The sequence below is a fragment of the Haliotis cracherodii genome, unplaced genomic scaffold, assembly GCF_022045235.1.
Source record: "Haliotis cracherodii isolate W230 unplaced genomic scaffold, xgHalCrac1.p SCAF_24, whole genome shotgun sequence".
Lineage (NCBI taxonomy): Eukaryota > Metazoa > Mollusca > Gastropoda > Lepetellida > Haliotidae > Haliotis > Haliotis cracherodii.
Genome location: NW_027266280.1, coordinates 3,326,914 through 3,575,985, shown reverse-complemented (window position 1 = coordinate 3,575,985; position 249,072 = coordinate 3,326,914). Strand labels below are relative to the sequence as shown.

Genomic DNA, 249,072 nt, shown 5'->3' with positions numbered 1-249,072 from the left:
ATGCGACGTTAAACCCCATTTCACTTCACTTCATCTGATTCTATGCATGTATTTCAGTATAGCCTCAAAGCGATAATACGCGAAATGTGAAGAATTTCTTACAGCTAGTATGAAGAATGAAATGTTTGTGACCATATATGGGAATGTGTACAACTGTGATGAGTGTGAGTTAGTGAGTGAGTTGTTATTAACTCCTCTTTGAACAGTGTTCCAGTTATATGACGGTCTGTCAGCTTGTGAGGAAAGCCGGAAGTGATGCAGTTAGGTCGTAGACGGTCACCACTTTGGTGAAACCCCTGAGCACGTGAACACATGACAAACCGGGATGCGAACCCAAGATGCGAACTCTGCACGGCGAATTGCAACACCTTAGACGACTGGGCCACTCGTGCCCTCGTAACAGGTGAGGGCACATGCACAAGCTATGGTGATATAAACGTTACTGGCAGATTCTTCTATTGAATACATGATACCGTGCGTTATTGATTTTCACACACATATCACTAAGTTTCATTATTCATAGTTTGCCAAGACAGAGCTGTTAATCAATAAAATGCATTGGGTACTTGTATTGTGTAGATGTAGACAAAAGTTGTATGGTTTTCTGCCCATTGTCAATTACCACAAGCACACGCAGCCTGGTAACGTATGGAGTGCAGTTGTTCCCTGGTGTATTGAACATGTTTTTCTTTTACGTTTACTGAAGATGTTGTCTTGTTTCAGACACAGTGCCTGCTTTGCTAAAACTGTTAACTGTTTTCTAAAACATATCCGATTCCTGTGGTATCAGTAAACTTGTTAGATATAGTAGTATTTAGGAGAGGTGAGGGCTTATCTAGAAACGATAACAGTTATAAGCGACATTAAATCCATGCCATGTTAGGCAACCATATTGCCTCAAAGAAGCACACGCAAAATGAGATCACATCGTCATCGCACAACCGTAACAGTAAGTCAATGAAAATTAGGAATGACAATGACAACATCTGTTACTGTAGCAGAATCCTAATTAGGATAGTAATGACGATGTCGTGATTGGTAAATGTATAGCATAAACACCCGTGAAGCCTGGGGGATAAGAAGATGAAAAGGGTATTGACAATGAAATGACTTGTTTTGGGAATAATGGCACATGCAAATTCCCAGGAGCACACCTATACACGTGGAAATTAGTTAAGCAACACCCGTATATTCTCAGATCGGGCTACTTTAATGAACTAGTGCATTAAATGTGTAAAAGAGTTCCATACCAAATAAATTATTTAGTGAACAGAAAGGGTTGAGGAGGAACATAGCCAAGATTACCAAGAAATGATGTGGGTGTTTTTTAGATGTTACAGATTTGGAAAATGACTTAATTTCACCCCAAAAAATTACTAACGTCACGTTTGTTGCACACAATTCACGGAATTGGAAAACAATGTCCTTCAAGTCCAAATATTGACTTTCCATCAGTATTTTGTATAACATCCCGTAACCCGAAAAACTGCTTCAAGACGCTTCCTCATTCTTTGCATCAATCTCTGGATTTGATTCTGAGGAATTCTGTCCCGTTCCTCATGCAATGCAGCAGCCAATTCATTGAGCGTAGGGACAGGTGGGCCCTTTAATATAGGACGGTGTTGTTATGTTTGGTATTACGACATAGACCATGATGTACAAAATAGTGAACAAGGCCTGAGGGTGTTTGTTCTATAATATTATTAAGTTGGATACGAAGAGTAATCAAGAGCAAGCAGTGTTGTTATATATTTTACCAGAATTACGTTCGGATTTTTTTTTTTTTGGGGGGGGGGGTTGTGTGTGTGTGTGTGTGTGTGTGTGTGTGTGTGTGTGTGTGTGTGTGTGTGTGTGTGTGTGTGTGTGTGTGTGTGTGTGTGTGTGTGTGTGTGTAAAACGTATCCTTAGCCCACTGGCCACTGACAGTTATCGACATTTGTTATTTCAAAATATTTACTACTATTTCAATTTTATTGTACTGGTCTAATAACCTTTGAGTTTCGTGAAACTATTCGCAATTTCGCTCACTTCAGTACGTCGGAAAGGTTGCATAGATTTCTGTTTTGGGCGTAGATAGAATCTAAACAATGGGAATACTTGGCTGCTGCCTAAAGCGGTAAACTAGGTTATTGAAGCGTGTTTTCGTAGATTCTTGTTAAGTACTAATCAGCTCTAACTAAGCTAAATGTGGATCATCTAGTTGTTGGATGTTGACTAAATTTATATTGAAGCAAGCGCAAGGTGCTTATAACGAGTGTGTTGAATAGTTCCCCAAAAGAATCTATTCATCATTTTCAGATAAACATGTTCGACCTCCCTCTAATGCAAACGAGCAGAAGTTAACGAGTCGGTATTCGCGCGTCTTAACGGGTTCTTGGCGATAATTGGTCCTCGGTGATATGGTAATAAGCTAAAGTTAACACAATATATATTATCTGTCATCGTTTGTTGACATAAAAAGTGATCGTAAATGCTTTTGTAACGAGGTGATAGGTGTAGGCAATGTGCACTAAGAACAAAATACATTGAGATTGATTGCAACCTTATTCGTTCTGGGTTTCGAGAACCATATTTTGTCATGTACTATACAGAATTATATTTAACTATTTTAAACTACATAATGTTCATTACATGTAGAACCAAAAAAATTTCATTTGATAATTGGTTCACTGAAACCCTTTTGACAATGAGGCCAAACAAATGGTGATCCACAACTGAACGCATCCGGTTGCAAAGCTCGCTTCGAAATCCTACTGTAGCTATAAATTGCTCAGCGATGAAGACGCTCAGCGATGCCTGTTTAATACATATATTCCGGTTTCAATTCCGGTTTAAATTATAGCCATATGTATGTTGTCAACATTTAGGTCATGTTTAATCATTTTGATAATTGTCAGCAAAACACGACCTAACTGTTAATGGGCGATTCGACGCCCTGGTTCGTCTCAAAACATCTCCAAAACGTTTCTCGAATGATACACATTCACAATAATGAAACATTTTCCAAAACATTTCCGGGACATGTCGCGAAATGTTTGGGGGATGGTACTATTTAATGCTTTTTCCGCTGAGTATGGTTATGAGATAATGTTGTCACAACGTATTTCATCCTTCAAAGACAACATAAACAACGTAACAACGCGACAACGTAAACATGACATTGCCTTAACATTGTAACAATGTGAAATTGTCAGCTGGGATATTGATTTATGTGATCTGAAACATGTACTTGAAGTTCTCAACAAGCTACTCAGCTCTTCTCAGCATTAAGCTTTGCATGTATGTTTTTCCTGTGCAATAAGGCACACCACAAGTTTGTTTGTTGTTTAACGCCGCACTCAGAATTGTTCCAGCTATATGACGGCGGTCTGTAAATAATCAAGTCTGGACAAGATAATCCAGTGATTGACATCATGAGTATCGATCCATGCAATTGGGTTACGATGACATGTATCAACCAAGACAGCGAGCCTGACCACCCGATCCTGTTAGTCGCCTCTTACGACAAGCATAGTCTCCTTTTATGGCAAGCATGGGTTGCTAAAGACCTATTCAACCCCAGATCTCTGGGTCAGTTCTATCACACGGCGGGTTAGAGTTAGAGTTAGAGTGTTGGACTGGTGAATAATATCGCCAGGTCTAGCGTTCTCAATCAGGAAACTCAATTCCTCTATTGACACAAGAATGCAACCCACAGCAAACGGGTTGCTCAATTCAGTCGCCTCTAACGACTAGCAATGGGGTGCCGGGGACACATTCTACATCTTGTCCACACGGGGCTAACCGCAGTATTATGGATTGAAAAAACCTAAGAAGTCCAATGACATTTACAACTTATTCAGGCAGGTCCATTTGCATATCACATAGCATGACCTTAATATATAGTGATTCATTTATTTTTGATGAATACAATGTTCATAGCCTCTGAAGTAAAGCCATCTCATTTGGTTATTTATATAGCTTTTTTTATATGGCTATGCCCGTATCACCTCGTTAGGAAAGCATTACTCAGATGGTAATAGTCTGTTGAGTGGTATTACAAAGGACAGTCTCTCTAAACTTCAACGCATTCACAATACGGCAGCCCGTATAGTCAGTTGCAGTCATATTAACCGAAAGCCGAAATATACTCAAGGTAGATTTGTGGCTGTTGACGACGGCATGAGCGATGGTGTGATCCTAGACAAAAGACACAAACACAGCCAAGAAAACTGTGTACGATTTGAAACTGTTCGATAACTTTCTAAAAGTCAAAAATGAAATTCGCCAAAAACATGAAATCGAACTAGACACACCTCTCTGCCAGTTTCGAAATACAAATGGGGGGAATGGGTATGGGGGCATTCACTCACGTCATCTTTAGAATTTTCACGAACACTGGAAGTATTAAAGTGGAGAAAAATTGAACTAAAGAAAGAAGGGCGTGGCAACTGACCAAGGAGAGCTGACCCGAATGGTGATGAAGAGATCGAGTCCCTGTGGCAGTCCGGATAATAAACTGCCTATGGCTCTACAACATAATTCATTTCGTATTAAGAGGTGTCAACGATCACTACAACATGTGTTAGGGGGGCATCATTTTAGATGTTGATGGAGACGATCACGAATATATTAAACTGTACATGAGACAAGAAAAGAATACGCGACGGAAGGCCAAAAATGTGGTATAATGTTGCTGATCTCTCTCGGTGACCCAATTATTGTAGACTTAAAACCTTCAGCAGGTTTAAGGGTTCCTATAGGAGGTCTTAAACCTACGGAAGGTCTTAAATCTACACAAGTCCTTTAATAAAGACAGAGAGAACAAGAAGGTGGATTTGATCTCTTTACCAGTCCCCTAGGGTGCATGGGGCTGTATGAAGCCAACCTGGCAAGCTGGCGGAACCTCTTAGGTGTACACTGACTGCAGCCTTGACGCGCCGAGGAAGCCGCCCATTTTTGCTGAAATGTGAGAGAGAGTGAATGCAATATTTCTGCCTAGATTGGGTTGTGCATGGTCAAAGGGATCAGGAGGATCCTATGCACCAGCCCATGACAGCCTAGAGAATCCAGGAAGGGGCCACCCCATCATTGTAGACTTAAGACCTTCTGTAGCTTTAAGGTTTCCTATAGGAGGTCTTACATCTACAGAATGTCTTAAGTCTACACAAGTCCTTTAAAAAAAGACAGAGACAGAAAGGAGACGGATTTTATATTTGACCAGTCCCCTAGAGTGCCTTGGGCTGTTTGAAGCTCACCTTGCAAGCTGGCAGAACCTCTGAGGTGCACACTGACTGCCCGACTCGACGATCCAAGGAAGCCACCCATTTATTCTGAAATGGGAGAGACAGTGAATGAATCATGATCACAACTTAGATGGAATTGCACCTTTACAAATAATAGTATTCTTGACTGGGAGCAAATTTATGTCAAAGCATTTCAAATTACTTGAGACTTATATAGTTTCAGTAAAGACTTTTGCAACGATTAATACCAACACATTTGTTTTTATTTATGTTGAAAATAGAATATTATATATAAAATATATTATACAAATAGGGAATCATATCACATATTGTTTGAAGATAAAAGCTGTCACTTGAGTACCTTGAATTGTATGTAATATGTTTTACTTCAGTTTTGTTATATATTCTATATGTATGAACACCATTGTTAAGCAGTACAGAATAAATGAAAGAGTTGTGTTGATGTGTGGTGAAAGTGGGGAAAATAATCAGAATCTCTGTTCATATGGTTATTTTTATCAAGTAAGAGGATTGCACATTCCTGAATGAGATCATTAAAAAAAGGAAACTAATTCAATCTCGAATGATTGGGCCTTATTGCCTCAGCACTGGGCTGAATAAACATTGTTCTAATTATGATAACTCTTTTTCTGGGACAACATGTTAATCTACCCCCGAGAATCGTATCAGGGTTTCTGAAATAAGAAAATAAAATTTAAATTATAGTTGAAAAATATCATGAAGTTTGCCATAAAGTTTACTTTTGCCATGCGCAGAGATTGCTTTACTCTTCCATATAACACATAGAGAAAGATGTCTTGTATAAGTATTTGGCTTGGTGACAAGTGGTTTTTACTTTGTTGGGTATGAATTGCTGTGAATGTAATAGCAAAGACATGTCGATGTTTCGATCAAGGCTGCTGTGCATCACTGAATCTTCCGGAGACAGGCGAGTCAAATCGCATAATCACAAGACACATAAACTATATAAACGAAGAATAATGAAATCAAAATTGATGGTACGTCAATTTCCACAATGGCATCAAAAGGGTATAGTATAATAAAATTATATAAATGACTGCATTTATGACACAGAGATGACACATGTGATTTTGATAAATTTGTACAAAAATACAGTTTGAAAAGACTTTTTGACCAAGGAGTAAAACTATCAATAGTCTGGTACATGTATTTACAGAATATGAAAATAGAACATTGTGCTAAAGTTTGCCAAAGGCCTATACTGCCATATAATGTATACAAAATAAACAATAAAAAGGAAAGCAAGGTATTTTATGAAGCCCTATTGAACTCTAAATTTAGAAAACATAAGAGTACAGTAAATGGGAAAATTTTCTTCAAAGACAGATACAGAGTGGACAAACTCTAACCTAATGGCACACAAATGTGTACACAAAGTTCTGAATTAAGATGGTTTCTGTTTAAAGTTATACGTAATATTATAAGTACTAACTGTTATTTATTTAAAATTGGATATGTTGAAACGCCAGTTTGTTCATGATGTAATGCACCATCTGAAACAATTACCCATGTATTATATAATTTTCACTATGCTGCTGATATATGGATGGAACTTTCAGATTGGCTTGGAAACTACACAGAAGGCTGAGTTAATATTAGTAATTAACACATAATGTTTGGATTTAAAAAGAAGAATAACAATTCACTCAATGCAGTAATTATGGAAACAAAATCTATGTTGTATACATTTTATAGAAAAAAATAAAACCAATCTGTTTACTAATTCAAAAAGAAATACTTCACTATTATGAAATTACAAAATGTATTGCATATTCAAATTGTAATTATGCAAGTTTCCATGCCTTCTGGTCTTCTCTACATGTGTTATTTAGAAACTCTGTATAACAATGATATCAGATCTGTCCATGCTACAAACATGCCAATAATGTCACAATAAATCCATGCACACTCAATCTGCACACCGTATCACACAATGACAGCCGAGACAGCGATGCGTTCGTTAGACGTCATCCAGCTTTGCGGAAGATAGTATCACGTGATTACGTTTAGCGACGCCCACTCATGAATATTATAGACTTTGTAAATTGTTGTACCTTTCAGGGCACATCACACGTCGCAGTTGTGATCGGTTAAGCAGGTGTACTTTGATTTTCTTGCAATATGGCCATAGTTATAGTTGCAATGACGTTCTTGTTGTGTTGTATCACAGTACATCTGTGTCTGAGTCATCGGCCCCAGTATCCCCCGCTGCGTCAAAGAGTAGTCTCATTTCATCCTGACAACCGAGCATCCATGGCAGACTCTGGCTCTGTCGTCAGCCACGTCAGTAAAGTAAAGTGTACCCTGATGTGCTTTGAGAATCCCTCCTGCATCTCTGTGTTTTACTTGAAGAGTGAGGGGAAGTGCAGAACTAATGCTGCACCACAAACACCTGCTGAACATCCTCGACAGGGCAAGGTCAACAGACAGGATCCAAACAACACGGTCAACAGACAGGATCCAAACAGCAAGGTCAACAGTCAGGATCCAAAGAGCAAGATCAACAGACAGGATCCTCAGAGCAAGGGCAACAGACAGGATCCAAAGAGCACGGTCATCAGACAGGATCCAAAGAGCAAGGTCAACAGTCAGGATCCAAAGAGCATGGTCTACTATGGAGTACTAGGAAACGTGAGTATACCATAGTCGTGAAACAATACTAGAGGTCGCCAAGGACGGCGGAAAGAAGTGTTTGAAGCGAAAAGTTTATACTCGCAGCAGAAAAACCTGCATACGAGAGAATTTTTGGCATACAGCGGCAGGAAAGAAATTGATGAATTTATGAGAATGTGAGAATAATAAGACTCACTGAGCCAAGCTTTTTTACGAGCCGACAGTAAGCTGTGTGTTGTCAGAACTCTTGTAGTATTTCTGCCGTGTTAGTCGCCCTTCATGATCCAGGAACAACCTATAATCTCCAAGCCCTAATCCACCAGCCCTAATCCCTCAGAATTTCAGTTTGAGCTGGCTGAGAACACCCCTGATGCGCGTGCACTCGCGAGTTGATCTTTACACAGGGTACACATATGTATATAGTGAGTGGGTTTAACGCCGCTTTTAACAGTATTATAGTTACATCGCGGCTTGTTTAAGGTAGAGGGAAAGCCCACAGTGATGTGTGCCCTTAGACGAATACCGTTTCGGTGAAACCGACGAGCACGGGTATTGTGCTGACAAACCTAGAAACGTAATCGGGGTGAACCGGGATTCGAACCGACAATTATAGGTTTCTGGCCAAGTTCCTCACAGCGATATCCCGTTCGTGGAGCTCTCTGTACTATCGCTGCCACAGAACTCCCCACAGTGATGGATGACCACAACCATGCTTGGAGTTGAATTCGCGGCCGATTGACCGTTATGTTTAAGTGACGACTGTCGTGACGCCGAATACACTTACACCTGCTAAATTACTTTCTTTGTTTGTCAATTTGAATTTCTATTCCATTAAATCTATCATGTCATTGATATAAACACATATACAAAAGTATGAACGTGACTACATTTGATGTTAGAGAGCAAATTTCAAGATTCGTATAATGGCCGCGCCCACACTGGTGGCAGCGATGTTACCGAGAGTGTAACGAAGGTGTCACGCGCTGGGAAGGAGCTTGGTTTCTGGCGTGCCCAAGGGACGCAACTCTGCACGTACTCAAAGTACGTGATCTAGACTACCAGTTGTCGGACTTTCATTTTTGTGGAAGCCTCGGTGGCTGAGTGGGTTAGATCGCTGACTTTGTGTGCTGGCGATTAGGGGCCTCACCCTGGCAGGTGTGGGTTCGAATCCCGGACGGGACTCAACCCATGAACGTACTAGAATCTGTACTTTACTAAGAAAGTGTTATCCCAAATATAACATTAGTTACATCTGACCACTTTCTAAATGGCATTTTGTATTCATTTAGTATTTTAGTATGAAGTGTATAAAAGATATGACACTAAACATTACTCTCATTACTATTACAAAAGTTCTGTCACTGATGCATCAGATTTGGAAATGTCCTCCACATGTCTACGGTAAAGTGAGTGAGTGAGTGAGTTGGGTTTAACGCCGCTTTTAACAGTATTCCAGTTATATCACGGCGTGTCAGCTTAATGTGGGAGGAAAGCCCGAAGTGATACAGGTCTCAGACGTTTACCATTTCGGTGAAACCCACGAGCAAAGGTATGGTGCTGAGAAACCTAAAAACATAATTGGGGCGAACTGGGATTCCAACCCACAATCATAGGTTTCTGGGGTGCCCAAGGGACGCAACTCTGCAAAGCGAATCGCGGCGCCTTAGACGACTGGGACATCCGTGCCCCTTACGGTAGAGCATTCTGAAAGCTTCACTAACATGTTGAATGTTTGACCCATATCAACACTGGGTGTGCTGGGGTTTGCTCGACATTAAAGGAAAGTAATACGATTTGTCGATATTGTTTGTCACTCAGAATCTTCATACGTCGATCTAAGTATGAAACATATGATGAAGTTTCACTGGTCTCTTTCAATTCTAGCTCACGTGAGTAAATCAGTGGAAGGGAATTGGCTGTTTGGCCGTTCGTGTCCGATATCAGATCGATATTCCCGAAGCTTGATTCAAATATAAATTGCCTTCTTTTAATTCTACCAATGCCATTAGAAACGCTGTCTACTTCTTGTCTAAATATCCTACCCCCAAATTTTCTCATAGAATTTAGGTCTTGTTTCTAGAATATGGTAAGCATGGGTTGCTGAAGACCTATTTTACCACGGATCTTCACGGGTCTTAGTTTTTTCTAAGTCATGTCTGCTTAGGACACATGGACACCAGAATGAACAGGATATGTACACTCAGTGAAGAATGAACCCTTGGCCTCAAAGAAAGGATATAACATGAATATTTAGAACATTGCCGAAATAGATACAGGTATATGAAGCTAAATAGTTGGGTGTGTGCGCAAACATGTTATGCTCTGACTTGGAATCAAACCTGCTGGACGTGTGGCCATACGCTCAGTTTAAAAACTGTAACGTTACATGCATCGTCATTGAAGCTTTCAGTGGTAGAGATTTCTATTGAATATGGAACGGGTTTTGTCGCTTTTATTACACAGTGATTGCGTACGCTGTGTTCCACGACCACCGTGAACCTACACGGTCGCTGTATGCTGTAGGCAATATTTGTAACCAAATAATCAAGCCACGTTCGGGTTCTAGTGAGAGCAAAACCACTGAGTGCGCAAGTCAATGAGCTCTCAGAGTACATCGGCAATATTATGATCTAGAACCTAAGTAAACCTTATTGCCTTTGAAACATATGATAAAATATCATATTATGGAACAGCAAAGAGCACCAAAACTGGAATGATGTTCTAACACCCCTTTTCTATACCCCTTGACTGGGCTCCTGTCTATCGTAGCATGCAAGATTGGATGCACAAATGAACAGGGGGATCAGTTTACTATATACACCAGCTTTCAGTAGAGAGTTCTTATTATCATGTTTATTCTTTTGTTGCTATTATTTTAAATGTTATGATCATATCGAAATCTTACAATGGACAATTAATAAGAGATTTCTTTTTTTATTGAAAGTGTTTTGTCGCTTTTATTTCATATCTGAAATCATAATCCCGTGGGAAGTCTGCGTCAGAATGTAGGTCCCCAGCAACCCATGCTTGCCGTCGACTAACAGTGAGTAAGTGAGTATGGTTTTACGCCGCTTTTAGCAATATTCCTGCAATATCACGGCGGGGAACACAAGTAATGGGCTTCACACATTGTACCCATGTCGGGAATCGAACCCGGGTCTTCGGCGTGACGAGCGAACGCTTTATCCAATAGGCTACCCGACCGCCCCCGACTAACAGGATCGGTTGGTCAGGTTTAGTGACTTGATGGACTGCATTAAATCGTATCCAAAGTGCTTGTATCGATGCTCGTGATCACTGGGTTGTCTGGTCTGGACTTGATTCATGACAGCAAGCCGTCATAATATATTGCTCTAAAATATTGCGGCGTTAAACAAGCTGTACTGATAGTTATGCAAATACTGTAAAACTACGGTTATAACGAACTCAAAGGTACCACTAATTTTAGTTCGTAATAACCGTAGTTCGTTATAAGCATTTATATACAACATATATACAACAAATGGCCAGGACTAAAAAATAAGTTCGTTATATCGGTTACTTCGTTATAAGCGTGTTGGTTATAAACGTAGTTACTGTATGAGAAATATTTGCATGAAGCCAAGTTGTTATCGCATGTGTTAGAGTAATCGTTTTAAACATATATATGTGTTTCGTTCTGCTCATACTTCATCGGCACGGAAATAACTTTTTTGTATTGACAAACTGCTGTTTATGAGTTGTGATTATTTATAATTGATAGCGAAGAAATATCGTATTCGATTCTTCCATGACGTACTTCCATTTAATGTGAAAAATCTCCCATAAGGTATCAGATACACGCACTGTGAGCTGCCACTGTATGATCTTCAACGGAGTTGTCAAATCAACCGCTGAAGTTTTCTAGTTTAGCCATATTAAAACTTTTACAAATTCTTTCCAACATTTGCCACATTCTGGATATTGATTGTTCTTGCAAACCTTAATTCCATTCGATAGAGGGCACGAAATGCTCCTCCTTTTCTCGAACACCAGGGGTCATTGCTGAAGTCAGCTTTTCATTTGAAGCCAGGCGTGAGATATGTAATGTCCAGCCACTAGGCTCCTTGTTGAAAGAGGCGGTAGATCGCGACGTGTCAGCATAATGTGGGAGGAAAGCCCGAAGTGATGCTGGTCTCAGACGTTTACAATTTCGGTGAAACCCACGAGCAAAGGTATGGTGCTGAGAAACCTAGAAACATAATTGGGGCGAACCGGGTTTCCAACCCACAATTATAGGTTCCTGGCGTGCCCAAGGGACGCAACTCTGCACAGCGAATCGCGGCGCTTTAGACGACTGGGCCACCCGTGCCCCCCTCAGTGATGCGAGGAAAGCTGGCCTCCCTCCATTAGAGTTCAGGCAGAATATTCATATTTAATACAATCTAAGGAAGGCCATGTGCTATATAAATAACACAATGTAATGAGTAACACAATGTAATATATTTAGGAACCCATGAAGATCCGGGGTAGAATAGGTCTTCAGCAGCACATGCTTGCTGTAACAGGCGACTATGCTTGTTGTGAGAGGCAATTAACGGGATCGGGTGGTCAGGCTCGCTGACTTGGTTGATGCATGTGATAGATCCCAATTGCCTGGATCGATGCTCATGATATAAATCACTGGATTCTCTGGTCCAGACTCGTTTATTTACAGACCGCCATCATATAGCTGTAATATTGCTGAGTGCGGCGTTAAACAACAAGCAAACAAAACGTCAAGGCGAATTCAGAGTGACAAAAACTATCCACAAGACTGTATTCAAATAGTGGCCATTTCAACTTTCCAAACTCAACTTTGTTAGGTACAATCCAACTTGCTCTTCCCACGAAAATTTCATACGACTCTTGCGGGGTTACAACATGCAAGGCCTCAGTAAAGCTTTCAAGACCTTCTGTGGTGGAGGATTTGTTCCAAATTTGACGCATCAGTGACAATAGTGATGTAGCATATTTTCCCGTAGTCAGGTCATATTTGACTTGCCTTTGCATGTGTGTGTGATAGCTGCGACCGGTAGGGCAGGCTAGTCTCACCTTTTCGCGAACACCTGGTATCATCACAAGTTGATTTGATCCATAACAGGGTTACATTTTTTAAGGCCGAAGGCTATATGTTTGTTTGTTGTTTAACGCCGCACTATTCCAGCTATATGACGGCGGTCTGTAAATAATCGAGACTGGACCAGACAATCCAGTGATTGACATCATGAGCATTGATCCACGCAGTTGGGATCGATGACATGCATCAACCAAGTCAGCGAGCCTGACCACCCGATCCCGTTATTCGCCTGCCTCTTACGACAAGCATTGTCGAATTTTACAGCACGAATGGGTTGGTATAGACCTATTATGGGAGTCATTTTAAGGATTTTTCCTAATTCCACCAATCTGTAACAAAGCTGATGTCTGGTGTTCCCTATTAGATGTGAACAATTGATTTGATCTTACATGTGTAAGGGATTTTATGGACAAGAAGAAATTGTCCCAGAAAATTCTTGACCAAAATAATTAGGAAGGAACCGGCTGCCGCGAAATTGACATTGTTGCAAGGCATTTTACAAAATATTCAGGCTCATATTATAATTCCAAACGTATCTGGTTTTGCAGCTGTTGCCGAAAAAATTCTTATCAGGAGACAAAATTCCAGATGGACCCGTGAAGATCTCCAACAACCAATGATTGTCGTAAGAGGCGACTAACGGGGTGGTCAGGCAGGTTGATGCTCATGATGTCCATCACTGGATGGTCTGGTCGAGACTCGATTATTAACAGACCGCAGTCATATATCCGGAATATTGCTTAATGTGGCGTTAAACAATAAACATAAACACACAAAACCAGAAGTCCCAAAATACAAAGAAGCACCAATGTATATTGGCCCACGATTTCTGCTCTCAGTGGTATTCTTGTACATACATAATTAAAAAACCATTGATTAATATTGTGGATGGAGTCTCGATATGATGTCTTAGCACATGATTACCTTTGGATATTCATGCTGAGGCTTCAAGTTTAGGAATTCTTAAGATACCAGGCATATCTCTGAACGCAGCATTAATCAATAGATTTTCTGGTCCAGCCATGAAGGTTGGTTGGTTGGTTGGTTGGTTGGTTTGTTGTAAAACGCCGCACTCAGTAATGTTCCAGCTATATGACGGCGGTCTGTAAATAATCGAGTCTGGACCAGACAACCCAGTGATTGATATCATGAGCATCAATCCACGCAATTGGGATCGATGACATGCATCAACCAAGTCAGCGAGCCTGACCACCCGATCCCGTTAGTCGCCTTTTACGACAAGCAGAGTCACCTTTTATGGCAAGCATGGATTGCTGAAGACCTATTCTACCCGGAATCTTCACGGGTCCAGCGATGAAAGAAACCTTAATGCCCTCCAATATTGCTTGTTCGGAAAGTACATGACCGAGGATCTGAAGCTTTTCGGGATATTGAGGACTATAATGACTATTGGTATATGATACGCCCACATTAGCATTGGAGAAAGTATGCGTCCGGACGCCTTCCAGTTAACCCCCTGATCCCTAACCAGCCTCCAAATTGATTGGTAATTTTCACGTTCAATTTAGCACTGCTAAATATTTTAGATTTCTTTGGAATTAATGCGGTCCAGATATTTCCCAAATCCAAAATGGTAAGGTATACGGAAATCTCACTTTACATGCATGCTGTGCCACACGAATATGCCCCAAAGATATTGCCAAAAGTTGCTAAAACCAAATATCCACCCACTCCTTTTCCCAGACATTTTGAATTTCATCAATGAAAATATGTAGATTTACAAAATATTATTTTCCAGTTTTTACAGCCTATGGAATGGATTTACTTCAAGGAAATTGACCTATGCCTGATTTATAACAATGGCAACAAAACATTTAAGGGTGCAGAATATGACTGTCAGAAGAATAAGACAGACGGTTCTTCCCTCTTCCAAGTTGACGATCAGAAGAAACAGGACATCGCAAAGAGACTAGTGGAACACTCTGGTATAAACAACAACCATTAAAGAGCGAGTGAGTGAGTTGGGTTTGACGCCACCCTGAACAGTATATCAGTCATATCATGGCGTATCAACTTGATGTGGGAAGAAAGCCCGAAGGTCTTAGATATTTACCATGGCCACTTGGGTGACAAACGAACACAGGTATGATGCTGAAAAACGCAGAAACATAATCAGGGCGAGTCTGGGATTCGAACTCCCTGCCGTATGTTTCTGGCACGCTTAAAGGGCGCACTCTTCACATGCAATTGCGGGGCAGTAGAGGTTGCAGGTAGATGTTGTAGGACCTGTATGAAATACCAATCATAACTAGGACACAAATCTTGCTCAAAAGCTATTTAGTCAGGGTTAAAACATTCAAGGTCTGAAGCTTCCAAAACTTTTCATGGCAGACATGTGGAGGACATTCCAAATTTGAGGCACCTGTTACAAAAATCAATTTCCATTTGTACCATGTGTTCCCATGTGTTTTCAGTGAACATCTGACTAGCCTTTGCATGTGTTTATGACGGGTGCCTCCGGTGACTCAGGATACACTCACCATTTCGCGAAAACCTGGTATCATCAATGTTTGATAGAGGGCAAAAGAAAGTATACACCCATGTTTGATGGTCTGTAAAATGAGTAAAAACAAGAGTATGTTATTTAATGATAATGTATTCGCTAACAGGGTCACATGCGATAGTCCATGCACAATTTTAGTGCGAAACTTAAAACAGGTGACGTGTACATGACGTTTACATGAACACGGGGGTAGGCAGATCTGGTACTGTCTTGATAAGTCCGTGGTCTTAAACGGATACCTGGTACGCTCAGTATGACCACCGTGATCACCAATGCTCATTGATGTTGTCAGCCGCCTGATGACGTAATCGGGAATCCGATTCCATTCAAGTCTTACAGCGTCGGCAAGCTGTTGCTGGTTTGCTGGACGTCATCGGATCTGACTCTTCAGATGATCCTTCAAGTGTTCAACTGGGTTCAAGTGAGAGTGCTGGCCACGGAAGAACGTTGACGTTGTTCGTATTCAAGAAGTCCTGGACGCGCCTTGCAGTGTGTGATTTAACGTTGTCATGCTGCAGGAGTGTTCCCTGTTGCTGTTGGCGAAGAAATGGAACATCGTCTCTATATCGCTGGCTGTTGAGGTTGCCACGGATGTTAACAAGCCACAAATTCGATCCCAAACCATCACACCGCCTCCACCATAAGGATGAACTTCATGAATGCAGTCTGGCGCCAAACGTTCTGCCTCTGCGACGGTATACTCGCGCTCGACCATCGTTGTGAAACAGCTGAAACCTGCTTTCGTCAGAGAAAAGGACTTTCTGCCATTCACGGACATGATAAAGTCCCACTGTCCTGGCTCATTGCAATCTTCGACGTCGATGTTCCCTGGTCAATGTCATTCCACGGAAGGGACGGCGAGCACTAATACCTGCGTCACGTAGACGACGTAGCACCGTGCGTCGACTGATACGGCGTCTTAACGCCTTTCGTAACGTGGCGTGTCAGGTGTCCTGTCTGACGACCGTTGCCCGTATTCAGTTTAGGCTTCTAGCAATCTGGGTATGGTTGGTTCTTTTCTGCTGTCTTTGTTCGGCAGTAAATTGTGGCATGTCTTTGGTGTTTTTCATTACGTGTGATGTCTTAGCAACGGTTCATCGCCTTTTTATACACATTCAGCACGTGCAATTTTACGAATACCTGGAAAAGCTATTTGACGAATTTTAGCTACTGCAGTTGCATCATTACGGAAACGCGTTGCAATTGCCTTTTGGAGATTGCTTTTGTAGTTCTTGGGCAACTGTTGCTCACTTTGATAGTTTTCAGACAAAATCAATCTAAAAGGGTATACTTTCTTTTGTCGGAACCGTACGACGGACACTGCTTTAAGCAGAGATTTGTTATGATTATGGAAATGGTTTTCGCCATTATTTGATATTCCCAATCAAGGTGTTGTTGTTTATTTGTGTCCACTCTACATTTCAGTAAATAATATGTACTTGTGACGTACGTTTGTTGTTTAACGCAGCACTTTTCCAAGCAATATTCCAGCTGTATGACGGCTGTTGTAATGTTAATATGTGCTTTGTGATTATTAAAATAACGTTATTTCAATCTTATTTCAAGCACAAGAAAGGATTTTCATTGGTGTGTATAAGAGCGTTATTTCTGGATGGATGTACATGGATGGCTCTCATGTCAGCTACACAAATTGGGCGCCCAAGGAATCCCATAGTCATGGATATTTTGCGCACCTGGCTAAAACGAGTGGTTACAAGTGGAAGACAGGTGATCTTTCTACAAAAGGAGCTTGGATTTGTCAAAAAAAGAGACTGGACTAACCTTATATCGATGTTACCGTCGGAGGATGATTGGATTTGTATGAAGGGACAAACGTTCTTAGATCAGGGTCTTTAGCTGTGCTAAAAATATATAAATATGACACACCAATGTCAACAGGGCAGGTACTTGTGTATGCTCTGAGAATTCCTCGCTAATGTTATTGTATCAAGGCAGTAAAGTGGGCATAATTCATTTGTTGAGTATGTCAAGGTCACAGTGTATATATTTCTCTGAAGTTGGTTTGATTGTATGTATTAGAGTGTGGTTTTGGTGCGTTGTCCCAATCTTGTGGCGTAAGTTACATTTTATTTGAATATTGTTTATGCTTATATTCTTGCAGCTTGATAATGTATGTATTATCTTTATAGTTATCTCAATATCTGAGTATTGTACAGGCTTGATGTATCTTGAATATCCGTGTATAGTTATTCTGAGCATGCTCCCATGTTCATTTGTACGGTGAATAACTATGTGTGTACCATTCCGAGTATGTAATACTCGATGTAAGGTGAATGGTCACTTGTATATAAACTTACGTGTAAACCTGTATGGAAATGAGGAGGCAGCGTCATGCATTTTATAAAACCTGACCCCAGGGCGACAGATGGCCACGTACACCAAGATGTTTTCATCTGGATAGGAGACCTGTGTGTGGCTCGGCACAATGTGTAGTGCATAATGCAATGACGTGGAAGGAGGCGTGGCGAATGACTTTGTACATATTGTGTACATAATTCGAGATAATTGTTGACATGCATGTATTGAAGTGTTGGAAGAATTAATGCCTTTAGATTGAGGTGTTGATGTTGAGATGTATTAATGTGTTCTGATATTGATGTATTGATGTTCTGTCATTGAAGCGATGATATATTGATGTATTAATATAGATTTCGAGACAGATTATTAGTTCAAAATTGGTGTATGTGTAAGTAGGGTTAACTTTAACTATTTGGAAAGTGTATGTTAGAGGGACAGAGGGTGTGTGTGAAGTGTGTGTAGGGGTGATATTTGAAGGTAGCTGAGTGTGTTGGATACATCATTACCAACATAATTCTTAATTTTATTTAATAAATATATTCTTAAACCACATTTGGTTTGTGATATTACTCAGTGTTGTGATAGAGTACAGTTGTGGTGTTAAAATATTTGAAAAATATTATTTCCACTAATGTGTTCATCTTAGAAGGTCAACGCTTGGTTAACATTCATTTCTGTACCGTCCAGCTGTACAGAACCATCAACAAAATCAACACCAACATTGAGATTATGTCCCACATTCTTGGCTCGTTTTAGAAAACTGTGGAATGCCTTGTTTTCATCATGAGTCTTGACATACTTCACAAGAGGACCATTAGACAAATAAATGTGTGTAAAAGTGCACAAAACAATTCTATCATGAAGAGCCTCAACGTTCATCAAACGACGTCCTCCCGTAAACATAAGCGATTGAGGGAAGAGCGACGGTGGTGAGATCTATTGTCTGACATGATTCTTCATGTGAGGGTGTCGATACCCTGAATTTCTTGTTCCGTCCGATCAACAGCACCAAAGGAATATGAAAGGATGGGTACAGCATATGTATTTGTGGCTTTGACTTTATTGCGAGCGTTCAGCTCTGAACTCCAGATTTTCTTAAGTCTACATTTGTACTCTGCCCGAAGTTTTTCCTTGATATGGGCATTCTGGTTGTCCTGAGACAGTCAGGCTGGTTAGGCTCCTCATCAGCTCAGGGCCCTTGCCCCTCAACTCGCTCGCAGCCAAGACAGCGAAATGGGACTTCACCCAGAACGTTTCGGAGGATGTGAAGATTCCCCAACATTGCAGCCTTCTGCATTCTCCAGTTTGTCAGAAAGGCTATGTTCCTGGTAGCAAACCCGGGTACTCTCCCGATAACAGTGAATGTGTCACATGATAGAGATAGATATTTGGAGATTTTACGAGCGCTTCAGCCTCTGGCTATTTCGCACTCGGGGCAGACGGTTCTTATAAAATATAGAATAGTGGGAATAAGTGTAAACGTCTAGCCCAAAAAACTGTAAGTGAAGTGGGATAAAGTAATGAGAAGAGAGGTTGAGGTTTTAGTGGCCATAGAGAGCCGAGGAGGGATAAAAAGTTCTACGTTAGCCAGGTTTATTTGGGGTATGATAACTAGGATAGATAGAGTGATAGAAGTAATCAGTTAAGCTGATGTATAACTACTAATAATAAACGTAAAATAATTTATAGGGGGGGAAAGTAATGGATAAATGTAGGTAACCTAGGTTAAAAACAGGGGCCTAGCGCGGGGGGTGGGTGGTGGGGGCAAGGCTGTGTGTCAGCGTGATTGGTAGTAAGCTTGTTGTTGTCGGCTATGGGTGGATGGCTGGTTAAACGGCTATAAAGGTACTATGAATGGATATGTGGGTTTGAAGCGCGGACGTCGGAGTAGACAATCCGCGCTATTGGTTGAGTGCGCGGACGTCACTGAGGACAATCCGCTATAGAATTTTGAGGCGCGGACGTCGGAGAAGACAGCCCGCGCTGAGAATTTCGATCCCGATCCGAATCTAGAGTTTTGCTATTAATGTTAGAGTTACTAGCTGAGTTTGTTTGGGAGGGTCTAAATTTTTTCTATTAAGTTGGTGTCCTTGAGAAAGGTGGCTATTTGTAGGTAAGTGGCTGGTGGATTGTCGGGTTTGAATAGCATAGTGATATTGTTGTTGTATTTGGGGGGTGTCACATGACCATGTGCTTTGGTATTCATAGTGCAACCGTAAATAAGCTCCGCCCACCGTGATTGATGCAGACGCCAAACACGATCGATTCGAGTTTTTATTATAAAACTACAGAAAATGTATTGACTTATATCTAGATATGGACCCATGTGTGGTATCCTGGGTTTTTCAATCAACTTGATACAAAGTTTGTCGGTCAATTGTGATCTTGTTGGCGTACGGTTTTCAAAAAGCTTCTCCCGACACTCGTTTGTGTTTACATTTTCAGTCACTGTTCGAAACTGAAACACCGCCACCTTGCGGGTTATGTATAGTCAGGGTGAGGCTTTAGCTGTTTCTGCAAGCCTACCACGCTGTAGGACACCAGAGCAATATCATCCGCGAACAGCAATCGCTTAATATATATAATGTCTTGTGTTACAAACACACCATGATGACATTCTTTGTAAATTTCAGAAACGAGTTTGTTTATAAAAAAATGGAATACGACGGGGCTAAAGATGCAGCCTTGAAGAACACCACTGGAAGTAGGAAAACAAGAAGGTATACCCGAGTCAGTTTAAATACATGCTTTGATTGAGGAATGCATATATTTATCACATACAATAGTAGTGCCTTTTGATATTTTGGAATTTTTTCATAGTTTTATCCCCCGCCCAACAAAGTTGGCGGGGGTTATAGAAACGGGCTCCGTCCGTCCGTCACGTTTCGCTTCCGGAGCATAACTCATAAACCGTTCAATATTTTTTCATCAAACTTTGCAGGTCTGTCAGGTACATGCTGAACTGGAGCCTTTTGCTATTAAAAAAAATTAGAAATCTTTATTTTTTTACGTTTCCATTTACAATTTCCACCTCGGTTAAAAAAGGTTAGGGTTTGTTTAGATTTAATTATGACATAAATTCTGCAACAGGGGCGGGGGATATAGCCACGTTAGTGGCAAACTCTTCTTTTTTTTTAAATGTTTATGGAAAAAAGTTGGACATAGACTCCATTGGGGATGGGGCTCGTTTCCGGGAGAGAATTCGAAAACCATTCAGTATTTTTGATCGAAACTTGAAAGGTGTATAAGTCACATGCTGAAGTGGTGGCTTTTGCTATTTTGTTAAGTTTTAAAACTTTATTTTTAAAAATATTTATGGAAAGTATTTGGACAAGAAAACGATTGCTTGTTTCACGGATAATTTCGAGCGACTTGTTTTTGGTTTCTGGTTTCTGGAGGGGTCGGTGTCGTTTCCCGGAGCACAACTTGAAAACTGTGAACTATGGAATACTGTAAGGGACATTCTCGCGATCTCGCATTCTCGCGATCTCGACCTTTGGAAACGAGCTAAATATGCCCAAAACACGAGAATGCGAGATCGCGAGAACGCGAGATTTGGCCAAAATCTCGCGTTCTCGCGATCTCGCATTCTCGTGTTTTTGGTACATAGCACTTTTTGTCAAAAGTCGACAACGCGAGAATGCGACATTTGGACATGATGCAAAATCTCGCAATCTCGCAATCTCGACTTGTCAAATTAGGCCACAAAAACACGAAATCGCGAGAACGCGAGAATGCGACATTTCATTTTCTCGCGATCTCGCGATCTCGCGTTCTCGTGTTCTCGCGTTTTAGACGCTGTCCGTGCGCATGCGTAATATCATGGGGTCAAGCGCATGCGCACGTTAGTAGTCCCATGGTCATGCTTCTTTCATGCTCTTCATTCTCCAAGTAGCATTTTGCAAACTTATGACTTGAGCTTGGAAATGCTATGTAATTTACATACACAAAGTTGTTACAGTTTCCTATGTACTTTATAATAAACCCCTCAACATGCACAATATAATTTACAAAAGAAATTGTGTGCATGAATCTCCAATAATGGTGAAAACATTAATGTGTCCGAAAGCTGGAAACAAAACTATCACCGTCAGTGAGTGAGTGAGTAATATTGCTTAAAGCCGCATCAGCAGTATTGCAGCTACACTGTGAGTTACAGAAATGATCACAAGCCAGTGAGTTTCTCAATGAGGCAATTTTATACACGGCTAGAATATTCATTAAAATAAAATTCTCACAGACCAATTTGTAGCATTCGGATAAAATGATATTGTCCGATGTTTTTTTTGTTTTTGTTTTTTTATACGATACCATATTCGCTGCTTTAATTAATTTTCATCCCGCCTGACAACAAAACATCCTGCCTTACATTATTCTAATGCCCTCAAATTCCTAGAAATAGAAGTATCGTTAATATGAGTGTTCCTACTTTCTTTACCTGATAAAATACTCCGTACACGTAGCCCTACTGAACACACATGATGCATGCGAATCGCATCCGTCGACAGCAATTGTACACATATGCCTAAAGTAGGTTAATAAGAACAAAATAAAACGTTAAATTTAAACGTCTTCTGTCTCCCATGTTTTTAAAAAATCAATCAAACTGTAACTATTAATTTATTGCAGCCTTAACAACCAAATGACAGGCATGCTTATACTGGAAAAGTACCCCCAATATCAAGCCTGGGGGACCGGCATGGCTCTGAATAAGTGAGTGAGTTTGGCTAAACACTGCTTTGAACAGTATTTATATTTCAGTTATATCCCGGCTTGTAGGTTTAAAGGGGCACTAATCTCCTTCTCGGCTGTCTAACACTGCCAGCGGGGGTTCACTATCTGCCGATTTGCTCGCTGACGCAACTGAGCGTGACAAGACTACCGTGTTCAAGAACACTGATTGGTTACCTGTAATCTCTGAATCTCAGACACAGGGCGCATGTTAATTAATTTCGTCAGCCTAAACAAACGGACAAAAAGAACGATGGAGGCTCATCGGATGTCGTTATTTGGAAATACCCCAGATGGTTATAAACTGAGGGCCAAAAGAAACGTTACCAACATTACCTGATTTGCCACTTTGAAACAAAGATGCCAACCTGTTCAAAAACAGTAAAGAACACATTTCACGAATACAACCTTCATGTTCTCTGTCGTTCTTTACACGTGCTTTACGGATTTTGGGAAATATTGGTGTTTTCAGCATTTTTATAAAACATTCTTTCCCCAATTACCGTGCAATCCCGGGTATAAGTTACGCACGGATCTGTTCCCTATCACTGGTTGCGATGATTAACACCAACGAACATGCCAAGACTGACCGCTGTCCAGAGGGAGAGAGCCATATGTATGCTGCAGATAGGAGCGACACGGAGAGCGGTTGCCATTAACATGAACTGCTCCAAGATGACCATTACCAGACTGGTCGCACGTCTCCGACAGACCGGCAGAACCGCAGACAGACCACGGAGTGGCAGACCAAAGGTCACGTAACCGCAGGATGACCGCTTTTTACGGGTACTTCATCCGAGGAACAGATTTCTTACTGTGACGTCATCAGCTGCCAACAACTTAGGACATCCGGTCAGCAGACAAACAGTGACCAGACGACTACGACATTATGGTCTCCGGGCTTATCGCCCTTTCAAGGGCTTGACCTTGACCCGTCAACAACGACGTGCCAGACTGACGTGGCGCAGGCAAACTCAGCGATGGCTACAAAGGGATTGGCGACGAGTGCTGTTTAGTGACGAGAGCAGGTTCCAACTCTTCAAACCTGATGGGCGGACGCGAGTTTATCGACGACGTGGTGAACGTACGGCTCCTTGTTGTGTCCAGGAGGTTGAACCTTACGGGGGCGGAAGTGTGATGGTCTGGGGCGGCATTTGCGGGGACGAGAAGACGGAACGTCTCATCATCGAAGTCAATCTGACAGCACAACGCTACATTGACAATATCTCACGGCCAGTGGTTCTTCCTTTCATCCAGCGACAACAACGGACGGTGTTCCAAACAAGATAATGCCACACCCCATAAAGCCCGTATTACTAGAGACTTCCTCAACGCCAACAACGTGACTGTCCTGCCGTGGCCAGCTCGATTACCAGATCTCTGGGACCAGCTGGGGCGTCGTCTTCGGAAACGTCAACCTCCTCCCTTCACGAGACAAGCGTTGATCGTTGCCCTCCGTGAGGAATGGAATCGGATACCTTCGGTCGATGTGAGGACGCTTGTCTACTCAGTTCGACGCCGCATTCGAGGATGCATTGCCGCTCATGGAGGTCATATCGCGTATTGAACGGTCTGGGCCGTCGTCACCTTAACGTTGTAACCTATGTTGTTGATCGAATACTGGACTAATGACCCCTTGTCAAGAAATGTCCCTTGAGGTCAAGGACTTTGTTGTCGAATTAGCAATTTTGCGGTTCTGAATGATGAATTTCTACAATACAATAATTGGCCCATGGGAGAGATGGTGTAAATATTGAGTTTTTGAACTCTTTTTTTTCATTTTTCCTTCCTTAGTATGTTCCCATGAAAACAGCATGCTTATTTTTGTAAATACCTTTGACCGAGACTGGGAAAAGACCGTAGAGTTTCTGGACCTTTGGGTTTCCAGGATTAAAATGGGACGTGTTAATTGTTATAGCTGCTTCAATTTGTGTTGGTAATATTTTATCCTAGAAATATCGTTGGTAACGTTTCTTTTGGCCGTCAGTTTATTTTTATAGTTTAAAAAATGATATCCCAGCAGTGAAAGCATTTTCGGATTTTGGATTGCGCGGATAATACGATTGCTACCTCTTGTTGTTATCCACGTTTTCGGGCATAACCCTACACCTGTGTCTTTGCTGAGCTAATGCACCTATTACAGGTATAGTTAGTGGTAGCACTACTCAGATTACCTGACAACGGTTCCCATTTGGCATGTCTTGTGTCTTTGGTAATTATTTCATCTGAATCCAGGTTTGAAGTGAGGTGAAATGTATGTTATGTAATATTCACGTCGCAACCCAACAAGAGGAGTGATCAGTTCATTTACGTTTTTGTAAACGGATTATTCCTCGCCAACAAATGTTCCACAGAAAATACGTTATTTGATTAATCACTGTTATCTTGCACAGTGGATTTGTAAGTGTTTACATGTGTAGGTTTACTAAAGGAGACGGAAAACATCATGGCGTGAAGTGCCGATGTAAAAACAACATACTTGGTTCAAAGGATTAGCCGATAATACGTTTATTGATTGTTCATTGCTTTCTAACTCCATGGATATTTTAAAGCACCGTGGACATCATGAACATAATTGTCACACGTGCTATCTCAGCTGACCGATGAGACTAGACACCTGTGTGAAACATCTGAAACAAACTTAGTGATCAGTTGAGAAACGAACACGGGTTATAATATCCAGAAACGCTATATGTATATATTTTAAAACATTTGAATGTAACGGAGCCATGTGAAGTCGAATAAATTTATTTGTACAGCTGCAGACGTAAGGGATATTGTTCCTATATGTGAATGTTCACGGATACATTCCTCGAACAAGGAAGGTGCCCAAATGTATACATAAAACTTCGGTGGGTCGTTATCATGATATTTGCATTTTGTTTTCATTCATTTGCTGTTGCATTGGATAGAATCATTTTTGTTCCTCTTGTGCCTGTAGGCGTGTATACATGTATATTACAGTCAATGTGCAAAATGGGATTCACTCAGGCAATTTATAAAATGTCTAAATATATCAGTAATATAGAAATTGACTGAATCCGAGTCTAGATTGACTAACAATTTTTAAGAGGTCTAAAAGGGCTTAAAAATAGACTATTTATCCTAGTATTAGAGTGAGTGAGTGTGTTTGATTTTACCCCGCTGTTAGCACTATTTCAGCAATAACCACTAGGCTACCCGACCGCCCCGCAAGTATAAGAAGCCAAAACTATAGAAACGTACTTTGAATTTCGTTTTCTTTAATTTAATCCTATCATTTTCATTCACGTGGTGATGAAATTAAAACATAAAAATATTTGGAATTCGTAATTACAATAACATAAATTGACCGATTTTCAGTCAATTTGTAAAATAACTGAATATTTAGGCGTTGCAAAAATTGCCTTCGTGAAGTTTTATACATTTTGGCTAAACAATATACCCAAAATGAAATACTATAATAAATAAAAGCGATACATGCGCTTACGAATGGCGCAGCATAGGTCGCGAACTAGTCTTGATATCTGCTATATCATTCGGATACTCACGGTGGGGAAACAATAGCAAAGACAACCAGTCTCGGGGCATTGCTGTAGATCAGTGCCCCTTTAAAATGGGAGGACACCTACCATTGGGATTGCCTAAAAGTCGGGCCAAGAAAAGTCGGGCCGGGCCGGGCCAGCGGGTAAATACTAAAAATGGATTGCAGAATAATAAAACGAAACGTGCATATCTAGGCAGGTCTCAAATGTCCAGAAACGTATAGTTTTGCTTATTTAGTTGAGTTTGAATCAAAATGCATCTTCAGCAGTGTAATAAACTGATAATTATAGCTACATACCGAGAGTCCATACCGAAAAGTCAGTGTCTTGACTGTGTCTTTACTTTGATGATAAGGTTTCTCACCGACCTTAGCGTACAGGGGTGTGATGTACTGGGCAGGAAATTAAATGACAGTGTTTTGACTACTCTTCTTTCATTAATTTACATGTTTGGCATCCCTAATTAACCTTTACTAATTCATGTTAAACAAGCACAGGAGGTTTTCTGCAAGTGGATATTCGCGAATGTCATAGGACTGACACGACACGTGTTAATAACTGTCAAAGCGCTTCGAAAATTACCAACACAAGCCAAACACTTCTGATAGAGACTATGTTGAGAATGTAGAGGGAAAAGGGCTTCACTTTGAGCACCTTGTTTTCTTTAAGTACAGCGATCTGAGACACTATTAAGTGGTATTTAGGTAGATATTATACTAGTTTATAGAAGTGAATCCATTTGATGATACATATGTGAGTTTAAAGTTGATTTTGACAGCCCGGGCCCAGTCGGACCGAACACTTGTGTGACTGTTGAGAGTATAGGGAGAAGAGGTCTACTTTAACCAACGTGTCTGCTTTAAATACGACGATCAGTGACATCATAAAGTGGCATTTACTTAAATAAAGTACGTTCCTATAAATATAAACGCTATGCTCACAGATGAAAATTTGTATCACGATAGCTAGAAGTATTTGATACGTTTCTTATTTCGTTTAACGATTGCTCTTTTACATGTTACCAAGATCAGCGACGCTTACACACAGCTCCACTTTCTGGTTTTCAAGCGATTTACTCCGAATTACTTATTTATGGTGCACGTATTTTGTTGGTGATTGTTCATTAATGTCATGTGTGTATGTTGCATCAATTATGTGTAGGTATGATCGCCGATAATGAAGTAATTAGCTAGTAACACTTTGGCCCGTCTTGGCCCGGCCCGGCCCGGCCCGACTTTTAGGCAATGCCCCTACCATTGAGGGTTTCTGGCACATCCAAGGGACGCAACTCTACACAACGAATTGCGACAACTCAGACGACTGAGCCGCAAGATGACTGTACAGGCAATCAAGCACAAAAACACGAGAACGCAAGATCGCGACACTTGACAAATGTCGCAATCTCGCGTTCTCGCGTTCTCGTCTTTTTGAAAATAGTTATATATAACTGTATGGGCAATTAGCACAAAAACACGAGAATGCGAGATCGCGAGATCGCGACACTTGACAAATGTCGCAATCTCGCGTTCTCGTGTTTTTGAAAATATTTACATCTAAGTGTATAGGCAATTAGCACAAAAACACGAGAACGCGAGAACGCGACACTTTACCAATGTCGCAATCTCGCGTTCTCGCGTTCTCGTGTTTTTGAAAATAGTTACATATAAGTGTATAGGCAATTAGCACAAAAACACGAGAATGCGAGATCGCGAGATCGCGACACTTGACAAATGTCGCAATCTCGCGTTCTCGTGTTTTTGAAAATATTTACATTTAAGTGTATAGGCAATTAGCACAAAAACACGAGAACGCGAGATTGCGACATTTGTCAAGTGTCGCGATCTCGCGATCTCGCGTTCTCGTGTTTTTGTGCTTATTGCCTATACACTTATATGTAACTATTTTCTAAAACACGAGAACGCGAGATTGCGACATTTGTCAAGTGTCGCGATCTCGCGATCTCGCGTTCTCGTGTTTTTGTGCTTATTGCCTATACACTTATATGTTACTATTTTCTAAAACACGAGAACGCGAGAACGCGAGATTGCGACATTTGTCAAGTGTCGCGATCTCGCGTTCTCGTGTTTTTGTGCTAATTGCCTATACACCTATATGTAACTATTTTCAAAAACACGAGAACGCGAGATTGCGACATTGTCAAGTGTCGCGTTCTCGCATTCTCGTGTTTTTCTGCTTATTGCCATACAGTTATATGTAACTATTTTCAAAAAGACGAGAACGCGAGATTGCGACATTTGTCAAGTGTCGCGTTCTCGCGTTCTCGCGTTCTCGTGTTTTTGTGCTAATTGTCTTTACAGTTATATGTAACTATTTTGTAAGGGAATTCGTCACGGTAAACTCGGGGCCGTTGGGTAGCCTAGTGGTTAAAGCGTTCGCATGTCACGCCGAAGACCCGGGTTCGATTCCCGACATGGGTACAATGTTTGAAGCCCATTTCAAGTGTCCCCCGCCACGATATTGCTGGAATATTGCTAAAAGCGGCGTAAAACCAAACTCACTCACTCACGGTAAACTCGCGTGCAGCGGCGTGAACTGAGGTGCGCACGAACCATTGTATCCCACATCTTATTACTGTCTACAAACTGAAAAAAGTTGGAAGAATGATGTTGGATGATGAATAAAATCTCACGCTCGTGTCTTTTAACATCAAAACGACGGGATGAACCACAACGTTCATAGAAATTTCTGCTTTGCAAATTAATGCAGTTTATTTCAAAATGGCTGCTCAAAATCACATGACTTTTGACAATGTCAGAATGCAAATGTTCCAAGTCTTTTGATTATACAGAAATATATATGTAGACTGGTAACATAATAATGTCAAGAACACTCTCCGTTTCTTGCCTCTGAACTGACTGAATTTGACAAATAACAGTCAAATAACCACCATGGATGCCTAAAGGTATTTTTCAGCAAGATTTTGTTTATTGTTAACGCGGCACTCAGCAATACTCCAGCAAGATGACGGCGGTCTGACATCAAATATATCAACACTCGTTAGGGTGGCCCCGTCGTCTGAGGGCGCAGCGATTCTCTGTGCAGAGTTCGGTCAGTGGAGCACGCCCGACACATTTATTTGTGGGTTCGAATCCCGATTCGCCGTTCGCGTGTGCTAAATGGGTGCAGCAATTTCTCTGGGGAGCGGTTGCATGAAGGCGATAAGCATCCCAATGTCACCAACAGGGTACGGGTAATTTACAAGTTTGTCGTGTCTCGAAATATGAATTGTAAATAGTGTATCGTGCCAAATATATGTGAGTTACTGAATAAATACAGCAGGTTAAAAAAAGTGGTAATTGTATTTATAATGTTAAGTGTATTTTACAACATGGACCAGGTTTATATAGTATCTTATGAGTGATGTCGGGATCGAGTTATCGCCCTTGATGAATTGTTGGTTTATTTTGGGTTAAGATAATTATTTTGTATACCATTGATTATTAAGTTCATGTTCATGTACAGAATATAGACGTATGTTTATATGAAATGAATGAATGTGTGAATATGTATGTGTGTGAAACCTATGCAGTATTGTCTTTATAATGTTATTGCTTTGTACATTAAAGGATGTCATTTTGTACTGTGGAAGTAAACACTCACACCCGTAGCCTATGGTTGAAATTGTATTTGCCATCACAGTCCCCGGTTACAATTTGACAATCGGTTTTGGGAGAAAGGTACATGTAATCGACCTGAGGATTGTGTGAGCATATGCGGGAAATACCCACCTTAAATAGGGGTAAATATTTTTAAACCTTGTACATTTTATCAACATCCTTAAAGAGGCTGTACATAATGTTGATATCTCATAAAATCATTAAACGACTCGTGGTTGTTGTTTATTGTACAATAAAACACTCGCCCCTCGTGGTTTATTCTCCCTGCAGTGTTGATTGTACCCCCAGTCGTCGTTTATTTCTTCAACAGTGGCCCGCTCATTTATGATGACATGCGGGCGGTTTAATGCGAATGATATCCATTTTAACTATAAAATAATGTAAAGCGGGATGTTTTGTAGTCAGGTTGGAGCGGATGAAAATATGATAGTTAATTTTGTATTTCAAATTGGTCTATGAGAATTTTGCCTTTCCTGAATATGCTAACCGTGTGTGAAATTGCCTCATGGAGAAACTCACTGGCCTGTGATCATTTCTGTAACTCACAGTGTAGCTGCAATACTGCTGATGCGGCTTTAAGCAATATTACTCACTCACTCACTGACGGTGATAGTTTTGTTTCCAGCTTTCGGACACATTAATGTTTTCACCATTATTGGAGATTCATGCACACAATTTCTTTTGTAAATTATATTGTGCATGTTGAGGGGTTTATTATAAAGTACATAGGAAACTGTAACAACTTTGTGTATGTAAATTACATAGCATTTCCAAGCTCAAGTCATAAGTTTGCAAAATGCTACTTGGAGAATGAAGAGCATGAAAGAAGCATGACCATGGGACTACTAACGTGCGCATGCGCTTGACCCCATGATATTACGCATGCGCACGGACAGCGTCTAAAACGCGAGAACACGAGAACGCGAGATCGCGAGAAAATGAAATGTCGCATTCTCGCGTTCTCGCGATTTCGTGTTTTTGTGGCCTAATTTGACAAGTCGAGATTGCGAGATTGCGAGATTTTGCATCATGTCCAAATGTCGCATTCTCGCATTGTCGACTTTTGACAAAAAGTGCTATGTACCAAAAACACGAGAATGCGAGATCGCGAGAACGCGAGATTTTGGCCAAATCTCGCGTTCTCGCGATCTCGCATTCTCGTGTTTTGGGCATATTTAGCTCGTTTCCAAAGGTCGAGATCGCGAGAATGCGAGATCGCGAGAATGTCCCTTACAGTATTCCATAGTGAACGATTTTTCATCCTGTATTAACCAAGGGCTGAAGTGGTGTTTTTGTTATTTAGGAACTTAAGACGAAAAATAAAATTCAAGTTTCCATGGCAACAAGTTTTACATGGACTCTGTTCACAGTGGTGTGTTTGTCCAGAACATTTCTCTAAAACTGATAGTTATTCTTTCATGAAACTTTGCGCACTCAAAATACCAGTTTGCCTTTTCTACTGTGGGGTGTTTAGAAAAAAAACGTATTTCCATGGCAACAACTTTGATTTTGACTGTTCATATTGGTGTGTACCTGACACAGAAATACAAAGTTCCGAATCCCAATTGCATGTTATTGTTTTGACAATAACACCTCTTGTATACGGACAGATGGATTAGAGAGAAATACTCTCATCAAGTTGGACTTTATGTGACAGTCAGATGATTTGTGCTTTCGAATATGTGGGGGCCGGGTGGACTGTCATCTTATGATGACTCTTGTTTACTTCACCGAGACGGATGGGAGAATGGCCCCGATTCTATCAATCGGCTTGGCATGCCAAACCCTTTGCTGGACAACTGGACTGTTGTGAATTAATTAATTATAATTTGTGTTTGGGATAAATATTTTGGGGCTAAATATTGATAATGATAATGCATTTTCCAGCATCTTGTGATATCAACGTCCGATTCCTTTTGTCTCCAATTTTCTCTCATGGGCTAAAAAAGCTGGGCATATACTTTGGTAGACACAGCGCTGGACTGTACCGCCCTAGGCCTGTAGCTCTGCTGTTTCCTCTGCAACATCGTCTTTGTTGATAATCGATGGCGGTTGGGGAGCTGTGTTGCAGAATAAATTCCTTTCTCCATGGTACAACAACTATCTGTCTCAATTTACAAAAAAAGAGACGTCGTGAACATAACAATTCAAATGACAAAATCAATAAAAAGATCACACAATATTGATACCTGGTGACTGAGGCTTCTGATTATCAACCAGTTAAACTCATTTTACACTTGTCAGGGGGTACTCAAAGTACGTGATCTAGACTACCAGTTGTCGGACATTCATTTTCGTGGAAGCCTCAGTGGCTGAGTGGGTTAGATCGCTGACTTTGTGTGCTGGCGATTAGGTGCCTCACCCTGGCAGGTGTGGGTTCGAATCCCGGACGGGATTCAACCCAAAAAAGGTCTAGAATCTGTATTGTACTAAGAAATTGTTCTCCCAAATATAACATTAGTTACAATTAAACTCAATCTATTTGTTGTATCTGAAACTTTTGGGGAAGTCAAAGAAAGAAATGTGCAAAAGTTGAGGTTGGCAAAAACCTAACCATTTTCATAAGAATTCCCTGCCAAAAGCAGAGACGATTTGTACGATTCCGACTCAATCAAAAGCGCGCGTTTATGAATCCCAATCAAATAGTGGTGATACCAGGTGAGCGTTTCCTGCTCCTTCGTTGGCACCCATCGCATGAACATGCAATGGCAAGTCAAGTATTCACCTGAAACAAAACACGAGACCATATGTTTCAAGTCAAAATAGGGAATTGCATCGGACATCATTTTAGTCAGTGCTGCTTCAAGTTTCGGAAATGTTCTCCACATGTCTACCATAACACGTTTTAGACGCTTTACTGAATCCTTGGATGTTAACATCGTAACCGTGATTAAACCACTTTTCAACAAGAGTCTTATGACGCACTTGAAATCTTGGAAGAACGAGCATGCTCGAATGCACCTAAAAATTTGTGAAATGTCAACACCAAAGTCATTGGCTGCATAAACACTAGTGTTTACACAAATATTGCGTTTAATGATGTTTGAATCAAACTATCAACAAACAGCAATTATGGGAGAGAAAGATGTATGCCTATGGAGTATTTACAGATAAGGTACGGAATGATTTTCATGAGTGACTTGTCAATACTTTACAAAATGCAACCTTGTACTGTACATGGTGAAGTTGGGAGAATGTATGTTACTTGTCGCGAACGCCTGGCACCATCCCATTTGACAAAAATTATTCATAAACACATATAGAGTGGGAATTTTATACTGAACAACAAAACTTCCTGTGACATTGTATAAGATTTAATGCAAAGTTATGATTTTTACCAAATCAGAAACAATTTCGGTTTGCAACAGATAAAAGACTCCTGTAAGTATTCAAATTGTTTAATTTGCCATGCTGACTTCATAAAATGCGTGATTTCATAAAAAAAAACATGAACATGCCAAAATGTCAATTTACAAATCAATAGCGTGTGTCTGGTCGCGATGCATGCAACACATCTTCGTCTAATGTAATTGACTAGGCGTCGCACAAAGTCCTGTGGGATATCTGTCCATATCTGCTGAAGCATGTTTCGAAGTTCCTGGAGTGTCTGTGGAACACGTGGTTGACGTCGAAGGCGCCGATCAATCTCATCCGAAATGTGCTCGATTGGTGAGAGACCAGGGGAGCGAGCCGGCCAGGGGATGACATTCATGTTGTTTTGTTGAAGAGAATCCTGAACTAGCGAGCAATATGTGGCCGGGCGTTGTTATGTTGAAAGGTAATCCCTGGGCCATGACCACTGAAGACGTGCTTGACGGTGGTTTCCTGTCAAAATGGGACGCCTTGCAGGTCTGCTGGCGCCAATCCCTGCACACCTGAGGTGAAGACGTACGGTTTGTGAAGATATTCGTCGAAGGCCAGGGATGCTTCTTGCAGTGACCGTTGCTGGCTGGAATCGATTTCGTAGGTGTGTTGTTCGAATCCAGTTGTCTTGTCGATTATTGGTTACGCGTGGCCTGTCACTCCGAGAATGGTCTCTGACTGCATTCGTCTGTTGCCAACGTTGCCATTTCGTAATGTTGAATAATTGCGTAATTTTGTTGTTCTTCTGAGTGGTTGTTGTCAGCACGATGCTAAACAATGCATATGGAATCCCAGTTTCGTTTTTGTGACTTGATTCCATACATGTACTACAATATTGAAAACGAAACTTTACTTGTTTGAAAAATACACTAAAATATTGGTGTCACAGGAAATATAAAATGCACCAAGGAGGGTTTGGATGATCCTGGCAGTCAGGCTGGTTAGCCTCATCCTCAGCTCAGGGCCATTTACCACATATTTCCCTGAATTTGGTCAACCACAAGACAAAACAGTGACTATCGTGGCTCTTATCAAGCTACATGCCAACAGATTTGTTTCACAAGGACTGACTGATAAAATGAAATTGTTAACCTCATAGAGCTTGTGTAATCTATATTTTTAGTAAATAATGGCAATATGAAAAAAAAATCAAGAAGTATATTTAGGTACGAAAACACACATGGGATAGCAGTGATTGTTGATCACATCATGACCTGGACCAGTAACTTAGTTATATTATCTACAAAACGCACCCAAAATGTAATCATTGGTCTTTCAGTAAACTTGCTCAGTCATCTTCAGGCAAGTGAAGTCAGAAAAGGTCATGGCGGTGAATACTGTTCTAGGGTTGTTGCTTGTTGGAATACATTGTGGTAGGTATATCCTTGACGTATCTTCTTTAGAATAGCATGGGGCTTAGAAAAGGTACCCAACCAGCCATTGCTTGCTGGTTGTAACAGGCGACCAGATTGGGTCGGATCTTCAGGTTCTTTGACTTGGTTAATGTGTGTCTTATGTCCCTATCGTGTAGAATATTGCAAATCCTTCAATAACTGGTTTATCTTGGCATGACTTGATTATTTATAATCTGTATTTACATGGAATATTCTGCCTACGACGAAAAAACAACAAACAAACAAACAGACAAACAAAAGAACATATTTTGACAATTATTGTCTTACACTGTGTACGTGTGTAATGCTACATTCCATGCAAGTGCTCACGGTACAAATCTACATGTACACACCTACACGGAACAAATCTACATGCACACACATACAGGGTACAAAATTACACAATTACAAAATTACACATTGCTGTAGTACAGATGTCGGTTTACACTACATAATTTTAACTAGCACCACTTTTTTTTAAATATGAGACTCAGTATAACGTTTTAAAGAAACAGAAGGCCCATAACATGTCATTTAGACAGACAAAGCATGTTGTTAAAATTACAATTTACTTTACCCAAATTTTCAACAACCATTAGCCTTCCCAATAGAAAAACTGTTTCAAATCTTTGAACATGTAAGCCTGATCATTGACCAAGTATGACACACGCTGACGTAATGCTTTAACAGTCTACATTTATGCAATGATAAAAACTGCAGACTATATATCTAATACTGAATACAATATGTCTCTATGTAAACTCAAAGGTGTATGTTAGTGCCACTGATATTTTCTATTTACCGAACACCACAGCGTTGGCCTACCCGACTTCCCTGGGGCCACCGACCACCTACCCGACTACCAGGGGTCCACCGACCACACTTGGATGTTCAGAGAATGACGGCCGCGTGAAAAACTGCATGTCTTACTTTTGCTACGAAGGACAGTTGCTGCCATTTGAGTTCACTGCAACGCAGTCGTGTTGTGACAAGATGCATCAAGATGGAGGTGATATGCATCCAAGATGCATCATGATCTACCCAGGTACCACTTTCTAATACATCATATCTCGGGCCCTTACAATCTGTTCCTCGTGACATATATCGTCTCTTTCTGAGAAGAGCCATCATCCATTGCCTTGAGTTGCTTGGTGTTACTGCCTTCTGTGACCTGGATATGATACTGTCTAATCCAACTATTTGATTATATGTAAATGAGATTAAACTCAGGAGAACACAAGATTCTGTCCACATTTATTTAGGTGAGAATATTGAGTGGACATGTGGGAATTATGTTGCCGCTATCAGTCTGTTAAGTCATAGAAATTGTGTGTCTTTACCTGACATTTTTGTTTGAAAGCGTTTAACCCTATTCATAGGAATACAATAAACACTTATATACATGCAGAGTATATAACGTATGTCTTTGTTCACTTTCAGAACGCTACGGAACCACACCACCATCCCTCATAGGAAAATGATGAAACACAAAGTTTCATCAATGCAAAATAAGGAGCATTTCCACAACATGATGTTTATATTCTAATAATCATCGATGTTCATACCCACATAGTGGTGTGAATGGTCAAAGTGTAATAACGCGCTGTATAGGCAATAAAACAGGTAGCATAATTGCTTCTTTTGGATAGACTGGAGAACCACGTGTTTCGTCTCTGATCCGGTTGTTTGCATGTTATCGTTCTCCGGAGCATTGATCGAAGATTTAGGTTATTTACAGGCGGCGTAAATAAATAGTCATGTGAAACTCGAGTGAGTGAGTCTGAGTTTCTATTTAACGTTGCTATGTCTCAACCACATAGCAACGAGAACCAATTGTACATTTATATGAAGCTGACAACGATTGACTGTAAAACAATCAGCTACATATCACAAATCACACTTGGAATTAAGTGTGACCGCCTATTGTGTATACACAGCCAACAATTTTCTGAGATACACCCTGTGGCGGAAACCCAAAGGATAGTCTTTGAATTGCGAGTATAGTTTGGTGTTTTATGTGGAGTGAGTATGTGAGTTGTGTTTTCCAATGATCTGAACAGTATGTTAGTTATATCAGCTTGAAAAAGTTCGAATGAGTGAGTGAGTTGGTTTTCTGTGGTTTGGGTGGGTGGGTAAGTGCGTGAGTTGTCTTTTAGAACAGAATTTCATTGCATCAGCTGGACATTGGAGGAAAGCACGAAGTGGGGGAACGGATATGGTACATGAAGACCAACAATAGCCTTGAAACATCCTCAAGCATTTGTTGAAAAGAATGGTAGGGTCGGTAAGGGTGATCGAGAGTCCAATGAAGTCAGTAAAGAAACAACTGATTTTCAATTTGATAAGATTGTCAAAGTTTGTTGAAAACAGAGGTAGGATCGGTAAATGGACATCTGTGGAGCTTCAACATCCAGTTGATGGTCACTTAATCTCATTCTGTTGGTCAAAGATTTCATAAAGGACTAAATCATAATATTTTGTTCATAATCAAGAATAACACATATGTATCACCTCTCAGTCAATCTAGGTAAGATGTAAATATAATGACGTCAACACATGAATGACCAGTCTACATTATCTACCGAAATGGATTCCATGATATGACTGTATATTTTTCACAGGTACTTGACTTTTTTTTATCTTAATCATTATTTGTCCTCGTTGTGGGTCAAAGTAAATTGTGTTTTCGCAATGGTCAGCAATATTCCAAACAAACAACCACAATGGGCATCATGAGTGCGGAGTTTAACATGCAGAATTTCCTAGAGATGAAAAACACCCTATCATTGTAATACAATATGTCTCAATAATAGACAAAGATTCACTCGTGAATGTCCCAATTCAATTTGTTATGGTCGGGCTTTTGAATTACACACGTTTCACCCATTTTTCAATCCTGGTTTACCTCCCCCTTTCAAAATTGTCACACGTCTCAACCTAAGTATCAAGGGCGTTTCTGTCAGATTAGCTGCATGCAGACGACTTTGAATCGTCTGGTCAGTAACGTGAACACCGGCGGGATGGTACAGGTGGACAGCAATATAATTGGCTGTTGGGCTCGATTTCCTCAAGCTAATTTCTTGGGCTTGTGTTATAGATCATTGACATGTTTTCGACTGAAGAAACCTAGTCCAAAAGTCTGCAAATTTCAGACTGACGCACATTGAACATATTTGCTACCTCTCGCTGATTTCTACAGGTTTAACGCATGCTAATAGCTCTCAGGTGTTCATCACGTTGTAGACGACGCATTCCAACTGCACACTGCAATGAAGCAACGGTAGAGATATTACGTGTTACTGTGGGTAATGAAAATACTGATGGCTGATCGCGATTTGACGCCCTTTCACTGAGTGTCAAAATCAAGAATAACCCTCTACACATGGTTTATATCGTGCAATGTTTCGGGTGTTTGGGGACGTTGGTTTGGTACACAAAACGTTTAATCTCTGTCGGTCATTATTCATGACTGAGCTTTCTTCTCACGACCTATCTTCAATTTTTCATTTCATGATCCCCTACTTTTTGTGAAGAGTATGTTCACTGTTAAAACAGCGAAAATCCCAATTTCAGCCAAGTTCAGCCATTCGGCATGCTTGTATTAAAAGGTATATGTTAACATTTGTAATGTCTCGAGTTTTATCACCACCTATTGTGACAAAACGTATATTTAACATTCATAATTCATCAACACTCAATCGGTATTAATATAATCAAAGTCCCTAGTATGGTGATCTCCGTTCAGTGGCTGCCGAGCTATAGCTAATATTTATCTTGTATTGTTACGTATGGTGTTATAGGTTTATGGTTTTCTACTAGTTTTAAATAATATCTGTGATAAGTCTAGATAATTTACCGTTCTTCGACGAGAGGTTTTTATACAGTCTATATATGTCTATTTTGAATGTAGTACTTTTTTCTCGTCACGATATGGCTGAAATAGTGCCGATGTGACGGTAACTTTGAACTCACTCACTCACTAATATAATAACAAAAATGCCCGATAAATGTGTCCGGAGTTGACTTGCGGGAAGGAATTTTGTTTACACTGAACAGTTTTACTTTCTTTGTGTACGCCAATCTTCGCATTTTATTACTATTACAATGGATATCATTAAGAAGAGGTTTAGATTAGACAGTGGATCCACAGGAATGTCCTTCTCCACCGTTAGCACCAGCCACTCAAACAATTTTCATAAAAATGAAGGTGTTTTTTGTTGCCTAACGCAGCACAGCAGTACTTCTACCATACGGCGGCGCCGGTAAAACCATCAAGTCTTGAAGGGGCATTCCATTTCTGGACCAGACAATCCAGTGACAGCGCGTTTATTGATTTTGTTGAAACTAAAACGGTATGCTAATTTTGAATTACGTCTGCTGCATACAAGTGTCAAGTAATTAAGAAACGCCCAACATGTAGGAGTTAACAACAAAAGAACTGAAGTTTTAGGTTGTTCTGAAGTATTTACTGAATATATGATATATGTTAATCAATAATTATACATGCTTACATGGTGTAACTGATGTGTAATTGAATGTGTTGTTTTCGGTTACTGAAGACACACCGAGAAATACCCACTGAAGGACATTTGTTGTCTTACTCCGCAATCAGCAACATTCCAGCTATAATATAGTCCTTGGAAGAAATTCAAATACATAATTACGATAATACTATATGTGCTAAAAACCTTGAGACATATCATAAAGAATAAACATCCAACACGACCAATGAGGATATGTAGACATTCTTGATATTCATATGGTGTCAACATAATGGAACCTTGCCATCTGTGCTAGTGGTCTAAATTAGTATAATACAATGATATTTGAACTACAAATTGGTTTATGGACAATTAGCAAAACTTAAACACTTTTGCGAAACGTTATTTTGAAAGGATATACATGAATGTTTGACATTTGACTGGAACCTTTTGCTATTTTAATTGTTTTCAAGTTTATTTTTTTATATCACCAAAGAAATAACTTCGACTTATTGTCAAGCGAAGGTAGGGTCCGTTACATTAAAATAGCAAAAGGTTCCAGTTCCGATTATGAGCAATGCAGATGCCAAGTTTCGTTGAAAATCATTGATCATTTTGCAAGTTATGTAAATAATCGTAATCTTCGATCAATGCCACCGGGTACAATAACACCAGGAACGCCAAGAGAAGCAATAATGTTACTTTTTTATTGCCTTTACATCGCGTTATTACACTTGGAGTATTTACACCATTATGTGTGTTTTAACATCAAGGATTATTAGAATATTAACATCATGTTGTGGAAAAGCTTGACGTACTCTATTTTATGCATTTGTGAAACTTGGTGTTTCATCATTTTCCTATGAGGGATGGTGGTGTGGTCCCGTAGCGTTCTGAAAGTGCACAAAGACATACGTCATATACTCTGCATATATATCAGATTTTATCAATTCTTATGAATGGGATTAAAAGCTTTCAAACAAGAATGTCAGGTGAAGACACAACTTCTATGACTTAACTGACCGTTAGCTACTACATAATTCCCACACGTCCACTCAATATTTGTGGACTGTTACCAACCTTGTGCTCTCCTGAGTTTAATCTCATTTGCATGTAATCTAAAGGCTAGATTAGGCAGTGACATATGCAGGTCACAGAGGTGTTAACACCAAGCAACTCAAGGCAACGGATATTGGCTCTGCTCAGGAAGCTATAAGACGTGTGTCAGGAGAAACAAATTGGGTCTGAGATAAGGGTGGTAAGAATGTGGTACCTGGGTACATCATGATGCATCTTGGATGCATACCACCTCCATCTTGATGCATCTTGTCACAGCACGACTGCGTTGCAGTGAACTCAAATGGCTGCAACTTTCCTTCGTAGCAAAAGTAAGACATGCAGTTTTTGACGCTGCCGCTACTGTCTGTACATTCAGGAGTGGTGGTCGGTGGCCCCCTGGTAGTCGGGTGGGTGGTCGGTGGCCCCAGGGTAGTCGGGTAGGCCAACGCTGTGGTGTTTGGTAAATAGAAAATATCAGTGGTACTCATATACACCTTTGTGTTCTCTAAATAACATTTTCGTTTCTGTCACAGACCAAAACTAAATACCAGACTCTACAGACCGACCGATTGTATTCAGTTTAAGATATATAGTCTGCAGTTATTAATATTGCATAAATATAGACTGGTGAAGCATAATGTCAGCTTGTGTCATACTTGGTCAATGATCTGGTTTACATGTTTCAGAAGCAGGCAAAGATGTGAAAGCAGTCTCTCCATTGGGAGGGCTTATGGTTGTTGAAAAATTGTGTAAGGTAAACTTTTACAAAATGCACATACATGTCACTCGAGAGTTTGTCATCATGTGAACAGCATTACTTAAATCTCTAAATGACATATGATAGGAGTTTGTTTCCATAAAAGAGTCCCATATACAAAAAGAAGAAGTGCCAGTTAAAATTATGTCGTGTTAATTGACATCTGCATTACAGATAGTTCAAAGTAAATACGACAGTTTGTCAGAATATCAGCAGTAACTACTCAAGTGTCTTGTACCTGACATAGTATGATACTGGTGATGGTGATAGCAGTCAAATGTGTACAAATAGACATCGTTATCACTGGACATGTAACTATGTGTAGATCTGTACAGTGTAGGAGTGTACATGTAGATCTGTACCGTGTAGGTGTGTACATGTAGATCTGTACCGTGTAGGTGTGTACATGTAGATTGGTACCGTGTAGATGTGTACATGTAGATTTGTACCGTGTAGATGTGTACATGAAGACTTGGACCGTGTAGGTGTGTACATGTAAATCTGTACCGTGTAGGTGTGTACATGTAGATCTGTACCGTGTAGGTGTGTACATATAGATTTATACCATGTATGTGTGTACATGTAGATTTATACCGTGTATGTGTGTACATGAAGATTTATACCGTGTATGTGTGTACATGTAGATTTATACCGTGTAGGTGTGTACATGTAGATTTGTACCGTGTAGGTGTGTACATGTAAATCTGTACCGTGTAGGTGTGTACATGTAGATCTGTACCGTGTAGGTGTGTACATGTAGATCTGTACCGTGTAGGTGTGTACATATAGATTTATACCATGTATGTGTGTACATGTAGATTTATACCGTGTATGTGTGTACATGAAGATTTATACCGTGTATGTGTGTACATGTAGATTTATACCGTGTAGGTGTGTACATGTAAATCTGTACCGTGTAGGTGTGTACATGTAGATCTGTACCGTGTAGGTGTGTACATGTAGATCTGTACCGTGTAGGTGTGTACATATAGATTTATACCATGTATGTGTGTACATGTAGATTTATACCGTGTATGTGTGTACATGAAGATTTATACCATGTATGTGTGTACATGTAGATTTATACCGTGTATGTGTGTACATGAAGATTTATACCGTGTATGTGTGTACATGTAGATTTGTACCGTGTAGGTGTGTACATGTAGATTTATACCGTGTAGGTGTGTACATGTAGTGTTGTACCGTGTAGGTGTGTACATGTAGATTTGTACCGTGTAGGTGTGTACATGGCGATTTGTACCGTGTAGGTGTGTACATGGAGATTTGTACCGTGTAGGTGTGTACATGTAGTGTTGTACCGTGTAGGTGTGTACATGGAGATTTATACTGTGTAGGTGTGTACATGGAGATTTGTACCGTGTAGGTGTGTACATGGAGATTTGTACCGTGTAGGTGTGTACATATAGATTTGTACCGTGTAGGTGTGTACATGGAGATTTGTACCGTGTAGGTGTGTACATGTAGTGTTGTACCGTGTAGGTGTGTATATGTAGATTTGTACCGTGTAGGTGTGTACATGGAGATTTGTACCATGTAGATGTGTACATGTATATCTGTACCGTGTAGGTGTGTACATGTAGATTTGTACCGTGTAGGTGTGTACATGGAGATTTGTACCATGTAGATGTGTACATGTAAATCTGTACCGTGTAGGTGTGTACATGTAGATTTGTACCGTGTAGGTGTGTATATGTAGATTTGTACCGTGTAGGTGTGTACATGTAGATTTATACCCTGTAGGTGTGTACATGGAGATTTGTACCATGTAGATGTGTACATGTATATCTGTACCGTGTAGGTGTGTACATGTAGATTTGTACCGTGTAGGTGTGTACATGGAGATTTGTACCATGTAGATGTGTACATGTAAATCTGTACCGTGTAGGTGTGTACATGTAGATTTGTACCGTGTAGGTGTGTATATGTAGATTTGTACCGTGTAGGTGTGTACATGTAGATTTATACCGTGTAGGTGTGTACATGTAGATTTATACCGTATATGTGTGTACATATAGATTTATACTGTGTAGGTGTGTACATGTAGATTTGTACCGTATAGGTGTGTATATGTAGATTTGTACTGTGAAGGTGTGTACATGTAGATTTATACCGTGTAGGTGTGTACATGTAGATTTATACCGTATATGTGTGTACATATAGATTTATACTGTGTAGGTGTGTACATGGAGATTTGTACCGTGTAGGTGTGTATATATAGATTTATACTGTGAAGGTGTGTACATGTAGATTTATACCGTGTAGGTGTGTACATGGAGATTTATACCGTGTAGGTGTGTACATGACGATTTGTACCGTGTAGGTGTGTATATGTAGTGTTGTACCGTGTAGGTGTGTATATGTAGATTTATACCGTGTAGGTGTGTTCATGGAGATTTGTACCGTGTAGGTGTGTACATGGAGATTTGTACCGTGTAGGTGTGTACATGTAGATTTATACCGTATATGTGTGTACATGTAGATTTATACTGTGAAGGTGTGTACATGTAGATTTATACCGTGTATGTGTGTACATGTAGTGTTGTACCGTGTAGGTGTGTACATGTAGATTTGTACCGTGTAGGTGTGTACATGGCGATTTGTACCGTGTAGGTGTGTACATGGAGATTTGTACCGTGTAGGTGTGTACATGTAGTGTTGTACCGTGAAGGTGTGTATATGTAGATTTATACCGTGTAGGTGTGTACATGGCGATTTGTACCGTGTAGGTGTGTACATGGAGATTTGTACCGTGTAGGTGTGTACATGTAGTGTTGTACCGTGTAGGTGTGTACATGGAGATTTATACCGTGAAGGTGTGTACATGGAGATTTATACTGTGTAGGTGTGTACATGGAGATTTGTACTGTGTAGGTGTGTACATGTAGATTTGTACCGTGTAGGTGTGTACATGGAGATTTGTACCGTGTAGGTGTGTTCATGTATATTTATACCGTGTAGGTGTGTACATGTAGATTTGTACCGTGTAGGTGTGTACATGTAGATTTGTACCGTGTAGGTGTGTACATGTAGATTTGTACCGTGTAGGTGTGTACATGTAGATTTGTACCGTGTAGGTGTGTACATGGAGATTTGTACCGTGTAGGTGTGTACATGTAGTGTTGTACCGTGAAGGTGTGTACATGTAGATTTGTACCGTGAGCACCTGCATGGAATGTAGCATTACACACTTGACAGTGTAAGACAATAATTGTCAAAATATGTTCTTTTGTTTGTCTGTTTCTTTGTTTGTTGTTTTTTCGTCGTAGGCAGAATATTCCAGGTAAATACAGATTATAAATAATCAAGTCATGACAAGATAAACCAGTTATTGAAGGATCTGCAATATTCTACACGATAGGGACAAGAGACACACAAGTAACCAAGTCAAAGAGCCTAAATAGCCGACCCAGTCTATCTTACAGCCAGCAATAGCTGGTTTGCTATATTTTCTACGCCACATGCTATTCTAAAGAAGATACGTCAAGGATATACCTACCACAATGTATTCCAACAAGCAACACCCATAGAACAGTATTCATAGCCATGATTATGTCTGACTTCACTTGCCTGAAGATAACTTAGCAAATTTACTGAAAGACCAATGATTACAATTTGGGTGCGTTTCGTAGATAATATAACTAAGTCACTGGTCCAGGTCATGATGTGATCAAGAATAACTGCTATCCTATGTGTATCCTTTTTTTATGTTTTCTTATCTGATATTATCTCAACGTGAACCCTCTCGAATATAAAATAACTGAACGTTCATTAATTAACTCTTACAGAAAAGGCGAATGATCATCATCACAAAACCTGATGACCTGTATACTTAAAGGAAATGAGTCTAAAAAGTACGTACAAATTACAGAAAAATGTCATTACTGTCGATTTTCTATAAAGTTGCGTCTCTCTCAGTATGTTGTTGGCTCAAGTCTGCACTGAGAGGTTGTATGTCTGACAGACATATATATTGTTGAGATAACACGACAAATCTATGATTTGATAGTATCTACTTACACAAACCAAGTGCCTGGCATTTTACTCTTAGTAGATTTAAACAACTTTAGAAAAATGGATATTTGAAATATAATTTAGAAGCAAACCTTAAAATGAAAACTGACAGACTGCAAAAAGCCTTGTCATATGTTTACAATACAGACTGTCGAGTCTGCACAAAACATTTCTCTCGTACGGTTGGTAAGTTAAGTGTGCGTCATTCGTCTTGAATATTGGCAAAGTTAGTGAAAGAGTGAGAGAGTATGGTTTTACGCCGCTTTTAGCAATATTCCAGCAATAGCACCACGGAGGATACCAGAAATGGGCTTCACACATTGAACCAATGTCCGGAATCGAACCCGGGTCTTCGGCGTGACGAGCGAACACTTTAACCACTAGGCTACCCGACCTCCCTGTACCACTGTAAGGAGTATGATGATCGCGTTGAGATCATTTTTAATGGCTAAATCCAAGAACTCTTTTTTGTAATTGTATCTTTGATATGCCATAATCATACCTCTAAACTGAACACCCATCTAAATTGAACTACTATAACATCAAAGATTTAACTGTAATAGTTCAAAATAAAACTATACTTTATTATACTACATATGGGAGATGAGCAAACTTTCAATCTTAATTCATGCACATAACGTTAACCACGTTCTTTCGTCAAGCTGGGTTCGATTCACCACATGGGTACAATGCGTGAAGCACATTGCTTTTGTCCCCTGCCGTGATATTGGTGGAATATTGCTTAAAGTGCTTAAAGTGGCGTAAAACAATATTCACTCACTCGTGCACACCCCATGGTGTACTGTCTTCCGATGTTCTAGTAGTGTTGTCTGTTACTGATTGACTACAGTCTTGTGGGGTTAGATATATTACGTCCATGTATGTGTATTTCATCATTTCAATTCGCCAAATCCGTCTGAAGCAGCCAGGACTGTATTTCGTGCACATAACTAGCTCATATGTATAGTTGCATCCATGATGTGGGCGAACATCTCTGGCCATGAGAATGATCAAATGAAGCGGGTTTTTGTAGAGTTTATGAAATATACGATGCGTGCCTTGATGGTAAGAATAGTGTTGATAGTGAGTCCAGAAATAAAAGGAGCAAAACCAAAAGTTGCTGTAAACGTGTCATTTGCATGCCTTTGCATGTGTTTGTGACTGGTGCCATCGGTGAGCAGCTAGGGATCGATAAACACATGCTGATGATGTAGGCGGAATCGGACAATCGACTCGGCCTTTTTTCAGCGATGTCTCATGTGTGTGTGCCCGAGCCATGGTTTATTGGCGATTAAAGTATAAAGTTATAAGATATAAGTGTTTGAGCATAAACATCCCCAAACTGAGTCTCATGTCAATTCTTGATGTTTCCTAAATTCACATAGACAACCAAAAAAAACCAATGGATTCCATCCATGCAGATTCACTCAACACCTTTGCTAACACCGAAGAGTTCGAATGTCTTTAGTAGACTGTAGATAATCATACTGTGTTCGCAAAACAGCAGCAGGTTACCTAAAGATTTATCCGTGCTATATTGAACATTTGAACCCTTGACCTGCGCTTTCGGTTACATCTGCATGTAACCTACCTCTAAACAGTATGTTTATCTCCTAATTTAATACTTCTATACTATTTAAAATTCTAGTTATCCTGACAAAATGCACATATCGAATATCTATGCACTTGGAATGTGTGTCAATTAAAACAGTTCCATCGTTTCGGAAGAAAAAAACAACGTAATTGTAGTTTTGACGTTTATTCTGTATATTCGTAAATCGTTTAATTCTAATGTCTCATTGAATAACTTCAAACCAATGTAAAATACATGAATTGTTAAGGAAATGAAAACACCCCCGTGAGGATTCTGGAAATTGTTTCAGCAACCTGTGCCAAGAGGCAACTAGATTGATCGCGTGGTCTGGCTCGGTGACGTGGTTGATTGCATGTATGTCATCGTACCGGACGTTGCTGATTATGTCCGTCGTTTAACTGGCCTGGTCTCGACCATCTACAGGCCTTTTACTTAGCTGTAACAATGCTAACTGCGACGTTAACTACCAAAAACAAACTAATAATATCTGGCGTCGCATTTCCGTATGTCATCCAAATAGTAATGACCGTAAACAGTAAATAATACATTCATGAAAAAACATGCAAACAAAAAAAAAAATATCAAATATACACAGATTAAAGTGAAAATATCTACGTAATATTTGATAGACATTATTAGACACGGTCATATTCACAATTTATGATGAAGACAAATTTTAAATTGTGTACACACAACAATTTTAGCCCCTCTAACTTATGTAATAGGTCATAAGTAAAACATATCAATACTGTATTGTATTTGTGCTTATTTCATTTAGTTGAAGCTTTTGCAAACATGTTAACACAGTGATGCCTGAATCGAACGTGGTAACGATCTTTACAAAGGTAAGTGTGGTATTGTCATGGTGTCATATCTTATGAATATGGAAGGGATTTTGTTTCTTTTGTTGACATACACTAGGTAGCAGTTACCTGTCGGAATATTTCACATTGCATGGTGTCAACTATTGAGGACAGGGTATCTGTTCAAGTCATCGTGGCCCGACGGCGTGGGTGGAACATGGTGCCCTGTTTTGGTTCTCGTTTCCACTCGACTACTTACAGGCCGCCGCAACATAAAGTTGCCAAAAAAGATACCGTATTTCCTCTTGCAGAAACCGGGATTAATAGTGTGAAAGTTTGTTTTTTATTAGAGGAAATACGGTACATAATATATTTTTGCAGATTTTGGTGGCTAACCATAAACTATTAAAAAGGTCACAACAAAGGATCATCAACTCTACCTTTAAAGTCAGTACAAAGGTTTATCAAATATATTTATATATGATTAAACTTCAGTTTGAAAAGAATGTTAAAAAAATATGTTCTTAACAGGAATATAGAAATGAATACAAAAATGTTATGAAACATATGTCATGAATATATCAGTATTATTTATGTCATAGTTTTCGGTCTCGGAATCCAAGTGTTCTTTCCAAGAGAGCTTCTTCCTAAGGGAGGTAAGTTCTCCTGACTATTGGCCGATATGCTTGTATCCAACAGTGGCTGTCAAAATAAATGAGACAAAGATGAATATCTATTTGATAATAACTTCACTTTATTTTAGATCATGAATATATCAACAAATATTAAAAGTAAATAAGGTTGTCAATAAATATGTTTTTGCAAAGAAATATTTTCTAATAACAGGACCAAATATTTTAAAGAGTCTATGTTCGCGTTGTTGAATGTTTATACGCACCGTTTCATTGTTCTTGTTACGCATGACAAACACGAAGAGGATGACAGCAATCACGCTTAAAACAACAACTCCCCCAACCGATGCTGCTATAGATGCGACGAGGGAGATTTTGTACCCTTTTACGGATTCAGTAGATGTCGTCGTCTCTGAAGACGTAGTAGTAGTTGTAGTTGCCGCGACAGACGAGGTAGCTGTAGTTGTCTTTGCAGACGAAGTAACTGTCGTTGTCTGTGCAGACGTAGTAGTTGTAGTTGCCGCGACAGACGAAGTAGCCGTCGGTGTCTCTACAGACGGAGTAGCTGTTGTTGCCCCGGCATATGTAGTAGTTGAAAATATCTCGCCGGACATAGTAGGTGTGGTAGTAGTAGTTTCCGTGAACACAGTAGTCTCTATTGTTCTAGTAGTCTGAGTAGGTGCAGTCTCGACGTAAGTAGTTGTTGCAGACGTTTGTGTGGTCGTTTCATTGCATGCAGGAGCTGACAATAACAAGCCACATACAATAATGCATTCGTTATTTAATTGCAAGTGTAACAAAACCAATCCGTTAATATACTTGGAAAATAAGTCCACCATTGTTTTGTTTTTTATCAGTCCCAAATAAAGATTAGCGAAAATGCAATATTGCAGAAAAATCACAGAATTCTTTTTATCAATCTGTATTTTCAAGCTTTTTCACTCAAAGGATGCACAAACATTGAACATGCGATTCAAATTTACAGAATATATAAAAACAACTATAAATAATAATTAATTCTCACCTTTAAACGATCTTGTGGTATTAAAACAACATATACACATGTACTATGGTTACATCCAACAATAAATAAATATCAAAGACATTGCATAGGAGTTCTTATTAATTTGTGAGGGGGAAATGGTTGTTTTTACCGCAGAAATATATAATTTGATGTCCATAGTTGGAATCGTATAATATACTCTGCTCTTAGCAGAGATGTATTATTATCATGGAAAGGGTCTTGTTCGCTTTTATCATGATTATATTTCATTTATCCTTGACACAGAATTTAGATGATGGGATGAATTCAAATTTATATTGGCCATATGATATCATTAGAAAATGATTGATAGTTACAAAAAATACTGTTCTATGGTCGGAATCGTACACTCGACTCTGCTTTGGGCGAAGGTTTCTTGTGAATATGGAAAGGGTTTTGTCGCTCTTATTCAGTTTAGTTTTCATAACCCGGAGACAGAGGTAAGATGATCCAACGTTATTGAAAAGGATAATCACCTGATCTGCTTATCCAGCGTCTCCCACCACCAGAAACATCACAGACTGTACAGGGTATGACAGGGTGACTGCTTCCGTTCATCACACACTTCCCCTCATGCAAGCAGTATGCCCCCTGCAGAAACAAACTCGGCATGATCAAGTAGAACTTCCCAAACCCCTCGAGTTCAAGGGATGTGACAGTCAATCTGTACTGAGGAGACACTTTGAAAAAATGAACTATTTTATCCTAAAACATAATGCATCATTGTTAATATTTGTGTATTTAAATACTTTTCATGAGGACCTTTTTCGATACATCCAACACATATTACGTTTTGTACCTTCAACGTCCAACTGAAGTCTGTCCCATTAACCGTGCCATTGACGCAGGTGCTGTCAGACAGTATCACTCCAACGCTGGAGCTGAAGTTAGTCGGGTTGTTAGAAACTGAAATTTTGTAGGCCCAAATGAAGGCTGCATTCTCGGCTGCATCTTCATTTCCAATAACACCCTGAGATGAAATATCACACTCCACCTGACTGATGCTGACAACTGACCCCAGCGACGTTCTTGACCATTTCCTTTCACTGCTGGCGTTGTATACCTGTGAAGCATATAGTGCGATATGTGAAAGACGACAATATCCATGATGGTGTTGATACTTAATGTTGTCAGTGGTCATCTTACAAGGCATTTATTTTGAGCTTACATTGTAAAAGAATCATATTTACCCTAAAGGCGTCCACGTGACATGCCGTCAGGTTATCTATGAATGTTTCTCCATAAATTGATATTACATGACACTGATCACGTGACGTGTCACAGTGGCCATCATCTTGTATGCTGTCTATCGCTGGAGGAGCCGTGAGATCAACAGAGCAGTCCACACCGTCGTAGTCAGCGTCGCAATCACAGTCACCTGCATATGAGGGTTTTACTGTCAGCATTGTTTGACACCGAAATAACATTGGTTTCTAGCCAATCGCAAATTACAAGAGAAGTGCGGGTATTGAGGGAATTGTCACTGGGGTTCATGACAACCAAGGAACGTATGCAACATGGATATTTGTTTAAGGAATAAAACAGCACACACCTGGACACTTAAGTGAAAGTCATTGGTTACACTTCCAATACCTATTTGTTGTTTAAGGTTTCATTTCTCTATGTTGCCGTTGCATAATTTACCTGTCTGAGCTTCCTAACAAGTGAGTGAGTGAATATAGGTTTACGCCGCTTTCAGCAATATTCCAGCAATATCACGGCAGGGGACACCAGAAATGGGCTTCACACATTGTATTCATATGGGGAATTGACCCTGGGTCTTCAGACATTGCTGTTTTAAAGGCATCAAGCAAATCAGGTATCTGGTCTCACACATATGTCATAAGCACGTGGTGCCGAGGCAATATTCAAATTATGCATACATTAAGCAGTCCCCGTTACAATGGGCAACTTAATTAGTGGCTAGCTGCTTAGTACCTTCAGTACAATTCCCATGTCCACTACAGTCGTTTAAACACGCCTCGGCTACGACGATGTCATAGACAGAATGTTTTGTAGAATCCCCGCTCTTCTTCTGGAGTACAGGGTTAACTGCAACCTCATGAAGACACTTGTCTCTCACCGTGTCCAAGGCAAACGCTGCAAAGGCCGTGGTACCGGTCAGCTAGAATACAAAAATGTCCACCGTTACCATCATTTATATCCACACAGGCAAATATCCTGTATTACGGTGAAGAAGGCGCTACCAAGAGGCACCGCGGTTAATTGAAAACTTTTCAATCTTTCGATGTAAAAAGGTATCCTTCAATATGCATAAAACATGACAACTTTAAAAGTTAAAAGATGGATACTGTGGTCGATACGATGAACCAAGAGTTTTTTTGCAGTCCTTCGAAGACATATCTATATCTGCTACAATTGTTAACATTTTCGATCACGATATTGCTGAAATACTGCCAATGTGACATCTGGCTCAATCCCTCACACACACGGAAATCTTATAATAACCAAGGACTATTAAGCAGGGTACAAAAATGCCTTAGCGCTACGACTGTCGTAAGTCTATGTTAAGGTATAAGTGTTACGATCGCTAAGATCTCTTTGTACAACGGCAACCTGTGCTACTACGGTTTCTAAAAAATCCCAATGGGATTTGAACGCTTTGTTAACATGATGTAAAGAACCTTAAAATATCCTTGAAAAGATTTTAAATAAAATCAACATACTCGTATATCCAGCACACAGTTGTCTATGCTTCCCATGGTGTCAACTCCAGTCACATTGTTGCAGACTTGCACGGACCTTGAAGCCTTGAATATGTTTGTACAGTAGGCCCTGGCTTTTTCCTCTGTCCATCCATCCATCCACTCTCCTTCGGCTTGCTGCATAAACAAATATTTGGTTACAATATAAAGCATAATGTAGAGAATATGCATATTCAGAAAATATATCAGAGACCACATCCCGCAAGGAGAATAACAGCATGTTTTTTTCAATGCAGTGTATCAATTATACTCCAAGGCACGGAAGTGATCGTTGAATGTCAGCCCGGGAGCGCCAGACTAGATATTTAGGAGGAAAACTCCTCTTCTGTGTTACCGGGACCAGTAAGGGCTTATGCACGGTTCACTGACAATGGGATTTGGAGCTCCCAGTACTAAGCAAATAAAGCAAAGCAGTACCGCTCATTAATTTCATTACCGTACTTATTCATGTTAAAATGTTTTCAATGTTCAGTACAGGTGATGAAGCTCATAGAGGTTAATGTTTATTTAATGAATCTCAAGTTAAAATGTTTTAAACATATTTTTATTTCGACTGAAAATTGGGATCGCAAACAAGGCAACGCTTATTTTGATACCTCTCCCTGTATTGAAATCAAGTAAAAGAAGAAAGTCAAGGTGTTAGTTATCAAGCATAATCAATAGTGTTCGGTTTTGATAAAATTAATGGGATTTTACGTAATATTAATATTAAGATACACATAAATATTCAATGTGAGTATTTAGAGTATTAATTAAATTTAAATCTAACATAATTTGTTATGAAAGTATGAACAGGTAAAAGAATGTCTTGACTAAATTAAGATGATAGGCTTTCGCATCCATAGAGTACTGTATTGGTGTCCCCAGCACATAACCCGTTAATGATAATCTACTGCAGAGGCCTGTCCCTGGGAGTATAGTCTCTGGTGTCAAGCTTTCCTTCCACCCACCCGAATTGTGGTTCTGTTGATTGCTGCTACCATCAAAGGACATATCGTTTACAGAATACAAGGGCCCTTTGTCTGACATTGCACCAAATAACTCTTCTGTAGACGAATGTCGTTAATGTTTCTCATATATGTGTTATAAATAGACAGTGAGTAGCCCATTGAAATGTATGTGTTAGTAAAAAGATGTTTTGTGAATATAAACAAGAGGGGGCAAGAGTATCGCAGGCTATGTACAGTTACCCCCCTTAGGCATGTCAGAATCCAAAGATAGTGGGTTAAATTCCAGATTGTGATTCAGGGTGTCTTTGCACCATACCTTGGTTAATAACTTGCTAAACTGCCTTAGGCCTACACCTATATGGGGTTTTGTGTCACGTTAAGCTGACAAACATGCAACTTAAATATTATTTAAAACGGCATTAAACTTTCTTCTGAGGAGGTAGATTTATTTCCATATGCAAAGGACTATAATCAGCGTTGCTTCGTTACAGTAAGCAAACTATGCTTCCTTTGGATGGTAACAGTAGTTCATCCAGCATTGATTTATTCTAAATTTCAGAAAGGACCCAAGAAATTTATTAACCTTTGTCAGAATTTTACCGAGCATGTGATATGTAAGAAAGTTTAACAAAACGAGATTTAACTATTTACAAATGTTTGAAAGACGACCACACAAGAAGTAAATATATTGTATTCAGCGTTGTGAAATTTCAAACTAAGCATCTCTGAATAATATGTTATTAGAATATACTATACACGATTTCTCTATATGCTCTGAAATTGCATCCGTATTTGAGTGCTGATAGACAGACCGATGTGACGCTAAATGTTAACTCACTCATTAGTAAATACAGGAGTCAACGCCAGAGAATAACCAGTTTTATATTATCCGACGCGACAGATTCCTTTAGGAGTAAAATGCAAACTAGTGGTGCAAATTATATGAAGCTGGTGAGCAACATCTTTATCTTGGTGAGCATCATTCAACAATTACACCTTCTTAAGGTCCCAATTACAAATCGTACAAATTACAAATTTACAATGTGTAAATCGTTAATATGCCGATCCATCCATATGGTAGGGTTCGTGTAATCGGTACTTGATTTTGAGTAGCATGCATATGATCTATTACTATCTCGAAAATTCATTTCAAATGGTTCTATGAAGAAAACGAAATGTAATCAAATACGTCGTAGTTTGGACGTATTTCAGGCATTGTTTCCCCAAAATAGTTTTTCCCTGAATATCAGAGGTCAGATAGTCATGATGCTCCACGACCCATGAAGATCCGGGGTAGAATGGTTCTTCAGCAACCCATGCTTGCCGTAAAAGGAGGCCATTCTTGTTGTAAGAGGCAACTAACAGGATCGGGTTGACATGCTCGTTGACTTGGTTGATGCATGTCATCATATCCCAATTGCGTGGCTCCATGCTCATTGTGTCAAACACTGGATTGTCTTGCCCAGACTCGATCATTTACAGACCGCCGTCATATAGCTGGAATATTGCTGAATGCGACTTTGAATAACAAACAAACATGATGTCCTACCAACACGTAATCTATGGTACGGAATTTCGTGATCACTCTACAAAATTATTCATCGTTTTGGTAAGTCACACATTCCGGATATGTCATCATCTTGACACAGCATGCTTAATTTTGAATTTGCGATATTTTAGTGAAAGGACTTATGATAAATGTTTTAATACATTGCCATAATATCCAAACTAAGCCAGCTCTCTCCTCTGCAACTCCCTACTGGTTTAACGGACCAACCTTCATAATATCGATCATATATGGATCAATAAACATATGGATCATACGACAAAATGCAATTATGCTAAAACAACGAGAAAATAACTAAATACCCTTTTCAGTCGGTGTTGTTCCTTCCTTGCAGACTGAATGTTTGCATACCGCCGCCTCCTGCGTCTCGCCTTGATTGAACAATCTGTCGGGCGAACATCAGAAAACCCATAAAGTGTGCTGCAGATTGTTCGAGCTGCATCGGCAGTACAGGTGACTTCTCTGACCAGTTGAATCCCTGTAGGATCTTTTATACAGGAACAAAATGTGTTTGTCTTCGACCAAGGATCCAAACGTCTGTGTGTATCATAATCAAAGAGATCCTCTTCCCCGTTCACCCTGCAACGTTGCATTTATATATATTCAGGTGGGGTGAGGTGGAATGGCCTTTAACTTCGCATTTAAGACTATTGCAATTATATATCTCTGTTGCATGTTCGTGGTTGCTTGCACAAAGCCCGGACTAATGACCGTCCCATAGTGCTAGCCCACTATGCCGCAGTTTACCATTGATACCCACTCGACACAGTATACTGACTCCGAGCCGACCAGTACTTGTTTTATCCCCTTAATGCTGAGCATCGGGCAGAGATACAAGAGGTACCATCTTTTAACGTATTTTGGTATGAAGCGGTCGGCTATCGTCGAACCACCGACTTACCGAAGTTACCGTACTCTGGGCAGAGTATGGGGGCAGTCTCTATTTAGTATCATCCACAATACAGACATACAGAAATAGCTGTATCACTATGTTTCACACGTTCTGTTTTCTTAAGGAACAACTTTGACATTATATTTTTTCTATTTTCTATTTATTTTTATATGGGGGTTTGGGGGAGGGAGTGTTTATTGCAAGATTTAAATAAACACACCATGAAGGCCAATAATGAGTTTCATGATTTTTTCTGTATACATTGTCAACGCCAGAGAATAGTCAAGTCTCGATTATCAGACGAAATAGACTATATTGGGCATTAAAGGCAAAATGATAGAGGTCACATAAGCTCTCTCCCTTGCATCTTGTTTGTATCTCCTTCGCAACTCATACAGAGTACGCCTTTCTAGGAACAAGGGATGTTAAAACGTTTGATATGTGGAGAATCTCAACCAAGTGTCTTTTGATATCAAATATATCTGCTCGAGTCGATAAAGGTTTTAAACTTCTATCGACGAGTGTTGATATATTTGATATCAAAAGACACATAGGGTGAGATTCTATTTATCATAAAACAGCATTCTTCCAATTTTATCAGTTTATAAGTAAGGTTTCCTTATGTTCATTAACAATCCTGCATTCGGATTGGCTAAGTTGGTCACGTGTTATTGCATTACTTTCCCAATGAATGTAAAAAGATCATGCCACGCCCACCGAAGTGAACTACTTGTATTACTACGGAATGTCGGGGAATCCCACTATTGCAGTCGAGGGGAATCTCTTTCTGCTCGCGTGTATCGTCACACACAGGGCATTTATTCGAAATTCATGCCAGTTCATTGTCCAAACAACCCTTTGGGACCGAAGGTCGAGAAGGAATGAAACAGTAAACTTGCAGGCTCGATCGCCTGGTTGTTTCCCGATCGCCTCGGTCCCACAACTTTCATCTCTTCGGGTTTCCAATTTCTAACTAGCATTTTTCCAACGGAGTATTCCCGTTATCAGGAAACTAATGTTCGACTCTGGCGGTAACTGACCGTGTCATTTGAAACAGCCGCCTTCTCCCGGATATATTTGTTCCGGCTCGTTACAGTCTGACTGTTTCAGTACTTCTCGCCTCTTGCCTTAATTGACAGGTCATATGAACTTTGCTTTGATCCTACTCTCCGTTGGTTGGCTACTGACTGTGTGGGTGTGTTAAGTTATGTGCATAAATTAAACATATGCTTGATTCATGTCACGCCACAGTATGTATTCCTACACCTAGAATGTTTATCAACCTCTTCATTTTTGTCTGCTCTGATATAAACAACTGTTTTTGGTTAAACTATTGTATGTTTTCGTTGTCGAATATAATCATAAGAATTGACTGTGTATTTTGTCGGTTCATTGAGGTAGGAATCGAAAAACCGATGTGCAAATCTTTTGTAAGAATCAGCTTCGCGGATTCATACAGTTTGCATATCGGTTTGTCGATTTATACCTCATAGAACCGAACAAAATACACACTTAGTCCTTAAGTAGACAGTAATAAGCAGTGTTTTAAGAGTAAGAAGTACTGCTAACAGATTCGGTAGCAGAGCCATTAGTGATGTCATTTGATTGTAACGTCACTGCAACAATGACGTCACAATGGTCTGCAGTTATCGCTGCAACGAAATTGCATCACAATTCTTTGCAGACCATTGTGGCGTCATTGTGATCTCACCCAAGTAATTTCTCCTGTGGGAGCCAGTTTTGGATGATACACACAGAATTCGAATTTAGTAATTTTTTTAGTAAGTTGAAACGTATGAATTTAATACCATACAACGGCTCACCTTTAAAATTCAGGCGTCCGTTCCGCAAAGTGTTCGTGGCACCAAGGTTAGTATAATTCACATGCTTTGACATCGACTTACGACTGTCGTTGTGCTACAGTATGATCGCCTAGTGGTACGGAGCCCTGCACCACGTCACGTTACAATCACGTCACAATACCCTATGACGTAATTGGTGGAATTTTGTTGCAATATCCAACGTCAAAACAATGCCATGTGATGTCAGCTTAGCAACAAGGGTGCTGGGGGCATCGAGTGTGCATAAGCTCCTCTCTGTGACCTATCATTTCCACATGCAATGTCGTTGAATAGGCCAAGTGATGTTGAGAGCTTTCAATATTTGTTCGTGAAACTTATTCCCGCAGTATACAGGCACGCGTTTTGGTATTACACAATGTGTAATGCAGCTGTATGTTTATTAAACGGGTGATCTCTTCACGCGCGAGTATTAAAGGAATATTATATTCATTTCGCAGCAGTCATTTCCAGATCGCAATTTGACGTGTGAGATACGAACACTCAAAGTGCTATGTTCTCCTGGGGTTGATCTAATGGGGAAATCTCAGCGAAATCAGGAGAATATTTTGCAAGGTGGGTCACGTTAAATGGAAAACCAAGCAACCCCGTCCCAATCTGTTCCCAAATACCCCCAAATCTTCCAGATAAACACAACAATTAAGTACTGAACATTTAGTCTTCATTTCAGTGATCGAGTGTATGTTGTATACCGCCGCAGTTAATCTTCAAACGTTACTATCCCTGAACATGGTTTCAAATTTAATGTATCCTATCAATTATCACTGTATCCCCCTATTTCAATTTACAATGGAAAAGAATGCGATCGTTATAGTCCTATGTGCGCAAAAGTTATATATTAGAGTCTCTCACCTCCATGAGTAGGAGAATGTGAGCAAGTTCTCCCAGCCCCTATACCCAGCATTGCAGGCATCGGTAGAAGTATTGTCGGTGGAGTAGCTGCCGTCTCTCATGACAAAGTCGTCGCTGCACACATCGGATAGTTTACCACAGAGACCTCTACTGTTCCCGATATCTTGGACCGACGGGTAGATGTACACGTTGAGGAAGTTGTAGTACAGGTAGATACTGATCTTCCCTCCTGTCGGTAGGTATACCTTCAAGACAAACCAGTGGAATATATTTCATAAAAGCTAACCCCCAATCAGTCTTTGAAACTCAGCTGAGTAAACGTAGAGCCTTAAGGGCCAGCACATTTAAAAAAAAACACGTTTGCCAAGTGGAAAAACTGTAGTTCCAAATATTTTAGCTGAAGCAGGGAGGCACACTCTTGCAATATATATTACAAAACACAACCAGTAAAGACTCGGTGGTGATAGATGAAGCCCACATTCATCAGGAAATTATCGGCTTGTAAAATCTTTTTTGCGACTACATGTCATTTGAAAGGTTAATCCAACTCTTTATATAAATATGAAAGTTATGTTTATCACATTACTTAAATAATGCTTAATAAATAATTACTTAAATAAAGTAAGGGCCTGCTGAAATTTAAAACTATCAGCCCGAGAACAAATCTGTCGGCCTCGGGCCTACGGGCCGATGTCTTTTTCGAACACTGCCCCCAATCATTGAAAATCAGTGTTCATACCAGGCTTCCACGAAATGAGTAAGCTTGTCCTGCTCTACATGTAGAATATCTAGGCTCATGCGGAGAAAAAGCCTGTTTACCCAATACAATTCTTCAACAACCTATGTTACACATATTTACACGTCCAAAATGTAACAGAAATGTAAACCCAACTGAAGATGTCTACCATCATATGTCTGGAATTTTATTAAAAGAGGCTATTCATTCACTCACTTACACCAAACATATACCTTAGAAAGAAAGAATACCTCATAGCTGCTTCCCCTTCTCTTAACCTGCAGCACGTCTCCACCATCCTCACACAGTGTGTACTGTATTCTCCAGATTTTGGTCCGATCCGGGCACCTGTTGAGCTCAAATACTGTCCGTCCTGCTCGAACAGCTAAACCACAATTACACGACCCTCGGAATCCACAGTGTGTTGTCCTGAGTTGAACCTGGAAAAGGTATTGTTACAGTCCAGTAGCATTTTGTTCCATACAATGACAGCATAAGATGTTGAAACTATCGCAACAAAACTCTACCTTACCTCAATAGGAAGTTCGGAATGCTTGTACATTGTAAATGTACCTTCATATTGATGTTCGTATCTCCTGGAAAAACATGATAAAAGTGCATTAAAATCGCGGATAATATGGCCATACTGTCTCATGTCATAACACGGGGGACTATCAGTATTTATACATGCAATGTTAATTCAACTTATATTGTCTCATATACATTGCATGATATATGTACTTTTCTACATATGATAATTTCTACAGGGATCCGAAGAACTATAGTTAAAGGCATTCAATATACCGGGTGATTTGTCTCACATATAGGTACGTATTCCCAGCTGACACGAATTTAGTCAAACAACATAACGTAATCAATTTCTAAAGCCCTATCGATCTATAGATTTAGAGACAATGTCCTAGTCATCGAAAGAAATTCTTCACACACAGTTGATAAAATTCATGTTGATTAACTACTGTTGCCAATGACAGTGTTTGTTGATGTCCTTATAAATATATGTCTATTACAAATACTATCAGACTATTGTCCAATTGTTGTTCATTGACTATATTAAATGCTATTAAAACCACGTCATAAAACAATGATATATTTACCTGCCATCAAATGTTATCATGTGTGGGTCATTTGTAGCGAAGCAATATTTGTTCTGTATTTGCGAAGTGTTCTTTGAAACTTGTACCTGTGATCAAGACAAATACTCTTTTTTATTTTTATGATATTCAGGGTATTATAAACGTCTCATGTTGCCTAATATTTTTTTAGAAATGGATTAAGAATGAGTATTAAGAAGGATGCACGGGCTATTGAAAATATTTCCTGTAAACACATTCTCTTAATAAGGACACACATAACTGTTGATGATCACAATAGTGAATACATAGAATTCCTGTCCGATGTTTTAAATTTAGAAACTTGCAAATTAGATATTGCAAAAAGAGAAACGCAAAAGTAGTAAAATCGTAAATACCTGACAGAGTGTAGCCGACATTCGTACAAAATTAAATATGAAAAGGTAAGTTCTGCTAGGATTGGAGCACGCCAGCATCAACCACAGAACCTACGACAGTTCGCACAAGGACTGCAAACAGAGTTGGGGAACATTCTCCTGGCCACAATTCGGTATCTGATTGCTTTCATGGTACGAAGATGCCAGTCAATTTTGGACTCTAATGGTGGCCATACAATATATTGAGAGCAGATGCATGTCCTCCAATTTTGATCAATCGATTACCACCTGCTGATTATTTTTGTGATACATGTATATTAAATATACACCTAAAATCAATTTTGCGTTTCCTTTACAGATTATATATTATAAATGACCCAACTATCAATGTGTAGTTCACAATTTATGATTGTAAGTAATGTGGTCATGTACAGAGCTATGACGGCGAAACATGCATAGTTACCGTTATTGGTCCTGGGTTGTAATTCGACCACAGTTGATGTTGAATCACATCCCCCGTTCCCAATGCCAGTGTTAGGTTCTGGTTCGATAAGCCATATCGCACAGATATACTCCCAAAGACCTTGATCGTGTATGTTTCATTCCATCGAGAAGAATGAATTGCCACTCCACAGATGGAACTTGTAAGGACAGTATTATCGCACGAATTGGGATGTTCCTTTCCTACAAAGTAAAACAAATCAGTTGATGTATGAACAATGGAACTGTTACTCTGCATGTCGAACGTGAAAGGACAGCATTATCACATGGATCGGTATTGCTTGGATCCTTTTCTACAAAGTAAATATTAAACGTAACGCCAGAGAATAATCAGTGTTGACTATGCGACGAAACAGATTCCTTTAGGCGCAAAAGGCACACTAGCGGCGAAACGAGTGAATGGATCACTGAAAATCAGTGATGACAAAAACAAAACACTTGAAAACATGTCAGGTACCTTTAACCTTTACCATACATTCCCTAAACTAATGAAGAAGTATAGAATTTAAAAGAACTATTGACTTCAGAGTGATTGGCGATATAGCATTAAGTTTAAGTTCTTTCTTTGTGTCTAATATCACTCTTAACAATTGGACGACATATGAATTATGAGCATATATCTTAAATAACAATATACCCTCTTATTTTGCATTCCTTTCCTACATATATAGTAAAACAAAGCTGAACCTTTCCACACATTCTGAACTGATGGACTATATTACTTTTTAAAGAACTATTCAAAAAGAATGATGGGATAAAATTCAATAAAGGCATGAGTTTGTGTCTCATTATATTGGACAATGTTACTAAAGATGTATATGATAAATATTAATCACAATTAAGTAACAACATGCCTCATTGTTAGTACATATAAGACCGTAAATGTACAAGCATTCACACGCATGCGCGTCGCTGTGTAAGTGCAATATTCTTGAACGCGACGTTAAACCCCATTTCACCTCACTTTGTACAAATAGATAAATAAATAAAAGCTACAAAGTCCTTTCCATATAAATAAGAAATCTCTGCTAATCATGTATTTTGTACTTTATTTCATTACTAACAAACAATTCAATAGGACTAAGGTCTAAAGTACTGACCAAGAGTATATGCATTGATGAATATTTCACACTGATCCATGAGAAATGTCTCGCAGCCAAACGGGGCAGTGAGCTGAAGAGAAATGTCCGCCGATTCCCCTTCCTTCAAGACTAATGTGGTACTTGACAGCTGGTGGTAATGAGAAGTAAGATGGAATCACAAATATGCCAATACGGAGATAGCAACCATCATGAATACCTGCTTTGTTTAAACGTGAGATGAGCGTAACATGAAGTGAATTCTAATGCCGTCACACAAGGTTCTTGCTATCTGCTAGCTCGCGGTAATGAAAGAAAGGTGGATTCACAAATATACTAATACGGAGATAGCACCAATCATGCATCCAAACCAACAGTTCACGACAACACCAACCCAAATAAGACAATAACTTTTATTCATGTGTCAATCAATTATGTTTATTTGTTGTTTAACGCCGCAATCAGCAATATTCCAACTATATGACGGCGGTCTGTAAATAATCACGTCTGGATCAGACAATACAGTGATTGACATCATGAGCATCGATCTACGCTATTGGGATGCGATGACATTCATAAACAAAGTCAGCGAGCCTGACCACCCGATCCCGTTAGTCGCCTCTTACGACAAGTATACATGTAGATCGATGCTTATAATGTCAATTACTGGATTATCTGGTCCAGACGTGATTATTTACAGACCGCAGTCATATAGCTGGAATATTGCTGAGTGCGGCGTTAAACAACAAACAAACAAACAAGCAAACAAAAAGGTAATATTTAATCATCCAGCTATATAATGAATGTCGCAAAATACTAGCAGTTCCGGCAAAGTGTTATTCCAGTGAATTTGTAACTTACCTTTATGCCTATGAACTTGGGTTCAGAAAAGACGGGAAAGCTGGCCAGAGTATTAACGCCGCGACGTACCATGATGGAACAGCGTATCTTGGAAATACAAGTTACGTATTCGTATACATGTATGGACATTTATGTACATCGATGATCTTTCAATACACTTTGCCTTTATGACATATAGTCTTAAAGGAAACTCAATGCGTTGGTTTCCACGTTAGAATCGGCCCCAAGCAATGCTTGTTGTACTGGATGGATCAGGTGGTCTGGGTCATGTTGGTCTAACATACAAAGGACCACGGGGTTCGGTCCCTGACATAAATTATGTGTTTATTGCGGCACATTGCCTAAATATTTCATTGTGATGGAAGAAGAATTACAATAATGCAATAAACATGCAAGTATCCATCAAATCCCTGTCGAATGCAATAAGCTCGTCTGATTTTTTAAGTAATTATTTTGATGTTTTGAATATATAAAATGCTAGCTTCATGCTGTTGTATGTATAAAGGAGAAGGGCATACCTCGAATCCAACAGTAGTTATTCCTGCAGCTCTCAGGACATCCTCTGTCAAGGCGTGTTTCTGAGTAACATTTCCGTCATCCCATTGCTCTGGGTCTTTAGCATCTACTTGTGCGCCGCCAACAACCCAGTAGGTACTGTAGTAGACGTCGTCGGGGTGTTTCTTGAACTCGCAGTGGAACTCCAACTCCGTTGTAAAATCATTCTTACGGACGAGTTTCGTTGTTACAGTTGTTTCCTCGTTAAATTCTGGTGCTGCAAATACAAGAATTTTATTTCTTTAAATATTACAAGCTTACAAGCAAATATTTACCCGTATTTAAATAATGACGACTCAATCCTTCCTCGGAAATGTCGGACAAGTCCATTCAATGTTGTTTGTTTGTTTGTTCAACGCCGCACTCAGTAGTATTTGACGGCAGCCTAAATAACCGCGTCTGGAGCAGGCAATCTAGTGATTGACGTCATGGACATCGATCTATGCAATTGGGATACAATGACATGAACTAACTAAGTCAGCGAGCCTGACCTACCGATGCCGTTGACTCTTGTGGCTCATCTAGTCGCCTCTTATGACAAGCATATATACTGTTAATCTGGAATTGTGTCTCCAAATTAATACGACTGCTGACCCCTAACCAACAATGCGACTCCCCCGCCCCTTCCCCAGTGGAATGGTACATATCCTTACCTCAATCCAACCTTACCTTACTCCAATCAAACAGCGAGTAGAGCACTTCCGTAAAAACAATAAACAGTGATTTTGTAAAAACAACACGGTTTATGTTTACTCTGTTCATATAAGTGAAGTCAAAATAACAGGACTGATGAAAAGTTGTGTAACTTTCTTTGTGTTGAAGAAACGGAAAATATATGAAAATGATTAGTGGCTTTATCACAACCACGCAAATTACCTGTAGTAGTACCGTCATTGGTAGTAGTTGTGGAAGTCACCCTCGACGTACCAGCTGGTGTTGTTTTGTCAGAGGACGCACCTGTAGTAGTACCGTCTTTGGTAGTAGTTGTGGAAGTCACCCTCGATGTAGCAGCCGGTGTTGTTTTGTCAGAGGACACACCTGTAGTAGTACCGTCATTGGTAGTAGTTGTGGAAGTCACCCTCGATGTAACAGCTGGTGTTGTTTCGTCAGAGGACGCACCTGTAGTAATTTCGTCATATGTAGTAGTTGTGGAAGTGTCCTTCGATGTAGCAGCTGGTGTTGTTTTGTCAGAGGACGCACCTGTAGTAGTACCGTCATTGGTCGTAGTTGTGGAAGTCACCCTCGATGTAGCAGCCGGTGTTGTTTTGTCAGAGGACGCACCTGTAGTAATTTCGTCATATGTAGTAGTTGTGGAAGTGTCCCTCGACGTATCAGCTGGTGTTGTTTCGTTAGAGGACGCACCTGTAGAAGTTTCTTGATATGTAGTAGTTGTGGAAATCTCGCTCGGCGTAGCAGCTCGTGTTGTTCCGTCAGAGGATGCAACTGTGGTAAAACCGTCCTTAATAGTAGTTGTGGAAGTGTCCCTCGACGTAGCAGCTGGTGTTGTTTCGTCAGAGGACGCACCTGTAGTAATTTCGACATATGTAGCAGTTGTGGAAGTGTCCCTCGACGTATCAGCTGGTGTTGTTTCGTCAGAGGATGCACCTGTAGTAATTTCGTAATATGTAGTAGTTATGGAAGTGTCCCTCGACGTATCAGCCGGTGTTGTTTCGTCAGAGGACGCACCTGTAGTAATTTCGTCATATGTAGTAGTTGTGGAAGTGTCCCTCGACGTATCAGCCGGTGTTGTTTCGTCAGAGGACGCACCTGTAGAAGTTTCTTGATATGTAGTAGTTGTGGAAATCTCGCTCGGCGTAGCAGCTCGTGTTCTTCCGTCAGAGGATGCAACTGTGGTAATACCGTCCTTAGTATTAGTTGTGGAAGTGTCCTTCGACGTATCAGCTGGTGTTGTTTCGTCAGAGGACGCACCTGTAGTAATTTTGTCATATGTAGTAGTTGTGGAAGTGTCCCTCGACGTATCAGCTGGTGTTGTTTCGTCAGAGGACGCACCTGTAGTAGTTTCGTGATATGTAGTAGTTGTGGAAGTCTCCCTCGATGTAGCAGCTGGTGTTGTTTCGTCAGAGGACGCACCTGTAGTAATTTCGTCATATGTAGTAGTTGTGGAAGTCTCCCTCGACGTAGCAGCCGGTGTTGTTTCGTCAGAGGACGCACCTGTAGTAATTTCGTCATATGTAGTAGTTGTGGAAGTCTCCCTCGACATATCAGCTGGTTTTGTTTCGTCAGAGGACGCACCTGTAGTAATTTCGTCATATGTTGTAGTTGTGGAAGTCTCCCTCGACGTAGCAGCCGGTGTTGTTTCGTCAGAGGACGCACCTGTAGTAGTTTCGTGATATGTAGTAGTTGTGAAAGTCTCCCTCGACGTAGAATCTGGTGTTTCGTCAGGGGATGCACTTGTAGTAATTTCGTCATATGTAGTAGTTGTGGAAGTCTCCCTCGACGTAGCAGCCGGTGTTGTTTTGTCAGAGGACGCACCTGTAGTAGTTTCATGATATGTAGTTGTTGTGGAAGTCTCCCTCGACGTAGCAGCCGGTGTTGTTTCGTCAGAGGACGCACCTGTAGTAATTTTGTCATATGTAGTAGTTGTGGAAATCTCCCTCGACGTAGCAGCTGGTGTTGTTTCGTCAGAGGACGCACCTGTAGTAGTTTCGTGATATGTAGTAGTTGTGAAAGTCTCCCTCGACGTAGAATCTGGTGTTTCGTCAGGGGACGCACCTGTAGAAGTTTCTTGATATGTAGTAGTTGTGGAAATCTCGCTCGGCGTAGCAGCTCGTGTTCTTCCGTCAGAGGATGCAACTGTGGTAATACCGTCCTTAGTAGTAGTTGTGGAAGTGTCCCTCGACGTATCAGCCGGTGTTGTTTCGTCAGAGGACGCACCTGTAGTAATTTCGTCATATGTAGTAGTTGTGGAAATCTCCCTCGACGTAGCAGCTGGTGTTGTTTCGTCAGAGGACGCACCTGTAGTAGTTTCGTGATATGTAGTAGTTGTGAAAGTCTCCCTCGACGTAGAATCTGGTGTTTCGTCAGGGGATGCACTTGTAGTAATTTCGTCATATGTAGTAGTTGTGGAAGTGTCCCTCGACGTAGCAGCCGGTGTTGTTTCGTCAGAGGACGCACCTGTTGTAGTTTCGTGATATGTAGTAGTTGTGAAAGTCTCCCTCGACGTAGAATCTGGTGTTTCGTCAGGGGATGCACTTGTAGTAATTTCGTCATACGTAGTAGTTGTGGAAGTCTCCCTCGACTTAGCAGCTGGTGTTGTTTCGTCAGAGGACACACCTGTAGTAATTTCGTCATATGTAGTAGTTGTGGAAGTCTCCCTCGACGTAGCAGCTGGTGTTGTTTCGTCAGAGGACGCACCTGTAGTAATTTCGTCATATGTAGTAGTTGTGGAAGTGTCCCTCGACGTATCAGCCGGTGTCGTTTCGGTAGTCACAGTAGATGTAAGTGTCTTCGTTGTTGTAGTGGCTGCAGGTAACTCAGTGGTGGTTTGTGTTACCACAACGGGTGCCGTCGTGTCGGAGCATGCAGGCGCTGTTGATAAATAATTATATTTGTTGTTTTATTGAAAGCTGTTTTGACAGAACGTAGTGTGTAAAAACCTGCAGTATTGAATAGACTTGTGTATTCAGTTCATAATACTGTTCACCGTTTGTGATATACAAGGAGACATGAGTACACAGTATGATGTGTACACACACACAATCACACACGCCCACACACATGCATACGCTCACACACACACACACACACATAATTATATCCTTTAGTAGGCAGGGGGCACGGGTGGCCCAATCGTCTAAGACGCCGCGATTCGCTGTGCAGAGTTGCGCCCCTTGGACACGCCAGAAACCTATGATTGTGGGTTCAAATACCGGTTCACCCCGATTATGTTTCTAGGTTTGTCAGCACCATACCCGTGCTCGTGGGTTTCACCGAAGTGGTAAACGTCGGAGACCTGCATCACTTCGGGCATGCATTCCTTCCACATTAAACTGACACGCCGTAATATGACTGGAATACTTTTAAAAGCGGCGTTAAACCATACTCACTCACTCACTCACTTTTGTAGACATATTTATGAAATGAAATTGTAAGATATGCATGATGTGTGTCAGCGCTCTGTTTCCGACAAACTTGGCACAGTTGTTCATGTAAACAATTATTTTCATGTATTTCAGCATTTCTTATATTTGATTGATACATATACACTCGTAACGAAACACCAGTTATAAAATGACAGAATTTTACAGAAACGACGAGTCCTCAGTTTCCTCCTGGCACCTTCCAATATCAATTTGGAGCTATGTCAATTAATTACAAAAGATGGTAACGAATGATCTATTGTCCGTCCGTACGTGGCGCGCCAAGAACCTAATAACACATTATCAAATGTCATAAAAAGGACAATCACCTGAACTGTTGATCCAGCGTCTCTCGCTATTAGAAACATCACAGACTCTGCAGAGAACGTCGGGATGACTGCTTCCGTTAACCACACACTTCCCCTCGTGCAAACAGTACGCTCCCTGCAGAAACAAACTCGACATGATGAAGTAGAACTTCCGAGAATGTCCTCCGGATGTGTATATTTTGCCGCAGGTCCGCGGTGAAGGGACAGTATTTATGTAAAATGAAACTGTATGTTTACTGAGAAAACTCTATGTGAAAGTCTGCAAACTCACACGACATTTTGGCAAGAGGTAGTCACCCCCATGGGGACCAATTGTGCTCCCCTTCTTGCGGATCTGTTTCTTTATGTGTATAAATCGAAATTTCAGCACGGATTGGCAAAAGTCAAAACAAGAGATTTTGACCACCAGTTTAGCCTTCAAATCTTCAGACATATCGCCAACCTGATATCACTCAATAACCATCAAATAGCAAATTCCCCTCCACTGATGTACCCACCGGAATAGAACTAAAGGCGACCAGTCAGACCGCTTTATCTGTTACACATTTAGATCTATGCGTCAAGATTCAGAGTGACAAGACTGTATGACAAGAGCGATTAATTCAACTTTCAAATAGTCAACTTTCCCTTAAAGTCGAACCATATTCCAGCAGATCCAGCCTTTGATGTCTACATTTCACACCTTCTAGGCAGAATCGAGCATGTACGTTCTACGAAGACTTAAAAAACGCTTCATAAAACACTGGCTTAGAAGGTATTTGATGAAGGTTACAACATTCAAGGCCTCAGTAAAGCCTTATGGTTGACATGTGGAGGACATTTTTTACCAAAATGATGTCTGATGCAATTCCCCATTTTGACTTGTTCCATATGCTCCCGAGTTTTTTCCGGTGTGTTTGAGAGATGCCACAGATGGGGCAGGACACGCCTACCTTTCACGAACACCTGATAGCTACACTAATTGATTGTTATTCATGGACGTGTGTCTATAATATGGTCGGTATGGTATAATAGACATTCAAAAGGGTTTTCATCGCTTGTATTTTGAGTTTTAGAAACGTCATGGACCAACTGAAAAAGCTGCTGTTACAAATTTCACTGTGAAAATAATAACCAAGAGACGTTGACCGATGAACATGTAAAACATTACATTTGTTACAGGTTTATTCTATGGACTTTATTTTCTTGATCTGTTATTGCCTGTGGACACACTAGTTACTAAAAACGTTACTGGCGCGCGTGGCTACGTTTGTTTACAAATCGACGTGTAAATATCACATGATTTTGTTACGCGTTTTGACTGGCTTCATGCTACAATGTCTTGCATGTCAATATAGCATGTCATAAAACCCTTTCCACATTCAAAATAAATATTTGCCACACTCACGTCCAGCATGTAGCATATGTTCACACGATGAAAAGGAACGTATGCAACAAATTGTATACAACTATTTGTGCCCTGTGAATGCCCCTGATATTAGCTGTGTTTGTATGTTTGTTTGATAGTTGTTTAACGCCGCACCCAGCAATATTCTAGCTATATGAATGCAGTTTGTAAATAATCAAGTCTGGACCAGACAATCCAGTCATTGGCATCATGAACATCGATCCACGCGATTGTGATACGATGACATCCATCAACTATGTCAGCGCGCCTGACCACCCGATCCCTTTAGTCGCCTATTACGACATGCGTAGTCACATTTTACGACAAGCATGGGTTGCTGAAGACCTTTTCTACCCTGGATCTTCACTGGTCCCTGATGTTAGCACTCACGTATCAGTGTGCCTGAGTACAATCACCTTTGCCAAATAACAAGGGAACATCAGTTGACTTTGAGCATGCACTTTCTCAAATGAAAAATATCGTAATGTTAAAAAGAAGTATACTAGAATGTCTCTTCTATTCTATCATTACAATTACTTCAGAATCTATAATGTTCAGTACCTCAAGTGTCCAACTGAAGTCTGTCCCATTCACCGTGCCAATGACGCATGTGCTGTCATACAGTATCACTCCAACGCGGGCGCTGAAGTTGGTCGGGTTGTTAGAAACTGAAATTTTGTAGGCCCAAATGAAGGCTGCATTCCCGGCTGCATCTCCATCATCAATGACATTCTGAGATGAAATATCACACTCCACCTGACTGATGCTGACAACTGACCCCAGCGACGTTCTTGACCATTTCCTTTCACTGCTGGCGTTGTATACCTGTGAAGCATATAGTGTGATATGTGATCATGACCCTATCCACGACAGCGTTCATATTTAATATCATCATTGGTGATCTTACGTTTCAATTAGTTGGATTTTACTTAGTCAAAATGTCATAGTTACCTTAAAAGCCTCCACGTGACATGACGTTAGGTTATCAACGAATGTCTCTCCATAAATTGAAATTCCTTGGCAATCGTGACGTGACGTGTCACAGTGGCCATCATCTTCTATGCTGTCTATTTCTGGAGGGTCCGTGAGATGAACAGAGCAGTCACCGCCCCCGTAGTCTTTGGCACAAACACAGTCACCTACAATGAGGGATTGCGTGACACATAAAAAATAACTGCTTTTCACCAGCATATAACATAGCTATGCGATACATCCCAAAGTACAGTGAAGAACAAAACATGGTTTATTTCCGTGTAAAACATTGTTCCATCATGACGTCATTTCTGGAGATTTTAACATGCGCTCGCATCTTAAAAAACGTCGTCGATTGGACGACGTTATTTTTAGAGGGAAGTGTCAAGTGATTTGTTCCCAATAGATGTAGCTGAGCAACATGGCCGAACTATCGCATCCGTAAGTGGCAATCTGTATAAGGGGAAAAGGAACAAATAATCGCCGTGAAAAGTTATGAAAATATTCGTGAAATACCAAACTTAGCTCCACAAAAGCTGGCCTTGATGTAATATCAGATGAAATGTTGGATGACATCGGCGCGCGCCCGCTCCATTTTTATGAACGAACTAACGTCCAAGATGTTCCACATGCTTCTATAACGCTTGACATCGATCCATGCTATTGCAGAAGTTTATAGATAATTCGAACATCAACATATGATAACCTCCTCACTTCAACTGACATTAAATAGTACTACATTCCTGAAAACTATTCATTGCCCAAAGCAATGCAAGGAACTTCTACTGAATTTCAACAGACAATGTAATACAGTCATTGTTCAACAACACATTACACTGCCATATAACAATATCACCATGCATTTCTAGTGTCATACCATTACCTTTTGTTTGGAGAAATGCATATCAACTACGACATGCCTGGCCTCACACTAACATAATACAGAACTTAATTAAGGCAACAAAACCCCTTCCACAATAAAAGCATGCCTACTGCAACGAGATCAGTTCTAATCTAATGACTTCATTTTTGTTTTGGTAAACTCGGTATATAAAACGTCAAAGCCAGAGAATAACAAGTCTCCATATCCTCCGAAAACAGATCCCTTTGGGCGTAAAACGTCAAACGAGCCAAATAGATTGTACAATTTAAAAGTCATATCACTTTAGCTCAATATGAAAGGAATAGCCACTTATGGTTGAACGATATCATTTTCAGCCTGTAAGTATACATGCAATATGCAGATCGGTTTTTGAACAGAAATTTGTCTGCCTCAAATTACCCTAATTAGAAAGTTTCGGTTTTCCACTTTCGGAAACTATTGCCCATGCAGTGCAATGATAACCTGCAATTCAAATGCCTCCAGCTACCTTGACAAAAATGCCAAAACCTATAACAACAACATAGACGGAATGTACAGAAGTTTTGCTTGTTAGAGAAAAGTTACGAAAAGAAGGTAAACTTTGAAAAGTACGATTGCTGTCACAGTGTCGGAATGAATGACCCGACTTGACCCAGATATGAGACAGCCGAAACCAGGAATGACAAGAGAACCGGCGTTACAGTTTAATCCGGACAACACGTTTAATGAACATCGTGTGTGATTTGAGACAAGTGTCACTGATTGGAAACATGTGCATGTGGGATTTCATGATGATTTGTCAAACGCGGAGTGGACACAGTCAGATGAAGGGAGTTTGTTGATATTTTGATGTGATTCATAATGGTCGAATACCTGTTGATAGACAATCACGGTATCTGGAGACTTGGTGCTAAGCTGTCCGCATTCACGGTGTTCATTTAGTTCAGTGTCGGACACAGGATCAGCTCGCTGGGGTAAGTTTTCTTTTCCTTGTATTTTTGATAATTATTTTTGTTTTGATTTCAAAACCTCTCCGAATTCAGCAAAGTGCATCGATTTCGCAACCAGATGCTGGTAATCATGTCGCTAAGGTAACACTATATGCTACCCTTGATCTGAATTCTGAACTGTCTGATGTGCATGCCGAAATGATACATTTGCAAATAATAATGTTTAGTTGCACCTTTCCTGTGTCATTAACCTCATAGTCATATTGTCTCCGGACGTCAGTCAGCCTGCATACCGCTCAGCGCCGTACTTTGCAGACGTCGCGGTTACGAAAAACGTATACATTGTATAAAAAAGTGTCACGTTCTTATTTCTTCACACAACGTTACAAAATTGTACGAAATAGTGTATCTTTATGATGTCTTTCGGAAAGTTTAAATGTTGTTGCAAAATGATTTTTTTATTATTCTCATACCATCGTTGAAAGTGTTAGTAGTCATATTTTTCGTGTTTTTCATTTGTGAACTAAGTTCATGTCAACTTCACAAGTTTAGTCTTTTTCATTGTGGTTTCATTTTCATTGGCAGTTATATCGATGTCATCATCGTTCACAAAGGCAAACCTGTCTATACAAAGTCCGATTTTTGGATTCGGGGTGTCGAAAAATTCATCAAACAGCAAACCCTCTAACACAGACGCAAACCAGGACTTGGTGGTGATGATCTTGGCGTCCTAGAGACAGTTTCTGGCAACATCACAATCTGAATCTTGGAACTTCAATCTGGCCATATGCAGTTTTGACAACAAAGACATTAAATGTGTTCAGAGGTTGAATTATACGAATAACTTGTTATGTCAGTCAGATCTCCGAGGTCATTTACTTTGACAGGTATCAAATGGCCAGCCATATGTTTGTTTACAAACGGGGACGTAGTTTTGGTTTTTACTGTAAAATGAAAATCATGTGAAATAAATGAAAAAAATGATAATGTGAAATCATGTTGTGAATATGAAACTATGTGTCTTGTCTTAAAAATCTCGAATCAGTGAGATTGGAGCACGTAAAACATCTGAAAGGAAAGGCGTGGATTTGTGAATGAATGGGATGAGAAAAAAATAGTTCAGTTGTCCAATGAAAATTGATCTTTGTTCCACTGACCAATCAGCCTCGAGAATCACTAATTGCACACTGTGCAAATATCAAAAAGTTATTACACTGTATTTTGGAGCCCATATGGGTAATAAACGTGTTTAATGCAAGACAACTTTAAAAAGAAAATGGCATGCCCCTGGCTACCTTAATGAGAAGAGTATCTGCACCTTCTGTTACACGTTTCATTTTTCTAGTTGAAAACATGAGTGCACATGCCATACAAGCACAGTGTTTGTTCAACAAACGCTGAAGCAGAACTAACTGATAAAGGACCAACCCGTCCTTGAAGGTCGTTCAAATCCGCACCACTTCCATGTCCCGCTCTAAGAATGGTATGTACTAAATTTCAACTGTGTACATTAGACACTACATATTATACATGTATGTATCAGGTATCATTGACAAATAGGAATCGGCGAACACCTGGTTTCATCATTACTTGATAGTGATTCAATAACACATGCTCGTAATAGAATCTGAATCTTACAATTGACTTTACTTTCGGCGGCCCTTTCTTGCAAATATGGAAAGGGTTGTGTCTCTTTAATTTCCAAATAAACAAACCAAAAAAACACACTGTTTTTTCAGGCAATCACCTTGAGGTTGAGTTTCACCAAAGACATGGCTGTTAAATGCATCAGTTAAAATACACAAGCAATTACTAAGTTGTCTAGGCTCGGAGTGGGTTCAAAATGAAAGTCTGGCGATCTTATAGATTGCCATCTTCTCGAGGCAAGGGCGTTAACCGACTGTAAAAGTCCAACTCCCACCCTCGCCGAACTTGGCTGGTATTCCTGAGTTTTGGTGAACTAACGAGTCTATGCATGGTCCAATAAAAATCGCGTAACGAACTACATGGATTTCAACCTGCAGATATCGGTCTACAGCAGGATTTGCATAGCATGTCAACCGCCAATTAGGGGTCGACAGCTATTTTGCAAATCTTTTCAAGTTTTTAATCAAGGTGCTCAAGTGATTTGGTGCACTGCGCGTTTTATTACAATATAATTCTTTATTATCAATCAGATTGGGCGCGCCATTTTGTGTGAAGCAAATGCAAGTGATATATAAGTGACGCAATCTGATTGGTCATAGGAGGGACATAGAAGGGACATAACTCGTAAATAGCCACTGGTGGCGCTACGATCGAGCCTGAAAATTCCAGCCTGGTTCGGCAAGGGTGAAAACTGGATATTTTAGTCAGTTAACGCCCTTGTCTCGGGAAGATAACAGATTGCCTAGGATGCTTAATGAGGTCAAAGCTGTGTTTTTACCTTCAGTACAGTAGCCATTTTCACCACAGTCGTTCATACAGGCCTCTGCCACAACGACGTCATGGACAGACTTGGTAGCTGAAGTCTCATTCTTCTCCTGGAGTACAGGATTGACTACAACCTCATGCAGACACTTGTCCCTCACCGTATCAATAGCATATGGGGCAAACTCTGTGGTCCCAGTAAGCTAGAAGAAAAAGTAAAATACAAAATGGATTTTATTCACTCTGACACTCAAAAGATTAAATGTCAAACCTATTAATATAAGTATCTCTTTTACTTATAACTGTCTGGCTGTAATTTATTGTTTAACAGTCAAATACGATTGAACAGCTTCCATTAGTGAGATTCGAGTAGTATCAAATAAGTGTATATAGTAGAACCGAAAGTATTCTTTTCATTGTCATGTTTCATGCATTCGCAGCACCTTCCTCCAACGCTATTGGACAATAACGTATACAGGAATCATTATAAGGGATAAACACTTCAACATAACGTCTATTTCTTAGTAACGCTACTGTAACATCAAGACACTCATAACGCCACATGTTTTCGGAAGTCAAGTGCTTTATGACCGTCGATAAGCAGACATACAAGCGTGACAGAAACATACCCGTATATCCAGTACACAGTTGTCTATGCTTCCATGGGTGTCAACTCCAGTCACGTTACTGCAGACCTGCACGGATCTGGAGTCCTGGAATACTTTGTCACAATAGGCCCTGGCTTTGTCCTCTGTCCATCCATCTTGCCACTCTCCTTCAGCTTGCTGTGTAGAAAGCATAGTTTTACTTGAAATATAGAATGTAGATGTGTGCGGAATAAAAAATAATATTCATGTCATGTTTCCACATTATCTAAATGTCGACTCAATGCCCTAGGTTGCTCGGTAGGATAAAGCCAACAGATATCCATTGGGGTCATATGCGGATGGAGATGCAAATATCAACGGTCAAGCAGGGACTACTTTCAGTGTTTATAAACAAACATGGCGTCGCCCTGGAGAAACTACTTGGATAATTGCTATCACTATCAAAGGGATAGTCTAATATACTGAAAATCAGTGTCTAATTGTGACGTAGAAAAGGCATTTTACAAGTTTTGGCCCTTTGAAGATATAAATGGCATAACAATTTGGCGAGAACACTACCCAGCGAGATCAGTTTCCATATCTGCTCTTGCAGAAATCTGCGGCCTTGAACCTTTTCCACAAATTATAACGGATGGATTTGGCCGAAATATGTCCGAATTGTTTCGTTTCGTCGCTGTGTGTACATCTGACTGCACTTCGTAACGTTGAAACAGGACAGACAGACTCTGTCACAAACGTATGCTTATGTTTGTGAGAGATGATGAGAGATTTTCGAGCACAGATTTGAAGAATGACATTATATGATAAAGATGTTATCACGTTTAATCATCAAGGTTCCCTAAATTTAATGTTTATTCATAATACATGATATTTACCATCCCCAAGCAAACTCGTATGATAACCTCTATATGTAAAGTACGTATGGTAATCGCAGCATATTTTCCGAGATAGGGTATGATAAATGGAAAGTTGCAAAAGGTGTAAATCGGATATCAAAAGGAAACTGACAATATTGCAATACGTTTATGTTCAATTGTATGCATGATATGAGAAATAACAAGATCAGCTCTATACAATAGTAAATTGTAACTGTACTATCATACCAAGATGCTGATAATATTAGTCTGATATACCTTTGCTTTTGGGGTATATTTTGACATGAATTTAACTGGTCAACTCATGAATATTGTATGGCCAAGGTCATAAGCTGATTTTCTTAAAATTACAACGCATATTTAGCTCAAAATGAAAATTGTTGGGGAGGGGGGGGGGGGGGGGGGGTCACGCTCGTAATGTATTTCATTTAAACATATACTTGTATACAAAGCTATTGATATGGTCTCAGTAGGTATGTGTACATATATATATTTCACAATACATATGCCATATGTGAAAGATCTACTACATGTATAAACTGCCTAATCAACATTTCAATAAGTAAGTGGTAAATGCAAAATCTACTTGTTTTCATTAAATAGATATTTGTTTTCGTCTGGCATTTTTAAATGACGCAAAACCATGCCATATGATACATTTTCTCATACATATAGTACATTAATGACACGATACCTAAATTAAACTGAATGTCGTATCTGTAACTCCACATTTAGTACATAATCATCTGATGAACATATTGATACATACCCTTTTTTGTCTGTGGGGTTCCTTCCAATTAGAAGTCAATTTTAATGATCTCCTCTTGCGTCTCTCCTTGATTGTACACTTTGATGGGATTACATCTGTATAACCTCTTAGGGTACTGCAAATATTTACAGCTGCAAGAGCAGTACAGTGTACTTCTCTAACAAGTTTATAATTTGTGTGTTTCTTTGTGCAGGAACAAAATGTATTTGTCTTCTTCCAAGGGTCCAACCTTGCGTGTGCATCTTCATTGAATAGATCATCATCATCCTCAACCCTGAAACATTGGTATTTTCTAATATCAACAAAACGTTTAAACTTTAGTGCATGCAAACATGTGCTACTCTGTGCCATTAGTGGCGATTTTTTTGTACAGTGATTTTCTTCAAGCACGAATCTAGAATGCTGTAACTTGATAGATGATATCTAATGATCTAATAATATTTTTGTAAGAAGTCCATATTTGTGATGCTATTGGAATATTGCAAACGGTGGCACTCACTCACTCAACCATTCACTTAACTGTAGTTGGTTCAAACAAAATTGGCTTAACCTTATTCGAGGAAAGAGAAAGGGGAATAGTTTAATAGCTTACTGTGCCGATTTCAACCTAAAGTTGCTGTTTTTATTTTTAGACTAGCATTGATAAAAGGCACAATTTCTTAATTTAGATTTAATAGAGCACGGTTGCAGAAAAACTTAACTAAGACTAATATTGAGTAAGTTTGATGCTGTCTTTCAGTTGGTAATACGGCGTGCAAGATAGGGGGGGGGGGGGGGGATTCCAGATCAGAGCGTCATTGGACTACGATCCACAGAAAAAATCTGTGGGACGCCTCTTGGGAGTTATCTGCGGCAGAACTATCCTCAGCCACTAACTCTTCAAGATCTGTCTACTTCCTCCAAGCAGGGGACTTTGATCCGCTAGGACACTCTGTCGACAACGTCTTTGCAGGTAGTGCATACATCAATCAATGTCTAAATTGTCACTTATGATGCTTGTGTGTTCATTACCTGCATTCGGTCTCTCCGCGAATTCATTCCTTAATATGTATTTGCAATTTTTCTGCAGCACTTCTTGCTATCATAATTTGAGCTAGGTTATGATTTGTTTTGATGATCTTGTCGTCGGAAAACCAGGTGTTCCCATACACTGCTTTAGATTCGTTTGGAGGTTTGGACTCATTCTTCTATTCTGGTTGTTACATATCTAACATATTTCAACACTAATAATGCTATTTTCAAATAATTCAAGGATTCAGAGGAAAGAAAGGAACTTAGCAATTCACTTAGGAATCTTGTTTTGAAGCATGACTTGAATAAAAGTGACAAAACCCTTTCCGTATTCCTTATAAGAAAAGCGACAAAACCCTTTCCATATTCAATAGAAATCTCTGCTAAAAAAAGAGTTGATTGTACGATTCCGAATATTTCGTGACTATATGTTTATGAATCATATCAAATAGTGATGACACCAGGTGTTCGCGAAACGGTGAGGGTATCTGCCCCACCGGTTGCACCCGTCACAATCACATGCAAAGGCAAGTCAATTGTTCACGTGAATAAAACACGGGCATATATGGGACAAGAACTGCATCGGACATCAGTTTTGTCACCGACGCGTCAACTTTGGAATTGTCCGCCACATCATAACCAAAAACCTATTGAAAGTTTTACAGAGTCCTTGGATGTTTTAATCTTGATCAAACAACTTCTCAGCAAGAGTCGTATGACGCTCTTTGAAATCTTGGTAGAAAGAGCATGCTCGATTGTATCTCAAAAGTTGTGAAATGTAAAGACCAAAGGTTGGCGCTGCTGGAATTTTGCTCGACTTGAAGGGAAAGTTGACCATCGGAACATTGCGACAGCTCTGCCAAATTGACTACATTTTAGGCAAACATAGTAAAGTCAAGTTGACAGGTGATCACTCTGCATCCGTCTCTGAATTAATACAAGTAAAGAATAACAAATGTCAAAGTTCTATTTGTATCTCTCACCTCCAGGAGTTGGAGAATGTTGTAAGTAGGTTCTCCCAGACCCTGTACCCGGCATTGCAGTCATCGGTAGAAGTGTTGTCAGCGGAGTAGTTGCCATCTCTCATTACAAAGTCGTCGTTACAGACACCGGACAGATTACCACAGAGGCCTCTACTCTTCCCAACATCTTGCACAGATGGATAGATGTAGACATTGAGGTACTTGCTTTTCGGGTAAAAGTTGATATCCACTTTCCCTCCAGTTGGCAGGTATACCTTCAAGCCACAACATTTGTATCTGTTGTTTAATAGCATCTCAGTTGCATTGTCCAAGTCAGATGGGGATTACTAAACATTCTATAAAATCTTATGCACGTTCACAGCTTTCAGTGTCGTGTATAGTAACCAGTGGTGTAAAAATAATGTAAACGAAATACTACACTTTGAGTGTATTTCGAGGATGTACTTTATGTTTCCATGGCTAAATACAACTATGCAGTCACTAGCGTCTTTCTTAACCGTCAGGTGCTGGTGGTCATATATTACTAGAGTACAAATATCTTGTGTTTATAAATATACCGCTCATGGAAACACATAATCATGTACCTGAAATGTCCAAGAGAGCCTGTGTTGTAAGCCGCTGGCTTACTTCACATGTGAGAAGACTATGTTGGACGATACCAGGTCTGGATGTAACATTTTTCAAGGAAACCACCCATTAAAGGAGCAAATTAGAACGCTATCATCTGTTTTTACACGTCATTTGGCAACAGGAAATTGTTATTAGGGATAGTAATATTTGTTTTCAAATAGTGTTAACATTACATAAACGTCTATGACTCCAGATTGTAACAAACTATAATCAAAGGAAAATATGATAACAAACTAGAAAAACAGAAGCAGACATATCCTCACCATATACTAAATGCCCACAATCTTCCTACCAGAAACCTGTCTCACTATGTTGATAGCTAACCACACCATTATGTTATTTTTCTTTACATCTATGATCCCTAATGTTGTCAAACAAAGTAAAACTTGGTCTGTGCCCCTAGCGTCAATAGTACTAAGACATATGCATAGAATTACCCATTTGTTTCATCACAGAACCTTGGGTTAAAGGAATTCCAAACGTCATCGCCAGAGCAAAATTAGTTCCGATTCCAAAGTGAAAGACAAAATAGTGATGAAATGTATACTATGTTTGTAGCAGACATGTCTGATTATGATTATGGAAATGTTTTTGATTGTACAGCATTGCGTCGTATCCCAACATGGATCATTGGTCATGCGACTGATCACTCGATTCTTTTGTCAAGACTCGATTGTTTTCAGGCGAATGGTGAGCACGTCCAATAGAGCAGGATATGCTTACCCTTTTCGTGAACACCTGGTGTCATAACTCATTTTAGTGTTCCATTCATACAACTTTCATAACTGTTTTGCCTTTCAACACTATGGAATCTGTTTCGCCAGAAACACGAGACTAGTCATTCTCTGTCGTTGACGGTGACGTTTTTAATTCTGAGATAAGCTAGTACTGACAACATTGAGATACTGACAGTCATGTTTTGTCAACATTTGACTTACTGCTTCTCTTTGCATGTTTTGCACATAATGTGACATTGTATCCTGCACTGTCATAGGCCAGCGCAAAGTAAAACACCTCACATATCTACCCTTTCTTCAAAATAAATATCCACTACATCTATACTGTACATAAGGAAGAGATGGATGTTAACTTCTTTAATGTAACATTACGTTTGGGAGTATGTGCTTACTCCTTCATCATTCACATGATGAAAGAGAAAGCATATACTCCTAAACGTTGTATTCCTCACAATAAAGAAATTGACATCCATAAATTCTCTTCCTCGTATGTATCACGTCCAAATGCATTTCAAAGACCTATACTATACACATACACTAGGTCTTGGTCCAAGCATCAAAGACTGTTAGTAAGGATCCGTGTGAGACAAGTGATATTTACTTTCGGGCGTTGATGACAATCGTTGAAATGCTAATGTGGAAAGTATAATCTAATTATCAAGAGACTGATTACCCAAACGACTTTAAAATAAAGACATCCACAAGTGATTAAAAATTCGTAATCAAGGACTGTTATTAAATGTAGTGTAAAACTCCATTCACTCACTCATACACTCACCAAAAACACATATTAGAAAGAACAATACCTCATAGCTGCTTCCCCTTCTCTTAACCTGCAGCACGTCTCCACCATCTTCACACAGTGTGTACTCCATTTGCCAGATGTCGGTCACATCAGGGCACCTGTTGAACTCAAACACTGTCCTGCCTGCTCGTACAGCAACACCACAGTTACACCAGGCTCGCGATCCACATTTGAATGTCCTGAGTTGAACCTGGTACGTGAAATAATGCAGTGCTATACGATTTACATATTGTGCAAGCATTCATGTGTGTTATGGTTGAAACATAAAAGGAACCATTGCGTCGGGATTGATATCTTACCTCAATAGGACGTTCGGTATGCGTATACATTGTAAATGTACCATTGTATTGATGTTCGTACCACCTGAAAAATATATATGACTACTAAATACTTTAAAGACGGTTTGTACAGTAAGAATGTGTTAACGTGTCTATAATTCACATCTCTAAATGTGTCCTACAAATACGTAATGAGATAAACATGATATAAGACAATAGGAACGTATTTTCTTCTCTGCTCATTAATGGGGTGATGGTGTACATGATGTTATATTGTTTGATGACTCGCAAGTTGTGTGAGTGTGAGAGTGAGTTGGGTTTAACGCCGTTTTTAAAAGTATTACAGTAATATCACGGTGTGTCAGCTTAATGTGAGAGGGTTAAGCCCGAAGAGATGCAAGTCTCAGTCGTTTACCACTTCGGTGAAACCCACGAGCACGGGTATGGTGCTGACAAACCTAGAAACACTATAGGGGCGAAACAGGATTCCATCCCACAATCATAGGTTTCCTGTGTACCCAAGGGACGCAACTCTGCACAGCAAATCACGGCGCCTTAGACGACTAGGCCACCCGTGCCCCCTCGCATGTTGAAAGTGACGATCTGGCAAGTGTCCTCGATTTGATTCATTAGGGTGTACGGTCGAATAATTTTTTTGCGATAAACTGCACACTCATTAATTGCAGTTCGGTCCAAGAATTAATAATAAAACTCAGGAGAAGCAACTAACAACGTTCAATAGACAAGTCTTTTATATCTAATACTGTATGGTTAAATGGTTTCTGTCATGTCGACTGTCACAAGGAAGGGAAATGGCTGTTTCAATCAACCAAAAATATCTCGACAGTAGTTGAAAAGAATGTATTTGTTTTCTAGAAGATACATGAGATCTTATACAAGCAGAATTGTAATTTTAAGATATCTTGCATGAAAATCATGGACTTGTTACTTTACTACTGGTCTGTCGAAAATAGTTTTCCTGGTTAAACATAGAATGTAAGTGAATTGTTCTATTGTCGTTGGTTTAATATTGATCAAAACAAGAAAGGAAAACTTGAGATCAGATACGAAATATAACTCAGAAGGCCACATATTTAAGAAGAAGTGTTTCGTTGCATGTGTGTTGCTCGAGATTATAGTAATGTGAATCCACCGTGAAGTTAGAGTTGTTCTTTTACAGGTAATCGTGTTACCCGTTGTTATCAAAACGTATTGTATTGTATGTCACACCATGTTCGACGTTTTAATGCATCGGAGAATTTTCTTTTATCAAGCTCATCGTTCAAGTGACCAATCGTCTCTTCTATATCCCTGCTTACAGATGTATTAATTAAGTTGACAACATCTATAGATAAAGATATATATATTGATAATATACTTTAACCCAAAATAGAGTATGGGGATGCTATGTTTGTAGGTGTGATTTGTATCAGCTTCACAGAATCCATACCTGTTAACAAAGGTTTTGACACTCAATACTTGTATAAATCGCCTCTAAACGTTGATATATTTACCTGCCATCAAATGTCTTCATGTGGGGGTCATTTACAGCAAAACAAGATTTGCCCTCCACATCCGAGGTGTCCTTTACTACTTGTACCTGTGATCAGAATAAATTGATCGTACATATGAATTTTTAAAAATACATACAACAATTATCATACAGTTCCCATATAAACTCTGTGTATACCCTACATATAAGACATATACAGAGAACAGGTTGATAAATTGAAACATAACACATTTAATCAAATGAAATTTGTGTTTGTAATATAATGCAATTTGTAAATAGATTCTAGAGATATCGATGACTACTGATGTGTTGTCACTTTCCATATAATGTGCAATTCGAACCCTAGTGATTATACCATTGACCTTTGGATTGCGTTTGAACTAATCTCGCTGTGTGATTATTCCATGTTACTCCATGGTACGTTAATAACTATCTCTGCAAATTTACCGTTATTTGTCCTGGGTTGTATTTCGACCACAGTTGATGTGGAAGTACATCCCCCGTGCCCAATGCCAGTTTAAGGTTCTGGGTTGAAAAGCCATATCGCACAGATATACTCCCAAAGACCTTGATCGTGTATGTTTCATTCCATCGAGAAAATGGAATTGTCACTCCACATGTCGAACTTTTAAGGACGGCGTTATCACATGGGTCGGTAGTGGTTGAATCCTTTTCTACAAAGTAAATATAAAACGTCAACGCCAGAGAATAATCAGTCTTGACTATGTGACGAAACAGATTCCATTGGGCGCAAAAGGCACAATCAGTGATGACAAAAGCAAAACATTTGAAGAAATGTTAGGTACCTTTATATCAATTGCATTACATTTAAAAGAACTATTGACTGCAACGTGATTGGCGGTGTAGCTTTAAATTTAACTTCTTGCTTAGGCTAATATCACACTGTACAGTATGTCAATAAATGAATTATGAGCATATATCTGAAATAACAATATGCCTTCTTATTTTGCATTCAAATTTGAGGAATAGGCAATCTCTCATTTCTAATTAATTCAATTATTGCTAATAGTTCACTACAAAACCAACTCAAATAAGACAATAAGTTTTATTCACGTGTCAGTCAGTTATGTTTATTTGTTGTTCAACGCCGAACTAAGCAATATTCCAGCTATATGACGGCAATATGAAACATACCAACATGGAGATGGCATCTATCATGAATACCTGCTTTGCTGAGAAAGTAGTTAAAACGTGACATGAATGTCAATGGTAGTGAATTCTAATGTCCTCACACAAGGTTCTTGTTGATGGTTGTGAAGTGATTTGTTTGATGTAAGAGAACTGTGTTATCTGATTCTTTCATTTGTTAAATGAAACATTCACGTATAGTTAACCAAATTTGGTAAAATAATGCTATCTTTTCCCCAACTCCGAAAATGATCGTCAGAGTGCAGATTGTGGTGGCTAACAGAAACGAAAATCATTTACACAAAGTTGTAGCTTGATCACTGTCATATCCTTTAAAATATTTTATTTTACTTTCAAGTTAATATAAATAACAATAAGAAATAGGATATAATTCCGGACTTAGTGCTTCATGTACTAAAACAATATAAATCTATTATAGCTTATCAATTTTTTTAAGAACATGATGCTTTCTGACCTATGTTCGCTCATATTTTTGAAAACGCCTGGTATCACCACCATTTCGTAGTGATTCATAGCCATATGCTAATGGCAGTCAGAGTTGTATGGACGGTAGCAAAACGTCCTTATGGTTATGGGGAGAGGTTTGTCGTTTCTATTTACTTCTTTCCGCAATTAATGACATTTGTTATTTAAACTAAAGTCCAAACAAAATTATTGTTTCTTAAAGTCTTAAACCACCCCAACTCTTTTCTTTTAATGTCATGAATACATCGCTAAAATGGTATGATGTTAGACGTCCTAAAATTTCAGGAACCTACTTTCTGCTGTTTTGGAGACATGAAAAGTTATGGACAGATGAAGGACAGACGCCTGGGTGAATGACGTCAGGCCACGGACAACAAGTCATGCAAAAACTCACCTGATTTACATTATAATTATCTTGAAATGCTACATTAAGTTTTTACCATGATAAAGAAGTAAATAAGTGTCAATGATATTCTAGTACATTCAGGAAGCGAACAATATCTATTATACACAACTGTTTTGTCTCGTCACTGAAAGTACTAGAGTTTTACAAATGAAAAACTGATACCTTAATTTTTTTTATGGCCGCGTATCTAAATATTCAGGAAATATCTACACACATAGTAATATACATAAACTTGGTAAAGGCGGCTTATTTCAGCGATTTACTGACTCTCTCGAAAGATTTTATTCTCAACAATTCTCTTTCTTATCACTAACTCTTGCTTCACAATACTTAATCAATCGCTTTGTCTCTTTTACTAACAAGTACATTCGTTTCAAATTAACTGAAGTATTTTCTGGTTAATACACATTCTTATTTTCAGTTGACAAATTGTAAGGCTTCAACCATGTCAAACACAGAATCCAAGAGATCAAAGCAGCACTTGATATGCATATTACTGGTGTGTCTAGCATATTAGGAATGCGTCAAACATCTTACAAATAAACAAAACGAAATTCGAGAGAATGAACAACCTACCTTAATACCGATAAACTTCTGTTCAGACAGTACAGGATCGCCAGACATTGTATTCAAGCTTTGACTCACTCTCACGGAGCAGCGTATCTTTGAAATATGAAATATTATTATACATGAATATGCGTTTTATTTATTGAGTTATGTTCTTGTCAAGATTATGTTTCTAGGTTTGACAGCACTATACGCGTGCCCGTGTGTTTCACCGAAGTGGTATCATTTCGGGCTTTCCTCCCATATGGAGATGACACACCGAGATATAACTAAACCAAACTCACTCACTCACTCACTCACTCACTCACTCACTCTTATTAAGAACTTTTAAGTGAAACAATACTTTTCAAACATGGTTTGGAAAAAAAACTATTAATCGCAAGATATCCCATATTTTATGCATCTTAGATCAGTACAAAAGGACAATCATATTTTCATAGAACATTTAACATACACAATTTTAATAAAGTAGTTTTTAATAAATTGTCTAATGTCCATTGCTGAGCGATGACAAGGTCGACACAATTTATGGATAACAACTTCGTTCACATGCTTTTACAGGACGTGTGGTTATAGATACGTGTACCGGTGTTGAGCAAGATGGTACAAGGATCTATATCGAAAAGTAGCATATAATAGAAGTTGTTATCCATAAATTGTGCCAACTTTGTGGTTTTCAGTAGTTTTTACCTCGAATCCAACAGTAGTTATATACTGTTTGCCCTAAGGTCATCCTCTGTCAAGGCGTGTATCTGGGTAACATTTCCGTCGTCCCATTGCTCAGGGGTTTTAGCCGCCACAAGGTCGCCATCAACAAACCAGTTAGTGGTGTAGAAGACGTCGTAAGGATGTTTGATGAACTGACAGTGGAACTCCAACTCCGTTGTATCATCACCTTTAAGGACAAGTTCGGTAACTATGGTGACTGGTGTATCGAAATCCGGGGCTGCAAACAGAAACATTGTAAGCTCATATCTTCTGTTTTAGCTTACCTTCAAACAATGACAATGATCACGAATCTCTAGCAGTATGTCCACAGCATTATTTGATATCGATATACCTCATCAGAACCTAAATCAGTAAGTTCCCAAAGTCAATGTTATATCAGTTATGCCAGATGAACGCATGCGTTTTATATCAACAATTATTACCCAAACAAAAGAAAGGTATGACAATTATTCAACAACTTACATATGGGTAAATTAAAGTTGTAAGTATTGCGAAACATCACGTTTATTTTCATATACAAATATATGGTTTCATAGTGTACTTGTATCAATGCAGGAAGACTGAACTATGATTATCTTAATTAACACGATGATATTGAACGAGGAATAATAATAAAATCATATTAACAGGAACTGTTGACGTTATTGCAATCATTACAGAATGTTATAGGTGCAGCAGTCTTGGTAGAAGTTGTAGTCCTGGAAAATACTGTAGTCTCAAGAGATGTTGTAGTTGCGGCAGGTGTAGTCCTCTCGGTGGGTGTTGCTGTCGCGGCAGATGTTGTAGTGTCAAGAGATGTAGTAGAGCCAGGTGTAGTAGTCTCGGCGGGTGCGGCTGTCGCGGCAGATGTTGTAGTATCAAGAGATATAGTAGAGCCAGGTGTAGTAGTCTCGGCGGGTGCGGCTGTCGCGGCAGATGTTGTAGTGTCAAGAGATGTAGTAGAGCCAGGTGTAGTAGTCTCGGCGGGTGCGGCTGTCGCGGCAGATGTTGTAGTGTCAAGAGATATAGTTGAGCCAGGTGTAGAAGTCTCGGTGGGTGTGGCTCTCGCAGTAGATGTAGTCTCAAGAGATGTAGTTGAGCCAGGTGTAGTAGTCTCGGCGGGTGTGGCTCTCACAGTAGATGTAGTCTCAAGAGATGTTGTAGTTGCGGCAGGTGTAGTCCTCTCGGTGGGTGCGGCTGTCGCGGCAGATGATGTAGTGTCAAGAGATGTAGTAGAGCCAGGTGTAGTAGTCTCGGCGGGTGTGGCTCTCGCAGTAGATGTAGTCTCAATAGATGTTGTAGTTGTGGCAGGTGTAGTCCTCTCGGTGGGTGCGGCTGTCGCGGCAGATGTTGTAGTATCAAGAGATGTAGTAGAGCCAGGTGTAGTAGTCTCGGTGGGTGTGGTTCTCGCAGTAGATGTAGTCTCAAGAGATGTAGTTGAGCCAGGTGCAGTAGCCTCGCCGGGTGTGGCTGTCGCAGCAGATGTTGCAGAACATGTAGGCGCTGAAAAAATAATTCAATAATTAACCTATTCATTAAAAGAGATCAACACAGTTGTTCCATTGATATACTGTTACAAAACGTTCTATAATGCAGCACTAGTGAATGAGCGTACGTTTCAGCAAACATTAATCACCTGTACTGTTTGTCCAGCTTTTTGCACTACCAGAAACATGACAGGCCAAGGACGGGTCAAGCGGGTGAGTGGTACCTTGCAGAAGACATGTCCCCCCATGTAAACAATATGGTCCCTGCAACAACAACAGCAATATAACCAAGTAGAACATCCAAGAGCACATTCTCATCAGTGGATTTAGAAAGGTCTAGGCGCATATATACTTGCCCACTTCATTTTTCTTTAATGTTTCAATGTTTCTCATAATGCCAGATCTGCTGTCAAGTCTCGACGATTGAGTTGTCATTTATTAGGATCAGTGAAAGGTGTTGCCTCTGTATGTTATACGGATGTACAAGCACAAAAAAGGTTACATATTCCCCCACTGATGGTCATGTTGCTTATATATTCTCGACAATTTATAGTTGATTCATGACGTTTAAAACCTCAAGTGTCCAACTGAAGTCTGTCCCATTCACTGTGGTTTTGACGCAGGTGCTGTCGTACATGATCATGCCGACACTCTCACTGAAGTTGGACGGGTTGTTAGAAACGGAAATCCTGAAGGCCCAAATGAAGGCAGAATCCTCTGCATCCTCTTCAATCACACCCAGAGATGAAATATTGCAGTCGACCTGGCTGATGCTGATAACTGACCCAAGCGACGTTCTTGCCCATATATTGTCACTGGTGGTGTTGTATACCTGTGAAGCATACAGGACACCAGCCATGGGACGGCGACATGTAAACAAACCACACAATCAATTGATGGACCTGAAACCCAGTCACACAATTGCACATTTACTGATTTCGTAACTAAGTATACATGTTATAAATTCATTAACTGAACAGCAAGTGAAAAACAACAAATACACAAGTGTAGGGTTATACCAGAAAATGTGGATGACAACAAGGGAGTAGTAACTGTATCATCCACGCAATCCGAAATCCGCAATGCTTTCACTCAGGGATACTTTTTTATTATTAAACTGTAACCATCAGGGGTATTTCCAAATAACGACATCCGATGAGATTTCGCCGTTATTTGTCTGTTTGTTTAGGCTGAAGAAATTAATTACCATGCGCCCTTTGTCGAAATCTTCATAGATCACGGGTAACCAATCAGTTTTCCAAAATGCGTAAGTTTATTTAGCTGTCCTTGCAGACTGGTAGCCCAGTCTCTTGTCACGCTCGGTTGCGTTAGCGAGCAAATTGATTCACGGCAGCTAGTAAGCCCAAGCGGAAATCCAAAGGTCGTATTACCTGAAGAATCAACCTTCATTTGAGAAATATCTACTGCTCTCAAAATCAAAATTTCTCCCAATACTAAAAGTCAGAACTTCTAACCAAGGATTACCAGTTGAAACTGGTCGATGGCTGAACATTCCCAGGGAAGACAGCCAGTGTCCACTCTGTGATTCTATCGCTGTGGGAGATGAATTGCATTATTTCTTCCGATGTGAAGCTTTTCACCAACGGCGATGTGAACTCTTAAATAAGCAATATCTTAAGTTTCCAAACATTTAAGAAAATTATGACCACTAACAGTGTAAGAGATCTAAAAGGCCTATCTAAATTCCTTAACAATGTGTACAATACAATTGGTAAATTGTATTAGTATCCACGTATCCTATTTTTATTATTTTTGTTAAATTGTACATAATAAAAATTGTAGTTAATTGTATGTCATGTTTTTCTAAGAATAAATGAGTTTGAGTTTGAGTCCGACACCCGAGAAGAAGCCAGAGATTAGTGCCCCTTTTTGAATAGTTTACAATCATGTGTTTTAGGGTTAGCTGTGTTGGCTTAAACGTATTTTTATTTCAAAAGAAATCTGGATCGGTAAACAAGCAAAACTTGCTTATGTAAATACCTCTCCAGGTAACAACTTAACAACAGCTTGATCTGTATAAGAGAGTGCTGAAAATAAAAATACAAAATGCACAAATGAAATACACAAAGCCAATACACTGAAGCAAGTGGTGTCTGTGAAATAAGGTAATGCAGTTTTCCTGTACTACATGCATAAAATTATGCTACTCAAACCTTTTGCTTTTGACAATGATGTCGTGAACTGATTTAAGAAGAGTCATGTTTGTAGAACTGCTTAAGTACTGCCTTGTAATATCATTTTTAGACCATACCCATGTGTGTAGAAATACACAGTGTTTCTGATATTATCCTATTTTTTGACAGGTATAGAAAAAGTGAATTGCATCTTCAAGGTGATATCCACAAGTGCAGTCTGGTATGTCTGATACATGTCGTCTAAACCTATCAGCGTTTAAGTCACTGCAGCCGAGCCTAAGGCGACAGTGGACATCTTGGCATGATCTATGAAAATATTTGAAGTCAAAATTATTGATAATTGCATCAGAACGATTAATTAAGGATTTGATTTCTTTTAATGAGCGAGCATTAGTTACTTCATCGGATAGAGGGTTCCACAGGTTGATCATACCCAAAAGAAATGATTAAGCATAGGTCTGTGTTCTGCATTTGATTATTTGTATGTTGAATCTATTTTTGAGGTTATATTTGCTGTTATCAGAGAATTGAATGTACACTTTTCAAATATTTTGGCTAAGCAACTTGTGGTCTATAATTTGAGCATTCATGTTCATCGCTGACACTGACACCGCATCAGCCCGGCAGTGGACTTGACACAGTATTTTGCGCACCGATTATATAACTCCTACAGACAGGGTGGGGTGGTTGTTCAAAGCGAAACAATAATCTAATAAATGCTGTGCGGCGCCTTTGATCTTGCCTCCAACCATACACCTAATAGTAGTAAACGACGATCAGGATGGCCTGGAAATAAACACAATTCTGTCTTGTTGACAAGGAACTAAATCACCTGTCAAGCATTTTTGTTATGTATGTGTGCCTAGTGTATCCACAATTAACTAGAATGCTTCATATCCACAAATATATATAGAAAATAGATATTTGCCCACAGCAAATATTAATTTGCTTAATTGCATCAGTGTGGTTTATCAAAACATGTACAATTCTTTCTTACTCTTGGTGAGCCAGATTGAAATTGAACATTAGGATAACGTCAGCAGGTATAAAAGAGGTCATACCAAAGAACTTTATTTACTAGTGGAAAAGTCAGACATTCCGATCAACCACTACAAGGCCCACCCGTATCTCACCCGGAAGAGAAGCTTACCAAGAGACTACTACAAGGATACCGCCGCTAGACTTCTAGCCACACCCGCTCGCCAGCCGACGCCGTGCCACACACACACACAGGCCCAAACTTTTCCATATTATTGAATATTCTTTCATCACCCTCTCCCACCCAGCCAAACCCCAACCCCTTAACTTTATTAGAATAGGCAGTAAACTTATATTTTGCAGGGGGGGGGGGGGGGGGGGGGGTGCACTTCTTTATTTAATCATTACGCCTTTTTACCCCAATAGTATAAGTGCTTTCCCGTGTGCGAGATACGCTTAAGTCGGAAAGCGCACGTTAAATCTCCGAGGTACCTACCTACCAGAACTTTATTTGCTGTTCTGGTTATACATAAATATATGTAAGTTACGTACTTGGGAGGCTAGATTATTTACAGCTTACTGCAATATAGTGCAATTATATGTTCAAAAAAAGAAAACGTTGATAGAGCTATAACACACTTTTTGTACTATTAAATAACCTGTGGACTTTAAGACATTTTCGCTTAATGTAATAACATCTAGCTCACAAATCCTGTCTATCTCTGAAATCCACAAGCATAGTTGCTGTCAAACCTAAAAAACATATTCAGGGAGGTCAGTTTTGACTTGCCAAGTACCTTAAGGTGAGTATATTTTTAAACTGTCAAAAGCGATTGTCCCTTCAATACTATTATATGGCTGGAAGCTGTCTCTCGGACTGTTATGAGTTATGATGTATTTTATGATATTACTGGGGAATGTTCAAATTAGTTACTGTCCTTTAATCCAACGTTCTAACTGTCAACTGTCTCAACAGGACCAGAGGTTTGGTTATATATCTCCCCCCTGTCTCTATGTCTTAAGTTGTTAATCGATAACTGGGGTCCAAATGTATGAACTTATTCATCTATTGTTGCAAACTTGACTGATTAAAAAATATCTAATTGATCATGAACTACTCAGTCAGTCAAGCACCTGTATCAGAAATGTTCATGTAGTCCCAATCTCATTAAAATCAGATCTTCGTTCTCGCTACCGCTAAACAAAGATCTGAGGACATCCCATTTCGTCTGACCAATCAGAGCGTCGCTTTCCAGATCATGAAAGTGACAGTCGGATGTGATTTTCAATCTTGCAAGTCTTGAAAACTTTAACACGGGGTATTCCGAACGATAGTTACGGGTTTAACGACTGAATCCATACAATCTAGACCATCTAATATCCATTCTAAAATGTTCTTTTGTTCTGATTTCAAATTCGAGCAAGGTCAGTCTGACGTGACCCGTAATGGGATGTCCTCAGACGGTAGCGACTAGCGAAAACTAAGATCTGATTTCAATGAGATTGATGTAGTCCCAAAATCTGGTAATTATTTCTTCGCAATATCACTATAAAATGCCGATGTAACGTGACATATAAATTTACTCACAGACAATATATTTTTCGTGAGAGTGAAGCACAATTTTATTAAAGTTTTATTAACAATTTCATAAACTATAATAATATGAATATTAAAATTCATCATCACTTGCCAAGTTTATGAAAATGTCACCAGTTGGGAGATGTCACAGATAAACAAGGATTCGAACTAAGTTTGATCGTCTTTGACACTGCTTAAATTATTTCTGCTTCTTTTCGCTGACGATATAGTCATGTTCTCGAACACAATACCTGGCCTGCAAAAGCAAATACAAGTATTAGAGAGTTATTGTGACGAGTTAAAACTTACTGTAAATATGGATAAAACCAAAGTTGTAGTTTTTAAAAATGGTGGTAACATATCCAGAAAAGAAAAATGGTTTTACAGAAGGAAGCCTGTAGAAGTTGTTCCATTTTATAAATACTTAGGCTTGTGTTTTACAAGTAGATTAACTTGGTCAAGGAATGCACATAACAGACAGACAGACAGACAGACAGACAATAGTTTATTAACGTCTCACTCCTGTACATACATAAAACAGCTTTATACAACTTGACATAGATAAAATGTACAGAACCATTCAATAGAATTATGAGAGACGAATTATCACAGAATTTATACATAAATGATATAAAGATGATATAGTAAAAAGTTATCCATATAAAAGATGTTTTCTACGATTAAGAATTAAAAAGCAGACTTTGGCAAGTATAAAACACACACTGGAGTCACTGAAAATAAAACAAAGTTTGTCGACATCAGGCATATCTAAAACATTATAAGACTTAGTAGTACATTCATTAAAAAGAGTTGCCCTGATATCATCATATAATGCGCAGTGAAACAAAACATGGACCTCGTCTTCTACGCTGTCATTACAGTGAAAACATCTTCTATTACTGACAGGTACACCTTCGTATCGACCGGTTTCCACTCGAATAGGAGCCACACCACATCTAAACTTGGCTAGTGCCGATCTATAGTTTTTGGGCATCTTATATGAAACATAGTATTCTGTCCCATATACTTGTTTGTAACATCGATACATTCTCAATTTATTAAGCCCATTTCGCCCCTCTTCCTTTCTTAACATATCGCTCCAACGGGTAACATATTCATTTTTACACCATTGTTCCACCTGTGTACAAACAGAAAATTTATCAATAAAACCTGTAGCGTTTAATAGATGTCCTAAATCCATATTATTAAACTTCTTTCTTACCCTACCATTCCAATTTTTACAACCATTTACAGCGTATCTATCAGCCCAGTTAAACACATGTTTGTTTAACCTACTAGACATATTCTTAAGGCGACACCATTGTCTTGCTACACTTTTCCACTGTCTGACAACAGGCGGTATCCATCCCATGTCCCCATTTATAGCGACGTTAGGGGCGTATTTGCCGAGTCCCAAATAAAATCTAATGGCCCTATGGTGTACAGCATTTATTGCTGACACATCGTAATTACCCCAGATAGCCGCCCCGTAGTCAAGAACAGACCACACCATACTATCGTACAATTTGGAATATGTTTGGAAATGCATACCGCCTATTGTCTTAACTTTGGATATCAACAGACCCAAAGCCCTATTAGCAGACTTCGCTGCTGCACGTGCCATTGCAGTAAAATCTAAGTGGTCTGTGAACAGTAGGCCAAGATAATTATACTTAGCAGCAATGTCTAAAATCATATTTCCGACATTAAAAACATGCGTCGTCTGTATGACAGACGGATTTCTAAAATGGACAATTTTAGACTTTTCCTTATTGATCTCTATCTTATTTGTGCAACACCAAGTATGTAAAACATCTAACAGTAGACTGAGATCAGCTTCATTCTCAGCTAGCAATGCTAAATCATCTGCATATGCTAATGCTGCAATATTAAAATTGTCTACAGTTACACCAATATTAAGACTGTTGAGAGTATATAATAAATCATTTATGAACAAGTTAAAAAGCAAGGGAGATAACAAACACCCCTGTTTTAAGCCACGGTTTACCGTGAACCAGGAAGTAAAGAAACCATTCACTCGAACACTGCATTTAACACCCTTGTATAATGATTGCAAGGCAGGCAACATTTTGCCTCCAATACCATGGTGAGAAAGTTTATCCCATAAAATGTTTCTATTAACACAGTCGTAAGCTTTCTTAAAATCTATGAATGCAACAAATGTAGATTTCTTTTTTACTTTTCTGTTTTCAATAATTGCTGTTAGCGTTTGGACGTGATCGATAGTAGATCTTTTTTGTCTGAATCCGTTCTGTGAATCATGGAGTACATCGTTAGCTTCTGCCCACAGTTGTAGTCTTCTGTTAAGGATACTACAATACAGTTTATAAATGGACGTAGTCAGGGTGATACACCTGTATGAGAGGGGGTCTCTAGGATCCAGGGTTGAGCACTTTGGAATGGGACTAATTATGCCTTTCGACCATATTTGAGGAATCTTTCCTGTATTAAAACAATTATTAAAAATATAGTGGAGCGTTTTAGCGATAGCATCAGACTTCAGCACTTCGACGGGGATTTCGTCAATACCCGTTGCTTTTCCTGTATGAGCCTTATGGATAGCAGTCTTTACTTCAAATAGACTTATGCTGTCGTTGAATAGAACATGGTCATTGGCGCTCTCACCGTCTCTCCTAGAAGCTAACTTCGTGTCACTGTCTCCATTTTGTAAACCGCTAAAGACATTTTTCCACCTTTCCAACACTATGTCCTTGCCCACACCCACATTCCCATCCTCCATAACTACTGCCATCGGTATTGTCTTGTGCCTCTCCGACCCTACACCTACACGTCCTATCTGTCTCCAGAACTCACTATCACGAGCCGTACATAATTCATCTAGACTGTTCACGGTCTCTTTCACATATGCACGTTTAGCCTGTTGTACACTTTCATCAAACTTCTTACGTAAAGTCACAAAGCAGTGTTTCAGAAATTGTTTATCTGACTTAGTCCTGCATTTACACCATTTCTTTTCGGCTTCACACATCTCGTTCCAAAAAATCGTCAGTGAATCGGACCACCATGGCTTCTTGCTTCTCCGTCGTTTATTAGAAGTCTTGGAGTTCAGCATATAGGACCTACTTTTCAGCTTACATCTCATTTCTTCTTTAACCAAGCTAATCAAACTGTCTGAGGCTGCGTCGATATCACATTGTGTCACATGTGAGTTCTCCAAGCGCTGGATAATGTCATCTAAAGTCGTCAAACATTCCGGTGATGACATAAAGTCACGTGGTATATCTGACGTACTGTATTTAGTCACTCTGACACCTTTATCACGAATGTCCACATCCTCATGAATATGTTCAATATCACATGTCCATCGCAACAACGAGTGGTCTAACTTGGTGATTAGATGCCCGTCTACCTTACCGACAATATCTGCATTACACGCTAATACATCTGATCTAATAACCTCAAAATTCTGAAAATTAGGAAGATATTCATATGGCACAATACAGTAGTCAACCACTGACTGACCTCTAGATGATACATATATAAAATCATTCAAAACAGCGTTTCTCCCATTGAGAATACAACAATTAGAGTCAATCAAAAAATCTACAAGGCGCCGCCCGTATGCATTGCATGTGAAATCCACCACATTTCTGTCTTGGATATTGTCTATTCCTTCAATAAAATCAGTCTGATCGCCGCATCTACTATTCAGATCTCCACAAATATATAACAGTTTTCCAATTGTTTGATACTCAAGTATTTGCGATAGCAAAGTGTCCAAAAAAGTCAGCAACACATATATTTCTGGTGGAATGTTCAGGGGGTAGGTAGCACACACATATGAAAAATTTAGTATCACAATAATGCTTATCACACATTTGCAACCATAAAATCCCTTCATGGTTGTTGTCTACAACGGTTATATTATACATATTATACAAAGACTGTCTAATAAAAAAACCAACACCCCCCGAGCCGTGCTTCGCACGTACGTGTAGGGCAGTACGGTTATGGCCGTACCACACGTAGTTATCTAGACACAGTTTCTTGTCTGCATACAAGTGCGTTTCTGCCACGCCCACAATATCAAGGTCACAACATAGTATTGATTCACTTAAGGATTGACTGTCTATTTTCTTCGGTTCATTGAGGTATGAATCGAAAAACCGATGTGCAAACTGTATGAATCCGCGTAGCGGATTCTTACAAAAGTTTGCACATCGGTTTTTCGATTCATACCTCAATGAACCGAAGAAGATACACAGTCAATGCTTATAATTAAATTCGACAACGTAAAACATGTTTTATCTACAATAGTTTAACCCCAAACAGTTGCATATATCAAAACAGACAAAAATGACGGCATTGATGAACATTACAGGTGTAGGAATACATACAGTGGCGTGACATGAATCAGGTGATCGTTTAATTTATGCACATAACTTGACACGCCTACACAGTCAGTAGCCAATCAACGGAGAGTGGGATTAAAACAATGTTCATTTGACCTGTCAATTAAGGCAAGAGGCGAAAAGACTTGCAACAGTCAGACTGTAACGAACCGGAAGACATATGTCCGAGAGAAGGCGGCTGTTTCAAATAACATGGTCATTTACTGCGTGATTCAAACATTACTTCTCTGATTACAGTAAAACAGTTGGAGAAATGCTAGTTAGAAATGAAACGCGAAGACATGAAAGTTGAACCGAGGCGAGCGGGGAAAAAAACTGGCGAGCGAGCCTGCACGTTTGCTGTTTCATTCATTCTCGGCCTTCGGTTTCAAAGGGTAGATTGGACAATGAATATGCATGAAAGTCGCTAAATGTCCTGTGCATGACGATACACGTGAGCAGAAAGGGAATTCCCTCGACTGTAATATTGGGATTCCCCGACATTCCGCTGTAATAAAAGTAGTGCGCAGCGGTGGGCGTGGCTTAATTTTTTACATTCATTGGTAAATGAATGCAATAACACGTGACCAATTCAGCTAATCAGAATGCAGGAATTTCCATGAACACAACGAAAATTTAATTATTGCGTATTACATGATTGTCACTCTCACCGTCACAAGACCATCCCGCCACATTCCAAAATCCGCATCGGACCTATCTCCTCCATCCTCTTCTATGTTGTCCATAGCCTGATGTACCCCGAGTGTTTCTCTCTTCGTCTCGTATGTCACATCCACGCCGGTTCCCCTTGACTGACTCCCATGCTCCGTCCTCTGCACGTGCTCTGTTATCATCGCAGTTGTCAATTTCAGACTGGGGCCATGTATTTCGGTGTCGATTGCTGTCAATATTGTCTCGATTAGATCGGTTCACTTGCAGGCGGGCACCTCTTACTCTCACCTTGTCATTTCCAATCGCGATGGCTATCGTTTTCAGGTTGGCTTCATGTAGTCTTTGTTGACGAGTCTTGTCATTCATAATAAAAATGTCTTTAAAATTTCTGGAGTGTTGTAGCTTTGATTTGGATTGCAGGATCAGTGACTTGTCCTCCATTGAGCGACATGTGGCTACAATAACACCGGGGTAGCGTGACTCCCCCCTGTTCGACTTTCTCTCGGCATGTTCTATGTCCACATCTTTTAATCTCATACCATCTTTGAGAACACTATTTACCTTATTTTTCACATTCTCACCTTCAGACTCTATAACATTCCGGAAGATAAGGTTCAGTTTGATGAGATCTTCTTCTTTTTTGCCAACAGCTGATTTCATGTCGTTCAGCTGTTTGTTTACATTGTCGATTTCCGTGGACTGTTTGCTGTCGATCTTGCTGATTCGGTCGTTTATTTATTTAATTTCACATTTCATATCTTCTCTGACCTCCTGCAGCTTTATGTTTACTGTTTCCTCCATTCTCTTGATCATATGTTTCTCGAATGTGTCCATTTTCTTGGTCAGAGTGGCAGTGAGAGAATGCATTGCGTTGACTAAGTCTGTCATACTTTTATCTTCTGAATGTTTTTTGTCAGAGTCATTTCTCACCTCATGATCACTCTTTACTTTCTTATGTTCACTGTCCTGATCATCTGCCGAGAGCGTTCTCTTTCTTCTGGGACTTGTGTCTTTCACTCTCTCACAACTCGAGGTAGCCATTACCGCCGACACAAAACTTTGTGACAGGCCCAAGTCCATCGCGGCCTCTGTTTCGGTCATTGATATATCGATCTTAAAAATAATATCACAGATCGTTAGTCCGATTGACCACTCGTCCCACACAACTTACTATTTCTTTTTGTGGTTTGGCGATTTAGCTTTATCGCTTTTTTTCTCACTTCGTTTTCTCTCCGAATTCAAAACATTTCATTACAAGCCAAGAAATTTTTTGTTGGCATATTAAAAAGTCTTAGAGTTCTGGACAATGTTACATATGATGTTTATTTTAAACTATTTGATACAAAAATAAGCCCGATGCTATTGTATGGATCAGAAATTTGGGGCCAAGAACATTTGGATGTTATTGATAAAATACATTTATATGCATGTAAACGGTTCTTGGGGGTAAAATCTAGCACAGAAAACGCAAGGGTATATGGTGAATGCGGACGGTTTCCCATGTATATCAATAGTTATTTAAAGGTTATTAAATACTGGGTCAAGCTATTAAATATGCCATCTTCAAGATACCCGAAAAAATGTTATAATATGATGCTTCTCTACGACAGCCATGGGAAACAAAATTGGGCATCAAAAGTTAAAAACATGTTATACGAATGTGGATATGGTTATATTTGGTTACAGCAACATGTAGATATGCCACAACATTTCTTCTCCCGTTTGACACAGACTTTAAAAGATATGTACATTCAAAAATGGCATTGTTCTTTGTCCAGTTCTAGAAAAGCAAACTACTACACTACATTTAAGACTACTATTATACTAGAGCCTTATCTATTAAGTGTAAATTTACATAAGTTCAGAACAGCTCTTTCTCGATTCCGTTGTGGCTCACATGATCTATTTATTGAAACAGGCAGATATGAAGGTATTGCAAGAGAACACAGACTTTGTAGGATTTGTAAAACTGATTGTACTGAAGATGAATATCACTTTTTATGTGTATGTCCAGTGTATGAAGATTTAAGAGCAAAATATCTAAATAACTATTTCTACCGCAACCCAAACGGTAACAAATTTTGTAAATTAATGACTTGTGATTGTACAGAAACTATTAGAAATCTATCAATGTTCATTTATCATGCCATGAAACTAAGAAAATGTATGAATTTGTACTACTTACTTACTTTGGAGATTTAACGTGCGCTTTCCGACTGATGCGTATTTCGCACACGGGCCCGGCCAGGCCATTTAATGTGTTTCCGAAAGGGGCGAAGGTGGTCTGTGCAACCCAAGAGGGGGGTTTTAGGGGTTGCTTATATAGAATTTGGGAATTTTGAGATTTGTAATAGATGCCGATGGGATTGGGGAGGAGAACTAAGGGAGCTGGGTATGGTGGATGTTTGTTTGTTTATGTGATTTTGATTTGGTAGGTTATTGTGTTTTTAGATGCGTTTTATTAGTTCCGTTTTTATTAAGAATACGCCTAAGGCCTTGAAGTTTTCTAGTTTATTTTGTGGGTTTAGTATTTCTTCTAGAGTTAGAGCCTTGTTTAGATTGATTTAGATTTTTTTTAGGTGGTTATTTAGGTTGGTGTGTCCTGTTTGGAGTTTAGTGATTACTCTATCGATTTTTTTGGATGGATGGAGAATTTTTGGTTTGGTTAGTGGTTTGCTGAGCACTTTTTTGATTTGGCTATTTGAGTTTAGATATAGGTTATGCCATTTTTTTGTGATTTTTTGCTTGTTTACACTTTTAATTTCTGATTTTGAGATGGGTAAGTTTAAGCTTATTTCTGGGATTTTGAGGGATAGTTTAGCTGCTTTATCGGCGTTTTCATTACCGTATATTCCTACGTGGGCGGGTATCCACAAGAAGGTTATTTGTTTGCCTGCCTTAGTTAGGTCGTTGGAGCTTTTAAGTATTTGATTTATTAACTTAGGTCGGTTTTTGGTATTTTTGTTTTGGAGGGCTTGCAGTCCACTTAGGGAGTCGGTAAGTATTAGGATTTTGTTGTGTTTTTTGGATTCTTGATTATGGAGGGATGAGGCCATGCCCATTAGTTCTGCCGTGAATATTGATTGGTTGTTTGGGAGTCGGAAGGATTGTGTGGTTTTAGTTGGTTGTGTGGTATGGACTCCGAAACCTGTGTGTTTGGAGGTCGGATTTGAGGATCCGTCCGTGTAAATGTGACACCAATTTGGCCAATTTTCGTGTATGTATGCTAGTGTGGTAGTTTTAGCTATGTTTGGGTCGGTTTGTTTATTTATTTGGCTAGCTAGTGTTGTGTCTATTTTGGGTATTTTAAGTTTAGGGGTGAAGATATTTGATTGTTTGCAGTTTTGTTTAAGATTTTTAATTTGGTGTTCATTTAGGTAGTTTGTTATTCTTTGGGATATTGGGGTAAGTAAGGGGTGTTTACGAGCTAGAGCTTGGTTGTTGGGGCTGATGTTTTGGTTTATTAAGTTTTGGATGAGAGGGTTTGATTGGGACGCGGCCCAGAAATTTAAGCTTAGCTGTTCCCTGCGTAGACTTAGTGGCATTTCTCCTGTTAAGGCCTGAAGTGAGGTGTAGGAGGTGCCATGTTGGGTGCGTGTAATTAGTTTGAGAGCCTGATATTGTATTGAGTCAAGTTTTTTAGATAGAGAGTTGTTTAGGGTGTTGTATATGGCGCAGCCGTAGTCTAGTTTTGATCTAATTAGTGATATGTAGAGAGAGAGGAGAGTATCTTTGGATGCTCCTCAGTTAGAGCCAGTTAGGCATCTTAGGGTGTTTAGGTCTTTACTGCATTTAGTTGTTAGGTTTTGGATGTGAGCATCCCAGGTGAGATGTTCATCAAAAATAAGTCCTAAGAATTTGGTTTGTTTTTGAAATTTGATTGTTTGATTGTTTAGCTGGAGGATTGGGGAAGCGGGTTTCATGTTTTTATGTTTGAATACTATTCCTGTTGTTTTTTCTGAGTTAAGGGAGAAGCCCCATTTGTCAGCCCATTGTTGTATTTTATTAAGAGATTTTTGGAGTAAATTTTGGACCATGTTCATGCTTTTAGTGCGGATCCAGATGGCTCCATCATCCGCGAATTTTGATGTGTTTACTTTAGGGGATAGGCCCTCGAATAGATCGTTTATCATTATATTGAAGAGGGTGGGGCTGAGGATACTGCCCTGTGGAGTACCATTTTCTAGGGGACATTGGTCCGATAGAGTTTGGTCTATACCCACGGTTATTTTACGAATGTTTAGGAAGTCCTGGATGTAGTTTATTATCTGACCTTTGAGTCCTATTTTTTTAAGTTTTTGTATTAGCCCATAAAAAAAATAGGACTCAAAGGTCAGATAATAAACTACATCCAGGACTTCCTAAACAATCGTAAAATAACCGTGGGTATAGACCAAACTCTATCGGACCAATGTCCCCTAGAAAATGGTACTCCACAGGGCAGTATCCTCAGCCCCACCCTCTTCAATATAATGATAAACGATCTATTCGAGGGCCTATCCCCTAAAGTAAACACATCAAAATTCGCGGATGATGGAGCCATCTGGATCCGCACTAAAAGCATGAACAAGGTCCAAAATTTACTCCAAAAATCTCTTAATAAAATACAACAATGGGCTGACAAATGGGGCTTCTCCCTTAACTCAGAAAAAACAACAGGAATAGTATTCAAACATAAAAACATGTAACACGCCTTTGGCCTCATATGTACCATGAATAAAGATTGATTGATTGACACTGAGGTTTAACCCCACTTTGCCAGCAAACTGCAGAAGATTAACAGTGAGTGAGTGAGCATTACTATGTTTATACAAGAAAAGATGTCATGCCAAAAACGCTCACAGTAGTTAGTGAGTAAACTCACGACTCACGACCTGGTTGAGTGACTTCCGTCAATCAACGTGAAAGGATTACCCACAGAGAAAGAAAGGATTAAAGTCAACTCCAACTTCTAAATGCCTCTCAAAGAAGGATTAAAATCCTAAAGATATCCTATCTACGTGGTATAGGTACTCAGAACCTCTAATAATAAACTGTTACGTTTGGTATCCCCAGCAATACTCACTATGGTCATTGGGCAAATGTAAAAATCACAAACCCTAACGAGATTCTGTCTACATGGTCACACCCGGTGATTGTAAAGATCTCAAATTCTATCAACAGTAAGACAGCATGGCTGTTCATATTCATTTCCAACATCCTCTTATAATAAGTATAAAAGTGTCCCACACAAAACGTTCTTAATGACCTACTAAAGTAAATACCTAAACCAAGCCTAAACCAAACATAAATCAACACAGTTTCCCAATGGAAGGCCTAAACATTTTTCAATGGAATGCCTATGGCCTCGCCGGCCATGGTTCTGAACTTAAAGCTAAAATCCAAATAGATAAAGGTCCCCGTGTAGCCTGTATTCAAGAAACCAAATTCTAACATAATTCTCACATAAAACTAAATTCAACCTACCAAATCATAACGCAGTAAGAACCGACAGGTCCAACACCATCTCAGGCAGAACAGGAGGAGGTCTAATCATCTACGTTAGAGAGGATATTAACTACGAGGAAGTTAAAGTAAACACTCCTAATCTAGAAGCTAATGGAATCCAAGTCACCATCAATAACCAAAAAATAAAAATCATTAACGTCTATCACTCAACACTAAAACCAATTAAAGATACAGACCTAGACATCCTTTACCAATTAGGAAATAAATCAACCATCTTCCCAGGAGACTTCAATGCCCATCATCCTACCTGGGGCACTGCAGATAAACTAGACAACCATGGACAACTAATGACCTAATACTATTAAACAATAACCAACCAACTAGATACGACAAAATGCACCACACCATGTCAGCTATCGACTTAACAATATGTAGCACAAAGTCTGATGTGGGACGTCCACCCAGTACCTCTAGGCAGCGACCACTTTCACATAAATATAACCCTACGAAATCTAAAAATACCAAATCAAACCCCTAAACAGGAACCTAAATTTCAGTACAAAAACGCCAACTGGGACAAATTCCAAGAATTATGCAACCAAGCTAATCTAAACGATTTAGAAACAAACGACCCCGAAACATTCTGTCAAAACCTAACTAACTTCAACGCAGCCAAATCCGCAATCCCCTTCAAATCATCCAACCCAGGAAAACCCACTGTCCCTTGGTGGAATGAGGAAATAGAGCTAACTAGACTAAAACGAAAGTCAGCTTTCAACAGAGCTAACCGAGACCCCTCTTATCTCAAAATAGCCCATGAACTTAACCGCCAAGTCCAAAACCTAGTTAAAACTGCTAAAAACAAAAACTGGAAAAAAATTATGTGAGGAACTAGACCACCACACCGACGCTAGGAAGGTGTGGCGCAAAATTCACGCCATCAGAGGCATCAAACGGCACAAAAAGCCCCAATATAAACAACTCAACTAACCCCACCCAAAAGGCCAACAACCTAGCCAAACACTTCTCTAAAGTTAGTAGCAACAGTAACTTCAGTAAGAAATTCCAAGATAAACTAAAAAAAGAAACCAAATTCTCCAAAGAAAACAGACAAGACAACCTAGAAATAAACCAACCTTACACCATAGAAGAACTAAATCACGTACTAAACAATAGAAAAAAGGAACAGCCCGTGGCCTAGACCTCACCTCTTACCAAACTACTCCAAACTTTACTTAAACTATACAACCTAGTCTACCTAAATGGACAGGTCCCATCCTCATGGAAGGAAGCTCTAGTAATCCCAATACCTAAACCAAATAAACCAGCAGATCAGGCTAACCCCTATAGGCCCATCTCCCTAACCTCAAATCTCAGCAAAATAATGGAACTTATGACTAAAAATAGGCTACAGCACTACCTAGACCAAAACAACATCATAAACCCCGACCAAAGCGGCTTCACTCCTTGCCGATCAACTCTCGATAACCTCGCCCGACTAGAACAGGATATAAAAACAGGACAGCTTAACAAGCAATACACCATAAGCATATTCCTCGACTTCTCTAAAGCTTTCGATATGGTATGGCACCACGGGCTAATACAAAAACTAAAAAAATAGGACTAAAAGGCCAAATAATAAACTTCATCCAAGATTTCCTAAACAATCGCAAAATAACCGTGGGTATAGACCATTCGCTATCGGACCAGTGTCCCCTAGAAAATGGCACTCCCCAGGGCAGCATCCTCAGCCCTACCCTCTTCAATATAATGATAAACGATCTATTCGAGGGCTTATCCCTTAAACTAAACACTTCAAAAATCCCTATGGATCCGCACTAAAAGCATTAAAATGGCAGAAAACTTAATCCAAAAATCTCTAAATAAAATACAACAATGGGCAGACAAATGGGGCTTCTCCCTTAACTCAGATAAAACAACAGGAGTAGTATTCAAACATAAATACATGAAACCTGCCTACTCAATCCTCCAGCTAAACAACCAAACAATCAAATTCCAAAAACAAACCAAATTCTTATAGGACTCATTTTCGATCAACACCTCACCTGGGAGGCTCACGTCCAAAACCTAAAAACTAGATGCAGCAAAGACACACCAAGATGTCTCACCGGCTCTAACTGGGGAGCCTCAAAAGATACCCTCCTCTCACTCTATACAGCACAAATTAGATCAAAACTAGACTACGGCTGCGCCATATACAATACCCTAAACAACTCTCTATCTAAAAAACTTGACTCAATACAATACCAAGCCCTTAAACTAATTACACGCACCCAACATGGCACCTCCTACACCTCACTTCAGGCCCTTACAGGGGAAATGCCACTAAATCTACGTAGGGAACATCTAAGCCTTAATTTCTGGGCCGCGTCCCAAACAAACCCTCTAATCCAAAACTTAATTAACCAAAACATTAGCCCAAGAAACCAAGCTCTAGCTCGCAAACACCCCTTACTCACCCCAATATCCCAAAGAATAACTAACTACCTCAATGAACACCAAACTCAAAGTCTTAATCAAAACTGCAAAAAAATCAAATATCTCCACCCCTAAACTCAAAATACCCAAAATAGACACAACAGGCTTCGGAGTCCATACCACACAACCAGTTATATCCACACAATCTTACCGACTTCCTAACAACCAATCTATATTCACGGCCGAACTTATGGGCATGGCCTCAGCCCTGCATAACCAACAATCTAAAAACAACAATAAAATCCTAATTCTCACCGACTCCTTTTGTGGACTACAAGCCCTCCAAAACAAAAATACAAAAAAACGACCTAAATTAATAAACCAAATACTTAAAATCTCCAACGACCTTACAAAAGCAGGCAAACAAATAATCTTCTTGTGGATCCCCGCCCACGTAGGAATTTACGGCAACGAAAGCGCCGATAAAGCAGCTAAATTATCTCTCAAAATACCAGAAATAAGCCTAAACCTACCCATTTCAAAATCAGAAATTAAAAGTGTAAACAAACAAAAAAAATAACAAAAAAATGACATAATCAATATCAAAACTCAAATAGTCAAATCAAAAAAGTGCTGAGAAAACCACTAGCCAAACCTAATACCCTACACCCCTCTAAAAAAATTGACAGATTAATTACAAAACTCCAAACAGGTCACACGAACCTAACTAACCACCTAAAAAAACTTAAAAGACACACCACAGGCAACTGCCCCCACTGCAAACAACCCGAAACCACAGAACACGCACTCATCCACTGCACCAACTACCAAACACACAGAAACACACTACAAACCACCCTCAATCTAAATAAGGTTCCTACTCTAGATGAAATTAATTAAGCACATCTAAAAACTAATTAATCTACCAATCCAAAATCCAATAAATACAATACAATATAATACAATACTATATAGTTTATTAAAGTCTCACCATTTGTACAGCAGGGGTTTAAATAAAGCATTTTAAATATCTAAAAACTTAAAAGTACAAATGCCACCCAAGGGGGTTACGAGAGGCTATATCTTACACAAATGTAAGTGCTTTATAAAAATAATGTAAAATGAGATAAAATTATACATAATATTATAATCTAATGTAAATGATAAGGTAAACAGTTAAATATATTGATGATATTGATGATAAGGTAAACAGTTAAATATATTGTTAAATTATACATAAAATAATTTTCTACGCATAAACATTTTGAAGCACATGATTCCTAATAGTGGTAAGTTACAATGGTTATTTAAAATGGTGATATCTACAGGTGCAGGATGGAACATATTCTTAAGATAAGATGTACGAATATCGTCATAAAAGGGACAGTGTAAAAGAAAGTGGGTTTCGTCTTCAACTTGGTCTGTACAATATTTACAAAAGCGTTGTGTAGCCGGGATAGGAGGGGAGCAGTATCGGCCCGTTTCAATCTCCAGTTTTAGGGAACCACATCTCAGGGAAGCAAGTATCCATCGCTGGTATGTTGGGAGTCGAGTGTAACTCTCAGTGAACAACTCAGTCTTAAAAAAGTTTGAAAGTTCTTAACTTTGGTGTCGACTGGACGCTGTCTTTCCATCGCTGTTTGTCAATGGAGACAAGTTTGGATAAAATGCTATCTAAAACCCATGGAGATGACTTATCAGAGGTATTTAGCAAATCCGTCCACTCCAGATCACGGTAGATACGTTGTAGTTTTTTCTCCCAGGACTTTCCTCTTGTAAGTGACCACTGGTTGATCCTGTAGGTCAGTCTTGTCGTGGGCATTCGTTGTAACCTACATACAAATTTAAACACCCACCTCACCCGGCTCCCTTAGGTCCCTCCTCCACCCACCTCGGCATTTATTCCAAATTTAAAAATTCCAAAAATTCAATATAAGCAACCCCTAAAAGCCCCCTCTTGGGTTGCACACACCACTTTCACCCTTTTCGGAATACACTAAATGGTCCGGCCAGGCCCGTGTGCGAAATACGCTACAGTCGGAAAGCGCACGTTAAATCTTCTATATCAGTCAGTCAGTCAGACGTTCTTTTCTTTATTCTTTCAAAATACAAAACAGAAAGTGGGGTGTGGGGAAATGGGATATATTCCAACGTGAAATAATGAGACATTAGTAGTGGTGACGGCTATATCATAATTGCACTGTCTAAAGCATAAATTTGGCGAACGAAAAACGTTATATTTGCAATCAAGTGGAATGACTTTATGAATGGCGAACATTTACCAACCCGCGACAATCGTGTCAACACGGGGGTTCCCCTAGCAATAAACTCGCATCTAAATTCACTACTGTTTTCTACTGTCGGCTAGCCACAATGGCTAGACTGGACACTAGTGGAATGGTTCATGCCATAAAAGTCTAGCAACCGAACACTAATTAAGACGGGCCGACCTTGTATTTATGGTCTGGTGAACACAGCTCAATGGCCGCTCATTAACTCAAATTTCACATCTCACTGTTTTGTTTTATCTCACTATTCATTTAATAAATTTGTCAACTTCAACTGGAACCCGGTCCCGTGTTACACGCGTGGCACACGCGTGTGCAACGAGTGACCCACGCTTGTGCAACGGGTTGCACACCCGTTGCACACCCAAGTCCAACGGGTGCTCAACCCGTGTGCAACCCGTTGAGCACCTGTGTCACATGCGTGTTACACGCGTTCTCAACGCGTGTTAGGGGGATGAACTTCTAGGCATTTGTGGCAGGTGTAGAAGTCTCGCCGGGTGTGGCTGTCGCAGCAGATGTTGTAGTATCAAGAGATGTAGTAGAGCCAGGTGTAGTAGTCTCGGTGGGTGTGGTTCTCGCAGTAGATGTAGTCTCAATAGATGTTGTAGTTGTGGCAGGTGTAGTCCTCTCGGTGGGTGCGGCTGTCGCGGCAGATGTTGTAGTATCAAGAGATGTAGTAGAGCCAGGTGTAGTAGTCTCGGTGGGTGTGGTTCTCGCAGTAGATGTAGTCTCAAGAGATGTAGTTGAGCCAGGTGCAGTAGCCTCGCCGGGTGTGGCTGTCGCAGCAGATGTTGCAGAACATGTAGGCGCTGAAAAAATAATTCAATAATTAACCTATTCATTAAAAGAGATCAACACAGTTGTTCCATTGATATACTGTTACAAAACGTTCTATAATGCAGCACTAGTGAATGAGCGTACGTTTCAGCAAACATTAATCACCTGTACTGTTTGTCCAGCTACTCACACTACCAGAAACATGACAGGCCAAGCACGGGTCAAGCGGGTGAGTGGTACCTTGCAGAAGACATGTCCCCCCATGTAAACAATATGGTCCCTGCAACAACAACAGCAATATAACCAAGTAGAACATCCAAGAGCACATTCTCATCAGTGGATTTAGAAAGGTCTAGGCGCATATATACTTGCCCACTTCATTTTTCTTTAATGTTTCAATGTTACTCATAATGCCAGATCTGCTGTCAAGTCTCGACGATTGAGTTGTCATTTATTAGGATCAGTGAAAGGTGTTGCCTCTGACTGTTATACGGACGACAAGCACAAAAAAGGTTACATATTCCCCCACTGATGGCCATGTTGCTCATATATTCTCGACAATTTATAGTTGATTCATGACGTTTAAAACCTCAAGTGTCCAACTGAAGTCTGTCCCATTCACTGTGCCTTTGACGCAGGTGCTGTCGTACATGATCATGCCGACACTCTCACTGAAGTTGGGCGGGTTGTTAGAAACGGAAATCCTGAAGGCCCAAATGAAGGCAGAATCCTCTGCATCCTCTTCAATCGCACCCAGAGATGAAATATCGCAGTCGACCTGGCTGATGCTGATAACTGACCCAAGCGACGTTCTTGCCCATACATTTTCACTGGTGGTGTTGTATACCTGTGAAGCATACAGGACACCAGCCATGGGACGGCGACATGTAAACAAACCACACAATCAATTGATGGACCTGAAACCCAGTCACACAACTGCACATTTACTGATTTTGTTGAAACCTGACGGCCCATCTTAGATCTTAAAATGTATTATTCCCTTCATCATTAATTCCATTTAAAAAAGGCGACTATGTTTGTCGTTAAAGTCACTATGCTTGTCGTAAGAGGGGACTAACGGAATCGGGTGGTCAGGCTCCCTTTCTCGGTTGATGCATGTCATCGTATCCTAGTTGCGTAGCTCGTAGCTCATGATGTCAGTCACTGGATTGTCTGGTCTATCCTCGATATTTACAGACCGCCGTAATATAGCTGGTATATTGCTGAGATCGGCGTTTAACAAGAAACAAACAAAAACATTTTAAAAAATCATATTTACCCTTACAGCCTCCACGAGGCATGATGTTTGGTAATCGAGGAATGTCTCTCCATAAACTGAGATTGCTTGACAAGGACCACGTGACGTGTCACAGTGGCCATCATCTTCTATGCTGTCTATTTCTGGAGGAGCCGTGAGATCAACAGAGCAGTCATCACCGCCGTAGTCTTTGGCACAAGCACATTCACCTACAATAAGGGATTGTGTGACACATAAAACATAACTCTGCATTTTACCAGGATGTAACAATACTGATGCAAAAGTAACAAATGTGGTTCATCAGCCTTCATCAGTCTTCTTTGCAAACGCATGTACCTGCAATGACGTTTTAACACTCAGTCTGTTTAACACTAAGTTCGTTCTGTATCTAATTAAACGGATGTGAATTGATTGTTGCTGAACCTTAGTTTTGATCATCATCGGGAACTGTGACATAGATCATAAAAGACAAAGATCAACTATAACTTTTTCCAAAGATGTGTCTGCTCTAGTTGAATTGATTTACATCACTCAAGATCAATGTAAGCTGGTATAAAGTGACCTTTGATCAATGTATTTGACTGACTGTGTGTATTTACAAATCACAGGTCCACCAATCTATAATACTTTTTGACCTTATCAATATTGAAAACGTATCTTCCCCTCATAATCACATCAATCAATTTTATTTTATAGCTACTCGTGAGTCCAAATGTGAGATTAAGGCTTTGTCTGGTGTGTATTCCGACCAAGTACATATAATGAAGTAGACAACACTGCACGTTCATTCACTTACATAGGGCCGTGAAATGGTCAGTACTGACGCGTTTGCTTATCAACTTTACTGTACCTTCAACACACGATCCATGTTCACCACAGTCTCTAAAACACGTGCTTGCCTCAACGATGGCCATGACGGACTGGTTGGACTCCTCACTGCTCTGCTGGAGTTCAGGGTTAATGTTGACTTCATAGAGACACTTGTCTCTCACCGTGTCCACGGCAGATGGAGAAAACGTTGTGTTACCTGTCAGCTAGTATTATAGATTAAAATATTACATTCACGAAATAGACATTTTAAAAAGAAATACTATGAAAAGCAGAACAGCATTTTATGCCATAAACAGTCAGGGAATAATACAAAAGGCAAACGAAACGCATACACTATGACATCATTTTAACGATAATTGTGCATGACAAAACGGAGTGGTGGACTTAAAACACAATAAGCTGGTAATTATAGTTATCATTGAAACCGAAAGTTCCAAAGGGGTTGCAACGGATAAACCATGCATTCACATCATACCAATACCCATAATATTTTGTAAAAGAAGCTATGTCTTAATTAAATCACACTTTGCTTTGGATTGTTGTTTACTTTCCAATCTGAAATAATGAGTTATATTGGTAATATGTTTTCAGCCCTATTTGGCAGTCACTCAAGCACATATAAACCATTATTTACATCCATCAACACTTATCTAAATATCGTTTGGTTAAATTATCAATTTTGCATAACAACCACGTTTCATAAAGGTGAGGTGAAATGTGCGCGCGCGCGCGCGTGTGTGTGTGTGTGTGTGTGTGTGTGTGTGTGTGTGTGGCTGCTTGTACAAGTCCGGACTTATGCCAATTTATAGTGCTAGCACACTGAGATACCATGCCACACTTTAACATGAATACCCTACTCAGACACAGTATACTGACTACGAGCCGAACAGTCCTTGTTTTAGCCCTTTAATGCCGAGCCCCAGACAGGGTAACAACACGTACCACCTTTTAACGTCTTTTAGTATGACGCGGCCGGGGATCGAACCCCGGACCTTTCGCTCTCCGGAGTGACGCTCTATCACTAGACCACGAAGGCGATCTGTTTCATAAAGGTGACCACAACATAAGATCGATGTAAATAAAACATACTCGTATATCCAGTACACAGTTGTCCAAGCTTTCATCTGTGTCAACTCCAGTCACGTTGCTGCAGACTTGCACGGTCCCTGATTCCTGGAATATTCTCTCACAGTAGGCCCTGGCCTCTCCCTCTGTCCATCCGTTTAGCCACTCTCCTTCAGCTTGCTGTGTAGACAAATATTTGTTCACCAAAAACATCTTCAGACGTTCATCAGAATTTACAATTTTCGAATAATGCATTGATGCATTCTGCCTTCCTGACATGTAGTTTATTTTAGCATTGTTGTCAGCTGTTACCTTTATACATGTATATGAGTTCGCAGAATACAGAGACTGTTTGTCTGACATAGGATCAGAATTCTAGCATTACTATTGAAGAGTGAGGGCTTAATGTGACGGCAATAATGATTTTCGTTACTTATTCGATGGTGTATACAACTGACACTGGAGATTTCTTATCTGAACTATTTCCACCTGAAATGAAAGACACAAGGAAGCCAACCTCATACGCATCGAAGATTCAGAGTGACAAAAATATCTAAAAAAGAGGGATGATTTCAACTGTCCAAATAGTCAACTTTCTCGTAATTTTTTAACAATATTCCAGCAAGTGGTAGTCAAATCAGTTGTTTCGACCAGAAGTGGTTAGTTTCCATTGTTAATTAAAGACTAATAATCCTTGAAGAGAGAAAGGTTGAAGTTAATAATGTGCGGGCGGACAGAGTGCATATGAAGGACAACAACTGTAGGTAATTGATAGGTTGACCTAAAACCTTGTATGCTCTGAGGCCAAAGGTAGGTAAAAAATTACAAATCGCCAAACACATATCACATTATATCACATTATTCAGCAGAGCACATGCTTACTTCATATCCGATTATATATCAATACGTGCAGGCATGGCGGCTGGGATACAAATTCACGGCTTTGGTTCCTTTGGTTCCTAGAACTTTTGTGGACATTATGCATGTGATCATTAATTCAAAGTTTCAAAGGCATTGTAGTTGTGTTGGATGGAGGGATAGATACGGACAAAGTGTCACGAGTATTTGTTACCCTTTTGTGTCTGTAGATTTCCTTTCCAGTAGAAGTCACTTTTACAGACCTTCTCTTGCGTCGCTCCTTGATTGTACACTTTGCATTTACGGTAGTGTACCCTTCTGATGGGGAGCAAATCCTATGCGCGTTATTGGCCGTGCAGGTTACTTCGTCCAAAGGTCCATTTTGATCTTGTGTACAAGAACAATATGCGTTTGACCTCGGCCAAGGCCCCAAACTCCTATGCAAATCTGGGTTAAAGAGGTCGTTTGTCTGCCAGTCGACACTGTTAAGAAAGCAATTTTCAAAATAAAAAGAGCCTCAATACCAAACAGAAATATGGCATTAAATTATCTTTAGAATATGTCTATTATGATTATTGGCCATCCTTTTTGCAAGAAGTAAAACTAGATATTCCTAACTATCAACACCTATAGCATCTACACTTTAAAAGTTTGCCGTAAAATATAGGCAACATCCCGTGAAAATGCAACGGTAGGATTCTGTTATGACACTTGTACGCTGGTATGCCGTGAACGTGAATATTTAACGGCGTTTCACTGCATCTAACGGTGTTTACGCGGCGCTACCGTTTGGCCCCGAAGCATTGTTGGATACTACCATCCACGCTGCCGCCATTTTACGTTGACCTAGATTACGCCGAGAAGAATCGTTCCAGAATCTGCTGCCACAAGACTCATCTGTTGGTAATTTGTACACATACGATGTCTAGAGTATGCAAATCAAGGGGTCACAAGTTTATTATTTAGTATGACGTTTATCTTGGTATGACGTATCATAGCAAAGAATGTATTGTATTTTACGGCAGTATGTCAGACATTATCTTTTACACAGAAATGTATTATATTTCCCTGTTGTAAAGACCTTTGTGGAAGAAAATTTCGCACGTACATTGTGTTTCAGGCACACGTATTACGTTATCACTAGCCTAACACAAGCATAAGGCAACCAAGGTCAATACACTATCAGTCACATGTAAATCTTGTGTGCAGGCGAAGCTTTTGTTTGATTTAGTTTATATCAAGAATGTGAATTGTTCCCGGTATTCCATTGTCTGTTGACAGTAAGAAAGATAATTGAAAGCTTATTTCCTTTAGAAGTGATTCATACCCTCAAACAAACTTATAGTTTGGATATGTATAAAACATGATATGTTCATGCCATAACAGTGATGGAACAGTTCCCCTCAAATTGAATGTTTCCTGTTATATTTCTGTGCTACCTGCATACACTTTAAATATTGTTTTAACAGTAAAAATGTTGTTTCTATTGTGTGAGTCAATTCCATAATTGTTGTTTCGGTATATATCTGAAGTAATTGCAGCAGTTTGATACTGTATGGTTCAAGATTGCTGATGAAGTTAAAACATTTGGCTGTCTTTACTGATAATGTTCTGAAAAAAACTAGTTTAGAAATGTTTATTGCCTGTTCAAAATGCAGCAGATATTTTGTTAAACTTGAGGAAACATCAGTTCTGTTTGTGAGCGCAGTATGCTTACTGATATTTTTACTGACGAATTTCTTTTGTTAACTGAATGTCGTGATTTTATTGTTTTAGAGTTCAACATTTTAGTAGAGGATTTCACCGCAAACTGACATCTTACTGGCCTTCATATTGGAAACATTTGAATAGCGTGTAGGAGCAATAAATGAAAGGAACAAGTTTGTACAAAGAAGGTCCTATTTTGTCAAACTCTTCCAGTTATTGCATGCTAGAGACTAGGTCATATCGATTGATTGTGTGTCATGTAGTAAAACGTGATTCGAGATAACTTAAAAATCATATTTCCAGGTTTCTCTTTCACAGAACATATTAGTGTCATCACGTTTATTTCATGTTGAAAGTATTCAAAACTTAAATCTTCTGGGATTTTTAACTTGATGTGTTCTTTCCTGGATTAGTCTCCCTTTGATGGTTTCTTTAAGAATGTTTTACTAATCTTGACATTGTAATTGTAGTTCAAAGATTCAACTAACAAGTCAGTTGTATGTTATTTGTTTGAAAAGAATGCTCGAAGCTGCATCACCATGCAAGATGAATCCTTAGAACATGTGTGGCTGTCGTAACGGCTTGTAAGCAAGACCATATTTGGACAAAGCGATCATAGGATTACAACAGTATCTCTATCACTTAAACTACTGGAGCCTTTCGTCCTCTCCTCGCTTGTGAATAATTTGGCATATTATAGTCCTAAAAATCGCATGGCAGATATCATCACTTACCTCCAGGAGTTGGAGAATGTCGTGAGTAGGTTCTCCCAGACCCTATACCCAGCATTGCAGTCATCGGTAGAAGTGATGTCAGTGGAGTAGCTGCCGTCTCTCATTACAAAGTCGTCGCTGCAGACATCGGACAGTTTACCACAGAGGCCTCTACTGTTCTCGATATCTTGGACCGACGGGTAGATGTACACATCGAGGTAGCTGCGGTACAAGTTGACCCTTACTTTCCCTCCTGTCGGCAGGTATATCTTCAAAAAAGATTTCAGGGAATGTGAAGACCCTACTATGTTAACCCTGTTTGTTTACATTAAGTGCGAAAGAATGGGCTAGGTAGTTGTCTGCTGCAACATGTGTTCTGGTTCATTGATGTTATATGAATTGCTCCTGATTATCATAGTTCTGATCTTCTGTCTTGAATCTAAATTTTACACATGATGCTTCTACATGTTTAGCGGGGGCACGGGTGGCCCAATCATCTGAGGCGCCGTTATTCGCTGTGCAGAGTTGTGTCACTTGGGCACGCCAGAAACCTATGATTGTGGGTTCGAATCCCGGTTTCCCCGATTATGTTTCTAGGTTTGTCAGCATCATACCCGTGCTCGTGGGTTTCACGGAAGTGGTAACGTCTGAGACATGCATCACTTCCAGCTTATCATACCATGTATAAAGCGTATTTTATAATTTTTGAAATTTTTTGACACATTGACCAGGCATGTCAGTGGCCAAGGTCATTCTTAAGGTCATTACCTTTGCTTCTGTTCTTTAGACGACAACTCAAAAAGTGTTTAATGTACATTGTGTGTCAGTTAATATTCCAACATCATAAACTATAAAAGTTTTATGTTCACGATATCACAAGAACTGTTCTGTGTAATATATTTGGTATTTCATCCTTAGGACAGGTTAGTGAAGTTGTAAGGTTCAGAGCGACCTTCGTTTAAAGTCAAGGTCACTTCAGTGGTCATTCTTTGTGAACTGAACCAATCACTTGTGTTTGGAGTGTAAGTGTATACGGTTTAATGCCACTTTTTAACAATCCCACCCACCTCTTCCTCCGTGTTTGGAATTATGTGGACAACATAATTAATAGCCATTATCTCTGTTCACGAATTAAATCAAAAGAATTCAGTAGCCTTTGCTGACTGATGGTTCTACAAAGAGTAACAACCCAAAGCAGCGAAGAGAGAGTATAGTTTTTGAAACGTTTGGCCAACCGAGAAAGCCGCAAAAAAAGCCACATGTTCCTGAGTTTGAAATTTGAAAATAAGTGAATTGATCTGTTCACGCATTGTGCCTAAAACCACCCATTGTGTTTGCACGCACTTTGGGCATACCACTTGTTGGTGCAGCCTAGCGCTATAAACGTGTTGTTATCAGTAAGATTTATTATTTTATTAATATAAAATTTACCTCATAGCTGCTTCCCCTTTTCTTAACCTGCAGCACGTCTTCACCATCATCACACAGTGTGTGTTCTAGTTTCCAAATGTTGGTCAGATCCCCGCACCTGTTGAACTCAAACACTGTCCTGCCTGCCCGCACAGCCAACCCACAGTTACACCAAGCTCGCGATCCACATTTGGTCGTCCTGAGTTGAACCTGGAAATCATTTCATGGACGGTTCTGTTTATTTGCCTTTGGTATAATTTACAGCTAAAATGCCTTTGGCATAATTTACAGCTACATGATATGGTAAAATAAAGTGCGATGGAATCTCGAACTCAGACATAAAACCCATAAAGAAAGCGAGTATTTCTTTTGATTGATGTCTTACCTCAATGGGAAGCGTGTCGTGTTTGTACATTGTAAAGGTTCCATCATATTGGTGTTCGTATCGTCTAGAAAAATATATTTACTGATAAAAAAAAGTAAATTTCAAGCATTTTGACCATAAATTCTTTTACTCTCGGGCCCGTTTTAATATCAGATGGTCGGCACATGAATATTATTTATAAATGCTAATATAGAGTATTCCTCTTTTAACCGAAAACAGTCCTCAGCTAAAATGCTATGTTGTTATGATCAAATATTTATAAACGTTTATGAATGCACAACTGTACAAGAAAATACAAAAATATTATTACAACACACTCTATTTACACAAAATATATAAACCACCTCCACTACTAAAACAATGTAAATGTATTTACCTGCCATCAAATGTTTTCATGTGAGGATCATTTGTAGCATAGCAAAACTTGTTCTGTATTTTGGAAGTGTCCTTTATGATTTGGACCTGTAACCGTGACCATGTGTAACATTAATCATATAGGAAACTTACCATTTCTCGTAACAGTAAAACAGATTGAACAAATATAGTTTGATTGGCTTTGTCTGTAGTATCTGTATTACATTCAATCTTCTGGGGCCAATTAACGAGTATATCTTACACGATGTGATGAAGACATTGGTGAAAACTTTAACCTACAGTACAGGTGGATACTGATTATTATTTTTTAAACCCTAAAAGAATTGCTATTCCCAGGCAACACTTTCTAAATACTTATATGGAGATAACTATGAAGTATGTTTATGATTTGACGGGTTTGTATCATGTATGAACAGTCACTGACTACCACAACAATGACAAATAAACAGCACAGTTTACACGTTCAAGTTGTTGATGGCGATTTACGTGCGCGTTATGTTCAGGAATGTGTGGCAAATACATGTATGACACTGCTGTGTAATAGATTATACTTGATACTCGCAAAAAGTAATTTCGACAACAAGTGATATGTGAGTGGTTGTTATGTTTCTAAGTCGTTGATATGATTTCATGTGATATGAAGTTGTTTGATCGAGGTTGCAACATTCAAGGCCTCAGTAAAGCTTTCAAAGTAATTTATGGTAGACATGTGGAGTACTTTTCCAAAAGTGACGCATCAGTGACAAAATGATGTCCGATGCAATGCCCTATTTTGGCCATATGTTCTCGTGTTTTGTCAGGTGAACGTTTTGCCTTTGTCTGTGTTTTTGATGGGTGCCACCTGGTATCATTACTATTTGATAGTGATTGATAAACACATACTCATGATAGTGTCCGAATCGTAAAAATGCAGTGATTTCTAGTGGATATGGAAAGGGTTCTGTCTCTATATGTACACTTCAAGATGGGATTACAAAGGGAATATTGGTCATGAAGAAAATGAGCCTCTTGATGGTAGTTCTTTTAGCATGGGCTGGAACGTGCCAGGTTGAGTTTATAAGTAGTCACGAAATTAATGTATATTTACCGTTATTTGTCCGGGACTGTAGTTTGACCACAATGTATGAGGCAGATGATCACCTGTCGTCATGATCAACTTTTGGGTGTTGGTTGCAGAACCATAGGCGCCTGTAATACCGCCAACGACTGTAAAGGTGTAAGCGACTTCCAATGGAGAAGACAGCATTTCAACTCCACACAGAGATGGTGTAAGTATGTTGTTCCCACATTGGCCTGGGCTCTGGTTGTTTGCTAAAGCAGAAATATCGAATGATCGTAAAGCATTCTTACATAGGTATATTAATAGGATATGTTTGCATATGTTTAGGTACCATCGTTATCGCAAATTATTTTAATAATTAGCTGTGATCTGCAAATGGTAACAACATTAGTTGGAATAGATAGAACGTATGAAATAATTAGAACGTTATATATGTTATATATGTTATATATATTTCATATCGAGCGTATTTCAAAACTGCAGAAATGATAAATTAAATATTGATTACCAAAGGGTTTTTGGTGGGTTTAAGGGTAGTAATTCATTCATTAATTCACGCACATTTTGCAAAGAGCATGTGACGTTTAGCATAAGAAAATATTGTTTTGATTCATCGGAGGTGTTTTATGCATACTAAATAGTCTTTGTGTACAATTGCAGTGTTACAGTCTCCCCAAATGACTCAATCAATTTCTTCATGCCGCGACATATACTAAACAATGCATAATTCACCAGGGTTATTTTTACCGTTAGAATGTTCCATGAATGACACATACATGTAGCTGCACATAAGGGCAATATTAAGACATCCTCGTAACATTTGATCAAAATAAACATTCGAAAAAAGATGTCAAATATTTACTGTGACGTGCTGCGATGATTATTTCACAACGATCACGAAAAGTCTCGCAGCCAAACGGGGCAGTGAGCTTCAGCAAAATGTTCGCCCTTTCCCCTTCCTTCAATACTAATGTGGTGTGTGACAGCTGTTGGCAATCAGAAGTCAGTATTAATTAGCAACATGATGAAGAGTGTTGACTATCATAAACATCAAATTTACATCTGAAACATGTCATGTTTGCACTTTACTGAAGTAAAGTGACCATAACGCGATCTGAAAATAGGATTGAACCAGGTAGAACAAATGTATGTTGATTTACGCCACACTCAGCAATATTCCAGCTATGTGACATCATGAGCATCGATTTACGCAATTTGTATACGATGACATGCTTCCACCAACGATCCCGTTATTCCCTCTTACGACAAGCATGGGTTGCTGAAGACCGTTTCTCTTCACAGATGTTCACGGGTCAGAACAAATGTAGGTACCAGTATTTCTGTGAAGAAGCTATTGAGGGTGGCCCACTAGATTCTAAGAAAGGGAAAAACCACAACGATAATGACTTGTAATCAGCATGAAACATCAAATATAAGGGTTTTTCAGCTGACATATAATTACATGTACAGCCTATCACACTGCACAATGTTACATATTATTTGACTGTCTTGTCGACGAAATGTGAGCAGAATTTTGCGAGCCTATTTCACAAATACCTCTTCTGGTGTAACCCTCTGCTGGTGTAACCATGCTTGCCGTAAAAGGCGACTATGCTTGTCGCAAACGGGATGGGCGTGGTCAGGCTCGCTGACTAGTTTGATGCATGTCATTGCATCCCATTTGCGTGGATCGATGCTCATGATGTCAATCACTGGATTGTCTGGTGCAGACTCAACTATTTACAGACCGCAGTCATATAGCTGGAATAATGCTGAGTACGGCGTTAAATTCCCAATCAGATTGTTTGGTGGCAACTAAGTCGGTGCACGTAACGTAGATGACGGCGAAGCCAATTCGAGAAGTGCGGCCTTAAACATCAAACAAACAAACAAACGACGCACTACGACTACGACAGAAAACAGATCGACAAAGATCGTAAATTATTCACTGGTGCGCGTGTTACATCTTGCAATATACGCATGCTAATCACATTATCAAGTCTAGGTATCTGAGACATACGTCCCTGTCTTGTCGAGTCGGTTGGGGATCTGTACAGCCTACCTTTATGCCAATGAACTTGCGATCAGACTGGACGGGAACGCTCGCTGGTGTATTGATGCCACGAGTCACTCTAATGGAACAGCTTATCTTTCAAATGAAATGATAAATGTTTTCCACTAAATACATTTACTATCTTACTTTCAGACGTCCTAGCAGGTACACCATAATATGTGTTACTAATAATATCACAATGATTTCTTCGAATAAAAAAGCCTCCAATTTCTTTTCGCACTTCTGTGTTGTTTGTGCACAACATCATTGTTCAAATTGTGCACTATTATTCTGTGCCGTAACAATGACCTTAGATCAATCAGACTCAACTGATGCTCAAATGGATACTGAACTTATTGCTGGACAAAATGAATGCCAACAATGACAAAAACTGCATTATTTAATGCGATGTCAAAAATATGTTGCTGAAGACTTATTCTTAAAAGGTTAAAATGCATCTCAAAAACATTAGTAAGAAATTAAACTTTTGAAATGATGATTACTGCCGTGAAAGATGCAATGATGTGAGTGCTCTGTACACAGACATAGTGACAGGAAGTCTCGGCTTAGAAGGGAACCGATAGAGAAAGGATGTTTCCCATTTATCATCGTGATGGCTTCCACGCTATCGTTGCTATTCAGTTAATCAGCAGAGAGAAATCACCTGCATCAGGAAAAACTAAACAGGGTGGTTCAGAAAATCAATAAAGAGATTCTCAATCGGTCATGTGGGCGCCGGTAATATTCAAATCACGACACTCATGAGTTAATGGTCAGATTTTAACGAATCAAGTTGATGTACTGTGACATGTAACAAAGAAAGGTCAAAACTCGGTCACCTTAAGAAGATACTTGTAACCCAAGCGGAATAGAGCGGGGTTTTACTGTGACTGAAGCAATCGACACCACTTCGTTTTCCCACTCTGTGACGAGTCTAACCTGTTTTGTTTAGAAGTTGTATTTTAAGGATGGACTGAAGAGTTAGTAAAGTCTTTGAGTACAAACCATGCGTTGCGTCTATCAATGGGAATGTCGCCGGATATATTTGAGGTTAGTTTCCAAGAGTTATCTCTATTTGATTTTACGTACGCTTCATTTCTCACTCTCACTCCTTGTTGTCAGGATGGAAGAGTTTCTAGAAAACTGAATGTAACCAAACACACAAACCAGGTATTTGTGAAAAGGGTAAGCGTGAATACTGATAAACTTACAACGATTGTTAAATTTGATTAACGTCTGCTGCGTGCAAGTGAGATTCTGCTGCTTGCACTTCCACACTTGGGTGATGGGGTTGTAAAAGAAGTTAAAATGCTAGCTTGCATTATGTGATTAAAATGTCTGTAACTGACTAACATACCTCAAATCCAACGGTAGTAATTCCTCCCGTTCTCAGTACATCCTCTGTCAAGACCTGTTTCTGTTTAACATTTCCGCCGTCCCATTTCTCAGGATCTTTAGCAATGATCAACTTGCCGTCAACGTACCAGTAGGTTCTGTAGTAGACGTCGTCGGGATGTTTCTTGAACTCGCAGTTGAACTCCAACTCCGTTGTAAATTCATTCTTTCGGACAAGTTTGGTAATAACAGTTGGTTTCTCGTTAAAATCTGGGGCTACAAATACAAGCATTCTTTTTTCACAAGTTCTCCCATATCCTGTTTCAATGATGATAAGAAATATAACTGTCAGTGCTTTATCAGTTGTGGTAGTAAAGGATCAATCGATTAATGTGTAATAATAATATAGTTCAAAATCTAGCTGTTTATGCCATATTCACAATCAAATAAACGCATCATCAAATGGATCAACATGCTTCAAAGAAATCCTCATTTTACTGTAACACGCATAAGTATATCATTAATGAAACAACTCATATTTAGAAAATTATAGTCTCAAACACGAGAAAAGGTGTAAATACAATGGTGATATGTACTTCCGACAAATAAACTGGCGCTAGTGAAGTGATAGCGAAGGTGTAATGACGATACATGTCTGTAAGAATAATTTCGGGCGTGGAGACCCATATCTGGTGTGTCCAACACGTTGGGACATACATGCATAACACCTGTTGATTAATTTGGATATTGTAGCCCTCAGTAATGACCGACATCCCACCTGACGCTGGGCGTAAACTCTCCTCCGAAGAACATCCCACAGATGCTCTGTTGGGGACATTCAGGGGATTTAGCGGTCTTGTCCAATGTTCGTCGGAGATAATCGATGACGACCTGGGCATGACGATTTCTGGCATTGTCATCTTCCAGTTAAAAATTCGAGCAAATGAAACAACGACAGGACGCAAACGTTTGTCAACACGTCGCTGGCCAGTGAAATGTCAGTTCACAGTAACCAAATCAGTTCGCCTGTCATGCGTGAAACCGTCCCACACCATGACATCATTGCCCCCCTAGCGATCATGGTCAAAAAATGCTTTCATGGAATACCGCTCGGCTCTACGTCGCAAACGTTATCTGCCATCTGTGAAAACATTGTTTTGTCTATAAACATGCTGTAAAATCATTGTCGCACAGTCTGTACTTGGTGTTGCCTAGCCCTCCCCAATACATGCCGCCTGTGGTAGACTGTCAGGGTCACACCCTTAACAGGACGCCTTGCGTTCAGGCGGCTTGTATAGAGCCGGTTTGTAATGGTTGATGTTGACCGCCTCCGTGTTCTAGTGGTAGAGTGGTCGAGTGTCCGCCGGAGAACGAAAGTCCGGGGGTCGATACCCGGCCGCGTCATGCTAAAAGAGGTCAGATGGTACTTGCTGTTACTCTGTCTGGCGCTCGGCATTAAGGGGCTAAAGCGTGTACTGGTTGGCTGTGAGTCAGTATACTGTGTCTGAGTGGGGTATTCATGTTAAACTGCGGCATGGTATCTCTGTGTACTAGCACTATAAATCGGCAGTTCGGACTAGAACAGGCAGACACACACACACAAACACACACAAACACACACACAAACACACAAACACACACACACACACACGTGCATGTACGTCACTATTTAAGCGCAATAATTTCGGAAGCGACGTTAAACCCCATTTCACCCCACCTTTTAGCGCAAATACATTTGCTCCTGTGTGCACGTGCCTCGTGTACTGTTCATGCATGTTTTCATTGTGACTAGATGCTGCGTTCAGATGCAACGCCATGGTAAATGTACACCTCAACTATAGCTTCATTCTAATCATAAATTACTGTATTTTTCTGTAGTATATATTTGTTGGTTGACATCCAAATGAACATCAGTTGTTTATAATACTATGTAAGATAGCTCAGCGATAAATCGCAAAGAACAATGAAGAATGAAGTGTATTTGTATTTCACGATAAAACATTGTTCTGTCATGACGTCATATCTGGAGATTCGAACATACTCTCGCAACTTGATGACGTGGCAAATAAGACGACGTTACTTTTGAGACGGGGTGTCTGGTGAGTTGTTTCCCATAGATGTAGCAGATAAACGCGGAGGACCGAACGATCGCACCCAAATGCGGGACATATATGACAGTCGTAATTGGGAGAAAAGGTACAGGTAACCGACGTGAGGGAGACTTTGAGGAAAATGAGGAGACCTGTGCATAACATGGACGTGTCCGACATTGCAGAGGTCGGATTTGATTGATGGAGTCATCATTATCAAAATAATCTTTAAAAAAATTGAAGCTTGTACATTTTATCATCATCCTTAAAGAGGCTGTTCATAATGTTGATATCTCATCTAAGAAATAAACGACTCGTGGTAGTTGTTTATCGTACAATAAAACACTTCAGGGAGAATAAACCACTCTGGTATGCAGTGTTTTACTGTACGATAAACAACACCTACTCGTTGGTTATTTCTTAACAGACATTATTTTTGACGCTACCGACAAACGAAATATAGATTTCATGGTTAACAGTTACTGATATATTGTACAGAGAATGGTATATCTTTTATTGAAGATGAATTTAATGTTTTGCTTGTATTTGAGCGTTATTCAGCCCTAATAAATATGCATCTTAAACAGTATACCAAGTTTCAAACTGTAACATCTTTTACTGAAATTATTTCATCAGAAAACTTTGATGTTGTATATAACACATGTTTATATCTATATAAAATCCAACGGCTAAGAGAAACTTAAATCGACTACTTCCTTGGCATGCGTAGTTCATGCAATCAATCATTGTCTGTATTATGGGCCTATGGCCTTCTTACTGAATAAACTGTCTGTCTGTCTGGCTACTGCTAAAACATCAGCGCCAATAAGAGCAGGTAGGGTCCCTGGATTGCGCATGTTTTGCCTTTATAATCTAGCCATTTAAAAAGCAGCATCTGACATCTAGCGATGTAATGTTATATCTACAAGGCTTGCAAGGCAGCTCTATGATGCATTTCTAAAAATGTGACATGTAGGATATAATGTATCATAGTTTCATTTAAGATATAATTTCGAATAGATTTTACTTCCTTCGATGTCCCCAAACCTATGTTTGGTAGTGTATTATATGGGAAAATTGTAAATATCCATTACATATAACACATTTGGACGAATATATTATGCAGCACTTTTCGAGCAATATCCCAGAGGCTGAGACCAGAAATGGGCCTCACACATTTTACTTGTGTGGGAAATGGAACCCTGCCCTTCGGCGTAACTACATGGCTACACCCCCTCTCATGAATATATATAGTAGAGCTAATCATGATGTTACTAGGAACAACGTTAACAGCGCTCAGGTAAAAGCATGTAAGTTGGAATGCATGCTAAGGAATGCTATGCGAGCGTGCGCATGTACGTTCATTCATGCATTCATAAACACCAATTCATATACAAACACCGTTGTGTCGAAGTTGCAGATACTTCGAGATATCCGAAGTTCGACACACTCGAAAAAAATGAATAAAAAGTGAATACGCAGGGACCAAAATTTGACTTCGAGGTAACCGAAATTTCGATACATCAACTCTTCACTCTTCAACTCTGGTATTGTTTGTCATGAAAACATATTGCGTTTTCTAAATTGTCGATGTTCTTGACATATAAACCTATAGACAAATGTAACATATCTAAACCAAGTTCAAGCAAGTCATTTGTAATGCCTCAGTATGAATACTCACGTGCAGCTGGCGCCGGCGCTTTTAAAAACGAAACGAATTATATTAATGGAATATACTGTAGGCCCTGTTTTCTGTTTTGATAATTGTCTTTAAAGACCATGGTGGGCAATGACGCCTTTCTGAATGCGTTACCGTGAAGTAATAATTGCAGTGTGTTACATTTAGTATGAAACAAATAACTCACCAAAGCAATATCCACTATAGTGAAGAGTTGATGTTATAAGCTCATAAACCTCCTGACCATTACACACGTGTGTTCGAATTTGGAAGGGTCTGTAGCAAACGTCCCTCGGCGTTTGAATGCACAGAGTAGATGTGGTGCCGTCCTTTTCTAAAACAGTGATAAATTCAGCTATGAAATGAGGCCGCTCATATCTGACTTAACACATCCACAAACACTGACATGTTAGCTTGTTAATTCATATATCAATGGATTTTGACCTCATATATATAATGATGTATTTGTAGTCCCTTATAACACACAGGGCAGTACCAATATACAGAACCGGATTGTATCAAACATTAATGTAGGTTTTGGGGTACAATTACACCATACAAGCCTATTACATATTGTTTGTGTGTTAAATTACAGTGATTGACATCATGAGCTTCGCAATTTGATCGATGAAATGCATTAACCAAGTCAGCAAGTCTGACCACCCGATCCCGTTAGCCGCCTTTTACGACAAGCATAGTTGCCTTTAAAGACAAGCATGGGTTGCTGAAGACCTATTCTACAACGGATTTTCACGGGTCGCCCGAGCCATGTAATACGGACTAATACGTTGATAAAATGCAGGGGTTCTGCATTGAACCTCCAAAACGGATAAAGGATAGCAAGACTTCAAGTGTTCCATTTGGCAGTATCACGGATACTGTACATGTGTTCATGACATGTCCAAATTTGAAACATTAGTGACCACATTGATTGATGTTCGATACAATTCCATATTTTGACGTATATATTCCCATGTTGTTGTCTTTTCAGGTGATCAGTTGACAAGTGTGTGCATGTGTTACTAACGGGTGCCATCGGTGGGGCAGAATACGCTCACCTTTTCGCTAAGACCCGTTGTGTTCATTATTTAGTATTGACACACAAACACATATTAAGGATACAATAGGAATCGTATTTTTTATCAATATCGAAGAGTTTTGACACTTTTGTTGGAAAATTTATAATTTTAGGTTACAAAAAAACATTAAATGTGACAGATTACACTACAACTGCAACATTATCTAGTATATTTGAATATATATTTTAACTGAATTTTTTTTTGTAATGGGTTATTGTACTAAAACAGGATATACTAGTGCTATTTCAAGATGATTAAATGGACAAATATATTTATGACTCAATAAATACATTTGCTAAATTAATAATGACTATTTAAAGATTATAGTTGAGAATCCAATCACGGAGAAGCCTATGATAGCTCCCATAAACATTGAAGGATATAAATTTAGATAACCAGATACATATTACATGAAAAGATGTTTTTCTGATTTTTCTCAAAACCTGAAATCAAGGAAACTAAATTCCTTTCAATCAGGAACCATTTGTTATTCTTTTCGTCAGATATCATTGTTATGGTGGTCGCCAAACAAATACGGTTCTACCGGATTCTTAACCAAAATAATCACTTTTATATCAAAACTTACTTGTTCTATATATTGGATAAACTGTTCCACAACGTTGGATCCCTGGAGCTTCTCCGGCCAGTTCAGCACCATTTCGCGGTTTATACCACCCTTTTTTCAAGAATCTGTCGCTGATAATATTCTCGCCACTGGAACGTTGGTATTGTATGTCTCTCTTGTCAATATCTGGGATTTCAATTGCATCTGCACATGGATCTGAAATTGAAGTAATGCTTAATATGCATGTCATTAACCGTCTGTTTAAAAAAAATGAAACGTGAACAAACTTTAGTGATAGCGAAGAGTTTGTGTGAAGCGACATGGGTTGTCAGTCATGTTTGTGAGTTGTTAATTTGAAGTAAGAAAACACCTTAATAGCCCTCAAAGAAAGAATATGAACATATATTTGTTTACAACGGGGGGCGTTGAGAAAACCTAGTGGTTAACGCGTTCGCTCGTCACACCGAAGGCCCGGGTTCCATTCCCCACATGGGTACAATGTGTGAAGCCCATTTCTGGTGTCCCCCCGCCGTGATATTGTTGGAATATTGCTAAAAGCGGCGTAAAACCCTACTCATGCACTAAGTGTTTACATCATTTGTTATATTGTGGGATATCCTTCAGCAGATATCGCTCATAAATATGGAAAGGGCTTTGTAATACATATTTAAAACCTCATTTTGACAAAACGGATGAAAGGTTTTTTCCAAATTTCTACACTCATTATTTATACTATCATAAACGTATACTAAATTGCAACATTGGCTCTATATGTCAACGTCACAGTCCTTGCGATTGCAGTTGTGATAATCAATGAAGAATGCATATTATCTCAGATCATGGGGCTATGCCAGTAAATATTACTTATGGATTTAATCCAAAATCTGGAAATGATTTCTGATAATCACAAGTTTTTACGTCTTACCTTGAGAGTTGCAAATACGGACCACGTGCAGCACACAGAACAGGACAAGAAATAACATGATGGCTTCTCGGACACTGAAAGTAAAATATGTATTATTGGGTGCAACAACCAGGGCAGGAGGAGATCACACTTTGTTGGCATATTACATTTCGTTTTGAACTGTTTGACTGAATTTTTAAACCTGATAAGTAACAGTAGAGCGAAAATATTTTATGGATGACAACTTCTTTTTTCAGTTGCGATGCGGCGTTCCTGTATAGATCCATATACTGTATCTAGCAAAAGTGAAGTTACATCATCATCATCATCATTTGGAGTTTTACGTCCACTTCTGGGATGCCACGTAAGACCGCAAAGTACATAGTTATATACATCTAATAATGATTAGCAAAAGCAACGGAGAGTATACATCAAAGGGATTAAAGGTTCCGGAAAAAAGTTATATTTCCTCATGTCTGTGTCCAGTGTGTTATGTTTGTGAAATAAATATTATGATTTCCTCAGAGTGAGTGAGTACGGTTTCACGCCGCTTTTAGCAATATTTCGGCAATATAACGGCGGGGGACACCAGAAATGGGCTTCACACATTGTACCCATGTCGGGAATCGAACCCAGGTCTTCGGCGTGACGAGCGGACCCTTTAACCACTAGGCTACCCGACCGCCCGATTTCCTCAAAAATAAAGTCATTGTAGCATATTGTGTCTTTAGTTTCTTCGAATTAGGTATCCCCATGGGCACCAATTGTGTGCTCCCCATCTTGCGGATCCGCTTCTTTATGCTTATGAATCGGAATTTCTGTTCGTATTGGCAAAGTCAAAACAAGGTAATCTGGCCAAGATGTTTCACTTAAGATTCAGGTATATGGATGATCTGATATCGTTCAATAACAATCAAATAACCAATTCCCTTCCACTGATTTACCCACCTGAACTAGAAATAAGGGAGACCAGTGTGATCGCCTCATCTGTTTCATATTCTATGTATAAAGATTCAGAGTGACAAAACACTCTCCACAGGACTGTATGAAAAGAGGGATGACTTCAACTTTCCAATAGTCAACTTTCCCTTCATGTCAAGCAATATTCCAGTAGTTCCAGCCTTGGGTGTTTACATATCACAACTTTTGATAAACAATCGAGCATGCTCTTTCTACCAAGATTTCAAATAGGCGTGATACGACTCTTGCTCAGAAGTTGTTTTATCAAGAGTACAACATTCAAGGCCACAGTAAAGCTGTCTAAAAGTTCTGTTGTAGACATGTGCAGGACATTTCTAAATTTGACGCATCAGTGATAAAAATGATGTCTGATGCAATTCCCTATTTTGACTTGTAACGTATCTTCCCGGGTCTTTCATCTTAATATTTGACATGCCTTTGCAAGTGTTTATTACTGGTGCCACCGGTGGGGCAGGATGCGATCACCTTTTCGCGAAAAACTGGTATCATTACTATTTGATAGTGATTCAAGAGCACATGCTCATGATATAGTCGGAATCGTACAATCGTCTCTTAATGCAGAGATTTCAATTGGATATGGAGAGTGTTTTGTCTCTATATAGTCAAGTACCGAATCAGTCATCCCGCATGCACATTTTCACGGCTGCGCGCGGCACTCTTCGGTCGTGACGTCATACCAGCGAGTCGTCCGTATGAATGTTCTCATTGTGCGTGCGCGATCACTCGGGAAGTTACAACATTCGGGTGCAGTTCAAATTCAGTTAACAATCCTGGAGTGCACTTCCACGAATTTCCACGACGATCAGACTTAGCAAAGAGAAAGGCATGGACAGCCTCCCGTCAGGTGAGGGTCTACCTCACACGTACTAAATGCAATACATCAATGCAACTTTAAAACAGAAAGTCCTATCCCTTAAGCTACCTTAATTACACGTCCGTCTGGTTTAATTACATCTCTTCCGGTTGCGAAAACAGCTGTCCAATGCTTTAAAACTTTGAAACAGCAAGGCTATGCCAGCAGCTACCATAATATCACAGTGAAACGCGACACAATCCTTTACATATTCGTAAGATATCACAATTGTACGATTCCTACTATATCATGACCATGTGCCTATGAATCGCTATAAAATAGGAATGATACCAGGTGTTCGCGAAAAGATAAGATGAGATGATGTGGCATTCGTCACAAACACATGCAAAGACAAGTCAATTGTTCACCTGAAAAAAACACTAGGGAACATATTGAACAAGTCAAAATAAGGAAAAGCATCGGACATCTTTTCTGTAACTGTCACAGTTTGAAATGTCCTCTGCATGTCTACCACTAAACATAGTATGAAGCCGAAAACATTAATTGCAAACTTAGATGGTGTTTACAGATATGGTGTTATATTTTTCTAATACTTCTTGAATGAAAGTATTTCAGAAAAATGCTTGCTTAACATTCCTAGATCAGTTTTGTTGGAACTTCTACAAATTGTATCGATTAATCAGGTACTTTAAACAACATGATAGTTGCAACATCAACAACGTCTCATAACACAGAGTATCAATCTTAACCCAGTGTTTCAGCTAGGGATGGACAAGCAGACGAATTGGGCAAAAGAACTGGAATCTGTACATGGAATATTGACGGCTTGAGAATAAAAGCTGAATGTTCTGATCTAAAACTTCTGTTTGTATCTTAGAAACCATGAGTGATGATGTTATATATATAATGATGATGTTATAAACTGACGTCCAAAAGAAACTCTACCAACCGAAAATATAAATTTCAGACAAAGTATAAGGGTTTTTTTCGATGAAGACTATCTTAAACACCTAACCTAAATACAACAATAGTGTATGCAGAAAATGTTAATCGTCTGTAACATGTTTGCGAGAAAACACGCGAAAATGTGAAAAACACGTGCACCACGGACAACTGCAAATGCACGTGCGGTTAAGGGTTTTAAACGATTGCAACGGCAAGTCAGACATCCACAGTGATAAAAAAAACACAAAAGAAATGCCACTCACATTCGAACAACGTGAACGAGCCTTGGGTATTGTACAGATGGGAACCACCCACGCCCATATTGCACGAAACTTCGGCTGCTCCTGTGTTGCCGTAACCAACTTGATGCAACTTTACAGACAGACAGGGCGGACGGTTGACAGGCCAAGAACAGGCAGACCCAGGGTGACAACGCCCCATGATGACTGGTACTTGCATACCTTGCACCTCCGAAATCGCTTCCTGACAGTGACGTCATCGGCGACAAATGCCTTAGGTCACAGGGTTAGTCGACAGACAGTGGCCAGGAGACTCAGGGCTCATGGAATCAGGGATTTTAGACTATGCAGAGGACAGCTATTGACAGAGCAACATCGTCGTCTGCGATTGAGATGGGCCCGGACTGTATGACGTTGGCAACGACGTGACTGGCAGAGGGTCGTCTTCACTGACGAAAGTCGATTCCCTATGTTTAGGGCTGATGGAAGACAACGTGTTTAAGGGCTGAACGAACAGCGGCGTGTTGCGAGCTGGAGGTCGTACCATATGGTGGAGGGAGTGTCTTGGTGTGGGGAGGGATCTGTGGACAGGAGAGGACACCGCTGGTCATCGTTGAAACTTGACAGCTCAGCGTTACATGGATAACATTCTTCGTCCAGTTGTCCTACCATTTCTCCAACAGCAGCCACGTGGTGTCATTTATCAGCATGACAACGCTGGAGCCCATACAACCAGAATTGTCACTAACTTCCTCGCAGACAACAACGTCAACGATCTCCCGTGGCCTGCACGCTCACCCGACATGTCCCCCATAGAACACCGACAACGACCACACTCTCCAGCCAACCGGCAAGATCTGATCTTGGCCCTCCAAGAAGAATGGCGTCGAATCCCACGTGACCTCATCAGACGACTGACTTTTTCTGTGCTTTGAAGAGGCTTTGCGTGTATTGAGGTCATTTGGTGGTCACACACGCTACTAATGACTTGTTATTGAACGTGAACGATTGTTTATGTACTCTGCCTATTGTCCATGATTCTGAAAGCTCGAGTTTTGTACCACACCCAACTTGGGGGGGGGGCGCTCTGACTTCATTCTCGGTCGCGATATGATTGTCATTTTCAATGTTGAATATGTTGATATATTGATCTTCTCAATACACTTTACTTCATGCATGTATGTTTTGTTGTTTTTGAGCAAGAGTGATTTCAAACTCCGGTAAATTTTCTTTTTTTGACGTCAGTTTATATATCATCATTATTCAACCTTTGTACTTGGTACAGGAAAAACTGTACTGAAAAATGGAAAGGAAGATTCGGCATTGAATTTGGACAGGGATTTCAAAATAAATGGAAAAGATTTTTTGATGATTGTTTTGTTCTGTGGAATCGGAATGAGAACGATCTCCAGTGTTTGATAGATATTTTACAGACACTCCTTCCAAGTTTAATCTTTACTTTAGAGCAATAACAATCTATCGTTTCTGGATGTAATGGTTACAATTTCAAACAATAACATTCAAACAGATGTATATTAATTTACAAACCAACCGATTCCAAACAATACCTCAATTACAATTCCTGTCACCCCCGTCATACAAAAAAGTGTTACTTACTCATTAGCAAGTAAAATCTGCTCGATAGTATCAACATAGACTCGATGAACTGAGGTAGTCACTATTAGAAAGAAACTACCATAGAAAAATAGTGGAAGACGCAATAAACAAGGCTAAATCACAAAACCGTTATGATCTTTTAAAACCTTAAGATAAACCTAACGAGAGTTTCCCCCAAACCCGGAAATATTTGGAAGTGTTCGGGAAACACTGTGTCCCTTAAATAAGTAAAGAACTAAAGCGAAAAATATCACAAAATAAACTTATTAAAAGTCAAAGAAAGAGCCAAAATCTGAAACAGATTCTTACTAGGGCTTCTTTCTCAAATGGAAAACAAGAATGTAAAACAGTACGAAACGTGTAACCGACCAATTTGTGGTATTTGCCCTCATGTTTTACAATGTTGTTCTTTTACATTCAAAGACGGAAAAACTTTCTATGTCCGTAAAAAATATGAATTGTGCTTCAAAAACCTTGACTGAAGTCATACAATGTGCTTGCTGCAAGGCCGAATAAATTGGACAGACAGGTGACACCTTAAGAGGGAGAATGAGGGTCCACCGACAACAAATAAGGGACCCCTCTTGTCGGTGTATCCCAATGATGCATTGAGAAAGATAAAAGAAAGTTACTTTATCATATAATGGGTAGGTTTCTTGGCAGGATAAAGCCAACGGATAAAAACGATATCCGTTGGGGTCATATGCGGATAGAGATGCAAATATCAAAGGTCAAGTAGGGACTACTTTCACTGTTTATAAACAAACATGGCGTCGCCCTTGTCATTCGGCGATCGAGTCAGAATTAACCATCGGGAATCTGGATAAACTACAGAGATAATTGCTATCATTATCAAAAGAACAGTCTAATATACTGAAAATCAGTGTCTAACTGTGACATAGCGAAGGCATTTTATATGTTATGGCAACTTTGTGAGGGCACGAGGTCTAGCCAAGCGGGATCAGTAGCCATATCTGTGCTTGTAGACCTCTGCGGCTTGAAACCTTCTCCACAAATTAAAAGAGTTGGATTTGGCCGAACTATGTATGAATTGTTTCGTTTTGTCGCTGTGTATACATCTGACTACACTTCTTAACGTTATGATAGGAAAGACCGACTATCAACGTCTGACCGTGGTCGTGACGTCTTATAGACTAGGTTTAGAGTAGCTTCCCTTTGACAAAGGACAGTTACTCTAGCGGACAGACCGATGGATTGCCGCGAAAGGCAATTAAAAACAATTGTTGTTTTGCGTATATGTTGCTTCGACACTGTATAAGAAACAGATTTCAGTTGGAACTATATTGGCTACTGTCACTGTCCGGCTGACACTTCACTTAGCCTGTGACGTAATAAATATTAATGCGTGCATTCCAGGAAAACTCGCAATGTTTCGGTAATGTTTTGAGAGAGGGAAAGCGATTTTGAAGCACAGAATTAAAGAATGACATTATATGATAAAGAGGTTATCACGCTTGTGTGTTTCGGGAAGGTAAATATCCTGTATTAGGAATAAACACTATGTATTTAGCTCGACAAGGCTAAATACAATGTTTATATATATATATATATATATATATATATATATATATATATATATATATATATATATATATATATATATATATATATATAGACACACACCCAAAAATTGACGGCGGTGCAAAATGTATAGAACTCCCAACAGGGTTATTTTTTATAGAACTCCAGAGGGGAAGAATGTGATTCACTTCTTAAAGCTCACTAACACTTACACGGACAATTGGGACCTGTTCACACGGCCAGCATAAATGTATGTGGTCCTGTCCTGTACAGTTTCTTTCACCTATGTTAAGGCTGGATGCACGATTATGTCACAATATACATACAGATCAACAGCAGAAAGGCCGGCATTCAATCTGTATGGATTGCATTTACGGGTGGGCACAGAAGAAAGGCCACAGATTCAATACATCCGTTGATTTATTCACATCTTTGTCAACAGGCGTCAGGCGTATTCAAAACGTTTTTTTACCTAGTATGGTTGGAAGGTAATTGAAATACCATGTCTTATCAACCGACAAAGCAAAAAAAGTTTCTCTTGTTATTTTATTAACGTCGTCTAACGGGATCTTTCAGTGAATTTGCCTTGAGCTCGTATAAGTGGCATTCACTCGTGGGTACATGACAATGGATTATGCATTGCGAGCTCTGTCGCCGTTACGCCCTATGAATATAGTACGGGCATTTAACGACGTCCCCGCGTCAAATGTAGCGATTTTGTGCTTGGCGGATACCAACATATTTCTTGAACGCCTTGTGCAAGGCGCGTGAGACATTAGAAGTTACTAGAATCTGAACTGTACGTTTACGGCTGACTATTTCTTGGATTATACCACATCGTGACAGATTTTCACAAACTGGTCAGTAAATCATTATATTATGTTATCTATATAGTGTCGTTATCTGTTCTTCTCTTAATTATATACTGGCATACCACCTTTACTGTTAGCAAGAGTGAGATTGCCATAGTGTAAGTTCTTGTTTCTTATGTTGAAGACTCTTACCATCCGCTCGTGTTTCTTTCGTTTTTCACCAATTTCTGTTCATAATTATTTTAATCACTCGGTGAACTTGTCACAGGAGATTTGGTGTTGATTTACATTTTAGAAATCACAAAGAGCTGGTCAATGGATCCGTGTGCACACGGATTTGTATTCTCAGCTCCTTGGCGAGTATACAACCCAAGCTGTCTTGACAGGGGATAAAAGGTTAACAGTCAGACTACCATCTCGTCCTATCCGGTACACCCGTGAAGATTCCGGGGTAGAATAGGTCTTCAGCAACCCATGCTTGCCGTAAAAGGTGACTATGCTTGTCGTAAAAGGCGACAAACGGGATCGGTTGGTAAGACTCGCTGACATGGTTCTTTTCGTTCTTTCGTTTCGTACCGGATAATGGAACACATTTAGAATTGCTTCTTGTTGCATAAGTCAACATGTGTTTGGTTGCGAACAGTTGCGAACTCGTGGAACAGTTTGATGAATTTACGATTTGTAGAGATTTCACCCATTACGAAACATGGTTTGTCATCAGTCTGTGGTTTAATATCTGTTTCACATTCAGAAGCAGGTTTACGGTCAGAAGCAATAATCAATTATGCTCATTCATCTACAAGAGAATTGTTTGGGCCGGGGTATTAAAACTGGCCCCCTCTGGGTTGCAAAACGAATATATTTCATGAATGTTTCTCTTTACTTATAAAAAACTGCACTCTGCTCTTGAACACAGTAGACGTAAATAATTCATTTCACTTCCATATTAGCATATCGTCTTTATTGATTTCAACAAAAGTAGTAAATGCGCTGTCACTGGATTGTCTGATCAACGCTCGATTGTTTACAGGCCGCCACCGTATGACAGGAATACTGCTCTACCGTGCCAGGCAAAAACAAACACTTACTTTATTAACTCAAGGAAATTTGTGAATTGCAGGTGCTACACGCTTACCATTTGTTCAACCCTCTTGAAAAAGATCAGAATTTAGGAGACTTACAAACAAAAATACTTCAAACTATTTATATAAAGAACCTAGTTTGAGCCTGATGTCAATAGATGTAGAAAAGGGGGTGGGTGGGCATAGTTTGAGCCTGATATCAAAGAATTTGATACAGAAGAGGAGGAGTAGTTTGAGCCTGATACTCAAGGATCGGATATAGAATAGGGGGAGTAGTTTGAGCCTGTTATCGAAGAATCGGATATAGAACAGGGGGAGTAGTTTGAGCCTGATATTAAAGAATTTGATACAGAATAGGGGGAGACGTTTGAGCCTGAGTATTTGATATAGAATAGGAGGGAGGGGGGGGGGGGGGGTATTTTGAGCCTGATATCAAAGTATTTGATATAGAATTGGGGGAGTAGTTTTAACTTGACATCAAAGAATTTGATATTGAATAGGGGGAGTAGTTTGAGCCTGATACTCAAGGATCGGATATAGAATAGGGGGAGTAGTTTGAGCCTGATATCAAAGGATATACTGAGTGAGTGAGTGAGTGAGTGAGATGGGTTTAACGCCGCTTTTAACATTATTCCAGTTATATCACAGCGTGTCAGCTTAATGTGGGAGGTGATGCAGGTCTTAGACGTTTACCACTATGGTGAAACCCACGAGCACGGGTATGGTGCTGACAAACCTAGAAACATAATCGGGGTAAACCGGAATTCGAACCAACAATTATAGGTTTCTGGCGTGTCCAGGGGACGCAACTCTGCACAGCGAATCGCGGCGCCTTAGACGACTGGGCCACCCGTGCCCCCGAATAGGATATACAATAGTGGGAGTAGTTTAATTCTGATACACAAGAATCGGATATATAATAGGGGGAGTAGTTTGAGCCTGATATCAAAGTATTTGATACAGAATGGGGAGGGGGGGGGGGGGGGTTAGTTTCATATCAAAGAATAGGATATAGAATTGGGGGAGTAATTTGAGCCTGATATTAAATAATTTGATATTGAATAGGGGTAGTAGTTTGAGCCTGATACTCAAAGAATTAGATATAGAATTGGAAGAGTAGTTTGAGCCTCATATCAAAGAATAGGATATAGAATAGGGGAGTAATTTGAGCCTGATACTCAAGGATCGGATATAGAATAGGGGGAGTAGTTTGAGCCTGATACTAAATAATTTGATATTGAATAGGGGGAGTAGTTTGAGCCTGATACTCAAGGATCGGATATTCAATAGGGGGAGTAGTTTGAGTCTGATACTCAAGAAACGGATATAGAATAGGGGGAGTAGAAGAAGAAGAAGAAGAACTTTTATTTGCATGAAGGCCTCGGGCCCATATACAGTTACAGTTCACAATATACCAATTGTTCACAGAAGCAACGCTTAAGTAATGTGACACATGACTTATGTCATAATTGACTTTTTAGTACTTGTTCTTTTTGCATAAGCGTAATATAGGAAACGTGATACACTATTTAAGACTACTTCATTGTTATTACACATAATAGATCTGAAATGGTTCAAGCTAGGATATCGGCAAAGTTTTGCCGGTAAGTATTCTTTTCTGAGATCATTATAACATGAACAAATGAGTAAAACATGAAATTCATCCTCTATACCATTATTACAGACTAGACATATTCGAAGAGACTTTTCTATTGACAGATATCTGCCTTCATTATTTTTCAATTTAAAAATAACTGCTCTAAACTTACAATTATGTTTCTAAATTTTCTTTCACACAAAACTGAAAGATATTTTTCAGGTTATAAAAGACTGTTAAACTTATATAAATGATATCTTGAACTAGAGTTTCAGACTGGTCTCCAGTTTTGGTAAAACATGTTTATACAAGTATCCTTTAAAAGTCGTAGAAATGAAAACTGGTTCCCAAATGTTTACGATATCCATACAAAACCAAAGCCGTGAGAAAAAAAGAAGTAAACGAATGTTAGAAGCCCATGTATGGCGTCCACAGTTATCTAAATACAATAACATATCATAAGCCTTTTTTGGCCATCTGTCTTCATTCATATGTATTAATTTAAGCCACAACTATAGTGTTCTAACATAGGAGTTGATGTTCAATGGAAAGCGACCCGTTTCCCCGTAGATTATAGCATTTGGGGTTTGTTGTCCTACTTGCAGGAATGTCTTACAGGCTAATGTGTCATATTGCTGAAATCTCCACACTTCAGAGCCATATAAAAGTATAGGTTGTATTTGGGAATCAAATATCTTAAAGAACACTGACTTTGAAATAAGATCAATTTTACTTAAAGTTGCAATCAATTCGACCAGAGCTCTTTTTACTCTTAGTGCCAGATCAGATATACTATTACTGATGAATAAAAAGGTAAACCAAGATATTTGTAGCTTGACACTACCTCAACCTTTTTCCCCCTATAATACCATATATCCTTTTTTGAAAGAACCCCACCTCGTCTGAATACAACAACTTTTTTTCCAGATTTACCGTCAAATTCCATTTTTCTGTGTGGGTTTCTAGAATATTCAACTGATTCTGTAGCCCCGTAACGCTATCTGATGTTAAAATAACATCGTCGGCAAACAACAATAACAGTATCTCTATTAAATCAGGGAATAACTGTACACCATGCTTTCCATTAGAAATAACTTCATTTGATAATTCGCGTATGAAAAGTGAAAACAGTAATGGACTCAAAATACATCCTTGTCGTAGACCAGTAGGGCAGTCAAAATAATCTGTGAAACCTAGATCACATTTTACACGCTTTAACACTTTTATGTAAACTTCTTAAAGCTTTTAACATTTTACTACTTATACCATAAGACATTCAGAGATTCCACAACTAATCACGGTTAACAAAATCAAAAGCCTTTCTAAAATCTACAAATGCCGCAGAAAGTTTTGATTTCTTTTTACATAAACATTTCTGAATAATAGCAAACAGAGTAAATATGTGGTCAGTGGTTGCATAACCCTTTCTGAAACCGGCCTGTGTTTCTGGTATTCTGTTTTTGATGTTTGCCCATATAGTTATTCGTTTACTTAAAACAGACGTGTAAACTTTACCTATAACACTGAGCAGTGAAATTCCACGATAGTTAACAGGATTACTTAGTTTTCTCTCCTTTTTTATGAACAGGAATGATAATAGCTTTTGACCAAACATCAGGAAAAACACCAGACTCAAATATTCTATTAAATAACACATTCAGAAAGGACATGGCCACATTTTCAGAGACTTTTAACATTTCAATTACCACATCATCTATACCTGAAGCTTTGCCATCTTTCAAATGAGATATATCATTATGTATCTCTTCAGCTGTTATAGTGGAGTCCAATATATGCTCTTCCACATTGCTTACCACATTAGCACAGTTGGGTTCTAGATTTACTACGCTGTCTACGTTCGATGAGGAGACATTCTGATCACATAAGATATCAGCATTGAACACATTGCTAAAATGGTTAAACCAAGCACAACTGCTTACATAATTTTGTTTACTACACGGCTTAGATATACCTCAGAGAATTTTCCAAAACTGTTTTTGATTGGATATAACTGCTGTCAACGCCTTCGCATTCTTTGTCTTAAATTAAAATTTTGACTTTCGTCAGACACATTTTTATCTATTCCTCAAAGTACAGTATTGTATTTTGAATAAGTTTGATTTATATCTCCGAAATAGTCTTAGATATTTCTTAGCTTTACGCTTAGCTATCCTACACTCATAACTGTAAAATCCATTTCTAACATTTTTGGGGTAAACTTTTTGTTTCATACAACTTGCAGCATCTAGCAAAGTGGAAACAAACATACTAAGAGCTGAATTGATGTTGACATTAACGCTAGCCATGAGATCACCAGAAGTTGCAAAATAGATCGATTTAAGGTTTTCAACAAATGTATTGACATTATCCACATTCCACTGGTATTTGGATGATCTACATTCTGTTGAATCATCTACTTCTACAGTATTAATGAGTGGCCTGTTAAAATATAGCAACAAGGGCATATGTTTTGAATCTAGCCTCTGTTCGACTGTGAAGCGAGTGAAATATTCAAAAAGAGCAGGAGAGGCAATAAAATAATCAACAACACGAAACCTTGCTCAGATACATAAGTAAATTCACCCTGCTCATCCCCCTTGAACCTCCCATTTAAGACATACATGTTGAATGCGAAGCAAAAATCTAACAACATTTTACCTAATCTATTCATAAATGTATCCTTTGAAGATCTCTCCCCGACATGCACAGGTTCCTCCTCGGGGAATACACTTGTTATCTCATAATTACACTGCTCAGGGGGATTATTGTTATTACCAGTACGTACATTTAAATCACCACATATCAGTACGTGAAAATCTAACAGTTCAGATCAATATTCAATCAACCACTGTTCCAGTTTTTCAAAACGTGTTCTTTTTTCTGAGGTATCATAGTAGTTTGATCCATATGGCGGTATGTACATTCCAAATAAAGGAACATCTTTATCACAACCGAATAGGCATTAAGATAATTTTATGCAAATAGCATCATCAATAGACAAGGGGTATTAAACGCAATAAGAAGATAAAGCTTTCTTCACTTACACATATACCCCACCTGACAGTCTACCGTAATCTGCAATGTTATGAGCTTTGGCAAAGTAAATATCATAATCATTTAGTTCAGGAGCATCAACAGTTTTATCAAGGAAAGTTTCTAGTAAAATAACAATATCATAGCTTCTAATATATTCAATGAATTCATTGTCCTCTAACTTCTTACGAAGACCTTCAGTGTTCCATGACAAAATTGAGCAACACTTATCACCATTGTTACCAGATCCAGGCTTATTATATATATAATCATCAGTGTTATTAGTTGAGAAAGGATATGGGCCACACCCTCAACTTCTCTAAGTGCTCGACCGTGAAGCACTCTTAGAATCTCTATGGCTAAATTGAGTCCTGTCACTGTTGTCCCCTTCCCGTGAAGCTGTTTTCCGTGTTGTCCTTTCTGCATAGGTGTCCTGTTGTGTAGATGTCTGTTGACGTCGCTGCCTAGTTTCCCGACCTCTCGCTTGATCCTGTTCCAAAGGCTTGGTGAATAGCGTTCTATTTTTGAAGTATGCTTCGTGATATCATTGGCAATACCAATGTTTGCATTTTGTAGATTTTTTCGTGACTGAAGAGCTAATATTTGTCCTCTGTAAAGGAAAACTTATCTTTTAATGGGCGTGGGCTATCTTGACCATACGATCGTTTTGGTCCAATGCGAGGCGCCCTTAAAATGTCTTCCTTCTTGCAGGTCTTCTCCTTCACGTGGCTATTGAGTGTTGTGATCACAGCTTCGTTAGAAGTGTCATAATCTTCCTAACTTGACTCCTGTATCCCGTAGAACACAACGGGGGGACACCAGAAATGGGCTTCACACATTGTACCCATGTCGGGAATCGAACCCGGGTCTTCGGCGTGACGACCCAACGCTTTAACCACTAGGCTACCCGACCGCCCCGAATCGGATATAGAACAGGGGGAGTAGTTTGAGCCTGATATTCAAAAATCGGATATAGAACAGGGGGAGAAGTTTGAGCCTGATATCGAATAATCGGATATAGAATAGGGGGAGTAGTGTGAGTCTGATACTCAAGAATCGGATATAGAACAGGGGAGTAATTTGAGCCTCATAATCAAAAATCGGATATAGTGAGTGAGTGAGTGAGTGAGTGTGGTTTTACGCCGCTTTTAGCAATATTCCAGCAATATCATGGCGGGGGACACCAGAAATGGGCTTCACAGATTGTACCCATGTCGGGAATCGAACCCGGGTCTTCGGCGTGACGACCCAACGCTTTAACCACTAGGCTTCCCGACCGCCCCGAATCGGATATAGAACAGGGGGAGTAGTTTGAGTCTGATACTCAAGAATCGGATATAGAACAGGGGGAGTAGTTTGAGCCTGATATCGAATAATCGGATACAGAACAGGGGTGGTAGTTTGAGCTTGATTCACACGAATTGGATATAGAATAGGTGGAGTAATTTGAGCCTGATACTCAAGAATCGGATATAGAATAGGGGGAGTAGTGTGGGTCTAAAACTCTAGATGCGGATGTAGAACAGGGGGAGTAGTTTGAGCCTGATATCAAAGAATCGGATATAGAACAGGGGGAGTAGTGTGAGTCTAATATTCAAGAATCCGATATAGAATAGAGGGAGTAGTTTGAGCCTGATATCAAAGAATCGGATAAAGAATAGGGGGAGTACTTTGAGCCTGATACTCAAGAATCGGATATAGAATAGGGGGAGCAGTATGAGTCTGATATTGATGAATCGGATATAGAATTGTGGAGTAGTGTGAGTCTAATACTCAAGAACAGGATATACAATAGAGAAAGTAGTTTGAGCCTGATACTAAAAAATCGGATATAGATAGGGGGAGTAGTTTGAGCCTGATATCAAAGAATCGGATATAGAATAGGAGAAATGGTTCGAGTCTATGCTCTACAATCGGATATAGAACAGGGGGAGTAGTTTGTACCTGATATTAAAGGATTGGATATAGAAGAGGAGGAGTAGTTTGAGCCTGATACTTTAGAATCGGATATAAAATAGGGGGAGTAGTTTGAGCCTGATACTCAAGAGTCGGACATAAAATAGGGGGAGTAAATTGTCTTTCATACTCAAGGATCGGATGTAGAATAGGTGGAGTAGTTAAAGCCTGATGCTCAAGAATCGGATATAGAATAGGGGGAGTCGTTTGAGCTTGATACTCAAGAATCCGATATAGAACAGGGGTGGTAGTTTGAGCCTGATACTCAAGAATCTGACATAGAATAGGGGGAGTAGTTTGAGCCTTATACTCAAGGACTGGATGTAGAAGAGGAGGAGTAGTTTGAGCAGGATACTTTAGAAACGGATATAGAATAGGGGGTGTAGTTTGAGCCGAATACTTTAGAATCGGATATAGAATAGGGGGAGTAGTTTGAGCCTGATATCGAAGAATCGGATATAGAATAGGGGGAGTAGTTTAAGCCTGATGTCGAAGAATCGGAAATATACTCACACGCAAAAGAAACGCGAGTCGAGTATGCAGTATACATGTTATGTATTTTCAACAGTAAAGACAAGATATACTAATACATTGAGTGGATCAGATGATTTGTGAAGGCCCTAGGGATCCTCCTGCACACATCCAGAGTAGCTGTGCGTAGTTCATCGGCAGTTGTAGGGACTGGGCGCACATTGTGCAGACGCCTTTGAACCTCATCCCACAAGTGTTCGATGGGGTTCAGATCAGGGCTGAGGGCTGGCCACGGTAGAACACGGATGTTGTGTTGTTGCAGAAAGGCCACGGTAGCTCTGGCAACATGGGGACGAGCGTTGTCCTGCTGGAAAATGTGTTGTTGATGTTGTGCAAAAAAATGGAACAACGTTGGGTCTGATCACTTGGTCGATATACCGCTGAGCAGTGACGCCGTGTCCCCGACCTTGACCAACATTCAGACAGCACATGGATCCAAGACTCGCATTCCGCTCCGAGGAAGGTCATCGGTGGTCTGTGTAGCATTGTATCGACGCAGGAGACGGTAAATTATGATTATGTTAACGTTGAAATGACGGGCAACATCTTGGACAGACTCTCCAGCTTCAAAGCGTCCGATAGCCTGGTTTCTCTGAATTTGAGTTAGGCGTGGCATTGTTGACCAAGGAGTGGTAGGTCCAAGAATCGGCCACAGTTTTATATCCACTACAGTTCGTGCATTTTCGATTTCGCGAGAAATGGGTGCATGATACCCACGTTTTCATTGAAATGGTGCGTTTTGGCGATTCGTTTTTTATGCAACCAGAAATATTGATAACACCATCAGGCTTCACCACATGCTAAAACCCGTATCAATTTATGGTTCTATGTTTGTTACCTATTTGCTTAAAACCAGTTGCGTTTCCTTTGAGTGTGAGTGAGTGAGTGAGTGAATGAGTGAGTGAGTGGGGTTTAACGCCGCTTTGAACAGAATTCCAATTATAGCGAGGCGTGTCAGCTTAATGTGGGAGGGAAGACCGAAGAGATGCAGGTCTCAGACGTTTACCACTTCGGTGAAACCCACGAGCACTGGTATGGTGCTGACAAACCTTGAAACATAATTGGGGCGAACCGGGATTCGAACCCACAATCATAGGTTTCTGGCGTGCCCAGGGGACGTCATTTGCGTGTGAGTATATTTTAGAGCATCTTCTCTCATGAAACGTTTTAATTAAGGCCTTCATTAATGATTTTGTCTTGAATTAAATTGGTTTAATTGATACATTTTGAAACTCTGTTCAAAGTAAACGTTTCGTGTTTATTTAGTAACTGAGATTGTTAGATAACGTTTCCTCAAAGGAAGTTGAATGAGTGAGAATATTTAACGTCACATCAGCAGTATTTCAGCTACATCGTGACGACATTAATATAAAATATATTTAGACTAAATAGAAAGCTGTCAACGATGAACAGTACAATTACTAGAATATCACAGATTCGATTTTAAACTAATAGAGAATATTTAAAAGCAGAAATGATTAGTTAACAACAAAATATGAAATGGGCTAGAGATGGTCGGTCACTGAAGGCGGATCACCATAATAGGGACCATGGGGACTTACAGTACCTTTGCTTCCTGCATGGACTCAAAGGAAGTTGACTTAGCGTGGGTAATAATTGTCAACATAGGAAGTATTGAAAACCAAATCATTCAAAGTATATAAAGCCATTATCTGATTGATGCTTTCGTAGAAGTTTTCAATGCAAATCTGGGATAATCTATACTGTCTATCTTCGACAGATTTCATACATTCTAAGGCAAAATGTATTCTTGTTATCATATGGCTGACATACTCAATCACGAGTTGTTGGATCATCCGATTCAGTGATTGATATTCCCAACGACCCAGGCCGTCGCGGTATGTAGGAGACTCTGATCAAAGTTATTATTTAATAGCAGAGATGTGTGAATCACTAGCAATATCTACCATACTGATGCACAATGAATACGCCCAGTCAACTTTCACTTGGAATGAATGCCAAGAAATCGATTATAGAAAGTATTGCTTGACAAAGAATGATGACTGTCTTACAAAATGAGTGCCCAGGAGATTCCCTGGGATGACCACTTCAGCACCATGATGGAGGTTACAGCACCACCACCACAAGATCAAGAGCTCAGGATCTAATGTGACCATCATTGCACAAAGGCTTGCGTGTAAACGGCAAGGCACTGAGGCATGCAAGTTATGCGGGCAGCAGGGATGTTCCTCCATTCCTCAAGGACGAAAGGTCATGGAAGTGATCGTTGGCGTCAGTGCATGCGTCGCCCGAGTGATCATCCCACTCGGGTTCCGGTCAAGAAACTGCGGACCATTCCATCAACAAAGCATAGGCATGGAGGATCTTCCATGGTCGTGACATGCACAAGAAAGTGGTCACCTTAAAACCAACAAGTAACATTCCAAGATTTTGGTCCCTGTCTACTTATCTAACGTCAAAGTTGGCATGTTAATGAGGCGCGATCTTCACATTAACTTTTGTGCTTTCGCGGATGGACATACATGAAATATCGTTATGTCTTCAAGCATCCGGCAAAGATTGTTGTAGGCGGAACACATGGAATACGATTCGAACCCGAACGACATTGTTGTGTTTGATATCTCCTGCCTAATACATAGAGCAAAGTGAACCCCGGTTCGCCCCGGTTATGTTTCTAGGTTTGTCAGCACCATACCCGTGATTGTGGGTTCACAAAAGTGGCAAACGTCTGAGATCTGCATCACTTCGGGCTTTCCTCCCACATTAATCTGACACGCCGTGATATAACTGGAATATTGTTAAAAGCGGCGTTAGACCCAACTCACTCAACGTAATTTGCCGAATATCACAAAGTTCAAATACGCTTTGTAAAAGTGTGTCAATATATAAAAATAAGCATACCATAATTATTTCTGTGACAAGTAAAGAAGCCATCCTTAACCCAAGTTGCAGACTTACCTCTAGTTGTCTCGCTTGCCATTCAGATCACTTCATATCAGTCATGGTATATATAGACATCGTCAATATTATCCTCAAGGATGATTGGTTCAAATCATTGGTTAGTCACATAAATGCATTCTATGAGTAAAACGTGATTTGAGGGCAGGACGTGCACATTAGAAGTGTGTGCAATATGTCTCCCTATTGATTTACAAATATAGATGACATCAAGGACGTTCAAAGTCACCCCCAATTTCTCAATATCAACAGGAGAACATTAGTAAAGAGTGTATACTGAATGTTGGGCAGAGCTGCACTTGTTACCTTGCACGTAACTGCAGCTATTTAGAATGCCATACAAACACCTGGGCGTCCTGTCAGTTACTGTCCCATGCCTACTCCTCCCAGACCTAGACACTCATAGTTCGGCACATTTTTCCAGAAAACAAAAACATTTACATATGTTAGAGGAAATTTGTACACTGAGAAATAGACATGTGATATGATATATAAGTACGGGTACAAAGTCAGGTCGACTGGGCACATGTGAAATGTGTCCACTGATATGTGTATCCGTCGATTAATACGTATACATTGATATAATCAAGGCAGTTAAATCATTGGATAAGATTTTAGAGTGAATGTCGGGATACACCTTAAACAAACCCTTACCTACAAAAATTAAAACAAGTGATTTTAAAAATCACAATGTTCATTTGACATCTTCTGCTAACAAAATTGGAACCTCAGGCAGAAAACATTTAACTTGATTAAATTTAGCAAATGTCCACGAAACCTAGGTGGATTATAAGTCGAGACTTTGAATTAAGTATTTTTATGCATATCTGCAAACATATAAGTATCCTACATGTATCTTTGTAATCGCAAGGGATTCTTTTAGAAAAACAGCAAATCTGAAAGCTATGTTTACCTTTTCATACGGGCATCTGATTTCTGACGATCTAAAAACTGGTCCCGATCAACATTTGTGGATATGTATTAAAAATACATACTTCTGTCATGTGTATTGTAATTCTTTGGATATTGTTACTTTTACCAAGATATGTAATTTCATCTGATATGTAGGCTACTGTTAATTAATTATGAATATGAATATGACTGAAATATTATTGATGCTACTTAATAGGTTTACTTCGTTCGATGTAAATACGTGTTTCTTTCTATCACATGCAAGTACAGTGTGTCTATGAAAACATTAAGAACTAATATAAACAAAGTATGCTCAGAAAATCTCGAAATAATCTCATGTAAATCTCCGTTGAAATACATATTTCCATACATGTTTCTTGTTTTTCTTCCCCATCCAATGCTTGCCTTAAAAGCGACTATGCTTGTCGTATGAGGCAACTGACGGGATCGAGTGGTCTGGTCCGTTGGCTTGGTTGAGGCATGCCATCGTATCCCAATTGCGTAGATCGATACTCATGATGCGAAACACTTGAATATTCCTGAGTGCGGCGTTATGCAACATGCTTTTATAAGCTGCCTTGTGTAAGCGTCACAATACGTAATTTCTGTTGGGGTTAGGGATGTTTAATGTCTTCCGTCACCCGTGTATGTGTTAGAACCGGTCTTCAGCGACCCATCCATGTTGTCAGAGGCGACTAACTGGATCGGGTGGTCAGGATTGCTGACATGGTTGATGCATGTCAAGTTGCGTAAATCGATGCTCATAATGTAAGTCACTCGACTGTCTGGTCTAGACGTGGTTATTGATAAACCTCCATCGCGACGATATACCTGGAATATTGCTTAGTGTGGAGTTAAACAACAAACAAACAAAAGAAATACTGTGCAAAACTTTCCTTTTTTAAGGTGCAATTTCGACGACAATATTGACAAAACTGCACGTGCATGTTAGCTGTATAAATGCGTTCGTCTGCAGGGTATAACCACACGTGATGAAAGCACACAAAAGAAATGCCACGACTGTCACAGGAGCAGAGAAAGAGAGCCATCGGTATGACAGAAATGGGGGCAACACAGGTCCAAATTGCCTGAAGGTTTGGTTGACAGTAGCCAGGCTGATTCAAGGTACAGGCAGATAGAGAAGACACAGGACAGGCCTGGAACCGGACGACCCCGTGTGACAACACCACTGGAAGCGGTCAGATACGACTCATTCACCTGCGAAAGAGATTCGTAACGGCGACGGCAGCAACAGCGTTGGGATATCCCATTAGCCAACGTACAGTACTACGACGACTTCGACGCCTGAGACTGCGAGGGACGAGGCATGTTCGACGCTGGCAAGTGAGAAATTGGCGTCGAGTGCTGTTTACTGATGAAAGTCGGTTTAACTTGTTTCGAAATGACGGCAGAGAACGAGTTTATCGACGCAGAGGGGAACGTTTGGCGCCGGCGTGTATTCGAGAGGGTCATCCATTCGGCGGTTGAGGTGTCATGGTGTGGGGTGGTATTTGTGGAGATCAGAAGGCTGATTTGGTGATTATACAGGGAAACCTGAACGCTGTGCAGTACAGAGACCAAGTGTTGCAGCCAGTTGTGCTTCCGGTCTTACAAAACCTATAGCAGGGGACATTGTTTCAACACGACAATGCCAGGACCCATACTGCAAGACGGACTTGGAACTTTCTAAACCAGCAGAACGTTGGCGTCATCGATGAGGCTGCGTATCACAGCATGCATTGAGGCAGCTGGAGGTCATACACGCTATTGAAGGCAACTGTGTCGACAATGAACTTGTAATGTGTCTGACAATTTTTTGGTGACATTTCAGACAACTCTTGAAAATGAAATTTCTTACCCCAACATTGTTTACCTTGAGCTTACATTACCTGTGATTGCACAATTTCATTCAAACTTTAGTTAATCAATCATTTGTTACCCCTCCCTAGATTATATTATAATTCACAACAAAACCTCTTCTTGTTATTTTTTTATCGATCATGGAACTCGACCTATACTTTCTTTTGCCGCCCAGTTTATTTAGATGTCAAGAAGGACATAAGCGAGGAGACATCCATTCCCCATCCAACTATAGGGGTTTATCAGTCCTTAGTGCACTGAGTAAGTTGTATGTTTCTATTTTGAACAGAAGGGTCACGTCTTGGTGTGAGGTCTATGGTAAATTGGTTTTCGTCATGATTACTCCACCATAGATAATATCTTTTTATTACAGTGTATTTTCCAGAGATATATCAGTAAGTGTAAGGGTAGGGTATATGGTTTGTTTGTCGAATTTGCAAAAGCCTTCGACAGTGTAAACCGGATGAAATTATGGTCAGTACTAGTCAATAAAGGTGCCTCTGGCAAAATGATAAAAGCTATACAGTCTATTTATACAGCTGTTAAGGCCAGTGTTAAATTTAAACATTCATTTTCTGAAATGTTTCAGTGTCCAAGAGGAGTACGTCAGGGTTGTGTGTTAAGCCCCCTTTTATTCTCGATGTTTATTAACGTACTAGCTGCTGAAGTTGAACAGAATTCTGGAACAGGAATACAACTTCATCCTGATATTACAGAGATATTCCTGTTATTATTTGCAGACGATATTATTTTAATCGCAGATGCTATAGGTGGACTTCAGAAGCGTATTGATGTTCTAGAAAAATATTGTCATAATTATGATCTGGATGTCAATTTGGATAAAACCAAGTTGGTTGTTTTTAAGAAAGATGGAGTGTTGTCAAGAAAAGAGATTTGGTACTATAAAGGTCTAAAGTTGGAGTGTGTGTCTTCCTATAAATATTTGGGCGTTGCTTTTACGGGGAGCCTGTCCTGGTCAAGTCATTTCTCTAATTTCTGGTTTACAGGGGAAAAAAGCAATGTTTGGAATTTTAAAGTCATTGATTAAAATTACATCCTCTTCGACATGACTTAAATTTTAAAACATTTGATATGAAAATAGTCCCTATTCTATTCTATGATTCCGAAGTCCGGGGTCTGCACCAGAATGATGAAATGGAAACTATACATATATTTGCATGCAAGTGCTTTCTAGGTGTCAAATTGTCCACGACCAACAACATGGTTCGAGGTGAATGTGGGCGGTATCCATTATATCTTTATGCATACAAAAGAGTTATTGGTTATTGGATAAGGTTATTGAGTATGTCGCTTTCCAAAGAAATGTTATTATATGATGCTTCAGGCAGAAAGTAATGGTAAAATTAATTGGGTCTCAAACTGTAAATCTTTATTGTTCGGTTTGGGTTTTGGCTCTGTATGGGAAAACCAGTGTATAAGCCATCCTCATTCATTTTTGATAGAATTTATGTCGCTTCTGAAATGTAGTTATGAACAGGATTGGCATAGTCTTCTGGAAAAGGGTAGTAAATCTTTCTCTTATTCTCTATTCAAGGTATCGTTTGGTACAGAGTTCTATCTTAGCTGTGTGACCGTCAGTAAATTGAGAGTGGCGCTAGCTCGGTTTAGATGTTTTTCGCATCAGCTGTGTGTTGAAACTGGGAGATACGCTGATATCCCACGTAACAGAAGACTATGTTGTGTTTGTAATGCTGGGTATGTGGAGGAAGAGTATCATTTCTTGTTAGTTTGACAAGCAACACGTGGACCACATACCACAGTTTTTGTGTGAATATCCGACCAAACAAAAATTTAATATCATTATGTCTACAACTAATTGTAAACTAATTGAACGTCTAGCTATCTATCTATCAAGCGATGTCACTTCGTAGTACATTATTGTCACAACAATAACAGCTGTTTACATCACCTCCATTGTAACACAAATGTAACCATGGGCCGATGGCCTACACTTACGAAAATAATTCCACGGAGCCAATCATACTGGTGGGTTGATGTCAGAACGACCTTATGCTAATGTACAGTGACTGTACATGTACGTGCAGTGTACCACAAGGGGTTCGGTACGAATGTCCTGCCATCTGTTGTTGCATTGTTACTGTATTTCAATGGGCGGGGAATATTGCTTAGACTTCCTAGTCAGGGGTAGACTTTATTGTGGACTACTTTATGGTAAATGTGAGCCAGAGTGAACAAACTGAGTGAGTGAGTTGGGTTTAACGCACCTTTGAAAATAGTCCAGTTATATCTCGGCGTGTCAGTTTAATGTGGGAGGAAAGCCAGAAATGATGCAGGTGTCAGACGTTTACCACTTTGCATAAACAAAAAAATTGCTGCGCCTTAGACGACTTGGCCACTCGTGTGTGCAAAGAGTTACATCCCATCAAAAACTTGACAATGTGTATCATCACCTTAGAAGGATGTTTTAAGCCAACTATGAACAGCTTTTATTACGCAATAATAGAACTGTCCTATAATGAGGGAGATAGCGAGTTTTCATCGCATCGACAATGTTTCAGCCATATAGTGACGGAAACTAGGTGGTAGTTTTTACAATCATATAGTTATACATAGATTTAAGTCTTATCTTATCAAACGAGGCTATAGACCTCCAATAATCAAAGTTAGACCACCTCAAAGAAGATGAATGAAAATGTTTATCCTGTGTGAGAGAAAAAAACATGCTTGACTGTGATCCTCTCATCAGATGGGATACAGAATGGAGGATCTTCAGCTTTCAACAAATATTTGGTGTGTATAACGAGAATGGCCAATACGATATAATGACCTCTTCCAATCTGGACTGACAACCCAAGTTAGTTTAATCAATAGTTTATTTTATTGCATGTGGCTTATTTACACCTACCTGGATATCCCATTTCTTTAGCATTATGTATGGGATAAGAAGTGTTACATATTTAATGAGTTCTGCGATCGCTGCAGCTTCGGCCTTTGTGTTACCCAGTGGCAAGAACATTGTACAGTTCTAAAATAGTTGAAGATAGTTTAAGACAGTGGGGAAGTGATCACTTCCACAAAGGTCATCATGCACAGAACAGGCATTGACTGGGCCGGCCGGGCCAAGACGGGCCAAAGTGTTACTGGCTAATTACTTCATTATCGGCGATCATACCTACATATACTTGATGCAACATACACACATGACATTAATGAACAATCACCAAACAAAAAGTGCACCATAAATAAGTAATTCGGAGTAAATCGCTTGAAAACCAGAAAGTGGAGCAGTGTGTAAGCGTCGCTGATCTTGGTAACATGTAAAAGAGCAATCGTTAAACGAAGTAAGATTTGAAACGTATCAAATACTTCTAGCTATCGTTATACAAATTTCCATCTGTGGGAATAGTGTTTATATTTACAGGAACGTTCTATATATAAGTAAATACCACTTTATAATGTCACTGATAGTCGTATTTAAAGCAGACACGTTGGTTAAAGTAGACCTCTTCTCCCTATACTCTCAACAGTCACACAGGTGCTCGGTCCGACTTGGCCCGGGCTGTCAAAATCAACTTTAAACTCACATATGTATCATCAAATGGATTCACATCTATACACTAGTATAATATCTACCTAAATACCACTTTATAGTGTCTCAGATCACTGTACTTAAAGAAAACAAGGTGCTCAAAGTGAAATATTTTTACTGTATTTTCTTTAGAAAATCTATGTCAGAAGTGTTCGGTCCGACTTGGCCCGGACAGTCAAAATCAACTTAAACCTCACAGATCTATCATCAAATGGATTCACCTCTATAGACTAGTGTTATATCTACCTAAATATCACTTTATAGTGTCTCAGAACGCTGTACTTAAAGAAAACAAGGGGCTCAAAGTGAAGCCCTTTTCCCTCTACATTCTCAACATAGTTTCTATCAGAAGTGTTTTGCATGTGTTGGGTCCGACTTGGCCCGGGCTGTCAAAAACAACTTTAAACACACAGATGTATCTTCAAATGTGCTTACATCTATAGATTAGTGTTATATCTACCTATATACCACTTTATGATGTCACGGTACATCGTATTTAAAGAAAACATGGGGCTCAAAGTGAAGCATTTTCACTGCATTTTCTTAAGAAAATCTCTGTCAGAAGTGTTCGGTCTGACATGTCCCGGGCTGTCAAAATCAACTTAAACCTCACAGATGTATCATCAAATGGATTCACATCTTTAGATTAGTATTATATCTACCTAAATACCACTTTATTATGTCACAGTACATCGTATTTAAAGAAAACAAGGGGCTCAAAGTGAAGCATTTTTACTGTATTTTCTCAAGAAAATCCCTGTCAGAAGTGTTCGGTCCGACTTGGCCCGGGCTGTCAAAATCAACTTAAACCTCACAGATCTATCTTTAAATGTGTTTACACCTATAGTCTATTGTTATATCTACCTAAATACCACTTTATAGTGTCTCAGATCGCTGTACTTAAAGAAAACAAGGGGCTCAAAGTGAAGCATCTTCACTGTATTTTCTTAAGAAAATCTCTGTCAGAAGTGTTCGGTCCGACTTGGCCCGGGCGTTCAAAATCATCTTAAACCTGGCAGATGTATCATCAAATGGATTCACATCTTTAGATTAGTATTATATCTACCTAAATACCAGTTTATAGTGTCTCAGATCGATGTGCTTAAAGAAAACAAGGGGCTCAAAGTAAAGCATTTTCACTGTCTTTCTTAAGAAAATCTATGTCAGAAGTGTTCGGTCCGACTTGGCCCGGGCTGTTAAAATCAACTTAAACCTCACAGATGTATCATCAAATGGATTCACATCTTTAGATTAGTATTATATCTACCTAAATACCACTTTATTATGTCACGGTACATCGTATTTAAAGAAAACAAGGATCGTATTTAAAGAAAACAAGGTTCTCAAAGTAAAGCATTTCTACTGTATTTTCTTAAGAAAATCTATGTCAGAAGTGTTCGGTCCGACTTGGCCCGGGCTGTCAAAATCAACTTAAACCTCACAGATGTATCATCAAATGGATTCACATCTTTAGATTAGTATTATATCTACCTAAATACCACTTTATTATGTCACGGTACATCGAATTTAAAGAAAACAAGGTGCTCAAAGTGAAGCATTTTTACTGTATTTTCTTAAGACATTCAGAAGTGTTCGCGTATTTTTGTGCTTAAGTCACTTGGACATTGTTTAGCTTCATAAACTGTTCATAAGAAACATGTCAGACAGCTTTGACATCATTGATGACTTAGTCTTATGAGATGTGTAAACCTTAGGGGAAATGAGCTCAAGTAAATACAGAAACAGAGGGTCTAAAATTGCCACAGTGTTAGGCCCGAAAGTCTATTTAGGATTTGAATTGTGATTAAGGAAGTAGAGGGTAGAGAGAGAATAAGATAACAAATCTTAGCAAAACCTACCTGCCAAACAAGTGCTAGGTCGTTCGTATCCGTAATCCGTCACAAACTGTGATGAACGCATAGTGTGTTCGATGACGGAAATACAGCCCTTCAGATCATTGTTTACTGAATACACCTATGACCTATATATGTTCAGTGATATAATTTATAAGATATTGAAGCTACATGGCCGCCCATAGTTTCTTGGAAATGTCCTGGATACACTTCAAGGTTTCGTGCTCAACAAATATATATGAATGTATATGATGTCTCATCTTGATGTACTTTAATAATGCAATTCGACAAAGAAGATGTACAGATGCCTCAACAGCATTTTTGGCAGTCAAGTACAAGTACAGGTAAACATTGCTATTAATGCTCATGTGTGTCAGGTTACCCTTACCTCGCCGTCACATCTGTACACAAAGCAAGTGCATAGTCTAAACTAGGCTACATTTGCATTTCTTTAGCCGTTTACAGATGCCTCGACAACATTTTTCACACATGAATGACTTCAACCTTGGCTCTCAACTAGTACCGGTAAACATTAATGCTCATGTGTGTCAGGTTGCCCCAACCTCGCCGTCGTATCTGTATACAAAACAACTGCATAGTCTAAACTAGGCTACATATGCATTTCTTCAGTCGTTTCAATAATGCAGTGCGCTGTCACAGCATGTGCGTAGGTTTGTACAGCACAATGTATTTTATTAGTAATTGGTCGATCCTTCATAAATCATATTTTTGCCATTCATTTCACATATGCCTCGGTAGAATTGAGGTAGGGGAAGGACTTCTGGTCAGATAACAAGGTATTCAGATATCCAGAAACTCGTTTATCCGGACAAAATTTTAGAAAAAGCAATTGTCCGGATAAGTGAGGTTCGACTGTATAGCGCGTGATACATGACAAAACAAAAAATGTGTTAGGACCTGATTCGCACTTGCTGAAGGGATACCAATAGACCCTGATCATAATACATTGGTTGATTATTATTATTATTATTATTATTATTATTATTATTATTATTATTATTATTATTATTTATTTTTTTTAAACATATTGTATTGTCCAAAAAGACAAAGGGATTGGGCACAAGTGCAGCACTTATTACCACCTTCTCCCTATATACAGTTAAACATAATATTGCATAATGAAAATTAACAATTTACAGTTGAAGCATCACATTGTGGAAACATAGTGCGCAATATAAATTTATATACAGTGCTCATATGAAGGATATGTACAATGTGCTGGAAAGTGAAGACAGTGTGCATCTCATACATATGCAAATATTATACATGTTAGTGTTGTATATAGATTTAACAATATTAATGATTAACAGTTTGGAAACAATAATATGCTAGCTACTGAATCTGTTAGTCGTTTCTATAAATTTGTGTACTGACAAGAATATTTATGTATGCAGGAAAACATCTAAGTTTGGATCACAAAAAAGAATACTATTTAGAGTTTTTTGTCCTCCAAGATTATCGATAGCTGTCAGTAATGTCTCCCTCATATCATCATATAAGATACAATGGAAGAAGAAATGGAATGAATTTTCACAAGGAGCTCCGCGTTTACAGGAAATAGTATCAGATAATTAACACGAAACAGGTTGGAATTTAGTGTGCTACAATTGTGTCTCAATCTAGTGTGCAATATGTTTGTAGATCTCTCACCACAATTATAGTGCATAGGTGGTGATGTAGGCTGCTCAGATGCGACAGCTTTGAAATAAGATATTGACGGAATATCCCTGATTCCTGTTGATAGATTATTCCATTGGCCTAATGTATCTATAATATAAGACCTTTTAAACGTAGATGTCCGTGAAAATGGAACTACAAAATCATGGCGGTTTCTGAGATTATAACTGAACTTCTGTGACACAGCTGGTGGTATAAGATCAGTTACATATGAAGGACATGGCTTATTTATTATTTTATACATAGTTACAAGTGTGTTGACGTTTCTTCTATACGCTTAGATATATGTATCCACGTCACACACGCCTAGAACAAGTACACTTATTTGAATATTACTAATATTACATGAATGTTACTGAGCAGTCAGTTAGAGTTTATATCTTTGCGCTTAATCAGCAACATCATTAAGCCTTTCACGTATTTTACAACTTTGTAAGTTAACTTTCCTTTCCAGAAATACCATAGCATGGTGACAGAGATGAACTTCTACCCCAAGAGATGTGTCATTGATTTAAACCTGCTTTGTTAATTTGATTTCAAGTGATAGCCTTCACCTGGAAGGAATATATATTAGTATTATTTCAATTTTTCTTTTCATATATATCCTCTGAATTTTGGGTTTTGAAATAGCATGTCGCAGAAATAACACCTGATGGACCATTAGACTTGCAAGAATACTCTAATCATTGGCCGAAACATGCCCCATTTGTGCTTCTTGCTTTGTCAGACCAAACCCATACTGTTGAATTTCTCAAAAGCTTTAAAAGGGTTAAAGCTATTTTTGGAAGTATAAATGGGTTGATTGGTGATTACCACAGAAGTAGCAAATGGAGTTATTTCCGATGAAATTCTCTGTTTTGACTTGTGCTAATCGGGTTTAACAACTAACTTGCCTTTGCATGTGTTTGTTCCACCGGTGGTGCAGGTTACGCTCACCTCTATGCAAACACCTGTTATCCTCACTGTTTGATAGTAGTTTATACACGTTAGTATGTATAAGTTGTATGTCATCTTAATATATCACTTGTGTTATCCCTCTTTTTGGGGTGTACTACAAACATAAATCAAAGTTTCTTTTGAGCTATCATGAACATCATAAAATACTTAGCAAGTCTATGCTTATCATTCCCTCTACTCCTACCAAAGGCTCTAATTGTGGCTAATTGTTACATATTCTTCACGAATACTGTAAATCATGAAACATGTAACCAAATTAATGGTTCAATTTTAGACCGCTGGCTAGAATAACATCTAGTTTCTGAAATGAACATATTTTACAAAGATAAAAACAATTGTTTGATTATATTGATAAAATATATAACTACAGTAATCTAGTCTTGCCAAATATGATTGACTTGCATCGGCTGTATTGGATAAACATAACCCAAATCAGCCATCATCCCGTTGTTTACATTACTGGCTTCATCCTTTGATCATGGCACTGACTTCACCCATGGTCATCATCACTGCCCTTGTGTGTACACAGAACAGAACAGAACAGAAGTTTATTGCTCGTAAGAAAATCACACAGAGTGATTACAGAGCATACATGAGGTTGAATATATACACAACCACACCAACAATAATATCTAATAATATATACATACATGAATACATACATGCACCCAATCACGCATAATGCATTTCTATAATACATGTATGATCTGCATAACTACACACGTGAACACATAGAATATACACATATATTTTATTGTAGAGTGAAATTCATAAATTTTAACGTCGCAAGGGCAATTTTCCAGCCATAGATCGACGATCCTATGATATTTAATTATGTAAATAATGTTAAACCTTTTTTACAGAACTGAGCCAGTTTTACTAGAAAGGGTTTGTATGAACATTTCATTAATTGATTGTATTTTAAAGTGGAGGGATATTTAGTATAGTAGGCCAGAAGGTATTGTTTTCGAAGGTCATTTAGTCTTGGACATACTAATAGAAAGTGAAATTCATCTCCCATTTGGTCGTTACATAAAGTGCAAGTTCTCTCAGTACTCTGTGTGTTAAACCATCTGCCTTTCTCAATTGGTAGTCTATGATTTGATGTTCTCAGTTTAAGAATCCAGATTGCTTGCTTCAATGGGAGAGATAATAGATACTCATCAAACTGTGGTTTGTCTTTTAGCATTGTATAATATTTGCCTTCAGATGAAGAACAAGCCTTGACATTCCAGCTTTGATAGAAGTTGTCTATTAAGGTTTGTTTAACGTTTGTTTTAAGCCAAGAGATTTGGAAAAGAGTTAGTATCAAAGACCAAATTCAAACCAGTTTCATATAAAATATTTTTAATTGAGGTGAGCCATGGAAATGCAGTATTGTTAGTCATTGTGATTTTATGAATTAGCTGATAGATGCGGCTAGATAGTTTATTAGGCGATACAATTAGTTTGCTCCAAAAAGATATCATTCTTATTTTGATCTGAATCATTAAAGGATGTCTACCTAATTCACCGTATACTAGAAAATCGGGTGTTGACTGTTTTAATCTGAGGATAGATTTACAGAACTTTAGGTGAATTCTTTCAATTGTCCTTACATTTTCATACCCCCATACTTCTGAAGAATATAGAAGTATCCGTTGAACCAAATTGTCGAACAGTTTAAGTTGGCAATCTAAAGGAATGTCTCGTATTCTTAATCTTCTAAATATACTGTACATTGCTTTTGATGCTTGCTCACTTAACTTTTAGATAGCTTTGTGGAAACGACCAGTGCTTGTAAATAAAATTCCTAAATATGAAAACTCTTTAACAATTTCCAAGGGTGTGTTACGAAATATAAAGTTTAGATTTTTAGAGCGGGAGCATATCTCAAATATGAGAATTTTAGTTTTGCTGATGTTAACCTCCAATTTCCATTGATGGCAGTATTTTTTTAAAATATTCAGAGCTTTTTGTAAGTCATCTGGTGATTCAGCTAATAATACTGTGTCATCAGCATATAGTAAGATTAGTAGTTTCACGTATGTATTCAAATGATTGCTGAACTCGTTACATACTAGCTGCAGTCCTTGGAATTTATTTTCTGCTAGAAATACTTCTCAGTTATTTAGGTAAATAGAGAATAAGAATGGAGATAAATTTTCACCCTGTCTGACTCCTATCATGCTTGGGAAATACGAGGAAATTTTTCCATCAAGAGAAACACACGACTTAATTCCTTTATACATATTATGAATTACACGAAAACATTTTCCTCCAAGATTAGATTTTAACATTTTAAGCCACAAGCTGCATCTGTCTATAGTATCAAACGCCTTACTGAAGTCTACAAATGCACAGAACAGTTTTTTGTTTTCAGCTAAATATATGTCTATTAGCGATTTTAAAATAAATATGTTATCCATTGTTTCTGAAGCCTGACTGGTTGTCATTAAACAGATTAATTGAATCAGCTTACAAGACTAATACCCCTATAGTTTGAAGGTTCGCTTGGGTCGCCTTTGTTTTTGAACAGGGGTATAGTAGTATAGGTAATGGGGGTTCTGGCTCACTTCCACTGGAGCTGGATTCATATACCTATACTGCTACTACAGGTAGCATTTTTATGTGTAAATGACTATGCGATTCAACGATAGTCATAAGATTCAGTTAAATTGACTCTAGCTCACCACCACCTGGAGTCTGTGATTTAAATTTTTATAGGTAATGATGGTTCTGGCTCACTTCCACTGGAGCCGGATTTATATACCTATACTGCTACTATAGGTGGCATTTTTTTATGCCAAAATGATGATGCGATTCAACGATAGTCATGAGTTGTATTAAACGAAACATCAATATTAATTAATAATGAATAAAATTTACTATAGCCCATGGGGATATTGGAAGGTATAGGAGCAATAAAAAAATTAGCCACCGCGGCTAAGGTATCTAAAGATGTGGCCAAGGATTGGTTAAAGAAACAAGCATTGTGGCAAATATATTTACCTGCACTGCATTATATACCGAGGAAGAAGTTTGATGTTTTTACAACGAATGAAGTTCATCAGGCTGACCTCTTGTTTCTTCCCCACGATAAGGTAAAACTCAAAACGTATAAATACGCTTTAACCGTAGTGGATGTGGCTAGTCGATACAAAGAGGCTGAGCCATTAACCTCGAAAGATTCAACAGAAGTAGCTAATGCACTGAGCCGCATATATAAACACGGACCGCTAAAATGGCCTAAGCTATTTCAAGTAGATCCCGGTCGCGAGTTTATGGGATCGATAACTAAACTGTTAACAAAGCACAATGTCGAAATCGTCTGTGGTGAAAGAGAGGCCCACCGTAGTCAAGCCATTGTTGAAAGATTTAACCGGACTCTAGCGGAACGTTTGTTTGGCTATCAGTATGGGATCGAAATGAAATCGGAACGATTGAGATCAACCGAATGGGTGACACGGTTATCAGCCGTTGTATCAGCGCTGAATAATGAAGTAACGAGATTAATAGGGAAGAAACCATCCGATGCGATTAAAATGAAATCCGTGACTTCTGAATTTTCAGCACCGAGGAGAGGCAAAGAACGAAAACTTCCGGACAGAAATGGGTAAGATATTTATACCAGCCCGGTGAACTCGAGGGAGGCCTACATCGCACAACCGATCCCATATGGTCCCTTAAGACGTATAACATTAGTCGATTGGTTACGAAAGAAGGAGAGCCTATTCTTTATTATCTTCAAGATGGACCGGGTAGGGCATTTGTACGAGAAGAATTGTTCATAGTTCCCGACGGTACGGTATTACCACCATGACCATAAGCATAGGTAGTTACACCATCATTATCAATCCATCTCTTTGTATCTAAGGGGGATAATGATGTCTTGTTCATTCTTAATCCATATATCCTATGATCGTAACTTCTTAAAGAGTTCATCTCATGTTTGAACGTTCTACCGTTGAATAATGATTCTTTATACTGTTCGTGTTTGATATGCTTTTTTACCACATACTTCTTAACACCCTTAGCTTTTCTTATCTCCCCATTATCGGACTTTTTTATAGAATACATCTTAGGTCTTAATCCTACATACTCTGCTATAGGAGTCCCAGCACATTCATCCTTCATCTTACCTAACACCTTTTTATTTACTAGGCTGTGCAGTGGATTATCTTTAGGGTAATCGCTCGTGTCGTACATATCTATTTTTTCTGCCATATCTTTATACACATCCTCGGTTTGTATTTCCATCAACAAAGAATCTGTGTCGGTATATAGCACCTCGCATCTATCGCCGTATTGCTTCTTAAGTTCGTTGTAATAAAAGTCATACATTAAGTGTTTTGACAAGTCGAGAATACTCATACCGACGTACACCGGTCTGTTGAATTTTATATTACTTTTCTGCATATGCAACGCGGCTAAGTCGTTATCGAATATCTTGCTTCTGTTAAAAGACGGACTGGCTATGAGTTTCCTGAGTCTTTCTTCCTCATTAGATCTGACTAATTTAACATCAACACGCTTCCTTAGATTCTCCATAGTTTTACCAAATACTGAGTTATTCATGAGCTTATACAGATTCTTTTCTAAATCGCTGGTAGCCATCTTTCTTAAATCTGTGTTCAGCCTTATATAGGGCTCCATCCAAGGGCTTTGATCAAAGTTTAGAACTCTGTGTATTTTCTTTAGTTTCATACCTAACGATAGATACAACTGGAGATTTCTGTAGTGAACTATATATTTTGTCTTATCCATCAAATTTGGTACGAGTTTTTCTACGTTAGCTAACCTACTATTACCCATCAAGGAGTGTTGATATTCCAACATACAATCTTTATTAACCATTTATCTTTCGGGAGCTAGCGGATAACTGTTATGATCTTTATGTAACGAACTTGGATATTCTAGGTCAACTTCTAGTATGTACCCTTTATTCTCATCATTATTATGGATATCGATATCATTGACACACTCAAAACCACCTGTGGGTAAAGGTTGACTCATAGCCCATCCGTACAAATTGTTAGCGTCGAGATATAATATGTGCGTGTCGGGTTTACTCGGATCGTATCCTTCCACTAATTTATTATTAGCCTTAGAATACCTTTCGCTGCCATCGATATACCACCTCTTAATCCTTTCTCAATAAACAGGTGCATATCGTAATCTGTGAGTAGTTTTAGTTCTACGCCGGACTTCTTCAACAATGCATCCCACGATAGTCCGGGACTGGAATTGTACCATGCCGGGTCCAAGCCGTATTGTTTTAAACATGTCTTTCTAAATATCTCGAATATATCGGCGAGTAACAGTACATCGGTTTTTAAGTACAGATCGTGATAATCACCTAAATTCTTACAACCTAATTTATCCCAGACCGTCAGAGCGTGTTCATAATCGGCATTTGTTATTCTAGATTCTGTTAAGTTACTATAGAATGATTCGAGGTGTGGTAATTCAGTTTCTTCGAATCTAGACCAATCATCCATATATTCGTAAGGCTATACACCTTTTCTCAGCAACAAATGATGAGTTATCTTATCGGTATATTTATTTGTTATCGCGAAGTCATCGGAATTGTTCGCATTAGCTAAATTGTCCAGGGAAGATAACAGAAACTGTACGGAGTCTATGAATCTAAGCCCATTACTTTGCTTTATTCTAGATTTCCCATCCTTGTCCCTATAATGTATAGGTTAAGTCAACGAGAACGATATGTATTTTTCCATCTTGTTAGGAATGCACGTTAAACCGCCGTCGGTCTTTGAGATAGCTTGCATAATGAGATGTGAATCGTATCCCCTAAGGTTATGAAACACAATGGGGATGGGTATTGTTTGAGCATTCATTTTTAGTTTCAAGTTACACTCGTTATGCGCGGCTCCCAGATAATTACCCGTGACGTGACAATGATCTCTTACGGAATCCCCATCCAGGGGTTTATTACAAACATGACAACTCGTTGACTTCTTGTGGGCCCTCCAATCATCCCTCGTCATACGCATGGGTTTCTTACACAATAATTTTTCCCTGATTATTCTGTCTTCGTTTTGTAGATATTCTAGGAACTTTCCCGCTGCATCGGGACCTCTGTAAATCACGGGAGTGTTTGTTGTCCCATCATACCTTACAACTATATATCCAAACCCACAAGGAATATGTTCTTGAGTTTTGTACGTAAAACTACTATCAGTATTGCGTTCAGTATTTCCTATGGGTTTGATAAGCGCTTCGAAATCGGCGTAAATTACGTACGGTACTGGCATTTGATTACAATAATGTTCAAATTTTAATATATTTTTTCCCTCTTTAGTCATATCGATCCTGATAGCGGTCTGTCCAACACCTCTACAGTCTTCTTTATGCACTTCTAATAGATCTTGTCTGCTGTACCCATGTAGGCATCTTTCGCAGAAATATTTCTTTTCCTTATGTTTTGTTTGATCGTATAGCACCCTGTTTAAACTCTTTATCCACGTATAATGATATTTTCCATCTTTTTCGATCAAAAATGAATTGATTCTGGGGATATGTTCCGTAGCGGAGCTTATACCATCGAAGTTGAGTCCATTGTTTTGGGGATAGCTAGAAGGTCTATCCGGATTTTTGTCTACGGGGAACAATGCAGATCTTATCATCATTCTTAAACAATCATCGGATTTATTTTTTACTTTAATTAAGGCTTTTTTCTTCTTATAATACGGGGGTAAATCTATATAAGATCCACCTATAAATTGCTATATCTAAATATAAACTATCGATTTTATCCACACCCCAACCCGAACCTCTATTAGTCCAGCGTTCTAAAGTTTCCTGTATCCTCTGAATTGATGTATCTAATGATGCATTTATAGTATCGGATTCGGTTATAACTTCTTGATTGCTACGGAAATATGGTTCAGTATATTCGACGCCATCGTCTGTGTTACTTTTACTCAATGACGTTTTAATCGTCAGCTGGTATTTTATACTATGTAAATCATCTAACTCCTCGTTAATTTTACTCGATATGATGGGCTTAATATCGTTAACATCCATGTTGGAATTAATATCCATCTTCCAACCTCTTAGATATTTACCAACGCCGGCTGATGTGGGTACAAATATTGATTCTTGTTGTTGTTGATTATTATCAATATCAACATTATCATTATCATCATCAACATCATTATTATCTAGTAAAGCGATCAATTCAGCTCTTCTCATTCGAGAATAACCTCTCAGCCCACTGTTTCTCACTTGAGCTTTGAGTTCTCTAACAGTCTGGGGTTTGTTGTATTCCAAACCTAGTAAGGTAATCAATTCAGCTTTTCTCATACGAGAATATCCACGTAGGCCACTTTGCTTTGCCATAGCTTTTAACTCTCTGACAAAACCATTGTGGTATATGCAAAATGAGACAAATGTCTAATTGGTTGTTTTTCATATATCTAAATACGTATTCTCCCCAACCTATTCCTCTCATTGATGTAATCTCTCTTAATAGCATAAATAATCTGGTTCCTGACCCTATCAGCACCGTGTTTCTTACATAAACAATAACGACCTTTGACCCCTATCCCGCATTCAGAACACGTATAGTTTATGTGTCCACGCTTGATGTAATAATTGTTTACGCCGCAGTAAATTTCAACACAGCGTCGGATACATAGAGTCGTCTTCCCCATGAGTGTAAACTTGCAGTTATTCATGGTTATACATCTATCATATCATTTGTCTAAATGCAAATCACAGCTACACTGGTGAGATATTGATTTATAGATCATGGTTTATGCACAGCCACAGCTGTCACTGCATAGCTATTGTATAGCTGAAAATCAATACAGCAGTCAATCCCATAATCAAAAATGTGACCTCGCGGTTCTTTTGTTCCTCTGACGGTGTATAAAACTGACTCATTGTTGGTCTCGGTATTTGGGTCGAGTTTTTTCCCATAAACGAGGAAGTATTCATGCATGGCAGATTCGACAACCTTAAACGTTTGAATTGAATGTCCTTCCTTAATCAGTTTTTCATGAATAAAGTAATCAGTTTTTCATGAATGAAGTCTAATCTCTTAATTCTCTGCTGCGTATATTGTAACTGGGCTTCTTGGTATTGTTCTAAAGCTTCATTATGTCGTTTACGCTCCTCTTCAACTTCTTTAGCGTTTGATTCCCTAATACTGGAAAATAAATAATTACTCCCCGAAAAAGCTAGAGCATTAACAACAGCTCCACCGACCATCATCGCAATTGATGCCATAGTATATGAATATAAAATATTCAAATGTTTAATTACTTCATTATGTCTTCCGTGATAAGTCCTTGTTTGATGAGCATATCCTTCATTGCCAAAGCCAATCCAATATCCATAACCATCATACCGATGTCATAACCATTAAAATCTAGCTTGGGAGGTGTGGCTTTAGTAATCATTTTAGCCACACGAGCATAGCCAATGGCCAAGCCGGTGACCACCGCTGAATGATACGTCGCGTTTACCAACATTTTACCATCTGTAACTGGAGTAGTCATGCTTCTTATAGCATTATATGAGGACTAACCTCTAATTGAACTTGTTGTTGCGGCGGGGGTGATGTTTTCTCTTCTCCGGTCTTATAAAAGAACCATACAGCCGCTATACCAGCAACTCCTACTAGTGCCCATGTTTTAATCGGATTTGAATTATTTATTAATTTCGCTTTGCGCGCCAGTCCTCCCTTCCTTCCTGCGGCTATTTTTTTTTTTTTTTTAGTAACTCTGGGTTGTTTTTGTGGTTCCTCATTCACTTGTTGTTCCGTTTCCGCAATCTGTGGTGGTTCCTCTTTCACAATCTGTTGTGGTGTCACCTGTTGTGATTGTGTTTCCGCAATCTGTTGAGTCTCCATTATTATTAAGTGGGCACGTATGTTTAAATTAACCTAGCTGTTATTAAAGCTGTGGTGAGTGGAGCTGAAAACATTTCGAATCTATGATAAAACTCACAGCTCATTGCGCTTATAGCGTGTTCCATGAATGGGTCTTTCTCGAGAGATTCGCATAAATACATGCGATGATCTGTCGGGATAGGGAGAAACGTACTAGCTACGACTGTGTATAGTTGTAATATAGACGACCCTATCGTTTTAGTCATGGTAGCTCCCAGTCTAGACTCGTAACGCGCGTACAGTTTTTTAATCTCTTCGTAGGTCATGTTATCAATTTTTTCGATTGTATAATTTTCTCCCAAATATCCCAAGCCGTGAGTCTTTCTCTATGTTTATCTAAAGATTTATCTACATCTTTGAGCATTTGTTCGATGAGTTCGTCACATTCCATAATGTAATACCTAAGGAGATATTTAAGTCTAACATAATGGTTATGACATATCCAATACATCTCATAATAATGAACGAAAGAATGATGATTTCGAACCACATTTTATGTCATATTAACCGCTAATGTTCAATTTGCTACATTTTTGCTACATTTTTGCTACATTTTGCTATAATTTTGCTACAATTTGCTACATTTTTGCTAAGCAATTGCATAAGCAGCTGGTTGATTGGTTTTTAATACGAGTTTACAGTGCTTCGTTGCCGCTAACAGTTTTCTGACTTTATCTCGTTCAACATTGGTTTTAAACGCATCGGAGGGATCCTCGAACAACATTAAAATACCCTTCAACGACCTCGTGGGGACGTTTAGATTTATATTCCACATCGTATCTTTTCTGTCCCTCGTGATCTTTCGGTGTCGCAGCACGCGATCGTACAAAATGGCTAAACTTCCTGTATACTGGTTACGAATTTGTCTGGCTAATTCGGGATCCGTTATCATATCGTACTCCAGGGAGATATTGTCAATGGAATAGCTAGCATCATCAGCAGCTCTGATTACTCTGCCGTAGTCGTTAAAAGTGAGTTCTTATTCTAACCTATCGCCTAAGGATGCTTGATAAAAGGGCATGTGGGAATCTAGTAATTCAAAGTCTAGGGGAACATAGAATCGGTTACCTAATGCGTCGGCAACGGCCTTATCTTTTTCGTTGATATCAACACCATTTTCAGCGCCCACGCGCAGTCTCAATGTGTTCTTATTACAAATACCTTGGTACTGTAAGTTTTCCCGCTCTTTATCCATTCTCCAGAGATCCATGTAACAATAGTATACATCGCTATCGTCGATACTCAAAACCTCATTACCGCTAATTTTAATGGCGATTTTCTTAACGATAGCACAACCTATGTTCTGAACGGGCTCCTTGTTAACGTCGGTAGAAGTCAAAACAATCTTAAATGCTAGTCGCACAGTTCCCGGAACTAACCTTCGTGTGCGCCGAGATTAGGAAAGCGAACCAGAAGCGTTTGATTCTGATCGATGGTACTAGGGTTATTAGTTATAGTAACAGACTGACTAATTGCCTTGACCCCTAATGGATCTCGAAGTCTACGTTGTGGGTTTAACTTGCGTCCGTATTGCGAAGACATTGTTATATTGAAATTATATAACCATATGTTTAATATAAAAATGGGTGATTTTGAACTAGATACCTTTGATGACTTTGATAACCAGAATCCAATCGAAGATACTAATAAAACCAGGTTAATTAGTCTTAACGATGAAATTTTAAAATCAACCGTCGATGATTATTACGATGCCTTAAAAGAAAAAGATAAAAATTATGTTATCCCAATAGGTCGTGACTATTCAAAGTTTATGCTAGATAGTAAAGGAACACTGCGAGTGCGTGACTCTCCGCATACTGATCTCATGCATTATAGTACTCGTAAGCCCCTAGCCCCGCGAGTTTGTTCGTGATAAACTAGGTTTTGTAGAATACGGACGACCTCCGGCGAAGACTACTAAGGTTCTTAAGACTGTGCGGGAAGAACTCCGTAATACAGATGATGTGGGAGCAGCCTCGAACGGACTCGGAGAAATCTTGGCCACCATTAATGATCCTCAGTTAGAGTTATCACCATCCTTAGAGAACGATATTAGGGAATTACGAGGTCTTGACAAGGCAATTCAAACAATTCGGGGAGAACTCACCAATAATACAGCCAAGCTATCTGAACTCGACAAGCATATAGCTTACGAGAAAACAAAACTCGAACAGGAGGGCGATGAGTTCAGTAGACGCCGCGTCGCGAAAAGAATACGTGACTTAGAAGACAAAAGATCGGCCCGCCTCGAAGCGGCTTCCAGTAATAGAAAGCCCCTCATTCGCAAATCAGTCGTATTCGAGAAACTATCGATCAAGTCCTCAACGATGACGACACACTGGCTGATAAAATTAAAACATTGTTCAGAGAACAGGGAATAACAATTGCTAGTATTTTAACCGCGTTGGGATTTATTATATCGACTTTGACTCTCGCGTTAACAGGTGGTGGTACACCGCCCACACCGCCTAACGATAAAAACGGGATAAAAGAGTGGATAAAAAAGCATTTAAAAGCATTAGGTTCAGCACTGGGAAAGCTCACTGAGAAAGCCGCGGCCGCACTTCCGGGTATAATAGGGAGTGTTGTTTCCTGGCTATTGAATTTATTAGCTAAGACCACCATTTGGCTTAGTCAAAACTTGTGGGGGTTGATCGTAGCAATTGCAGGGCTGTTGTACATATTCGCAAAGAACTATTTAACCAAATCATGAGTAAACCAGCCGTGACTCCACCCACTACAAGCGCTGTTTTTTCATTGATATGTTGTTGTTGATTTTTAGCCGCAATATGCGGTGATACTTGTGCATCAGTAGATGTTTGTGAAACATGTGGTGTTTGTGGCTTGACTATTCCCTTTTCGCCCGTGATCGTTTGCGTTATTAATTCGACATTCATATCTGAATTTATACCTGGTTTTTGTTGATCGGTAGCGATAACAATTTTATTATTATAGCCTATCACTTGAGCGATCTTAAGTTCCATATTACTCGGAGACATGTATAGTCCAGGTGCATAAACGAAGTCCACTTTGGATTGAGCGTACTGTAATGCATCTTGAAAACGCTTTATAGACGATGGTATGTCAACTGGTGAATTAATGGCGTCCTCCACGTTTGAGACAAACTGTTTTTGCGCATCGAACGCCGTCCCAGTACCGATAATGGACGTTCGTGTTTGCGATTGTGCACTGAGAATTGCCCATACATAAGTTTTTATCGATTCATTAACTCTTTCAAATCCTGGGTTAGTAAAATTATTTTCCGTTTTATCATTAAGAAATTCATTCCAAGCGTCTGTTGTATCGTTTGGATGCACAAACTTTGTTATAATATAAGGAATGCCACTCTCAAAGTTCATACGATCTGCTCTAAACTGTTTATCCGAGAGAGCAAAGCTTGAAGGGATCACACCCTCTTTAATTAAATAATCGCTTTTATCTTTAATAGTTCTTTGTCCAGAGTACGAAATACCTAGACCATCGCTAGGTCCTTTAATGCGCCAATCTTTACTCGTAGAAACATTAAATTCATTACAAATACGTTCGAAGGCCCTCTTATCATAAATATTATTTGCTTGATTCCATGCTGGATCCAGAGTTAATGGAGTATTAATTTCTTTAAGTATACGTCTAATCTGATAGTACACGTGAAATAATATAACAGACTTATATAGTTTAAATCCTGGGGCATTAACAGATACGCCACATCCCGTTGTGGCACACCGTACGGGAAAGTTTAACTGATTCTGCCAAAATTGCATCGGATTGTGAAACCAATCGTTCACCATTTTATCGTTTGTTGCCGTGAAACTGTATTTTTCAAAGATATCGTGGAATTTAACGGTAAATTCAGCACCAGAGGCAGTTACTATAATCGATTGATTAGTAATGTCGATTTCATATTTAAGTTATGATATAGTATCATTGTATATTTAATATGTATGTTACACTCCCGGGAATAACAAATGGTCAGTCTATTGAACTGCTTCAAACTATCGATAACTCGGATGGACAACTCGAAGTCGCTCTATGCGATGTAACATATTACCCACGGTGGACCAATATAAATGCTACGAGGGGTTATAATAATGAGACAGAAATAAATGGTCAAAAATACATTATACCTGATGGGTATTACAGCGTATGCTCACTCAATGATGAATTTTTTAAGCCTAATGGAATTAGTCTAACACAAAATGAGTCAAATGGGTTACTGATTTAAAACGCTGGAAAAAAGGATGTAAAGCTTTACGAGAACTTAGCATACACACTTGGATGGAGAGGAGAAATAACATTACTCAAGACATCAGATCAGAGACTCGATTTATCCGATTTAGTTCCATATAAAGAGTTGTGCATCCATGTACAACTCGAAGTAGCTCTATGCGATGTAACGTATTACCCACGGTGGACCAATATAAGTGCTGTGAGAGGTAATAATAAGATGGTTATAACAGATAAACAAAATCTTATTGAAAAATTCATTACTATACCTGATGGGTATTACAGCGTATGCTCACTCAATGATGAATTTTTTTAAGCCTAATGGAATTAGTCTAACACAAAATGAGTCGAATGGGACAGTGAAAATCGGCACTGTAGAAAAAGGTGTACAGATTGAAATGAACTTATCAGCTACACTTTCATTTACACGATTTTCACAAGGAATTATATATTTATTCAGTGCAACATCTGATGGAGATACATTACCCGATTTAGTTCCCTATAAAGAGTTGTTCATTCATCTTGATCAAATAAGCACGACAAATAATATTCAACTAGAAAGTCCTTCAACTCTGCTCAGAAGTGTTCCAGTGAAAAATGAAAAATACAATAGCGGTAGAACGGAATCTTTCTCAACATTACAATTTAAAAAATTAAAGCGGGGTATTATTTCAGACCTCAATATTTCTGTATTAGATGTAAAACACCAACCAGTACATATAGGATACTTAACTGTAACACTCCATATCAAAAATAATGGTTGATTCCATATTTAAGTTATGATATAGTATCATTATATATTTGATATGTATGTTACACTCCTGGGAATAACAAATAGTCAGTCTATTCAACTGCTTCGTACTATCGATAACTCGGATGGACAACTCGAAGTCGCTCTATGCGATGTAACATATTACCCACGGTGGACCAATATAAATGCTACGAGGGGTTATAATAATGAGACAGAAATAAATGGTCAAAAATACATTATACCTGATGGGTATTACAGCGTATGCTCACTCAATGATGAATTTTTTAAGCCTAATGGAATTAGTCTAACACAAAATGAGTCAAATGGGTTACTGATTTAAAACGCTTGAAAAAAGGATGTAAAGCTTTACGAGAACTTAGCATACACACTTGGATGGAGAGGAGAAATAACATTACTCAAGACATCAGATCAGAGACTCGATTTATCCGATTTAGTTCCATATAAAGAGTTGTGCATCCATCTTCATCAAATCAGTACGACGAATAATATTCAATAAGTGTTCCAGTGAAAGATGAAAAATATAATAGCGGTAGAACAGAATCTTTCTCAACATTACAATATAAAAAATTAAAGCGGGGTATTATTTCAGATCTCAAAATTTCTGTATTAGATGTAAAACACCAACCTGTACATATAGGATACTATTGATGCATCAGGCCCTGGAACGATAAGACAACGATACAATTGCGCTTTCCGATCTCGGAGACACGGAAGGATTCGGTAAACCCGGTAACAATGGTAAGTTATACGCTTTACACTTACACGATAATGTATACAAGCGGAAAGAAGTTATATTCCCGGAAAATCTAGAAGATTTAAGCGATGTCGACGTTAGTAGACTCCTTAAAACCACTCCGTACAATATTATTTACAACAGTGAGAATAAATGGACTATGGTCGAAGCAAACATCAAGTGGCTACTGAATATCGTCATTACCCCACCTTATGCGATGATGGGTAAGGGACATAATTTAACTAAGATAATAAATAGTGGCATCGTACTCGCGGCCTATATCCCGTCAAAACGAAAAGTGTGTTAGTCTCTCCCCTGCCAGAAAAAACAGGTCATATGTTATATAGATGTCCGGCAATCCAAAATGTTAGTTTAAATTTGATTGCTGAATTTGATGATATTAAAGTTAACTTGAATGCAATACCTAATATTTCTATGCTTATTATTGAAGTCTTGTTCGGAGATGCACCGGTAGATGCCGTCGAAATATTACCAGGTCTATCGATTAAATGGCTCAAGAAACACGAGCGTCAATGTTGCAGTATTATTCATGTCGGAGCATCACCTTTTGCAACCCTCGAGGGGGTTCAAACTATTAAAAGTGACAGAATTTCTCTTTCTAAGATATTCTTGCCGTATAATATACATTTGATAAGGTTGATGTATACTCTCAAAACATTTAAGCAAGACCAATTAAAGACTATTATATATTCGTAATATACACTATGAGTTTATATCCAGCGGTCGATGAAGCAATTGTAAAGATGGAAACTGTTGATGGATTTCGATTACATCAAATAAGCGACATAAAACATTGAATAGAAAAGGATAGGGAGTTGAGACTTGGATTGTATAAAAAGTATCGCAGAGCCGTGAATTCTCTGGACGGAGTTGACACCGCTCTTGGCTGGCATGGGACTCCGTGTAGCTGGTGTCGGTTTACTATCAACTATAATCGCCGGGCCTATCGTGCTCGGCATGGAAATAACCGCTGGAGTCTCGGGACTGGCAGGAATAGCGATAAAATTCATTTCTCATAGGTTGCAAAAGAAAGCATTAAAACACGATAGTATTCGGATACTCGCCTAAGCAAAGTTCAACAGCATTGAGGATCATATTTCAACAGCAATGGCCGATTGTAAGATATCCGAGGATGAGTTTCGTTTAGTGTTGTCAGAACTCACCGAATACAATGAAATGAAGCAGGAGATTCGATCAAAATCTCGTAAGACCAATGGTATTAGCGAAGACGAGAAAAAAAAGTTCATAGAACAGGGGAGGCAACAAGCGCGTCAATTATTCCGTGCCAAAACCAAAGAACTGGTTGGAGATTAAAAATAAATTGCTTACTATCGTTTGATCACATTTAGACAAATGCTTACATAAATATATATAATAATGGAAAAAACTATTAAATGGAGAGAATTACCACAAGGTTTTTATTATATCAGTGATGTCAAACCAACCAAATACGGTAATCAATTGTTTCTTATCAATTTACAAGAAGAGTGTAGTTATATAGTCTGGTCTTCTAGTAAAATGAAGGAAGAACTTAATAAAAATGTTGAATATCGCTTTATCGATAAAAATAATGAAGACTATTTTTATTACCATTTAGGCTCATCTAAAGCAATGATTGGCCCAAGGTATTGGTGAGCTAGAGTCAATTTAGCTGAATCTCATGACTATCGTTGAATCGCATCATCATTTTGGCATAAAAAAATCCATCTGTAGTAGCAATATAGGTATATAAATCCGGCTCCAGTGGAAGTGAGCCAGAACCATCATTACCTATAAAAATTTATATCATTGGCTCCAGGTGGTGGTCAATTTAGTTTAATCTCATGACTATCGTTGAATCGCATCATCATTTTTGCATAAAAAATGCCACCTGTAGTAGCAGTATAGGTATATGAATCCGGCTCCAGTGGAAGTGAGCCAGAACCCCCATTACCTATACTACTCCAACAAGCCAGCTTTCTGGTACAAGACTCGTGTCGAGAATTACATTGAACAGCTTGGTGTATAATTGTAACATTTTGCACGCAGATGCTTTTATATACTCATTGAAGATACAATCAATTCCGGTCGATTTATTATTTCTTAAATTATTAATTGCCTTTGTAACTTCAGCTTCGGTTATTGGGTTATCTAGTCGCTCGTGTACAAAGTTGGAATCAATGTTGAGCTCAAATTCATTGTGTGGGTTTTCATTTAGAGTTGAACAAACAGTCTAGTTGAATGTAATTGTTGCGCTCGTTTCTCTTATCAAATGATTTTAATAGTGACCAAAAGGTTTTAGGATCATTAGTTTTTGTTTCACAAAGTTTGTTTTTACATTGAACCTTGAACCGTTTATATGACGATTTGAGGGTTTTGTTATATCTTTTACTTGCACATCTAAGATTGTTTTTACTATCCACAGTTTTCTTCTTCCTGTGTAAACGATTACTTCTGTGATACGCTTTCCGGTCCATTTTACAGTCTTTATTAAACCAAGATTTATTTCTAAAGTTAACATTATGATTTACACGAGTTGTGCCAAAGGTGACTTCTGCTGCCTTGATAAGATTTTGTGCAATACTATCTACAATATCGTTTATGTCACTATCTGAATAGTGTTGAGAGTTTACGTTCAAACTTTGGTGTAGATTATCTATACCTTTGATATTGATATTATCTATAAAGTTTTGTTTCTTTTCGTCCAGCCATTTATTTACTTTTGTTTTATTAGTGGTCTCAGTAGGTTTTGTGGAGTCACTAGATGTGACAACGTTATTACAATTATAACAGGACATAATTCCACAATGTAAATCTGACATAATACCATCAAAATCTAATACTTCGAAGTCAGACATTATGGAGAATGTTTCAGGTGATACAATACAATAGTCAACAACGCTTGACTTCTTGCATGTGAATTTACCAACATCTTTATCATCACCGAATCGTCCATTTACAATAAAGACATTATGATTTCTACACAAGTTTAAAAGTTTGTAACCATTTGAATTAACTGATAGATCCATTGAGGTTCTGTACCATGAAGCGTTGTTGTTTTGAAATGTTTCACACTGTGTCGTAATCCTGTCGTCTGCTAGATGGTTATGCAATAGGAAGTCATCTATTATGACATAATCACAAAGCGTCTTCTTACACAGCAGGCTTCGCTACTCCAGTATACAATATCTACCCTACTGTATAAACATTGCCTCCTACGTGTATATATACTTGCTTATAATTACTGCACTCTGTAAATCACTTGCTTGATAACGGTGTTAGAACCTACACCGAAACGTCGCTCTTAATTGTAATAAAGAAGTTGTTCATCCATAAATTCTTATCCTTACTTACTAAATTTAATCCAGTATGACGTGATGATGTGTAAGCATACAGAAAACTAAGAGAGCCCAACTTACTTCAGTTTCTGTATCGTACTTGCGCTTACCTCCTTTTGCATCCTGCGTATCATTCAACCTGTCGGATCGACTTGTCCCGGGTGGTTAATAATCTTAAACATCACGACTGTAAAAAAAAGTTGCTTACCTACTTACTTACTTTGGAGATTTAACGTGCGCTTTCCGACTGATGCGTATTTCGCACACGGGCCCGGCCAGGCCATTTAATGTGTTTCCCGAAAGGTGCGAAAGTGGTGTGTGCAACCCAAGAGGGGAATTTAGGGGTCACTTATATAAAAAAAGTTGCTAGATATATAGAGAACTTTAATTTATGGCGTCTATTAACCATCACGACAATAATACTGAGTGGTCCAAGTCAGGTTCAGGAGAAGTTTTCACAGGACGAGCTGCTCGGAGATGCAGCACGTATTCTCGCGGTATGGCAGATTACAACTGTCTCAGATAATCCTGTTTTCCTAAACACACTCATAGATAATATAAGCATTAAGCAGGGATGAGGGAGAGGTTTATCCTGAAATGCAAAGTCTCACCTTACCTTCTCCAAGTACCCTGTGAGTATGATCCTTGGAAAAAAACCACAACAGATTAGGTAAAAGCAAGGGATTTTTGGACCAGACACATACCATGAAAAAAGGGCTTCACTTTAAAGAGTATACTTCACTCCAACACATTTGGTGAAATTTTCTTGGGAAGATACAGTGAAAGTGCTCGACTTTAACAGACCAGTTTTCTTTGAGTTATCGTGCAACATTATTAAGTGTTATATAGGTAGATATAATACTAGTCATGTTGAGAATGTAGAGGAAAAAGGGCTTCACTTTGAACTAATGGTTTTCTTTAAATGCGATAAACTGTGACATTATAAAGTGGTACATAGGTAGATATAACACTAATCTATGGATGTAAACACATTTGAAGATAGATCTGTGTGTTTAAAGTTGATTTTGACAGCCCGGGCCATGTCGGACCGAACACTTCTGACATAGATTTTCTTAAGAAAATACAGTAAAAATGCTTCACTTTGAGACCCTTGTTTTCTTTAAATACGATCCTTGTTTTCTTTGAATACGATGTACCGTGACATTATAAAGTGGTATATAGGTAGATATAACACTAATCCAAAGATGTAAACACATTTGAAGATACATCTGTTGTGTTTAAAGTTGATTTTGACCGCCCGGGCCAAGTCGGACCCAACACAAGCCAAACACTTCTGATAGAGAATATGTTGAGAATGTAGAGGGAAAAGGGCTTCACTTTGAGCCCCTTGTTTTCTTTAATTACAGCGATCTGAGACACTATAAAGTGGTATAATACTTATCTATAGATGTGAATCCATTTGATGATACATCTGTGAGGTTAAAGTTGATTTTGACAGCCCGGGCCATGTCGGAACGAACACTTCTGACATAGATTTTCTTAAGAAAATACAGTAAAAATGCTTCACTTTGAGACCCTTGTTTTCTTTAAATACGATCCTTGTTTTCTTTAAAAACGATGTACCGTGACATTATAAAGTGGTATATAGGTAGATATAACACTAATCTATATATGTAAACACATTTGAAGATACGTCTGTGTGTTTAAAGTTGATTTTGACCGCCCGGGCCAAGTCGAACCCAACACAAGCCAAACACTTCTGACAGAGAGAATGGAGAGGGAAAAGGGCTTCACTTTTGAGCACCGTGTTTGCTACTTCAATATGAGACACTAAAGTGTTATTTAGGTAGATATGATATTATAATTAGTCTATAGTATGTGTTGTAATTTTAGAAGCGCTTTGACAGTTATTAACACGTGTCGTATCAGTCCTGTGACATTCGCGAATATCCACTTGCAGAAAACATCCTGTGTTGGTTTAACATGAATTAGTAAAGGTTAATAAGGTATACCAAACAAGTTAATTAATGAAAGAAGAGTAGTCAAAACACTGTCATTTCGAATTCCTGCCCAGGACATCACACCCCTGCACGCTAAGGTCGGTGAGAAACCTTCTCATCAAAGTAAAGACACAGTCAAGACACTGACTTTTCGGTATGAACTCTCGGTATGTAGCTATAATTATCAGTTTATTACATTGCTGAAGATACATTTTTGATTAAAGCTCAATTAAATGAGCAAAACTATCCGTTTCTGGACATTTGAGATCTACCTAGATATGCACGTTTCGTTTTATTATTCTGCAATCCATTTTTAGTATTACCCGCTGGCCCGGGCCGGCCCGACTTTTCTTGGCCCGACTTTTAGGCAATCCCCACAGAACATTCAAATTCATTGTAAACAGTTGAATCTGCAAGGGACAGATCAAGGGCAGTATACGTTCCAGTTGCAGGATGTAAATATGTGATTGAATCATCATTAAATATGCAGAAAGTATTATCAGAAATATATTCTTCAATGACTTTACCCTTATTGTCTGTATTTGCACTTCCCCATAGAGGGTTATGCCCATTTAAATCGCCAGTGATAATACAGGGCTTAGGGAGCTGATCATATAGATTCTGAAGATCAGATTTTAGAAGTGCAGTTGATGATGGTATATATAAAGAGCACAAAGTATATGCAACGTTTAAGGTAAGGCGTATAGCAAGGGCTTGAAGGTTAGTATTCAGATGAACAGCGCTATGTATGACGTCTGGCTGAAATAGTAAAGCCTCCTGCCGCATTGTCACCCGGAGGAGAAAATGAATGATGACAATTATACCGCCTCAGGTCAAAAGTATCTGTATGATTAAGATATGTCTCTTGGAGACATAATGCAGACGGTTTATAATCCTGAACTAATAAGTGTATCTCTTAAAATTCTTTCTGAGTCCTCTGTAATTCCATTGGATCCAATTTTATTTAGCGAGTTAAGGTGGTTCAACTGGAAACCTACCGCGTGAATGTGATGAAGAAACACGCCTTCCTTTGTCCTGAAATGGAGTAACCTCCATGTCCAAAGGATCAAACGAGTTATGTACAGTAAGGTCCGAAGGAGAAGGTGTCCTAGTTTAATTTGTCTAGTTAGTTTTGCCTTTGTTTCTTTGACTCAGCCAGTAATTGGCTCAGCCTGAACCACTGTAGCTGGTTCATTCTGCTCCACAGTAAGATTCATAGTTTGGGTTTCTAAATGTGCCGATAATTGAAATGGCTTAATAATTGAAATAGTTTTAACTGGTCGATCTGAATTTACCCATGTTAAGTCAGCCTGACACGTGGTAGATGTAGTTGAGACAGGTCGACTGACCACAGCAGAGTAAGTCAGAGTTGAGGTAGCTTTTGTCTGGTTGGGATGTTATTTTGGTACTTTATTTGAACAATTTCTGATTGGCGTTGCGATTCATGACAAGACTGTGATGAGGCAACATGACTGCCACCACAGTCTGCACATTTGATGTCATTTTGACATTCAGAATTTTCGTGGTGGTCACCACATCGATAACACACCGCAGAGCTGCGACACGATTTAAAACAGTAGCCAAACTGTTGTCACGTATAACATCGGAGTGGAGAGGGGACATACACCTCCACTCCGATATTAAAATATCCAGCCTAAATAGACAGTGGAACTGACTTGCAGGCAAAAGTTAGCAAGTAAGTGTTTGTTTGGCTGATAACACCTTCAACTTTTTAGGTGAAACGCTTAACAGCTGCTACACCCTGATCCCCTAGCTCAGCTTGAATCTTCTTGTTCGGACATATCAGAAAGGCAATGCGCTCGGTCTTGAACAATGCCCCGACATGAGTTTAGCGTCCTGTGAGCGGACACAACAACCTCAACATCTAACTCTGACTTACTCTGCTGTGGTCCGTCGACCTGTCTCAACTACTTCTACCACGTGTCAGACTGACTTAACATGGGTAAATTCAGATCGACCTGTCAAAGCCATTTCAATTATTAAGCCTTCATCAGCACATTCAGAATTGGCCAGTGGCAAGAGCATTGTACAGTTCTAAAATATCCAAGACAGGACAGTGAATCAGAAAACATTATAAATTGTTTGTGTATGGATTGCTGTTGAATGTATTCCTAGACTGTGAGTATTGCCGTGAACTCGGCTGTGGATATAGAGCTATTGTCTGGTAATCGGGAAGACATAGTTTTAGTTCCAATTGCAGTGGCACTAGCCACATTGTCACCATCCTTGGACTCGTCAGTGAAAATAGAACGGTGAGAATCATATTTGCTCCTTTACTGTATATTACCCTGTTGATATTGTAACTCATTCGTTTCTGATTTTTATTTAGAGTTAGGTCAGTTGTTGGTCAGACCAATTGCAATTGAGGAGTTGACAAACGTCTGTATGGAGATACAGTATCCAGTTCTATGCTAGCAGCTGTAACATGAGATTCCATCCGAATCCCAAGAGGTGGTATCAGTTCTGGTTTCTTCTGAAATAGTTCTTCATACTGTGGATGAAAAGAAGAAATGCAAGTGATGCAGGTTTACCACTTCGGTGAAACCCACGAGCACGGGTATGGTGCTGACAAACCTAGAAACATAATCGGGGCGAACCGGGATTCAAACCCACAATCATAGGTTTCTGGCGTGCCCAAGGTACGCATCTCTGCACAGCGAATCGCGGCGCCCTAGACGACTGTGCCACCCGTGCCCCCTAAAGGCGCCAAGACATAGTCTCAGGCCTTGATGATGGATCGAATCTATTTTTTCTCGACAAACTCTTAAGGCTCCACCATATTCAATATGGAGCCGTAATCTAATGTTGAGCGCATATGAGATCTGTGTAAGTGGAGGAGGGTTGTCTAAATGTTTGTTTCTTTAAACGTACGCCGTGCCTTGGCGTTTATTATTTTGACACTATTGAGATTATGTTCTGTAGGATGTCGACGGAAATATCTTTCTGCCTTCTTCCTTATCTTCCTGAGATACTTTCAATCTGTATCAAACCAAGGTTTACGAATATGTGGAATTGCAGAGGATTAAGGATAGTTTCGTCAGCAATTTTATTCTGAGAGCACCTGAATAGGAGCAGGGATATTTATTAAAATACCAGTTGTCAAAATTTCCTCACATGATTTAAATAAAGGCCAATTAGAATTTAAAACACTTCATCTCGTTGAAGGTGGCTCATCAACTGGGTTGTTCGCAGTTCGCAGATGCAATACCCTATTTTGCATTGTAACATGTTATCCCGTCATTTTTTCAGGTGAACAATTGGCTAGCCTTTGCATGCGTTTGTGACGGATGCAATTGTTGTGGCAGGATACGCTCACCTTTTCGCCAACAACTGGTATCATCACTATTTGATAGTGTTTCATAGAAACAGAGTCATGCTACAGTCGGTACACTTTACTCTTTGAGAAGAAGCTTGTGCTTATGGAAATGAATTTTGGCGCAAATCTATATATACTATTGTAATTAATATTGTTTCTGTCATCAAAATGGCTTGCAGATTGTTAATATACGCCATGGATCATCTACATATACGGATGTGAGTATCTGGTATAGGATATAATGCCATTTGGCTTTGAAATTTTCATTTTGGGTGCGTTGTTCATTTGAACATTTCACCCAAACGCCACATTACACGTTTCACACGTGCAAATTATGGAAAACGTTCAGCCTCCACTTGGCTATATAGGGAAATTATCTGTCTACAAATTTGTAATATATTGTTTTGCAATTTTGCACGAATTTAAATATGCCACGACCTGACTCTGTAACACGCAAAATCGCTAAATTGCCGACTTCAAGCAGGAAAGTCTCACACATCTGTTTCCCGAACAATTTCACGTCGCACTGTACGATTTCAATATTAAAAGGGTAACGCTATTTTTCAGGACCCGGTTGTATCAAAGCCTCATTAACCAATGGCTACATTAAACCCTAATGATACATTAAATGCTTAATGCACCATTATTTAATGGCATCATTAAAATCGGTTGTATCAAACGTTTATTAGCATATTATTATCTAATGATGCCTTAATGTAAGTGTCTTCATTAACCTGTCATTAAATTCGGTGTTTCCCCTAAATATTTCCCACAATTCCTTGATGTAAACACGTACGCGTTACTTCCGGTCGTCTGTCAAAATGGCATCGTATCCACCTAAACCTAGGAATAGAAACAAGAATTTCGACAGCTCCGAAATTCAGCTTATTGCCGAGTTGGTGGAGAAACACATCTCCATACTTAACAGTAAGTTGTGTAGCACCGTCACCCACGAAAGAAAGAAGGCTATTTGGGCAGACATTACTTCCAAAGTTAACGCTCTCGGTGTTTGTCAGCGTACAACAAAAGAAATAAAAACAAAATGGACGAACATGCACCAGACGGCCAAAAGGGAATTCAGTAACAGACAGCTGGACATGAGGAAGACCGGGGGAGGGCCCTGTATTGCCCCACTTTCCACGACGAGTGAAAAGATAGTGGACATTTACAAGGAGTGTCCCAGTTTCACTGGACTCACGGGCATCGAATCGGACGATCTAGAGATGCAAATGGGTATGTCGGCTGCATTCAATAAAATATCGATACACAAACTGTTGTAAGTGTTAAAAAAGTACTTTACATGATACAACGAACTAGTAGCCTAATCAGCTGTTCATACACGTTGAACAAGGTTATGGGGAACCGGGTATTGCACATGATTTGATGATCATTAATCAAAAGGAAATGAAAAAAGAACATTTAACCAACCTTTTTGACAACACTTTCAATTAAATTGCCGCGTGTGATAAAATACACAGTGCATATTTACATTTGTAATGGTATTTCTCATCCGTTCTCCGACAGGCAGCCATTGTGGAAAGAGAAGGGGGGGCAACTCTCATTAACCCTATTCCAAACCAAGAAGTTCATGTTGTGTCTTTCGATGTTAAGTTCAAATCTTGACATTCTTCGTCTCTAAATGCAAATTTTATGTGAAGCATTTATACTTTTCATGAGAGAATTTTCTTATGACAACGAAAATTGGTTGAAAAAATATTTCACATTATAGCAGTCATTTTTCTGAAGGTGGCTGCAGACATAAAATAGGCCGTGTCATCACACAAATATATCATACAATTCTAATATATCATTTCCTTTGGTAATAAAACAAATGATAATAACCCTGGTGCCGTACCTCTCCCGTTTTAACAGTGTAAAAATATTAATTATATTATTAACTGATGTTCAATAAGTGTGCAAAAAACTTTATGTGTGTGCAGGTACGGAAGTCGCCGATGTAATTGGCTCTCCTTCGACATTACACCAGTTAGCACGGGCTTTAGAAGAAAATGTTTGCGATGTCCCTACTCAGGAAGCGTCTGTGCCCAGTTGTTCCAGCACACAGATCTACCCAGAAGAAGAACTGTCTGTCGACGCATCTGCATTACATGACGACATTAGTACTATCGAAGAGTATGTCCTGTTAATTAATACTGGAATCTTACTTCTTACAGCAATGCTAACAAACATGTAGTGCCAAGTCCTTTTCTCTACTCGCCCATCCCTTAGATTGAAACACTCATACTAATTTTGGCCTTTAACACACGCGTATATAGCGTAACATTCACTGTATATACACACGGAGACTCGCATGATCCAAAAACAATGTATTTTTTCAGGCCTTTGGTCCAGACTGGGGGGAAATCAAATCGTGTCACCAAGAGAAGGGTCAATCAGGAACACATCACCAGACTGCAGTATGAGGTTTTGCTTGAGCAGAAAAAGAAAGTCATTCAGCAAACCATTTACTTTGAGCTCATGAACAAGGAGCTCCGATTGGAGTTGGATAGCTTGATGCACCATGAATGAAAACGACATCCTCATGTTTGAAATGTTACTAAGAGTTCATTAAAAAATATACAATTAGATTGATAGTGTGCTACACAGTGTTGTGTTGTATATTGTATAGCTTCAGTTGAACGAACGGGAGATAACTAACAATGTCAATTCTAATAAATTGTTATCCATCTTCTACTTTATACTACATACAAGTAACCAAACACGTATCACTTCGGTAGATTGCTGGGTGCTCTTTACGTATGTAGCTGTCAATAACGATGAGTTGATGAGATAAGCCGATCAGTTAATACATGATTTCGACGAAATTTATGTAAACCATATTCAATAAAATTAATGTGATAGACTCATTGCTAAAGATACACAAAGAACCTTACATGCTCACCGTGAAGTCTTGGCGTTGTGCAACAAATTCAAACTCATTGTATCCGTGTAGCGTTTAGGTGTATTTTTTCTGAAGGGAAATGTGCACTGTGTACACTGGACAATATTTACGCAGTAATCTAAATTTTAGTTAAACAAAGCTCGGAAACTATATCCCTTTGATTCAACACGAAAAGACAAAAGTGCACGCAAAAGATTTTGGTTAAATATTTGTAAAAATTATATTTGCACACATTGGCAAATACATACTGCGAACACTGTCAACTATTTTCTTCAGTGACAACAGATGGTATCTCTGCATTCTTCTGTATAGTTGTATTAAAGCAGAGACAGTTTGATCATTTCAGTTAGTGAAATAGTGCCTTGTGATATAATCACGGATGCCCCATCCATCTTCGGGACCTGTATATTGCCCTTCAATGTTACTGTCGTCCTCTCCATCAACATCCAGCATGGGTTCACGAAGAATTATCGCCAGATTATGCAACACAGCACAAGCACCTGTGAAATATAGTATGATTGTTTAAAGGGTCCACAGTATTGTTATCATTCGATTTTTATGTTATATGAATGAGTGTATCCCACCGGTGTTAGCACTTATATATCGGTTATCTTCAAATGTATTTCATAGTTACAGTGTATATTATTATCTTAGTAAACTAACCAATGATGGTGCAAACTCTCTCTGGGCTCATCCTAATTTCACCGTGGAGAACATGGAAACGCCGTTTGAGCCACCCAAATGCTCTTTCTATGGTTGACCTTGTTCTTTTATGGGAAGAGTTGAATCGCTCTTGCTCGGGGCTAGATGGCTTTAGATACGGAGTCATCAAATACGGACGACATGCGTATCCACTGTCACCGAGAATAACGCCGTCTTGTAGAGTCGTATGGTGTGTTTCCAGGTGTTGCCGCACGTTACTCATCTTGAACACGTGGCTGTCATGCGTACTGCCTGGCCATCTCGCCACTAAGTTAGTAAATTTACCTACAGAACGAGACAAATGTGGTCAATGTTAATATAAGTCAATATTACCATCGAACTTGGTTCATAATGCAGCCACTGCAATATAGCTGAAACATTGCTGATCGCGGCGTTAAACAACAAATGCTGAAATCATATCATACTATAAAGATTTGTCTGATAGCTATTTCGTTTAACAACGTGAATGGTGTCAGGGTCGTAAACATATTGTCCTTGTGACTTTGAAGGGAGGACATTTATGCTCCATGCACAGGTTTAACAGTGACATTTGATTTGTTATTATAAAAAATTATTTAACACACCTTGGCTGTCACACACTGCTTGAACGTTGATCGAATGGTAGCCTTTCCTATTGACAAAGGCAGGTTCGTTGTCTGATGGTGCTTGTATCCGTACATGTGTCCCATCGATACATCCGATCACTCCAGGAAATCGAGATATATTGTAGAATTCCTTTCTAATGTCGCCTATATCCCTCTCGGACGGCCAGGTAATAAACTTGGGCACAAGAGACGCAATGGCAAGGGAAACTTTCCTCACAATTCGTGAGGCTGTTGATTTGTCTATCCCTATTGTGTCGCCAGTGATTTGTAGGAAACTTCCACTTGCAAAGAAACATAGGGCTACCAGAACCTGATAAAATGATTATACAGAGGCTAATGATAGGTTTGACAAATTTTCAAATATTTCCATAATACTTATATCCACTTTGTTATTTATTTGGCTGCGTTTTCATTATGTCTCACTAAGTAAAGTGTTAATTATTGATATAAGATGTGCATGCTTTAATTAATCAAAAGGTTCTTTTGGCCGGAATCGAACACGCAAAACTGTTCTCTTCAGTGTGCACGACACATTTACTTTAAGTCATTAGAGTAACTCCCCCTTATGAAATTGATCATGGCTGACAACGCCAAGTTGAAAACGTATCTTTCTGGAGTGAAGTGTAAGGGATCCATGAATTTACATTACTTTCTATTGTGAAATATATTTACAAGGTTGGTATCATTAGGCTGCACATAAGACTTTACCAACACAGACCAGTGAGCTGACCCACGTAGAAGTGCGTTTGATTCATTGTAAAGATTGCCGCTATAAATTTGGCGCTATAATAATATGTTTATTTCAAACTAGCTGAGTTTCTATTGACGACATTTACCTGTAGTTCAACACTTAGTGCGTGCGATCTTGCAGATTTGGGCTGTAATTCATCTCTCACAAGATCGCAGATATATCTGATGCTTGCCTTCCCAAAACGGTAGCGTGCCCTTACTTCTTCATCGCTCATGGATTCGAGGTGTTGAGTTCGTTTTCTGAAAACACGGTCTTTCCTTGTGCGTCCTAAGCGTTCAAACAATATGTTCGCGGCCATGTTTGTTGTTAATGACACGCTAATGATGCCCCAGAACCTTCATTAAGTTAATGACGCGCTAATGACACCACGACGTTATTAAAACGTTAGTACAACTGGATTTAATGATACATTAGTTAATGAAGGTTTAATGACACGTTAATGCATCATTAAAGTTTGATACAACCGGGTCCAGGGCATTATCATTTGTAGAAGCCCGAGGTTTTCCATTAACTGCCCGACGAAGGAGGGCAGTTGAAAAGACCGAGGGCTTCTGCAAATGATAATGCCCTGAAAAAGAACGTTACCGTTATTATAGCTAAAATGTATGGAATTTGTTATCAAATAAAAAGAAACAACAACATCGGTTTTGAAACATTTACTGCAATCAACACGAATGTCACTGACCACATTTTACAAATATGGAAACGTCATAGAACAAACTAGATGACGTCACTATAATACGTGACGTCATTTTCTCTACCCTATGACGTCACCTAACAACGGGCTTGATAATGGCCCGTCGTCAATTTGAGGGCATTATCAAGTTACAGTGGCCCGCTCATTTCTGATAACGCGCGGGCGGTGTAATGATAATTCTATCCATTTTAGCTATAATCTGGGTTCAAAATGGCTGTCCACATTTCGGCCAACCACGAGGCACCACGCCCGCCCAAGATCGGTACATCCGGCTGCTGCATTTTCGTGACTACCACTGACGACGTCGAAGTCAACGCGTTCGTTGGTGTCCTAACGTTTATATTTTATAAACAATGAGGTCATACAACAAAACACTGGATATAAGTGTCAAGTAGTTGTAGCCTGTTGGAATCAGCTAAATTTAGCTGCATATGATCAGAGAATGCAATGGCCAAAGAAACAGTATGTACGTGATCCAAAACGGTTTGGCTTCACTTTACTTTCAATCAAAAGCCTAAAATGACTGACAAGCCAGATGCGAAACATTAAAATTGTATGCATGGATCATTGAAAGTCAGTGATGACACCCGGTGCCCGCCAAAAGGGTAGGCATGTACTGCCGTGGCGGTCACACCCATATGTTTTGCCCCAGGAGTATGGCCAGCGTCAGGGAAGGTGTAAATTCCGCTGGGGTACCATCCCAGCCAGCACACTTACATCGGGCCGACTGTGGCTCTGCATCGGCCACCGCCGACAATATCGGCATCGGCAAACTGCTGGTAATTGGCACTGACACATTGAACCTGATATAAGATTTGTTTTTGTTATCATAACGTAAAAGAAAACTGAACATTTGTCGATTACAATGTGACAAATATAACAACTTATATATTTTACGAATGATACAATAATTCTATTCTAATATTTACTTTATTTGTGATTTTGAAATGAAATAGATCAAGCACATTCACTGACCAACAGACAGAGAAGCTACAGACGGGATTCGTTACATCTTATAATTCATTCAGCAAATTACAATATGTTGGCAAAAGTTTGAAATATCGCGATCGGTTCGTTTTCAAAGCATACTTATTTAGACATATTATAAACTCATCAATTTACTTACGGGGATAATTCTTGGGTGGGGCCTTGTGCTTTAGCCCCTAGATTTGACAAAAGGCCCACATTTTCAAATACAATGAGGTATTTTAACAGTGTCCTGTATGGACAAGTGTGGGTGTACCTTGGGCCCATGTCAGAAAATCCCTCGAGTGAACGCTGTACTTATTAACAAGTGTATATTGACTAATGAAGCCACATAAATGAATTTTTGCAGGTCAATATGAAGGTCTATGTTTAGACTGAATTTTAAAACTGGTTTTGAGAATGTATGTTTCACGCCTTGATGCAGGTAGTAACACTGTTTTATTGTAAATAATAATGATAAGTTTATTTTTTTTATCTTTGTGTTTAATTATCAGTATCAACTACACATGTAATAGGGTACATAAAAAGTAGTACTGTAACTAGTGTAAGCATTTCGATTGTTTTGTACAGCTAGAAGTATCCATATTACTTACAGTTGGTTTTCACAGTATTCACCATGATCAAAAAATATTATCTTTTTAACAAATCCAGTATTTTTTGTATTTTTCCTTTTCTCTTTGAAACTTTAACATCCCAGCTGTAGCTTTGGAAATGTTCAGTTTCATGTACCCTAACACTACACTTGGAAAAGTTCTTTTGTGTCATCATTCACATGAGATGTTGTCAGTAATAACTACTGAGACAACTACTTTACATAACATCAACCAATTGAAGACAATGGCAGATGAAAAAACTAACGAAGCGTTAGGCGAAAAAATTAAAGTTTGGATGTTTTTGACCTTTTTGAAGATATCGATAATTCTAAATGAATTAGCCATGGGTTTCATACTTTATGCATTTATTGGGAAGAAAATCAAGAGCTGCCATCATATATTATGAAAGGTAAAAATACTGAACATTCTATCTGCCATTGTAAATGAGCAAAGAAGAGAAAGGGTGATGAAGTCTGAATGACCGAGTTTGCCGATGTTGGGCCAATGTCGATCCCATGAAGTATGCCGACGTTGGTCCAATGATGTAGCCGACGTTGGGCCGATGCAGGGCCGATGGATGATGGCATGCTACCTAGGATGCACGTGGCAGAGGTATTGTAAGTCCCAATGATCCCTAGTATGGTTATATCTTTTTTGTTAATGGCGATCTAGAGCCCAGTTATATATGTACCTTGTAATAATAGTTATTACATTTTAACGTTTTAAATACTAGTTTTCAATACATTCTGTGATAAGCAACTGATTGTACTGTCCATCGACGGCAGGTTTGTATTCGGTCTTGATGTATATATTCTCGTCATGGCTGGAATATTGTCAAACTATAACTCACCCATTCACTCACTATCATCAAAGAAGTAGAACGTGACCCTCAAAACTGACTGGATTACATAACGACCATACAAATATCTATACAAGCCAATGAAATGCTTAACATTACTGTCAAAGCGATGTGCGCACACTCTCGAAATGTAACAAAATCTTCACCCATGTTTTACCCAATGAGAACCATCACAGACGTTCAACCTGACCCTCAAAACTGACTGGATTACATATCGACCAAACTGATATCTATACCAGCCAATGAAATGCCTAACATTACTGTCAAAGCGATGTGCGCACACTCTCTAAATGTAACAAAAAACTCCACCCATGTGTTTTACCCAATGAGAAGCATCAAGGAAGTTCAACCTGACCCTCAAAACTAATTGGATTACATATCGACAACAGAAACACGACTTGACATAACGGCTGAATATCTGCAAATCACAAAGGACGCAGTGAGAGCAAGCGCAAAGTGTTGTTGAAATACAAGCACGTTGAGACGAGTACAAAGGACAAGTACGCTCTGCTTGGTGGCTTTCACAAACGCGCTATTCATCTAAGAAATGAACTCATGAAGTGACTGAAATACTCCTAAGCGTTTAATAAAACTCACTAAATCACTAATCACTGGTAAAAAAATGAAGGATTTTTTCATTCCGCACTCGGAAATTTCCAGGCGTGGGAAGGTGGCCTGTGGATCATCGACTTCGGGCTTGGCTGGGCAATGTTTTAAGGTGGCCCATAAGGGACATGGGGTCTGTGTTTCAATATTTTGATATTTCACTACCTTATCGTAACCTTTTGCAAATTAACACAATTTGTAATCCAAATATGTGATAAATCATGTATTAAAACAACCGAAAACGTGGAAAATGTACTTTCAAGTAGCTACTGAATCGCTGATTCGCGAAAATATCAAAAACTAAAATGGAAATGTCCAAAACAATAACGAAAAGGTCAAACACTAAAATGAAAATGTCAAAAACGAAAATGAAAATACAGAATATTTGTATGACAAATCGTGTTAATTTCCATAAGGTTACGATAACAGGAAGTGAAATATCAAAATATTGAAAAACAGACTCCATGTCCCTTATGTGTCACCATAGTGTTTGACATAGTCAGCAAATATCGGTGTCGAAATACACACAATCAGCAATATCATTGTAACGGTCGGTAAAGTGGCCACGTAGTAAACGTGTTCTATCCTAACACTGAAGACCCGTGTTCGACTCCCCACGTGGAATTCACAATGGTCAGATCAGAGATAGCGACTCAATATCTTAAACCCATGAGGTCACGGCTGCAAACGAGTTATTGACAAATAAATTCATAAACTGCCAAACCCATTAGATTGTGTTTTGTCTGCTCCTTCGTTGTAACACGTAATGAACTCCCTCCTTATATTCCTGCTATAGACCCCTCCTGGCAAACGTTGCTCAAGACAGACAACGTATAATTTATTATTTAATTATATTCCACATATCATGTCCTGATAATGATAAGTACCTGTCTTCAGCCTACCCTACAAGTGATGAATACACAATTATGGGGTGAATGGAATGTAGCTTCGTTTACTGATGGTGACGTTGATGTTACACCGATCTCCATTTTCCACGTTTCCACAAGTGAAACCAGTGCAGTTGAACTGCAAACACAGCAAAGCACATTCGATGCATGTTCCAGGTCTTGGAAAGCCTTTCGCCATGTTGTCATCGTAACTCTTGTAGTAAGACCATAACATTGTACCTACCAATAAAAGACCCACAACAAATTGAATACATGTACTATTATTAACATTCAGAACTGAACATTTAATTTGAAATACAGGAACTTAGATAGTCATACCTGAATGCTTCGCCCACTCTAAACATGACTGATTAGAAAGTTCACCTGACGCGATTTCATACGGAAATGAGAGATTCTCACACTGACAGGTATCTTATCAGAGTAAAATATTTGAATTTAATGTTCCTAATGTCTACATGTTCTTAGCCTTAACTACCGTATGTTCTTGATAATTGACTGCCATTGTATACAGCCTTTTATTTGTTACATGTAACTGCTGTGTATGATTTTTTTCTTTGTTTGTTTAACGCCGCACTCAGCAATAGTCCAGCTATATGACGGCGGTCTGTAAATAATGGAGTCTGGACAAGACAATCCAGTGATGGACATCATGAGCATCGTTCCACGCAATTGGGATACGATGACATGCATCAGCCAAGTCAGCGAGCCTGACCACCTGATCCCGTTAGTCGCCTCTTACGACAAGCATGTCGCCTCTTATGGCAAGCATGGGTTTCCGAAGACCTATTCTATCCCGGATCTTCACGGGTCTGCTGTGTATGAACGAATAACTTACCTGTAGTCGTCTTTATGATTGAGGTCGTAGTCTTGACAGTAGTCGGAAGTATGGTAGACAGAACTGTCTTAGGTTCAACTGGGAAAAATATGTCAATAGTGGGGATTGTTAATCATTGATATTGCTATTTAAATGTAAAGTGACTTGATATGTGAAAAGTAAAACGTTTGGTGCTTAATGAATGACAAATTAAGGTTGTCTGATGGTATGAAATTGTGATCACTGAAGTCGAACTATCATTTATCGTAAAACGACGAAGCCGAGAATCATAAACCTTCTGATGTACGGCGTAATGTATCAAAACAATGTGGGAATTAAGTCCCATTTATTATAGGTCGCGTCCCGTGAATGGGAGTAGCACCGTAACGTTCTTTGAAGTATGGGGTCTATCACTGCATGACGTCACTGAACTGTATGACCTCATTATGACACGTTGTTGCACGTTAACACTCTGGGAAAGAAGTAAGTGCCAACGGTTGTCTTCAAGATCGTAGGCTCTGGTGGTTGTCATAGATGAAAGTGTTATGCTTATGTGGCTAAATATTTGTAAAATTTAAAACACTTTTAATTGTACTTCTATGCAAAGCTGATAAGACGGTAATATATTAACCACATGCAAATGTATCCATATGCATATTAAGTATGCATTGCAATCAAAATATATCTAAGGCTCATTAGAACATTCACCTGTAACTGCTGTGTATGAACGAATAACTTACCTGTAGTCTTTATGATCGAGGTCGTAGTCTCGACAGTAGTCGGAAGTATGGTTGTCAGAACTGTCTTGGGTTCAACTGCGAAAAATAAGTCAAAAGTGGTGAGTGTTAATCATTGCTATTTATACTGTAAAGTGACCATGGCTTTATTCAGAAGAGGTTAAATTGTGAGTATCCCCACATCCTAATCTAGGAATGGGTCAGTATGGCCAGTATCCCTGCTTAAATATAAGTGACAACACCCTTTCTATATTCTTAATAAATGTCAGCGGAAAGCAGACATACGATTCCGAGTAATCTTTGAATTACCATTGAATAATGTTCGCGAGAAGGTGAGCGTAAGCTGGCCCACCTGTGGCACCCGTCACAAGAACATATTGTACAAATCAAAATCGGGAAATGTATCGGACACCATTGTTATAACTGATGCGTCAAATTTAGAAATACCTTCCACATGTCTACAATAAACACTTTTTGAAAGCTTTACTTAGGCCTTGAATACTGTAATATTGATCGAACAACTTTTGAGTAAGAGCCCACTGTGACCCAAAAGTTGTGAAACACCAAAGGCCGGAACTGCTGGAATATTGCTCGACAGAAAGGGAAAATTGGCTTTAGTTGAACTTATCCCCTTTTTCATACAGTCTTGTGGAGATTTCTTTGCCATTCTGAATCTTTACGCATAAATCTAAATATGAAACAGATGAGGCAGTCTCACTGGTCTCCTTTATTTCTAGTTTAGGTGGGTAAATTATCGGTGGAAGGGAATTAGCTACTTGATGGTTATTGCATGATATCAGATCATCGATATATTTGAAGCTGAAGTTCATGGCCAATCCGAGCAAAAAACCGACCCAAGAAACAGATGAGCACAATTGGTGCACATGGAGATGCCTACTTCTTGCCTAACTTTCAACAACCAATTTAAGAAAGATGTTATCAATGAAGAAGTTCAGAATGTCACATATCGTTCTCTCAGTACACTTCCGATGACATTTGCTGACAAATTGTCCTGACCCTCAGAGTGAGTGAGTGAGTTAAAATCTATCGTCGCATCGGCATTATTTCAGCCATATAGCGACCGTGACCCTCTGAAGATAGATATGTAACTATATATATGGTCACCACGTTTCGTAAAAAGTGCCCCGTGGATCACTGAATACAGTTTTTTCATAAGTTTGTTGAGTGGGATAGTGGTGTACAATACTGAAATAAATATAACTGGATGATTAAAACTGGGTTACCACATGATGCGACCTGGCTGAATGTATCATCGTTGCACGGAGGCCAGAGAGAAAGTCACTCTTTCGATTAATCGCATGTCTGGCCAAGATTGAATTATTTTCATCCCCCATGGGGGAAACTGCAATATTGTTGTTTGTTGTGTAAAATAACATTCAGCCACATCATTCGCTCACAAACATCAAACTGCTGTCCAAATACATGTCTGTAATGCAAAACAATAAACTGTATATTTCCTTTAAAATAATAAGTGACGTAATGGAAGAAAGATAGTAATACCATATAGATAAAGAAAGATAACATTATGCTCACGTTCATTAAATGTGTAAAGCGTAAGGTATTGATCCGTGAACGTTGTTTTTTCTTCATGGTGGAAGAAGCAGCTCTGATGACCAGTCCCACCTCTCCGATCAAAGTGAACAGCAGCACAGTTCACCACACTCAAACACAGCTCCACGCATGCCTCTTCGTTCGTCTTTACAATTTGGTATCCTCCAACCATTCCTGTTTTGGGGCGCTTTCTTTTGCGAAAACCTGTGTATAAGATAGTAAAAAATATTGTACTTGTATGCCTGCGATCACTTAATGTTCCATTCAAATTAAGGAGGTCAATGTGTGAAAAGAAATAGACACCTGTCCCCATAACTGTCTCGGTCACTTAACACTGCGTTAAACAACAAACCAACCAACCAACAAACCAACCAACCAACCGAGACTCAGCGCTGCCCATCGGAATATCGCCATAGGACGTATCCAAAGAGGTGAATCACAATCTTCTGTTGCACGCCACTTCAACGTCCACCACAGCACCATTTGCCGCCTTTGTGACCGAAACACACAGTTCAATTCCCCTGCAGACCGTACCAGAACCGGCCGACCAAGAGTTATAACCCCTGCACAGGATCGCTACATTCGAGTGTTCCACCTACGCCATCGCAATGCCACAGCTACGGAGACTGCAGGACACATCCCTGGTTTGAGGAGGATATCGGACAAGACTATCAGGAACCATCTTCGCTAGGCTGGAATCCGACCAAGAAGACCAGTTGTCGTCCCTGTATTGCAACAAATCGATCGAGAGCGACGCTTGCATTGGTGCCATACTTTACAGCCTTGGAATTTGACAAACTGGAAACTCGTGTGGTTTAGCGATGTTTTCTTCTTCACCGGCGAGATTGAAGACAACGTTTTTATCGTCGTCGAAATGAGCGTTTTGACCCACATTGTGTTTGTGAATTCGACAAATTCCGTAGCGGTAGCGTCATGGTGTGGGTGGCAATATCCTACACCACGAGATCTGATTTGGTTGTGGTTCAGGGAAATTTGACAGCAAATCGCTGCATTAATCAAACACATTTAACCCTACCTTCTTCCAATCATTGACCGACAGAGGGAGCTATTTCGGCGGTCATTTAGACTACTTGTAAACAATTTCCCGAAGCAACTCAGCAATGTTATCGGTCTATACGAATTTGGGTCAGATGGATGACCTTTCTGTTTGTAAATTGGTTTTATTATTCCTGTTAACAATGATTCAGGGATAATACCAGAGGCGAATACCAGATGAAAGAATTCGGTATATAAAGGGACTAATAAATCGACACTGTCAATGATATAGTCGTTTTCTACGTTATCTAGATTTGCTGCTTTGTTCCGTTTAAGTTTCTTTGCTGCCTTTATAATTTCATCGGTATTGATATCATCATTCAAAATATTGAATTCACGTACATTCCCGTCTAAAATATAATCATTAAAATAATCTTCGTCTTGTTTGTGGTTCTGGTTTTTGTTTTGAAAAATTCAAAGAAGCTAGCAATATCCGGTGTATAATTTTCTTTTCTGTTTGCGTTGTTTATTTAATATTTTCTACAATTCTTTTGGCGGTTGTTTGATAATGTCTACGGAAAGTTGGTCACATTGTTGGATAAGCGCCGCATGGGTGAACCTTGTGAGTTTATTTATATGTTCAACATCTATATTTTGGCGGAATATGTCAGTTTTGTTGCTGTCGTAACGTTTTGGTTTATTCATTTCCTTATGTATGTTATCCTGTTGAGGGGTCAAGGTTTACTAAGTTAGATTAAGTCACAGATAGAATGAATGTGAGTGGACAATGTACATACGAGAAAAGTAGGGAGAACTCCTGTATATCAAACGTTATAAAAAAGGGTAGGCACATTGGGGAAGCAATGACATAATTAGTTTTGTCCTTACATGTTGTTTTTGCAATAAGTCTAGCCGTACTCAGTCGTCCATTTCCTATAAATAAATTCAGATTTTTTTAAATAATAATCAGTTTCTTCCCGAAATATATTATTTTGGTTCTATCCTGTGTGCCCCTAACCCTTGGCAAATTCAAATCATCTTGTATAGATTCAGCCTCAAATCATTTTCTTGTCTCATTTACAGCTAGATCAAATTCATCAATTATATATTCATCAAATGCATTACAATCACATAAATCCCTTGTTCTACCATTAAAATCGTCGATGATTGTAACATAATCACTATTTGAGAGTACCTCAAGAATAGATTGTTCTATTTCAAAGAACGTATCAGCTGTAGCATACTTTGATCCCTCGGGTAGGCATTACCTAAGTAGAAATATTAAATACTTTTGTGCAGATTGTAATCCATTGAATATGCTCATAGTTTACCTCAGTAGGAGTGATAAAATTTACATATTTATTTCTTTTTGCAACACCTAAACCCCCCTGATTTTCTAAGAGCCCCTAATCAACTTTGAAGAGATAGAGTACATACATCTATTTGTACGTCATCCAAGGAATAAGTTTTTTGTCTTTTGAAGGCCTATTATGTCTCCACTTATGGGCAGGTTCTTAACTTCTTTATACTCTTATCGTTTTCTTATTCCACACACATTTTAGCTTATGAATTTTTTAACTGATTTATAATAATATCATTTCTAACTAAAGGATCATCTGTAAAATCATCATCATCATCGTCGTCATCATCATCACCTCCGTCATCATCAACCTGATTTGCATCATTAGTATTATCATTATCACATCATTATCACAAGCATTGTCTCCTATGGAAGATTTAATTCTCTTCAACGTTATTATGCTTAGCAATATCATTGACCCTATTATTTACCTGCTTGTTAATGCAGTCAGTTGTTTGGGTGTGATCAGTGGGACCCACAGACATATGCAAAGCTGAACTTTCTGAAAGCATATTACTTTGGATGAGAGAGACTATACCAGTTTTAACATCAGCTGGTGAAATAATAGGGTACATTTTCAACACATGATTATCAACCTGAGACGTTAAAAGATGGTGTGTGTTGTTACCCTGCATGGTGCTCATGGCGCAGGGGCAACGATTAATAGGGGCTCTTAATACTGAAGGCCATGCTACCAATCACTACTAGGGAAGGAGGGTACATGTATGTCGCTTAAGGCCACATCAACAATACTATACTGAACAGCATTGGAAACGCACCACCATGAAAATGGATGTATTTTTATCCGGGCTGAAGTCATATGAAAATATATAAGTGAATGAGTAATATACGACGTTCTGGACGAAGCATGAAGAAGAACAGCTGGTCAAAACACATTCCTAATTTTTTTGTGAGCGAAATCGCCAAAACGCAACAAATTGCGTGCACATCGTTGAAAACGTGTTTTGTTTCACGGGAAACATGCAGAATAGCGCTATAAAAGACAGAATTTTAAAAGACACATCACTTGTTACTGCAGACGTAACGGGTACTGACACAAGAAATGCCAAGATTACACAGCAGAGGAACGTGAACGTGCCTTGGGCATGCTTCAAGTTGGTACGTCAATTAGAGTCGTTGCACAACGGTTTCAATGCCATCATTCAACAGTCCTCAGGCTACTGAGCAGATACCACCAGACTACACCACGTCAGGATCGCCATATTGTTCGTCGGCATCTTCGTGATCGTACACTTCCGGCTACCAGGACTACAGCAACCGTACAAGGCCGACGGAATTGATCAGTGCTGACACCTTACGTCGACGTCTCCGCTCAGCAGGGCTTCGTGCTCGACGTCCATATATTGGACCCATACTCACTGATCGACATCGAAATGAACGTCTGCGTTGGGCCAAAAGGCATCGTCATTGGAGATTGTGGCATGGTGTGCTGTTCTCTGATGAGTCCCGTTTTCATTTACGGAATGCTGACGGTCGACTGCGAGTGTGGCGTCGACGTGGAGAACGTTACCACAATGACTGCGTTGTACAGACAGATCAATGGGGGTGAGGGAGTGTCATGGTGTGGGGCGGCATCAGTCATAACTATTGAACAGAGCTCCATGTTTGTCGTGGAAGAGTTAATGCCCTTTACTACAGGAATAACATATTGGCAAATCACGTCATCCCATTCTTTCATCAGCACCAGCATATGCACACCTTCCAGCAAGATAATGCAAGAGCGCACACAGCACGTGTTTCAACACAGTACCTAGCGAACAATAATGTGCCTCTGCTTTCATGGCCAGCCCTGTCACCCGATCTATCGCCAATTGAACATCCATGGGATTACCTGGGTCAACGCCTCTCACGTCGTCCGCAAGTACAGAACCTGAGAGAACTTGAAGATATACTACGTCAAGAGTGGAATGCCCCAGAACACTATTCGCAGACTTATTCGATCAATGAGAAGACGTTGCATGGCCTGTGTTACTGTCATTGGCGGACATACCAGATATTGACTTTTCATTTTAACCCTATGTGTCTTCCTTTCACTGATGACGTAATTGTAATTACTGTGTGGTATTCCTGTTTCCTTTGTCGTCTTTCTTAATAATCCGTCTATGTCTGTTCTAATCAAAATCGGTCATTGCTCAAGTTGTTTTTGTAATATTTCAAGATTTATTGCTGGTGCGTTTTCAGTGATGTTCAGTATATATATATAATTAAACACACATATATATATATGTGTGTGTGTGTGTGTGTGTGTGTGTGTGTGTGTGTGTGTGTGTGTGTGTGCTTGTGCTTCTTGGTGGGTTAAAGCTATACTCGGCAATATTCCAGGGGTATGACTGCGGGCAGAAAATAATCATGAGTATCGAGCCATGGGATACGATGACATGCAACCAGCAAAGTCACCCAACCTGACCATCCATTCCATTTAAATACCTGTTGCGACAACCTTAGAATCGTCAAACTGTAGCTGTAGTCCGCCGGCTTTCCTATAAAGAGACATTATATGTTGACATTTTACAAAAACACATCATTTCTTTGTATTCACAGAATTCATTTTTCTTACTTTCTTTTGCCATTGTACAGTCCTGGATCCTATATAGTTGAAGAAGAAAAGTGGTTCCCAACATAATGAAGTCAGCATCCTTGTAATGAAGCCAACAAGTATTCGACGTGAAATTCCAATCCGCTTTAACAACTGGTCTTTTACTTGATAAGGACCGGATGCAGTCTTGTAGGTCATCAAACACCTTTTGTCCGCCCGTTGAGCAACCCCCGGCCCTGAACATTGTACATCGCCCTGAAGACACGAATCATACCTTCACGGGAAACGTCAATGACATTTCGATAGAAAACATTGCCACATATAAATATCCATAAAGGGAAACAATATGAGACAGCCAAAGGGCCAACATGAGAATCATCCAAGACTCTTTAAACTCAACAACGCCTGTCCTTATTTCAATTAAAAGATAAGTAGCATTTGTTTTATATTCGGGTAATCCGCTGATTATGACAACAATGTGCGATCCAGACACAAGAAAGGTTTACATTTCGTAATCGTTATCCTGCCTGTGTTTCTGTTCGTTGAATATATATATTCAAATGTCCTGGTGCAACAAATCCTAGCAGGTTTGGCCAAATATTTTGAGCCAGTAAGTAAAGCCTTAAATTAAAATTCAAAATGTTAAGAATTAGAAGGAAAGTCTTCATACATGATTGTAAAAGGATAAATGTAGAACTATCTTTGGGCTTAATAAGTACATATTTGCTTTGCCATTGAAGCTCGGTAAGTACGTCTTGTTAATGGGGAATGATATAGGTTGAAAAAGAATAATTAAGGAGATGTAAAAATGGGAAATTGGACCACATTCACCATATTCTGTTTTTCCTGACGCTAAAATCTGAATGCCTGTTCTATTTTATACTGGATTGAAAATCTCCAATATTCCCACAGTCCTTAATATAATCAAGGAAGGACTTTCTTAATTTTCACAGAAAGCTCTTGTGTCTATGTGGATACTGTCTATTGATACTATGTGGATTTCTCCCGACTTTATCGATCATGATGCTCTTTGACATCTTCGTAGAAAGAAAACTGTCTTCTTAAAGACAGCCTACGAATTTCAACCTAGCTCAATTACAAATATTATTTTCGTCTGTATTGCAATCTATATAATCATATTCATGTACCCACCTTTTCGTGGAGTGCTTGGTTTCTTTAATTGCATATCTCCCTCTTTGAGACGTTCCCCTGACCGTTTTGGTTCGTAAAGGTGCAGCTTGCACGTAGAGATTCTCTCCAGCCAAGTATATGCAAGACATTCTTGGGATAACACACACATAGTACTACATTCCTTTCCATCAGACAACCCCTTCACCTCTTCTCCCCCTTCAAACAGGTTGCCACCAGCATCTTCTAGGCGGACTCGTTCTGAATAGTAATGGACTGTGTTTATGGAAAGTAGTGTTCACAAACGCATGTGTGTTTGTTTGTTACGCCGCACTCAGCAATATTCCCGCTATATGACGGTGGTCTGTAAATAATCGAGTCTGGACCAGACAATCCAGTGATTGATATCATGTGCATCGATCTACGCAATTGGGGCCGATGACATGCATCAAACAAGTCAGCGAGCCTGACCACCCGATCCTGTTAGTCGCCTTTTACGACAAGCATTGTCGCTATTTACAGCAAGCATTGGTTGCTGAAGACGTATTCTACCCCGGAATCTTCACGGGTCTACAAACACATGTGTCGTAAATACAGTTATGGGTAATTGATACTCTCGTTCAGGTTATATCTAATAATACAAATAAATTTGATTTATCTTGTCCTATCGTGAAATGGGCCTTACGATATCTGGTTACATTTTGCTAAAGATGCATCTTGAAATAGCGAGTAGGAATATTTCGTGAGGAATAGTCACATTCAAAGAACGGAATTTTCCCCGATTTCGTTTAGCAAAACGCAATATATTTGCTAAACAAAAACATGCAGTAGATTGATAGCATGAATTTGTTAATCTAAGTGTCGCTGCATAATGGAAGAAGATTATGAGAACTTGTTGCTTTGAAGCATCGTGCGAGACAATACATAACAGTTTTGTTTGTTTGTTGTTTAACGCCGTACCCAGCATTATTCCAGCTATATGGCTATATGACAGCGGTCTGTAAATAATCGCGTCTGGACCAGACAGTCCAGTGATTGACATCATTAGCATCGATCCATGTACTTGGGATACGATGACATACGTCAACAAAGTCAGCGGGCCTGACTACCCGTTCCCGTTAGTCGCCTCTTACGACAAGCGTAGTCGCCTTCTAAACACATGACAGTAGCGCACAAATGGTAAGCAGTTGGTATCATTAATTGGGGCAACTCACTCCAAAAGGTCGCAATTGCTCTCAAAACATTAAAAGTTGTTATTTCAAGGTTATGGAAGTTGCTGGTATGTTAATTGTATACATAAGAACATGTAGAGACCGCGAGGAAGGTAAAAACTCGAAGGGCTAAGCTGAGTAATATACATCAATACTGGGATCTGGGCAAAAAATTATTAGGTAATTCATTTTTGTTGGGACAGTTGTATAGGGACTAAGAGGGTTATCAATTCTAGTTAAGGAACTAGCTAGGCGAGCCGTATCAGATATGTAACTGTGGACGCAAAGCTATTGTCATCATATTTCAATAAACATCATTGGAGGCAGATATTCACTTAGATGCTGCATCTGTTTCTGAATACTAAGACAACAAAATAACATTTCTTTCCAAAGCCTGCATCGAAACATTGTTTGGGAGAAGTTAGATCTCCTGAACGTCACCGTTCAAGTAGGGCAAACATAGTTCCATAATTCCATTAAGTACAAATATATGATAATGTTTCTCGCAGACTTTGTTTTGTAATCTAACAATAAAGTTCAAACTAACGAGTCAAAAAATGTCTTGATGCTATCATCAATATTACCTGTCATGGACGTGCACATTTCCTTCTTCATTGTAATGCAGTCGGTGCCGTCAGCAAAGTTGACTTCCCAAGGCCCTCTACCCGTGTAACAGGTGCGTGTACGTCGATTCCACTCAATAAAGTAGCAGTTCCCCTCAGACTGTGCAAGACACATATCGATGCATTGCACGAAGGGAATTTTGTCTGGTGACACCTTGTCCGAGCATGCTTCGGAATACGACAAGTATTCCATACACTGGCACGCTGAACGAAAAATGTGTGTATTATCATATTCGTTCTTATATTTAACCATAACACAGGAATACTTAGAGACAAAGGGCACATACTAAGTTCTAACCAAACTGTAATTAAATCTTTATTGTATTACTAAGTTTACGATGTTTTTTTCAAAACCCTTCGTCGGTCGTCAAAATGATATAATTAGTCTGTCGGTAGGATGAGTATAAAGTAATTTTTCAAATTCTCTATTTTCTGATTGTTTTTTTTTAAATATGACAAGTTAATAACAAAACCATACATGTTGAACTTGGAACAATATTTCAATGAACAATTGTGGGTTATTTAGCATCTCTCATTGTCAGACAGGGAATAATTAAGCAGACTGTGTATTTTTTCTGTTCATTGAGGTATGAATCGTAAAACCGATGTGAAGACTGTATGTATCCACATAGCACGTGATTGTGATGGGTGCCCCCGGTGGGGCAGGATACGCTCACCTTTTCGCGAACACCGGGTATCATTGCTATTTGATAGCAATTCATAAACACATGACATAGTCGGAATCGTACACTTTCTGTTAGTTATGGAAAGGGTTTTGTAGCTTAATCATTATTATAACCATTTTCTAAAATGTGGGCCTACTTCTTCCCTCATATATAATGATCGAAACAGGTAGGCGTAAATCGCTGTTTTAGTCTTCATTGGGTTGACTAAGTCATTTTAAGGGCACACATCTGTCAATATTTTGCATGGATATGTAGCAATATATATCTTTCTCATTTTGTTCTATTGATTGGAAATGTCTTATAAGTTATTTAGTGTGACGTAACCTCCACGCTAGGTACACAAAGTCTATGAAGTTTGAATAACACTATTAAAGCTGACCACTCTCGTTCCTTAACAGAGTTTTACAAAAAATAGTTACAACGCAAGAAACTTAGATCTACTTCAAAAATTCTCGAGAATCAATCCACTTAATCTACGCTTTCCTGTAAAACACAGCAATCTAATCATAAATGTCGGTGGCGATATAAACCAACGATCGCCATACAACTGTTGCTCAACATTCAAGTAAAGTTTTCCTAAAGTGTTATGGTAGACATTTTGGTGCATCAGTGACAAATATGATGTCAGATGTTATTCCCTATTTGGGTTGCACCATATGTTCCCGTGTTTCAATTGAACAATTGACTTGCCTTTGCATGTGTTTGTGACAGGTGCCAACGGTGGGGCAGGTACGCTCAACGTTTCGCGAACAACTGGTATCACTATTATATCATTTTGTTTTCATTTTTTATAAACGATTTGGTGGAATTTCTTGATCAAGGGAACCAATATACTAATAATTTAGGTATGATTCAATTATTCATTTTGCTTTTCGCGGATGATATTGCCATACTAGATGGTACTGTAAAAGGTCTTCAGAAAAGGCTTGATAAACTTTATCAATATAGTGATAAGTGGCAGCTTAAAGTTAATATACACAAAAGTAAAATCGTAGTCTTCAGGAAAGGGGGAAGATTGAAATCTTTTGAAAAGTTTTTTCTTAAGGATGAAGCTTTGGAGATTGTCCCTACCTATAAGTACTTGGGTGTTCATTTGACAAGCTCAGGATCTTGGTACAACACACAAAAAACTTTAGCTTTGCAAGCTAATAAAACCCTCCAGTGTTTAAAATCTAAAATTGTAGACTTCACTAAATTGCCCTTGAAAGTATTATTACACATCTTCGATGTTAAATTTTCCCCAGTTCTAAACTACGGAAGTGAAGTGTGGGGATTCGACACTTCACCCGATGTTGAAAGATTTCATGACGTATTTTGTAAAACTATTTTGAATCTTAGCAGATTTACACCTAACATTGTTGCTCGTGGAGAGCTTGGTCGATACTCTCTTCAAGTAAACTGCTTTGTTAAAATCATTAAGTTTTGGATACGGTTGTTGTACCAAGAAGAAAACGGTATTCTAAAACATGTGTATAATTACCAATTATCTTTGGCAAATAAAAATATCAAATCATGGGCCATAGATGTGAAAATTCTGCTATACAACTATGGTTTTGGAACTGTTTGGGAGACTCAGAATATTGGAAATGTAAATCAGTTCTTGGCTTCATTTAAACAAAGATGTATCGATATTGATCAACAAATGTGGTTGTCAAATCTTCAAACATTTTCCAAGCTAGATCTGTACAGATCATTGAAAACTCATATTGTATTTGAAAATTATTTATACTATGTTAATATAAAAGCTTATCGTATTGCACTTTGTTCACTTAGATGCTCTAGCCATCAGTTGATGATTGAGGCAGGCAGAAAGCTGGGTTTGGCGAGACATAAACGTCTCTGTCCTTTTTGTGTTATTCATTTTTGTCTTGAATGTAACTTCTATTGGGATTTAAGACAGTCACTTATTCCTAGTTATTTTCACCGCTGTCCTACAGAGCAAAAGCTTCATAGTTTACTTGTATCTTCTAACACTACAATGTTTAACAGCATAGGAAAATTCATTTTTCTTGCATTTAAGAAAAGGGAAAAGTTCGTAACCAATGATTAATATGAACATGTAATAAGAGGAAACCACATATATTTGGGTTGATACTCACTACATATTTAATAATGGCTTTCAATAACTCAGTCCCCAGTGGTCGGGTGAAATAGACGCTTTGTAAACAAGAACCGATGCTTCTTGTAGGATTTACTTTTCTGCTCTACTTTTCAAACTTTATTGTTCATATAGGCACTGTAAACAGAATGTATGTACTTATCTACTGTGACAAACTCTTTTGTAAATAAGTACTGATACTTTCCAAAACTTCATTGTTTATTTATGCACTGTAAACAATTTCATATAAAGTAATCGGTTGGGGTAAACCCTTTTGGACAAGAAATAATCTTTTTAGTATGATCTGCTCTATTTTTTGACCATTGGTAGTTTTATATACTCTGTTATCATCTGGCGCTCCATCGTTACAATGGATACCGATTTATGAACAATGTATAATGGGCCGGTGGCCCCCTTACGAAATAAATTCATTCATTCATTCATTCATTCATTCATTCATTCATTCATTCACTATATCATAACAATTCATAAACTCATGCCCATGCTATAGTCGGAATCGTACAATTGACTCATAAACATGGTAAGGGTTTTGTCGTTTTATTTGCAATAGGGAATTGCTGTATATTAGTAAAATGTGGCAAATAAACTTCAAAACGTGACAAACCACGGAATCGCGTTTTTAGATTAAAACTTTCTTACCTGTAGTGGGCAGGTGGGCAACGATGAAAACAAATATGACCAGCATTGCACAGCGTCCTTTCATCTAAGCGCTGTCTCTGTTTTTCCACAAGATGGCTGTGTTTTAGGCAATGGGGAGATAGTTTCAACAGTAGATTATCATGTTAATGTCGTCTAATGTTGCATCTGTTCGGTATCAACGTTTCCTCCCAGTTTGAATGAGCTAGACACGGGGGGACAGGGATATATTTCATGGTCTTCAATAATTCAGGTGTTTCATTTGGGTAGAAATATGTTTTATCATGATACTTTAAGCTGTCATTTCCGTTTATTCCTGTTTGGTCCATAACAATGAAGGCATATTACAAAACAACCGAGAACTGACTGTGTCTGACACATTGTCCACGCTCACACGTACATAAGTGTTTAATATTAGCTCAACGCGACCAAGGACCAGGTACCCCATTTTGCAGATACCCAAGTCAGTGCAGATGGCTTGTCAACACGTATGAGATGTACTTGCTGTCATAACGGTCCAGTCCTTACAGATTTAATAGTATAATTCAGATCAAATAAACAAAGACGTTTGATGTTAATGGGTAAAATACTTGATCTGCTCAGATACAACATGGTTGTATATTGTGTTATTTCTATCCGTTTAGATTTCACTAATGAACTATTTGATCATGAAAACAACCTAAATTTGTAAGTTCTCACCCAAACCTCTCACGAGAATATTGTTTTCTCAATTTACATGTTTTTTATATACTAGTATCAGATTCTGCATATATTATGAGAGAAATCAGGATTTTTCACAAACATTCAACATACACCACTACAGCAAGAACAAGATTAGGTGATTCTAACACAAGTGGCAATATTGACACTTCCTTTGAAAACAAATTGAGTTAACAAATGTTAATATATCCTTTTCATGGTGTTGAAATTAAGAATAGCATCTTTTAGTCAGTGGCAGTTATTATGAGTCTTATATTCCCATGTGGTGTCTGACAAATGGGGTATGATCTCTCCTAATCCATTTTACTGCTTGGGTAACAAGCACTGGATAGAGGAAGAACTCAACCCTGGCATTTGTGATGATAAGGTACTAGTATCTGACCAATGGGGTGAGACCCGATCAAGCGTCCATGTGAAATGATTGTGAGGGTCTTTGTCCGTCGTACACTATGGTGAACCGCGCTAGAATGGGTCCCCAACATTCAGTGCTTATACCAAAGCATAATAAACTCATATTGGATTCGAGAAACGATATCTAATATCGTAGCTGAGAATTGTGTATATATTTTAAGGTAGTATATCTTACATGTTTTTTTTATGATTGATCGTGTTGCAAGTATCTCGCAAAGCCATGTGGAGTGGCTCAGTTTTTATCAAATCGTATCTCATTGTATTTTATTTTATTTCTGTCTGAGGTAAGATTGGGACAGCTTGGGTCGTTGGTCATAATATCAACCATCGGTTTGTATGACTCTGTAGATTTACAGGCCGCCCTAATGTAGCTTGACTGTTGCTGGCTTCGTGCTGTGTACAAAGAAAATGAAAACAAATATGTTGTTGTTTTTTGTTACTTTTCATCCTTTTCTCCTTTCCAGTGATTTTGTTTCGATTTCAGATCGTGTTTATTAGTCGATTGTTTGCTGTGTTATTTTATTGTTAATACCTCGGGGTGGTGGTCTTGAAATATTTGTTTACAATATATTCTTTAATGAATAAAAGCGACAGAACACATTTTCATAACCATAATACACATAAAACACCAATGAAGGATAATAGCCAGGCTGGATTATCTGCCGAAACAGATTCCATGTGGCGTAAGGTGGAACAACATAGGTGTGAATAGAAATGAGAAATGATCATTGTACGATTCTCTGAGTGAGTGGGTATGGTTCAACGCCGCTTTTAGCAATAATACAGCAATATCAGCGGGGGACACCAGAAATGGGCTCTACACATTGTACCATGTCGGGAATCGAACCCGGGCGAACGCTTTAACCTATAGGCTACCCCACCGCCCCCTTACGGTTCTGACTATATCATGAGCATGTGTTTATGATTGAAATTAAATGGTAATGGTGCCAGGCGTTTGTGAAGATGTGAGAATACCACCATACGATGGCACCCGTCTCAAACACATGCAAAGCCAAAGTCAAATGTTCACATGAAGAAATATGGTACACGTATAGTACAATATAATACAGGTCAACGTAGGGAATTGCACTGGACATCAGTTTTGTCCAATTGCGTCAAATTTGGAAAAGTCGTCCACGTGTGTACCTTTTAAAAGCTTTGCTGAATCCTTGATGAACTATGATCAGTGATACAACCCTTGTGTGCAATGGATATATAATGTCGACATCGGGGAGGCAGAAACTGATAATGAATTTCTGTGACATTACCGATTCACTATGACCTTAATACGGTATTCTGTAGTGATGAGTGACAAGATAACGTTTCAGAAATATTTTTATTTTTATTTCTCGAAACACAATACTCCCCAGGAACCCTGGAGAAGGCTTAATGTAGGATCGATTCTCTAAACTGTATTTTATTACTCGTCTAAACGTCACTTGATATGAAACTCATCGCCTATAGAGCTTTATAGCTATTTGACTAACCACTGTAGATTCATCCAGTGTGATATTATCATTTTCAAACGATCTGATGGCTGTCGACAAAATAATTCCGCACCAACCTTTATTCTTAACATCATTGCAAGATATTGGCTACTTTCGAAAGCATTTGTCGTGACACAACATCAAGCCAAAATATAAAGTTACATATATGATGATGCTTTTCAATCATATACTTAAGTGAGGTGAATTGAGGGTTAACGTCGCGTTCAAGATTATTGCACTTGTACAGCGTGCGTGCGTGTGCGCGTGTACTAGTCCGGTTTTATATGGCTGGCCTACATGGATACAATACCATAGCTTAACATGATTACCCAGCCCAGACAGTTTACGACTTTTAGATAGGCATCGACTGTTCATTTGGAAAACCAACCCCACACAGACGAAGACAGCGGTTTAGAAAGATACTTTTCATAAGCATGGTAAAGCTAATCAAGAACCGACGTTGTCAACGACATCCTGGTTGAAGATTTGTACTCAGATTCCCTTACCAAAATCACATGATCTTAAACAATTTTGTTCTTCCATGTATAGCAAATTGCTGTCAGCCTTGATTTTCAAATATTTTCTTTATAATTACTGAGGAATAAATACTGAAATATGATGTCGTCATAAAATATAAGAAGAAAAATGCCAAAGTTCAGATAGGGAAGTTTACAGAGCCAATATGCCTTTGGGAGAATTTAAGAGCATAGTCAAAAGAAGCTTAAAAGGTAAAATATCGCACATAATAGAACGTCAATGATGAGGCGAACTAATTAAAACACAAATACCAATTGTCGTTAAATTTTTGACGGCGCGGTCGGGCAGCCTAGTGGTTAAAGCGGTCGCTCATCACGTCAAAGACCCGGGTTCGATTCCCGACATGGATACAATGTGTTAAGCCGATTTCTGGTGTTCGCCGCTGTGGTATTGCTGGGATATTGCTAAAAGTGGCATAAAACCATACTCACTCACTCACTCACTCATAGCATGTACATGCACATTCTATTGCAGATTGTTCCTGGATTGGTGAAGTGATGTGGGCTTGCTGTTCGAAGAAGGTCATGTAGATTAACCTACTCATGTTGATTTCTCTCTTGTATGCAATTTTTGTTACTGTTATGATCATTATTTAGCCTTGCTTGACAACGGTACAAGGACCTATAGATGAACGTCGCCTTAACAGTCAATAAAGAAGTTGTTATCCATAAATTGTTTCTACTTTATCAAATAGTTGATATATTACTGAGTGTGGCGTAAGACAAACAACCAACAAGAACGTCAAGGCGCCACACATTTCTGTGGCAAACACAGACAGGAATTAAGATTTGTTTGTTGCTGAACGCAGCACAATATTTCAACTATGTGACGGCGATCTGAAAATGACAAATAGAACCACACAATCCAGTGACTGACATCATGAGCATCTATCCATGGAAATGTGAAACTATGACATGCATCCCATCTGAGCCTGACCAACCGATCCTTTTGATCACCCTCACAACACGCACAGGTCATGGGGACCTATATTCTTACCAGGAATCCCCACGCAGCAGACAAGCACGATTTGCTGGGGACCAATAATCTTACCGGGAATGGTAAGATAAGAGACTGAGTCATCCACATCAGCTATTTTTATGTCCTTGATCATTAATTTTGCAGGGTTGTAGATTCACGAGGATTGATAGGGTGTGCCAGGAGACGTGACGTTGTTACATGAGAAATCATTGACGAAACATGGCTGCCTAGAAACACAGGGGAGGTGTATAATTCCTATGACGCCCTTACAAGCACAAAGTGGGTGAATATGGTTTTACGCCGCTTTTAGCAATATTCCAGCAATATCACGGCGGGGGACACCAGAAAAGGGCTTCACACATTGTACCCATGTCGGGAATCGAACCCGGGTCTTCGGCGTGACGAGCGAACGCTTTAACCACTAGGCTACCCGACCGGCCATAAAAACACACAGGCTGGCTTATAAAAATAATCTCTTCTTTGTGCAGAGAAGGATAATTTTGTTTTATTCTATTTTATTTTATACTTTTATTATTTATTTTTTTTTAAACATTTCTATTTTTTTCTATCTTTATTTTTCGGGGGTGGAGGCGGCGTTAACATACTTTTCTCCGCCTTGATATTCTTAACAGTGTGAAAATAACAGGTGCTCAACTGAGTGAGTGAGTATGGATTTGCGCCGATTTTAATAATATTCCAGCAATATCACGGCGGGGGACACCAGAAATGGGCTTCACACATTGTACCCATGTCAGGAATCGAACCCGGGTCTTCGGCGTGACGAGTGAGCACTTTAACCACTACTCTACACCACTGCCCCACTGCTCAACTGAAGGGACATGGAGTCATGTGATATCTTATCACAGGAATCGGTTGCACTACATTTGAGAAAAGTTAACTGTATTTCTTAAATAGTCACTGTAGCGGACATGACATGTTTGAGGATCAATTGTGAAAAGACGAGTCGACGCTCTTTCTTTGCACGGCAACAACGAAACGACAGAAATCGTGCAAGAAGTGGCCTAGAGGAGTCACACTGTTATTGCTGACCACACTTAACACATCCACAAAGTTTCTGAACTGTGCAAAGACACTTTATTGCCGGCCATGCCTCGTGAAAATGAACGTTTGCGTGCAATCCGAATGCTTGAAAAAGGAATTGCACAAAACGTTGTTCACGCTGAGGTCGGTACCAACAGACAAGCAACTCCCAGGACCGATCATGTTCTGAAGTCCACGAGTAACGTCATGACGGTAGGATAATCATATACGTATGCTTCACCTGCAAAATCAGTTTTTAATAGCCGAAAGCATCCCGGCTGACTTGCAATCAGTGCAAGGACTGTGGGAAACTAATTGTGAGAGCAAAACATCGGACCACAGCCTCCAGTTGTATGTCATCCAATTTGTCTATGCTTGTCGTAAGGGGCGACTAACGGGATAGGGTGGTCAGACTCGCTGACTTGGTTGATGGATCTCATCATATCCCAATTGCGTGGATCGATGCTCACTTTATCAATCACTGGATTGTCTGGTACAGACTCGAGTATTCACACACCGCCGTCATATAGCTGGAATATTGCAGAGTGCGGCGTTAAACAACAAACAAAACAAAAACATGTTTTCTATCACGTCATTCAACTGCAGGCCCGGCATGGTCAAGGCAACATGTGAGGTTCAGGTTACAGGACTGGGCCAACTTGCACAAAGCGATCTTAGCGCTAAGATGATCGTAACTCCCATGCTTTAACATAGGCTTACAATAGGTGTAGTGTTAAGATCGCTTTGTGCAAGTGGAGGTTAGTCCCCTTCACAGAGGAGTTCACCTTGATGGAGGTCAGGGGGTGGTCGGGTAGCCTAGAGGTTAAAGTGTTCGCTCGTCACGCCGAAGACCCGGGTTCGATTCCCAACATTGGTAAAATGTGTGATGCCCATTTCTGGTGTCCCCCGCCGTGATATTGCTGGAATATTGCTAAAAGCGGCGTAAAACCATGCTCACTCACTCACTCACTGATGGAGGTCAGCGTGGTTATCAATTTCGGAGGGAGCTTTTCGTTGACCCTTGCGTTGTTCAATGGTCTTCATTCGATCACTGCACATCACAGGTGAACGGTTATACGTCCTCACGTCTTCCGTGCCTTCAGATCTGTTGACGTTACATCATTTTATAGTAAGACAACGTACACACGTGTGATCTCATACTTCACTGGACAACAGAACATCCCACATTCCCTTGGCCTGTTTTGCCCGATCTGTTGGGATGAACTGACGCTGTCGACACTGATATTCAACATAAACAGTGACGTTGGTCCAGCCGTGTCAAGTCTGGATGCAGATCTAGTATGATATGCCACAAGCCTACAGCCTTCTTCTGTCATTCTGACCCCACGCCACTTCCAGGGTGAGATGACATGTACAGAGGAAATGTTTTGATACTGTCATGATGAATTCATGTTTCATGGACATTAATATGCGCATATTTTTCTGTTGCAAAATCGTTAAATTTATGATAGTCGGTGATGCACATGAATGTGTTTCCGAAATATATATATATATATGTCACTCAGCATTTCACGGTGATATACTGAGTGTCCAGGTTGGCAACAGATCTTACTGGTTGTTGGGAGATGTTGTCGTACGAGTAGAATGTGATTTGGACTGGACAGGAAGCATGTCACGCTTTCTAATGTTATGCAATCTATCTCAAGGCAACCAGGCGGATGCTCCCCTCATCTGGAAATCCAAAATCGAACCCAGATCTTTGGTGTGACGAGCGTACACTAGGCTACCCCACCGCCCCTCTGGTAGGTAGGTAGGTACTAAAAGGCAATACAAATGGAGCTTGGTGCTGTCTTCTGTTATTCACTCATTGCAAGGTGTGTAAATATGTAAATGGCATGCAACTGCCTTAGAGTACAGTGTCGGGCATGTTTGGCACTCAACATAACATGTTTGTATTGTGCATGTCGTTCACAAGGTTGTCCAGATGTTTTCCACTATTGTGTGACTGGTATGTTTTGTGTTACGATCAAACAAGAATTAATCTCTTATAATGTTTTCGTGGATCCGCGTTTTGTGAATGTATATTTCGCTATCATCACTTTTGGTCTGAGATATTAGGACGATGCGATGTTAAATATTAACTCACTCACTATCTGAAGGTACGTGAACGTGGAAACACGCAATCAGTTTAACATGAATTAAAAGGTAAAGACATTTAATCAATTTATTCATTTCAACGAGACATTATTTAACAAAAGCTACTAGACTCCTTCCTTAATATGTAAGAATGGGCTTGCAATAGAATTATCCGCCTTTGTTGTGTACTTGAATATGACACAGTTTCTAAAAGGCTATCTGTACCTATATAATAGCAACATGATAGCTATTTTTTCAAGGATTCTTTTGATCTGACATTTTACGTTACTACTTACCAAGTGTGAATGGGGTACGGAAACAATGAATTCCTGCCATCTTCCAACACTATTCAACAAAGGAGACAGGTCTGTTTCTAAACATTAGACACTGACAAAATGTCATGAGTGCCCTCACATTATTTATAGGGTCTGTTAGCTGCTGCAACTTGTTTGACGTTCTGATTAAACTATCAGAAAAGACACATACATAAATATTTTAACTAGTCCGAAGCATTCTCAAAATAGATTTATTTTTCAACACATTGATTAACACCTTGGATAAATGTCAATGGCGCGAAGTGAACGTTTTGTCAGAAGTTGACCTCCGTCGCTGCAGCCTCAAGGTAGCGACCAGAAATGGCCAGCATAAGGAAAAGGCAATATGTATATATGATATGTATCCATATTTGAAAAGCTTCGTAAGACGAGTGGTGTTTATCTTCCGATTACAGCAGTATGAGCGATCGTTTGAAATCTTTTCCAAAGAAATCTTGTTTCTACACATTTTTAACTTTCCACCTAATATTCCTGCCATATATTCCTGGGGAGTCTTTCTGACATATTATTGGCTTACGTTACTCAGTAAAAGCGACAAAGCTCTTTACATACTCATAATACATCTGTGATAAAAGCAAAATATCTTCCGATTATGACCATATCATAAGCATGTGTTCACCATCAAATAGTGATGACACCAGGTGTTCGCGAAAAGGTGATGGTATCCTATCCAATCCGTAGGCACCCATCACGAATACACGCAGAGGCAAGTCAATTGTTCACTGAATCAACACAACATATGATTTAATGTACCTGACACTTGTTGTAAAACCTCAGGACAAATTAATCCACAAATATTATAAGAAAAAGGAAATCCCGGTTCCCCAGAATATCCAATATCACACCATAAGTGTCCATCTTTACTCAGTCCAAAAAGTGATGAAAATCTAATTATGGAGTGAATGGAATGTATCTTTGTTTACTGATGTCGTTGATGTTACACCGATCTTCATTCGTCATGTTTCCACACGTGAAGCCAGTGCAGTTGGATCGCAAACACATCCAAGCACATTCAATACAAGCTACCGGACTTGGCAAGCCTTCCGCCTTGTTTTCATCGTATCTCTTATAGTAAGACCACAGCATTGTACCTACCAATGAAAGATCCGCAACAATATAATTGCCTTTATTAGTTACTTTCAGAACTGAACATTTAAGTTTGGTTTTTTTTAGATACAGAACTCAGATATCATTGTATGGGTCCTTTGCTTAATTGCAAAGATGACTTAGAAGTCTGGGCGCTGATTGTAGACTCACCTGACGCGGCCTCCAATGGCTGGATTGTCATATCTGCACACAGACACAGGTATCGTATCGGAGTAAAATAGCTAACTAGAATCGTTATGTATAGGGTGAGTGAGTCAAAATTGTTACATCGCATCGGCAATATTGCAGCCATATCGCGATGAATAAAAGTTCGCCCTGATTATAGTTCTAGGTTTGTTACCACCACCCGCTCGCGCCTAAGACCTGCATCACTTCGGGCTTTCCACCCACATCAAGCAGACATGCTGTTCAACGCGGCGTAAAACCCACCTCCTCACTCACTCACTCACTCACAGCTTACCAGTTGTCTTGATAATTGGAGCTGTAGTTGTCGTGACAGTCGTTGGAGGTGTAGTTGTAATTACTGTCGTGGTTTCATCTAGGAAACATATGTTAATAGTAGTGATAGTTTATCTTTGAGAGTGACATGTAACGTGATATATGAAAAGTAAAACGTTTAACGTACGTTAAGGATAAATGTAGGTTGCTGGCGGTATGATGTTGTGCGCAGCTCGAATTATCGTGTACCGGGGAAGCGATGAAGCAAATCGTCAAACATGCGGCGTAATATACCATAACAAAAACATAATTAATTAAAGTCGCGTTTCGTGAATGAGATTAGCGCCGCAACGTACTTTGAAATATGACGTCATTGCACAGTATGACGTCATTGCACAGCATGCGGCTATAGATTAGGAATTGTGGGAAAAACGAAAATAATTTTAATTTGGCTAAATAATACCATTGGTAATATTTTATGCACAACTGTAAGAAGGTGAGATATTGCTCAATATACTTCCTTAGTGAGGTGTGAACTTAACGTGGTAATTAAAAAGTGCGCTCAGCACAATAAAAAACAATCTAAACCTTCTATTTTTAAATTTGAAAATTTCTGAACTGAAGATACCCCAATTTTGATTGCTTCAAGACCCTGATTTCCTCCTGGCTTGGAGGCTGACCAAATAAAACCCCGCGTTATAGATACTGATCATGACTGCGCACTAATCCTCTGAAAGGCTACAAACCGAACACTGGCATATTGATATACAATGACATATGTTAAAACGGAAAATATATATGACCCTATTACATAATGAGTGCACTCACGAAAGTCCACTATGTATCACAGTTGAATTTCTTGAACGATTCCAGGAAACAGTGAAGCCTCAATAAACTACCACCAACAACCGTCAGAAACAAGAAAACAGCATTATCGCTTTCCAGCGCCATGGGACACATTAGAATTTTGTTTGTTCATATAGTAGCAAATACAAACCATAAAAAGTGTCCTATATAGCCTTAAAATGAGATAGGCTCTGATTTGTCATTAAAAAATGATTAAATTGAAATTAAACGTCCTTTCTTTGGTAAAAATAATTTATGCCATTCTCGAACTCAGTCTTCATAAGTATCTACCTTCAGTAGTTTCAGAGAAAACTTTTCCCCATTGCAGACACAATGCGCTTTCTAAAATAAGATGGATAAAGGGCCGTAACTGTGAATGCTTAAAATCTAAATACAAGCAGCAAAGGAAGCAACTCTGGATAAAAAAAAATTAGGGGACCAAATTTCGAACACAGTCGCGACAAGTATCTCAAAGATAAGCATGCAAAGATTCATTCAAGTACGTTCAGTAGGTGGAGAGAAAACTTCATGGTGACTGCACAAAGTTGAAAAGCACTAGCAAGGGCAATAACTATGTCAAAAATGAATGTAAGACACCAATAGTGGGACTCATGTATGATCGTGACCAGTCATATCAGTGTGTAAAATTACATTCCTCAAACTTGAATAATGTTTGAGAAACTTAATATAATGTTTGTCCCCTTTGAGATGATGTTGGACAGAGGGTTGGATGAACTCCGTTCCTATATCCACCGCCCTACTTCATGGGGATAATAAACTTACAATTTGTACTGCTAGATAACAAAGTATACTCACAAGCGCAATGATCAAATATATAAAGTGTGTGGCGTTCACTCGTAACCGTTGGTTTTTCTTCATGGTGGAAGAAGCAACTCTGTAAATAAAAGTGAACAGCAGCACAGTTCACCATCCTCGAACACAGCTCCACGCAAGCTTTCTCGCTTGTCCTTTTGATTTGGTATCCCCCGATCATTCCTGTATTATAGAGCTTTCTTTGGCGAACACCTGTTTGTAAGAATAGAATATAGTACATGAATGTTTGTGAGCTCCCAATGTCCCAAATTGTCCTTTAAAAACAGTGCAGTCCATGAATGAAAACAAGTTGGTTGGTTGGTTTGTTGTTTAACGCCGCACTCAGCAATATTCCAGCTATATGACGGCGGTCTGTAAATAATGGAGTCTGGACCAGACAATCCAGTGATTAATGTCATGAGCATCGATCCACGTAATTGGGATCGATGGCATACATCAACCAAGTCAGCGAGCCTGACCACCCGATCCCGTTGGTCGCCTTTTACGACAAGCATAGTCACCTTTTTCGGCAAACTTGGGTTGCTGAAGACCTATTCTATCCCGGAATCCCGGAAGTAGACATTTGACTCCGTCACAGTCTCGGTTGCATAACATCATCTACCGTTGAAATAAAACAGCAATGGAAGGTTTCATCAACACGATAAACATCCGATATTAAACTTATTTCACGACCTGATACACAAACCGATGATGTGCTATGACAGGAACTACTTTATATATATAATCGAGTCTGGACCAGGCAATTTGCAAACCAGCATGGACAACGATTTCCTCACACAGTTGATACAGGAAGCGCAAGCAATGCATACCAATAAATGTTGTTTTTGTTTTGTTTTGTTGTTGTTTAACGCCCCGCTCAGCAATATATCCAGCTGTAAATAATCGAGTCTGGAACCAGACAGTCCAATGATTGACATCATGAGCATCGATCCACGCAATTGGGATCCCTACCCCGGATCTTCACAGTGTATGGATGAATGCCACAACAATACTGTACCTAAACGTGTTTGTTTCCTGAATTTAAGGGACACTCAGCCATTTTCAATCTATATGACGGAGGACTTTAAGTAATCGATTCTGGGCCAGATAAGCCAGTGACTGACATTATGAGCATCTATCGACGCAATTGGGATACGAAGGCATGCAATCAGCAAAGACATCCAGCCTGACCATCCGATCCATTTGGTCTTCACAAGCATACGTGTAGGTTGCTGGCGACGTATTTGCCTACCCGGGTCTGTGTATCAGTAGTCGGCTTTCCTAAGATGGATTAGATCAAAGTGACTGAAGCAAGTGAATGAGTGAGTGAGTATGGTTTTACGCCGCGTTTAGCAATATTCGTACAATATCACGGCGGGGGACACCCGAAATTGGTTTCACACTTATTACCCATTGGGAATTGACCCAAATGGTCGCTTTAACCACTAGGCTGCCCAACCGCCTCTGAAGTAAGTGAGAATATGCTGCCATTATAATTAATCACAATCTTTCCTTGCAAATGTATGATTCTTTTTTACTTTTTTCTTCCAATCTACAGTTCTCCATCTTGTGAAGTTGAAGGTTAGATGTGGTTCCCCTCATATTAACGGCATCATTCCTGCGATGATACCAACACTCATTCGACCAGAAATCCCAGTCCGCTTTAACGATCTCTTTTCTATTTGACACGGCCCGGATGCAGTCTTGTAGGTTTTTAGTCGCCCTGTATCCGTTCCCTGAATTCACCCCAGCCCTGAATATTGAACATCGACCTGGAGACAGGAATCATACACTCAAATCAAACTCAAGTAAATTTCGATAGATGGCATTGCTTCTTATGAAATATAAAAAGAGAAATAATGAGTGATAATAACTAAAATACATACAAAAAGGTATTCGTAGTGTTAAGAAATACTAACACTTTCATATCTACAACCAGATCCACAACCTAATCCTTAAAAATAGGATTAGTCATTCATTACGGCCTTAGATATAGACTCAAAAAGTCCCTTCTATAATCATTAGAAATCCATTTACGATTCCGTACATATACGCCACAAAAGTCTCTCCATTATAATTAGAAATCGCGGCTAACTGTAGAATCAATTCCATGGTTCTGCCCAGACCATGGGCATGTGTTTATTCTCTTGCCTTTAGGTTTATTTATGAATCACCATCAGATATGATAAGTGTGATGTTATTCTGCCCCACCGATGACACCAGTCACATACACATGCAAAGGCAAGTCAATTGTTCACCTAACAAAACAACGGGAACACATGGTACAATTCAAAAAAGGGAATTGCAACGGACACAAATTTTGTCACTGATATGGAAATTTGCCCTGATTGTATATTACCATGATGCTTTTTCACATCTTCGTAGAAAGAGAACGGTCTTCGTAGACACAGCCTACGAATTTCAACCCAGCCCAATTTCAGCTATTACTTCCGTCTGTATTGCAATCTATATAATCATGTTCATATACCTACCTTTTCGTGGGGTGCTTGGTTTCTTTAATTGCATATCTCCCTCTTTGAGACGTTCCCCTGACCGTTTTGGTTGGTCAAGGTGTAGTTTGCATGTAGAGATTCTCTCCAGCCATGTATATGCAAGACATTCTGGGGATAATACACACATTGTACTACATTCCTTTCCCTCAGACAACCCTTTCACCTCTTCTCCCCCTTCAAACAGGTTGCCCCCAGCATCTTCCAGGCAGACTGGATCTGAATAGTAATGGCAATATATATATATACCAGCTGGATAAAATCATGTGCACGATAGAGTGAGTGAGTACGTCAATATTTAACGTCACATCGGCAATATGTCGGCCATATTCTGATGAGAACATTAATAATAATATAGACGAGTAAAAACCTGTCATCGACTGTCATTTCGATAACTAGACTATCAGTGTTTAAAATTAAAACTAGTTGAGAACAATTAAAAGAATAACCTATGATTCAACAATACATTACAAAAACTTTAGATATACACGATAGAAATCACATGGAAATATAATTGCTTGAATCAAGCAAGATATTCACATGTATCCATGACGACTGTGCATATGGGGCATTGCTTGCAAAATACCCATGAGTAAGAAATGTGTCACGCATTCACAGTATACATGGGGTGTAAATCGTTGACGTATTTTACTGTGAAAGCAACTTTGCCACCGCCTTAGCGTGTAAACACCTATCTAAAAATGAGAGGTTCCAATTGGAATACGTGAAACGTTGTTACTTGGTCAGGTGAGGTGAAATTGGGTTTAACGTCGCGTCCAAGAGTATTGCACTTATATAGCGACGTGCATGCATGTGTGTGTGTGTGTGGCTGCTTGTAGTAGTCCGGACTGATGCCGATTTATAGTGCTAGCTCACTGAGATACCATGCCGCAGGTATACCCCACTCAGACACAGTATAGTGACTCCGAGCCCACCAATCCTTGTTTGAGCCCCTTAATGCCGAGCGCCAGACAGGGTAACAACAAGTACCATTTTTTAACGCCTTTTGGTATGGCGCGGTCGGGGATCGAACCCCGGACCTTCCGCTGTCCGGGCGGACGCTCGTTGTTACTTGGCGTTTAGGTGTTCATCAGTACACTATACCGACACTCTCTGCTCGGTATCAGGAAACGGGCACCACCTGGGCCCGACCAGCTTCTGAACGTCTACGTGTATCGTCACATCGACAAAATAATCGTATGCGTCTGATTCACCTGCAAAATCGGTTTCAGACTGCAACTATGACAACCCGCAGTATCTCTGACAGCAGTGATGGCCTTAAGCGTGTTCAGCAATGTCAGATGGAACGTTACGCTAACACGTGTGTTGTTTAACGTTCTTTATTCGGAGGTGGGAGCTGAATGGTGTGGGGTGGCATCACTGCACATAACAGGACTCCATTTGACAGGCATACGGTACCATGACGAAGTTATCCGTCCTCAGACCAATGTACGCCACATCACATTAAAGCAGTATAATGCACAGAACAAAAATAGAACATTACCACACAGCTTTAGCATGCTGTTTGGTCAGATCTATTGCCCATCCAACAGATGTGATATGAAATGATACGTAGTTTGCGACAACTTCCATACCAACCACGGACGTTGGTGCGGAATAAACAGGCATCAGGTGAAGTATTCTCACTTGGGACAAGTGAAAACAATGTATCGGTAAGATAAAAATATAGGGTTTCAGCATAGTATGGTCCAGGAGCTAACACGGCGATTGTTAACTGGGGAGGAAGAAGACAAAGCTGGTGTCACCATGGCTCATAAAACCACGTGAAGCGTGAGTGAGTGGGTGAATGTAGTTGGACGCCTATTTGATGTGGGGTTGACAGACATTTAGATGCTGCATCTGTTTCCGAATGTTATGACACCAATATAACATTTCTTACCAAACTTTTCAAGGAAACGTTGTTTGTGGGGCGGTACATCTCCCGAACAGTATGCAACCTCTTTAAAAGCCACACAGAGGACGTTAATTGCTGGTAAATATAGCCCCATGATTACCATCAAGTACGTGAAGGTTTCTGGCAGATTTTGTTTGATAATTATTACCTACCCAGGTCTAGAGTATGATATTTAGTACCAGAGTTTCACACATCAGGAATCTTGAACACTGATACTTTGCTGTCACATGATCACTTGGAAACATTGGGAAATATATACGTCATAATATGTATATGAAAAGGAACAAAATGTCTTCATCTATCCCTAAGATTACCTGTCATGGACGTGCACATTTCTTTCTTCATTGTAATGCAGTCGCTGCCTTTACCAGAACGTGCAACCCATCGATGTCTTCCCATGTAACAAGTGCGTGTACGTCGATTCCACTCAATAAAGTAGCAGTCCCCCCCAGTTTGCGCAAGACACATATCGATGCATTGCACGAAGGGCGTTTCGGCTTGTGACACCTTGTCCGAGCATGTTTCGGAAGACGCCAAGAACTTCATACACTGGCAGGCTGAACAAACAACGTGTGATTATTTACATATTTCTTCTACTTGCTTAAGGCCGCACTCGGAAATGTTACGCCTATATGATGGCGGTCTGTACATAATCGAGTGTGGACCAGGCAATGCAATGAATGACATCACGAGCATCGGTCTATCAATACACATCAATCAAGTCCGTAATCCGTTATGAAAGTAATCAAAAAAGTCAACCTTAACTGGTATGTTTTCCTTTTTGTATTTCACTTTTATCCACACCAGAACCGAAGGTCTAACTGTAACTGAGCTAAATAATGACATGGTAAAAGGAATAAGAGAATGGGAAGGGCTAAAATAACGTTTCTCCTATTATTATGTAAAAGGTGTGGCCGCTTTTGTTTAGTCCCAACCATCACACATTAACATGACCGTGTAAGAAAATATACACACTTCTCCTTCCATATTCCACAAGACATTGAAAGTAATAAAGTAACAGAACACCTGTCCTTCAATATTCCACGAAGTCATTAAAAGTAATAAAGTAACAGAACACCTGTCCTTCAATATTCCAAGAAGTCATTAAAAGTAATAAAGTAACAGAACACCTGTCCTTCAATATTCCACGAAGTCATTGAAAGTAATAAAGTAACAGAACATCTGTCCTTCAATATTCCACGAAGTCATTGAAAGTAATAAAGTAACAGAACACCAGTCCTTCAATATTCCACGAAGTCATTAAAAGTAATAAAGTAACAGAACACCAGTCCTTCAATATTCCACGAAGTCATTAAAAGTAATAAAGTAACAGAACACCTGTCCTTCAATATTCCACGAAGTCATTGAAAGTAATAAAGTAACAGAACATCTGTCCTTCCATATTCCACGAAGTCATTGAAAGTAATAAAGTAACAGAACATCTGTCCTTCAATATTCCACGAAGTCATTAAAAGTAATAAAGTAACAGAACACCTGTCCTTTAATATTCCACGAAGTCATTGAAAGTAATAAAGTAACAGAACACCTGTCCTTCAATATTCCACGAAGTCATTGAATGTAATAAAGTAACAGAACACCCGTCCTTCCATATTCCACGAAGTCATTAAAAGTAATAAAGTAACAGAACACCTGTCCTTCAATAATCCACGAAGTCATTAAAAGTAATAAAGTAACAGAACACCAGTCCTTAAATATTCCACGAAGTCATTAAAAGTAATAAAGTAACAGAACACCAGTCCTTAAATATTCCACGAAGTCATTAAAAGTAATAAAGTAACAGAACACCTGTCCTTCAATATTCCACGAAGTCATTGAAAGTAATAAAGTAACAGAACACCTGCCCTTCAATATTCCACGAAGTCATTGAAAGTTATAAAGTAACTGTAATTGACAACTGTATGTTTACATTGTTTGTCGCGTCTTTAGGGACCCCAAAGAATAGATTTTGTTGCTATAACAATATTCAGGAAATATCATGGCGGGGAACACACGTTGTGTCCATGCGGGAATCGAACCCGGTTCTTTTGCGTGACGAGCGAACGCTTTAACCACTAGGCTACCCGACCACCCCGCGTAATTGGGATACGATGACATGCATCAACCAAGTCAGCTAGCCTGACACCCCGATCCCGTCAGTCGCCTCTTACGACAAGCATAGTCGCCTCTTACAGCATGCACGGGTTGCTGAAGGCCTATTCTACCCTGAATCTTCACGGGGTTTTAAGGTAAATGGAAAGATAACTCAGTGATATGTCTCGGACTTGGATTGATTGCTACAGTGTATGTATCAGCGAAAATAGATAACAGACTTTGTTTAAATCTTATATTTGTTAGAATCATTTAAAATCGATACTATGCGAATCGTGGGAAATCAACAATGCCTTCCTCGGGACTTTAATCACATAAACTTGTCCACCTCATTTACATCTTCAAATGGCCAAAATGTCTCTAAAATATATCAGTATTACAATATGTAAATAAAATTCATAGTCAAAATGTCTTATCTCGAACTATCTCGGTCAAACAAACCAGCTGTAAACAGCATGTCGAACAATGGACGCCTTTGGGCGTCAATGCCACACAAGCAAACAAGCATAAACGCCTGATATTCAGTTGTCGATTGTTGCGACTAACATGCGGTAACCAGGTCCTTTTCGGAACCCGCAACCCCACGATATCAAAGGATACCATATTGATAGTCAGATTAACGCTTTCGTACCTGTAGCGGGCAGATAGGCCACGATGATAGAAATTAGGATCATCATTGTACAGCGTCCTTTCGTTTCCAAGTTGTCTCTGGTTCGCCTTCTTGTTTCACCACAGAATGAGTCCGACGGCTCGATCAAGGCGGGTATATCAAGGCGGGTATAAGAGTTTTTGTTTATTGTCGCGCTCTTTGGAACAATAATGTGAAATCCATTAGACAGAACTATCAGACAAATGAATCATTAAGATAACGATAATTTAATCATCCGAAAGTATTTGTTGGGTGTCAGTTTACAACTTTTAAAACCACTTTGAAAGAGAGCTACACAGGGGCAAAGGGATTTATTACATTGTCTTGAATAATTTAGGTGTATCATTTACGATAATAATTTTAACATATATTCATAGAGTGAAAATGGGTCTTATCATATTTTATATTTCCCCTTTACATTTGACATTATAAATCCATCTTCATTAATACTTGTCCCGTGACGATCAGGGTTAGAATAGGACTTCAGCAACCAATGCTTGCCGTAAAAGGCGACTGTGCTTGTCGTAAGAGGCGAGTAACGGGATCGTAAAGTAGACACAATTTATGGATAACAATTTCTTTAATACTGTAAAGGCGACGTTTCGGTATAGATCCTGATACCGTTGTCAAGCACGAATGAATGAAGAACATGGTACAGAATAGATATAGTAGGTGGAGGCTTTACAGTGGAGGATTAACAGTAACATCAATTGCATCAGGCTTGCTGACTTGGTTGATGCATATCATCGTATCCCATTTGCGTTGATCGATGCTCATGATGTCAACCACTGGATTGTCTGGTCCTGACTCGATTAATTACAGACCGCCGTCTTATTGGAATATTGCTGAGTGTGGCATTAAACAACGAACAAACAAATAAGATCATTATTGTGGCGTCATTTCCCTTTTGTTTTATTGTATTGCCTTACAACTGAGAACTGATGGTTTCTTATTTACCTTGACCACGTCCACACGAACATGAATGTTTGTCTTAGCTTCAAACGACCCAGCAAGTGAAATCATTGCATTGAGCTTTGTCCTCCGTACGACGTGATAGAATAGTTTTTCCCAGCACTCACGGCTTGTGCCAAAACCTGCACACTGATTTCAGAAACGATATCGTATATGGTAGCTGTATGTTTTGTATACATTTTAAGGTAATTTATTGCACATATTTTTGGCAACAAACGAACACCTACCTTTTTAAGCAAATTGTGTGAGTGGCGGGGGATGCCGGTGGGGTAGGACATGCTTGCCCTTCTCGCAAACACCTGATGTCTTCACTGATTTTGGTGATCCATTCGTGCAGTGTTCACCGCTGTTTTGCCTTTTACGCCAAGTGGAATCTGTGTCGGCTAAACACCGAGCGTGCGTGTTCTCCGACATTGACGTTTTATTTTCTGCTTCATTTTTTATCGTTTGAGAGTGAATGAGCGAGTGAGGGAGTTAAAATTTAAGGTCGCAGCGGCATTATTTCAACCATGTAGCCAAGTTGATATTTTCACAAGTGAGTCATCAATGCAAATTTATATTTAAAAACACATTTTATCAAACATATATAACACTATCATTACAGTTTAAAACACTGGCTAAAGGCCACCATTAAGCAAAGCTGGGCCACCTGATTGTTGTAGAAGTATTTCGTAACTCTATGTGAGGTGGCTTAGTTTTTATCAAATCACATCTTATTGTATGACTTGTATTATATCTGACGTGATCCTGCAATAACGTATCTCACAAGAGACGACTAATTTGGATCTGGCGATCAGGCTCGGTGACATCGCAGCACGATAGCTTGGGTTGTTGCTTATAATACCAACCAGTTAGTAAGTGAGTGAGTGAGTTTGGTTTTTAAGCCGCTTGTAACAGCATTCCAGTTATACTGCGTCGTGTCAGCTTAATGTGGGAGAAAAGCCTTAAGTGATGCAGGTCTCAGACGTTTACCACTTCGGTGATACCCACGAGCACAGGTATGGTGCTGACAAACCTAGAAACATAATCGGGGCGATCCGGGATTCGAACCCGCAATCATAGGTTTCTGGAGTGCCCAAGGGACGCAACTCTGCACAGCGAATCGCGGCGCCTTAGACGACTGGGCCACCCGTGCCCCCCTAATACCAACTCTTTCCATAATCATAAGAAATCTCTAAAATCAGAGTTCGTTGTACGATTCTGACTATATCATTATCACATGTTTATGAAACTCTATCAAATACCGTCACAAACACATGTAAGTGAGTGAGTAAGTGAGTATGGTTTTACGCCGCTTTTAGCAATAAACCAGCAATAACTCGGGGACACAAGAAATAGGCTTCACACATCGTACCCATGTGGGGAATCGAACCCGGGCCTTCGACGTGACGAGCGAACGCTTTAACCACTAGGCTACCCCACCGCCCCTCACAAACACATGTAAAGGCATGACAATTGTTGGTACAAGAATGGTACAATTTGGCTGTAGTCAAGATAGGGAATTGCACCTGACATCATTTTTGTCACCGGTGCGTCTCCCACAAAACTTTATGGAAGCTTTACTAAGGCTTCAATTAACAACTGTGAGGGATATTATCCGCGTGTGCAAAGGGTTTCACATGTCACTATCAGGTAGGCGGACATGAATAATGAATTTCTACTGGGCCGTCTGTCATATTGCCCATTAACTGTGAACTTATCTATCATTGCCATATGTAGTGATGAATGATCAGAAACGCCAAAGAAATATTATTTGATGGATTTATATTATCTTAAGATCTAAAACACAATACTTTCCTAGAACCCTGGAGAGTTTGTTAATGCACGATCGTATCTATAAACGTATCGATCATTCGTTGACATGTCTCCTGATAACAGACTCATAGACCATCTAACTTTTTATTTACTAACCAGCGCAGACTCATCCTCAGTGTGTCATTAACATTTTCAACCGATGCAATCGGTGTCTCGAGGCAATAGACAAAGATGAAGAAAACCTAACGTGTACACAACTTACTAACTTTTCAACTTTTGCTCTTAGCTTCATGTCTGAACAGAGGCCGCTTGCAAAAGTATTCGTCGAGATAAAATATCGAGCCACAATAAGAACAGTTAGGTATATAGTAATAAGTCTGTGATTAGCAGACTATGGAACAATAGAACAGGTCTTCAACAACCCATGCTTACCTAAAGTTGACTATGCTTGTCGTAAGAGGTGACTAACGGGATCGGGTGGTCAGGCTCACTGACCTGGTTGATGCATGTCATCGATCCCAATTGCGTGGGGGGCTGTCGGGTAGCCTAGTGGTTAAAGCGTTCGCTTGTCACGCCGAAGAACCGGGTTCGATTCCCGACTTGGGAACAATGTGCGAAGCCCATTTCTGGTGTCCCCCGCCGTGATATTGCTGGAATATTTCTAAGAGCGGCGTAAAACCATACTCACTCATTCACCCAATTACGTGGATTGATGCTCATGATATCATTCACTGGATTGTTTACAGTCCGCCGTCATATAGCTGGAATATTGCTGAGTGCGACGTTAAACAACAAATAAACAAACTATTGAACAGGTACCAACAAACCCAAAACGTTGACGATTGACCAACGATTGATCCGAAACCAGGCTCCACGAAATCGAGCTCAAATGGAGAAACAAATTACTGGAAACTTTCATCAGGCCTCTGGAGTACGAACCACGGGTCAGACGATTAGAAATGATCTACATGCAGCACATTTCCATGCTCGAAGGCCACGTGTTGTGCCGCCTCTCACAAATCATCATGTTGTCAATGGACAACAATAGAGTACACAACGTCGAAACTAGAGTAGTCGTTGCTGGTCATGTTTTCAGATGAGTCCCGATTGTCTTAACTCAAGATACTTGAATCATAGGTCCCAGACACCGGATCCACAACCATTACACCATATTATACGGGGCAGAAAACATCAGCTCTCGGCGCCATATTCAGCAAAACATGTTATCGACGCTGTCAGAGCCCCGATCGAGGGTAGATGGACTCTGTCGTCTATCTCCGTGTCTCCTCTTCAAGAGGGCCTGACGAGACTATCACCCCGCAGACTATCACCCCCGCGGCAGGTGTCCGTATACAATAGCCTGAGTGATCTATGGTATTGTAGCTTATTTCATCTGTTATAGCTCGTTTTAGGGGTAACCCGGACCTGCCCGAGTCAATGTTCTCATGTCACATGGCAATAAGAGTGCGAACAAAATTGAAAGAAATACCGACAGGATGTTTCCCTTAATATAACCTCTTTATTTAGTCATACAATAACAGATGTTGTTTTATGAAAAAGATTAATAACCAGAACATATAAATACACTCTTTCCTCGCTTGTAAGCATTATCTGCAACCAATATCTGTACATGTTCTCTCGGAATAGATACCAATCGGTCACTTCCTACAAAAACAGCCGTCAAGTTAATCCGCTGCAGTTGGATATCTGCTTGCCTATTTGTTCGTTACATTTGTTTCTGTTACAGTTTAGCCGCTCCTTGGACATGCTCTTAACTATTAGTAATGATTCAATTCAAAACTATACTGAAGTAAACTACGGTTATAACGAACATGCTTATAACGAACTGACGGATATAACTAACTTACTTTTTTGGTCCCGACAATTTGCCGTAGTTATGCTGTATATATGCTTATAACGAACTACGGTTATATCGAACTAAAATTAATAGTCCCTTTGAGTTCGTTATAACCGTAGTTTACTGTACTAGATTTTGGAAACGTGGATGATTTATTTAGGATAAGGAAAGATAAGATGTGGATTATTTATTGAACATAAGGAAAGTTAAGCTATGAAGCCACACCCCAAGGTTACAGCAACAACTGCCTCCCTCTGAAGTAACTTTTCACTTTATATAATTATCGTCATCTCATCTCGGAGGCACGGGTGGCCCAGTCGTCTAAGGAGCCGCAAATCGGAGGAAACGTGTTATCGTGGGTTTGAATCCCGATTCGCCGCGATTATGTTTCTAGGTTTATCACCACGGAACCAATGCTCGTGGGTTTCGCCGAAGGGTGGGTTAAAGCTTGGTTTGGTTTGTTGTTTTACGCCGCCCGCACTCAGCAATACTCCAGCTATATGACGGCAGTCTGTAAATAATCGAGTCTGGACCAGACAATCCAGTGATTGAAATCATGAGCATCGATCCACTCAATTGGGAACGATGACATGTATCAACCAAGTCAGCGAGCCTGACCACCCGATCCCGTTAGTCGCCTTTTACGACAAGCATAGTCACCTTTTACGGCAAGCATGGGTTGCTGAAGACCTATTCTACCCCGGAATCTGCACAGGGGTTAAAGCCAACTCTCTCACTCACTCATTTCATCGAATCTCAAGTTAAATATACTAAACTCACTTAATGTGTGAAGGGAAGTAACTCCTCCTAACCTACATTGAACACGCCTGGCACAATATGTGCGGTGTGTAAATAATCGAGTCTAGACCAGACAATCTAGTGGTTGATATCATGAGCATCGGTCGACGCATTTGGGATACGATGACATGCATCAGCCAAGTCAGCGAGTCTGACCACCCGATCTCGTTAGTCGCCACTTACGACAAGCACAGTCGCATTTTACGGCAAGCATGGGTTGTTGAAGACGCCGGATCTTCACAGGTACCTGTATAAGTACACTGTATAATAGACACAGGTTCAGCCCGTACCGTCGAAATCCTTTTAGTAGATTTTAAGACGCTTCATTTCGGAAATAAACATCATAATGTTTACCTAAATTGCTAAATACAAACGTTATCAGTGAATGTCGCATATAATTATTGCTGCACGTTTTTTGGTTTTTGGTTTTACGCCGCACTCAGCAATATTCCAACTATATGACGCCGGTCTGTAAATAATCGTGTCTGGACCAGACAATCAAGTGATTGATATCATGAGCATCGATCCACGCAATTGGGATACGATGACATGCATCAACCAAGTCAGCGAGCCTGACCGCCCGATCTCATTAGTCACCTCTTACGACAAGCATAGTCGTCATGGGTTGCTGATGACCTATTCTACCTCGGCTCTTCAGCATTCTTTTTTTAATATAATTTGGGATTGAGAAGGAAAAGATTCCCATCCAGGAAAGCATTCATACGCAGTGAAAAGTCACCATTTCCGGGATCCATCCCCATTTTACAACGCTTGAAGCCAGTAAGACTTCACCACTTGCTCCATTTCATTTCGTAACATTGTTTTGTTTCCAAATCTACCAAAATGGATGCATTTGATATCATGGATGCATTTGATAAATAAGTACATGTGATAGGAATGGAAGTGAGTTGTGTTTTACGCCGCTTTCAGTGGAGTCCGAAGGTTTGGTGCAAGCAGCCCATTGCTGATATTCACCATATAATACAAAGAGGCGTTACATTGACGCACCACAGCTTTTAGGGACACAGATGGATGTAGAGCTGTCTGGTATTTTGCATGTATTTGGTTCGTGTCAGTCAGTTTGACACTCTGAATCTTACTTTCTATAAAACACAATATTTCACTTTTGCTCGTTTACCGTATAACGCCACACTCGGCAATAGTCCGGCTACATGACAGCGGGATGGAAATAATCGACTGTGGACCAGACAAACCAGTGACAGATATTATGAGCAACGATCTGCGGCGTCGACTGACGATAATGCGCCATCAACCAAGACAATTGATTGTCTGTTTGTTTGTTTCTTTTTTTGTTGTATAACACTGCACTCAGCAAATCGAGTCTTTACCAGGCAATCCAGTGCTTGACTTTATAAACATCGATCCAATTTGGATCCGCAATTGGGATACGATGACATGCATCAACCAAGTCAGCGAACCTGACCACTCCATCCCGTTAGTCAGAATATTCACAGGGGTACATTTTAATGATTAACCTGGTGTGTCATATTTCTTCCCACTTGACAAATATAATGAATACACTCCCGCGATTCTCTGGAAAAAAATAATGTCAGTTGCTTGGCTGGCCATGTCTAGACACAACCCCGATGATGTTCAGTGTCGGCTATTTACCAAAATGTCACTGCTATTTCCGTATAATGTAATAACTTAAACAGCATACTGACATATTGCATAATACTGTTACTGACGTCCGCGTTGCAAGGGTCATTAGAAGGTCACCCACGTCCGACATCATCAAGGGGCGGGCTCTGCACTTCAGCTCAGTAAATTAAACACATACAAAATGTCATTTATGTTCAAAAGAGGCAGGTTCGACAAACACTCTACACATCGTTAAACATAACTTTTTCAGATGTCAACACTGTTCGTAAAATCTCTCAGGTCTCCTAAGTTGAGTTTCCCTAGCTCAGACGCCATAGCAACCCGAGTCTTCATATGTGAATAACCGGTATGTTTGTTTGTTTGTTGTTGATAATGCAGAGTTGCGTCCCTTTGGGCACGCCAGAAACCTATGATTGTTGGTTCGAATCCCGGTTCTTATGTTTCTAGGTTTGTCAGACACTATCCCCATGCGCATGGGTTTCACCGAAGTGGTAAACGTTTGAGACCTGCATCACTTCGGGCTTTCTTCCCACATTAAGCTGACACGCCGTGATATAACTGGAATACTGTTAAAAGCGGCTTTAAACCCAACTCACTCACTCATAATAATACAGTCATATTACTACAGTTATCTGTCATAGCCTGATATCAACGAAATCGAATTCGAATGTTCTTTAAGTTCTTTTGTTCCTCTGAGTAGTATGGCACATAAAGTATGAGTTGTATGAATATTTCAACAGGAAGTTGTACATTGTGTTTGTCGACAGTTCAACGCTTCCTCTCTTTACCCCCATGCGCCAGTGTCCTGTACGCCTACAGTTAAAGTGAATGCCATTTAAAGTGTATGTCATGTTCATAAATGTACGCCCTCGTTGGGGCTTAATATTAATATATAGTTGTTATAATTCTGCTAGTGGTATCATGTGCAGAAATTCCAATGTTACGTATAAAGCCACGTGTTAATTATGTCTTGCAGCCTTTGGGTGTCGCTCGGTGGTTTCCTCAAAACGGCAATAGAGATGAACCCCACTTGCTTAAACCTGAGTTTAGGCACTTATACACTAACACCGAAGTCGAGGTAAAGTTTCAAAAGGATTTATATTCTGACCGATATCGCTCACTCGACACAAAGACCAGGACTCGGAAAGTCACGATAATACTATCAGTTTGTATGACTACAGACACAATGACAATTAAAATATATTATTCTGTCGGAAGTAAACAGGCCTTTAAGTCTTTAAGTACAAGATAAGACACAAAATGTTTCCGTGTAAATGAATTCATTTCCGTGTTCAATCACAATTTACGAAGTAGCTTTCTCCCTTTGTGTGTAACCGTGTTGTGAGTTGTTTAAGTTGTGCAGAGTTGCGTCCCTTTCGCACGCCAGAAACCAATGATCATGAGTTCTAATCCTGGCTCGCCGCGGTTATGTTTCTAGTTTTTTCAGCATCGTACGTATGCCCGTACACGCGGGTTTCACTGAAGCGGTAAACGTCTGAGACCTACACCAAATCAGTCTTTCTTTCAGGCCGTGATATAACTGGAATAATGTTCAAAGAGGCGTTAAATTCAACTCACTAATTCATAATAATGGTCCCCTTGGACGGTACATCACCTGGGGACACTTGCGTGGGAATGACGGCTTTTGTATATTATGTTTTTTCTGCATAGTTTATGATACTGCCGCAATATCACCCTTCCACAGCAAATGAGTGAGTGAGTACAGTTTTACGCCACTTTTATCCATTTTCTAGCAATATGACGGCGGGGGACACCAGAAAAGAGCTCACACATTCTACCCATGTCTGGTATCGAATCCGGGTCTTTGGCGTGACGAGCGAACGCTTTAACCACTAGACTACCCCATCGTCCCTCCTCCTGCATATGAAATCGTGATGTTGACGCCTATTGTGTTTTGTACTAATGATGATATGTATTTAATATGATGAACATTTCTGCAATATATCCACGGTCCGACCGCATCCGTGGTCTAGTTGTAGAGCCTTTGCCCGGAGAGGGGCAGGCGGGTAGCCTAGTGGTTAAAACGTTCGCTCGTCACGCCGAAGACCCGGGTTCGAATCCCGACAAGGGTACAATGTGTGAAGCCCATTTCTGGTGTCCCCCGCCATGATATTGCTGGAATATTGTTAAAAGCGACGTAAAACCAAACTCACTCACTCTGCCCGGAGAGCGGAGGGGTTCGATCTCCGGCCGCGTCATACCAAAAGACGTTAAAAGATGGTACTTGTCGTTACCCTGCAGGCGTTCGGCATTAAGGGGCTAAAACAAGGACTGATCGCCTAGGATTCAGCATACTGTGTGTGAATATGGTATTCATGTTAAACTGCGGCATGGTATCTCAGTGGGCTGGCACTATAAAAGCAGCATTAGTCATGACTAGTTCAAGTTGCGATTTATCCGCTGCAGGGCACCACTCATGACATGCCACGGGCGGTCATCCACGTCAACAAATCCAAATACCTTTGCGGCGTTTAACAACAAACAAATTACAATATAAACTACACTCTACTAACATCAACATTATTCAATAGAACATATTCAAATGTGAACAGTTCGAAAACACTGTATTTTTAAACATTCGACTATTATAGTGGTGTAGTAATGTACGTACGAAAGCAACAATACATTACAAAAAGAATATTCTGTTTATTACTAAGCATTAAGACCACGTGCATTGTACGTATCTGTTCTTTAGCTGGTCCGTCTGGTTTTGTATATCCATCACACTGAAGGTTTGTTATTATACATATAATAAATAATTTACATAAAAAGTGGTAACACATAAAAGGAGAAGGTTGGATGACAATGTGGACAAGTCTCGTGTTCAAGATGCTCAGGTTCCATACTGCACGTGGGAACCCATTTTAAGTCAGTTTTGTTCTCCCTGCTGTTATGGCCCTGTGACACTGCCTACAGTCGCGCAAAACCATATATAGCTACTCACTCACTCACTGAAGATGTGTGTTTGTTTGTCGTTTAACGCCGCACTCAGCAACATTCCAGTTATATGACGGCGGTCTGTAAATAATCGAGTCTGGACCAGACAACCCAGTGATTGATACCATGACCATAGATCTATGAAATTAGGATACGATGCCATGCATCAACCAAATCACCGAGCCTGACCACCCGATCCTGTTAGACCCCTCTTACGACAAAGATGGGTTGCTGAAGACCTATTCCAACCCGGATCGTCACGGGTGTGTGTGGAGATGAGAAGATTCGGCATTACATAAACAGAAAACTCGTCGTTTACGAATTTGGAAGTAAGCATGGTTGGGGTATTTCTATCAAGATGAACAATATTTGAATTTGGACTTAAAACCAGGTCACAGTGTCGTTATTGTTGCTCAGACTGAGACATGGAAATACTTGTTTGGACCCTTCAGCAGAAGTAAAACGTACATATCAGTAGCTAAAGATCTTTATCTTGCCTCCATCCGTGACACATATTCGACCATGATCATCAAAACAAACACCGTACGGGTACTTTAGTCCATCCTCGGAAGTCAAGAGATCTTTCAGGAAGTGTCCTTCACTCGAAAACACCTTGACCTTTTTCTGATTGTAGTCAACCACAAACACATCACCCTCTTTGTTTGTTGTCACTCCACGTGACGACTGCATGTGAGCTTTATTTCCAAGTTCAAGCCCTGACTGAAATTCCAGTTTATGGGATAAAATCAGAACTGCGCCTTTGGAAAGGTCACTGACAATAAACGAGCCCTTTGGACTGAGGCAGATGAAAGAAGGCTGCTGCATCAGCGTATCAACAGTGAGGGTGTGAAGAATGTGCCCTGTATTTGCAATGATGTCGACGGAGCGAGGGTTGCTGTATGGAGAAGTAGCCACAAGGAAACGAGATCCTACAGATACAAGTCCATAATATTGTTTCTTCGTCCTTACAGTCTCCTTCAGTTTCAAATGAGGTATCAGCTCCACGAAACACACCTTATTTGACAATGGAACACTTACAGCAGCCATATTGGACTTTACTTGAGAGATGCCCCATGGCGAGCTATCAAATTTGAGTACACCTCGGCTAGCAGCTTCTAATGAGATTGAAAATGACTTAAGACATGAATTCTTGAAGTCAGTGGCAAGAATAAACGTGTCTCCTCCGTCATGAACGACCTGCACGTCAACCAGATCCGATGTTTCTTCATCGCCTTCAACATCAGCAAGGACTGTAGCCTCTAGGAAGGGCGCCATGTAGTTGACTCCTTTGGCAGCTTGTGATATCATTTCAGCTTTTGTCACAATGTCTTCAATCTGATCGAGTAGCTTTAGTTCATTTTTTCTCTTGTCAGTCTTGATAACCATCTTACGGGTAAACACACTATCTTGTTCCGGGTCTGAATCTGTATTTGGACCAGGGCTTGCTCTTGGAGATTTAATCACTCTGATGGGTGTCTTTACCTTTGCTTTGTCTCGTTCTTTCTGTTCTTCCTCGCGCCTCATCCTCAGCGTATTGAGTCTGCCTAGTAGAAGCTTCTTCTTGTTCAAGAGCACTGTCATGGCTTGGTCCATCGACTGTTCAATGTCACTCTGCGCCTTGTCCAACCGAAGCGAAATGGTATCACGTGGTACCTCCTGTGCATGTGCTTCAGTGGCTGTATTATACAGATCCTCATCCATGCTATAGGTTGCCACTTTCCTTGTTGACGCCATTATCATGTTGTAGTAGACTGAAAATGAAATTGATTTGTATTTGAATAACCGCACATCCAAACCTGTTGGGAAAACAGCTGACGTACTAAAATTAAGATTACGTGTCAAATAGTTGTGCCAACAGTAATTGAAGAGGTGTCCTTCTTGTACCTTTAGCCTTTGATCTTAGATAATTATCACATAGCAAAGGTTTGTAGAAGTAAAATGTCTATGTGTTTCAACGTTTTTTAATTATAAATAGTTTTTTTATCGGCCATTTGAGTTATAATCATCCGACACTGGGAATATTTCATCCATAAAGAAACGGCTTGGCCACATACTGTTTGGTTTCAGAAAAACATGAACCAGAAGTTAAATTTCGTGTATGTTAATTAGCACATGTATAATAATTCACAACATGAGTAATAAACGTATTTTACTGTATACAGTAAACTATGGTTATAACGAACTCAAAGGGGTCGTTATAACCGTAGTTCATTATAATCATATATACAGCATATATTCTGCAAATGGACGGGACCCCAAAACTTCGTTTTATCCGTCAGTTCGTTATAAGGGTTTTCGTTATAAACGTAGTTTACTGTATCATATTTTAGGAATAAACGTTGCATCTTGCAAGCCGTTGGCGAGCATAATACATGAGTTATATTCCTATTATAATCCCTCTTTAGGCACATATCTTATGATTTTTATGTACTCATTGTCATAAAAAGGTAGTTGATCTCTTTGTCGTGTAATGTCATTCTGAACATAATCGAGGTCTATAAGACATATTGCTCTTCAATACAGTACGTTTAGACATAGCGTTGGAATACAACACCTGAGTGAACCGACAAACTTTGCTTTCAATAACGCTCACACATCGGGAAACCGTCATCTTGTCATTTAACATCATCCAGTATTCTTTTGGCAAGTAGGTATCACATCGATATACAGAGCTATCTTAAAGCATCTTGTTTTTCACCCCTGGCCAACTGACTACTAGGTTCATCGATAAAACGATGCATTATAGAATGAGGAGCAAATGAAACTCTCAGTTGATTTTATCACGTTTCATTTTCAATTGAAAATATCCCAAGTTAGCGATATTATATCCAAAAAATGAACTGTAAAGTTGTATCCCTTGGGCACGCCAGAAACCTATGATTATGGGTTCGAATCCCGGTTCGCCCCGATTGTTTCTAGGTCTGTCAGTTCCAGATCTCGTGGGTTTCACCGAAGTGGAAAACGTCTTAGACCTGCGTGACTTCGGGCTTTCCTCCCACATGAAGCTGACACGCGGAAACTGGAATACTGTTAAAAGCGGCGTTAAACCCAACTCACTCACTCACTCAACAAGCGGTTCTGTCAGTAAACAATTTTGGACCTTTGGGATGTGTTGTGAAGGTTTAAATATTCAAACTCAAATACTGTGTGGCAGTAGCTGATTAGTTCATTTCATCTTTACATTCATTCATCGTCTTCTAGCAGTTTCCCCATATCTAAAAGCAAATATTTTTTTAAAGATAAATGCATTGTTACGTTTGCTTAAAAATATGTTCCATTAATTGTGTCAAATATATTATCGAAGCCTTAGCATTAAGAAAGGCCATACTGAGTAATTCTAAAAACAAAACTGAATTTTGGCCTCTGGCGTTTATACCGAACAAACGAATATTTTCATCTGAATCACTTGACAATGTATTTCCGTTGTCCAAAGGGGTATTATGTTGTACGTTGTTCTAGTTTTAGAATAAATCAGTAACTGTTCATACGTCCATTTTAATCATTTTGTACATAATATTATCTTGCAGACTTCTATACCTGTTTGAACGCGACTATATACGTCATTTGCATGAACAGGACAAAATATGTGTATAGTTATGAGCGAAAACAAACCGCTATTTGAAGTCAGCCTGTTCCATATGTATTAGGGTTACGGGAATACGCAACAAACCAGGTCACCGAGCCTGACCACTCGATCCTTTAGTCGTCTCAGTGTGTTGCTGGGGACCCATTGTATTAGGGTTACGGGAATACCCAACAAACCAGGTCACCGAGCCTGGCCACTCGATCCTTTAGTCGTCTCAGTGTGTTGCTGGGGACCCATTGTATTAGGGTTACGGGAATACCCAACAAACCAGGTCACCGAGCCTGGCCACTCGATCCTTTAGTCGTCTCAGTGTGTTGCTGGGGACCCATTGTATTAGGGTTACGGGAATACCCAACAAACCAGGTCACCGAGCCTGAACACTCGATCCTTTAGTCGTCTCAGTGTGTTGCCGGGGACCCATTGTATGTCGGAATCCTCTCGGGGCCTCATGTACTAAATGGGACTCTGGGACCTCAGATGTTATGTTGGAATTACCGTACTCGCCCGTACTGAGTACAGGGATCATGAGTTGCACATATGTCTAAGGCGCCACAATTCCCTGTGCGTCCTTTTGTCACGCTAGAAATCTATGATCGAAGGTTCGAATCCCGGTTTGATTGTGTCTTGGTACCAAACCTCGTGGGTTTGACGCAAGTAGTAAACGCCTGTGACCTGTACACTTCGGGCTTTCCTGTCGCATTAACCTTACATGCCGCGAAATAAGTGGAATACAGTTCAAAGCGGCGTTTCATAAAACCCACTCACAAGGAGTATGTCAAACTAATAAATTGTTAATTAGTCGTGCAATTCATTAACTACAGTACTTGTGAATCCATACTAAAGTAGAATATATATTCCGTACCTGTCAGCGAGTTACTGTGGGCTAAGGGACTCGTGGTATCATCGTCACTGACGCTGAAGTCCACTAGTTGTTGGTCGGGTGGTCGCTCAGTTTCATCGTCGATTAACGGCTTGACATCTGAAAAGTCACTTTCAGTTTCCTTTTTATACAGCTTCCGTGTTAGACACGCTTTCCTAACCGCATGATCCTCCTCGCACAGCGTTGTTGCTCGAGAATCACCCTCGCACGTTCTGTCCAACCCAGCTGAGAAATAGAAGGAAGGAATGTGTTACTAGATACTACGTCTACAAATAGTGTGGAAATGCATTCATAGTACATTTTTTCAAATTTACATGATTCTACAGGTTGTGTTAGCGTGGTCATTTTCTCATGGTCAAACAATCGTCCCGTTTTTATTGTCTTGGTAGGGAATCATTGTTAGTCGAAGGCGAGTGTGTACGTCCAATTCAACGTACTTTTCAAAGTTTACTTAATAACTTATCCTAGCAACCAGTGGTTTACATGACCCAGACTGGATCATGTACAATTTGTCACGATATTACAAGACTATTGCTGACTGCGGCGTTTAAACTGATTCACTCAGATGTTCTTACATATTAAACCAATAAAGCTCATGTTGTGGGATGGAAGATGTTCCCAGAACTGTAACTGAACTGAACTGAGGCAACTAAATTGGGTCTGGCTGGGACGATGCTCATGATATTAACCATTGTTTTTACTAGCCCTGACTCGAGTAGCATTTAAGTACAGTCCGCCAGATATAGCTGAAACTATTGTTCACTGTGGTTACCATGTGCCAATTTAACGTATATTAATCACATCAGGCACATAGATGTGTTTGTGTATGTGTGAGTGTGTGTGTGTGTGTGTGTGTGCGTGCGTGCGTGTGTGTATGTGTGTGTGCGCGCGCGCGCTGTACAGAGTTGCGTAGCCCCATGGGCACACCAGAAACCAATGTTTTGGGGTTCGAATCCCAGTTCGCCCAGATTATGTGGCTAGGTTGTCAGCACCATACATGGGCCCGTGGGTAAACGTCTGAGACCTGCATCATTTCGGTCTTGACCCCATATTAGTCTGAAACACCGCGATATAACCTATACTGTTCAAAGGGGCGTCGCACCAAACTCACAACACAATGAGCTCTGGTTAAGTAATGTTACCTGTAAGAGCATCGTCTTGTGCTATGTGCCTCGTGGCACCATCATCCCCGGAGCTGCAGTCCACGAGATGAGCGTCACTGTCTTGCAGTTCATCAGTATCCTCGTTAATCAGTGGCCGGAGATCTGAATATTCATTCCCAGTTTTCTTCTTACTTATTTTCGGTTTGGGAAATACTTTCTTGCTTGTAACCTTCTCTGCATGCTGGGGTCTCCCTGCTGCCTTCGTCAAGGTGTCCTTGGAGGGACCAGTCTGGGTCAGGTGAGGGAGACAGTCAATGGGTTGCTGCCAGTCAAGCAGACAAGCGTTGACGTCTACACGGAAATCCGTTCCACAAGCCATTTAGTGCAGCTGCCTAAAATGAATGTATGGATATGTATAGCTAATTAAACCGACTTGAATAGAAATATCCAATACGTTACATCGACATGCAGCCCTATCTATTTAAGTAAGTGTAGCTAAGGTGAACAGTACATTGTATACCAATGGTATTTGATCGTTCCCATAACTGCTCAAAAATAAATGTCGATAATGGCTTTCTTTCAATTCTTTACATTTATGACAATGCAGTTTAAAGAGCGTAACTGAAATCAATATGAAGTCGTTATATTTCTTGAATGCATGGTCACATGTTGAAAAAAAATCAATACTTTTTATTCACATAGTCTTACTGAGGAATGTACACAGTTACAATGGTATGATCAATAATGTTAACATTATGATGGATAGTTGTTTATAATCAATAATTCTCAATCGATTACTTACAAGCCTCCGCCAAACAGCTTCAATATTGCGGAGTGTCGTGTTTAGCAACAAAATACTTTATTTTATACATTTTATAAACTCTTCAGTGGTAATATTGACACCCTTCATGAAACACGAACCGCTCATAATGACGTTAGTAGGTCGTCATGACATGAATCGTATTCGCCTTAATCGTCCACATCCTGCTAATGCTATTGTATTGTTTCCGTGTGGACACATAACACTGCCTGACCAAATGTCGGTCAGCGATAGCAGGTGACGCGTCTCTACATTGTCGCTCACTTGTTTTGTTAGTTGGTATGACAGTAAAAGAACAACAATAGCTAACAATGACAGTTATGTACACCATTGTATATACACACATTAATACGAAAACAACTTTTTGTTTCCAGAATGAAAATTAATAAACTATTACGCATCTTCGTGACCATTGTTTGGGCCGAGATATTCAAATTGCCTCCCACTGCAAACGAACATACTTGAGTTCTTAAACGTTTTTCTTTACTTAGACGCAGCAGAATCTCTGCACTTGCGGTGAGGTGAAATGGGGTTTAACGTCGCGTCCAAGATTATTGCACTTATATAGCGACGTACATGCACGTGTGTGTGTGTGTGTGTGTGTGTGTGTGTGTGTGTGTGTGTGTGTGTGTGTGTGTGCTTGTACTAGACCGGACTGATGCCGATTTATAGTGCTAGCTCACTGAGAGTATACTGACTCCGAGCCGACCAGTCCTTGTGTTAGCCCCTTAATGCCGAGCGCTAGACAGGGTAACAACAAGTACTATGTTTTAACGTCTTTTGGTATGACGCGGCCGGGGATCGAACCCCGGACCTTCCGCTCTCCGGGCGGACGCTCTACAACTAGACCACGGAGGCGGTCTCTGCACTTGTACACAGCAGACATAATGCAAAATAACACATCGGTTTTTTTTGTTTCAATAAAATCATGAAATGCACTATTTTGTCACCATATTTTCAGGTCCAACACTTGATTGTCTGGCTTGTTCACAGGCCAGTGTATCACTGTGCGGCGTCATACTTACCATTTTTTTTGTAAATTGTATAGCGGGTGCTACTGGTAAAACGAGACATGCGACCCCTGGCGTCATCATCGATTTTCAGTTATCCATTCATAAGAATTTCACGGCTATTTTGCTTTTTACGCTAAATGGAAACTGCTTCTGCGGATAATCGAGACTGGTTAATCTCTGGCGTTTTATATTCTTATATTTGTATATTTATATTTAAACGTTCATTGGTCAGGTTAGATTAACTTGGGTATAACATTCTTAGTGTGCCTTCTGATAAAATGTTCACTAAAAAGAAGCCATCAGTAAGTCTCCATTGTTAATTACTAAGATTCTGTTAAACACAACTCACTCACTCAACTGATGCTTAGAGTTGCTAATAATGAAAATGCAAACAACACAAGGTTTAGTCGTCATGACCACATACATATAGTCGACTCTGCATTCATCAAAGACTTCTTATGATTATGGAACGTGTTTTGTCGCTTTAATTTATATTTACTCCAAAATAACGTACGAGCCGTGAAGATCCGGGATAAGATAGGTCTTCAGCAGCCTATGCTTGCCGTAAAAGGCGATTGTGCTTGTCGTAATAGGTGATTAACGGGATCGGGTGGTCAGGATCGCTGACATGGTTGATGCATGTCATCGTATCCCAATTGCATGGATCTATTCTCATGATGTCAATCACTGGATTGTCTGGTCCTGACTCGATTATTTACAGACCGCCGTCATATAGCTGGAATATTGCTGAGTGCGGCGTTAAACAACAAACAAACTAACATCAAAATAATGTACGGGAGCATTTTGACGGAATTGTATTTTTTTCGGTACTTTGAAGAGATTTTTTGTCTATGCTGGTTAAACAATAAATATTTCTTGTTTCCCTTATTATCTCAATTGCAAAGTGGACTGTATGGTATTCATTCGCATTATCCTTGTATATCTTCAAATTCCGGATGTGAAAAATTGAATAGACATGGTTGATATGGAGGTACCTGGGGGCAGCCAACGGATAAAAACGATATCCGTTGGGGTCATATGCGGATAGAGATGCAAATATCAAAGGTCAAGCAGGGACTACTTTCACTGTTTATAAACAAACATGGGGTCGCCCTCGTCATTCGGCGATCGAGTCAGAATTAACCATCGGGAATCTGGATAAACTACTGGGATAATTGCTATCATTAATAAAAGAACAGTCTAATATACTGAAAATCAGTGTCTAACTGTGACGTAGCTAAGGCATTTTATAAGTTTTGGCAACTTTGGAGATATAAATTTCGAAACAATTTTGCGAGGTCACGAGGCCTAGCCAAGCGGGATCAGTAGCCATATCTGTGCTTGTCGACCTCCGCGGCTTGAAACCTTCTCCACAAATTAAAATAGTTGGATTTGGCCGAAATATGTTTGAATTGTTACCTTGTTTCGTTTTGTCGCTGTGTGTACATCTGACTACATTTATTAACGTTATGATAGGACAGACCGACTGTCAACAACGTCTGACCGTGGCCCTGACGTCTCATAGACTAGGGTTAGAGTAGCTTCCCTTTGACAAAGGGCAGTTACTCTTGCGGACAGACCGATGGATTGCCGCGAAAGCAAAATTAAAAGCAATTGTTGTTTTGGGTATATGTTGCTTCGCCAATGTAAAAGAAATAGATTTCAGTTGGAACTACATTGGCTACTGTCAAAGTCCGACTGACACATCACTTACCCTGTGACGTAATAAATATTAATGTGCGCATTCCAGGAAAACTCGCAATGTTTCGGTAATGTTTGTGAGATAGGGAAAGCGATTTTGAAGCACAGAATTAAAGAATGACATCATATGATAAAGAGGTTATCACGCTTGTGTGTTTGGGGAAGGCTCGCTAAATACAATGTTTATTCCTAATGCAGGATATTTACCATCCCCAAACACACTCGCGTGATAACCTCTACGTATATCTACTGCTTCCAGATACATACCGCGTATAGTTGGCAGGGAGGTATCGTTGGGTGGTGATATATCCTGTTATATCTACTGATTCCGCATTTATACCACATATAGTTTGTGTGTAACGTTGGACAGGGGTGTATCTTAATTCCTATATATTAACCTTTCAATACACAATGTATATGTCTGCTGTGGAGCTATCGATGGACCATGGTGTATCCTGGTATATCTACGCCGTCCAGCAATACTATCCGTATGTCGTGTGGGCAGGTATCGCTGCGCTTGGCTGCAATCCTTAAAAAGCAACGCATTAGCGAACTCATGGTGCCCAACGGATTGATACAATTCATATAGTGAGTATGTTTTCACTCACTTTTATCAATATTCCTGCAACATCACGGCGGTGATACCAGAGTTGGACTTCACACATTGTACCTATGTAAGACATCGAACCCGGGACTTCGGCGTGACGAGCCAACGTTTTAACCACTAGACTACCCCATCGCGCCAGAATTGAAAGAGCGTTTACATTGCATAAAATATTCACGCACACAGCATCTCTTGAATTAGAAAAAAAATATTTACCTCGACGTTAAGCTGATGCTACACAAATCGACAAGACACACATTAAGTCATTGCTCGTCTTTTCGCACTGTGAATGCGATGAAAATGTATATTTGCAAGAAATAATGAATATCCGCCCCCCCCCCCCCCCCCCCCCCCCCCCCTCTCTCTCTCTCTCTCTCTCTCTCTCTCCATCAAGCACTCAACGGTATACACCTCTAACCTCTATTTTTATACCACGGAGTATTTCCATATGATGTCCCTGTACATTAGATTTCGATACCTGACCTTTTCCATATTTCAAGACATTCGTATACACCTAAGTAGAAATACTATTAACGTAGACGACCCATATCTATAGAAGCCATTTCAAGTTTATGAACATAACAGGCATCATCCCACAGGAAATGCAAAAGTTCTCTGTCAATACTCGCGCTCCACTCCATGTTTCTGGGTCAAGGGCTTTGGAGGGGGAGCCATGTTGACTAAGTCTGTTGCATCCATTATGTGCGGTGAGCGGCCGAGGTGGCTGCACATCCACTGTACACGTGGCGAGGCCAGGCTCTGTATCCGTACATCTACACTCAGGATACACCATGGCACTGATAAGATGCACATACAGTCCGTACAACTGTTATTCTGGTAAACGACACGATGTCTACTCTTACCTTTATCAAATTCACTGATAACTTGTAGTAGACGTTCTTATAGTGCACCTGTCATCTCTATAGATTCATTTCATCGTGTACCTTGAAAATATATTGATTCTTTGTTTGTTTGATTTGATGTTTAACGCCGCACTCGGCAATATTCCAACTATGCGACGTCGGTCTGAAAATAAATCCTGTGGCTGATATCATGAGCATCGATCAAGGAAATTAGGATACGATGCATGACCTAAGTCAGAGAGCCATCCCCCCGATCCTGTTAGTCGCCTCATATGACAAGCATAGTTGCCTGTTAGGAAACATCGGTTGCTGAAGGCCTATTCTCCAACCGGATCTTCAAGGGTTGAAAATATATTAAGTAAACAGCCATGCATGCATCCATGGATAATCTCTAAACGTTTCAGGTGTTATACGTATTCCCCGATCAACTTTTAGACATAAAACTATATACATGTAGGTAAGAATCCCTTCTGTGTTATAGTGGGACGCAAGTGGTATTCAGAACGTCAACGCCATAATAGTCTGTCTCGATTATCCGCCGAAACAGATTCCAATGCGCACAGAATAAGATGAACGGATCATTGAAAATCAGTGATGACACAGGTGTTAGCGAAAAGGGTCAGCATGTTCTGCTCTACCAGTAGCATCCGCTAATCACACAATGTACATAAGAAAGTAAGTATTTGTTCCCTGATGCCGCATCCTGAAAAAATGCTGAGTTCGAGGCATTTATACAATCGAGTCTGGACCAGACAATCCAGTAACACAATACAGTGTTTACGGATATAATAAAACTAAACACATGTTGACTTTGAATTACTTCTGCTGTGTAAAAAGTGCAGAGACGTTTTTGCTTACAAGCACAGAGAAACGCTTAAGAAAAAAATATGTTCGTTTTGCAGCGAGATGCATCTCCAACTTTGTCGTTAAATTGATATACATTGTATAAATTACGTTTACTAGGCAGCCTTACCTCATACCGTGTTGTGCTTGTCGTGTCCCGTACGCTCGGATTGGAATGCTAATATAAACAGAGTAACGCTTTCAGACTAAACACATTCACACGAGGTAGAATAACCTGCAGAGTCGGACATTTCATGCGATGGGACGGACGCCTACAAAAGTGTCTTGTATAAGGCTATCGCGTTCATCTCACTCACGGAAGTTGCTCGGATTTCTCGCATACCAGACACATAACTATAGCCCCCTCGCGACACCGGGGCTTGCGTGCGTGTGAGATAACGGTAAACACATGAGCTGTCCGCAGAGTAGGAGATCGTGAAGAAAGGCTTCAGGGATTCATTGCCGTAACATCCCCACAATAAATACGTTACATAAGCGACGTGGGGGTTCGTTTCTGTTCAAGTTTAAGTAAAATCATTCACATGGTTGTCTAGTCCAGACTCGATTATTAGCTGGAATATTACTGTGTGCGGCGCTAACCACGAAAGGACACACGCGCGCTCACATATGTATGCACATACACAAGTACACTCATAGTCATGTATAGCCATTATTTTTGTCATGTGGAGCCGCTCTATATCACCCAAGTAGAGCAGTTATATACCGGTCATATAGAGCCGTTATGTACCTGACATGTAGATTCGTTATATATGTCATGTAGAACCGCTGTATATAAGTCATGTAGAGCCGTTATATATACTTCATGTAGAGCCGTTATATATCATTCACGTAAAACCAATATAAATCAGACATCTAGAGCCTTTATATGTCAACCGTGTAGAGCCGTTATATATACCTCATGTAGAGCTGTTATATACAGTGTATGAGTCATGTAGAGCCGATATATATCAGTCACGTAGAGCCGTTATATATCAGTCATGTAGAGCCGTTATATATCAGTCATGTTGAGCCCGAAATACATCAGTCATGTACAGCCGTTATATATCAGTCATGTTGAGCCCGATATATATCAGTCATGTAGAGCCGTTATATATCAGTCATGTTGACCCCTTTATATATCAGTCATGTTGAGCCCGTTATATATCAGTCATGTAAAGCCGTTATATATCAGTCATGTTGAGCCCGATATACATCAGTCACGTAGAGCCGTTATATATCAGTCATGTAAAGCCGTTATATATCAGTCACGTAGAGCCGTTATACATCAGTCACGTAGAGCCGTTATATATCAGTCATGTAGAGCCGTTATATATCAGTCACGTAGAGCCGTTATACATCAGTCACGTAGAGCCGTTATATATCAGTCATGTAGAGCCGTTATATATCAGTCATGTAGAGCCGTTATATATCAGTCACGTAGAGCCGTTATATATCAGTCATGTTGAGCCCGATATACATCAGTCATGTACAGCCGTTACATATCAGTCATGTTGACCCCTTTATATATCAGTCATGTAGAGCCGTTATATATCAGTCATGTTGAGCCCGATATATATCAGTCATGTAGAGCCGTTATATATCAGTGATGTTGAGCCCGATATATATCAGTCATGTAGAGCCGTTATATATCCCTCATGCAGAGCTGTTATATACAGTGTATCAGTCATGTAGAGCCGTTATATGTCATCAATGTAGAGCCGTTATATATCAGCCATTTAGAGTCGATATATATCAGCAACGTAGAGCCATTATATGTCATAAATGTAGAGCCGTTATATATCAGTCACGTAGAGCCGTTATATATCGGCCATGTGAAGTCATTGCAGATAAGACATATAGAGTGAGTGAGTATGGTTATACGCCGTCGTTAGCAATATTCCAGCAATATCATGGCGGGGGTCACCTGAAATAGGCTTCACACATTGTACCCATTTGGGGAAAGGAACCAGGACCGCTTTTACGAGCGACCGCTTTACCCACTGCCCTGAGATATTTAGAACCATTATATATCAGTCACGTGGAGCCGTCATATATGAATGATGTCGAGCCGTTATATATCAGTCATATTTGTTGTCGGGTGTCGAACATGAGCGTCACATTGGCCTGAGTATGTTGACAATGTGTAACAATTGAAGAACATGCTGCTATGCCTATGTCATAATGACTGGATGCTTCCATGAAACAGGAATATTCAACTAAGACTACCTAACACAGACCTGAACCCAACGAGTCGTTTAGCCCATGTCGTGAAGTACATGACAAGTAACACTGAAAGTAGGTACATCGTGGTTCATTCCAGATGCACCTGAACTGCTCTCATGGATGGCGAGATTGCAACATTTTCATTATTCTTTTATCTCATATTATCTGCGTGACCACTCAAAAATGATGCTCAATACATATTCAATAATGACGTAATACAGACATGTAAATGAAGAACACATACATGATTGTCCTTATTTAATACATTTACATCCATACAGCTGACCACCCGAATCGCCACACACACGACTCGCCACACACACGACGCGCCACACACACGACTCGCCAGATTCAGTATGGAAGTTTTGTCATTCTTTGTGCAGATGTTTACATCGGTGATGTGGACAGTGACATCCGGGGTACACTGAGTGACTTAGTGTGTTTGAGGACTAGTGTTACCAATATGACGTATCAGTTTAGTATTGAGGGTAAGCCTGAGCAAGGTTTAGCCACGGTAAAACCAAGGTTAAAGCAAGGTTTAGATTTTACATCAACCTAATCAGGGTGAGTCATGGATTCGAACCTAGACCTGAGAACTCAGGCAACATTTAACAAGTAATTGACATTTTAAACAATAGTGAAGATAGTTTGTATCGTTTGTGAATCCGTCAACATAATCAGTGTACAAAATTAATTAAAACAGTAATATAATTAATTATATCTGTAAAGAAGAATGCTGTGGGTGAGTATGGTTTTAAGCTGATATAAGCAATATTCCATCAATATAGTGGGGACACTAGAATGGGTCCACACATTGTACCCATGTTGGAATCGAACCCGGGATTACGGCGTGACGAACTAACGCTTCAACACCTGGGATTAGCACCACCCTCAGTTTTGTACACACACTATATTATAAAAATACACGAACTACAACTTACCCCATGTCCTTTACCTCAATAGTTATTTAACTGAGATGATATTTGCCGTTTGAAAAATACTCCTAATTGGGAAACCGGAACTGTAGACAGAAGAGTCGGATAAGAGAATCCAGAAACAAGACAAGTGTAATAGCTGTCCCTGGTAATAACACTTACATCACGGGCGGGTCCAGTATGTTCAAAAGGTAGGCGTCCAACATATCAAAATCCTCTCTCAGTTGTACAACCTACAGTATACTACGTCTGGATCCGTCTATGTGCATACACGTCAAGCATCGTGTTTTATAAGCCTGACCAGAACAACGTGGGTTTCAATTAACTGTGAGATATGATTTCTCATCCCGATGTGCAAATATCTCATTAATGATAGCTCCACAGCGTCGATTGGCACAAATGTTACGTATCTGAGCTTATGTGAACAACAAGGGATAGTCTTTCACTTTTGACAGAAATGTTATAGAAAAATGTGTTTTGTTTAAGAATGAAACAAGACGTACCTCCTCCAAATCTCCTCCAATACGCCACAAAGTTGCTGTCGAGCAGTTAACCGTTCCCTTGAACGGTCCTGACTCCATGCGCTGTGACGTCATAGAATTCCTTCCTGCGCCTAATATGATAAGGAGGCTTGTTGATGTATATTGATGCTAATATCACATTTGGTGTAAGTATCCGGTGAATGTAACGAGACGTATTTATCTGGAAGTGTGATTCATGGCAAGTAGATTTCAGTAAACGTATTAGTCAAGCTGAACAGGAACAGATAAGAGGAAGCACCTTCCGATGATGGGATGTGGTGGGCGTTTACATAAAAGTCTGCACTTTTATGATCGGATATTGTAAATTATGCATTTGTTTTAAAACCCAGCTGCAAAAGACGAGCAATTTAGATGTGCTCAGATTCTATTTTGTTTCAGAATCAAAATTAATATGTTTATACTCCCAGTCTGTGTAGCATCATCCAAACAGTAGAATATATAGTGTTCCCTAAATAACGCGATGCATATCTACACAAACAATTTTTCATGGGATAAAAACTGAGGACAAGTTATGTTTTTTTTCAAGGAAATAAACTAGGAAATACATATTATGTTACAGAGGGAATAAAAGACATGACATAAAATTTTACGATATTTACAAATCAAACTTCAGTCAAACGATATTAGATTGTAGTGCTGATGGGTGTCGACCGGCACCTTTTAATAACATCGTCGATATAACGACATAACAGAGTTGGGTTTACCGATGTTTCACTGTCTAGCTGTGAATGTAAAAAACGATAACGGTGAGACAAAAAATGCAGGCCTCATTAAGCTTTGTGTTTGTTAACAAGGAAAATTGTCACTGTATGGCAACTTTTTGTATATATTCCGAGTGTGTTGTGAAAGTCATGTTTTAACAGAGCACGCGTATCTACTGCATGTGCCTAATCTACCAGATCCACTACTACTACCACCCTCACTACAACTACCATCACCACCACATCTACCACACCCGCGTAATCTACCACACCCACCACATCTACCACACCCACCACCTCTACCACACCCACATCTACCACACCCACTACATCTACCACACCCGCGACATCTACCATACGCACCCCATTTACCACATCTGCGACATCTACCACACACACTACATATATCTACCACACCCACCACATCTACCACACCAACATCTACCACACCCGCGACATCTACCACACCCGCGACATCTACCACACCCGCTACATCTACCACATCCACTACATCTACCACATCCACTACATCTACCACATCGACTACATCTACACCACCCACCACATCTATCACACCAACAAAATCTACCACACTCACAACATGTACCAGATCCACTACATCAACCACACCCGCCACATCTACCACACCCACTACATCAACCACACCCACTATATCTACCACATCCGCCACATTTACCACACCTGCCACATCTGCCACACACACTACATCTACCAGACCCACTTCATCTACCACACCCGCTATATCTACCAGACCCACTTCATCTACAACACCCGCTATATCTACCAGACCCACTTCATCTACAACACCCGCTATATCTACCAGACCCACTTCATCTACAACACCCGCTATATCTACCAGACCCACTTCATCTACAACACCCGCTATATCTACTAGACCCACTTCATCTACAACACCCATCACATATATCACACCCGTGGATGCAGGAGGTGTGTTGACTGTGTCGGGGATTTTGAGTGTTGTATGTATTGGATCGTGTAGGTGTTGTGGATGTGCTTGGTCTGGTTGGTGTGATGAATGTGGTATGTTTAATGAATGCGGTTGATGAGGCGAATAAGGTCGATCTGATGGATGTGGTGGTTGTGTAGGATTGTGGATGTAGATAGTGTGGCGGATATGGTGTGATGGATGTGGTGGTTGTGGTGGATGGTGGATGTGGATAGTGTGGCGGATATGGTGTGATGGATGTGGTGGTTGTGGTGGATTGTGGATGTAGATAGTGTGGCGGATATGGTGTGATGGTTGTGGTGGATGGTGAATGTAGATAGTGTGGCGGATATGATGTGATGATTGTGGTGGTTGTGGTGGATGGTGGATGCGGATAGTGTGACAGATATGGTGTGATGATTGTGGTGGTTGTGCTGGATGGTGGATGTGGATAGTGTGGCGGATATGGTGTGATGGATGTGGTAGTTGTGGTGGATGGTGGATGTGGATAGTGTGACGGATATGGTGTGATGATTGTGGTGGTTGTGGTGGATGGTGGATGTGGATAGTGTGACGGATATGGTGTGATGATTGTGGTGGTTGTGGTGGATGGTGGATGTGGATAGTGTGACGGATATGGTGTGATGATTGTGGTAGTTGTGGTGGATGGTGGATGCGGATAGTGTGACAGATATGGTGTGATGATTGTGGTGGTTGTGGTGGATGGTGGATGTGGATAGTGTGGCGGATATGGTGTGATGGATGTGGTAGTTGTGGTGGATGGTGGATGTGGATAGTGTGACGGATATGGTGTGATGATTGTGGTGGTTGTGGTGGATGGTGGATGTGGATAGTGTGACGGATATGGTGTGATGATTGTGGTGGTTGTGGTGGATGGTGGATGTGGATAGTGTGACGGATATGGTGTGATGATTGTGGTAGTTGTGCTGGATGGTGGATGCGGATAGTGTGGCGGATATGGTGTGATGATTGTGGTGGTTGTGGTAGATGGTGGATGTGGATAGTGTGACGGATATGGTGTGATGATTGTGATGATTGTGGTGGATGGTGGATGTGGATAGTGTGAC

The 249,072-nt window shown here is 39.6% G+C and overlaps 4 protein-coding genes across 6 annotated transcripts; 2 read left to right on the top strand and 2 right to left on the bottom strand.

Annotated features, from left to right (window-relative positions):
• The first annotated feature begins 34,328 nt into the window (after window positions 1-34,328).
• LOC139472473 (uncharacterized) lies at window positions 34,329-36,160 on the top strand. The gene is made up of 3 exons (XM_071254950.1): window positions 34,329-34,429; window positions 35,265-35,495; window positions 35,891-36,160. Exons 1-3 carry the CDS (start codon window positions 34,381-34,383, stop codon window positions 35,929-35,931), a joined length of 321 nt encoding a protein of 106 aa, XP_071111051.1. The 5' UTR covers window positions 34,329-34,380; the 3' UTR covers window positions 35,932-36,160.
• An 11,607-nt stretch (window positions 36,161-47,767) lies between these two features.
• Window positions 47,768-130,232, bottom strand: LOC139472167 (uncharacterized). Its single transcript, XM_071254544.1, is given in 55 exon segments — window positions 47,768-47,878; window positions 48,075-48,289; window positions 48,407-48,550; window positions 49,327-49,441; window positions 49,650-49,913; window positions 50,041-50,228; window positions 50,789-50,975; window positions 51,538-51,693; window positions 54,396-54,672; window positions 57,697-57,941; window positions 58,684-58,872; window positions 58,965-59,028; window positions 59,548-59,633; window positions 60,364-60,584; window positions 61,502-61,631; window positions 62,342-62,428; window positions 62,860-63,113; window positions 63,935-64,096; window positions 64,826-65,068; window positions 65,390-65,470; window positions 66,191-66,445; window positions 67,326-67,440; window positions 69,274-69,537; window positions 69,664-69,851; window positions 73,922-74,108; window positions 74,535-74,690; window positions 76,158-76,431; window positions 78,152-78,405; window positions 80,325-80,513; window positions 80,623-80,686; window positions 82,116-82,201; window positions 82,562-82,788; window positions 84,043-84,094; window positions 84,732-84,818; window positions 85,413-85,433; window positions 85,436-85,668; window positions 107,793-107,907; window positions 108,217-108,474; window positions 108,907-109,094; window positions 109,736-109,919; window positions 110,806-110,961; window positions 111,854-112,121; window positions 114,081-114,328; window positions 115,491-115,679; window positions 115,855-115,918; window positions 116,231-116,316; window positions 117,317-117,540; window positions 118,152-118,275; window positions 119,352-119,438; window positions 120,700-120,953; window positions 124,449-124,466; window positions 124,633-124,779; window positions 126,111-126,322; window positions 127,008-127,088; window positions 130,195-130,232. Coding segments are annotated over 55 exon segments (9,012 nt in total).
• A 49,709-nt stretch (window positions 130,233-179,941) lies between these two features.
• On the top strand, window positions 179,942-181,726 carry LOC139472478 (nuclear apoptosis-inducing factor 1-like). The gene is made up of 3 exons (XM_071254954.1): window positions 179,942-180,430; window positions 181,138-181,330; window positions 181,537-181,726. The coding sequence occupies exons 1-3, from the start codon at window positions 180,019-180,021 to the stop codon at window positions 181,724-181,726; spliced, it is 795 nt and encodes a 264-aa protein (XP_071111055.1). The 5' UTR covers window positions 179,942-180,018.
• Window positions 181,727-230,897: 49,171 nt separating this feature from the next.
• LOC139472264 (uncharacterized) lies at window positions 230,898-246,356 on the bottom strand. Of its 3 annotated transcripts, none has more exons than XM_071254670.1 (4): window positions 246,278-246,356; window positions 236,812-237,164; window positions 235,652-235,894; window positions 230,898-232,954 (listed from the first exon to the last, which is right to left on the bottom strand). In XM_071254670.1, exons 2-4 carry the CDS (start codon window positions 237,149-237,151, stop codon window positions 231,675-231,677), a joined length of 1,863 nt encoding a protein of 620 aa, XP_071110771.1. In that variant the 5' UTR covers window positions 237,152-237,164; window positions 246,278-246,356; the 3' UTR covers window positions 230,898-231,674. The 3 variants fall into 3 exon arrangements, with proteins under 3 accessions (XP_071110771.1, XP_071110772.1, XP_071110773.1); XM_071254671.1 differs by lacking the exon at window positions 246,278-246,356 and adding an exon at window positions 245,937-246,085; XM_071254672.1 differs by lacking the exon at window positions 246,278-246,356 and adding an exon at window positions 237,575-237,612.
• Between the last annotated feature and the right edge of the window lie 2,716 nt (window positions 246,357-249,072).

Coding starts and splice junctions, on each gene's coding strand:
- LOC139472478 (XM_071254954.1), top strand. CDS start 180,019: ATGGCATCGTATCCACCTAAACCTAGGAATAGAAACAAGAATTTCGAC. Junction 180,431..181,137: donor CGATCTAGAGATGCAAATGG/GTATGTCGGCTG, acceptor ATGTGTGTGCAG/GTACGGAAGTCGCCGATGTA. Junction 181,331..181,536: donor GACATTAGTACTATCGAAGA/GTATGTCCTGTT, acceptor GTATTTTTTCAG/GCCTTTGGTCCAGACTGGGG.
- LOC139472473 (XM_071254950.1), top strand. CDS start 34,381: ATGGCGGTGAATACTGTTCTAGGGTTGTTGCTTGTTGGAATACATTGT. Junction 34,430..35,264: donor GCTTGTTGGAATACATTGTG/GTAGGTATATCC, acceptor CGAACACCACAG/CGTTGGCCTACCCGACTTCC. Junction 35,496..35,890: donor ATGCATCATGATCTACCCAG/GTACCACTTTCT, acceptor GTTCACTTTCAG/AACGCTACGGAACCACACCA.
- LOC139472264 (XM_071254670.1), bottom strand. CDS start 237,151: ATGGCTTGTGGAACGGATTTCCGTGTAGACGTCAACGCTTGTCTGCTT. Junction 235,895..236,811: donor ACAAGACGATGCTCTTACAG/GTAACATTACTT, acceptor TCTATTTCTCAG/CTGGGTTGGACAGAACGTGC. Junction 232,955..235,651: donor CCACAGTAACTCGCTGACAG/GTACGGAATATA, acceptor TTTCATTTTCAG/TCTACTACAACATGATAATG.